Raw genomic sequence first — 288358 nt, forward strand, 5'->3', positions numbered from 1 at the left:
TATTTCATTCCTCTTTATGACCAAATAACATTCCAGTGTATGAGTGTACTACATTTTGTTTATCCATTCATCACTTGATGGACATTTGGGTTGCTCCTGCTTGGTAGGTATTATGTTACTATGCACATTCATGTTCAAGTGTGTTTTCAGTTCTCTTGGGTATATCCCTAGGAACTGGTAGTCGTATGGAATTGCTGTGTCATATAGTAACTCCATGTTTAACATTTGTAGGAACTTCCAAGTTGTTTTCTAAAGTGGCTGCATTATTTTACGTCCCATGTATAAGGATTCAGATTTCTTCGTATCATTGTCTATAGTTTTTTGATATAGCCATCTCAGTAGGTGTGTTGTGATATCTCATTGTACACTTGTTGAAGTTTGGGGAAATGTATCACATTTTTAATAAAAACATCTTTTTAAAAAAGAGAACTTTAGATATAGTATAGGCCTTTCAGTTTGAATGCCATTTCTCTTCATTTTAAATAGTTCCCGAAATTGCCTGATTTGGAATTTACAAAACTCAGTGATGTTAGAAAATCCGGAGTGGCATTTAAACTTATTAATATTGTAACCATACCAACATTCTAGTGCCGACCTCTAAGATATTTGCTCTCAGCTGAGTGATTTTTTGATGCTATCACTTATGCCTGGCTTCATGCTAACTAGTTTAGAAGGCTAATTGGAGTGAGAATAAGGCAAAACAATTTCTCAAAAAGGCATAAAGATCTGAACTGTCAGTGAAATAGAACAGTGTGGTACTGTGCTTTGCCAAGAAAGTGATGCAGTACCTATCAGAATTTGGCTGTATTTATATCCTTTCTAAGTAGATCATTTGTCACTTTTTAGTACAACTTTTCCTTTGAGGGTGAAATAATTGACCCATCCTCTAGGAGGACAAGCGCTTTTTCTGGGTAGGGTTGTGGATGTTTATAGATGCACCAGATGGCCAGCCCTCTGACTTTCTAGCCTCAGTCATGAGAGAGAGAAAAGTGAGAAAAGGACTCTGAAGGGCTTCTCTTACACAGGGGAATTCAGGTATTGCTACGCCAACAAGATCCAGCTCCTTTCTTAAACCTCTTCTATTTATGATAACAAGTTCATTGCTGTTTACACTCTATGCAGTATGTATAGATGTTTTGGTCACAGAATCTGTGGTGGGACATATAGGTATTTAGGAAATAAATATAGGCAGTAATTTTTTTTAAACAGTAGAGAAGTATAACTAGAAAGATTTGTTTCTTCCTACTCTATTTTTAATTCTGCATTCCCCCTTTGCTAATTGTGAGATTATGTTGCAGTTGTAACATGCAGGTTTAAATAAATCTTCAGACACAAACATTTATAACATATAAATGTTTTGATCAAAACATTTGATCAAATGTTTGATCAAATGATCAAAAAAACATTTATAATATAATATATATATATAAAGCACACTCCAAAATCATATTCCCCATCAATTACTATTTGTGGAACCCTGTGTCACTGATTATAAGTAAAATTGGCCTTAGAAATTCTCATTTGATTTCTTTTAGAAGATTTAAAATGTTCTTGGCTATTCATAGTCTTAGCTAATCAATATTCATGGAATTATAAGCTATAGCCAAAGAAATTTTTTAATTCAAAGGATTTTTATCTTTTCATTTCATTTGGCTTAACTACCAGGCCTATAAATAAATACAGACAGAATTCCTACTACTCTAGTTCTTAGCCACTGCACTGAGGACTTCTTATATATGTTGACAATGCAGAGAGCTTTATAGTATCAAAGTTCATCTGACAAGTGTAATGACTTACTCACTGGCAACATTTTATGTACTTTTTTAGAATAAATTATGTTGAAACTTTGGCTAGCATCTCTTAAATTTTTAAATCAAAGCAATAATGATTATACCTAGTCCATTGGCTTTAACTCTATGCCAGCAATTATAATTATAATTAAAAAAATCTATATTTATAAAATTTTACCTGGGGATGTAAAATCCTTATACCCTATTAAAAAGATGATAGTTTTACATGCTATTAAAATGAGTCCTGCTGAAATCATTGCTTATAAGGGGTTCATCTAAATGGTAATGGGTACAAAAAGTAAGTTTCACCCTGGTAGTAGAGGTCCCCCCCCAAATCTGGCAAACCTAAGAAAAGATTTTATATTGAAAAGATATAAAATCATGAACAAACTAATAGCCCAATTAAAAGATCAAATAAACCCTGCCCCTGTGGTTCATTTTATTTCACATCTTTAAAGTACTTTTGGTAGCAATTATTAACCTGTATATTCCAAATAGGTACAATCTCAGTTGTTTTAGCTTTCTGGGGGTTATGTGTCTGATGAAAGTGATGAGGCCTAGGAAAATGCATATGTGTATGCCTAATTATTCATAAAAATTCCTGGGGTTCATAAAGCCTTAGAACTCCTGTTCATTTAGGCTCAGAGAATATTAATTGTAATTAAGCTTATTTTACTAAGGCTTCGAAAGTTCTTTGAAAGGTGTTATTTATAAATTATTTTTTTATAAACATTGTTGTCGCTTGATAATTTTGATTCATTTCTAGGACATAGCATTTATTCATAGTCTTCTTGGGATAAGCTTTCAGAAAATTTATATGTAAGTCTGGCCCAGCTGGCTTTAGTAATCAATCAATTAATCAATCATGATTAACAATGACTACTGTGGTCATCTTTAAGCAAGTCTAACAATGAAATATTGCCTTTTACTTCAGATTTATTTCCTTACATTCACTGAAGAGCTAGTTATAAACTAGATGGCCGCACCAATTTGCTAACAACGTGGGAGATTTTGCCTATTCTGACATAGAAATTACATGTCCACAACTTTGCAACCACAACTGGCAAACTACTTTGAATTCTGAAAAGAGTTGGTCTAATTCTGCAGTGGATCTCTAGGTCAACATTCTGTAAGGAAAAGTTTTTAGAGTCTGGCTCATAATGTCCACCTCAGGTAGGTTGTTAGGAGCAACTAGCAAGCCAGCAAGGGGGAGATTTTCCCAGGAGCACACCAAGTGGGGGGACATTTGGATGTTACCTTGAAGGAAGAGCTTCTGAATAGTGGATGCATCAGTCAGCATTCCAACAAACACATTCAAGTTAGGGTAATTTGAGAGGGGTCCACCAATAAAGAGATAATTACAAAAATGGGGTGTGGTAGGGAAATTATTGCAGCAGTGCAGGAATCTGGTGGGCCACAGTAAGAGAGGTTACCAGAAGCTGAAGGTTACCAGTGGTAGAGAGTGGGTCACCTAATGTCCAGGGATACTGTCAGCCCAGGATGGCCTCCCTGGAAGGGAGCCAAGGGTGGGGGAATGCCTCTGTCACTTCCCTCCCACCTCTGATCTCTTGTTGGGCTCCCTTTCGGCAAGAACCCAACAAGAATATACACTGGTCAGCCTCCTTTGGCAGAAAGGGATAACAGGTAACAGGTAGAGAGGGTCCTTCCAGACAACTCTTTACCCAGAAGTTAGAGATTTGAAATACCTCCTTTTTCAATCATGGTGACATTTTAAAAAGTTGCAGGAAAACACTGTAAAGGTAGAAAAATTATCCTTTCTTCCCTTCTAGATTTTTTTTTTGGCTGGTCTAATAATTTAGTTGATATAAGATAGATAAACAGGGAAAAAAGATTTAATTTTGTACATAGAGGAACCCCATACAAAATATGAAGTTGAAAGAAGTAACCAAAACAGGAAGCTTTTTAACCTTTCAGAAAAGACTAACTTGTGAAGAATTGATGAGACAAAGGGATTTGGCCTGCGGGTAGTAAGTGGTGAAGAAGTAACAAGGTTTGTTTATACAGTCTTCTCAATCCTAAATTCCCTGCCTTTGGTGATAAGGATACTTTCTATCCTCCTGGTACTGGGAAGTCACCTTCTGTTTTCAGGGAGACAAAGAAGGCTCAGAGTATCCTCATTGTCCCAGTTCTTTCTCAAGTACCCTTAATTCAAAATAATCAATATGCCAAAGTGGTATATTTTGGGGTGACATATTCTGAACCCCTACAATATACATCTACAATTTATCATTTTAATCATCTTTAAGTGTAGGGCTCAGTAGTGTTAAGTATATTTGTATTGTTACACAACCAATCTCCAGAACTCTTTTCATCTAGCAAAACTAAAACTCTGTACCCATTAAACAACTCCCCATTCTCCCCTTCCCCTAGCTTTGGCAACCACCCCTCCACTTTCTGTCTCAATGAATTTGATTACTCTAGATATCTTGCATATTGGAATCATACAGTATTTATTTTTTGTATGGATGGTATTTTTAAGGATAGTGTTCATAGGTATTTTGTAAACAGGCTTAGTTGTACTCATTAATAGAGCATTTTCATTTTGAAAGAATGTCCCACTTCTTAGAGATTCCAAATGTCACAGAGCTGTGACATAACAAATAATAACAGAAATGGGGCATTAGAAATACAGTTGACAAAAATCAATGTACTTTTAAGTGTAGAGAAGAAAATTTTAATATGTCAAATTTGGAACAAGGATATGACAATCAAATGTTAAAATGTTTAGATCGGGGCACATGTTTGTGGCTGAGATGGTTAGGCATCTGCCTTCAGCTCAGGTTATGATCCCAGGGTCCTGAGATGGAGCCCCGCATTGGGCTTCCTGCTCTGCAGGGAGCCTGCTTCTCCCTCCTTTTCTGCTCCCCCCTGTATGTGCTCTCTCACTCTGTCAAATAAATAAATAAAATCTGAAAAAAGAAAAAGGTGTGGATCAGTGTAGAATAAAAAAGTAGATCAATGGAGAATATATAGTTTGCACACCAAAGGAAGAGGCAGGGCTGTGACTATTTTGACAACTGCCTGCTCTGGGTTTCCCCAGTGTCCTCATGGGGACGAGAGGACTTTCAGGTAAGAGTCTCACTTTAGCGATGCTTTAGATAGCTGTATTTTATTGTACAAAGTAACAGATGACTACACTGCATGTAATTGACACTATAATGTGAGACTAGTGCTTCTTTTTGTGCTTCTATAGTTTCTAGTTTCAAAACCTTTGTGCATTTGTATAGAATCTACTAAGTATTGCTCCTGGGCATTCCCACCCCCTTTCCCCAGGTGTAAGAGAATCTCACTCTCCTGAAGACCTTTCTACACTGTGCATACCTTTCTGGTATAGACATGTACGGTGGGGTGGGCGGTGGGGGGAGTGTGGGGGGCACCCATTTTCATGTCTTACTACTTCCTCTACCAGCCCAAGGCAAGGACTCTGGGTTTTCTTTCCTACCTTCTCTATATCTCTTAGCACTTAGTGTAATGCACAGAGCATAGTAAATGATAAGTACATTTTGTTGAAAGAAAGGAAATAGTGATATATTTAAAGTAACCATTGAAAGAAATCAGAATATGTCACCACAAAATATTCCTCTTTGACTTAAAAATTATTTTGAACTGAAGGCAATTAAGAAGCAGTAAGTGCAGGGTGCCTGGGTGGCTCAGTGGGTTAAGCTGCTGCCTTCAGCTCAGGTCATGATCTCAGGGTCCTGGGATCGAGCCCCACATCGGGCTCTCTGCTCAGCAGGGAGCCTGCTTCCTCCTCTCTCTCTGCCTGCCTCTCTGCCTGCTTGTGATCTCTCTCTGTCAAATAAATGAATAAAATCTTAAAAAAAAAAGAAGCAGTAAATGCAGAAAAAGCTCCCCTTTTCCTGCCTACAGGCAAAATATAAATTCTTTTACGGGCTCTTATTAGCCCCAAGAAGGCACTAGAAGAACCTGAAAACAAATCTTACTCTAGAAGTTCTCTCTCATATATTTACCGTTCCACAATTTGCTGTCCTTGGAAGCCTAAAACTCCATTGTTAAAATCAGCAGTGGAGAATCACCATTGCATCAAATCTTCCTCATGCTTTGAATCTCTTTCCAGGGAGAGCCCAGTCCCTTTAATGGCTCATCTGATTAGGTCAGGCCCACCAAGGATGATCTCCCTATCTGAAAGTCGACTGATTTGGGACCTGCAAAATATATTCACAGCAAATACCTAGGTTAGGGTTCTCTTGAATAACTGGGAAAAGATCTGTGCACACTGGTGGTGGTGGGGGGAATCTGGGAATTCTATCTACCATGGTATAACAGTGAAAAGACAGGATCTAGGTTCTAAGAAGGGAAACAGGAAGCAGAGACCATTCTCTGCTCTTCAGAAAAAAAAAAAAATAACACATGCAGGCTACGAGAAGGTGTATTCTGAGTATCTGAGGAGACCATTGAACAACCACACAGAAAAGACTTAGCCCAGCAATTAGGAGACTTGCCCTGCCATTAAGTAGCCATGAGATCTTACTCAGATCCTTTGACTTCTCTGGGTCTAGAACTGAGGGGATTGAATAGATCAGGAATTCCCAACCATGGAGGAGAGGAGTAAGACAACTACTCTGAAGTTACTGGGCTGCTTTTTAAAATTAAGCATTTCCCCCTTTTCCCCCAGATGTAGCAGTGCTGGCAGGTGAATGAGTAAGGTTGACAAGGAAGAGGGAAGAACATACACAGTACGGAATTGTTTCTTAGGTCATTGGCTCAATTCCACAATCATTCAAGACCCACTACTTTGTGCTAAACCCATGCAAGCCCCGGGGAAAGTTAGAATAAAACACACAGGCACTCTGCTTACTCCCCATCTAGCCAGGGAGACAGAGACAACTGAGTAGAAGATGGTGAATGTTACTGGGTGGGAACCCTAGGGGGCTGAACACAGGGGTCCTCCTGGGGAATGCTTAAAGAATAAGGATCCTCTAAGAGAAGAGGTTGGAAATGTAATGAAGTGAGGAAGGTGGAGAGTTTCAGGCAAGGAAAAAGCATTTTTGAAGCCATGGATGGGGGGGGGGGGAGTTTAACTGACTAAGGCACATGTAAAGCATTGTTATTAGCCCACTCTGACCTCAGTTGGTACAGGTCACAAGGAGCCTTATAAATCCTGTTAGGAGCCTTATAAATCCTGTTAAAGAGTTTGGATTTTATCCGAAGCACAGTGAGAAATCATCAAGAGATCATTTCAAGAAATCATTTCAAGAGAAATCGCAAGAGTGACTTCAAGAGATTGGTGTTTTACAAAGATCACCCTGGCGACAGTTTGAAAAAGATAGAGGGTGGCTGTAGCAGTTAGGAATACCAGCCCACAGGCGGGACCAGGGTGTGGTCAGTGGGCTTAGAGAGAAGGCGGCAGATAGGAAGGAGATGCAGTGAGTGGTTGGCTGATTCGAGGAGAGAGCTGTGTATTGCCAGATATAGGAGCTCTAGGATTAAATATATGTTAATTCACAGTTGCCCCTTTGTGCTACTCAAGTTGTCATCTCCATTGGCAAGATGTTTAGTTATAATCAGACAGCACGTCTTCTGTAGACTTTTGGACTACTTGTCCATTGCTTTGGAATATTTGGAATATTTTAGTGGGAATAAGTATTTAAGGAAAATACAGAAGATCTGGATTCCAGTGCCTTGTTTCCTTAACTGCTCAGTGAGGGGGGATTGAATTAAAAACCTCAAAGACTAATTCTAGGGCTAACCCTCCCAAACCCATAAAATCCACTCAAGGACGCTGGGCAGACTCTGGTTTCTCCCCAGGCTGGGCTGAGTTGCTTGCTGCAGGAATAGAGGATTCAGTAGAACCCCCTAGAGAGCAGCACACGTTTGGATCGAGGGTTTCCCCAAAGAAAGAACTTTTGTGGCGCTTTTGCCCCAGAAATACTGCGAAGTTCAGAGCCAGAGGCAGCCACGCACGTAAATTTAGCTCCACAGCCTACTATCTCTGGAGTTTTCCCAGTGTGAGCATGGTAGGTTATCTACCTTAAGCACATGGAATATTCAACCAGATTCTATCTCCCCTTAAATTCGCCTCTCTCGGCGAAGGAAGACGCACGGAGTCCAGCGAAGGACATAAATTCAACATAAAATGTACGGAGCTCTAAAACTTCATTTTGCTCTGTAATCAGAAATCCCAATCAGCGATGGAGCTCTGTGCCTGGGCAGACTCCTGACTGCAGTTCTCAGGGGATGGCGATGAGAAAGCTTCTCCTGTGGCTTACCTACCAGTGCCCACCCGGGCTCCCACCGGGGTTCCCACCCGGCAAAATCATCCATGAAACAGATATGGTGGGGCTTTCCACCCTGTTAGGGCCCAGACCCATTTCATTGGGTACATACTGCTTTTTTTCTGAATATATTTCGAAATTTCTCTTTATGTGCATTGTAATCTAAATTTCTTTCTGGTTGCGTAAATTATAGAACGTGCATTTTATCTTTAGTCCACTAGAGGGAACCAGAGGGATTTAGACATTGAAGCCGAGAAGACTTTCTCTCAGGTTCTTAATGTCAGTCAGAATTAGAGAAATTTCCAGAGGTTCTTAAATTGAGCTTACTGTCAGAATCACAAGGGAGTCTTCTTCTTCTTTTTTTTTTTCTTCTCTTTAACTTATATGCCTTAAAAATACACTTTATTTTTTAAGGACAATTTTAGGTTCACAGAAAAACTGAGGTGAAAGGGAGTTTTAAAATTACATAGGTTTCTAGGTCCTGCTCTAGATCTACGAATTCAGAAGCTTTGGGGGTGAGGTCTGGGAATCTCTACTGAAAGGGTTTGTGGAGCCCTTGATTTAAAAAAAATTATGTATATGTATAAATATGTATACCTATATACATATGTTTTATGTGTATAGTTTATTATATATTTATATTTATAATAGAATATTATTATACATAGTTGCATATATATGTATACACACACACACACACACACACACACAGCTATATATATACGTATATAGTTACTTACATAAATTTAAAACCAAGAATGGGGCAAGAATGCACTGAACATTATGTAGCATACAAAGCAAGACAAAAAAATAGTGGCTCACAAGGATTAAAAAAATATGAAGGTTAAACACTTGGAGAGAGTCAATATTTAGAGTATGAGTCATATTTTTCCAAATAATTTCAATTGTTAAATAGAATTCATGTGATTTACTTAGAGCCCGAGGAAAATCTGAAAACCACCATTACAGCAAGGTTTCCAGTGCCAGAAATAAGATTTTAGGAAACCCCCAAATCAGGAAATATTTCTGAAATAAGCATTTTATGGAAGATTGCCAGATTCCTGTGGATTTTATCCAGGGAATAGAAATAAATGCCCAAGATCCAATTGCCATCAGACACAGATGTTCCCATAGTTTCAAACACATTCTGTCCAACTGGCGCAAAGAGACAAGCTCCTTAAAAAATTACAGGAAGAAAAGAGGGCACATGGATCATCATAGGAGAAGACGTAATTTTTTCCCCCGTGAAAAACAATTAAAAATAAAATGAAAGTAGTCTTATTGATTTATAGGAAAATGTGTTACAAAACCCAAATAATATGAAGAAAATTAGCAATCTAGTTTAAGAAACACTGGCCTGTCTGCTCCTACGGATGTTAATAGTCCTGCAGAAATTTACAAATTCATTTAAATCAATGTCAAATAGCCAGATTCCTTGTGGTATGAGCTTGTCTTTATAAAAGGTCTCTGAAACCCAGCTTGAATATCAGATAAAAACTCACAGCAGTGCTCTTATGCACTGCCCTCTGCCGAGGTCCGCCCTAACTGGTCTTTGCTACAATCTCATGATGAGAGTTGTATCTACTGATGCTGGTGTATTTTCTAAACCAAAGGGAAAAGGGAATGCCTCATGATTTATTGTTCCATCGAGAGACCAAGATTTTCAACACACACTTGAAATATTTCTCCTAAAATTTTTTTCTGGGTCAATTTAATAAAACAAAATTTTAAAGAGTTACCTAGCCCTAAGGCCCAGCAGACCCTGATAAGTACGGAAACAAGATTCCTCAGTTTTAAGTGTTTGCTTGAGGAATCCGGGCAGACTGGCAGCTTTAGAGCTCTTTATTGTTCTTTCTTCAAAGGTTCATTTACTCTGTATGAGGGGTCCTTATATAATTCTATAACCTGATCTACTCAGTCATAAAATACAGTCCTGTACAATGTTTTATGTTCTAGATATATTTCAATACAGAAAAAGAGAGTATTGGGAGTTGAGAGGGTGTGTGTTGGTGGAAGAGTTGTAGGGGCAAAGCTATTCTTCACTAATTTATTCTCAAACTAGCATTTGGAATGGAAATTATGGGAAGGAGAACAATATGGTAATTTACACTTACCTCTTCCAAGTAAAGCATCATGAATAAAATGAATAAAATTCCGTTTCTAACTAACTTGATTATATCCTCCCTACATAATCATGTCCCATTGTGAGGATGAAATTTTAAAGTTTTTTCCCCATTAAAATACTCCCTTTTTTTCTGTTTTGAAATCATTGCTAAGTTTTTTATAGATTTTAACGATACTAAATATCAGAATATATAACATTTTTCTCATAATAAAGAATTTATACCGTTAGCCAGTCTCTAATAACTACAGAATCAATTTCAGTTCTTTGCTTGCCCCTATCTGCTAGATAATTTTCCTCCTGTCAGTCCATGGTTGCAAATGCAATATAATTTGCAGTAAGTTGGCAGCAAACCCTGGTAACTCCGACTAGGCTGGCTTGGCTAGAGGACAGGAGTTCTTGTTTGAGGTTCTGATGCAGCGCCAACCTCAGGAGACCATTAAAATTGTCAGCTGGTACTACAACAGCTGCCCGGATTCCACTTTGAATAACTGGTGTACACTTTAAGCCTACATTTTTAAAGAGAAAGGTAATTCCAACTTAAATGTCACTTCTTGTTCACTTGCAAATTTCTTATTTACTCAATCTCTTATTTTTTCCACACATTAACCCCTCCCCATTTTTCTACCCTGCCTATCTCACTGGTCAGAGATCTCTCTGATGGATTACAATTTGCTTTTCCTTAGAATGGGATGGAGCCCTCTAATTCTTTTCAGCACAGTGATCCAAACAGTTCCTACCAATTGTTGGAAGCTGACACTTGAGGTGAAATCGATTGACTACTGTGGCTTTAAGTTATACCTTTCAGAAACATTAGATTGCAATTAATTTTTCCCTTGGTAGTAAGGAGCTTAGAGGATGGGTCGAACTGGGACCCAGATGTTCACATTATGCTCCCTTCATTTTAATCAACCCTTAGAGTTGAAGATATTAGGGAATAAAGAGCCAAACCAGGCAATTAAGACGGGCTTTGTTCATAAATATTACTGGTCTGAGACTTCTCAGTGAGTTGAAAAACTGAGTCGTAGTAAATCTTGCTTGATTACGCTTGTTTATCCTCAGTTTTTTTGTGGATATTTCTGTGTGACCTTGAGTGATAATCTCATCAGAGGTTTGAGAATTAGTAAACTCTCAGGAGGAAGTATATAGTCAGAGGAGAAAGCTTGGCAAAGTGTTTGGCACGTAAGAAAACTCTACTAATGGTTGTTGCCAACTGCATTCAACAGCTCAGTTTCTGCAAGGCTTTTTCATTTGGGTTTTAATTTATTCTAGATTGTTTTACTAATTTATTCCAAAATATCTTGATTACAAAATGCTGGAGAGATAATTTGTATTTTCACTTCTAGTAGTGCAATAGACTAGCTATCCAGAATGAGATTCTGATTTGAAGTATTAAAATCTCAGATAAATAACTTCTTTAAAGCCTTCCTTCATTTCTTCTTTCATGCACTGGAAAGCAGACATGAAAGTGAGGACACTAAAGCCCTCCCAAACAAAACTGAAAGCAGGAATTATGGAAGGTAAGATATTAACTATAGTTTTAAGTATATATATTAAAATACCTTGAGTCACCATTGAAAAGCTAGAAATAATATAACTTCCAAATATATAGAGGAGGAAAAATGGAATGGAAATAACAAGTCATGGTCAGTCTAAAAGGCACCAAGAACAGTCATCCATATTGGTGAGGAAGAAGTTAAACTGTCAGTGTTTGCAGATGACATAATACTACATATAGAAAACCCTGAAGGCTATACCAAAAATTATTAGAAGTAATAAATGAATTCACTACAGTTTCAGGATACAAAATTAATACACAGAAATTGGTTGATTTTCTATACCCTAATAATAAAGTAGCAGAAACAGAAATTAAGAAAACAATTCCATTTATAATTATACCCAAAAGAATAAAATACCTAGGAATAAACTTAACCAAGAAGGTGAAAAACTTTGAAAACTATAAAACACTGGTGAAAGAAATTAAAGATGACACAAACAAATGGAAGGAAATTCCGTGTTTATGAATTGGAAGAACAAGTATTGTTAAAATGTCCATACTACCCACAGTAGTCTACAGATTCAATGCCACTCTGGTCAAAATATCAACAGCATTTTCCACAGAACTAGAATTTCTATGGAATCACAAAAGACCCCAAATAACCAAAGTAATCTTGAGAAAGAAAAACATAGCTGGAAGCATCACAATTCTAGATTTCAAAATTTGCTACAAATCTGTAGTAATCAAAACCATATGGTACTAGTACAAAAATGGATACATAGATCAATAGAACAGAATAGAAAACTCGGAAATAAACCCATGCTTATATGGTCAATTAGTCTACAGCAATGGAGGCAAGGATATATAATGGGAGAAAGACAGTCTCTTTAAGAAATGGTGCTGGGAAAACTGGACAGGTGCATATGTACAAAAGAATGAAGCTGGGCCACTTTCTTACACCATACATGAAAATAAACTCAAAATGAATTTAAAAATTAAGTGTGAGACCTGAAACCATAAAACTCCCAGAAGAAAACAGTAGGCAGTGCTTTCTTTAACATCAAGCTTAGGAACAGTTTTTCAGGTAAGTTTCCTCAGGCAAGGAAAAGAAAAGCAAAAACAAACTATTGTGACTACATCAAAATAAAAAGCCTTTGCATAGCAAAGGAAACCATCAACAAAACAAAAAGGCAACCTATTTGAATGGGAGAAGATATTTGCAGATGATATATCTAATAAGGGGTTAATATCTAAAATATATAAAGAACTTATACAACTCATGTCCAAAAAAACCAAATAATCCAATTAAAAATGGACAAAAGACCTAAATAGATATTTTTCCTAAGAAGATGTACAGCCAACAGATGCATAAAAAGATATTCAACATCACTAATCATCAGGGAAATGCAAATCAAAACCACAATGAGATATCATTTTATACCTGTCAGAATAGCTAGAATCAGACAGACAAGAAATAGCAAATGTCTGTGAAGATGTGGAGAAAAAGAAACCCTCACACACTGTTGGGAATACAAATTGATACAGCCACTGTAGAAAACAGTATGGAGGTTCCTCAAAAAAATCAATAATAGAATTACCACATGATCTAATAATTACATTACTGTCTATTTACCCAAAGAAAATTAAAACACTAATTTGAAAAGATAAATGCATCCCTATGTTTATCGCAGCATTATTTACAATAGCCTAAAATATGGGAGCAACCCAATGTCCACCCACTGATGAATGGATAAAGAAGAAGTGGTAATGTGTATACACAGACAGAGAGACAGACAGACTCCTATGTACACACACACACAGACAACACATACACATAGGAATATTACACAACCATGAAAAAGAATGAGATCTTGCTATTTGGGACAGCATGGATAGATCTAGAAGTTATTATGCTAACTAAGTGAAATAAACCAGATACAGAAAGACAAATGCCATATGATTTCACTTGTATGGAATCTAAAAAACAAAACAAATGAACAAACAAAAGCAGAATCAGTCCCATAAATATAGGGAACAAATAGATGATTGCCAGAGGTGAAGGGGGTAGGGGATGAATAAAGGTGATTGAAATGAATAAAGGGGATTGCGAGGTACAGACTTCCAATTATGGAATAAACATGTCACAGGAATGAAATTACAGCATAGGGAATATAGTCAATGGTATCAGAATAATGTTTAATGGTGTCAGATGGTAGCTACACTTGTGGTGAGCATAGCTTAACATATTAACTTGTCAAATCACTATTTTGTACACCTGAAACTAACATAACAGTGTGTCAACTATACTTCAATGGAAAAATAAATGAAGGCAAGAAAGCTAAAAGAAAAAAGAGAAAGTAAGACAAATAGAAATCACATAGTACAGATCTAGAGGTAAACCCAAATATATAATCAAAACAACTCTCTAGCTAAAGGCAAATTTTGTCAAACTAAATAAAATTCTTCACTATGCCCTTTGTGAGAGAGATACATAAACATAGAAACACAAACAATATTGAAAGTCATACAAGAAACATCTAAATAAAAACTGGTATACCTAAATTAGTATTAGACAAAACATAATTTAAGGATCAAATATGAAGTCCCTTCATGAGGGACAAAACTAAATTCATTAGGAGGATATAAGAAATCAAAACTTTTATGTATTTAATTAACTCTCAAAATATAGAAAGCAAGAATGGACAGAGCTATAAAGATAAATCTATAAGCATAGTGGGAGATATTAAATATGTCTCATAAATATCTCCTGTGACAAATAAGGCAGACAAAATACTTATCTGGATATAAAAGATTTAAGGAGCAAAATCAAGAAATTTAATCCCTCAATTTGGAGTATACACATTTTTTTTTTGGAAGCACACATAAAACATTTGAAAATTGACATTGTGCTAGGTCATAATCAGAGCTTCTACACCCACTGTATATAAAGCCTCAAGTCAAAGAATGAGATCACATAGAACACTTCTCTTGAACACTTCTCTAACATAGTGCAACTAACTTAGAAATCATCAAATGTATTAGAAAATCCTATATATTTAGATATGAAAAAAACCCATGTATGTGTAAGGTTCAAAAAAATTGGAAAATATTGAGATCTGAACAAATAAAAACACTACCCATTAAATCTTCAGAGATTCAAATGAAGTGGATTCAAATACAGAAAATTTATTTTAAAAAAGAAGAGAGGCTCAAAATTAATGCACTAAGCATCCAAGTTAAGAAGAAAAATAAACACAAAGAAAATAGAAGGAAGAAAAAAATGCAATTTGAGTAAAAATAATGAAATAGAAAGCACACACACAATAAAGAGGATCAACAGTTCAAATTTGATTCTTTGAAAAAACTAAAAATGTAGAAAATCTTTGGGAAACCGAGGAGAAAAGGGAGACTATTCTCAAAGAATATCATGAATGAAAAGAATGACAAAACTAAAGGTGTTGAAGAGTCATTATGAAAAAAAGTCAACAAATTGTAAACCTAGATGGGATGAATACATTCTCATAAAAGAACAACTTGCTAGGGGCACCTGGGTGGCTCAGCTGGTCACGTGTCTGACTTTGGCTTCCGTCAAGATCTCAGGGTCCTGGGATTGATCCCTGCATCAGGCTCCCCATTCAGTTGGGGAATTGGCTTGTCCCTCTCCCTCTGCCCCTCCCCCTGCTCATGTTCTCTCTCTTTCAAATAAATAATTAAAATCTTTTAAAAGAAAAAAAAAATACAACTTGCTAAATCTCTCCCAAGAAGAAATAGAATCTGAGCAGTCCTATAACCATTAAAGAAATCAAATCAGATACAAATCTTTGCACAATGGATTGTTGATTTAGATAGTTCTAATCCTACACAAACACTTTCAGAGAATAGAGACTTTCAGAGAATACTCCTTAACTTATTTTATGCAGTCAATATTACCTTGATGCCAAATCTGGACAAGGACATTACAACCAAAATAAACAATCACTCTCAATCATGACCACAGATATACCTCCTTAACAAAATTCATACTAGCAAACTGAATCTGAAAGTGCTTAAAAAAGATGGTATATTATGATCAATTACATTTTCCTATGAGTGTAATACTGGTTCACTTTTAATTTCTTTACTACCTCATAAACCAATTAAAAGAGAAAAATCATGTGGTTATTTCAACATATGCAGTGTAAAAAAAATAAACACTGAAAAGAAAAACTCAACATTTATTCACATTGAAAAAACTTTTGGCAAACTGCTAACAGTTATTGTCACAGCTTAGGTTCCTCAGTAAGAAGAGTCTGAAATGGGGATTAACATGCAGGAGGTTTATTAAAAATTGTTCTTGGTATCAGTATCTCTGGAAGGAAAAGGAAGGAGGTAGAAATACACAGAGGGAGGAGAAGTTGGGTTGCAGTGTAGGCTCTGTGAAGACCTCAGCCAACCCTAAAGAGAGCTCTGAAAAAAGGCTGGTCCTTTGGAATTGTCCTGACCTGCAATGAGTAGGTGGGGCCTTATCCCAGGTCAGCCTGTGGTGGGCTGCCCAGGAAGTAGGTGTGACATAGGCAAAGGGGCGCTTTTCAGCTGAAGAAGGCAGACATTTGAGGGCTGTCTGTCAGCAGGACTCTTAGCTACTGGGAGACTTAGTTCAGCTCAGAAAGGGAGTCTCAGAAGCATACTACAGTGTCCTTTACAGGCATGGACAGAAAGCTTACAGCAGATGTCACATTTAACGTTAAAATGTTGAAAGCATTCCCTTTAAAATTAGAAACTAGACAAGGACGCCCGTTATCACCATTTTTATTCAGCATTGTGTGGGAAGGAATGAAAAAGCAAAGGTTTAAGGTTTAAAAAGGAAACAAAGGGAATGTGATTTGCAGGTGGTATTTATTTTCTTCATAGACAATCTGCAAATAATTGTAAAGAAGAGTTTGTCAGAGTTTCTGGATGCAAAGTCAATATACATAGGTATGTGTATATATGTGTGTCAATTGCATTTCTATAGTCAAGCAATAATTTAGAAAACCTTATTTAAAAATACTATGAAAAATGACATAAAAATACAACTGGAGATAAATCTAACAAAAATATGTAATATCCTTATGGAGAAAAGGATAAAACTTATCAAGAGATGTTAGAAAATGTCTAGATAAAGGGAAAGATACAATATTTATGAATAGAAGATTCTGAAATAAATATATTAGTTCTCTCTGAATTGATTTATAAATTTGATAAAATTCCAATAAAACAGAAATACCATTGTGTTTTTTGTGAAATTTGACAAGCTGATATGAAAATTTATATGGAAGGATATACCAGGGAGGAAGAAGAAATGTGGGAAAGTTTACATTACTGGATATGATTTATTATCAGGCTATATAACTAAGAATATGACGTTGCTACAGGATGAGATAGACAAATAGAACAAGAAATAGAGTCCAAAAAGAAATATGTACATATATAGAAACTATAGAAGCTTGATTTGTATAGATCACTAGGAAAGAGCAGATTATTTCATAAATGGCTTAAGGACAATTTGGTTTCCAAATACTTCTTAAAAACTTGAAAATAGATCTTTATCTTATATCATAAACAAAAATCAATCTAGATGGTTAAAAACTTAATGTGAAAGGCACAACCACACAATTTCAAAAGAGCATATAGGGAATATCTTCAAATTCTTGAATAAGGAAGGGATTCTTAAAGTATACAAAAGTCCAAATTACACAGGAAAAGATGAATATACTCATCTGCTTTAAAATTAAGCATCCAGGTGATAAAATACACAATAATGAGAGTAAAAAAGCAACCCCTAAATTGGGAGAGATTGTTTGCAGCTCATATTATCAACAAAAGATTATTATCTAGCATATAAAAACTGAAAAGAATCAATATAGAAAAGGCAAAGAAACCAATATAAAAATGGAGAAAACATATGAGCCAGATATTTACAAGGAAGAAGCACAATCTATAACCAGAGAAAAAGAGGTCAACCTTACAGGGAATCAGGGAAATGCAAACTAAAAACTCAAAATGAGCAGTTTAAGTTATCAGTTATCTTTTGCTCCAAAACGTAACAGTTTAAAACAACAATAAGCATTTATCACCTCACATAGTTTTTGTAGGTCTGGCATTTGAGAATGGCCCATTTGGGTAATTCTTGCCCAGAGTATCACATGGGATTGCAGTTAAAAAGTTAGCTGGGGAGCTGCCTGGGTGGCTCAGTGGGTTAAGCCTCTGCCTTCAGCTCAGGTCATGATCTCAGGGTCCTGGGATTGAGTCCCGCATCAGGCTCTCTGCTAGGCAGGGAGCCTGCTTCCTCCTCCCTCTCCCTCTCTCTCTCTCTCTCTCTCTGCTTGCCTCTCTGCCTACTTGTGATCTCTGTCAAATAAATAAAACCTTAAAAAAAAAAAAGAAGTTAGCTGGGGTGTAGTCTTCTAAAAGCTCTACTGGGACTGGAAGATCTGCTTCCAAGATGGCAGTAACCAACATCAGCTTTCTAGCCATGCAAGTGAGTTTTGTGGAGAAACTGCTTGAGTGTCCTTATTACATGGCAGCTGGCTTCTCTTTGAACAAATGATCCAAAAGAATGTCTGGCAAAGCTGTGATGTCCTTTATGATCTCACTTCAGAAATCCTACTCTACCATTTCTGCAGTATCTCATTGTTTAGGTAAATCAGCTGTATTTATTGTGGGAGCACAGTGTGGAAGGAGATGAAGGTCAAGAGGCAAGATTCCTTGAGAACCATCTTGGATGCTAGCTACCACAGGTATAATTGCACATCTAACAAAATGCAAATATTTAGAAGCCTGCCACTCTGTCATGAAAGAGGACAAAATTACACTCACTAGGACCACATAGGGAAAATTCAAGGCAGAAGAGTTAATGTGTCAAATGCCCCCTCCCCCATCTTCTTACCATTTTTTCTGGCAAGAGAGAGGCACCAGGACCATTAAGCCTATTTCTCCTTAACCCAAGTTCCTCCTTAACCCAAGACGATAGAGCAATGGAAACTCTGTCATCTGCATGTGCGAATATAGATTGGCACAACCATGTTAAGAAATATTTGTACTTCCTAGGAGATTTAAACTTGTACATAACCTGCGATCCAGCAACTTCACTCCAGATGTGTACATTAAAGATAGTTTTACATGTGTGATCTAGAAAATATGTTCACAGAAACCTTACTCTAAATAGCAGAAATTCATAAATAATTCATAAAAAACTAATTATGGCACATTTCATCAAGTGGAATACTATAGTGTAATGCAAAATGAATGAACTAAAGTGTATGCATCGATCTTAGGTGATCTGAAAAACAATTGAACAGAACACGCAAGTCACAAAGGAAAATGCACAATTATTCTTTAGAGATCTATACACAGGAGATAAACTATAAAGAAAAGAGAATAATCAAGACAAAATAGAAGATAGTTGCACCTTCTGTGTGAGAGGGATGAGGAAGTAAAAGAGGGACCCTGGTAATATTCTATTTCTCAATCCCACGTAAGTGTATTATGATTCTTTAAACTCAACAGATAGGTTTTATATAGTCTCTTTGTAAAAAGGATGCACTTCACAACAAAAAATCGCAAATTAAATGTTCTTAAAAAGAGACATAATCTAGAATGTCAGGGCTATTTCAGTGAGTGAACAAATTGTTCTTATATATTCATCACTACACATCAAGTATCGTTTCATCTTCCATTCTTTATCAAAACAGAAAAGCGTAAATATATTAAGCCTGAAAAAGGGAGTGTGTTTCCTCAATTCACAAGTGTTACCAAAAAAGTCGGGGTAATTTGCCCCTGGAGCTACTTCTGATTCATTGTCTGGCTCCAGATCTTTGTTGTGTATTTGCAGGAGAATGGTTAAAATAGACTGAGAATAGTAAGCCTAAATCTATACTTCATGCAAAAGAAAGATTAGAATTTTGTTGAAATTGATTCACCAGGTGAATTCTACTCTTTTTCAGGTCCTTGGCATCCGTACCATTTTAATATTAAAATATGTATTACTCTCTTTATTCTCCTTAAGGTTCTGCAAAAGTTTTAGAATAGAAATCTCATCAACTCCAGATGAGTTATGCAAACGGTCCTAAATATTGGGGTTCTCCTGTTGATAAAAGAATCAATGGAAAGAGTACTTACAGAAATACAGTACAATTTTTCTAATTGTATACTAATCATTAAAAAAATCTTTTTAGGGGCGCCTGGGTGGCTCAGTGGGTTAAGCCTCTGCCTTCAGCTCGGGTCATGATCTCAGGATCCTGGAATCAAGCCCCCTATCGGGCTCTCTGCTCAGTGGGAAGCCTGCTTCCTCCTCTCTCTCTGCTTCCCTCTCTGCCTACTTGTGATCTCTGCCTGTCAAATAAATAAATAAAATCTAAAAAAAAAAAAAAAAGAAATCTTTTTAAATGAAAAGCCAAGTTGCAGATTGCTTCCAATAACGTATACACATCTTAGCTGCCTAATTATATCAAAACAATTCACTGGCATTAAAAAAAATTGGCACAGATTTGATGGCATAATTCCTTGGATTCTTTTTTCCTTTTTTTTTTAATTTTAAAAATTTCTTTTCAGCGTAACAGTATTCATTGTTTTTGCACCACACCCAGTGCTCCATGCAATCCGTGCCCTCTCCAATACCCACCACCTGGTTTCCCCAACCTCCCACCACCCCCCCGCCCCTTCAAAACCATCAGATTGTTTTTCAGAGTCTTTTTTTTCTTTTCTTCATCTGACAGTTTGTATTTCCCTTGATTTGTCCATTGGCAATGATATCCAGAGCAGAGGTACAGATCACCAGCCAGGAGTAGCTTCACACAGGCTTCTGTTACCTGACCTGTTCATGGTGGCAGTGCCCCTGGATAGGTATATGGGAACCCACGTTAAGCCCCTGGCTCGTCCATTTAACTGCCTCAAGAGTTGGGGTGAGAAAACCGGGACTGCAGGAGCCCCAGGTGTTGAAAGGTACCTTTTCAACCTGTGATTCTGGCAGAAAGTGCCACATACAGTAGTATACAAGCCCTAACGTGTCTCAGGTTGGCTGCAGGCACTTGTCGATGTGGATGTTCTGCAAAAGCAAGGGCCCTGCGTCATGGTGCTAAACACACACACCTGGCCCAGCAGTCTGAGAAGCTGAAGGATCCGAGGACAGTGGGACAGTGGCAGGCCTGGCTGTCGCTGTGCACCCAGCAGGTGAGCCAGTAGATAAGTGACAATGGGTGTGAGCTACCCAAACCAAATCTGACTGATTAAAACTATAAGAGGTTTTACTAGGAGGATTTGGGGTATCTCAATGAAGTGACAACAGATCAACCAGACTTTTACAAAGGGCAGGAATTAGGGTAGATCCAGGAATGTAGGTAGTGAGACTTAGAGTATTTTTCCCCCCAGGTACTAGCATCAAAATAAATTTATCTCAGTATTTTTCAGCTCTTGTATCATTGTGCTTAACTTTCAAATTCCTGCTATAGTTTGGCCTGGTTTGGGTCATGTGACTCCTTCTTGGCAAGGGGAAGTTATGGTGTAATGGACAATAGGACCCAGACTACTACAGTGAGAGGTTTAGTGTAGGATGGGAAGAGATCCCATGTTTTCCAAAGGAAAATCAGGGATTGTTATTAAAGAATTTGGCATTGATGTTGGGCCAGAAGATTGGTAGATAGCCATTATAACCCTTTTGTCAAAAATTAACTTTGCTGTATTCTTACCTAGAACCATTGTATAGTTAAATGAATGCTACAAATGCTTGGGCCGCCATAATAAGATCCCCAACTCGGGTGGCTTATGCAACAAAAATTTATTTTCTCACAGTTTTGGAGTTAGACGTCTAAAATCAGGGTGCCAGCACGGTTGGATTCTGGTGAGAGCTCTCTCCCTGCTTATAGTTGGCCACCTTCTCCTTATGTTCTCACATGGCATTTCCTATCTCTCTCTTCCTCTTAGAAGACCACCAATCCTATAGGATCAAGACCCCACCCCCATGACTTCATTTAACCTTAATTAGGTCTTAAAAATCCTATCTCCAGATACAGGCATATTGAGGATTAGAGCTTCAACCTATGAATTTTGTGGGGACATAATTCAGTCCTTGGCAGGTATCTACTAAGGGGCTCACAATTTGCTAAATAACTCGCTTTTGGTGGTCTTCTTGTCCTCATGCACAAATTTGATTGCAATGTCTGATGAGTGAGTGCCATTTCCTGAGCAATCTATCAGGGTTTGTCAGGTTCCATGGAGAGTCTCACCTTTCCTCTTCCTGGACCAAGAGACGTGGTGCCCAAAGTGGAGACCCTACCTCTGATGTCTCGTCTGGTCTGTCTCTAGCATTTTTCTGCAATTGAGCTTTATAGCGGTCATTGTTCCAGTCTTGGTAGCGTCTCCTCTTCTGTTTTTTTCTGACACTCCAAAAGGAATTACTAAGAGAGGCCAGGTGGAATTGCGGAAAGTTGTGAAGTCAGAACACCTGTGTTCTACTCCTAGCTCTAGCACTCACAGGCTGTGTGACTTTAGGGAAATCACTTCATTTTTCAGTAAGCTTATCTATGCCACAAAAGTCCGTCGCTTTCTTACTTACAAATTTGGGGTAGGCATTGAGAAGTCGGTGGTACATGCTATGAAAGAAAACTGTAGGATGCTCTAGAACATGTGGGGAGGGTGGGAAGCTACCAGCTAATCTGGCAGAAGGCTTTCTGGAGGAAATGACCTCGGATAATAGAAGAGAAGAATGAGCAGGAGTTGCCTGGGAGGAATGGAGGGGACAGTGTGGGGGAGGCGAGACAGGGGAGACACGCAGGGTGGAGGGAAGAGTGTGTGGCCAGGCCTTGAGGCAGGAGGGACCTGGCATACTAAGATTTTGCCTGGATTAAAGAGAGACATGGCAAGAATCATTCATGTAAAGGGAAGGCGGGCAGGAAGCCATTGGTAAAAGCATGCAGCCCTTAGCCGTGCCAAAGATTTTGTTCTGTGTCTCAGAACCTCAGGAGAGAGAAGGGGAAAGGCATCTCAAATACATGTTTTCAAAAGACAGCTCGGACTAGAATGTGGAGGACTGGAGATGGGGAGGGGTGGCTATGACTAGGTCAGCAGTTTGGGAGAGGTTGGGGAGAGAAGAGGTAAATGAATGTGTTAGTCGTTTCTAACCAAGATTACTATGCCTGGATGTTGTATTCTATCTACCTGACTGGCTCAGAGTGAGCTTTATTGAGTCACACAGTCAACAACATTGATTGAACTGGGCACTTTTTCTAGGTGCTGAGGATACAGCAGTGAACAAAACACAGAGAGTGCAAACACAGAGTCTGCCCTCACAAAGCTTCTTTCTAGTAAAATGGTTTACGTTCTAATGGAGTTGTTGTAGGGTCAAATGAGATATGTAAGTTACCCAGGTGTGAATGGTTACTTGGGATCTCTAGTTCACTGATTTCTAGAGAATACTGGTTTTCAACTTCCTTCCTGTATTGGTTTCCTACGCTGCCGTAACGCAAACTTAAGACACCACAAATGTATTACCTTCAGTTCTGGAGGTCAGAAGTCCAGAATGGGTCTCAATGGGCTAAAATCAAGGTGTTGGCAGGGCTGTGTTCCTTTTGGAAGATCTTCGGGAAAATCTGTTTCCTTGCCTTTTCCAGCTTCTAGGGGCCACCTGCATTCTTGGCCCATGGCCCTTCCATCTCCAAAGCCAGGAATGTCCTGTCAAACCCCCCCTCACATCCTGTCACTCTGACATTCACTCTCCTCCATCTCTCTTTCACTTATGAGGATTCCTATGATTACATTTGCCCCATCTGGGGAACTCAGGAAACTCTCCCCATCTGAAGAGCCTTTACTTCATCACGTCTGCAAAGCCCCTTTCGTCATAAAAGGCAACACACACACACAGGTTCTGTGGGTTAGGACATGGACATCTGGTGGGGGGAGGGGCGGAAGGGGGCATTATTTTGCCTACCACTCCCTAGTGCAGCTTTAATGCTCCAAATCCTTAATGGAATCAAGTTTCCTCTTCTGTCTTTTCAGTTTTGTTCTCAATGTGTTACTGAGCAGTAAAGGGAAACGCAGGGACATCAAAAGTTGGGCCTTTTTTTTTTTTTTTTTTTTTCCCTTTTTTACAAGTTTTAAAGAAAACCCCAGAGAGATTTTTTTTTATGAGAGGGTCAGGTGTCAAAACTACATGCCTGTCCCAGTGCTGCTAGGGAGAAGAGCTCAGCAAGTCATTTCTGGTTATCACAGCTAACTCACTGTTCTCAGAATATTCCAGCCAATATATGCAAATCTTTAACTATGAGTATCTGTTGAGCAAGATTTCCTCCCTACAGGGTTACTCGTGGCCGGGGTGGAGGAAGGGTGAGAACACTTTCAAGAATATCCCTGACACATTTTATAGCACAGAGGTAGGAAAAGATTCAGATGAATAAGAGAAGATATGGAACTTTGTGTCCTTATGGGGGAAAAGAGACAAAGCCATTCCTTAAAGTATTATACTTTGCCAAAATGCCACTATTGAGGTATGAGAAAAAACACCACTGGGGATTTTGAGTAACCCATTTAAAAGGAAATTAATTGGCAGGATATAGTTGTAGAAATCTCTCCAGTGGCCGCTCTGGAGGAGAAGCTCTGATAAGGAAATAAAGGGTTGTGTTCAAGTTCTCCTTTTCCCTTGAAGCAAATGACTAGGGTTTCCTGATTGCAGGTAAAAAACCGACAACTTAGGAACAGAAAGTGAGAACATACCCCCTTCAGATGCACGACTGTGTGAGATGTGAGCCTGCATTGGAAGCAGCGGATGGGACTGCCAGCTGCGCTTGGGGCCTCCAGCTCCTGAGTGACAGAGGTCAAGGGCTGGTGGTGGGGTGCTTCAAACTGTGTGTTGAAAATGGGTTTGAGGAGGATGGGTTCTAGAATGTTCCAGAAGACAAGGCTATATCTGAAAGGAAAATGATACAGTCTGCCCTCATGAGCTGCCTCCTGTGTAACAGGGACAGGGGTCGACCATAGAAAGGTATGCTGACAAAAGTGACAGGAGAATGAAATTTCTGGCCAAGTGTCTTTATTGTTTGCCCTACGCCACATTATGGGTCATCTGATCAGAATTGCTTTTCCAGTGAAAATGATTCTCCATTTTCTCTGGCCTGGTGAGAAGGCCCCTGGGAGTAGCTGTCAATGAATTTGAGGTGGGACGGGCCTCATCTTTCAAGGACAAATGCACCAGGGGCGCCGAAGAGGCAATATCCACTTTCCTAGACGCACAGGGCAATTCTTTCTTCCTTCCTCAGCCTTTTCAGAATTCTGCTCTGTGCTTCCCGTTAGTGCTTATAATCAGCCCCATCTCTCTGCACCTTTCTGCTGCTTGCAACACAATGCCTGCAGCCTGCTTCACTCATTTTAGTTCTCTGCGCCGGGGTCTCAAGTCTCAAGGGCACCAGCAGAAGAACAGAGGCTGCTTCTGCTAGAAGTTGAATCTCCTTTCCCACATTCCAAGCAGGAACATGGGAGAATGGGGCAATGTGTGTGTGTGTGTGTGTGTGTGTGTGTGTGTGTGTGTGTGTGTCTTTCTCTCCCTTTCAGAATCCTGGCATCAAAACCCTGTTAGGATTTATGCGCATCGTGCTTTGTGGTCTACAGCCCATGTCTTTCTATTAAAGCTAGAATTGATTCACTAGGTAATAAATTGAAGAATCCTCCCCAGGCTTTCCAGCAAAATTACTTATGCTATTAGTAGCATTAAGCAGCTTTTTACAAGTGGAGATAAGCTACCCTGAAGTTCTGTCTGTCTGGATGCATGAAATGCAGGGCTACCTTACATGCCTGTGAGGGGTGGCAGGACCAGGGAATGTGGACATTTGCGTCTTCAGCCCTTTACTTAGATTTGTTCCTATGATGAAGCCATCTTTAATGCTTCTACTAGAAAGCCAGAGCTCATGAAGACTAACTAGATGCAGAGGGCAAAACATAACAACACATTTAAACTCTGACTTTGCCTTCGGGTTTGGTGACCTGCCTACCCAGATCGCCCTGGTGTTGATCTTAAAGCAAAGCTGCCTCTGTAAATAAATCACCAGGTGTCCCTGTCCAAGCCTCTGAGAGGTCCGTGTCACCCCGTCTGTCACTTCTCCCTCGGGCTGCCTGCCATTTCGACAGTTGGGTGCAAGGCTGGTGCAAACCGAGGCAGCCTGTTTGCAAAGCCACAGAGCCTCTGACTGCTGGAGATCAGCTGAGCTCCTTTAAAAGTCCAGCTCCCGGCCCCAGAGCGGCGAGTCCTGGAGAGTGGCTGTGTGATAGAGAATTAGTAGCACCTTGTCCAGTAGGCGAGCTCAGAAAAATTTTAAGTAAAATCTTATATTATTGTTACTATGGTCATTTCCTTTAAAGAATCGCAACAAACCCTTTTTAAATACAATCATCCCTTAATTTTATCTCTTTTAGAAGTGCTGATTTTCGTATGTTGGAAAATGGTTTTTCCTCGAGAGAATAGGGCACATGGACACGGGAGCCATTTAGCAGTAATATAGTTAAAGTGTTGAGCGTTAATCATTTGTCTTCTTACTCCCGGTAAATCTGTTTTGTGTGTCCCAGCTTGGAACGTCATGGCGGACACGGAGGAACATCTGAAGGCAATATATCAGCAAGGCAGCCTGGGCCTCCCTGGGGTGCGGTATTTGTGGATGTGGGACTATGGAATAGGCCAGCGAAGGACGCGGTGACCTTGCAGGGCCTGATGGTTTCACATCGTTTCTTCCTGTCCTCCGGGAGAAGGGGGTAATGAAAGGCAGCAGAGGACGTGTTCTTCAGAGACCAAAAGCAGCAAAAAATAGAAAGGGTAAGGAGCCGACTTTATGTACTGAAGCCCACGCTTAATGTTCTTCCTTTGCTGAGGGACAAAAACGACACTGAACATTTAACAGCACACGGCGAATGCGGTCCCTGCGGTGGTGGGGACCAGAGGGGCTCTTGGTAGCCGAGGATGGACTGAATGCTCTAAACCAAGCAGCACGGATGGAAGGAGTGTGTTGGGCTTCTAAGACACACAAGCGAAGGGTCAGCCCGGCCGTAATCGTTACTCCCATCTGGCGTGATGCTTTAGCATTTAGGAAATATATCTGCTCCCAGAGATCCTGCAGGGTGGGTGCTCTAGGTTGAATTCTGTCTCCCTGAAAGCAATGTTGAAATCTTAACCCCAGTGGCTGTGAATGTGACCTTATCTGGAAGTAGGGTATTTGCAGATGGAAGCAAGTTGAGATGAGGTCAGACTGAATAGGATAGGCTCTAATCCAGTGACTGGTGTCCTTATAAAATGAGGGCAATTTAGATGCACATAGAGAGAAGAATGCCATGTGAAGATACAGATACAGAAGGGAGACAGCCATGGAACAATGGAGGCAGAAGAGCGAATTACAGCTGCAAGCCAAAGATGCGAGGGTTGCCAGAGACCGCCAGCAGCTAGGAGAGAAGCACTGAACAGATCGCCCTTCTGAGCAGCCAGGAAGGAGCTGACCTTGCTGACATTCTGATTTGGGACTTTTAGCCTCTGGGATTGGTACAGAATATATTTCTTTTGTTTCAGACCACCCAGTTTGCAGGATTTTGTTATAGCATCCCTGGGAAACTAATACTGTGGATGTGACATTTTTATTTTATGGAAGAAAAACACAGGTTTCAGAGATGGGAAGAAAGTTGCCCAATTTTATACAGCCAAATGAAGGTTAATACGGAGACCTTGAACCCAGAGCTGTGACTTCAAATCCCAGGCCCTCTCTGCAACATGCTCTCTGAAAACAGCTGGCACGGAAGTGCATCAAAAAGGGATGGGCAGCAGTTTCCATCTGGGTATAGAACCCAGAAAATTGAAATCAGAGATGTGTGCACCCCTGTATTTATAAAAGCATTAGTCACAATGGCCGAAAGGTGGATGCCACCCAAATGTGCACGGGTGCATGAACGGAGTATGGACTGTTATGCAGTCTGCCCGAGGACGGACATTATGATGCATGCTACAATGTGGAATGAATCCAGGGGACAGTTTGGTAACTGCAAGGAGCCAGTTACAAAAAGACAACTACTGTACGACTCCACTCACATGAGGTATCCAGAGTAGTCAAATCCGCAGAGACAGAAAGTCGAGGGTGGCTGCTAGGAATGGGAGAGAGAGGGCAATGGGGAGTTCTTCAGTTGGGATAGAGTTCAGCTTTATAAGATGGAACCAATCTCCAGAACTCTCTTCAACAATAAGAATGTATTTAATACTACTAAACTGTACCATTAAAATGTTAAATGGCAAATTTTATGTGTATTTTTGCCGCAATTTTAGGAGAGAGATGTGGCTGGGGCTTGTCCTGCTGACAAGATGGTTTGTTTGCTTGGGCTAGCTATGAGAAGGCAGCCAGGTGGCACAGCTGGTTTCCTCACACAAGGAAATAGTGTGCTCTCTGCCTGTGACTTGCCCCCGTGGAAGCCTTCAGAGAAGAGAGGTCACCCTTCTCTGTAGGGGGCCTGGAAGTCCACATTCGGCCCTTCACGCCAGCACACACTCTTGCCGCTGTGACTCCAAATGCTGTCAGAGGCAGCTTGACTCAGGCGAGTAGCATCTGCCCTTGAGAATCAGAGAGTTATATTCTCTCAGAAGATGTGAGGAAAATGCCCTTTATTTGTTGGTAGAAGAGTGGTTTTAATTGTATCACTTCCTGACTTTGCTGCCTTGTGGTGAAGAGGAGCCATGAGGGGCTCTTTCACAGACTGTTCCCTTCACCTCTGGTCCCAGGCTCCTTGGTAGCAGAGCTCTGGCCTGCTGACTAAGAGATGGCTTTGGCTCTCTGGTTCCCGGATGGGAGCTGAGTGCTGAGCTGCCGTGAGCTCCTGGGCTCCTCAGTAGTCCAGGCAAGTGGTAAGGGACTCCATTTTGTTTGCACCTTCACTTGTCTTTGTCTTGCTGACACAAAGTTATAGTCTGATTCACCTGACATTTACATCTCATTCTCCTGAGAGTTTCAGGGGTGCAAAAGGGCTCCACAGATACATAAATATCATACTGTGGGTTACTCTCCATCTGGCCCTTTAAACTGACTCTCTGCCCTTCCCTGCTGACCTCAAAAAGTGACATGTTTAGTGCTCCCCATGCTCTCTGGCTTCTAGCTGGGGACAGAAGGCGTCCACGGTAGGACGGTCTCCGCTCCCTCCCTGTGGCCGCATTCCTCTGGTGAGGACACAGCGTCTATGGGTGTAGAGTGGGGTGGCCTGTCGTGGCTTTGGCTTTCCCAGAGTTCCTGTAGTACTTCCTCCTGTCAAATGACAAAATGACAAAATTTAGTAATAAGTCTGATGTCCTTTATTCAAGGGAGAACAAACCATGGATTGGGGGAGCACAGTTGAGCAGTCTTCCAAAGGATTCTGGGCCAGGGTGGGTTTTGTAGAGTGTTAGAAGGGGCAGTGTGGAAATAGGGCAGGATTGACTGGGGCTGCATAGCTGACCTTACTTAGAAAGGTCAAGGAACAAGGAAATCAATGTTGAGCCTAGTGCTGGCTTAGAGTTGACTGGATACACTGGGTTTCTGGTCAAGGGGAACATTTACTACAACACAAAAGTTCTGTTTGCTGACATAGCACCCTGGACAGGAGTGGCTCCATCTTGGACCTCGAAGTTTACATCAACACTCCTTTTTCCCATTAGGCTTTGGGGTGTAACGGCTTACTGCAGGTGCTGGGCCCTGGGTGTTTGCTGGCTCTTTAATTCTTGCCCACACCTCCTATTACTAAACTCTTCAATTACTCCTTCGAGTACCATCTGAGTCCTGCTGAGACACTGACTGATATATGGTGAGTGCCAGGAGAAAAAAATATTATCACGGAACCAAGGGGCTGGGAAAGCATAGGTAATATAAAAAAATACAGATCAAAAGTTGATTGATATACTGAGGTTCTCTGACTCGCTGACTGGAATTTTTAACATGAAAGGCCCAACAGCTCTACCCACCTAATTCTGCCGCTTTTTCTTTCTGGTCGTCTTAAAGTCTTCTTTAAAGTCTTAAAGTCTTCTAAGCCTTCCGGCCTCCTTACATTCTGACCGAGATTCCTGTCCACATATAAGGGTGAATGTTTTGAGCATCACCTGTTACGAGGAGCTACACACTGGTGACCTAGTCCAAGAGGATGTTATTAGTAACAATAATAATGATAGTAAGAGAGACAGCTAAGATTTATTGTTTATCATATTCCGGGAATTGTGCTCAGTTTCTTAAGTAGCATCTCATGGAATCTGCCCAACAGCTCCAGGGAGCAAACACCCACATTTACAGATGAGGAAAGCAAACTCAGAGAAGCTAAGCACTTACTTTGGATTTTACAGTTAGATTTCCAACCCAGGCAACCTGAAACAAGAACCAGGGTTTTTACCGACTGCATGATTTTCCCCAAATGCGGCTCTGGTCCCACAGGTGCGGTAGGAAACAATTTGGGACCAGTGGGGTGAAGAATTTGATTTGATTAGTTACGCACTTACATTTAGGATGATCTTCTATTTATGACAAGAGATATTGGTTTCCCATTTTCAATATTGATTGAGTTTCCCTTTCCAAATAGTGTGAAGAGAAAGACTGCATGCTTTTAAAGAAAAATATTAAGGTTACATAGGTTGAGTATGAATGCAGCCAAAATTATGACTGAAGCTTGGGGGAAGGCTGTGTCACCCCACACTGGCCCTCAGTGAGGTCCACATGTCAACATAGAACAAGACTCTGCTAGAAACTAAAAACTTAAATATCTGTCTATCTGCTCCCAAGTACTTTTCTAATTTATATACCCATAGTTTGCCCATTTCTAAAGACTGTTTGAATACAGCTTTGCTACAGCTGAGGTTTCTCTGCCACCAACTGGCTCATGGAGGGTTGACAATGAAGGGAATAATGTCAATAGGACACTGGAGTTGTGTTGGTTCATTTGTCAATTCCTAGCTGAGGGATGCTGGACAAGTGAAAGTACAGTTATAACACTGACAGGAGAGGAAAAGTCCTCAGGTCCCCTGTTGCATAGATCGGAGTTCTTGTTCTACTTGAATTACATGGGAGTGCCCGTGACTGGGCTCCCAGCCTTGTATATGCAGCATCCCTGCCCTATCCACATCATGGCTGCTGCATTTCTAGGAAACCGAATATAGTTTCTCACCAGGATAAGGCAAGTCCCACAAACCCTAATTAGAGGCACTAAGACACCCCAAAGACAAAGGCAGCCTCTGATTCATGTTTCTTACCTCCCCGGGGGTACTCCCAAAATGTGCCACCTTACTGCTACCACCGCCACCACCGCCGCTGCCAACATGACCACCACCATTACCCCCACTGCCTCTACCACCACTGCTACCGCCATTACCAACCCATCCTCCTGAACCTTAAGTCTCTTCCAAGTTCCTCATCCAATCCTGACTCAGGCAGCAAATAATCAGGCCACACTTTCGTGGCTACGTAATAGTTAGTGGCATGAAGGGAAGTGTTCAGCATGATACCATCTGTGCTGTTGGTCTGAGCCATTGTATACCTCAGTACTGACCAAGGGGCTTCCAACTAGTTCTGTAGGGTGGGGTGAGGTTTTTTGTTTTGCTTTTTTTTTCTCCTTCCAATTCCAAGTCCTCATTATCTGACTCCGGAGGAGGCTTCCAGGACAGATTTTTTACCTCTAGGCTGATCCGTGGGCCATAGCCCTTTTGAGCTGAGAGACTGAATTATAGCAACAGGCCAGACCACATAAAATTCTGCAGCAATCTGCCCAGGAAACCAATCCCCTTATCTACAATAAACAATGCAGAAAGCCAGTCTGTTCTAAGTCAGACTTCTAGGAAGCCAGATTGCTATCTCTAGTGACAATCCAAGAAGGTGAACAATGCCTTCCGTAACAACTGGCCCCAGACAACCAGGACTTGATGAATAATGGTGTGGAGTCTCTGCTGAGAGGCAAGTGTTGGTGGCTGACTCCCTTGCTGTAGCCAGCTCAGAACGCACAGTCTTTGCTCTTCTCATTGGGTTGGTCTTTCTTTCCACAGAGCCCAACACACGCTTTTGCTCTTGTGCCCTGCCTGATGATGACACTCCAGACCTGAGACCCTCCTCTGTGGACAAGATATCTATCCCCTTCTGGGGAGAAGAGTGAGGCCAGAAGAGTATGTCGGCATTTGCACTTTTCTGGGGAAGGGCCCAGGCAGGGCTTGGCTTGACTCCAGAGTACCATATGGGGGTCGCCTGGCTTCTTTTAAGAGCCAGTGACCAGGCAAGACTGCAAAGACTGGCAAGACTGCGATACTGGGGTTTAGCTCTGGTTCTTTAGTTCCTAGTCCTACCTACCCTCTGAGGGTTGGGGCTTGGCTTTACTCTCGCTAATTCCTCCTCAAGGATTAAAGCCTGTCTTATGAACCCAAGCTGGCTAGAGTGGCCCTAATCCCCAGTGGATACATTTCCTCTCTGCCAGCTGTCTGTCTTCGGGGCCAAGTCCAGCTGCTTGGATTGCCCTGGTCCCACCCCTGCTCTGACTCCAGGGATCCTCAAAGCCCTTTCTTTCACCCTCTGCCAGCACACACGTTATTGTTGCCTGTATCGCATGCAGGGCTAGCCAGCTCCATTCTCACAAGTTGCCCAACACAATCCTATCTGAATCATTCAGTGTCCCTGCCAGGCTTTGCTTTGGCCAAATTTTGGAACAGATTGAGAAGTGACCACATGATGGCGCTATCAAGCCGCCGATGCTCCCGGAGAGCCCGTGAACCACGACGTCTCCAGGGAGTCCGGATCCTTATTTTTCTGTTTTTGTGAATGTCAGGAACCTGAAAAATGATCATGGTCAACAACCGCCAGAAAATCTTCATATTATTTTGCCAGGAACTCTTCCTAATCAATGGCCAATCAATGGTGTTTGACACTTCACCAAACATCAATCAGCTAGCCTTCCTCTGCACACAGCCCCCTGCCCAAGGCCCTCTTTGCTTTCCTCCAACACACAGCACATTCTGTCTTAAATAGTCTGCCAGTTGCTGTGAACCCAAAAGCACACACAAAAGAGATTTAAGAAAGATTAAAATGTCTCACCTAAGCCTGAGTGAAATGATTTCTCCTTTTGTCTCAGTCTATCATTATGCTAAGTAAATAGAAGCCTTTTCCCTTTCCATATACATAGCTGGGCAAATCACATGCCCCAGTGAAAACTGCCCACATCTAGAAAAATCCCTCAGCTCGCTCTGGCCGATTAGTCATTACATATTTACATAGCACGGCAAGGTTGCCCTGGTAATCACACAAGCATTTGATATTTTCCTACACCTTTCCTGGCTGATTCAGAGTCTTAGGAATTGAGATTTGTTTTGTGCACGCTTTTAAAAACAGCATTGGTGAGATTTTCTTGGACTTCTTTTTTAATGTGACTAGTGATAGCCTGATATTTTCTGAGCTCTGTGTGAAAGACAGCAAAGCACAGCGGGAAGAAATACATCTTTGGGATCAAGGTGGGGAGGACGGGTGACCTGAATCATGGCTCAACCCTTCCGTTATTTGTGACCTTGGCCAAATGTTCTCAATTTCTTTGGTCTTTAGTATGCTTATCTGTGAACTGAAGTGAGGACTTCTAAAGTTGTTTGGGCGGATTAAATAAGATAATGTGAGTCTGCGAAGTGCGCGCTCAATCATTCATAGCTAGTATTCCTCTGTGTAGATTGGATGATCGCAGAGCATAACCTATGGTCAAACAACTGAAAGATCAGGAAAGTTCCTGGTCCTCCTTTGGAAACCCCACATAGTCATTAAGAGCATGGCCTCTGAGTCAGACTGTCTGGATTCAAACCCTTGTTTTGCTGCTTTTGGGGCAGATGAATTCAAGAGATGGTGAGATAAGCTTTCCAAGCCTCCATCTCCCGGTTTGTGATGGTGATAACCATATTTCCTGCCTTAACATGAAAAAATGTGGGTGGTAAGGGTGGAATTTTGTCCCCCCTTAAAAAGATGTTGAAGCCCTGATCACCAGCACCCAGCCACGGTGACCTTATTTAGCAATGGGCTCTTTGCAGATGGTCAAGTTAGCATGAGGTCATAAGGGTGGGCGCTAATCCAATGCAACTCATGTCTTTATAAAGGAGGAAATTTGGACACAGAGAGACGCTCACGTGGGAAGCACACCATGTGAAGGTGAAGGCAGAGATCAGGCTGATGCACGGACAAGCCCAGGGATGCCAAAGATTGCCAACAAATCACCAGGAGCTATGAAACAGATTCTGCCTCACAGACCTCAGAAGCAACCAATCTTGCCAACATCTTGATCTCAGACATGTAGCCTGCCTAACTGCGAGACAGTACATTTCTGTTAAGCCCCCAGTTCGTTGTACTTGGTTCCAGCCTCCCCGGGAAACCAGTACATGGACACACTAACCCCGTTCTGGGCCCCTGGGAGGCACTCAATACACGTTAGATGTTCTTGTTGCTGCTGCTGGCCGGCGAGACCTCTCCCCCTTCCTAACACAAGCTCCTTTACACAGGAAGATTCCAGCTGCTTTCTTCTGCCTGGTGACTAGAACCAGCATTTTATTGTGATGCTTCAGTAAAGGCAGAAAGGCATTTACCAAAGCAGATTTCAATCTAGCTGTTGTGTAGATTTTTTTTTTTTAATAAAAAAAGTAGATACTTGGAGCCGAGCATCACTAAATAGAAAGCCCAGTGTATAAAGAATGATTTTATGCAAGGTAAGCGTGGAAACAAACAACTTCTGTAATTAAATGGCGATGTGTTGTGACAGGAGACAGGTAGCAGTAGGGAGGGAGGGAAATGCCATCCTGATTTGCTATTCGCATATCTACAGGGAGTGGAGGTTCACCTAGTGAAAGCACAAGCTTCCTAGCAGGGCTCTGTGGTGGCGGCTTTATTTTACACTTGTCCTGTGACAGCACAAAGAAGGCAGTTTTATTCTCTCATTTCTTGATGTGACCTGTCCCACTGGTGACAACTAGGTGGAAATCTTGACTGATCTGCTCGGTGACTTAATTTGGGATCTTGGCATCCAGACCATCCAGACCAGCTCTAGAAGGACCTACACATCAGAGGAAGTTCACAAAGCTTCTGACTCCCAGGAGGTGTTCAATAATAAGCATGTGTTGTAAGACTAAATGAATGGCAAAAATAAATATGTATTTTCTTAATACTTGATTCTGGGCCTTCAAGATCATTAGGGCAGCCCCTCAGGAAAACATGCTTCTAAAGTTTGAGGTAGAAAGCACTGGTGGTCTTACTTTCTGGAGAAATTAAAATTACAAGCATTCCCTTCATCTCATACATGCTGTGTACAAACAATCCCTAGAAATGAACTGTCTGGTGTATTTTATTTCTTAATTAATCCAGTTTGCTATTTGGTATAAACAGGATGATGTTCAGGCTGAATGAAAGAACAGGAAAGTTTAGGGGATACAATCCAAGAAGGAGTTTCAACTCCCTCCACATCTGCTGCTCTATTTTGCTTTAAATTAGATTTTAAAATTAATTTAATTTTTCATTTGGAGTGGCACAGCTTTCTCTCACCCCTTTCTCTTCTCTTCCAGCAGCTGGCTCTCCTGTCTGTGTTGCGGGTACCTCCCTGGACACCAAACACCACTTTCTACATCACCTGATAATTCTTTTACATATATATATATATATATATATGTCAAAAATATATATATATAGGTATATATATATAGGTATTTTATATATATATATAGGTATTTTACTTATATATATACACATTATATAAATGTGTATATATATGTATTATGTATATATGTATATATAATGTGTATATATATATATGTATTGAAAAAATATATATATTTTCATCACCTAGCTAGACAGGTAATGTTTTAGTAGGAAGAGCCTGACATCGGTTGACAAGACTAGGCTTATTAGTATACAAAAAAGATAAGCTCTCCTCCACTGATGTTTGTTTCTGGCATATTTATGATGTTAGAAATTCCACCCTGTGGTTCACTTCTTCCTGAAAGTACCACCCTCTTTCAACATGCAAATACCCGAGGTACACAATACACAGCTCAATATATCCACTTTAGTTCTTCATCTGGAAAACCAAGACACAGCATGGGGCTAACTATTGCACAAGGACATTGCTGAGAATCAAATTTTCATATATTTTTTAATAGCTTCCCACCAAACAAGATTTTTATCTGCTGACCACAGATACCATATAAGAAAATAATGGTAAAAAAAAATTAAGGAATCAGAAATAGGAAAATTATATGCAATAACAGAAAGTAATAAGTTTGAAAAAATGTGTAGGTGTTGGGGGGTGGGGTGGGCTACATAGTTTCTATAAATAAGCTTTGAATATGACTCTGCGATTCCTAAAAGTTCAAGGGTCAAAGGTCAGTTATATGGTTGGGTTTTTTTTTTTTTTTCCCATGATCAGAGAGAAGAGTAAAGCCCTTAAGAGGTTACATGTGAAACTTGAATGTCCTTAGCTCCATCAGCAAGTGGATACAATGAACTAACATTTTCATTAATCATATGTTTTCCTCTAACTTCTGGTCCCCATTTGTCAATCTTAGCACCTTATCTTTCACTTTCTCCTCTCCTCCATTTCCCTATCTCTCCATAGCACCTCCAGTTGTCCTCGCAAACAGCAGCACCAGCAACCACCAGACAAGACATCCATCGGGGCAAACAGACCTGGGTGGGGTAGTCACCCATCTCCTGTCAGTTAGATGAAATGAGATTTGGGAATCCCATACAGCTCTGCTATGGAAGTATAGGATTGCATCTGTGGGCCACTAGGAAACTTTGAAGCCATTCAAAAGTTGGAAAGGAAAGACACTAAAGAAAAATGTGGCCCCTTCCCCAGCTTTGCTTTGGCTCTAAGCTTTTTTGTCATTGTAAAACCAAGGTTTCCTTACTGTTCTTAATAACAGAATACCACAGATTGGGTGACTTGTAAATGACAAACATTTATTTCTTACAGTTCTGGAGGCTGGAGGGTCCAAGGTCCAGGTACTGGCAGATCTGGTGTCTGGTGAGAACTCACCTCCTGGTTCATAGACTGAATCTGGCTGTGTCCTCTCATGGTGGAAGGAAAGAGGGAGCTCCCTGGGATCTTTTACAAAAACATTAATCCTATTCATGAAGTCTCTACCCTCATGACCTAAGCATATTCTAAAGGCCCCACCTCCAAACACCATCACACAGACTTCAACACATGAATTTTGGGGGACACATTCGGTCTACAGCTGTGGCAGACTCCTCTGCTAGGCAGAGGGGTGAGTGTAGACACGGAGAAATCAGATCTTCTTGTTTTCAATTAAAAATGGATTCTTTTTTAAGCTGCCTATTTTGAACACAGCTGAAATTCCTTGAGTCGGAAGAATAATGTAAAGTTAGAGAGCTAATCCAAGACGAAAGAAAGAAACTGCGAGTTTACCTGCATTTGAATTGAAGACTGGGCTCCTGACTAATATGGTTTCTTCCCTCCTTCCTTTGCAGACCTCCTCAGATGCATCCCATGGATCCTCACCAGAGTATTAACCTTCATGCTAGGCATCATCATCTTTTATTAACTCGTCCGTCTCTCTTTCAGGGTTCTGTAGTTGTTTAAGGGAAGGGATTTTTGTCTTTTATCTCAGTATCATCAGTTCCTAGCAGATACCTAGTTCTAAAAGAGCAGAAAATCCATTTTGTTACTTTTGGTACCTCCTGCTCAGTCTCTAATTAATATTGGTTACAGGAAAAACTAAATTAACCCGCAAATTGTAGGCACTGAATAAGTATTTGTTCAAGTAACGAACTATATGTGGAAATTAAATCTTACTTTTATGCAATTGGGGAGTTAACTACCTTGAGAAACATTAAATACATACTGTGTAAAGTGAAGATTTATCACTTAAAATCTCTAGTTCCGTCTTTAGGTTTTTCTGATTATACAAGTGATACATGTTCTTTGAAGATATTCTAGAAAACACAGCAGAAAATAAAAATGAAATCATGAACTGTTAATATAGTCCCACTCATACTGCACATGAAATTTTTATCTGCTTTTTACTTAATCATGAATATTTTCCCACTTCATTAAATCTTTTTGGTTAACATCCTTTTTAATGACACTGCAATATTCTGACTTATTGATGTGCCTTAATTTTATTAGCTATTTCTCTTATTATTTCTAATGTAGGTTGGTTTTGAATCTTTGCCATTATAATGTTGCAGTGCAAACAGAATATAGATTTCTATCTGTGTTTCTGATTGTGTGCTTAGAGTAGATTTCTAAAAACCTTTTTTTTTTTTTTTCCTCCCAGTTGTTTAGGGAAGTATACTGGTACATTCTGCCTTTCATTAGTGACCCTGGGTAAAGGTATTCATGTTTACCAGGCATTAGTTTGCCAATTGTCCTTTTCTGAAGATAGTGACCCAATCATTTCTACCACTCTAGCCTTGTGACCTCCTGTTTCCTCAGCCACACTTACAATGCTGCCCCGCTCCCACCAGGATAGTCGGGGCATTCTGGCCATTTCTTGGATATCCGAAGGAGGATTTTGAGAAGGAAGATCGATGGAGTCCATTCAGGAGTGTGCTCTTTAGGTGGAAAGAATAAAAGGTAAGTGCATTTTTATGATAGCTTTCAGTCATCCTGAACACCTATCGACCTAACCAACCCCCTGAGTTTATGCCCCTTGTAACCCTCTGAAGAGTACTCTGGACTCACACAAACTCAAGGACATGCTGAGTCTATAAAAACAGCGTGTGGCAGGAGAGCATCCTGTCTTCTTTCTGCCTAAAAGATCTCATTAGAAGAGGAGATGGCTATAAGTTAGCCCAGCACCTTACCTAATGAATGCTGGTTTCCATAGCAGGAGGGAAAGCTTATCTGGACTGTCCAGAGGCAGTTCTTTCCTGGCTAGGACTGAAGTGGCCACTGTAGCTTTTAAGCTGGGCTGAATGGAAATTATGAGGCCAAAGACGCAGAACTTGTCCTGGTCCTGAGTCTACTGAGGGAGGCCCCTGTGCAGATCTTTGCGGCTGCTGCCCTGTGATCTCCAGCTGTAAGGGGATAGAGGCTGAGTGATTTGCATGACAAGCCACAGCTAATGCTCAGGATGGCACTCAACATGGTCATGTGGCTCCGAAGAGGGTCAAGAGGGTCAGAATGCCAAGGGCTCACTTCTGCTTTTAGAAATTTTATGGGTTACAGTTCTCTGAGAGGTTGGCTGGTCCAGGAGAAAGAAAATCTTTAGGGAGTCAGGGGGAATTGGAGTCACGTGTTCAGAAGCTGCTTATCTCAGGAACGAGATGAGCACAGAGCCAAGGACAGGATAAGAATCGTGGCAGAGGGAGGGTCAAGGTCGCTGGTAACATGCCCAAGTTCATAGCAACTCATAGTTCATTCTGTAACTCCGAGATTTTTTTGTTTTAAAACACACAACAACACCCCTCCCCCCTTTTTGGAAGTAAATGACAGGCAGGGTTAAAGCAGACATTTATTAATTAATAGCATGAACTTTAAATAAATGATACACGCACTTAACTCTAGCCCAAACACTGCGGTTGAAAAAATTATCACATGGCCAGCAACCCTTGCCAATATATTTTTACAAGGCTGTTAAGTACTGCCAACACTCTGCAATGTTGAGCCAAATTACCCTGGAATATTGTGGAACAGGCGCAACACCATGTTTTTGTGAAAGACTGGAGATGCCAGGGGAACAATCTACGCAGTTCATGAACGTGGCAGTGGGAGGCAGGGCTCAGCGTGGGAGCCAGCCTCAGAGCGCTGAGGCTCTCTCCTCTGTGCCTCCGATGGCATGTGAGCAAACGGTTCGGCTGAGTGGGACATCTCCTTGGGAGGTGGGCAAATGGCGATCTGGGGTTTGTCTTTTAAAACCCCAAGAATACATCTCATAACTGGAGCTGGGAACTTCTTCCAGCCTAACCTTTGCCTCAGTGTATGTTGTCCTGGAAAGTGCCAGTGATCTTTTCCAAGAGCTGATCTCAACCCGGGCTGGAGCTCAGCTTTTGGGAACCTGGTGCAGGTCTCCTTGAGACCATCCTCTTTAAAAGAGGCCCAGCAGCCACCAAATCCTTACTGCCCCTGTGCCAGTTCAGGCTGCTGCCTACCCTCAAAGACGGCCCCCCTGTTCCCTTCCGGAGCCGCACTGCTTTCCAGCACTCCCAGTGGGGCTTCCGTCCTGCCTCCCCAGGGCTCTTCTTGATTCACTGACATTTCACCAAATTGAACCATCAGTCAGCTGTGCTTCAGTCTGTACTTCAGTACCGGGGGAGAGGCAGAGGCCTTGGAGTCTGGCTAAGATTCGACTGGTAACCAAACCAGACCAGAGCTGAGAGGCTGCCATCGGAGCAGAGGGGTTACTCACCATTAGCTTTTTCCAGAGCTTCTCCACACAGCTGGCTACGGGGTGTGCCTGACCCCGCGCAGGGCCAGCGGAGGTGTGCAGGGGCTGCCCGGTGAAGGCAGGGGCGGTTGCTGGGGAGCTGCAGCTACGTGGACCGTCAACATGAGCGTAGGACCCTCGCCATGGAACATGAGTCAGTGCGCCCTGTTGACTGAATGGAGAGATCCAGGATTTCCACCATGGGGAACACAAAGAGAGAGGGAAAAGAGGGACTCTGTTTTTATACTAGAAAATGTAGCTAACTCTGTCCTTTTCCTGGCAGCAACCATTCTCAGGGGGTGGAGCCCAACCTCCACCCCCTGAGGGAGAGATGGCAGGGAATATGTAATGGGGACACATTTGTCTTTTTCCTTCCTCTCCTGCTGTTTTGCTGCCATTAGACGAAGTTATGACGCCTGAGTAGGGAAGGAAGAGAACTTGACCTAAGGGAAGTCCTTGCTAGGTGGAAAAGGGAGAGAATGCTCCTTCCTCCATAGGTGGGTATCAAAATGAGAGGGGACATGGCCCGGAAGGCCAGGGGTCAACTGTGAATGTCCTGGTGCCCATCTGCTGTGGCGCGGTGAGGTGCTGACAAGAGCCAGAGGGGTAGTAGTAATGGACCCTGAAGCCCCTTCTCACCGTGGGTCTTCTCTCACCCAACCCAGCTCTCTGTCATGAAACGCTTCCCAGGCCACTGTTGTTGGAACCTGGAAATGCAAAATAAAAGAACAAAAAAAGGATGGTGCCAAAACAGTGCAGTCTGTGCTTGCCATCTGTGAGTCTTCAGTGATTTTGCTTCCAACCTCCCCTCCAGAGGCGACTGACATTATTTTCATATGCAGAGCTTTGCATATCCTGGCAGCCTTCTTTGGCTGCCAGAAATAGAGTATCAGGGTCAACAAGCTTCCCCAGAGATCCGATCCATTCAAGGAGAGCCTTCTCTGTGGCTGCCCGCTCACTGGGACCTGGGCAGTGTTTGCTCCCAGTGATGAATCGGGTTAGTGACTCGCTGTCTGGAGGAGGCTCCTGCATGATGAGAAGCTGGGAGGGCTGTGCAGCTGCGCTTCCATCATCCACAGCAGCCTAACATGGGAAATCTGCAATGACCCTGTGTTTCTTCCTGGAGAGTTCTAAACTTTTCCCCTGCCTTTCAACACCCAGCTCAGCCTGGCTCCACCCTGCTTACGCAACTTGTTTTTAACTTGTCCTCAACATCCCATCATGAGTCTGGTTGCCCTGTTGGCCTCATTCTTAAAATTCTCATCTTCCATAGAATCTTCCAGGTCTCCTGGCTCTCTTCCTTTCTCATCTCCTGTGGCGCTTATGATGCATTTATTCTCACTCTCCCAAAGCTCACCCTGGACTCTTATACCAGTTTTGGTTCCCCCAAGTCATTTAAAAATGCACTGAGGTCAGAGTCACTGCATACATCTTCTCTTGAAGTCCTCTCTTGATAAATTCAGGTGGCAATTTCCCTGGGGTTCAGGAATTTGGTCTCCTCCCTGGGACCCAACAGTTTTAGTTGCAACCCGCTGTGAAATGGGGAGGGACCAGGCAGCTAGTTCCTGGAAGGGGAAGTGGTATGGGGAGCTGCTGGGTGATAACTTGGAGGAATAATTCCTGAAACTCATTTACATGCAAGTGGAACAGATCCAGATCGTGGGATGGCCACTAGGATTCCTGTCCCTTCTTGTCATTGCTCATCTTCTCTTCTCCCTCTAGGCTGAAGGGTAAGGCTGGAAAGGAAATGACCCTTTATGGTCTGAGGGGAAGGAATCCACACCACCTCACTGTTCTGGGCTCCTCCCTGGGTGGGGGTTCCATGTGAAGGAATGAGATCCTGGCTTTTGGAAATTTGGCTGCAGTAGATTCCCATCTAAGCATCTGCGCCTCTCAAATAGGGGAGACTTCTTCCTCTTGATGCCAGCATTTTACTTCTTTTCACTGGCCATGAGAGAGGTAGGAGAAGCCCCAGCCAGAACAGTTGCAACTTGCTTCTCCTACCCCAAGGAATTCTGGAGAGGGGCAGCACTCCAGATTCTTTGGTGCTAAGCAGCCTTCTCCTGGGAAGGCCCCCACCTGCTCTCTCTCCCTACTCCAGTGTGCTCCCCTCCTTCCCAAGAACCTGCCAGTCCGCATGCACCTCATGCCCCTTTCTGTTTCTCACTCATGCTTTCACACACTTCATTCCTGCCCTGTCTCCTTGTCATTCCTTGAACTTCCATGTCCCATCCCCTTGCTCCATTGTATCTTTTTAAAAGAAGATTTATATATTGATTTGAGAGAGAGAGAGTGAGTGAAGGTGCAAAGGTAGGGGAAGGGCAGAGGGCAAGCATCTTCAGGCGGACTCCCTGCTGAGCACAGGGCCTGATGAGGGCTCAATCTCATGACTCTGAGATCACAACCTGAGCTGAAATCAAAAGTCAGATGCTTAACTGACGAGCCACCCAGGCATCGGCCTCAATCTATCTTAAGTCTTTTGCTCCCGCCAGTCCCTCTGCCTGGAAGAATCTTTTCCTGGATAATGCAAATAGCTCCTTGCCTAATTCTTCATATCCCTCATGCCTTTGTTCCAATCTCTTGTTTTCAGTGAGGTCCACCCTGAACAGCTGACCTTAATACTACAACATATACAGTGTGTATTACCCCTACACTCCTGATTGTCTTACCCTGCGTTACTTCTAAATTTTCCCATACTTCTCATGTTCAATAGTTACCCTATTTATGAAGTGTATTGTCCTCTGCGGAATGCCAGCTGCCCAGGAACAGGACGCTTCATCTGTTTGTCCACTGATGTCTCTCAAACACCTGGAATAATGACTGGCATAGGGTACATTCACTCAATCAACAGCTGAAGAATCAGTTAAAGAAAGGCCACCTGTAAAGGCCTACTTAGCCAGGGTGACTCCATTTCGGTCAAACAGCCATTTTGTCGTTTGTGCAGTAAAACTTAAACTGACCCAGCGCCCCCCACCCCCCCCGCCCCGCAAGGAACTTACTTAGAAGCGAGTCTGGGAAACCACTAAAATATGGTCGACAGCCCTTGATAACAAAGCCCAAATACAAGGATGGGTCAGGTCAGGTGGTGATAACAGAGCCCAAATACAAGGATGGGTCAGGTCAGGGGAAAATAACAGAGCCCAGAATGCAAGGATGAGTCATGCCTGGTGGAGACAATCTCATTGGCCAGGCTCAATCACATGGCCTTTGCTGTATAAAAGCTAGTCTGTGAAACTGGGGGTGGTCGCTCCCTCTGTAAGAGACGGCCCTGACTGGTCGGTTTGATTCTCGATACTGGAGCGAAATAAAGTTTGCTTGACCTTCGCTTTGTATCAGTCTCGCTTCTTTGATCACGGACCCTTATCACCACCCTAGCCTCAACCCAGCAAGAAGCAGACCTGGATTCGAACTCCAAAACTGGTCATCTTGCCTTCCTGTCTCAGAACCCATAGCCTGTCCTGGTGGAGAAGACATTACTGGCTACTCAAGAGATGTCCGTTATTGGGTTTCCTCAGCAGACTACTCTAGTAGGGAGACCAGACTTATGTCTATGAACACAAGGCTTCACTTTGTTCTTCCTGGGCGACAGGTCTGCTAGCAGCCTGCATGTTCTGATGAAGTAGCATGCTCCCGGTCACAGGGCAGCAGGCTCTGCGGTCCTTGGCAGTGTCCTGAATGGGCTTTTTGGAAACAACACAAGTTCTTGGGCCCACACAGAGTGCTCAAGAAACATGCTTGAGATCTCTCCAAGTCAGACACCTGTCAAATCCAGAATTGGCTCCTGGCCTTATCTGAAGGATTTGCTCTCTAGGAAATGATGGAGGAAAACAGCTGGGGCTTGGAAGACATGATTGGAGGTGCTGGGGCAGAACAGAGCCTGAGAAGGTGTGAGGAAGAGCCAGGGGAGCAGGGGCACCAGACATTATATGGGTGACTGTTCTCTGAGCAGAAAAGCAGCTGAGCCCTGAGGGTTGGGTTGCTTTGGTTGTTTTGTCTTTTTTTGCTTTTAATTATGATCTCAGGATGGAGGTGGTTTACTGCGAAGAAACTCTGCAATGTCAAGGCAAAACTGGGCCAGTCCTTCATCAGTTTCCTCAGAGCAGATCCTCCCCTGAACTCCGTTCACCTGATCCTTCTACTTGTTCTACTTGTGGTTCTGGTTTCCGTTTTATTTTCTTGTTTTTCTTCCTGTTGTTATTATGTTGGCATTAAGGACAATTTTCTTCATAATCTCAATAGCTTGGCAATAAAAAGTTACACACTGTATGGATTCTGGGTGAAAGGAAACATTTATATTTATTCTCATACTTAGCAGCTCAGCGTTAGTGTTTCTAGGATAGCCTGGGAATTAATGTTTTAATGAACACCCCTACTGCTCAGGAATCCCATTCTGGAACATATTAATCCAGTCAGAGAGCAGCCAGTTAGGCTGGTATTTGGTCAACAACAAGCATTTCTGTCCCACAAAAGAGAGTAATGGGATTAATTTAGCATTTCCTAGCTTGTGGCATCTAGTTCGACATAAATCTCTATATAGAGATCGATTGCACATATAACCATAAAACAGTATTTGGGGAAATATTATGATGAGGAAAATTGGAACACAAGCACAAATCAGGCCTTGGCTTATGATGTACAGGAAACCAATGCATGTTCTCGGGAACAGCACTTAGAAAATGGGCTTAATGAAAATAAATCACTTGTATATAATGTCCCATTGCAAGACATTGACATGTGTCACTATGTCAGTATTTGGAATGACCATGGCATTGTTTTAATTAATTCTGGGTGATGCTGGCTGATTCAGTTTTGCTCCCGATGGATATACGTCTTCTCCCCATGAGTTGCTTTGTTACAGAATTTTTCAAAGCCTGTCTAAGGACTCAGAATTGCTTTTTGGTCTCCTAACAAATGGATAAAACACATCTTTTAAGAGCACCCCAGTGACTTGAAAGACTATACTTGGCTTTCCAAAGTTTATCAGGTTGCACTTTGCTCCTGGCCAAGCATACCTGGTCTAGCAGAAAATAAGTTTCACACACAGTAGTGTCACACACAGTAGCAACTTCCTTTTCCACATGTGCATCATAGGTAGTCTACGAGAAGCTCCCAAGTGGGTAAAAAGAGGCTTAACTTCTTCACCATATGTTAACCATGATCATGAAAGAAAAGTGAGCAACTTTAGCAAAATTCTCCAGATACAAATAGGGCAAATAACCTATATTTGGGGAGCTCCTGGGTAAACTGGACCAACTACATTTACTTGGTGATGGCAGTGTCTATCTAGAATAGTGGTTTCCAACGTTTCTCATCTTCTTCCCCCTTTGAGGGTCTGATTAACATTTCAGATGCTCATCTCTGAAAAATGTGCATACCCTCACAGGCCCCATCTGTGCGTGAACCCCTTGGTCAACAATTGCTCATCTGACACCATACTAGCAGTTTCTTGTCTTTATGTTCTTTGGTGTGCACTCTGGAAGTCTGCCAAAATGTGTGGTTTACATTGAAACTTTGTATATGTACTACATATATATATATGAGTGTCATTTTCTCCATTAGAATGATTAAAGGAAATAATGTATGTGAATATATGCCACAAACAGCCAAATATGAGAATGTTGATGATGATGATGATGATGATGATGATGATTTGCACTGGGTATTTAAAAATTCAGCACTAAAGCTGCTGGTTGATCTTGCAGCAAATAGTTTATTTTATGGAAACTGCTCTAAAATATGACATTTCCGTTCTCCTAATCCAAATGCTTCATTCTTCTTCTTCCTTTTTAAAGATTTTATTTATTTATTTGACAGAGAGCACAGAACAGCAGGGGGAGTGGCAAGCGGAGGGAGAAGAAGGCTCCCTGCGGAGCAAGGAGCCTGAGGCAGGGTTCCACCCCAGGAACCCCTGGGATCATGACCTGGACTGAAGGCAGATGTTTAACCCACTGAACAACCCAGCTCCTGAATGCCTCATTATTCTTGTTTCATTTTAGTGATTCATTTAAAAAACCGCAGCAGGCCTACTCTCCACCATTTGTGGGATGGGTACTTTTGGGTGCATACCATATGTAAGGCCATTTGTGTTCTCTAAAAAGACCACTTCTCTGCAGTACTCTGATGGGCTTGCAACTCACCGTTAAGTCCAACAAAAGTCTTGCCAAAAGCAATTAAATCCTGACCTGAATTAGTAATTTTATTAATTACATTTTAAGCAAGCTAATTACTTCTTTGTTTAACTGATTTCTTGTTATAAACTGATTATAGACCATTAATGCTCATTAATATACCACATTAGATTTCCCATTTCCTGTACCGTAAACTGGAAATAAAACCAGTCAACACTTTGCTAGGTTCGGTTATAAAGGTGTCTGTTGTCATCACCCTCTCATTCAGCCTTCGGAAGCAGATAACCACTCAAGAACAATTTATGAGCTTGCTAATTCTTTTTCTCCCTCTGTGCCTTTAGCAGTAATATGCAGCTCTGATATGGAGAGCCCTCAGGAGTGTTGTCTAAATGAAATTCTTAGAGTTGGGTGGAAAATAACTTATGAAAGGAATAACTTTGTCCCAGCATATGGTTTATGGATAGTGAGACTTTTGCTTAACATTTGGGGAGGAGGAGTAAGGAATGGAGAATCTGGGAATGAGAGAAACAGACTGTCTGAGGGAAGAGTAGGGAGAGAAACAATATTTATTCCCCATTTCGAAAAATAGCATCTTAACTTAGTAGAATCACATTTGAAGGAGCACATTCATGCAAAATCTTCAAAAAAGAAAGCCCTTTGAATATACACACATTTTTGGAATGCCTTAAAGAATGAGTGCCATCTATTGATACGGATTGAACTCAGAGAAAAAAGAACAAAAATTATATCCATGCTGTTTTGGTCCATTCGGGCTGCTATAACAAAGTACCACAGACTGGGTGGCTTATAAACATTTATTTCTCATAGTTCTGGAGGCTGGGAAGTCTGAGATCAGGGTGCTACAGATTTGTGTGAGGTGTCATGTGAGGGTCTGATTCCTGGTTCCTCATGTGGTGGAAGGGGTGAAGGAGCTCTCTGGACTTTCTTCCCTAAGGGAACTTGTCCCATTCATGAGGGCTCCACTCTCATGACCTATCACCTCCAAAAAGCTACACCTCCAAATACCATCACACCGAGAATTAGTTTTTAACATGTGATTCTTGGAGGAACACATTAAGTCTATAGCACACACTCATTTATTAGGTACTTATTATGTACTATGAGCTAGCAACAAGGATGAATAGGCATCATTATAATATTTTTTCTGTAAAAAGGAGAACATTACTTACATATTGTCTTCCAGCCAATCAATTTTGGACTTTGAAGTTGTTCCAATTTGCCTCCTAATACTGCAAATTTGTTTCAACCAATCTCCTAAATTGGATATTTTGGTTGTTTCAACTTTTACAAATAATACAGAGCAGTAACAACTAGCTGAAAATACATTAGCAAAAAATAAGAAAATCTCCAGTCCTGATGTAAAAAAAAAGGCCAAAAAAAGAAAAATGCTTAAATTTGGGACTCACAAAGCATTGCAAAACAACCCCATTCTGCAACAAAATGATCAACCCTGGCAACAGGGACTGGGAGGTATTAATTTTTGACCAAATTATAGTGCAAACTGAACTTGTATTTGTCCAATTTGTAAAGTTAAATTGCTTTTGACAGGTTGTAATGATCTAAATCACTAGTAGAGATAGTTAGACTGGCAACAAATACTTCCAATATAATAAGTACAACCATTTAGGCTTGTACAAGGTGCTATCAGAACAAAAAGGAGCAAGACAGAGAAAGGTCCAGTGGTGACATTTGAACTGGGCTTCGAAGAGAAGGCATTGCCATCTAAACCAAGTGAGGAATGCAGAATAGAATGCTCCAAAGTGTCTTTTCTTTAAGTAATTTTTTTTCTTTAAATTACAGGATTCTGCGCTGGTGAGTACTATTAAATTAATAGAGTCAGTGTCTTAAAAAAAAATCCAAGTTCTCTCTCTTGCATGATCATTTAGCTTTCATCATTTTTATGCCCCACTAAGTAGGTTATAAAATTAGCCTGATGTCTTTGGGTTGGCAGATAAAGGTTTAAAAAAGTGCCACTGTCAGTCATATGAAAATTTGGAGTTAAGATCAATTGTGATCCAAAGCAGGGTGGCCAAAGTTTAATCACTGACTTCTTAGATATTCATTTTGATGGCCATGCTTTCCACAGGTTTTATTTTAAGTCAATCTGCTCTTCTATTTTCCGAGAACAAACACTTCATGGATTCACAGATTTCCTTCCCTGAGTCTGGTCTTTGACTGAAAGCACTTGTTAAACTTTTTTGAACTTTCATGGGTGGGCAGATGTGGCTATTAACTAGCAAATTGACTACTGAGATATGAAGACTAAAAAATATATACAGTATTTTGCTGTGTAACTCAGGGAGGGTGCATGGGTGCACAGATCATTGTAATCAAAGCTTTCAATCTATCAGTTTCTAGCAGCTGGTAGACTTGTGGGTTTTTGTTTTTGTGGTTGTTTTGTTTGTTTGTTTTTTAGAGGGAGGGGCAGGGAGAGAGGCAGAGGGAGAGGGAGAGAGGGAGTCTTAAGCAGGCTCAATGTCCAGCATGGAGCCTGGCATAGGGCTCAATTTCACAACCCTGAGATCATGACCTGACCCAAAATTGAGTCAGAGGCTTAACCAACTTAGCTACCCAGGTGCCTCATCTTGCAGCTGGTAGTCTTAAGCATTGTTTTTTCATGAAGACCCTTCAAGTTAAGCAGAGATCCCAAATGGTGAGTCTGGCTATAGTCGCTTTTATCAGACATTTACCTATTTTCTCTCATATCTATTTCTCAAACATCCTCAGTTTGGTTCTGTATTTCAGTGAGCTATCTTTCCCAGATTCCCTTGCCTTATTTTCCTAGTAGTCTTGACCAATGGAAGGCATTGGTAGAGAAGGAAGGCAGGAGATGGGGAGAAGCCGGGGTATTTCTTCCATTCATTTTGTTTCTAGTGGTGTCTGTAGCAGTTGCTAAATCACCTTCATGATTCTAATTCCTGTTGGGGCTGTTGTTTCCCTCTACAGTTTCAGTTCCCACTGGAAAGTCCTCCGTTGTGGATCTAACTCATGCTTGGCCATTTCTGATCTTTGATGACATCACCTCTACCTTGTGTCTTTCCATTTCCTGCCCAAGATAGTGGCATCTTGCCATTGCTAATTCCTGACTTGAAATCAGAATTCATCATCCCATTTGGCTTATCAGCTCTCCTATTACCTATGCAACAAATTCCCTGTGTTAAATTTTTTGTTTTCTGAGTCAGAGTGGTTTCTGTTTTCCTAGCTGATACACCACTTGTAATAATTATAAAGATAACGACCATAAGAGAACACTGGAGGAATTCTCACTTTAAATGATCTCTTGACAATGTGAAGCCGGCTCCTGAGGTTTCTATTTAGGAATTTTGGTATCTGTGTTGGGTACATCAGTAGTTTAACCAAAGGTCTTAGGGCAGTTTCTAATGTTTAGTAGGGAGCTGCTCACCAAGTGACTTCTGCCCAGTACAGTAGTAATTAGCATTTGATCTTAGATTTTTTTCATTGTCAAATGAATTTTTTTTCCTTCTGCTTCTAGCTTTTTATAGAAATATCATGGGCAAAAATGTAAAGTAATGTATATTGGCAGGGCGGGGGAGGGGCACATATGTCTCATTTCTCCCATTACACCTTTTACTCCAAAATAGAATAACACTTATTTTAGAGAGTATTCAAGATTCATTTTAAACAGAATATCCTCTACAGTTAATCAATAGATAAAGACTCAGAAGAAGTCTTTGCTCCTGCCTGGACGTGCTGAAAGTCTTATTTAAAGATTGAGCTGTGTATAGGAGCCAAGAATGCTTTTTGGTTTGGCAGCCTTAGCTGATCTTTGAGAGAGGTTAAAAGCCCATATATACAATGTGGAAATTTTGAAACTTCTCCTTAATGTAATCACCATTGTACGAAGGAGACCAAAGGAAAAAACAGTCTATCCTATACTTTCTTAAAGTGGCAAAATAAATCCAAGATCTTGTTAAAGTCATTATATTTATTTACCTTCTAATCATGGTTTTGACATATGGTTTTTTATCCAGCGTTTAAAGAGATCCTGCATATTGATTTATAATAGTGACAAAAGTCCGATTTTCAGGGATCGATTCATCTAAGATCCATTGTTTTTCTCCCTGTTATTTGCTCGTTTATATTAATACCTCCCCTAGAAGTGAGAGACAAGGAGATAAAGTGGATGAGGATGAAAATTCGAATCAGTTAGTCACTGTTAGAACAGTTGACGAAAAGACCAGCTTGGGAAAAAGAAGCTGAACTTGCTAGAAAAAATATGATCATATAATTATTAACAGCTATACTTCAGACCTAGAGTCCTTTGTCCTACTATTAGAGAGGACTACAAAAAGGCTGTAGACAGTAGAGAGGGAGTTCCTTATCATTGACATCACTGCTGGTGCCCCTCGAGTGTTTGACTGACATGAGGAAGCCAGCCCCAGATGTGGGGGCCTGCCATTGGGCATCCTTTATCTATGGTGACTGAAATGATAAGCAAACCCTCCCTTACCTCCAGAAGAGAACTAAGCAAGCCAAACCCTAATGGAGTTGAGACTATGTGATGTGTCTGTTCATCTTAATGACAGTGAGTATTCCAGAAGCAATTAAAATGGAGGAACACAGCTTGGACTCCTATAGATTTTCCCGGAGACAATTGATATAATGTGAACATGTTAAGAGATAAGAAACTGTCCTATTTTTGGTGAGTTTACTTTTGCAAGTACAATGATGCAAATTTTCTAATGACAGCTTATAATTAGGTATCTCACAGTTAAGGTAAACACTAGACTATCCACTAAAAATAGAATCTGCATTCAACTTTGAGTTAGTAGGGCCCAGCAGGAGCTGTGTTCTGTTGGAGGCAAAACTTGGGATGAAAAATTATATTTTTTTTAACAGAAGTTTAAGACTTTTTATCCATTTCTTAACAACTTTTTCATTCTTCACCAAATGCTCTTAGTGTCTCCTTTGTGCAGGAGGGATGGGGGCAGGTGGGCTGGGAACAAATATATACCAGATGCCATATTAAATCCTGCATTTATTTTAATGAGTAAGCTGTGGCAACTTCCTTTTTAAGTTTTATTAATTTTTTTGTGCATATTTGCCTTTTTTTTCCTGGTCTTTAGCTCCATGAAAACAAGAAGCTAAGTCTTCAAGTCTGCTGAATCCCTAAGACCTAGGATAGTGTCTGGAACATTCTAGAGAGTATTTGTGGAATGAATGAATGAGTGAAAACAAATAATGACACTATAGTATGATGCATGTAAATTGAAGTGTGACAAGAGTGTGGCATGCCAGGAGAGGCAAAGGGAACTTTGAGTACTTTCTTAAGCAGAATCTGGAAGCCCCTCTTTGAAAGCTAATAGTCTTGGGAGTATGTGGGTGGGACAGTCAGTTAGGTGTCTACCTCTAGATTTTGGCTCAGGTCATTTTCTCAGGGTTGTGAGATTGAGCCCTGTGTCAGGCTCTGCACTGGATATGAAGCCTGCTTAAGATTCTTTCTCTCTCTCTCAAAAAAAAAAAAAAAAAAAATCTGGGGTTCCTGGGTTGCTCAGTTAAGTGTGCCGCTCTTGGTTTTGGCTCAGGTAATGATCTCATGGGTCTGCTTGAAGATTCTCTCCCTCTGCCCCTTCCCCAGTGTGTGCTCATACTCTCTCTCTCTCAAATAAATAAATAAATCTTAAAAAAAAAAAAAGCTAACAGTCTTATGTTCTTGTGGTGGGGAATACCAGAAAAAGAGGGAAGGGTACTTTCACAGAATTCATTTTCTCAGTGCTGTAGAAACTAAGGCTCTTCCCTCCCCCCTCCCTTCCTCCTTCCTTTCCTTTCTTCCCTTCTTTCCTTCCTTCTTATTTATTTATTTATTTATTTATTTATTTATTTATTTATTTATTTGGTGGGGTGAGAAGACAAACCGAATCCCAATCAAAATCACCATTCACTTTGGATGTGATTAGTTTTGAGTCGCTATAAGTGATTTTCAAACATACAATCTGACACTTTGGATGTGATTAGTTTTGAGTCACTATAAGTGATTTTTAAACATACAAGCTGATTTGGGGAGCAATGCTAGTTCTTTCAGAAGAGTTATTTCAGCAATCCTTGAGTTTTGTTGAGTTTTCAAAATTGAGTTTGTTGGTTTTCAAAACTTCTCTGGGACAAAAACAAAACTACAGTTCGGTTTAAAAGGAGTTTAAGTTGAAGCTACTGTTTTATTTAAGGGATTATTGAATACATCAATGACACAATTGATATGATGTTCTTACCAGCGCAACCATCACACAGGGTGATCTCTATTTCTTTTGTAAATGCTAAAAGAACACCTCTTGTAGGCCACCTCTATGGCTCAGGTGGTTAAGTATCTGCCTTCAGCTCAGGTCACGATCCCAAGATCCTGGGATCAAGCCCCATTCCAGTTCCCTGCTCCATGGGAGCCTCCCCTCTACCTGCCACTCCCCATGCTTGTGCCCTCTCTCAATCTCTCCCTCTCTGTCAAATAAATAAATAAAATCTTTGGGGAAAAAAAGGACACCTCTTTTTTTTCAATAAAAAAATAAGTGGAAAGGTTTTCAGTTAGTGCATGATACAGGTGAAGAAAGTGCTGGGTATCTGTCTTCTCATGTCAGAAAATAAGTGCTAAACTCTAACCTTGGAAGATGAGCAATAACATGTGTTTGACACAGTCTGATTGAAGAATGGCATCCAAAAAAGCCTAGAGTAGTTGGAAACAGCAGGCAAAATAACAGCAAATGTGTTGTCATAACAAAACAAGCTGGAGGCTTTTCAAGGGAGAGGAGAGATGAGAGATGATTCTTTCATAGGATGAAATAGCTGAAAATAGGGGCTGGAACTTATGGATCAAAGGTATAACCCTGCCAGGTATAGAGCCAAACATTGTACATCTATTAGCTATTTTAATCCTCAGGAAGTAGGTACTATCACTCCCATTTTATAGATGAGAAAACTAAGTTTTGCATGCTTGTATGTGGTTGTAGTGGTCTCTAGTCCATACATGAAATGTTCCTATTGTTTCCTGTTCCGGCATTCAGAACAGACATCATTCAGGGCATAACCCACTTGCTACACATGGGCTAATCGCTCTTCACACTTTACAGATGAGGAAACTGAGATTTGAAGACCTTGAGGCTTGTCCCAAATCACACAGGAAATTAATAACAGAGCTAAGTATGGAATTCAATTGTCTCAATTCCTAGTGAAGTCAACTTCCTATCGACCCAACTGCATCTACTTTCAGCTCTTTCTATACTGCATCATATAAAGAAAAAAGACTAGAGGGACTTCATTTGTTAAATGGCAGATCCTAAAATGTATATAATTTTGCATCTCTGGTTAGGACTATGTGAGACACAAAGTTATCAGTTTGGCAATAGCAAGACAAAAGATGAGTGTGAATAGCAGTAAAATGGACTTAAGGTAATCACTCAGGGGCGTTAAAGTGTGTGTTGAATAAAATGGCAATGAGATTTTGCACAAAGAGGGAAGGGCATTTGTTTTTCTGTCACTAAATAGAGGCTCGGGCTTACAACGAACCGAAGTGGTCGTGTCTATGAAATGCAATCACAAGCACCGTGTGTGCCCTTAGAAGATGCTCTGCTGGTCTTCCACCTTGCTTTGAAGAGGTGAATCTAAGCCACGGGCTTCTACTATCCACAAAGAACTACAAAAGAGTTGCAAAGTCAGGAACAATGTTCCAATGATTCTGTGAAGGAGGAACATCCACGTGGTCCTCCTGGGAGAGTTAAAAAGCAAAGCGAAACAAAACAAAACAGAACTCTCTGGTGCCCGTGGTTTTGGAAAATGCTGTTTGAGAACAGTACATTTTATGGCCCCATTTGTGGAATTATGAATAAATATGTGTTCATAGCCTAAGGCCAAAATACCCTGGTATGTGGAATTTTTTTTTTTAAACTATACATCTATTACTTTTTTCTAGGTTTTCATGGTAATTTGCATTCACTGGGGAATTAAATGGATCTGTGACACAAATTTAATTTATTCAGTAAGTAATGGCATGTTTTAGGGGGTTCAAAGTGATCATAATAACGGCAAGCCAACAAGTCTGATGATTAGCACTGTAATGAATGCAAAAGCACAAGGCACGGGGTGGATAGAAATGAAGGTGCTCTTCAGAGGTCATTTCCAAGAACATCTTATATATTTACATGACACATGGCCAAACTAGGAATTCTGTGTTGTTTGTGCAAATGACAGTCATGTTCAAACCCAGCCAGATAAGAAGAAACAATCTGAAAACTGACTTTAGAAGCAACTACTGGGAAAGGAAGCAAAGAAAACAGTCACTGAATAAAATAGCAGGGACTGAAGTTAATACTTTTGAGATTCTCTCAATAAGAAGACTTAGGTTTGAAAATCCAATGTGAATCTGTTTCTAAAACGTTTAGGTGTATGGCTTCTTGTTCAGAAATGCTTTTGTAAAAGGACAAATCTATGTTTCCAAAGTGATCCAAAATACGTCTCAAGTTGTTGTGCTTAAATCTAGCAGCAGAAACAAAATATGCTTGTCATGACTTGCTAATTTATTCATTCTTTCTTCTGCTAGTTTTGGGACTTCCACCTCCCTATAACTTCCAGTTGTGGTTTCCAACCTTAGCATGCATGGGGAGAGCAAAAAGTTCGACATGGATAGTTCAGGGCCCCACCACAATTTTGATTTGTTAAATTTGGGGTAAGGCCGTAAAATCTGCATTTCAATAGGAATTGTGAGGGACTCAGTACAGGTGGATAGTCATACCTTGAGAAAGAGCCTTAAACCAATTTTCAAGGGTGAGCTCTGAATTTACACCTTTATTTTGGAGTGGCTGGGAGGATAGAATATTTGCTCTCATATAGTGTTCTTTTTGTTATTAGCATAAATCTTACCAAATCCCTGTGTCTGGAAGCATAGAGCAGGACAGAAAGCAGTTCCTGTCCTTGGGAAAATCCCCCTGTTTTCTCATATTTAAAATAAGAGAGCTAGACTGAATGTTTTCTAGAGTCCTAGGTAGTTCTGATACTTTATATGCATATCTGATGCCTGGCAAATATCTCCTGAAGATTATGACTCATGTATTGGCTAGTGTGGATGGAATGAACCAGGAAAAAAACAGAAATCAGTCTTTGGGCCATTAAATCAGTTAAAAAGATTAAATAAGCTACCCCTGCCCAGCCTCACATTTCAGCCACAACTGAGGGAGCTGGCATGGCAATTAAATATATGAACTCAATGCTCAAATGAGAAAAGATCTAGTTTTGATAAAATTTTTAGCAACTGTCTACATATAATTATCAGAAATTAGATGTGTTGACTGCCAACATGCCATCTCTGTGTGGATGGTTGATGATTAGTATAAATAAGAATCATGTTTTGAATCTCTTTTAAAAATTTTGTCAGCAACAAGTAGACATTATCGGTGCTACAAATAATTAAATTCAGAAGGTTCCCACATAGCTTTATTTTAAGCGAAGAACCAATTCCTTTACTTGATACTGCAGAAATAGTTTTCTTATGAGACAGGGACTATGAGATTAAATCATAGAAACAATAGTAGACTCTTCAAATAATACCACTGAAAAACTCTATATTAGAAAAATTATGACTTACATTTTTCTGGTATGGATTTACACTGGGCCATACAAGTGGTTTCAAAAAATCTGTTGGTTGAGAGTTGACACTAGCCACAAACACATGTTTACTCCATATTTCCTTAAAACAACTATAGGCAGCAAGAAAAAAAAATGCTCATCCTTATGATTATTTAAAATAACAGTGTGGAGGGAGGAGCAAGATGGTGGAGGAGTAGGAGATCTAAATATCATTAGGTCCCAGGAGTTCAGCTAGATAGTCATCACCTTTCTGAACACCTACAAACTCAATAGGAGATCAAAGAGAAGAAGAGCAGCAATTCTAGGAATAGAAAATCGACCACTTTCTGGAAGGTAGGACGTGTGGAGAAGTGAATATGAGGCAACACACAGGAAGAGAGACCGTGGGGATAGGGGCTGGGTCCCAGCAAGTGAGAGAGCAGTGGAGCATAAAATCAGAACTTTTACAAGTCTGCTCCACTGAGGGATGTCACTCCAGAGGCTAAGCAGAGGGTGGAGCCCTTGCAGGGACTATGTGGTCTCAGGACCTGCAGGGTCACAAAAAGACCAGAGGTGTCTGAGTGTGGTAGAGCTCCCAGGTATTGGAATGGGGAAGCTGGCTACAGAGACAGAGCCAAGGAGTGAGCTCTCAGTTCAGTTATCTTAAACTGTGATCCAAGGCACAGTCAGGCCACTGCTCTTCAGGCAGGGACCCAACAAGCAGCAGATCAGGGTAGACTCACCTTCCTTCTCTGGGAGGATCAGCACAGGAGTGCTGCAGGAATCAGCTGGGTTTGGAGACTCCAAACAGGGCTATGTGCCAGAGATAGAAATGATCAGTCATAGGCTGGGTGAGCTCAGCTCTCTAACATGGGAGCAGCCAACTATATAAACTGATTAATAACAAAATCAAAGAAACACATCCGCAATAATACAATAGTAATAGGGGACTTTACACACCCCTCACTGAAATGGACAGATCATCCAAGAAAAGATCAACAAGGAAATAAAGGTCTTAAATGACACACTGGACCAGATGGATATCACAGATATATTTAGAACATTCCATCCCAAAGCAACAGAAGACATATTCTTAGTGCACATTCTTAGTGCACGTGGAACATTTTCCAGAATAGATCACATCCTGGGTCACAAATCATGTTTCCACTGGTACCAAAAGATTGGGATCATTCCCTGCATATTTTTGGACCACAATGACTTGAAACTTGACCTCAATCATAAAAGGAAAGTTGGAAAGAACTCAAATACATAGAGGCTAAAGAGCATCCTACTAATGAATGAATGGATCAACCAGGAAATTAAGGAAGAATTTAAAAAGTTCATGGAAACAAATGAAAATGGAAACACAACTGTTCAAAATCTTTGGGACACAGCAAAGCTGGTCCTGAGAGGAAAGTATATAGCAATAGGAGCCTTTCTCAAGAAAAAAGAAAGGTCTCAAGTATACAACTTAACCCTACACCTAAAGGAGCTAGAGAAAGAACAGCAAAGAAAGCCTAAACCCAGCGGGAGAAGAGAAATAATAAAGATCAGAGCAGAAATCAATGAAAGAGAAACCAAAAGAACAGTAGAACAAATAAACAAAACTAGGAGCTGGTTCTTTGAAATAATTAATAAGATTGATAAACCCTTGGGCAGACTTACCAAAAAGGAAAGAGAAAGGACCCAAATTAATAAAATCATGAATGAAAGAAGAGAGATTACAACCAACACCAAAGAAATACAAACAATTTAAGAACATACTATGAGCAACTATACACCAGCAAATTTGACAATCTGGAAGAAATGGATGCATTCCTAGAGACATATAAACTACCAAAACTGAACCAGGAAGAAATAGAAAACCTGAACAGACCCAAAACCAGTAAGGAGATTGAAGCAGTCATCAAAAATCTCCCAACAAACAAGACCCCAGGGCCAGATGGCTTCCCAGGGGAATTCTACCAAACATTTAAAGAACAATTATTACCTATTCTCCTAAAACTGTTCGAAAAAAATAGAAATGGAAGGAAAACTTCCAAACTCATTTTATGAGGCCAGCATCACCTTGATCCCCAAAACAGACAAAGACCCCACCAAAAAGGAGAATTACAGACCAATATCCTTGATGAACATGGGTACAAAAATTCTCACCAAAATGCTAGCCAATAGGATCCAACAGTACATTAAAAAGATTATTCACCACAACCAAGTGGGATTTATTCCTGGGCTGCAAGTTTGGTTCAACATCTGCAAATCAATGTGATATGATACATTAATAAAAGAAAGAACAAGAAACATATGATACTCTCAATAGATGCTGAAAAAGCATTTGACAAAGTACAGCATCCTTTCTTGATGAAAACTCTTCACAGTGTAGGGATAGAGGGTTCATACCTCAATATCATCAAAGCCACCTATGAAAAACCCACAGTGAATATCATTCTCAATGGGGAAAAAGTGAGAGCTTTCCCCCTGAGGTCAGGAACACAGCAGGGATGTCCATTATTACCACCACTATTCAACATAGTACTAGCAGCCCCAGCCTCGCAATCAGACAACAAAAAGAAATAAAAGGCATCTGAATCAGCAAAGAAGAAATCAAACTCTCACTCTTTGCAGATGATATAATACTTTATGTGGTAAACCCAAAGACTCCACTCCCAAACTGCTAGAGCTCTTCCAGGAATTCAGTAAAGTATCAGGATATAAAACCAATGTACAGAAATAAGTTGCATTTCTATACACCTACAGCAAGACAGAAGAAAGAGATATTAAGGACTCAATCCCATTTACAATTGCACCCAAAACCATAAGATACCTAGGAATAAACCCAACCGAAGAGGCAAAGAATCTGTACTCAGAAAACTATGAAGTACTCATAAAAGAAATTGAGGCAGACACAAATAAATGGAAAAACATTCCATGCTCATGGATTAGAAGACAAATATTTTTAAAAGGTCTATGCTACCTAAAGCAATCTACACATTTAATGCAATCTCTATCAGAATCCCATCAATTTTTTTTTCAAGGAAATGGGACAAATAATTCTAAAAGTTATATGGAATCAGAAAGGTCCTGAATAGCCAGAGGAATGTTGAAAAAGGAAACCAAAGTTGGGGGCATCCCAATTCCAGACTTCAAGCTCCATTTACAAAGCTGTAATCATCAAGACAGCGTGGTACTGGCACAGAATCAGACACATAGATCAATGGAACAGAATAGAGAGCCCAGAAATAGACCCCAACTGTACAGTCAACTAATCTTTGACAAAGCAGGATAGAATGTCCAGTGGAAAAAAGATAGTCTCTTCAACAAATGGTGTTGGGAAAATTGGACAACCATATGCAGAAGAGTGAAACTGGACCATTTCCTTATACCACTCACAAAAAATAGACTCAAAATGGATGAAGGACCTCAATGTGAGAAAGGAATCCATCAAAATCCTTGAGGAGAACACAGGCAGCAACCTCTTCAACCTCAGCCACAGCAACTTCTTCCTAGAAATATCGCCAAAGGCAAGGGAAGCAAGGGCAAAAATGAACTATTGGGACTTCATCAAGATCAAAAGCTTTTGCACAGCAAAGGTGACAGTCAACAAAACCAAAAGACAACTGACAGAATGGGAGAAGATATTTGCAAAGGACATATCAGATAAAGGGCTACTATCCAAAATCTATAAAGAACTTACCAAACTCAACACCCAAAGAACAAATAATCCAATCAAGAAATGGGCAGAAGACATGAACAGACATTTCTGTAAAGAAGACATCCAAATGGCCAACAGACACATGAAAAAGTACTCAACATCCCTCAGCATCAGGGAAATATGAAACAAAACCACAATAAGATACCACTTCACACCAGTCAGAATGGCTAAAATTAACAAGGCAGGAAACGACAGATGTTGGAGAGGATGCGAAGAAAGGGGAACCCTCCTATAATGTTGGTGAGAAGGCTAGCTGGTACAGTCACTTTGGAAAACGGTATGGAGGTTCCTCAAAAACTTGAAAATAGATCTACCCTATGACCCAAGAATTGCAGTACTGGGTATTTACCCTAAAGATCAAATGCAGTGATCCTACGGGGCACATGCACCCAAAAGTTCGTAGCAGCAATGTTCACAATAGCCAAAGTATGTGAAGAGCCTAGATGTCCATCAACAGATGAAAGGATAAAGATGATGTGATACACACACACATACACACACACACACACACACAAAGGAATACTATGCAGCCATCAAAAACCCCTGAAATCTTGCCATTTGCAACAATGTGGATGGAACTAGAGAGCATTATGCTAAGCGAAATAAGTCAATCAGAGAAACATAATTATCATATGATCTCTCTGATATGAGGAATTTGAGGGGCAGGGAGGGGGGTTATGGGGAAAGGGAGGGAAAAATGAAACAAGATGGGATCGGGAGGGAGACGAACCATAAGAGCCTCTTAATCTCAGGAAACAAGCTGAGGGTTGCTTGGGGTTTGGAGGGGATGGATAGGGTGGTTGGGTTATGGACATTGGGGAGGGTATGTGCTATGGTGAGTGCTATGAATTGTGTAAGACTGATGATTCAGAGACCAATACCCCTGAAGCAAATAATACATTATATATTAATTAAAAAAAATTAAAACAATAAATGTGTTATGTAATATTGGTATACCTAATATTTTTAAAAATTTACTGCTTATTAAAAAACATTTGCAAATAGCCTTCACCAAACTTATGAATATATGGTCCATTCATTCATTGTCACCTGTTCACCAGGCATTTCACTGTGTCACCAAGTGCTAAATGCTAATTGAGACACTGGAGATGGGCTGTGTGGTGAGGAAAGCCAAACAAAGTAACTTTCTGTTCTAACGGGGGTTAACCCCTTACATTAAGGGGCTAGTCAGATGATAAGCAAATCAGGAATAAATATGTAACCCACACCTTGAGAAAGAGCCCGAGACCAGTTTTCAAGGGTGAGCTCTTAAATGCTGAGAAGAAAATAAAATAGAGGAAGGGACGAAATGTGATGGGGAATTTTGTATTAATTTGTCAAGGAAGTCCCTCTGATAAGGTGATAACTGGGCAGAGACCTGAATGAAGTGAGGAATGTGGCACAAAAAACACTGAGGAAAGAGATGGACCTAGGGGTATTTTGCTAAACGAAGTAAGACAGATAAAGACAAATACCATATCATTTCACTTATATGTGGAATCCAAAAAATAAAACAAATGAAAAAAGAACCAGAGCAGGAACAGACCAAAAAACACAGAATAAACAGGCGGTTGCCAGGTGGAGGAGGGTAGAGGGATGGGGGAAAAGGAGGGGAATGAAAGGTACAGCCTTGGGAATATGGTCAGTCAGTGGTACTATAATAATGTTATATGATGATGGATGCGGGCCACAGTTGTGGTGAGCATAGTATGATGTACAGACTTGTCCAACCACTATGTTATACACCTGAAACTAATGTCATATTTTGTTAACTATACTTCAATTTAAAAAAATTAAAAACAAAAAAACATTGGGGAAAGATTTCTAGGCAGAGAAAACAGCAACCAGAAGGTCTGAAACATTCTAAAAAGTCCCAACTTGAATTTGAAAAACCTAGGCTTTTTCAAAAATATTGGAGGCTGTCACATAGCTGAAGCTTTCTTTCCTTTCTAAGCTCCTTTGAATATCAGAATCCTACTCACCGCCTGCTCCCCTGGACTTCTATAGCAGAATTCAACTGGTAACTAAACACTTTGTTTTGGTGGTTGACTGAGTCTGATCTCCTTGACTGGATTGTAAACTTAAGAACAAGGATCATAGTTTATGCTATTTCTGCCATCAACTCCCCACCTCTACCCTACATGCCCTGGTGCTGAACATGTATTGGGATTTTTTTTTTTTTTTTTTTTTTTTACAAATTTATTTATTTATTTGAGAGAGAGTGTGGTGGAGAGGCAGAAGGAGAGGGAGAGAGAGAGTCTCCAGCAGACTGCCCATTCAGCATGGAGCCAGACCCAGGTCTTGATCCCAGGATTCTGAGATCATGACCTGAGCCAAAACCAAGAGTAGGGCGCTTAACCAACAGAGCCACCCAAGTACCCCTGTGTGGTAGTCTTCATAAGATACTGGATTAATCAGGGCACCTGGGTGGCTCAGTGGTTTAAGCCTCTGCCTTCGGCTCAGGTCATGATCTCAGGATTCTGGGATCGAGTCCCACATCAGGCTCTCTGCTCAGCAGGGAGCCTGCTTCCCTCTCTCTGCCTGCCTCTCTGCCTACTTATGATCTCTCTCTGTCAAATAAATAAATTCTTTAAAAAAAAAAGATACTGGATTAATCAAAAATGCATCTGCAAATTTTTTTTGCAATTTAAAGTTTTTAATAAGAAAAGTTTCTTTGTCAAGATTCTCTGGATGATTCACTATTAGGATTAATAATAATCACTATTATTTCAATTTGCAATTGTATGTATTCCCCCCACATATACATACGCTTACTTGAAAGGAGAAAAACAGAACAAATGAGGAGCTATATTAAAAGGCTTTATTCACAATAGAGAAATTTTACAAATATAGTTTTTAAAAATTATGTGTCAATCTATTATGTTTTCTATAACATTAGAGATTTATATAAAGTCAGAAATGACAGAATATGCTTATGTACAAATTAAAAACAATCAATGAAAAGAATGGGTACTACATATGAAGGAGTCATGACAAACATCATTGTTCTATAAATTTCATACAACTTATATATGTAATATTAAGTGTGCACAGTATACCAAAAACATACGCAGAAACACAAACTTAAGTGCTATTTTAATTATCCTCCTTTCAGGATGTGAATACATATGTAAACTTAACTGCACAGTTTTGCTGAAAATGAAAGACATTGCCTACCTAAGGACTTCAGTTGTTTAAAATAATTAACAGAAAATATAACTAATTAAATTACATCACCATAATAATCTCGTTTACATTTTTGGTGTTTTGGGGCCTAGGTTAAAAAATCCATGTTTTAGAATTGAAAATCTTTGTTCTTGCCACTGGCAGAGCAAAATGTAGTACAATCATCTTGCCTATTTATATCAGGATACAAAAGTTACATTATAGTGCAGTGCGTACATATGACCTGATTTTAATATCCTATCTGCTACAGAAACACGTATCAGCTTTGTGCTCTTTCAAATCAAATTGAACATCAAAGAAAAAGGATTTTAAATTGCTAGTCCAAGGACATTCATGTGAAAATTATCATTTAAATACATATAATCAATTTTTGCAACATGTTTTTGCAACATGTTGCACACGTTGCTTTTAAGTCCTGGGGAAAAAAGGACTCTCAACTATCCATTCATATCATAAGGTGAGCTGAAGATATGAGTGGAAGGAGTTATTCTGGGTCATAAGAACTCATTAATGTGGACAATAATGATGCACTAAATGATCTTTTTCATTTACAATTTTATTCATTTATTCTTTGACGTAAACCAATGTACAGTGGTGAAAAAAGAGCAGGTCACACAGGTGGTCCTTTCAGACAAAAAAAATCTTTTGAAACACTTTCAAAAGCTGAAACAGCTAAAGACAATTGAGTCTAATGGGATCTAAGAAAATAATTAAAAAACATTATGTTGAAGCATATGAAATTGCTGATATGGGACTATATCTCAACTACAAGTACAGCGATTTCACATGCTTCAGCCTAATTCACGGGTCTGCACTGAGCTATCTGGCCAATCTAGGTTGAAAATGCAGGTGCTCAAAGTCTCTGTTCCTTAGTATATGAATCATCACATTAGCCCTTTCTAGGAATATTCCATATGTATATATATTATTCCATATATATCTATTCCATATGTATATATATGGAATATGAACTAATACAATGAGAAAGGACAAGGTGCCACCAAATGTATTCTTGGGAAAGCCACTCATATCTCAAAGTAATGCTTATTCTTAATGAAGAATCATGTAATTATTTGGTTGGCTATATGACTGGGGGATTAGGAATGTCTATTCTTATATATTGCTTTTAAGCTGGGATCTCTGAATTGAATTTGACCAGATAAAATGTACTATATTCTTATTTAGCCTAAAAGTTTATTAGCTTTTCTTCAATTGACCATGAATAGGCACATTAACAAAGCTTCTTTCAGAGTTAAGTTCTGCTTTCACAAACTGAAATGAAATAATTTATCACATTTGAGAAAGGGCCCTTTTCAAATCTGGAAAAAAATCTGAACCAAAGGTAATGCTTTTTTTGAGAACATGAAAGAAACCTAAAGACAAAATACAAACTAAAAACCATGTTAAATACTCACCCTTTCTTTAGAGAGACTGAATTTCTTTATATGCTCAGTTAAAAGCAAAAGCAAACACATTAAAAGTTATATTGTTTTCTTTCAAAAATATAATTCAGTAATAGCAGAGCTCTGCAAAACTTGAAAGCTCCATTCGTGTGGTAGGGGATGGAAGAAATTAACCAGGACATGATCCAGAAATGACACAGGGCATGTAAAGTAAAATTTGAGAGCTAATTCACAAATTAGGAAACACTAATATAATTAACCAACAAAAATATACTGTGGTTCCAATGAAATGAGGTCAACATGAGATGATCCTTTGAGATGACATTCTAATTTGAATTACAATGTGAGTGAAGTATTTTAGAAGACATTCTATCAAATAATGATAGACCCGCATAAAGAGGCTGTCTGTCACAGTTATAAGATCTGTCTCTGGTGGATAGACAAACCAGATTAACATAAAATTGAAAAGGAAAAAGCTTTTTTAATATTTAATTTATTATTATGGCTTTTTGCAACATGGCAAAACATTACAGCTTAAAGCAGACGTCATCTCCTCATAGAGGAGGAAAAAGTTTTGCAGTCAAATCGAAATTGTAATTAAGAGGTCACTGGTATACCATTCTATTCAGTGTAATAAAAATGATGTACCTTCATGAACTCCAGAGATTACTTAAGAAAAAGTAAAAACCTGTGATCCACTGACTGAATAATAAAGGCTATGATAAGGAATTTAGGACCATCTATGCCTATGATAATAAACATAAAAGACTGCAAAACAATTTTAGAACTTAGAATAATCACAGACTTATTGATAAAAATTAATCATGTGCCTGAATACCAGAAAAGGAATTATTAAGGTATGCAGTGAAGGGAATGGAGCAGAGTAAAATATAAAATGTCTTTTTATTTTTCATTGACTTCGACTTCCTTTTTATTCGTACAGAGTATAGGGAGAAGATGTGCCTCGGTATTGAAGATCCAGTGTTCCAGCGGAAGGAGATCGTCATCCGAAAATATTAAGTACAGGTATCTGGAGAGAGAAACATGCGTATATGAGGCCCAAGAGACTGTCAGGCAGTGACAGCATAAAGACACAGCCATGTCTCCACTCATCTTATGGAGAATCACGGACAGCCGTCAAGTATTGCAAAACCCTGAGGCGATACAGTCACTACTGTGGAATGAAGAAGCTGCCCTGTGCTTGGGTGTTAGTATAGGAAAACCAACTGAGCAGTCCCCAGGCATCAGACATACACTGACTGGGAACACAGGCACAGTCATTGCCACGCATGGAGAGAGACCTTTGGAAGCAGTCAGACTTGCTATTATTTGAATGTGCTCCTGATAAAGGCAACTGCAAAGATCTGACCAGGTACCCCAGCCACATACTTTTGGAAGCTGTTTCACTTACTTTAGTGTCTCTGCCAGGAAGAAACTCTGCTGCACGTCATCGTAACTCTCGTGTCTCTGGTAAACATCCCTGAGGCCTGAATAGCCTCCGTTCACTCGGCAGTGATTTTCCAGGGCCTACGTTACAAGGAAGGGGGGGGGGGGGACACATTTCAGTACATTGCTTGTCACCAATTTTTATCATGAAACTGCCAAATTGAAATAAAAAGAAGGATTCAAGTTGAATGATACATGTAGAAGAGTTTTAGGCAAAAATTAAAAAAAACCCCACAAAATGCAAATGAATATAAAGTATGAAAAGTGAGGCTGCCTGGGGGGCTCAGTTGGTTGTGTCTCCTTTGCCTCAGGTCATGATCCCAGGGTCCTGGGATCGAGTCCCACATTGGGCTCCCTGCTCAGCCGGGAGGCTGTTTCTCCTTCTGTGCTCTCCCACCTCTCTCTCAAATAAATAAATAAAATCTTAAAAAAAAATAAAGGACGGAAAGTTAAAGACTATACAGATAATATATCTCATCTAATTAGAAACACTTCTACATTTAATTATGAAATAATTTTTCAGTGATTTTTTTTTTTTAATCATTTCCTTCTGTGGTCTAGAGCAGGGTTTATCAAACTAGGGATGACAGGCTAAAACCAATCTGCTGTTCATTTTGTAAATAAAATGTTAACTGAACCATGGCCATGCTCATTTGTTTACATACTGTCTGTGGCTCCTATTTCATTACAACGGCAGAGTTGACTACAGGTAAACCTTGGGGACATTGTGGTTTTGGTTCCAGTCCACTACAATAAGTGAATATCGTGATAAAGTGAGGCAGGTGAATATTTTGGTTTCTCAGTGCCACAGCAGTTGACAGTTTCTTTAACAAATGATTTCTCTGCAGCACACAATGCTGCACTTTACCCATGGTAGCACCTCTTTGAAAATTGGAGTCAATCCTCTCAAACTTGCGGCTGCTCTCTCAACTAAGTTTATGCAATACTCAAATTCTCGGTGGTCATTTCAACAATCTTCATAGCATTTTCACAAGGAGTAGAGTCCATCTCAAGAAACCATTCTTTGCTCATCCAGAAAAAGCAATTCACCATCTGTTTTAAGTTTTATCATGAGATTTGGCAATTCAGTCACATCTTTTAATTTTAGTTCTCTTGTTATTTCCATCACATCTGCAGTTACTTCCTCCTCTGAAGTCTTGAACTCCTCAAAGTCATCTGTGAGGGTAGGTATCAGCTTCTTTCAAAGCCCTGTTAATGTTGATATTTTGACCTCTTCTATAAATGATGAATGCTCTTGATGGCCTCTAAAATGGTGGTTCTACCACCACTGAATACCACAAGGTTTTCAATGGACTTTGCCCAGATTCATCAGAGGAATCACTATGTATGGCAACTATAGCCTTACAAAATGTATTTCCTAAATGCTTAAAGTCAAAATGCTCCTTGACTGGTGGGCTGCAGCATGGATGCTCTGTTAGCAGGCATGAAAACATTCATCTCATTGTCCATCTCCATCACAGCTCTCAGGTGACGGGGTACACTGTCAATGAGCAGTCATATTTTGAAAGGAAATTTTTTTTTTTCTGAGCAGTAGGTCTCAAATGCAGGCTTAAAATATTCAGGAAACCATACCATCAACACGTGAGCTGTTACCCAGGCTTTGTTGTTCCATTTATAGAGCACAGGCAGAGTAGATTTAGCATAATTCTTAGAGCCCCTAGGATTTTTGAAATGATAAATGAGCACTGCCTTCAACTTCAAGTCACCAGCTCCATTAACCCCTAACAAATGAGTCAGCCTGTCTTTTGAAGCTTTGAAGCCAGGCATAGACTTCTCTCCAGTTATGAAAGTCCTAGATGGCATCTTCTTCCAGTAGAAGGTCATTTCATCTATACTGAAAATCTGTTGTGTAGTACAGCTATTTCATTGATGATCTTCTCTAGATCTTCTGGAGAACTTGCTACAGCTTCTACGTCAGCACTTGCTCCTTCACCTTGACCTTGGATGTTATGGAGATGGCTTCTTTCCTTAAACATCTCTTCACAAACCAACATCTTTCCTTCTGCGGATTCCCTGCCTCCCTCAGCCTTCACAAAATTGACCAGAGTCAGGGACTTGCTCTGGGTTACGCTGTGGTTTAAGGGAATGTTCTGGCTGGTTTGATTTTCTATTCAGACCACTAATCGTTCCCCCTATCAGCATACTGCTTTCTTATCATTCCTGTGTTCACTGAGGCAGCACTTTTAATTTCCTTCAAGAACTTCTCCTTTGCACTTACAATGTGGCTGTTTGGCACAAGAGGCCTAGCTTTTTGGCCTTTCTTGGCTTTTGACATGCTTTCCTCACTAAACTTCATCATTTCTAGCTTCTGATTTAAATTGAAAGATGTGTGACTCTTCCTTTCACCTGAACACTTAGAGGCCACTGTGGGGCTAGTAACCAGCCTAATGCCAGTATTGCTGTATTTCAGGAAATAGAAAGGTAGTACCAGGAGAGGGAGAGAAATGAGGGAATGGCCAGTCAGTGGAGACATCAGAACACAACATTTATCGATCAAGTTCTCTGTCTTACCAGGGTGCAGTGTTTTGGCCCACCATAACAATTACCATAACATCAAATATCACTGATCACACATCACCATAACAAATATAGTTGTATTGAAAAAGTTTTAAATATTGTGAGAATTACCAAAATGTGACACAGAGAGATGAAGCAAGCAAAACGCTGTTGGAAAAATGGCACTGACTAGACTTGTTTGACACGGGGTTGTCACAAACTTTCAATTTGTAAAAAAAGAACAGGAACAACAAAACAGTATGTGCACAGCACAATAAAGCAAAACACAGTAAAATGAGGTATGCCTATAGTTGCATATGATTCCTAGGCCCACTTCCCTCTGGCTCTTACAGAGTTTACTGAACCCCTATCTAGAGAGACTGTTAATATCAACTGGGATTAAAACCCAAGAAAGGGGCACCTGGGTGGCTCAGTGGTTAAAGCCTCTTCCTTCGGCTCAGGTCATGATCCCAGTATGGCTCCGCATCAGGCTCTCTGCTCAGCCTGCTTCCTCCTCTCTCTCTCTCTCTCTGCCTGCCTCTCTGTCAAATAAAACAAAAACAAAAACAAAAACAAAAACAAAAAACCCCCCAATAACTGAGAAAGTGTACTGGACCAAAAACAGCTGGTACTAGATAAGATACCCAGAGTATCTTATTTTGTAAACAGTGATGGTGGAGTACTAATTAGTGATATTGGTGACAGATATCAAAGAAGAAAATGGAAAGTGGTGAAAAAAAAAATGCGGCTGATATCTATTTCTAAAAAATGTTTTTCTTTTCTTTGGTATGGAATGGAAGAAAATGGGATGACTCCACTTCTTAACTGTCTAGAGAGAAATAATCCTACATTCCTGAACTTCTCTGACTATAATGAGTATTTGGAAAAGAGATGGGTTGGGCAGTGTGGGAATGAAAATTTACGTAACAACCTAACAACTTGTAGGCTACATGAATAAAGAAAATATCTCATGATTAGGTACTTTTAAAAAGTCACTGGGAAAATAAGATCAACTTAAAAACTGCTCTGATTATATTCTCTGTTGCAGACAACAAACCAAGCAGGGGGAAGCCTGCAGAAATGAACTTCCAGGCCCTATTATTTTTTCCTTCCTTCCTTTTTTGGATAGAAGTTCTTTTTGATTAAAAAGTCAAATACCGGATTCATTGGAGTAGGCCAAAGATTATTTGTAAAAAAATAAAAAAAAAAACCAAACCAGGATTTAGAAGAAATGGATGTTTGTTGTTATGGAACATAATTAAATCCTACTTTCAGACATTTTCCAAAAAAGATTTTAACAACAAAACTTTTTCTTGCTTTCTTCCCTTGAAGTTCTTTGGTGATACGCTAATGAGAAGACCATGCATGGTAAATGGCTACTCCTCTCTCCCACAGAAATTTCTATAAGCTCCTTTTTTGTTTGTGTGTTTCTTTCTTTTCTTAAGATTTTATTTATTTATTTTACAGAAAGAGAGAGGAGAGATCACAAGGAGGCAGAGGCAGACAGAGAGAGGAGGGGAAGCAGACTCCCCGCTGAGCAGAGCCCGATGCAGGGCTGGATCCCAGGACCCTGAGATCATGACCTCAGCCGAAGGCAGCAGCTTAACCAACTGAGCCACCCAGGCGCCCCTGCTTCTTTCAATTATAGGGAAAGAATTGTTTTGTGGGGTGGACAATGCCCAGCCGTTTTCTGCTCACTTCAGTTCACCCTCATTCTTTTTCTTGCTTAGTCCTAACATGGTGAGCCATAGTTGCCCAGAACACATTCTAAAATCTCAGAAGAGGGGGCTGAATCCTGGCCCTAGACTCCTTAACTGGGGCCTCACATGTTCCCCGACCCAGGCAGCTTCCCGTTGTTTAACAAGGGGTTGTTGTGAGAATAAAACAAGATGAAGACACACTTCGCAGTGTGACAGGGACCTTTCAGAGGTTTAGAGAGGCCCAGCTACTTCCACTTTTTGAGGCTTTTGGGAAAAAAAAAAAAAAAAAAAGGGTGAGGGATGCCAAAGATGCTTTTTTAATTTATTTTTTACTTTTGAAAAATGAAAATGAAAGTGAAAAACCATCATGTCAAATCTAAATTTTAAATCTTTAGGAATATGAAGCTGGGGATAAGCAGCCCACCTGGGCACCCATCACAGGCCCTGGTTTTACAGTATCTCGACAGTGGGAGCAGTCCTGTATTTATGCTGTAGTCTGATTAGGACATCGTTTTACTGCAATTTTTTCTTGGGACTCTCAGACTCTAGGCATAGGGACCACCTCGATTTTACGTAGATGTTTACATTATTAGCGACCATATGTGGCTGGGATGTGCTAATAGCAGAGACAAGAAAAACAGGAAAATGTTTAGAGTTAGCTGGAACTCTAAACAAACCCAGACCACAAGTGACTGCACCTCTTTAGGGGGAGGCAGGGAAGAGCAGAGCAAGCAGCATGAATTAAACAGTAAGTCAGAAGGGAGAGAAAAACATTGTCGTATCTTGAGGTTAAACAGGTTAGACAAATGGCTGATCCAGGGAGATTTCCAAGAGTGGATTCTAGGGAACAATGCTCAAAGGAGGGCTGAATGGTTGAGTTTGGCCTGAGCTCATTCATAGAACCTAGCAAAACAGACATAGCAAAGAGCCTGGAAATAGGGATCAAGCCTCAGAGGGGAGAAGCAGGAACTGGGAAGACAAGTCTCTTTCTGAGAGCCAGAATGTCCATATGGCAAAGGTCAGATTTAGGAGACTAGGAAAAAATGTGTGTGTGAAAAAAGAAGGAAAAAAAAATCCCTCTATAAGGCTTATCTGCTACTATGGACCAGGGGAGACATCACATAATCCATACATACACATTTATCGACATTGTATAATCTATATTTACCAACACATATATGAATACATAGGCATAATTTATAGTAGAGCTTTAACAGAGTATTATACATAATAGGGAGTAATTTAATGAAGTTTCCATGACATGACTGAGAAAATGCAAAAGAACTATGAGGTAAATGTTATTTTTACCAAGTAGATTCACGAATGTGTGAACATCTGTGATTAACGGATTGTTGGTAACCTGTGGAGAAGTTCCTAGTACTATATGCCGGCTTACATAATTTCATATCTTGTTCGACTTTATGATTGTGTTCAGTGTTGCTATTCAGAAATTTAGCTAAGATGTGGAAAGCAGGCTCATCTAGTGTATCAGTGAAAGAATGCTGGAAAGGGATGCCTCGTTAGAAGACAGGAAGATGACTGACAAATATTTTACAAATAGCAAGTATGCGTGAACACAAGGATGAAACAAAGTTGATGTGTTGACAGGAACTAATATAGTTGCTAATATCATTTGACTGCAATTTTGATGTACGTCAGGGGGTTTTACAATCTACCAAAAAAACAAGTTGGACCACCAGCTGTGGGAAGTAACATTCAGAAGAGAGGTTACTGAGTGACACTGTTCAGCCCTGAGAGACCACAGGTGTCACGAGGAGGGGGAGGGAAATGATGGATGAGGATGGAGCAGTGGACAGAAAGTGCTGTCTTCAGGTAACTGAGAAGATGAAGTGTAGAAGAGAGAAGGGATTTTCTTCCCCTGGGACCTCCAGAATACAAAACACTGTAAATTCTGGTTTCAAAAGAAGTAAGTTTTTAACACTTCCAGCCATTAAAAAATGGAATTACTCTATTAGTAGTATATTCTTTTTTTTTTTTTTTTTTTTTTAAGATTTTATTTATTTATTTGACAGAGAGACAGCAAGAGAGGGAGCCCAAGCAAGGGGAGTGGGAGAGGGAGAAGCGGGCTTCCCGGCTGGGCAGGGAGCCTGATGCAGGCAGGGCTCAATCCCAGGACCCTGGGATCATGACCCGAGCCGAAGGCAGATGCCTAACAACTGAGCCACCCAGGTGCCCCAGTAGTATATTCTTTTTTTAAAACTACAAAGTCCTTGAACTAATGAGGAAAAGCCATCTGGCAAAGATGCTACGAGGAGGTCTTGACTTTGAGTGGAAGGCTAGTCTATGTGATTTTGAAGATATACTCCTGTGTTTTAGTTTGGGTTCCCCTAAAAATGGAGCATGAGACAAAGGTCAGATGCTGAAGGTTTTTAAGGGAGGAGGTATCAGGAGGGGAATGAGCAGAGCAAGTGAACGGGGGATGGGAGAAGAGCCTGTGAAATGCACCGAGCTCATGGCCCACAACTGTGGGCCATGAGGGCTCCCTCCGACTGAAAACCCTCTGAGGAACCACACAGAACACATCTCAGAGTTATTCTGCAAAGGGGAAAGACTGGGCTAGCTGTTCATCAACTCTAAAACCTCACTGGTTCAGGACTGCCCTCCGGGGACTTAACCTCTTCCACTCCCCTGACCACAGCCAGCTGCCTAGGAAGAAGCTCAGAGCTGAGGTAGCTTTTTAGCTACCTCAGCTCTGAGGAGGGGTGGAGGGGGGAATGCAGGGAAGCGGTCCTGCAGCTGTAGTTGAAAAAAAGGAGGGCTGAGGGGATGTCACACAAGGGAAAAGAGTGCCACCACCCTACCTCGGTGGAGCATTTTGTGGTTTAAAAAATACAAGCGTCGCAGTACTCCCCCTTCCCCACTATACCTGAAGTTCTAGCAGAAGCACTAGTGGCAAAAAGTGAGGGAGGGGTTCGGGGGTGTCTGTGTTGGGCACAGGGAGACAATCTTACATCATATGCTACACTAGAAGTTAACAGAAGACAAAAATCAGTACACAAAAAGACAAAAATCCTAACCCCTAAACCAACTTATTACCCCACAAACAAGCACGCTCCCCTGAAGAACCAAGCAAACCAAAGTTTCCCATCCACAGGCCACAGAGATTTACTCATTTCCATTCTTGCATCAGTTCTCCGTCATACATTTTTCACATTTTAACATCTCTAAAATTGGCATGTCATAATTTAATTGGTAGTGTAGTACTTTCTTAGTGGTATACAAAATAATGGTGTTTCTTATCAATTAGGGTGTTTTACATTTGATGAAATACCTTATTCCTGATATTTTCAATATAAACTGATATTTGCAAGGTGACTATTAGCCTTAATTCTTTTGCTGTCCTATTGAAAACGAAAATAATTTCCTATCACCAAAGCTTAGATGAACCTCAAATTTTATACATGTTTTCAGAGGAGAAAACATAAATTTAAAGAAACTGGAATTACCAATGACTAAACATAATTAGAAAACTTTGCAAGAAATAAAAGACAAAAAGAGGCCTAAAGAATCGTTATTACTTAAAATGACTAATGACTAGTGATAAGGCACATGCTACACGAAGAGGGTAATAAGCAAGATTCATCTACGGCTTCCTAAGATATTAGTTATAACTCACACAAAGGCAATCTGTTCATTTTAGATTTCCTGAGAAGTTATTTCTAATGGTCACATTTTAAAGACAGCTAATTTTGTAACAGTGAGTATAATTAAAGTGTTGGCTTGTTCTTATCTCCTCAGTGCTCCAACACAACTCCTTCCAGAATGATAGCTCTTAAAATTAACATTATTTGATGCACATTCTGGAACGTGCAGCTACTGGGTACCAGCACACGGTGTTCACCAGATTAGTTTGGGAAGACGATACGCCTTGTTCTCTAGGAAGAGACCTAAGGGGTGATGGAGACAATTCAAACAGCGCATTGGATAGTCAGAAAGCTTATAGATATTCAGAGAAACCTGAGATCAGTGAACGAATATTATTGCATAAAGTAGTTCTTTTATGGGTTCTTTCTAAAAGTTAGACCTAAGTAACTAATTTACTCTGTGAAAGAATTTCAGTCTAAAATGAAACAGGAACTGGAAGACAGAAAACAGAAAATCTTTCGCATGTGCTCTCAGGAAAACAAAACCTAAAGACCAAGAGACTGATTTCTCGTACATGCCAGATTTATAGAAAACTGATAATATTGGGATGATAGGGAGTTGGCCAGGGGTTGCCTTATATCAACCAACTTGGGAAGTTTTACTTATAGTTTTCAGAGGAATGAACAAGAAATGACCCAGGTCGGGCTGGTCTCACAAAATAGCTCAGTTGAACTTTATTTGTATGACTGGATTGCTTTGCCTGCTCAGGGAATTCTCAGAGCTGGTGCCCATTTGTTTCTTACTTTAACAGACTACGTTAACTGAATTCTCTCTTCTTTACATTCCCTGTCCATAAACACAGCCTACCTCGAATGTTCAACAAACTCACCTGTAGTTTGCTGAACTGCTATTCCTCTGCTGTTTTTGAATAGACTCTTCTTTTCGGACAATTTTGAGTTTGCCTCAGTTTACTTTTTTATTTACTTGAATGTCTAAGTGGAAGCATCTGTTTTCATTTCAATACCCAAAGACTCATTAAAAAAACCAATGTAGCGGTTTCTTGAAATAGACAATAGGCAGGGGTAATTACCCCACGTTGTCAGTAACTGTGGAATTAAGTGATCATTATTTCTATGGCTGTGGGAACTTAATTTTATAATATGCCTTTCTAGATATCTCCTTCAGTATCAAAATAGGTATGTTAATATCCCTGTTACATAAAGCAAAGCTGATGCCAGGAATATAGAAGAACAACTGAAAAGATTCATTCTTGAATTGGGAAAAAAGTCTGATTAAAGCTTCAAAAATCAGGATTGCCTGGGTTGCTCAGTCAGCTGAGTGGCTGCCTCCTGATTTCAGTTCAGTTCGTGATCAGGGTCATGAGATCGACCCCACTGGGCTCTGTGACGGGCATGGAACCTGCTTAAGATTTTCTCTCTCCCCCTCTTCCTGTGTACCCACCCCCCTCCAAATTTAAAAATCACAGAAAAATTGATATATTAAAGTTATAGAAATCACTGAGCATTTTTTCCTGAGACATTTATGTCTAAGAAATGTAAACAAATTAAAACATCACCTCTACGGCTTCCCAGGCCCATTTCCTGTACTTTGGATCATGAGTCAGTCGCCACATGTACATGTAAGTCTCAACCACCTCTGGTCGTAGGATGTAGTACTTTTCGTTTTGCCTCGTAGCAATGGCTTCAACGCCGCCATCGAACCTGAAAGCTTCTGGTCCCAGTTTCATATCTAAAAGGCATGCAAGGGTGAAAAGGGTTATTGTCTTAGATGCTGCTCAGTTCTACAGCTTAAGTGAAACTAGAAAGTACTCTACAACATTCAAGAGAGATGCCAAAACAATCATTGTAAGGAATGGTTATAAACATCCTATAATAAACAATATTCAATATACTTTTAAAATACAGTCATCTGAGAGTCCTTTTTAGAACATTGCCATGATCTGTTATTTCTTTCATTTAACCACCATTTACCAAGTGTCCCCCAGGAAGGTACAAGGCACAACAACACCCCTCATTAGTTAGCTGGAAAACAAGTGGTTGAGAATTCTATGTCATTATGTCATGAAAGTTTATTTAATCTTTGTTCTTCAAACTCCTGCTTTATAAGAAGGGAGTCAGACTCTATTTCATGGAGATACTGAAAATATTAATAACGGTTTATAAAATACTAAGTTTCTTTTGCACCTGAGACAGAGATTCTTACCCCATGTTTTTACCTAAAGCAGGGTCAATAAATTAGACTTGCTTAACCCTGTATGGCTTCAATTCCTATTCCTTGGGAAAACTAAGGGTAGATACTTTTATGTAGAAAAGCAGTGCTTCTTGAAGTAAAAAAATATATATATGTAAAATCATTTAAAATGTTCATCATGAGCTTCTACTTTCATGAGGCACAGTGGATATTCTTTTAATGGCAGCAGTGACAATGTTCCTTACAGAACAAAATAAAAGCCTGTGGGAATAGGTTGAAAAGGAAGAGAATCACAGGTACTCACAGGTGCGATTGTAAGACTCATAGCAGGTTCGGGCAATTTCAGCCCCGAGCTGCAGGTAGTGCTGGGTCAGGCCTGCGGGAGCGTCGTCAGCCCCAAGAGCAAACATGCCCCCAGCAAAGCAGGTCAAGTGGCCCATTTTGTGTTCCAGGAGGCCTCCTTTCCACTCCGCGATGTAAGTCAGCCCCGTACTAGACTTGCGGATCAAGTGAGTCTCAATTGCCTGCAAATCAGACTTATTTTCAACATTTTAAAGTCCCTTCCAAATTTATACTAAAAACACTGTCAACACTAAGGGAGAAAAAGGATAAAGCATCACTCACAGTTTGAGTTTGGGACCATCGATGTGATTTGACCTGAAATTTTGTTATTGCTGTCTATATTCCTTCCCTAGTCTCTGCCTTAATAGTCTAGTTAGTTAGGATTATCAGTGCTGGGCCAGCCCACTTGGTTTTGCCTGCTTCTGTGACCAAACATTTGTAGTCCTCAGACCTCAAACACTGTCGCCTTCTCAAAGACAGGCCACTGTTGTAGAGGAAACAGTTAATGCATTTCCATTTTCTCAATGGAGAAACAACACAAGCACAAGCCCCACTGTGGATGAAGAATAGAGCTTATCTGCGTATAAAGTCTGGGGGTGAGGGAGTGCTGCCTCACCTTTGGCTCTCTTGTGCTCAGAGCTCAGAGGGTGGCCAACTGAGGGGGAAATGTGTACCATTCTTGAGTCCAATTGCTTGGCCCCAAATTCCAACTCTGACACTATCTGTGAACTTGCTGGATAATTTGTTTGCTGTATCCCTAAATCTCAGTATTCTTAACCATAAAAAGGGGATAGTAGTATATCTTCTGAGAAAACTCTGCAACATCTAGTTTATGAAGCCATCAATACTTTGACCAGCACCTGATAAGGTTCATTTATCATCATCACTCACATCTCCATTGTAGTAATACTTAAATTAAATTCCTCCCTAATAATTTCATTAAAAAGCACATTAGTATATAAGGGGGAAAAAGACACATAAAAAGATACTCATCATCACTTATCATCAAGGAAATGCACAAACAAAACTATAATGAGATATCACCTCACACTTGTCAGGATGGCTAAAATCAGTAACACAAGAAGCAACATGTGTTGTTAAGAATGTGGAGAAAAAAAGGAACCCTCTTGCACTGTTGGTAGGAATGCAAACCGGTGCAGCCATCTGGAAAACAGCGTGGAGGTTCCTCAAAACGTTAAAAATTGAGCTACCTTATGATCCAACAATCACACTACTGGGTATTTACCTGAAGAATACAAGATCGATAATTCAAAGGGATATGTGCACCTGTACACTTAGAGCAGCACTATTTGCAATAGCCAAGACACTGACTGATGAATGGATAAAGAAGATTGCAATAATGGAGTATTATTCAGGCATAAAAAAGAACGAAATCTTGCCATCTGCAACAATATGGATGGAGCTAGAGAGTATAATGCGAAGTGAAATAAGAGAAATAAAAGAAATAAGAGAAAGACAAATACCACATGATTTCAGTCACAAGTGGAATTTAAGGAACAAAGTAAGTACAGGGAACAAAAAATGAGAGAGAGACAAATCAAGAAACAAACTCTTCCTTATAGAGAATAAACTGATGGCTACCAGAGGAGAGGGAAGATGGCTGAAATGAAGATGGGAATTAAGGAGTGCACTTGTCATGAGCACAGGGTGATGTATGGAAGTGTTGCATCATTCTACTGTACACCTGAACCAAATATAACACTGTATGTTAACTAACTGGAGTTAAAATAAAAACTTAAAAAAATAATAAAGGTCTGTAAATTGGGGAGAAATGATGTTTACAAAAATTATTTGTAAAATATCTTATATTTTTGGCTCTAGGACTGTTGATACACTTTACAATAGATAGAAAATAATATAAGCCTTATATTGTAAAAAACAAAAATGAAATATAACTGTTTGGAATTACTAACTTCTAAATTACTGTAATAGGAAATGTTTCTTTCCCCTCCCAATTACTTCATAGAAGAAAAAGAGCTATGACCATGTCTATACCTGTTATAGCATTATAAAAAAAAAAAAAAGAGAGGGTTTTTAAGGAAGTACATTTGGGCAGAGTAGACACAGACAAAACTTGTGACAGAAAAGAATGAATGAAAATGAATGAATATATAGACAAATAACACCTTTCCTACTTTTATTGGAAATAAACAATTGAAACCAAGATGGTAAGAAATAAATGAACACACTACTGCGCTCCCTAACTGTGGTTAGCTAGTTTTACTGATGGTCTAGTTATTAATATTTCTTTCTAATTTAACTGAACACTTATTTACACTTCTCATAGCACAAACTGTAATAAAGTTCTTCAAGCAGATACTTGTTCATCACCCAAGAAATTATTCTTTCTATATGGCAAAAGTTACAGCTTTTGAGCATGGACTAGAAAACCATTATTATCCTGTTATGGATCCTGAATAAAGTATTCTATTATTTTTGGCATGATTCTGCCCAAGCTCTTACCTCTCAAAATAAACTACAATGATGTTCCAAGATCCTCAAAGCAATGTTTGTGTGACAGTAGGAAAATGTAAATAAATATAAAGGAGAAAAAAATAGTCTTCAGTGGTTCTAAAAAATGTGTTAAATCTGCAGAGAATTGATTAGGAAAAAAGAATATCATGTATTCTGTGATTTTAGCCTTCCATATTTGGAAAAAAAATTAGTTTGATGAAAGCTTTAGAAACCTAAATGTATAATATGTCATGTGCTCTGGTACCATTCACTGCAGGGGACCCTTAGTAGAATAAACATCCACCACAGTGGATTCTTAGTGTGGTCTCTGGAGAAGAACGTAACAGCCAGTTGAAAGCTCAAGGTATTTTGTTATTAGAACAATCAAAGAAAAGAGACCATACTGGGATTAAATGCTTTCCAAAGTCTCCTTGAAGCTAAAAATGAAAAGCTGTATCTCCAGTAACACAACTGTCTAGAAGGATAAAGTGTGGGATCTTCTTAGTAAGAATGTTTTGTTTGTTTGTTTTCATTTTTGTTTTTTTTAAGTACAGCTTAGCAGAAAGAAACTTTGCTATGTGAGACATGGTTACTTCTCAAACCAGAAATTTAATTGTTCTAGCTTTGCTTTCCAAGTTGAAAGCACAATGGATTGAGAATGTTTTTATTATTAAGAGAAACAGGAAACACTTTGCTTCATTTGTTCTTCATGGGTTTTCCTATCAATGGTTTATCTAAATACGATATGTTAGAAGCTGTGTGAGTATAGTTCTAGAAACTGGGGGGAATATTTCAGAGAACATTTTAAAGTTGCTTTTCTTAGAACATCAAGATCTTAGGGGGCCACTTTAATGGTAGAATAATTAAAATATCTGCTAGGATAGCAATGAAAAAAACGATAACAGAAACTATATTGTTTGGACAATTCCCTAGCTTAAAACTTGAAACCTCATAGGAATGAAGGAATGAAGAAAAACAAAACTGGCAGAGGCCATGTGGACTATAGTTTGCTTTTTATGTTCATCGTGTGCCTTAATTAAGGCTGTGCTAAATGAAAGCCAATGTACTAACTAAGGCCTTCTAGTTCCTATTTGTGAAGTGGTAAAGAGTTCTATCTCCTGTACTTCGTGATGCTTCTTACTGACCTTGGGAGGGAACCACAGTACTATTCAATCTGGCCAACCAGAACAAAGCAAGTTGCATTTATATTTAAAGATTTTATTTATTTATTGGACAGAAAGAGATCACAAGTAGGCAGAGAGTCAGGCAGAGTGAGGGGGGAAGCAGGCTCTCCGCTGAGCAGAGAGCCCGACTTGGGGCTCGATCCCAGGACCCTGGGATCATGACCTGAGCTGAAGGCAGAAGCTTTAACCCACGGAGCCACCCAGGCACCCCGCATTTATATTTAAATGAATAAACTGGACCATGTTTAAATTACCCAGACCTCCTCTCAGGGAGACAAATTTTAGAACAGTGGCTACATTACTGGGGAGTTACAAATTTCCACTCCCCCCATGAATTAATACTCTCAATTACAAAAAAAAAAATCTAAATAGTCAATAAAAGAGTCATTTTTCTGATTTAGCCATAATTTTATATTATTTGAGATGCCTTGATAATATAAAAAAATGAGTCATCATATAAATACTTATCAATCACAAAGGTACTTGGTTCTGCTAAAAAATTTGTTTCTGAAAAGTTGGGTGTGAGTTCAAATATTATTCTTTTGCTTTATTTACTTTCAAATTTTATTTTTATTTTTGATTGAAGCTTACATTTGCTTAAGGCTTAGTTTACTCTTACATTGGCCATCTCCTATATATTTTGCTAAGTAATTTCTTATTTTTACTAACTTAATGCATGTAAAGAACACTTGAATGTAGTATGGAAATTCTTATTCACAAATAAATCCACAGTTGTGTGGTAAAAAGAGACAAGTGTTGACACAAATTTTAGTTTGAATTGTGGTTCCAACTCAAAATTTCTGAGGTTCCGTTCTCTTATTTATAAAGCCAAGTAAAAAAATATCTAAGCTATCGTGAGGAGACAAATACTTTACGTAAAGTACCTATTTAACACACTACTTAGCTCACAGTGGACAGTTCAACACATACATGTTCTCTCTCATTCCTCCTCTGTTATAAAGGATCATAGGTAACTATTAATGAGTTCAGAGTTTTATTTGAGAGCGCTGTCTGTCTATCTCTGGAGATAAATTTACTTCAAATGGAGGTAGTCATTAGGAATGTCTGTAATCTTGGGCAATTTTAACTTTGTCAATTTCCAGAATATAAATTTAAGATTTGTTCCTTCCCATGACTTTAATTGTGATTCTAAGCATGGAACTCATATTCCTTGAAGAAAAATACCTCTTTCTCAGATATGTGAATCTTTACTGAGGTGTGAAGCGCATAAAACACTTTCAGCTGCCCTCTTAGAACTCAACATCAAGGGGGATTACTGTTGTTATAATTACATTAGCAGACACTGAACTCAGCCTAACTGGAGATATTTTGTAACCCACTTGTGTAGTATTCCATTTCCCATTAAAGACTGATTAATATGCAAAAGGTAAGTTAGTTTAGTGGCAAAGATGATTAAATATTGGTTTACCTGAACAGCATCAAAATACATCTTCTTAGCTTCTAGATCTGTCTTGTCAGACATTAACCACGCCTTGAGCAAATATTCATAAAAGCTGTCTCCGAGTCCTCCAACTGATACATGATCTGCAAAGAGAAGAAAATGAATTTTAGAGTGATTGAGGCTTTAATTCAGGTAATGCAGCAAAATCACATTAGTAACTAGGATGCAAAACCCTACGTCAACTGCAACTCAATGTTACATTTAAATTCCGACAAATCTGTTTTCAGGAAGATGTTCTGAAACAAGCAGATGTGCCGTTAACTAATGCGATATACTCTAAATAATTACCAGGCTAGCTTTGTAAACACAGAGATAAAAAATATATAATCAACCCTAATTCCAAAAATCGGTTTCTCTAGTTAAAAACCACCAAATTAAAGTGTTTCACAGCATATATTCAGATAGATTTTGATTGCTTTAGCACTCAAAAACAAACTATGTCAAATGCTATGAGTATTAGCAAACCTTGAAGAGAACTGGCTTGCAATAAAACAAGAAACTCCTTAGCTTCTTGTGATTATTATTTGATGGGTTTTCCAGTGTTACCAATCTATACAGTCAACATCCTTGGGGGAGGCTGGTAAGAAAGATGACAGGCAGGAGATACGTCCTTCCTAATACACTATTCCTACAATCCTCCCCCAATGCCATTTACTACACCAGATCCACTACATATAGTGCCAACAATCACATAATTTATAGGGTAGGTATCCTTATAAAAAGTGAAAAAAATTAAGACTGAGTGAGGCTAAAGATGACACCAATGGTAAAGGCCACCTGATCCCACAGCCCACACAGAATCTTGGAACTGCTTGCTCTCTACCACATAACACTAAATGTATTCTTCTGCCTACTTCTTGAATTAATTCTTTAATTTCTCAAGCATATCTATCTACAAAAACAGAGACGTAACCTGTCTGAAATATCATTCTCAGAACTCCATAGAGAGTTTGAGCACTACTAAGACAGCCTGATTTTGGAAATTTGCATTTTAAGTTCATAACTCAAAACGAATTTTATGTATCTATTTTTTTTTAAAATAAGTCCTTTGTTGACTCTGTCACATAAAAGTAAATCCATTTTTATACAACTATCGAGACAATTTTCTCCTGATACCTCCCCAACAACTCCCTTTGGAGGTTTACATGGGGACCTATAATGGAACAGGTTAAAACTCAATTCATTCTTTTTTTCTTCACAACCTTACCTTCTGCCTTTGGTCCCTGTCTCACCAAGTGGCACCATCATCCTCCCAACTGTGCGAGTTAGTCATCAGAGAGTCATTCTTTACTTCTCTCTCTTGCCCCCATAGCCAATGAGCTAGTGAGCTCTACTCACTTCACCTCCTTTACATCTCTTGAATCTGTCCCCTACTCCATCCTCATCAATATGATCCTGGATGAAGCTACCAATATTTCCTTCTTCTGAGTCTGCAGTGGCCAATTATCTGGCCTTCTGTACTCTGATAGCCTGTAGCTATTTACATTAAAATTAATTAAAATAAAATAAAAACAATTCAGGTCCTCAGTCATACTAGTGCTCAAAAGCTACCTGTGGCCTTTCGTGACTGTACTGGAAGTGGAAGATACAGAACATTGCCATCATCACACGGAGTTCTAATGGCAATGCCACTGCAATCTATTTCCCCATGAAAACCAATGTAACCCCTTAACATGTGAACCAGATCATCCTAATTGGAAGTCTTCAATGACAAAGACTCAAATCCTAGGTGTTTGGAGACTGGGAGGCCCTGCATGGTCTCCATCTTCCCTGTGTCACCATCAGTCCTGCTCTATTGCTTTCTACTTTTTTGCCAAATGGCTCTTCTTCGGGCCCCTCAAAACAAGCAGGGTAATTTCCACCACAGGCACCCTAAAGGCATTGTTCTCTTTGCCCAAAGTGCATGCCCTACCTCCTTTCCCCTTCACTTAGTAATTCTTCCTCATACTTCCTATCTAGGATTAAATGCTGCCTCCTCAAAGTTGCTTTCCCTGACCTCCTAATAACACATTTTTTGATAGCACATGTCTACCACACTTTGCAACTTCCTAAAATGGTGGAATTTTTTCTCTGTCTCCTCTATAAGATCATGATCCAGGAGGACAGGGACTAGACCTATTATGTTTCCTGGTCCACATCAGCCCCTGAAAGTAGCTGGCATATAGCAAGTAACTGACAAACAAAGATAAATTCTTGTAAGTCAGTCTTAATAAGGACTATTCCCAATTAATCTAGAAGGGCTATATTTTTAAGTAGTGAAAAATGAATTTTTATTATTGCAGGAAGTCCAGTTTTAATTTTAATGTAAAACTAATGTTTTACACCTGTAAGGCTGATTCTTAAAACAGCAATGTTTGAAGTGACCTTTGCAATTTCCTAAATAAATTACCACAGAAACCTCTGACATTTACAAACTAAATACACTAAGTACTATCTCATCAATAACAAGCCCTGCTGTTATAAACATGATTGCAGGAGACAAATGCAAGTGATGCATGGTAAAGCAAATCACTGTCCGGTTACTGTCAAAACAACAAGGACTAAATGAAGTAATAGGAAATGATGGCCGTGATCCAGACATGCCCTTCAGAGTTAAAGCAATGAGAACTGAAAGCTAACAGCCAGAAGCAGCTTCATTTTCTTCCCCCTTGGGTTATGATTCTATAATGGTTGGAAGAAGCAAGTTTGGGCATTTGGTGATTTTTAAAAAAGGAAAAAGGGTTACATAATAATACATTTGCTTGAATTAATTTTAGTAAATGCCAGTTAATTTTTTAAAAAGATTTTATTTATTTATTTGACAGGGAGAGAGAGAGAGAGAGAGCACAAATAGGGGGAGCACCAGGGAGAGGGAGAAGCAGGCTCCCCACTAAGCAGGGAGCCCTACGTGGGGCTTCATCCCAGGACCCTAGCTAACATAATGACCTGAGCCAAAGGCACACATTTCACCGACTGAGCCACCCAGGTGCCCAATTTCCTATACTTTTATTTCCTACCTATAAATTTTTCAGATTTGGAAAGAATGAAAATAAAAGAACACAGAGAAGAAACAAGAACAAGCCTTTTTGATAACCTAGCGTATCACTCACTATGCTTCTCCAGGTCTGGAGGACTATTTCCGTTGGCAACAGAATCCTGTGTAAATATTTAGTGGGTGTGGGAGAGAACATGCCTGATTTTATCAGCAGGAAGGGACCTCCTCCTTCTACAAAGAACATATATGGTGTTTTTATTCCCAAATATTCTAAAGGTAATGTGTACTACAATCACTCAAATATTATGCCCTTCTCTATAGAAGGCAACTCAGTTTTCTTCCCAAGAGGAATAGGTCCCATAAAAGGATTCCTAATACTTAAGAGATAAAACAAGTAGCAAAAGAACATCAAGACAAAATGGATTAAACTCTCAGTATCTTTATTTTTTATTATTTTGTATATTTCATCTGAACCTGAACTTCTCCAAGCATTCCCTCAATGACACTAGTGACACTATATGTATATTAATATTGTTATATTATTCAAAGAAGAATGGGCGCCTGGGTGGCTCAGCGGTTAAGTGTCTGCCTTCTGCTCAGGTCATGATCCCAGAGTCCCGGGATCGAGTCCCACATGGGGCTCCCTGCTCAGCGAGGAGTCTGCTTTTCCCTCTAACCCGGCTCATGCTCCCTCTCCCTCTCAACTAGATAAAATCTTAAAAAAAAAAAAAAAAAGAATGATAATTGTTCTGCCTATAGACATGGAGGCCCACATCTGGCCTCAGCAGTTGCAAGATCTCTTTATATTATCAGTGACCAGGACCTGCTGCTGCCTCTCAGCCACAACTGAGGAGCAGAGAATAAACAGAACTATTATTAAAAGCAGAGTCAGAAAGGTAGATTGGGTACAGAGTGCATGAATACTCACAAAATCCACCCACTCTTAAGTAAGTAACACTTAGTAGTGCAAGATACAGTGTGCTGGGTTAACAAATATCATTGAGACAAAGTCACTGGCCTCAAAAGTTTTGGATCCCTAAGAAGATGGGGATGTATATGAATCATTTTGAAAAAGATAATGATAGACAAATCCAAAGTGCAGGGGAGGAAGAGGGCGAGTGGAGGATGAGTGGGTGCTAACAAATTCCAACCAGGGTCTTGAAGAAGCAGGTCTCCCAGAAGAAAGGGCAACTCAGCAGAGGTAGTCAGAGCAGAGGTAAAAGAGCTGCGGAAACAGCACAAACCAAGACCTGGATACGACCAAGTGGGCCCTGATTAAAGAACGAAAAAATAAGTGTGTCTCTTTTGTGGCTGGAACACAGGATTGGGGTGGGGGGGGCAGACATGAGAGTCATCAACCCTATTTGTTTGCCATCAGGAAATTGGCCCACGAGCGATCCAAATATAACGGGCCCTTTGTACCAGGGAAAATGGCCAAATACACAATATACTGGTAACCCAGAAGGTGAAACTGGGCTGTTGCAGTATAACTGATACTTTCTGTCCCTCTTTACAGTGACGTCTAGATCCTAAATCACAAGAAGAAAACAGTTGGTCATAGAGAATTTGTTTTCAATTTTTAAAATCATTCATGAGAAGGAAAATGCTAAAAATGTCTGTCCTTTTAGAGAATCTTATCTGGTCTTTGTACTCAGAAAGCTACTCAAGTTGTATTTTATCTCAAATACTCTTAATGGTTCTCAAACTTTTAAGTCTCAGTACTCTTTACACTCTTAAAAATGAATAAATGGGGGGGGGGCGCCTGGGTGGCTCAGTGGGTTGGGCCTCTGCCTTCGGCTCAGATCATGATCTCAGCGTCCTGGGAGAGAGCCCCTCATCGAGCTCTCTGCTCAGCAGGGAGCCTGTTTCCCCCTCTCTCTCTGCCTGCCTCTCTGCCTACTTGTGATCTCTGTCTGTCAAATAAATAAATTAAATCTTAAAAACAAAAACAAACAAAAAAATGAATAAATGCCCCAAATACCTTGTTTATGTAATATCTATAAGTATTTACCATATTAGAAATGAAATTTAAAGTATTTAAATTAAATTAAAATATTTTATTAAGTTATAAGAATAATACAACCACTATGATAACATATTTTTCATAAGAACATGTTATATTTTACAACATAAAAATTAGTTAAAAGACTGATACTGATTTACATTTTTGCAAGTATTTTAAATTTCTGCTATACTGGAAGACAGCTGGATTTTTCTATCTGCTGTATATTCGATCTGTTGCCACTTGTCATTTTCGTGGAAATACATGAAGAAAATTCAGCCTCACGCAGTTATACAATTGGAAAAGAAAGCATTTTAGGAGTCTTTTCAGATAATTATGGATATTTTTGATACTAAAACAAAACTTGACAAGCAGCTAACATTTTTTAAAGGTTGGCTGTAATGTGGAATTAGAAATCACATCAAAGAATTTTTGTTCTGTTACATTAAAATCCATTGGTCTATCTTGCACTTTGAATGGATCTTTTTTCTCACCTGATTTTGTCATAGCATGTATCAGTCATTTGGAAAATACTAGTTCCCTCAATTATGCAGATCTTCCAAATGTTGACATAGTTCATTATATGATATAAAAAACCACATTGGTGAATATCACCACTAATCTCATCAGAAAAGTTTTTTTTTTTTCTTTTTTTTTCTTTAAGAGTGTGGGCAGTGGCACAAGGAGTGGGAGAGAGAGAGAATCTTAAGCAGGATTCCTGACAGGGGGTTCAATCTCAAGCCCCGGAGATCATGACCTGAGCTGAAATCAAGTCAGACGCTTAACCAACTGAGCCACTCAGGTGCCCCAGGAAAGTCTTTAAGTATTGGTTAAAGGTGTTAAGGTCACAGTGGTATATAACATTTCTTAAAATTCTAATTTTCATTTAGAAATTCAAATTCTATCATTGGTATGTCAGTTTTCTTTGAAGTGACAGGCCTGTTTTTGAGAACAAGTCTACCAAATACCCAAGTCCGAATAACCAAAGTTTCTCTTCAGTTGTCCTTTCAAGCAAAAATGGCAATCCACACAGCAGTCATGGCTGGTTCAGCTTGCGATTCAATCACACAAGTGCTTTTCTACAAGGCAGGCACTATCTTTTCTTACTCAGCAAAGCAGTGGACTCAGTGGTTGCGATTTACTAGCATCAATTCATTTTCTTCATTAAAAATATTCATAAGTGAAACTGGCATCATTTTATTTCTTCTTGTCAGTGAGGAATACAATTATTAGTTCTATCTGGCTCCTCTGCCATGGTTCCCACAGTGGCCTCAATAGTTTTACCCACCACTGCTTTTGCAATACAAGTGCAAATGTTGACACAGTAAAAAGGCAGAAAGCCTTAGTATTATTATAAAAATAGCTTTGACCTCCTGGACACACTGAATGGTCTCAGGGATGTGCCGTGATCTGCAGACCACACTTGGCTAAGTGGCAACCTTATGGTCTTATGGTCTCAAGAGCAAGGCCTTCCATAACCATTACAAACATAGGTTTTAGCACAGTTTTTATTTTACTAAATTAGTCTTTAAGAAAAGTACTTCTATAGTAACAGTGAGGCATATTCATCTAAGAATATAATTTTAAATATAAAGAAAACACTCATATTAGAATAAAATTGTAAGGCATGGCTAACATCCCCGGCACAGTGAGGCACCTCACTTAGTATTCTGTATTGGGTTTCAGTTGCTGTGTTAATCTACCACTGTTTTTCCAAATCAACTTGAGAACATTTCTTTCAACTACTCTGAATCTTCATACCACGATCAAAGGCGCTAAGGGATCTGAAATGAGGACTACTTGCATAATGCTTTCTCCTAATCTGAAGATAATTCTACTGGGAAGAAATCTTTATCTGCTGGCTTAAAATTAAGTAGAGAAAACGACCTGTTTGCTCTTTCAATTTCCTAACCTTTAAAAATTCAGGTTCCTCTCTCATCTTGGAGCCAAGAACAAAAAGAGAAAACGCTATAAAGTAGAATGATCTAGCTACTCTGTGCAAAACCCTGATGGCCAATAGTACAGAGGAACAATTTTCCCTTCTACCCGCATGACCAGATTATTACAGGCTAACATCCCCACACAACCTGACCAGATCGTCCCTTCCTGATTAATAATTTAAATGTGCTTACATGTCATCATACTCGCAGCTATGCATGAAAAACAGTCTAGTTCCCTGGTCACATTTACAGTCTCTCTTATGAGAAGCCTATTTAGTAAGGGAACCATGCTCACTTTCCCCCTTTTGGAGCATTCCCCAAGAAGACTTGTGCTTTCTTGTACTCCTTCTCTCGGTTACTAGAACAGTGCTGGGTATCATAAAGAGCTAAAACGATGCTAATCTTTTGACTTACATTGACCCCACTGTCCACTACTGGGATTCAGATAGTTAGGATAAAGGCCTTGTGGTTTTTCCAGGTTGTTCAGTACTGTTCGAATATTCATTACCTACAACAGAAAATGAGATGTTACTATGAAAATCTAAAAAACAATTTTGGTGCCATTCTTCTCTCTTTCTCTATTACATTTTTCCATGTTAGGAAAGAAGATTTATTTAAAAGAAATAGAACAAAGAGAGTCACCCCAGCTTACAAAAATAATCACAGTCAGTGAGTACAGTCCCACTGATCTGCCAGATGCCATAGAAGGAACTAGGGATCTACCAGTGGATAAATAAAATCCTTACCCTCTTGGAATTTGCAGTCTCGTGGGAGGAGACAGATAATAAGCACATAAATATGTCAGGTGGGGACAGATGCTATGAATAATGGGACAGGGTGATGTGAGGTCATGAGGCTGCACACTTAGGGAGGTCTGGAGAGCCTGATGGGAGAGGGTTTGAGTAGAAACTTAAAGAAGCAAAGGAATAATATGCAGAAAGTTGAAGGAAGAGCAATCGGGGCAGAGGTAGGTGTGAGCACAAGTGTCCTAAGCAGAGAGTAGGAGTAGGTTTGGCAAGACCACTGAGGCTGGAGGTGAGGAAGCAAAGGGAGCAATGTCAAAGAGAGAGGAGAGAGGGAGCCAGGGCCCACATCATGCAAGCCTCATGGGCCAAAATGAGGGCTTATTTTATTCCAAGCGTGATGCGAAGCCACTGAAGTTTTGTGTGATTGAGGGGGCAAGAGAGGAAGCAGTTATTCAGGTGGGTACTGCAGAATTCAGCTCAGAGATGTTGGGTCCCAGGAAAGGATGGCAGCAGAGAAAGAGGGTAGAGCCAAAGCATCTCCTGATGGGTTCGACCTAAGTTTTCCCAAAAAGAGAGGAACCAGATGACCTCAAGATCCGTGACCACTGGGTAAATTGAGGTGGCATTTATCAAGACAGTAAAGACTGCAGTAGAAACAGGTCTGGGGGCTGAGTCTGAGGCATTTCGAGTAGCAGTTGTCTCAGTGGAAATGTCAGATACAGAGTGTGGGACAGGTTGGGACTGGAGTGACAAATCTGAAGTCAGCAGCACATAAAAAGTATGTGGAGCCACGAGACTGGAAGAATGAATGCAGAGAGTGAACATAAAAAGAAGAGACCCAGGTTTGAGTGCTGAGGCTTTCTGGTATTTAGAGGTTGGCGCATTGGGGAAGATCCAACGAAGAAGGCCGAGAAGCAGCAGTCTACTGAGGAAGGAGGCAAACCCGGGTAGTATGGTAGGCCTGCAGCCCGGTGCAGTGTCTTGGAGAAGGAAGTGACTGTGTCAGCGGCTGAGGGTGAGGAAGACAAGAGCAGAGAATGATCATTGGACCTGGCAATGAGGAGCTCACTGGTCACCCAGACAGGTGCGGCGAGGAGAAAAGCCTGACTCGAAAGTCTCAAGAGCGGGGGATGCAAGAAGGGGGGGCCGGTAACAGAGACGATTCTCTCGGGGAATTTTGCTATAAAGGGGAGCTGCAAATAGGATGAATGCTAAGGGCAGAGTGGTGGGGTGAATGTAAATTTACTCAAATATCTATGGGTTTGTTTCTTGAAAATTAGAAACTGATTCAATTTGTATTATACTTTGAGTTTAAAAAGTCCTTCCCATCCAGGCTTCATATAGTCCATATAATGCTATTTTTAGATAAGGAAAAACATTCAGAGAGGTACAGGGACTTGCTTGAGTTGTAGAGAATCCAACATGTACACCCTGCTATCTGACACAGCGTCAGATGGTGCCATGGAAAGACTGTGGGTTTACGGTTTGGTCAAATGAAATGCTGCACGTAACAAAACTTCATAAAGAACTCGATTAAATTTAGCTGTTCTTTTCCACATCTAATATTACTGAATCTTCCAGAAGAGGATATTGTTTCTCACAAGTACAGCTTTGCAATGCAAGGTGTATTGGAGAATCTCACCTTTTCAGCAAAGATGGGGTTTCCTGATAAGTGGCTTAGGTGTAGAAACTCCAAATGCAGAGTTCCAAATTCTGCCAAAATACTGCTGCCTCCTGAGGCCCAGGGCCAGTTCCTTCCGATCCCACTAAAGAAGAGAAGAGATTGAACAGTTACGGGACAGGCTAATTCCAGTTTTTGCAGCTCTAAATAGTAGAGGTGAAAGAGACAGCTTTTGAATAATAGCATCTCAGCCAATGGTCTACTCTGGATATTAAAAAATATCCAGCGGGGCACCTGGGTGGCTCAGTTGGTTTAGTATCTGCCTTCAGCTCAGGTCATGATTCCAGGGTCCTGGGAGCAAGCCCCACATCAGGCTCCCTACTCAATAGGGAGCCTGCTTCTCCCTCTCCCACACCCCCTGGCTTGTGCACCCTCTCTCTCTTTGTCAAATAAATCTTAAAAAAAAAAAAAAAATCCAGCATTGTTGTCTTTGGCTACTCGTTTCAGGCTTTGACGCTTACCTACAAACTGAAAATCAGTGTTGACTTAAGTCAGAAAAAAGTTGCTATGTGCTTGGTGTTGATGAACAGACAACTATTTTGGAAGGTATAGGCTCTATATACACCCATTCCAAATAGAATATAAAACACCCTCTCACAAAGTGCCCCAAATCCCACATAAAGCCCTGCAACATTTTAATTAATTTCAGCCCGAGAGTCCATGGACTATTATAGATATTCACATTATACTTAAAAGTTTTCATTGATATAAGATAAATTTCAAAGATTCATTGATTACATACTCATTCCACCTCTCCCCAAACCTTCTCTCCACTACTAAACGTTCTTTTGTTTTCCTTCACACTATTTTCCCTATTTTCTAAGTATATTTTCCAGGGCCCTCACTTACTCCCTGACCCATTTAATCTATGTTCAAGAATTTCAACACAATTATGGAATTCAAATCTGAAAGGGGTCAAAAGGCATGAGCTTCAGAAATTATTGCCTCATGCCTCATCTTGGAGAAATGGTGTTGAAAAACAGTTCGTCCTACACATCCACACACATAAATAAACATGAAGTGACTTTTGAGACATGGTCATATTCTTGGGTATGGTTTATTTTTGGAGAGCTACTTAAAACACCAAGACTTAATGTGATAATTGGAGTAAAGAATAAAGTCAAGGATTTGACTGGTAAATTCTCTTGCAGAAAGCTGAAAACCCACATTTTGGTTTTAGTTCAGATGCACATTTATTGCACACCTACCATTTGCCAGGGACTCTGCATAGCATTGGGTTACAAAGATGATTATAATGAATAAATTACTTTTTTCTTAAAGACATTATAAGAGAATGACCTAAGCACAGATAATTCCAATTAAATATGGTAAGTGCCAAGATAAGTGTGTGAGAAATTCTCGGAGCGCCTAGGGCCAGGGCATGCAATCCTATATGGTGCGGGGGCGGGGGGGGGGCACAGAAGGCTTCTTCAAGGATGGGACTCCTGAATTGACTGCTGAAGAATGAATATGAATTAGTGAGAGAAGAATGGTGAGAGGGAGCATCTGGACACCTAGAGCACACAGAAGGGCGCGTCAGAGCTAGAAGCACCAGATACTGCTGAGTGGAGGGAAGGGAAGGTGGCTGGAGAGAAGGTTATAAGGTTCAATTGGGGCCAGGTCTTGGAGGTTTGTGGATTTCTCACTTTCTTCCCTTTCTAAGTTGGCTCCATTTGAATACTGCTCTTGGTGTCCCCTAGATTTCCTTCCCTGTTTTTTTTTTTTTTTGCTTTAGATCATTCACAACTCTGGGTAAACCCTTTCAGCTGTCTTAACTTCTGCTCAGGAATGTTTAAGAAAAGGAAAACAGTAAGGACAACTGGTATCTAAAATTCTAGGCTGGCCTCACTGTTATTCCATGTCTTTTTATTATTATTATTATTATTCCTTGTCTTTTTAGAGCAATCCTAAATTTTATCTTCCAACATAGATTTATAGTAAACAATAATAAAAAAGTAAACAGAAATAAAAGAGATCTAAAAATCATGTATTCATTTATTAAAAAAATGCCTTATATTTATTCAGTTCTGAGAATGTAAATCAGTTTTTATTTTCATGATTGGCTTAGATGAAAGGAATAGCCAGTCATCCAAATAGGATAAACAACTACTTTCAAATTTTATTAACATATGGCAAGTACACATAGTAATTGATCATTAATTTGTTGTCATATTTTTTTATTCCAACCATTCCATCACTTGACTAAAGTCAAAAAACCAAATTAAGCAAAACCAAAAATTTTGATGTTCTAGAGAAACTATTAAAATCAAAGCCACAATATCAGAATAAGAGGGAATGAGGACTTTCTCATGGAAAAGGAAGATGAGAGTGTGTTAGGAACGCAGCCCAGTTTCCAGACCTTCAAAGACTGTTTTTTTTCAGCTTAGGGTATGAGGGTGGGGTGGCACACTCAGACGAGACACTCAAGTAGTATATATGTACTAAAATAAAATTCAAATTACTTATGTATTCATGCATTTGTTCCCTACTATTAATATGGTTAATTAAGAGAAAACCAGTGATATGCTGGGAAAAGTTGAATAGGTTAAAACAATTAAGATTGGAAAAGGGATATATACATATATTAATATGTATGTGTGTGTATGTGTGTTTCCTCTTTCTCCTTGGCACACATTCATATCAGAAGGAAAACAGCACACTTTTCAATCATTGTTTAATAATATAGGAAGCAAGCACAGTAAAAGCACATGCTAACAGAAAGAAAGCTGGGTTTAGACTGCATGTATGTTTACATGAAAGAATGGTTTTGGTTACCATTTCAATCCGCGGAATTAATGTATTTTGGTAAAACTAAGATTGATAGTTGTGCTAGCTCTTAAATATAAATGAGAGCAGGGTTCCAAGAAGTCAGAGAGGGCATCGTTATATCTAGATATTTAATAAGGTCATTTGTCTTTTCTGATGCAAAACTGAATGGCTAGAGATCGGTCTTGGGGAGAGTGTGGGGCACGCCCCACAGGTCATCACAGCTAAAATACTTGTGTGGTCGGAGAAATGGCTGTCTGCTTGCATAGCAAATGTGCACTGAATCAGAACCAGTTGTGGATGTTCACAAGACTTCTAAGGTCTTTTTGTCTTCAACTTCTAAAATTCTATTGAGGAACCTATATGCTTGTATGGCTCTAATTTCTAAATATATACAGACATTGGGCATTTGACAACAAAATGATGGGTTTATGACAAAGGGAAGTGAGTGCAGAGTGAGTTCTGCTCCTTTGGTCTGGGGGTCAGGATACCCTGGGTATCCCATGTTACCAAATACTAAAGCTTTCTAGACCTCTCGGTCGAGATCAGTCTCAGGTGAGAGAGAGGGGATATTTAAAATGTCTTCAACTTCAGTTCCCTTATCACAGTATTTTAAAGGCAGTTATGGTGTTCTTTATTTTATCTTTATCTATTTTACAAACAGTAATAATATTTTAGAAAAATATTTTTAAAATAAAATAACAGTTTGTGTTCAGAAAATAAATTAGTTCCACCAGGCAAGCATAAAAGGGAAGAATATTTAAATATTCCTAATCATGTTACAATGATTGCATTTTAACCCAATGCGATGAGTCAGCATATGGAAATGTATACACAAAAAGGCAATTAACATGATTTGGGAAACTGCCAAGTGAATGGTTCAAAGAATCCTGGAGCAGAACTTCAAACTTCTGTTATTAGTCTAATTTCACTTATTTCTTTTTCCTCCAATCCCCAGTTCTTCCATTTTATATTGGAGTACTATTTAATACATATTTTTCAGTTTTTAATTTAAATTTTTGGTAGTCTACAAAGGTTATAATTCTTTGAAGATAAAACATCACAACAAAAAACTAATTTTGGCAAGTGCAACTTGAAAAGTGTCTTTAAAAAATGGAGTCATATGATTCTTTGGAAAGTGTGAAATATTATTTTGTTACTTTAGGTAGTATAACTTGAATGTAGTTTATTAGCAGTGGTAATACACATCCACATCCTACTGCACTCAAAACCAAGAAGGTATAATTATTCACTGACCTCATAGCTCTGATAAACAATGGGCATTATGCTTTTATTCTTTTCCTAGGAATGGTTAATAAAACCAGAGAAAGGAACTAACTTACTAATATTGCTATTCTATTCACGTTTGAATCCCATGGGAGAGCTGCTAACTCCTCCTAGAGCTTGTAATGAATCAAGTAGCTTGAGGTTTGTTCTGGATTGATGGTATACCTCTTCAAAACAATCTTAACTTGAGGTACCCAAAGTGATAACTTATAGTCACTGCCCAGATACAATTTGGATCATTAAAAAACACATTTGCCTACTTAGTATAATCAAATGCAACAAATAAGTAATTTACAGAACTGAAACAATTCTAAAAAATAGCCAGATGAATTTTGGAACACTGAAAAAAAATAAAATAAAAAAAAATCCTTACATTTCCTTATATTACCTTATATACCTTATACATTATACAATCCTTATATTACCAAAAAAGTTTTTTGTTTTTGTTTTTTTAGGCTTGACTCATCATTTACAAAACCAATTCTAAAGGTTTCCAAACAGTTTTAGATCCATATATACCGGGTTGATTAAGCAATAGTCTGTCTAAATTTCATTTCTATAAATGGCTTTAAATGTTTTCCTAATTGAAAGGTAGCACAAATATGACAACAATTGATGCCAAGAAAAACTCAAATAATTTTGGAATTATACTATTAAAATTTCTTCATGAAAAAAAAATTGCCAGATGAATATATAAAAAAAGCATTAAAGAGTTATATATAGTCTTTTTTTTTTTTTTTTTTTGTAAAGATTTTATTTGACAGACAGAGATCACAAGTAGGCAGAGAGACAGGCAGAGAGAGAGAGGGAAGCAGGCTCCCCGATGAGCAGAGAGCCTGACTCGGGGCTTGATCCCAGGACCCTGGGATCATGACCTGAACTGAAGGCAGAGGCTTTAACCCACTGAACCACCCAGACGCCCCAAGAGTTATATATAGTCTTGATTAGCTGTGACTTTCAATTTATTCTTCCTTGCTGCTTGCTCTTTTATGCCAAATGGGAAATGGGTCAATAAACAATTTTCTTAGGGATTCATGTCTGAATAATTTCTGATTAGCTGATCAGTAAACAAACGCCCTTTAAGTTCAAAGTCCAGAACACAGGTTACTCCTGGTGGCTATGGAGTTAACAAGTTTTGGAAGAAAAAAATTCCCCACATTCTTTATATTATGGTAAAGCTTTACTTACATATGTAAATAGAGGGGCACACAGGGACATTTAATTCAAAAGAGCAGATAATCCAATATTATTCCTTTTGGATTTTAGCACAAATTAGGAAAGAATAATTAGAAGGTTCATGAACAATTATTTCATTTAACTGTATTCCCAAAGCTAATTGATTCTGAGATTAAGCAATTTCAGCTTCACTTATTACAAATGCTTTCTTCCTGAACAGATTCACATAGTGCCGATCTCTCAAGTTTGTAGTCTAAGACTTCACTGAGAATTGGATTAATAATTCCAGGGAATGGCATTCTAGGACTAGTCAAGATTCTATTATGGCTCAACCATAGAAAGTTCCACTGGGGAGGACTACTTCTCCAAGAGCCATCCACAGGGAAATGGTGGCTAATAAAGGGCAGCCATATGATTGAATTAATTCACAATCCATGGTTTACTGTTCCTGAACAGCAGCATGTGGGTTAAATCTCTAAAGAGTTTCCATACTTAATTTTTTTTAATTTAGTTTTTTTCCAGTGTTCCAAAATTCATTGTTTATGCACCTTAACTTTTTTTCCATACTTAACTTTTTTAACCAAAGGCCAAAATAATGTTTTGAAATTAGCTACCTTGCTTTATCTTATGGGTAGTTATTTTAGACAGAATTGAAACTAAATACTTATTATTTTAGTTTATTCTGACAATACTGCTGCCCTTGTACTTGATAGTCTAGGATTGGAGAAGAAGTTGGAATTTACAAAAATATAAATGGTGAGAAGCCCTAAATCTTTAAGTAATCTGTTCCACAGGTACAAAGAAGCTAAAATTCTGTTTCCCAGCTGTCCTTTGGGTAAGATCTCCTTGTTACCCACAATCAACAGACTCCAAATAAGTTGAATGAAGTTTTTAATGCTCAATTATTGGGCAAACTGGGATACCCTATCATCAGGTTTGGGGAACACTCCAAAAATGCTAGTAGTACTGATTAGAAAGCATTGTAATGCATTTAAAATGCATGAGCATGCACATTTACTTTACTGTACTTAAAAAGAGAGAATTACATCCTACATGTTCTTTTAACATTCTTCATGGACACTTCCCATACTGAGCAATACACATCATTGTTGTTGAGTGAATAGTACCTGATTTAATGGATATATAAGTGACCCTCAAACAATACAGGGGTCAGGGGTGTGGACTTCCTATGCAGTTGGTATGCATGTATAACTTTTGACTCCTGCAAAACTTACTACTAATAGCCTACTATTGACTGGAAGCCTTATCGATAATATAAACAGTTTATAACATATTTTTTGTGTGTCATATGTATTATATACCATATTCTTATGATAAAGCAAGCTAGAGAAAAGAGAATGTTAAGAAAATCATCAGGAGGAGAAAATACATTTACAGTACTATACTGTATTTACTGGAAAAAGATCTACATATACATAGACCCATGCAGTTCAAACCCATGTTGTTCAGGGTCAACTGTATTTTAATTTATTTAAATGTATTATTGATAGACATCGAAACCAATTTATTTATTTATTTTGGTCACTGTAGACAATTTGGTGGTAGGCCTATTATTTTTTTAAAGCCAACTAATTTTCATACAAAAACATCTACATAGGTGTTAGCTGGAGGATGTTAATTTGTCGAAATTAACATTTGGTAATAATGAGGATAGATTTGGGAATGTGTATTGGAGGCATAAATGTCCACTGTTTACAGAGTTATTTCTTAACAGTGTGGATTTATTATATCTTGCCACATTTGGTACCCTCTAGAACTCTTGGGATATCTCAAATTCATCTGCTATAAATCATTCCATCAAGCCCTTAAACCTGGGGAAGGAGGAGCTATAAACAAGCATTTATATCCAGACACCTTTCTAATAAGCCTCAGGATGGAATAGGAGCGTACTATATTCCAACTGCAGAAACAGTAACTCACTAATATTAATTTGTCAGACATTTTAGACACAATTGTTTCATTACTTCCATACATATCTAAGATGTTACTTAAGATCCAAGATTACAGTGAAATTTGGCTGTTTGTTTATCTCTTTGCTTCTCATTCTATGGGTCCATGGGTCATCTATGGATCAAGATAAATGAAACCAGTATCGTTCCAGACTTTTGATTCTTCAAATTCTGTTTCTCAGTCTCTTTCTATAACCAGAATGGCCAGGATTGCTTCCTTCTAGATAATAAGATCCTTAGGGACAAAGACTCTGCTTTATACACACACAGTCTAGTCCCAAAGTCCAAGTCAGTGTGTAAATAAGGTGTTTAATACATGCTTCATTTAATAACATTAAAAAATAATGAAATGTCTATGTCATTGGCTCCTACCCCTAAATTATATCTAAATAATATTATCCTATATTTAGCATTACCACACACAAGCCGCTTTACAGCCAATTCAAGAAAAACTTCCTTTCTAGACTGATAATTAGTTTTCTATCACAAACTTGAAATACTCTGAAGTTGTGATTTCTAAGATTTGAGATATGGTAAAATGAGGAAAAGGAGAGGGTGGTAAATAATTATGAGAGCTAGATTTTATTCAGTTTAAATGACTGTATTTTATTCCAATGTATGTCCGTCCTAGTTTTGTGATGTTAAGCTTTTCCTTGTTAAATAAAATGATGATGAAAACAGGTAGGGTTTTGTTTTGGTATGCTTTTTTGATGAAATGAAAACACTGGCAATTGAAAGCTAGCCTCTCAATAATTAGGGCAATTTTATGTGGTCCATGAAACCTAAAATTCTGGGACCATTGATCTTAAGACACAGCTGAAGCTACCGAACAATTACAGTTCACTATCAATTATGACAAAACTAATGTTAGTTTTTGGTAGAAATTCTGAGGTATGAGAGGATAATATTAAGTGATTTTGCTCAACAGGTTAAACCATAAGTGCTCTGGGGGCAATGTGAGCATCAAACACTATAGTAAATACTCCAAGGTTTTTTTGTTTTTTTCTTTGTTTGTTTTTTAGATGTCAAATATTTTACTGAACTCAATAAAGGAACCAGTAAGACAAAACAATCAAAAAGCATTTGAGAAATTGTTTTTGTTTTTGTTTTTAAGTAATACTAGGAATACCCCTCTAGCCTAGTGACAACACAGAGTCATGTCCAACAGAGTGACAGATTGTTACTCTTGGATTATCTTTTCCACCAGACAAATTATTTGCATCTCCACAAAATCTACATTTCATCAAAATTCTACAATTTAACATGTTACCTAATTAACTCTAGGACCTTCAATCAACAGTATATACTGATTTGAATTAAATACAATTCCCTAGATAATCTTTTATCTTAACATGATGTCATAGCATACTCACCTTTTTGCCTTATTTTCAAATTTCAGATAACTTTTCTCTGAAGGCACAGTATATATATAAGCAAAAGTTTTGAGAGTGATAATGATTTCATCTGGAATACAGGCTTAGAAAAGGAACATTAAAATAAAAACCCTCAGTTTATTAAAGAACCACCCGACTTTGGAATTGAAATAATTAACGGGATTTCTCAGTGAGCATGTGTGGAGGGTCTTGCTTTACCTAGAAATTGCTTAAATCTACTTATCCTTGCCACAGCTTACTGGTCAAGGTGACTTGCTCTGAATTTCTGGAGGATTGGGATACCAACTGCAACTCAGTTAAATGTTTGTTCACACACCTGAGTAGAAGGAAAACAATTTTTGGAGAACCAAGTCTGTTTTTCCTTTTGGCATTCTTCAGAGGTCTTCAGCAAAGAAATCAAGTGGATCTAATTAAATTTTTATGAAAGGAAGTAAGCTTCATCTGACTAGTATATGAAGTACATTGATATTTCTTTACCAGGTTTAATAGATCCTCACTGTAAGTCTTTTCCAGATATTAAACTACTTGGGAGTAACTGGGAAAGATTCATTCCTGGATGCTTACATAATAAATTAGTTATCACTATACTTCAGAGTGGGCAATAGATTGTTTTTAGGTCAAGATAAGTAGAATAAATGCTAAATTAAGGAACCTGAAGTGGGAAAATGTAGCTCAATGCTACAAATGCTATTCAGATTCCCAATGATGAATTAACAGTGAGAAAGTTCAAGAAAAGAGGTGAAGTCCAGGTGATCGGGCCAATAATCAGTATCTTCTTTTAAGCTGTATTATATAAATTCAGATACTTCTTTTAACATGTAACGTAACTCTAACCAACCGAAAGAAACTCTGTGGTTAATTAAACCACCTTACAATTTAAAAAGGTAGCTCTCCTTGGTTTTGAATTTTTATGTAAGAAGTATTGCACAAACAAAACTGTGTGCATAGCTCGTGGTAAGAACAAACAGATTCAGGGATTACTCTGAACAGATGCTGGAGAATAAAGCTATCAAACTGCTTCATTCTCATTTTCCTGCCTTCTGCCTACAGCTTATGGTTTAGGAGCTCTGGAATATGTGTTACGAAACAGTTTGGCAACTAAAGTCTTAAGAACATAAAGATAAGAAAAAATGTCATGACGAGAGAATAAAGAGGCCAGTGAGAATTAAGAGGAAGAGTACCTGGCTGAGGAAGACCAAGGAGTCAAGACAGGTATCCTTCTCAAGAGAACGTGAGCCACTGCAGCCGAAATCAGCGTCTGTTCTGTTTGGCCCTCAGTGGCATCCTTATATAAATGCAGTCAGTGCTAAGGGATCATCTGTGTATAATTAGCTATCTGCTGCCTTGTGACATCTTCTCTTTTATTTAACTTTTTACATGTTTTAGCTTATCTCCCTAACTGGAGGAGAAGACCTAAAGGCAGAGACACAATTCTCTTTAAGGCCTCTCCTACCCCCTGGAAGATACCCAGGTACTGTCATTTGATGTTTGTGGCATTTATATATCTCAGCAACAAATCCATTTCTAACATGACTGTAATCCATATGTTTTTTATAAAATTCAGTTATTACTCTAAGCATGGTTTATTACTCATAGTTAAAATATTTTATATTTATTCACACTTTTAATTTATACTTAACTTTAACTTATATGTTTATATGTCTTCAGCAACTAAGATTCTTTATATTACAGGGAAAAGATACGGAAAAATGTAACTAACTTTTACAAAGTGAGAATAATCAAAATGGATCGTTCACATAATCTGAACTTTGTGGTAGCCTCCTAATGCTGATATTAAAATGTAAAAATGTTTCAAAATACTAAGTAAATGGTTGGAGGAGTTTCAACCATAAAACTACCTATTATCCAGAAGAAATATTCAAAATCTTATATAAAATATGTGTAGGTTAGATGTAATTGTAGCTTTTAAAAATCATTATTTAATGTATGTTAGCTAGATAAAATGCAAAAATTAAAATACCTAAATAGTACTTTGAAATTGGAAGTGATAATCAAATCATCCATTTTACCTATAAGAAAAAGAAACAAAACAAAACAACCTTTCTTTTACCTTCTGGCTAATGGACTCTGGGCTTTACATTTTGGTAGGTAACGGTGTTGGCCCAGAAAATTAGAAAATTTTGTGTAGTAATTATGCCCCAAACACTAGTTCTTAACTCAGTGAGGATGGGGTTTGGTGATGTCATTAAAAGAATCTGTGAGAGACACAGGAATCTGGAATGGAAGGGGTGAGGCTTCGCTTAGGATGAATTAGTCTAAGACTAAGTAAGACCAGACTTTCCAGATAGATCTGGTCTGAAATGAACTGTTGTAAAATAAAGGAATGAACTAGAAGGAGGATTCCAGGGCTTTATGGATTGAGGCCACTCTTGGTAGAAAATAAATCTTACAGCTTTGATAAGTGCCTTCTTGTTCCTTGAGTGCCAATTTAAGAACAATAACAATGTTTATGGGCTATGCCCACCTCCCTATTCAAAATGAAAATGTTCTCTTGTATCCCATGGGGAAAATGTACATTCTTAGAATTTAAGATTACCTACTTCAGTTAATAGTAGAATGCCAGTGTGAAAAATGGCACGATTATCCTGTAATGTGAAGCGCTAAGAAGAAAATAAAACAGTATGATGTGACAGAGTCTGACACAGAGCTTCCTTAGATGGGCTCATTGGAAACACCAAGGGGAGATTTTCAAGCTCAGACCAGCAAGATAAAAGTGAACCTATCAGTAAAGACCTGGGAGCGGTTTCTGAAAGTGCCCAAAGGTAGGCAGGACTCTGTCAACTATGCAAACAAGAGGATGGCTGTGTGGCAGAGGGACAATCAGTGAGGGGACCCTAGTGACAGGGACACTGGCAAGATGATAAAGGCATCTGTAAGGCCAGGGCAAGCATTTGGATTTATTCTAAGTGCAATGGAAAGTCCCTCCAGAGTTTTGCATAGGAGGTGATGGTTTCTGATTCACATTTTAGAGCTCACTCTGGACACTGTGGGAACAATAATCTGAGAGCAAGAGCGGAAGTAAGCAAGCAAACAGGTGTTCAGTCAAGAAACAGATGGTGGTGGACCAGGTGCTAATAGATGGACAGATGAGGAGTGATTTGGGCCCTATGTGGAGGTAAGAGGGTCAAAGAATTGAATTTGGGGATGAGGGAAGACAGGAATCAAGGATGATTTCGAGTTTTTTGGGCTTTAGCAGATGGGTGGGTACTGGTGCCATTTAAGAAAATGAGAAAGACTGAGGCAGGAGAGGGCATGATAAAGAAAAGCAGTTCTGTTTTTCTGATTTGGCTGTAACAATGATGGTTTACAATTACAATGAAAAAGACCTGATCATTTTAATTTTCCTTTTTTTCACTTTTTATAAAGATTAATTTATTCAGTGTGAGAAACTTTTCTTTTGCAATGGCTTTTCTGAAATTCTTCAAAAATTATGAAAATAATGTGTGTATAGGAAAAATGTGAACAAATACAAAATACTATGTAATGAAAATGAATCTGCCTCTTCTTCCAGATCCTACTTTTGTTTCCGAATAAACATCATCAATAATTTACTGGAATCTCTCCCAAAAGTTCCCAGCGCATGGTCACTAGACAAAATTTTTAAAAATATAAATAGAAGTATACTGTACATGTTACTATATCCTGTGTTTCATGAAAAAGTAAAGTATCTAGTTGTTCTGCCTCATTGTAGTGGCACGGTATCCCGGTGTGGGTGTACAGCACCTCAATCACTTTTTTGGTCTCAAGTTTTGCTATTATATACAATGGTGCACATTCATGAGCAGGTCTCCAGAATAAGATCCTACAAGCGGAATTTCCAGGTGTTAAAGTATGTATTTAAATTTGATACACGTCTCTCAATTACTTTCTAAAGGGTTTGCCCCAATACATAAATGAGAATATTCTAGCTGCTAACTCTGGGCATTCATCAAATTTTAAAACTTGGGGTAGGGGAATGCGTGAAAGAGATAAAGGGGATCAAGAGATAGAAACTGCCACTTACAAAATAAGTCATGGAGATGAAAAGTACAGCATAGGGAATACAGTCAATAAGACTGTAAAACCACTGGTGACAGATGGTGGCTACGCTGATCAGGATGGGCACTGAGGAATGCATAGAAGTATGAATCAGTATACTGTACACCTATAACTAATATAACATTGTATGTGAATTATACCTCATTAAAAATAATATGTAACATATATAAAGAAAGAATTGTTGAAAACTTGGTCAAATCTGCTAGGTAAAAAAATAACATCTCAATACTATTTTAATTTGCATTTTTCTTTTTGAGATTCTGATGTTCAATGGCCAATGCATTATCTTTTTCTGAGAAGTATATGTTTATGTACTTGTCTCACTTATGTATTGGTGTTATTGTCTCTTCCACTCTATTATAGATTAGAAAATACACATTTAAAAAATCATACAAATTTAAAAATGAATTTTAAACAACACATACTATTATGAGTGAAACAATAGAAAGATGAAGTGAGAAAAAGCTGGTATTTTATGCCTACTCCCCTATAATGTCTCCCACCTGCCAATCCTAGTTAGCCAATGTCCTCATCTACATGCATACAAACATATGGAGGTATGTGCATATACCGAGGATTTGTTTTTTCAACAAAATGGGATTATGTTATGTACTTTACTTTCCAAGGAATTTGCCTCAATTAGTAGCTCATCAAAGACACTTTTCTAGGATAATAATTTTTAACAGCTGCATAATAATATTCCATGAAATGGATAATCACATTTAATTAAACAAGTCCTCTATTGACAAACAGGTAGACCTCTCTAATTTTCAAATACTATAATCATGCCACATTAACCAACCTTTGTAATATCAACACTCTTAGAGTTTTTTTTATTATTATTTTCAATTAGCCATCATAAAGTACATCATTAGTTTCTGATGTAGTATAAAGAAAGAGGTTTTTGTACATATAGAAAACTTGCCTTTTATCCATCATGTGTTTTGTGGTTTTTTCCCCAAGTTGCTGCCTTTTTAGTCATTTTTTTCTGAATTAATTTTTATTTGGTAAAAATTTCCATTTTTTTTCCCTATATATATCCTGGGTTCTGTGCTCTATTTCCAAATAGATCAAAGTCTTCTCCCCTTATCCAAGATTATGTTTTTTTTAATGTTTTTATTTTTACTTTTATTTTTATATTTTTTAAAGATTTTATTTATTTATTTGACAGACAGAGATCACAAGTAGGCAGAGAGGCAGGCAGAGAGAGAGAGGGAGAAGCAGGCTCCCTGCTGAGCAGAGAGCCCGATGCGGGGCTCGATCTCATGATCTGAGATCATGACCTGAGCCGAAGGTCAGGTGCCCCTTATTTTTACTTTTTAATTCAACTTTATTTTTTCAATGTTCCAAGATACATTGTTTATGTACCATACCCAGTGCTCCAAGATCATGTTTTTAAAAATTGTGAAAATCTGAGCAATATCTTCTTTAATTGATTTAACTATGAAAATCATAGTATTGTATTTAAATATTTTATATTTTTAAGCCATAATATTTTCATTTCTCCCATCATTTATCACTTTTTTAAAAAATTGTATAGGTTCTCCTACTCAGTAGCTTAGCTCAATACAGCTAATGAATATCTAAATATTTTCAAGTTAAGTTCTCTTAGCATTTCTCTTTTTTTAAAAAAGATTTTATTTTCAAGTGACCTCTACATCCAACGTGGGATTTGAACTCACAACCGTGAGATCCAGAGCTACATGTTCTATTGACTGAGCCAGCCATGCACTCCATTGGCATTTCTCTCTCTCTCTCTCTCAATCTCTCTCTTTTTGCTCTTACTGCAAAACTTTACTGATTTATTTCTTCCCTATAGAGACTTTGTAGTTTCATTAATATTTCCCAATTAAAAAAAGAAAAAAAGGTTGCATTTAGTCAACAATGGAGAACATTTTGAAGAATTTAGACAATAGAGAGGCTACAGGTTAAGTGAGAAAATGGGCAAGATCATCTTTAAACATTATTTATGTATTTAGAGACTTTTAAGGTATGACCTTGAGCAAGTCCCTTAAAGTCTCTAAGGCAGCAGCAATCTCCTGACCTGTACAACCTACCTCACAGGATTTTCACAGGATCAAATGGGATAACACACATGAAAGTGCTTTGAAACTCTAAACAGTTTAGCCCAAGAAAGTATTTTTGTCTTTTGCATTAAGCAACTGACATTTAGCTAACCAAAAGAAATCTGGTTTTGGTTTTTTCTTTTCAATTTTAGAGATGTCTACTCAATAAAAATAAATTCACCAAATGTTCACTTGGAGATAGGAATTATAACACAAGTAATAATGAAACAACGCAAGGCATTCCCAAGAGTTAAAAATGTAACAAATTGCTACTGTTAACAGCCAACTTTCTTACAGCAATTTAATTGCTATTCAACTATCAAATATGTAGCTCTTCAAGAAACCTCTTACATGTCTTACAAGTATTCTAGAAAAAGGTAATTTAAAAAGCATTTCTAGCAGTAAGAGACAGCTGCACAGACCAATGACATTTTATATGCATTAATTAGGAAGAGTACAAAAATCCTGTCCAGTGATTTTTTTTCCTGTCCAAAGGTATAAAATCTTAATTTGTTTTGGACAGGTGCAGTATATCCTTTTCGAAAGGTAGCTAAATAATTATGAGTCTTTAATGAATCATCATTTAAAAAATCCATCTACTTATGAATATTCATATGCTTGGGAAATTAGCAGAGATTATTCTCTCAAATTATCTCCTGCCAAAAGAGGACTTTTGCCTCAACATTCATTTTAGATGATTTTTTAAAAGCCTACCACAGAAATCTTTCTTGTGCCGGACTTGCTCATTATGCCAATATTTTATTATAGATAATATGTAATGACTATAAAGGACATCGTGATTTCCATAGCTGCTGATCCAATCAACTGTGCATCAATGGGTTAAACCTAAAGAATGGTTAAAGTTTTATTCTAAAGGGTTAAGATTTGATAACTTAGGAACTTATTTTATTTGGCAAGTTTGAAGAGACATGTTAAATAATTTTCTAAAAAATTCATCTAAACTTTGGGTGGCTCAGCTGGATAAGTGACTGACTCTTGGTTTTGGCTCAGGCCAAGATCTCTTGGTCATGAGATCCAGGCCATGATGGGCTGCCCCTAAGCATGGAGCCTGCTTAAGATTCTCTTTCTCCTCTCCCTCTGTCCCACCCAGTATGCTTGTGCAAAGGTGCATGCATGAACACTCTCTCTCTCAAAAACAAAAACAAAAACAAAACCCTCTAAACTTTAAACTTAATTAAAATTACTTTCATATAATGTCTTGTTGGCAGGTAAAATGGTTTAAATTTCATTCTTTTTAGAATTACCTATAAATAAATGAAGCAATGAAACCAATGTCAAAAATAATAGTTCTTCATAGACTGACTAGTAATTCATATTTTAAAAATACCCATGGGGGTGCCTGGGTGGTTCAGTGGGTTAAAGCCTCTGCCTTCAGCTCAGGTCATGATCTCAGGGTCCTGGGATCGAGGCCCGCATCGGGCTCTCTGCTCAGTGGGGAGCTTGCTTCCCCCACCCCTTCTCTCTCTCTCTGCCTGCCTCTCTGCCTACTTGTGATCTCTGTCAAATAAATAAGTAAAATCTCAAAAAAATAAAAATAAAAATAAAAATACCCATGGAGGGGTGCCTGGGTAGCTCAGTCAGTTGGATGACTGACTCTTGGTTTGGGCTCATGTTATGGTCTCATTGGTTGTGAGATGGAGCCCCATGTCAGGCTTCTGCTTACTGAGGAGTTTGCTTGAGAGTTTCTCCCCCTGTCCTCCCCCGACACGTGGTCGCTCATGAATAAATAAATCTTAAAAAAAATACCCATTGGGTAACTTCTTTAAACGAGGGCATGACAGGTAGGACATTGTTTATATGATTCAATTAATCTTTACAATAACAATATGAGTAGTATTATCTTACTGTTTACCAGAAGAAACTGAGACTCAGCAAAGTTTAGTGACTTGCCAAAGGTTTTCAGTTTAAGTGACAAAAAGAGGATGGAATTCCATATTAGGTCTGATTATTTTTACAGTGTATGGGGCCACTCTTTTCATATACTACATCATGTTATTTTTCATGCTTCTATATATGTTAGGGGTTAATTAGCTAATTTCTGGAACCTAGGGGACTAGGAGAGCAAAAGGAATTTTTTTTAGCAGTGAAACTGAGGTATTACCAATCAGCATTTATTTGAAACAATATATTTTAAGAAAGAATAATATACAGAATAGACTCATAATATGCTCTTTTTCATTAAGATAAAACTCCCCAGTGCAAACATGCTATAAAGAGTTAATAAGAAAATAATTCTGATATGTTGTGACTAAATAAAACAAGTTCTGTGTTTTAATGCCCCAACAATGAACTCTAAATGTCCAGGTCAACAATAGTTACTAGATCTACAAGCCCAATGTTTTATCAAAATCTGAGTCTTTTGAATATGAAAAAATTATTTTTCTATTTTTTAAGGATCCAATTCTTAAAGATCATATTCCTTCTCTCTCAATATATATTTTTATTAGATATAAAACATTTCAAAATGTTAAAAAACATAAAAAATAAAAGTTTTACTCCAATTCCTGTTCTATCCACTCTTTTCCTATTCTCTATTTTCCTATTTTCACAAATAATTACTATCACTTGTTTTTTGATTCTCATTCCAAAGATAATTTTTTGTGTGTATTACAAATATGAGTAAATATCATAGAAAGTCTTTTTATATACATAGTAGCAGACTAAACACCTGTTAAAACCATATTCTTTTGTTTCATGTCTAGAATGTTCACAGACTCATTTTTTAAAACTTTACTTTTAATAGAAAAATTCAAACATGTAAGGTAAAACAAAAGTTCTCTAGGCATCTAGATTTAGTCATATCCCCACCACCTATATTTAAACACTAATAATGTTTATATTGCCATATTTACTTCACCCATCTATTTGTAAGCATATTAGTATTCTTTTGGGGAATTATTTTAAAGAAATCATAGACATCAAGCTATCAAATATTTCAGCACTCATCTCCAAAAATAGAGACATTTTCCTATATGAACATATTATCTTATGGTACCAAAGAACATTAATAATTTCTTCAAATCATCTAATGTCTATTCTTTACTCAAGTATCCCCAGCTAACCTCAAAAGGTGTAGAACCATTACTTTTTGCAGAGCTCTTTTGACTACATTATTGCTAACATGAGAGAAATATTATAGCTTTTATCTAACATGGAAAGTTTATAGTGTTTATTTTTAAATTGTGTTTGTTGTTGTCATTTTATTTTTATTAGTGCCTTTTATCTCTATCCAAAAGCAAAAACAAGGAAGAAATAGCAACTGTCGAAACTTCATTCCGACATTCACCTAAGAAACTTTTTTCACCAATACTAACCTTCCACAGTTTTACATACACAAAATTGCCAGGATTCTACCCTTATCTTATTATCCAAAAGTAAGGGAAATCAGTTGTGATGCTTGCACAACTCTGTGAATATACTAAGAACACTGAATTGTACACCTCAAGTGGATGAATTATATGGGATGTGAATTATCTCAGTAAGGGAGTTTTTAAAAAAGAGAAGGGAGGGAATAACTCCTTCTAAAATATCATATGAGCAAAATTACTTCCCTAAAGTAGAATTTAACAGTTTTCTTTGTATTCTTATTAATAAAAGCCTAATAATTAAACTAAATAAACTAAAGCTCCTACTCACTCTACTCTTTTGATTTTGCCACCATATTACAATTTGACTTTTGCTAAAGTAAGCACAGTATGTGGACACAGTTTAAACAAAAAATGATAAATCAGAAATAAATTTTTTCTGCTTTATAAAAACCAAGTAACTCTCTTAGAAAAAAAAAAAAAAAAAAAAAAAAAACAAAAAACAACCTCATAGTAAACTTAAAGTTATGTGACTTGAAGGTAAATAAGTCCTATTTAAGTGTAAGACTGAAAAGAACTTGGCTATCTAACAAGAGAAAGGTTGAAAACTTTCAGTCCATTTAGAAGATCCAACAGTATGTAGCCATTAAAGATCATGTAAGAAAGTGCTTAGTAACATGAAGAATTCTTTATAACATTTTTGTAAAAATGGAGAAACTTCTGGCTTCCAGTAATGATGGAGGATATTGGCTGGTAAATACTCTAGGAAGTTACAATTTTAAAATCTGGCTGCCCTCTCTTCTGTGTGTGTGTGTGTGTGTGTGTGTGTAAAATGCAAGTGTTGTAAAGGCACTAGAGAGTGACCAAAAGCAAGCATAAACTAAAGAAGTATTAACCACTGAAAGACAGTGACTACAGTGGGTTAGAATTTGAGTTAGTGTCTTTTTTCCATAATCTCACAAAATTGCAGTCTTACTTTACAGTTAAAGGTTGGCAGAGCAGCTGACAATTTAGTGAAGGGAGGGAGGTGGAGTGGGGGTCGTCCTAGAAACTTATGAACCATAGAGGGGTGGTATCAAAAACCTGAGTATAATCTCTGCCCAAATCCCTGGAAGACCACTAAATAAGATACCAGTGGATCACCAGGAAAAGAGGTGGCAGAAACCAGAAAATCCTTGTGAGTATACTGCTTTTTCTGACTCAGGTACTCTGATATCTGTGCCTCAGGAAGCAGAAGGCAAAAGCCTTAATGAATTCATGTATCAGAGGACAGAGCTTGGTGATGGTTTACCACAAACATTGCCCAAATCCTTGACCAAATGTTAAATCGCACAGGTAAAGGGAAGATCCTGAGGAGCCCAGATTTAAAAAAAATAGCAACAGCTGGAACTGAGGAACTGAACAGAAATCTCAGCTGTTGCACACTGCAGGGGAGAGAGTTTATGTTTTGAATCTAAGAGAGTTAGCAGCTTGCTAAGCAACAACAGAACAATTTTCAGAATAACATATCAAGGTTGTGAAACATATCAACAATATCTAGTTTTTAGCCAAAAATTACTAGATATGCAAAGAAACAGGAAAATGTGATCCATAGTTAGGAAGGACAATTAAAAAAAAAACTGACTCTGAGTGGGTCTAGATGCTGGATTTAGCAATGTCTTCAAAAAACAACTATTTAAAATACATTCAAATAATTAAAGGGAAACTTGCCAAAGAAATGGGCAGAAGGAATAGCATACTTGAAGATATCAATAAAATGATTATATCTGAAGAACAGAGCAAAAATTGACTAAATATAAATGAGCAGAGCTCTGGAGACCTGTAGAATAACATTTAGAAGTCAAACAGAATGTAACTGTAGTTCTAGAGAGAAGGAGAAAAGAGACAAAAAACAATCTGAAGAAGTAACAGGTAAAGACTTCCCAAATTTTGTGAGAAGCAGGAAGGTACAATCTAAAAAAAACTCAATTAACTCAAGTAGGATAAATACAAAGAGAAGTAATCTTCAATAGGTACATCAGAGTCAAACTTCTGCTAACCAAAGAACATAAATTCTGAAAGCAGGCAGAAAATAAACAGCAGATTATATATAGGGAAACAATGATAAAATAATGGCTGACTTCTTACAGAAACAATGTAGGCCATAACTTATAGGAATTACATATTCAAAGTATTGATACAAAAAATCTGAAAATTAAAAACTCCATACCTGATGAAACTTTCCTCCAAAGATGGAAGGGAAATAGGTATTTTGGGGTAAGCAAAAAACTGAGTTTTTACCGCAGACTTGAGTAAAAGAAATACTAGAAGAATATATATAGGATGAAGGGAATGACTGTGGATGGAAACTCAGATCTAGAGGAAGGAATTAAGGGCACTGGTCAAATTATGGAGATCTATCTATCTATCTATCTATGTCTAACTATTTCTGTCTATCTGAATTTTTTTTTTCCAAAGGATAGGGAGGTTAAAAGAACAATACTGTTGAAATGTTCCTGTATTTTACCTGAAATGCAATATAAATTCTAAGTAGATTATAATCCCTAGAGCAAATCTATCTATATACATAGCTAAATATATTAAATATACATATATATATATATATATATGCAACAGTGTATTATATACCTGAAACTAATATAACACTGCATGTTAACAGACTGAAATTAAAAAGAAAATTTAAAAATATACAAATACAGAAAAGGAAAAAAAAAGGAAAAGCAGGTAGCACGCATGAGCTCCCTATGTGCATCAGTTCCCCTTGCCCCCATATTACAAAGTAGGAAGGCATGATGGCCTGTGTAGATGCTGCACACATAGTTGGTTTGTGTTACAGCTGAGTAAACCTTAATCTTTTAAAGGAACTGCTGACATACTTGCCCAACTGCTGCTCCAGAAGGGGATATTATCTTTTATTACCTTGGACAGCAACAAAACAAAACAAAGTAACACAAAACAAAGACACAGTACTTTATCTTCTGAGGCTGTATAAAACATCTTTGAAAAGATAGGAAAAAAGTTGCTAAGATTCAACAATTCTACCTCTAAGTATTTACCTAAGAGAAATGAATACATAAGATGTTCACATAACTTGAAAGTGAGCTTTCATTAGCAGCTTTATTCATGATCACCAAAAATTGGAAATAACACAAATGTCCATAAATAGGAGAATGGAAAAACTATGGCATATCTATACAATGAAATGCTACTCAGCAATAGAAAGGAATGAACTATTATATACAGAATAACACTAATGAACCTCAAACACTGTACTGTATAAAAGAAATCGGGCAGAAAAAGCACAAACTACACAACTCCCTTTGTATAAAATCTCCAAAGGGCCAAATTCACTTATAGTGATAACAGCATGTCAGTGACTGTCTGGGGGGTCAGATGAAGGGGAGGGAATGACTACAAGAGTCACAAGGAAAGTTGTGTGAATGAGGAAACGTTGTATATCTTGATTCTAGTGTGGTTACCACAGGTGTATGTCTGTCAAAATTCACTGAAATTTACCTTTAAAATTGATGCATTTTTGCATGTGAATTACAACTCAATAAACTTGACAAAAAAAAGGGCACAAAAGTGTATTTCATTGTTATCTCTAAAAATGAGAACTGAGTGGGAAGCCTGGGTGGCTCTGTTGGTTAAAAATGAGAACTGAGTTGTAATACTGGATTAAAATTCTATAATTGGAAAAATAAAAATTTATTTAGAATAATATTTTCTAAAGGTTAATTTATTCATTAAAATTGTAAGAAAATTTGTCATTACAGAGAAACACACCTGTAGTATTCATTGCTCTACACTTTTAAATCCTTAGAAAACCAAAATTTTTCTAGATATGTGAAAATACCTATGGGAGTGAAAAAGGAGACTAGAAAAAATGCTTGATTTTCTAGGTCTTAGTTTAACACATTCAATGCAAAGCTAAGCAATGTTGGAATAATAAACTTATCAGACTTGTGAATGGTTTAGAGAGACCCCTGAAATACAACTTTCTGGTAATGATGTATTGATTCTTTACTAGCATAATTTATTCCTTAATAACTTCATCAGATAAAGTTTTAGCTTTAGTTCCAGATCAAATAATCTGATTAGCTTCATTCTAACCCTACAGGTGTTTCATGTGTTTACAAGGAATCCAAAGCTTTGGTAAAAAAAAAAAAAAAAAAAAATCACACTCTAAAAATATCATGATATTGTGATGTTGATGTAGGGTTTTCTTTAATACACAGCTAACCCTTGAACAATGTGGCGGTTAGGAGTGCTCACCTCCTGACACAGTCAAAAATCGTCATACAACTTTTGATTCCTCAACAACTTAACCTACTGCTTACCAGAAGCCTTACTGATAGCATAAAGAGTGGATTAACACATATTTTGTATGTTTATGTATTATATACTGTATTCTTACAGTAAAGCAAGCTAGAGAAGATGTTAAGAAAGTCATAGGAGAAAATGTACTCACAGTACTGTACTGTATTTTTTGAAAAAATCCACATATAGGTGGACTTGCACAGTTCAAACCTGTGTTGAGGATCAGCTATATATTAATAATTCTTAAACTTCTTTTAATGATTCCTAGAACAAGTTTTTTTGCTGAGAAAAACCATCTAGACTTGCCATTCACATACTCGCCTTTGCCTTACCCTGCTCTTTTCCGACACAGATATTTCTCCTACTTGGGCCCCACTTCCTGGATGGGCCACTCTGTCCTCTCCACCTCGATCTCATCTATACATTTGCTTGATCTCAGCCTGAAATCACATCTCCAGGAGTGCTGTCTCTGACCTTCCTGCAATTTGATATATTTTTGTGATTAATTAATGTCTGCTCCCATAGACTATAAATTGCATAAGAGTAAAGTATTTGTTGATAGGTTTGTTTTTACCAGTTTACCACCTGCTCCTGGTATAGGGAGGGTGTTTAGGAGGATGGTGGTTATATGATGTTTGCTGAATAAATGAACAGGTTTCCTTAGCTTGTCCCAAGCAGAGCACTGGTCTAGCTCACCAACTGACTACTCTCCCCAAGCAGCTTCTCTGTGCCAGCGCTCACCCAGTTTAATATAACTGTAGAAACTACAGTTATATATAATATATAAAACTGGACCTCAGGTAATAATCGTAAGAATGTATCTTGGGCCACATGATCTTTCTGCTGATTATAATATTCTGTGCTTGCTCTATATATGGGCATGCTGCTTTCTTGTCATGCCAAAGCATTACTGAAACTTATTTTACCCTGTCATTAACCCTTGGAACCGCTTATCAAAATGCTAAGGAAAACTAGACTATGATTGGGTAAAGCTCCCTGAGTGTTAGAACTATATTCCTGATTCTTAAAAAAATTTCACACAAAGGTATTTCCCTCGAGTTTAAAAGGCAAAGACAGGGCACCTGGGTGGCTCAGTGGGTTAAATCCTCTGCCTTTGGCTCAGGTCATGATCCCAGGGACCTGGGATTGAGCCTCCCAACAGGCTCTCTGCTCAGTAGGGAGCCTGCTTCCTCCTCTCTCTCTGCCTGCTTCTCTGCCTACTTGTGATCTCTATCTATCAAATAAATAAATAAAATCTAAAAAAAAAAAAAAAAGGTAAAGACAATGGGGCACCTGGGTGGCTCAGTCAGTTGAGCATCTGTATTCAGCTCAGGTCAGGATCCCAGAGTCCTGAAATCGAGTCCTGCATCAGCCTCCCTGCTCAGCGGTAGCCTGCTTTTCCTTCTCCTCCCTGCTCCTGCTCTCTCGTACTATCTCTGTCGCTCTAATAAATAAAACCTTAAAAAAAAAAAAAAAGGAAGGACGAGAAACACATTGCTGGGCTACTGTCTGGGCAGTAGGTCAGTGATTAATGGGGAATATTTGCAATGCTGTGCTATAATACTCCACTTTTATCATTCCAGACTCACTGGATTAAGATCATGTGTGTACATTCTTTTTTTTTTTTAAAGATTTTATTTATTTATTTGACAGACAGAGATCACAAATAGGCAGAGAGGCAGGCAGAAAGAGATAGGGAGAAGCAGGCTCCCCGCTGAGCAGAGAGCCCGATGTGGGGCTTGACCAGGACCCTGAGATCATGACCTGAGCCGAAAGCAGAGGCTTAACTCACTGAGACACCCAAGTGCCCCATGTATGTACATTCTTAATAGGACTTACTTTTTACCTCATCATCTAATTACAATGCTTTCATACTAGAAAATTATGAAGAATGTTTTCCCAAAGTGGTATCTCTACTTTGAAAATCAGCCTACCTGAACAAAACATTCTCTTCCATCCCTTAGAGTATCCAGACATAATTTAAATCTTTCTTATGATTCATATTTTTGGGAGTCTTGTTTTCTTATTATGCCAGAATAAGAGAATCTAAACAGTATTTAGCTAAACCATGGGACTTGGTACATCAGATTTGAAGGTTTAGATAATGGGGAAGTCTTAATCTTTTATCTGGCTATATATGTAAAACAGAAAAATAGTAAATACTGAAATATCAATTTATAAAAAGATGCCTACATTATTTTCACTAATTAATGTCTTATTTACAGAACAGAGATTTGCCAAAAAGATATTTTTTCCACTTATACCTCAATGCACTGTTTTTTTGTTGTAGGGGAAAAATAATTGATCATATTACTTTTTAATTCACCTTCATGCATTCAACACACAGTTATGTAGAACTTTTTGAAATTCTACAACTTAATAAAATGGCTTTTATCTGTAGGAGGAAACAAAGCGTTAGGAGAACAAGGAAAGGAAGGTGATTAAACTTGTCCAGGGTGGGGAAGGAACAAGGTAGAGAGAAAGAAATGGAAGGAATCTTTGAGAATGGGTGACATAACTGGACCTTTGAAACTAGCAGAAGTTTTTGTGGTTCAAGGGTCTGTTTTGGCCGAGGGGCTCCATAGGCATGGATGTGTGGTTTGAGAGCACAGTGTCTATGTGAGGAAAAGCACTACAGCTTTGGAGAAGCTGTTAAAGATTCTAGACTAAAGGGAGAATGTGTGGAGAGCAGAAGGAGAATATGATTTGAGGAGATGACTAGATATACCTCACAACTATGTATCTGTGTCTCTATCTATACAAATACAGTGGAACTGGGGGGAAGAGAAATTGGCAGCTGGGAGACTATTTCCAAAGCTGCCGTTCTAGCTCAGAATGGAACCCAGATGGGCCCAGAACTGGGCGATGAATGAGAATGGGTAAGAAGCTTGGCTGTGAGAGGTGTCAAAAATACTATGGAAATGAAGTAGATAGGATCTGATGATAGACTACCTGTCAGGGAGAAGTATTTACAGACCTCAGGATGTTTGAACTGAGGTTACTGGTATAACAAAAAGTCAATCTGGCAGGGAAACTCACTTGGGGATTAAAATATGGCAGATGACTTTTGACAGATGAAGTGCTAGCTGGCACTCAGCAGGATATAGGGATTAAATTCTGGAGTGAGGGCTGGGCTGGAGGTCTGGATTAAGGGGTGGCTGTTGCCTTTTAAAATCTAGGGTGATCTGGATATACTTTCATGTAAAGCATTTGAAAGACAGCCAGTTGTTGATTCACTCATATACCTACACCTACCCTCATGCAGACAGTGAAGACTAGAAGGCAGAGATGAAACAGCTACTCCCCATGTGAAATGTCTGTGTCATGGTGTCAGGATCATCCCAAAATGTGTGTCTAGCACCCTTGCCTTGCTCACAGCCACAGTCTTTACTGTTGGCCTCAAGGCAACTATGTTTCCCAACATCTTTTGGGCCTCCTCATCTGTGCCCTGAAGAAGGACCCAGACACTTGCCACTCATCTGTCACTGCAAGAGCATTGCCAGCCTGGGGGGACAGAGACCAGTCAAGCCACTCCATCAGGGCAGTGTGGGATGCTGGACACAGATGCAGATGCAGGGAGAAATAAGGAAAGCTTCCCGGAAGTGGTGCTGCCTATGTCACGTCTGAAGTGGTTGGGGAAAGGCGGGCTTTTCCAGACAGAGATAATGTAAATAGACAGAGAAAAGAGAAACCATAACACAACTGAGAAATTATACTACAACAGAAATAGAGACTATAGAGCCCCTTCTTGCCTAATTTTGATTTTATTTAAGGTAATGAGTAACCATGAAGACGTGAGATGATAAAGAGGTGAGATAATAAACATAAAGAAGTGAGATGATAAACATTTAAAAACATTTTCATTTTAAAAAACATTTCAACAGTGTGGAACTTTGGAAAATGTCTTGGAAAACTAGCGTAGGAAGATCTGTTAAAAGTAACTGCAATGGCTGAAGTAAGTGATGTTGAGGGCCTGAGTGGAACAGCAGGAAGACAAGATCACAAATAAACAGGCAAAAGAACAGAAGTGAAACATTATGGACGATGCATCAACAAGAAAGAAAAAGGATGGGGGGGCCAGTGAGGGGAAGGGGCCCAGAAAACAAGCTCCGGAAGAAGGAAAAGGGGGTACATTCAGGAGTACAAGTGATGGTAATAGATATTCTTTTTTGAGGAAAGAGTAAAGAATGGGATTCAAGTGATTCAGGCACAAATGTAGGACCTAGTAACAGAACACCCAGATGTTTTTATCTAGAGAACACTGAGAAGAGTATCTGAACATGTCCAGAAAGTAGGGAGAATGAGATGTTGATGAGTAGGTGCGTGAAAGAAAAAGAGAGAGGGACTGATGCCTCCAAGAGTCAAGACAAGGTTGGCGAGGGGACAAAAGACCCTCCTCGCTCACCGAGAGTCTGGTCAGTGTACAATAAGAAGTATGAGTGACTGGACTGTAGAGAAACACTTTTATTCTTCCTGTATCACCAAGACTCTTAGATCCAGTCTCAAATTCTGACCCTGTTATCACAAAGATGGGGAGAAAGCACAGAAGTAGAAGAATCACTAAGATGGCAAGAAGGAAGAAAAATTGGTTCTAGCAAAAAGAAGTTTGAAAGAATTCAGGTTCTTTACTCTAGAAGAGAAGATGAAGGGGAGATTTCCATAATCTTAGCTTTTTTATATCCAGATAAAAAAGATGTTATGCATACAATTTCCCATTTTTAACTCTTTAGAGAGGAGTGTCTATTTGTTTATATTTCTTTTTATCTTTAAATAGTGGAAGTGAGCTTAACAAAGAGTTCTTGTATATATATCAAACCCTACAGTTATTGGTGAAATTCAGCTCTGGATTCCAATTCTGGAATTCAACCAGACACACTGAAAACTTTTTTAATAACCTGGAAGTGCTTAGTCATCAATATAGTACAAACAGACAAGCACTGTGCTAGCTTGTAGTGGCAGGAAAATAGCAAGACATCTCCTCCCATCTTTCTACCAGGTATCAGGAAATTTAAAAGCATAAAACTATTATTATTATTACTATTAAGTTCAGATAGTTCCAAATGATTTCAAAAGGAAATTCAAATTACAGAATTGGATTTTTATGCCTGTGCCAGACTAGATTCAGTCAAATTCAAGAAACTTTAAAAACATACATATATTTGGAACTCCTTTGGAGACTCCAGAGAATGGCAGAAGTATAAGGCATTACTATTAGCTTGTCTGGCTGCCTGTAGCTTATACACTCATAATTCCTCTTGCTTCCCATCTCTTCCTCTTTACACTCTTTTCCTTAAGGATAAACATAATAATAAATAAATTTTGCAGCACCATTTGTTTGAAAAGAGACCTAGGTTTTACTGTCTTCAGAAAAACTAAAAAAGTAAATGTATTATCTTTATAGATTATCCTATATAGAGCCTACACTAACTCTACAAATCGCAGTTTTTGAAACTTCTTTCTCAAATATAAATATGGAATCATTACTCTCCTGGTGATAGGCCTCAGAAACTCGGATTAGCAAATTCTGTAATCTGAAACCCTTTGAATTTAGGAAAAATTTTGGATACTCACACCAAATATGTTGTTCATTTTAAAATATCACTCTCCCAGGATAGACTGACACAGGCATTTTAGTGCTACCCAATCAATGTTAAATATTAATGTCTTTAAGCACTTTCTGACCTATTTCGTATTAAAATCAGTAACTCACCTTAGAAAAGTTCTTGATCTAATTAACGATCTTCTCAGGCACACTTCCACAGCTGACCCACTTTAAAGTGGAGGAAATTAATACAAATAACGGAGAGTGTGCCACAAGATTATTCAGTCTTACGATATTTAGGGCTGGTTAAAAGGAATTTAGAACTTCCCTTGAAACCAATTTAAAAAATATTCTCAAGAGTAATCTAAACAGGATCAAAGTCCACTTAATACAACAAGACAATATGCCCATTATAAACCGCCGAATGATAAGACATTGGTCTGGGCTTCACAAAGGTAAATGACATTTGGATATTTATTGTTTATGGCAGCAGCCTTTGAAGCAGAATGCAAGACTCTTAATTAGAGCGTAGGAAGGAACTATCAAAGCTGCTATTTCTAAATTTTTTATCTGGAAGGAAAAAAAAAGCTTTATCAAATTAAATATTCAGATAATCCCCGCTCCCCTCCCTTGGTGCTTATGCAAAAGGCTTCATACAAGATACCCCCATGATGTTCCTGCAGAAACTATACCATGAGAAGAGGTCAGCAGGGTTCTGCTGTTGTCAATGACTCTTGAGGTATTGTGGAATGAGCTATAGAATGTCATCAATGCAGTTAATATTAAAATCCAAGACCTTTCACAGTAGAGTAATGATGATATTACAATATTTGTAACGAGATGGACAGTGACCATGAAAATATTTTGCAACAGAGATTTTCTCATTGTCTTGAGGCAAAGTGTTTAATCAAGATTTGACATTTCAGAAAAAAAAAATGTCCTTATTTGCTGGATGTTTTCTGGGACAAGTGGTTGTTGGCAGAATGTTACCTACCAGATCATTGAGAAGAAGGAGCAGGAGGAGGAGGGGAATAGGAAGAGAATAACATGCTTAATGTACAACTTGAAAAAAAAAGGAACAATTTGACATGGATAAAGAATCTGGATTTGGAAAGAACTCTAAGGAAAGACCATTTAGAAACTGGACACTTATGAAAATATTTATGAAAGTAGTTTACCTTATAACTCATGCTTGTATCAAACTTGAGAATGAAAGTTTCTAATTCTGCTTTAAAAATCTTCTGAAGGAAGAGTTCCAAAGGTTTTTCTATCTTTCTATTAGTTTGTAAGAACATAGGATGGTATCAGGAAAGACTGACATTTTCTGGCAGAATTATAAGAATATTTTTTATATAACCAAAGGATGAGATTTAAAACAAACACCATGTTTAGGAAGATCAAGCAGTATTACACTTCTTTCACCAACACAACTTTGTTATCTTTTCCTCCTGGACAGAGTTAGAACCAAGTTTTGAAATAAGTAATACAGAATAAGACCTTTGACTACTCATTGTATCACAAGCCTTAAGCTGAAATGAAAACAAGACAAATCACACTTCTCTGACTAAAATGATCAATTAATTTTTTTTAAAAGATTATATTTATTTATTTGACAGAGAGAGAGAAAGAGAGAACACAAGCAGGGGGAGTAGCAGGCAGAGGGAGAGGGAGAAGCAGGCTCCCCGCAGAGCAGAGAGCCTGATGTGGGGCTGGATCCCTGGACCCGGGGATCATGACCTGAGCCGAAGGCAGAGGCTTTAACCCACTGAGCCACCCAGGCACCCCTCTTCATCTATTTCTTATCCTTTTTACAATTTTACTTTTTGAGTGTTTTTAAATGTATAGGACATAATAATACAGTTGCATAATTTATACATATATATTATAATGTATACATAATTTACAAATAAAAGTACATGTTCTAGGGTGAGTGCTCAAAAATGTTTTACTGATAAGAGGGCAGAAAAGCATAAAAACCGTGGGCTTATGTCCTGTTACAAGAGTGCGATGCGAATTCCATCATGTGGCTAGCTACAATAACTGCATGTAAGTAAGTGGCTTAAAGTGCTGCTTTTCTATAGTGTTAACATGAATTTTTTAAGAACCACAATTTTAATGCCTTGCAATTAATGAAATCACCATAATTTTAGTCCTTATTGCAGTCCTTATTTTATTCTAATAATTTAAAAATAACCCTTCTTCAGCTGGGCAGTTAAATTGTGTACTTTACTTCCCTTTTTTGTTCCAGATGACAACGACTATGAGGACTCTACACTGCTTCCCTTGTTCAAGCAAGACTGAGTTATAAACTGGACGCCTGGAAGCTTGTTATAATTACAGGTGTGTGTATGCCTATTATGCACACATGCTTCTCTACATGAAAATCCATCCTTTCGTCCTATGGTCTGACTTAAACACAGGTGGTAGGGACAGACAGTACGGAGGGCTACCATGATGATTTCAGAATCCTGAAATTCCACAGTGATCCATACTTTTGGATCTAAAAGACCAACGGCTTTTTGAATTCCAGGGTTTGGTCATAAACATTATCCCAGTAAAACTGATACACTTTGTGAATCCCACTTCAACAAATGAGAAAACCAAATCTTAGAGAAAGAAGATAGGTGATCATGTTATTTCTTTAATAGAGTTATATTCAGTGAAATACAGCATTTTAAACACACAGTTTGACATGATAGAAGAAATATTTATATTTGTCACACTATTCTTAATGTAGTGGATGCAGGACTTTTACTCCTGTTCCTTCTGCTGCCATCTTCTTAAACACAATCAGCAAAGTTATAGAAACTGGCATTGTCAGATATTAAAAAAATTATGGCAAATCTCTAATTCATAATTCATTTATTTCCCAAAGTCCATTTGCAGAGTGCTAACGAGGTAATAAAAAAAGGCATTATGCCGACAGCTCTTTGGGACCAAGAGTGGGACAGGACATTCGATACTTTCTGAGGAGACAGGACGCCAACCCCAAGGGCACAGGCATAGAAAAACAGAGATGAGAGAACCCAGGAATATGTTTGAATCATTTTGTCTAAGGCATATAGATTTCTTATAAAACATGCTTTAAGGATTCAGCAAGGAGATTAATTGACCTTTGAAATAGGTCATATTTAAATAGTCATATTTAAGAAGAAAGAAACACAACAAATCCAAAGTGTTTGTAGGATGTACTCACACACAACTATTAGAAATGATATCCACCTTAAAAGGGTTTATGTAACTTTTATTGTACTTCCAGGGGGTAGAAGAGACTTATGCTTAAGTTTTGGAAAACTGCTCACTGATAGAACCATTATAGTAATTACACTGAATCTGTTTATTAATTTGTCACAATTAAGTCAATAAGAGCTTTACTAATGTCCTATTACTTGATTAGTTTTGAAAGTGATTATCTTAAGAACTTGACTTAATTGGAAGGCTCTCAATTTACAAGGTACATTAAACTCTCAGTAGCATCTTAAGATTATTCAACATATGCAGGTCAATTACCAGTAATCACTGTTTTGTACAAATGTTCCATAAAAACTATAGCATGACATGACAAAGAGAGAAAGTAAGATCTAATTAATAATGCTAAACCCCAACTGACACTTCCAGGATAAAAGGGCAACATGAGCATTCATACAAAGTCTTCCTAAAACTAGGTCTGTTACCAAAAGTCAAATAAAGAAAAGCTAGCAACTCTCTACCTTACAGATGAAGATAATTTGTCATGATTGCTAAATCACCAAATTGCATTCCCTGTACTCATGCCCAGCTGCACATTCATTTCCAAATTAATAAATTACAATTAATTCTTACTGCTCCATCACTTTTCTTTTTCTAGTTAATAAAAGAGACTGCAATCAATTATTGTTCAACCCATTTTTTAGAACAGATCAACTACAACTATTACTGCATAAGCAGGAAATATGGAGTAGTTAATGTACCTGCTGAGATTGTAAAGCCTTTAAAAACTATTGGCTGTAGTATAAATACTTTATATTGACCTTCCAATTCCCAAAGATTCAATGTAGTTACTTGAATATTTATAATGATTAACAATAATAAGGGCTGAGAAAGTCCTTTGATACCTAGGCTGATTTCCAAACACCTAATCAAACAATTTCATAAACTTTTGTATGAAACTTTATTAATCAGATATTTGAAAGGTTTGCCCCACACTAAAAACATGAGCCTGGTCTTGAGATTAATCACAGGAAAAATTCATTGCTGCCTTCATTAAAAACCCAGGATAGCAAGCTCCTTGAAAAGATTATTCCACTGCTGACCTGTAAAGGCATTGTATGAATTATGTGTTCTGACTTGTTCCTAATTTAAGTCCTGTACACAGAATACATTTCAAATTGCCAAGTCTGATTTGCCCCCGATTGTGTGAATACAGTGAACAAAGCTGAATCTGTAAAATACTAGTTCCACGCCTTTGAAAAACTTAAGATGAAAGCCACTTTGAGTTTGTTGCATTCAAATAACTATAATTGTCGTTAAAATTGTCTTGGTGAGTTAACTGTTTAACCAGTGGGGATGCCGGGATGTTGGGGGTGGGGGTGGAAAGCAGTGGTCATATTTAATAATCCAGTCCGTGGGTTTTGTACCAAGGATTTATCTGCTGAAAACTCAAGAGTGAGGAAGGCCTCTTAACAGACTTCCCACATACTGCAAATCATTTTTTTAACGGATTTAAGCCGTCCTCTTGGGATAGATTGTCTCTCAACTGCCTACACATCGCCTTTGATAAATTTCTGCACTTTAATTACTCATATGCTGTAATTCAGCCTTAAATGTAGGTACTTAAGGAAATACAGAAAGAACATTCTTCAGCATCGAATCCACGGTTGAATAGAACACAGCCACTTTACTGTACTCACATGTCAATTTTCTGCCATCTCCCTACTGGAAGCACAGCCAAGTGGTCTGTGGCCGATGGGAATTCATGAAGCAAGAGGGTGGGGTGGTGTGGAGACGTCATGAGGACTGTGCAAGCCTGTGTCCAAAGACAGATGTGGTCTGCTCCTTCCTCCAGGGAATAAAAGACACTGAAAACCTCATTTACCTGGGTATTAACTTTGATTATGGCCAGAGCAATGGGAAGAAACAGAACAATTGAGGCACCGTTAGGTTTTTCTAATTTTTACTGCCTCATAATGCATGACTAAGAAGCAGCAAAGCATCCTTTGCTCAGAAGTGCTTGTCCCTTAAGTCTTAATAAAAGAGGATATACACAAAGGACATTTAAATTAAGTGCTACTATCTTTATTGTCCACTTGGAATACAAAAAGGCCTTCAGTTTGGTCAAGCTGCTGAATGCTTGGCACAGATGTAATGATCTGAAGCTTGGTGAGAGAATTAAATGATCCAGAAGAAGCCTAGGTTCCCTCCTCTTCTGATGGGAGGATGGTCAGAGCCTCTTTTCTCTGGCTCTTGGATGCTCTCAGGTACAGAGCCAGGTCACCAGCGGCTTAAACTAAAGTTGCTTTGCCTGAGCCACAGGAATAGCTCTCCTAAGTTACCCTGAAATCCTTAATTAAAATGCCTTTTTTTTTTTTTTCCTCCCCCTATGCTAAAATGGACCAACATTTGCTTTCTAGTCTTACTGGATTAAAAAAAAAATAATAGTGCAAGGGAATACAAGAATGGGTAAACTCTTTGGGGGTAATTAATGTCTGGAATTAGCTGCATTTCAGAAGAAGCAACGAATTACTTAGAGTTAAATGAAAATGCTGGGTAACTATTAACACAAGTAAATTAGTCATAGAAACAGAAACCCCCTCACTCCTTACCACCTACTCCTTCCCCCCAAGGATGTTTGGACTTGGGGACCTCACTGAGCAGCTCTGAGATTTAACAATCTAAATGGTTCTGATGGCTCATTTCTTATATTACAATGGTTCTCAAAGTGTGGTCCTTGGACCAGAAGCATCAGCTTCTGCATCAGCTGGGATCCGTGAGAGAGGCAAATTATTGAGCCTTACCAAGAACCTGTCCAGTCAGAAACTCTGGATGGAGCCCAACAATATGTGTTTTTAACAAACCCTCCAGGCAATTTTTACATACTCTAAAGTTTGAGGACTACTGTTCTATTAAAGCTGGATATTTTCACACCACTTTTCTAATATTTCTATATCTCAATGTTAAATTGACCATCAACGGACAGGGAAATGTTTTCAAAGGAAATTGAGAAGATAAACGAAGCCAGAATCCTCAGGATATACATACTAGACTTAAAGCAGAGATTCTCAACCCCAGCTGAATAGTGGAATGGCTGAGGAGCTTTGAAATATGCCAGGACCTTATTCCAAGCCAAATGAAACAGACTGGGGGAGAGGGAGGCAGCAATAACATATACTTCTAAATGCCCTAGTTATTCTCAAGCCCTGGAAAGATTGAGAATCACTGACAGAAAGTAACCACAGCAGTTGGACTCTCAATAGAAGTTGGGCAGTCTAAGAATTAGGAAAGAGGGCAATGTGGATGTTCACAGTAAAAATATACACATACTTTCACAGATAAGGTTTGTGCCATATTTTTTTTAAAGATTTTATTTATTTATTTGACAGACAGAGATCACAAGTAGGCAGAGAAGCAGGCAGAGAGAGAGGGGGAAGCAGGCTCCCTGGACCCTGGGATCATGACCTGAGCTGAAGGCAGAGGCTTTAACCCACTGAGCCACCCAGGAGCCCAGCGTTTGTGCCACATTAACTGAACACTAGCTAATGTGTGGGACTTGAGAAAAGAACATTGCATTTTATTGCCTCGCACTCCTCTTAAATCTTACGGGTGGAGAAGCTATTATTTCTAGAGGAGATAATTCACCAATAAATATAATTTTAGATAGAAAACTGAGTTTTGACCCTATAGGCTAATTCCTATATCTAAATTAAGATTTAGATATAGAATCTATACCTATATCTAAATTTAGATTATTCCTAATAATCTAAAAAATAAGAACTGTTTGAGTATGGATCTACCAGAATCCTACATGTACTACATCGAGACATTCTCTCCACACTTCAGGCTAATTCTACCAATACCATTTCTTTTCCTGACCTGGAAAATGGGACTTGAAAATGGGTTAGAAGCATTGAATGGCTTAAAAACTTCCATAAAGAGGCATCACAAACCAAATTAGTTTTAACTACGTATTTTTATCCTATGTGTGCATATGCCTATATATACATACATATATACATACCCCCCACATAATTTTATAATGAAAATTGAGAACAAGACTATACATTAACAGTAATTCCAATTTATGTTTATTTCATATCACTTTAAAATGATAAATCTCCTCTTACAATTAATTCATTAGATTTCCACAAAACCTTTTGAGGTCGTCAGGATAAGTAGGATTACAGCTATTATTTTAAGTTTAGTTTATGAGAAGACAAAATCAGTTTAATGAATTATCTAACCAAGAGCTATACTGACAATGTTAATAAATAGCAGCTTTAACTATGGTACCAATATTCTAATGTCCGATAATAACTTTGTACATGTTAGTATTAAAACTTTAAAATATGGTTATTACTATTTCCAGAAAAGTAAAATTATCCAAAAGAATTAAAGTAGATAAAAGAGGGAAACCCAATTTAATAAAGCATTCAATCAGAAAAAATAAAAACACAGACTAGTTTAGCTTAAGATGCTAGGAGAGACCGGAAATTCTTTCTTTCCTACAATTGATTGGACTTCTCTTTGAATTCTTCTTCTTCTTCTTCTTTTTTAAGATTTTATTTATTTATTTGACAGAGAGAGAGAGAGAGAGATCACAGCAGGTAGAGCAGAAGGCAGAGAGAGAGGGGGAAGCAGACTCTCTGCTGAGGAGGGAGCCCAATGTGGGGCTCGATTCCAGGACCCTGAGATCATGAACCGAGCCGAAGGCAAGGCTTACCCCACTGAGCCACCCAAGTGCCCCTTCTCTTTGAATTCTTAACAGGTCCATAAAACATATAAATAAAAGACAGAGTATAAGATACAGCCCTGATTTTACATTCAGGCTGTATCACTTCAGCACAACCTTTTTAAGCATAACTAAGTGCTATTTGCTTCAGAATATTAGCAAATCATTAAATGAGTTTGATGAGCTCATGCTAAAAAATGTGTTTCTAGATTTTTAAAATATAATTTTTATGATGTTAAAGCATGGAATTATATTCTGCTTTATCTTAAGATTTAATAAATTTAACAATGTGGACATCTATATTTCAGCTATCAAATAAAATGGAGATATATGGAAAATATTTTAAAAGATATCTAGCCTAATTAGACTGTCTTTCATAATTTGTGTCTATGAAAACCAACCATAATTAATATTTAAGCATTTTACACCACCAACATAACATGCAATAAAGGGGCTACTGCTTTTTGTTACAATATACATAGTACATGCTTCACACATGATAATCTTTCACTATTAGAAAACATTAAGCTATGGGCGCCTGGGTGGCTCAGTGGGTTAAGCCTCTGCCTTTGGCTCAGGTCATGATCCCAGGGGCCTGGGATCGAGCCCCACATCGGGCTCTCTGCTCAGTGGGGAGCCTGCTTCTCCTCATCTCTCTCTCTCTGCCTCTCTGCCTACTTGTGATCTCTGTCAAATAAATAAATAAAATATTAAAAAAAAAAAAAAGAAAACATTAAGCTATGTACTATTCTTAATTAAGGTCCCATTTCAGTCAAAGTAAAGCAATTTGCAACTTAATTATAATAATAATACAAATTGCAATGTAACTAATGATATAGTATGCATTTGTGTTGGTAATTAGAGTAGTCAGTAAATAAGACTTTACAAAGCAGGAAATAAAAACAGGTGAGGGAGCTGTGCTTATTCATCACCTTGCTGACTAATGAGAGCTGGAGTGGAGATCAGTCACTTCCAGCACATTCCTTGATGTGTGCCACAAAAGCGTACACTGTAGACAGTTCCACTAACCTAATATAACCACCAGGCAAGTGCTGTGAGTGTCAGTTTAGAAAAATCCACAGAGAGAAACAAGTGATAAAATAGTATATAGCTAAAACTAACTCATTTATCAAGAAAGACAGAATAATTATTAGGAATGCCCAGACTGTATGCCCTGTGATAGAAATGAATAATGGGAACATTAACTATATTATTTTAAATTAAGAATACACTGGAGAAAACCCCAAATCTAGTAAGTTTACTCTACCTAGGCTTGAATTACACCCAGGAATATGGAAATAGTGAAATGCTTGATTTTACAAACCACACAGGTGATTTTTCTACTGTACAGTGAAACAAAAGAATGCAGAGGGCCTCCTGTTCACAGTAATAATAAGATCGGACATCAAATTTTGACATTTCCACATTAGAGAAATTGAGTTCTACCAAAAATCTAATCTATTAAAAAGGCAATGTTTTCCTTTTAGCAGAGGTGTGCTATAACTTATGCATCTTCATTCTACTATCCTATTGGTGAAGCCAGTATGTTAGTTGAATCCAGTCCTGTGTATAACACTAGGTATTTGTTCAAATTATCACTTGCTATTAAGTCACAATTCTGATTAATTTATAACAATACAGCAGCTCTCAAATTAAGATTACAGATATAATGAAAGAGATAATTTTATATATATATACACATATATGTGTGTGTGTATATATATATACTTTATATATATATAAATGATATATATATAAAATTTATAAATATATTTATATATATATAAAAAATTTATAAATATATATATATATATATATATATATATATATATATACTTTTATATATATACTTTTTTTTTTTCCTGAACAGATTTTGGGACAGAATTCCTAATGTAGCATATAAGTAAATTATTTAGATTTTCTGCTATTCTCAGTTTGTACAAATGCTGAAATCCAAGTTGGCTTATTGGTGTTTTGGTTCCAAATGCATCAACCTCTTCAATTTAAACTACTGCTTGCTTTAAATTCAACTCGGTGAGTACTTATTATCTCTCCTTGGCACAGACCATCTTACATTTGTCAATTACATGAGTGAGTGTATAATATAGTAACATATAAAATATACATTCTGCTTTACCAACCAGGATGTGAATACCCTGAGGGAAAGACTATGTCTGTTATCTTTTTAAATAAAGTGAAGAGAAACAGAACATCTTCCCAGAACCTAGCATGGAAACTTCATCACAGCAGGGACTAAAATAAATGTTTATATCTTACAAAGAAAAGGTAAAGAAACCAATTATCTTCAGGCAATAGTATGAATACTAGGCAGATGTAAATAGATTACCATAAAGTTCACATTTTTTTTTAACATATAGATATTGGCAAAGAGCAGCATCCATATTTTCAAAATTGAGAGGGAAGAGAACTGTGCTATTATTACAGACAGCATATTCTGTATTTCTGCCATTATAATTATTGTCAAAATTTTCAAAGCCAGTCAACAGTGAGTACGTTGCTCTTCTAAAAAGCATCCTCAAGCACTTTTTTCTTATGGGCATCATTCCACAGACACTCCCTCATTCTGAGAAGATAATTAAGAAAATATGTTTTTGCCAGACATATTTTTTCTTCTTTCTTCTGAAAATTCTACTGGTGACAGTCTTCAAAAAACTAGAAAAGAAATTCTAGGCCGGCTGTCCCTTATCCTCTGGCCCATACTATAAAAATACAGATATTCAGAGGAAACAGCATGTATGTACATGTCGACAGGAACAGCACATTCTGAAATGCAGTTTACTGCAGATAAATATGAAACTCTGTCTTCCTCTCCTGGGAGTGATTCTTTAATCTCACTGCTGGAGGGAGAATGGATGCAATGAGAACCCTCAATTGGGCAAAGGGATATAAGGAATTTTAATGGGTTGATAGTACTATTAATTTTGCCATGGCTTATTCTCTGAATTTGGGTAAGTCATTGCTATTTAGCAAATGGGACTGAGAATGGATAAAATATATAATAAAAAAATTCATAGAGAATGCCAGGAAGAAATTAAAAGTGTTTCCATCAGCTGTCAAAGGGTCACCTAATGTCCTCTAGTTTGACATGAAAACATTAGAGAGTACATGTAATGTACAATGTTACATTAGTTTTTAGTTTTTATCATATACAACTGTCCTATAATCCTTAAAATTAGAAAATTCTAATGTAAAATACTGTAAATTCAAAGTAAGGTTTTTATTAAAAAAACTATAATGTCCTAGTTAATGAATTTTCAAGAGGTATAGATACAAAAGCTAACAGACAATTTAGTATTTAATAGTTTTGAGAAGTAGTCCTTTATGTACTGAAACACAGCTGCACTGTAGAGTAAGGATAGATTTAAGGGAAAATCGTCTTGGCTGTTACAAATAAACACTAAGTAAAATTAAATAGGCTTTAGAATAATCTAATTTCTTATGCTTATTTTAAGGGAGGCTAGAACTAACAGAATGATAGCAGCACCTTACAATAATTGGCTGAGCTTCTGCAAAGATGTCGGTGCACACCTCTCTCTGCTAGTTTTAGTAGGGCCTTACTTAGTTTCATTACCTCCCAGGAATTAATATGAACTAACCAGCTCTCTTAGAGTAGAAGGTTGGAGAGATCACCCAGTCCAGTAGTCTAACCTCAGGGTTCTCAAGTTCCAGGTGGTCTCTGACGGTAGTCAGCTCTTGGAAATTGGGTAAAAATATGCGTACTCAGGAATGTGCATTTTATGAGGAGAGGGCCATGTTTCAATAGAATTTCAAAGTGGCTTATAAACCTATAAAGGTTCACAAACAACTACTGAAGTAGCATAATTGCACTTTACAAATATTCCTGCGGGTGGAAATGATTGCTCTCAAAACACCCAAGAACTGCAAAATACCGAGCCCCAGGTCTCCTGATAACCACCTAACTCAGTGTATTATTGTGCCCATATCATGCTTCTCAGAGGACAAGTAGGGAAAAAAAAGTGTTAAATGTGCACAGTGTTTTCGTAAGCAGGTCTCATTTCAGGTAGCAGAGTAATTTCTAGGTCAGAACACGGTCTATAAATACAAAGTCCAGGTTGCCTGGGTGGCTCAGTGGGTTAAAGCCTCTGCCTTCGTCTCAGGTCATGATCCCAGGGTCCTGGGATCAAGGCCTGCATTGGGCTCTCTGCTCAGCAGGGAGCCTGCTTCCCTTCCTCTCTCTCTGCCTGCCTCTCTGCCTACCTGTGATCTCTCTTTGTCAAATAAATAAATAAAAAATCTTAAAAAAAAATACAAAGTCCAAAGATATGGATGGTATTATAGGTGATCTACCTGAACCATCCTGGGTTTCCAAACAAACACCACACTGCCTCCAGGCCTAGCAGAGATCCGCGCCTGCTTTAAGTCCCTGCAGCGTATGCTCTGACCTTCAGAGTGACAGAGAAAACCACAGGACCCCTAAAGGGAAAAATCGATCCCGAGATAGTGCATCATATAATAGAGAACTACCTCAGGTTCACATTGGCCTAATTGTGTGCTCTCTCCCTGCCTCACTGCTCAATGACACCACTGCCCCAAACTCAAACACACACACACACACACACACACACACACACACACAACGTAACAGGGTGATTTCAAGGTATAGATATATAAATCCACAAATGGAAACAAAGCATGACATTTAACTGATTTATTAACCAAGTAAGTAATTTCATGATTGTTTAAGATGAATTTTAGGAAAGAAAGTCACTAAAATAAATAATTAAAAATAAATGGACATTAATCCTGGCAAACTACCCTGTACATCCTCTTGGCATTTCTAAACCAAGAAAGATGTTTAATTTGTGCCTATGTATCAATGTGTGTGTAAATGTCTAAGTACATATTCTATCTCTACCACTTATATACAGTATGATGTTAGGCAAATTAGTTAATTTCCCTTCAAAACAAGTTCCTTATTAGTTTCCATTAGTAAAACAGAGATAGTGGCCTTCTTGGGTTTTTTGAGATTGAATGTGGTAATACATGCACAGAGCCTAGAACAAAGCTTCATATTTTATGATGATAAAACCATCATATCATCATCAGCAGCAGCAGCACCACCACCACCACCACAAGGAGGTACATAAGCAATTAATTACTTACGGGAAAGATGGAGTTAAAAAGGAAGCTTAAGATAAAACGGTTTATTGATGAAATGTTCAAGGTATCATGAAAATTCAAACTGCTCCCTGGGAAAATACCAGAAAGTCTGTTTAGCCTAGGTTTACTTGGAGCAAAATTCCCATGGACTTGGCATAACAGGATTCTCCACCCTGATGGCCTGAGAAGGTCTGGTTGATCTGGGTCAGCAGGGCAGTTCCCTTCCATCCTTTACAACTGCGGGCAGGGCAGCCCAGGTGCTCCCTGTGTCTGTCACACCATCTCCTTACATGGGAGCTCTGATTAGTCCAAGGTTCTAGCTCTGCAATATCCTGTCAGCAGCTTAACTGAAGTAAGTGCTCTTAGGAACTGGATTCTTTGGAAGTGAAATGCTTTGATGACAATTTTAAAGATAATGGGGTCTACAGAGAAACAAAATGTAGCATCACCATGAGATAGAAAACTTCAAATCATGTTTGGCTTGGATGACCCTGCTGAGGCCATGCTATCCTATGACAGGGACCATCTAAGACCAAGGAACACTGGAAAAGGACAGATGCCAAGACTGCCAATGCTATCAGTCACTGACATCATGCAAGAAATCATCCATCCAGTTAAAGCACAGTACTGCATATTCCAACTTCAAAAATATGTTGTTAAAATGAAGAGTTTTACCTTTTTATATTCAGCAATGCCCAAGGTATTCCAGAAGGAGTATGAAATGCAGGTAGCAATTTTACCCCAAGTTCCACTGCTTTCTTTCGAAATATCTGAAAAGTTAAAGAGTTACGTAAGTTCCTGCTGTAAGCAAAACAGAAAGTGTTATACTACCGTCTCACATTTAGCACTTTCCGACTTTAAAATTTTTTTCATATGAAAAGATAAAAGTGTCTCAAATTAACAGAATTACCTAGCAAAGCAAGAATGGTCTAGGGGCTCTCATGCTGTGGGGAATTCATTACCAATCTTGGTTGCACAATTAGAATCATGTTGGGAGATCTGAATAATGCTGATGTCTGGGTTGCACTCCTGAGATTCTAAATTCTATGGGTTGGAGCTTCCTGATTAGAAATTTTTAAAGCACCACAGGTGATATCAGGTGATTCCAAAATGCAAGCCAGGGGGAGAACCAATGCTGTTAGGGGTAAGTCCTGGACTGAAAATTGGAAGAACTGGTCCTTTTCCAGCTTTACTTTTACTAGGACCCAGAGAAGGAAGTTTTAAAAAGATGATTTATTACAAGTAACCTATATATCACCTCAGCTCTTTGCAGTTTAACTTCCTCTGATGTTAAATGTAGGTGAAATGGAAGATATAAAGTTAATTAGGTACAAATTATGCCCAGAATGTATAAGGAAGATAATATATGCACATAAATATCTAGAATGTAGAAAAAAGGAGGACTGGCAATAAAATCATCTGGGAGTTCTGTGAGCTTGGTAAGGCTGCACGGTGGAGAGAACATTTGGATGAGGACTCTGTGCAGCATGTCAGGGGCCAGTGATACTAGAGATTAGAATGGGAAGGGGAGGAGGCATCCCTGGAGGCATTAGTGTAAACACAGACGCAGGCAAGAGGGGGCACGTAGGCAAAATGGAATAGGTCAGCTCGCCTGGCCAAAATAGAGAGGAATACTTGTAACCAAGTTGGAAATATACAACATGGGCCCAAATCATGGAAGGTCATACATATAAAGCTAAGAATTTTACTCTGTTAAAATGGGAAAAGATTGAAAGTTTTTAAGCAGCCAGTTCACTTGAGCAGATTGTGCTTCAGGAAGAGTAATTGGATGACATCCATTCACAGTCCCATTGAAGGAAGACCTGGTATAGCTTTCCCTGTGACAGCTGAGACAGCAAGCAGGTGCCTTACCCCTTCTCCTGTAGGACTGAGCATGGTGTGCTAGGAACTCAACTATTTCCACTTGCCTCCTCCTTAAACAATGGAGTTGTGAGAAAGGCTGGGGAAACCCTGAAAAGCATGGAAAATGGAAACAAAGTTCTCTCCCAGTCAGTGGGAAAGCATTCTTTAAACCCACTGTCAAAGAAGTCTTGTGTTGTTTCTCTAGAGGAAAGGGTTCCAGTCCATAACTCCTCCTCTAAGTCCTGAGCCTCCCCACAGACAAATCCAGGCACTTGGGCTTCCAGACTGAACACACTCCAGTAATGCCAATGTTGATGCTATTTCAGAAACCTTACTCTTTTGCATTCTCTCATCTATTAATGAAAATTAAGAAAGTAATGAATTTTCATGTAAATTTTGGTTGATAATTTAGACAAACTAACATTCCTGGCATACAAACAAGGACACAGACATTTATAGCATAGAGAAAGCACTAGAAAACAGAGGTACCACTTTTTTCCCCATTCTCTTTAAACTGGACAATTTTCCCATTTCAACAACTAACAGTATATGTAAGGAGAGGAGAAGAAAAAATAGACCAAAAGATATATTCTTCCCTTTGTCTCCCCTACCCTAGAGAACTCCAAGTTCTCTTCTACTGAAAGTGACTATCCAATCACAGCCCAGCCATCTGCTGACTTCCTAGTTTCTACTTTTTAAACTGTTAATTAATTAACTCCTTTTCAAGAAACTTACATAAGATAGAAGTCAAACGAAGCAATTAAAATACCATCGTGGATATTATAACCATATGGCGTGGGAGGTTAAGGATGCAGGCTTGGAAAAACACAATGCCTGTGTTTGAATCTCAGTTCCAACTTTTTCAAATTGGGTAATTTTGGACAAATTGCTTACTCTCTGTGCTAAGCTTCCTCATCTATAAAGTGGGGATAACAATAGCATTTGCTATGTTAAAGGTTGTGGAGGGGAATGTGTTTTTGTATCGAAAGACCTTAGGACATGTAGTCACCACATTAAAAGGTTAGTTGTATCATTATGGGGAAAATGATAGCACTATTTCCCTAAGAACTTTCCCTATTTACTGCCTGAAATTCTTGTCTTGGCTTTCATCCCACTGCTGTTTTGGTACCTTCTACTCAGGGGTGTGTGTGTGTGTGTGTGTGTGTGCGTGTGTGTACACTGTGACCCTATTACACATACTCTTATCATAAGTATTCATTCTCAAGAGCTAAGTCCTCAGTTCTCATCACCTATATGCATTTCTTAATTCAATTTTCTATGTTAGCTCTAGTTCTGTACTTCTACATGTGTGCTCACATCACAATTTGGGTATCTTCTTGTCGTCTGAAATGTAACATGTCCAAGATGAAATAATCACTTACTATTCCAGGCAAACTTGCCCAGTTCCATCACTGACAGTGTTTGGCCAGTCTCTGGGGCTTGAGAGAGCAAGCATTTTGACTACTGATTTATCACTCTTTAGTCATCAAGTGTCAATGTTCATTTTCCCCAAAAGTCTCATATACAGCCCATTCCCTTTCCAGGATATGAACATAGTCTTCATTTTCATCACCGAGCACAGAGATAGCATTAAAAAAAAAAAAAAAAGAAAAAGATCCTCTTCCTACCTAGTCTCCCATTCTCCAGGATTTTCCTTCCTGTCTCTATTTATCTGTATCTATATTACTAAATTTCTTCTTCTACCACACAAGTTTCTTGTTCAAGAAACATAATGATTCCCTCTTGTCTAAAACATCAGGTTAAAACTGATATACTGACTCTTCAATGACTTCTATGAATCAGACCAATCTAGTATCTTCCATTCTCAAACGACTGACTCTGGCTCCAGCTCCAGCCATCATGGTCTCAAGCACTCATTCAAGTTCAGTCCACTTTAGTTATCTTTTAAAAAAAAAAAATTATTTTCCTCCCAGCTTTCTTGAGATATAATTGACATGTAACATTATATACAACACAATGATTTGATTCATGTATACACTGTGAACTGATTACCACAATAAGCTTAGTTCACATCTCTTTTTGCATAATTACATTTTTTTTTTTTGGCGGTGCCACCTTAGTATACTTACATAGTTCTCTCACCCTGAAACACCCTTTACTGCCACTGCTGGTCAAGCCAAATTCACCCATTCCTTAAGGCTCAGGCCAAGTCCCAACTCCAAAGATGCAAAGAGATCTTTGCCTTCTGTGAACTCCTACACTGACAACAGGCATCACACAAGGCAACATTTGATTACAGGAAGCAAGATATGGGTCTCTGCATGCTTCCTTGTGTGACTCTCTTGTATACTCAAGTAATTTTCTTTTCTTTCTAAAATAGAGAAAAAGACTTCCATTTCTCCTTCATTGCTTACACATATCCTAATATCCAGATTAGGCTTTTTGTTTGTTTGTTTTTCCAGATTAGGCCATTTTGTATTTAAATTTATTGCTATCACCACAGTCTTCCTATGAGTAGTGTATGGGAGGATATTTATATTCTCAGTTGACCCTTCTATCTTGAGGTTCCCTAGTCTGCCTTTGCCGATTCCCTAGTTCTTTGTATGCCTCGTTCATTCTTAGCTTCCAGAATCTGCTTCCATGTCCCCTTTTATGAGAGGTCTTTCTTAACAACCCCATGTAAAGTTAGCCATCTCATTTATGTTCATCATGTCATCTTGTTCATTTCTGCTCTACTATTTATCATATCCCAAATTAATTAATTGTTTATTTTTGACAATCCCACTAGTTGTAAGCTTCACATGGGCACGGACTATCTTCTTTGTTGCTGTCTATGTCTATCTAGTATCCAGGAAAGTAGCCGGTACTCATTAAATGTTCATTTAATAAGTGAATGAATCAATCCAATATTAATAAATACACTTGAGGCACTTTAATGAGAAGCCATTGAATATTCAAGTGCTTGCAAAGTACTCCATCCTATTCTATTAGTTTATACGGTTGGCAAATAATTAACTATGTCAAACATTATAAAGTCTCAACCTTGGGCACAATTACAAAATAGTTTTGGGTGAAACCATTAATTGACATGTTGATGCTTTAAATGAAATCATATGTGAGCCTGATCAATCTTGATTCTTAATGTTTGATTTGTTATCTCCTCCTGAGATATGAAAAGAGGTTACTGGGAGGAGGAATCCAGATTCTCAAAGAGAACATCTTTCTACCTAAAATGGTGAGTATGTAATAAAATTCCAAACTAGCTTGCTTAATTAATACTATTAAAAGAATGAAGGAGAAATGTCACCAATCATTCTAAAGAACAGTTAAGTTCTAAGTAGCACATCCTGGACAATGTGCTGAAAGGCAAATGATCACAAAAAGCATACTTAAATGGCTCTTTGGTGCAAACTGGCGAGCTGGAGGTAGCACTGGACCTGGGTAGCACTTGGATACTAGCATGGGCTCTGCTATGGTTTCAGTGTGGGGCCTGGGTGCATCACCTAACTTTTCTGATTCTTGGATTCCCCAACAAAATGGGAGATGGGGGCTAGTAATTTCTATTTTTGATTTATAAAAAAACTAGTATTCAGAAGTCACAGAGCTAGTACTAAAATGAGACTGGCAAAACCCCAAAACTATTATCATTTTTATAAAGATAGGAAGTGTTAATTTGCGACCAAATTCTTAGTCAGTCTTGGTTTCCAGGGTTTACTGATACTTATATTTGGTGGGGAGGATTTTACAAAGAGAGCAAGAAGAAAAACGACAGTTAATAAACTGCAATCCATGCTGAAATAGAAGATATATTTTTTTTAAATGATCATTAAAATTAGTTTTTTGTGCAACTTGCACCCATCAATTTGAGATGGGCAGACATCTTAGGACCCAAAAGGAATCTTCAAAAAGATCCTGCATCATAGAGATTCTATCTATAGCAAAAAAATCAAAACTAATATAATCTGCTGAAAAAAGGGTGGAAAAATATGATGACATAGCTTCTAAAATAATCCTTCAAGCATGAAGCTAACTAACAGGTCTACATTAAAAAAAAAAAAAAAAACAACTTTTATGGTCTCAAGTTAAGAATTTCAAAATAACTGCACTAAAACTACATCTTTTCATTACATTTAAGGAACATCATCAGTCTTATTGATGTTTTTGATCAATGTTTTAAAAACTTTGGATTTTAGAACCTATCAGATAAAAACATTTCTCTTTTTACTTTACCCTCACAGAGAGGATTAGACAAGGCTGTAAACAAGATGTATGACTTTTTTTATTATTTTTTTTTTCTTGCCTTTCTAGTTTGCAGATCCCTGAAGAACTGTACAGGAATATTTACATGCCAGAGCAAAGAGTAAGGAAAGAGGAAAGGAATAAGAACAGATGGCTCTGACTCTGGAAAGAACCCGTTTCAGTTCAGACATGCTTAAATTTGAAGCGCACAATCAATATCAAAGTCTTTCTTCAAATGCTTATGCTGAAAACTTTACTGTGAAAAGATCAAACACTAATTCCCCATTAGTATAAGCAGCGTTTTCCTATTACTCATTCTCACTACATAAAGCTTTCAGCACAAGATTCCAAAGATATGATAACTATCTTTGGCTGAAAATAACTGAAATAACCCATATATTGTTAGCTGAGTTGATTAACACACATTTTATGGGCCAGATTTAATCATTCAACCAATAAGTACTTATTGAGCTACTCTGGCTTTTTAATTTAGAGCTGAACTGCTAAAGGTTTAAATGTTCGAATAAGGATATATAAAAATAGTTAATCCAGGAGAAATTTAGAGGTGGAAGGGAAATCAGGGGTCATCTAGTTCCATAATCTTGGTATATAAATGAAACTGAGGTTCACAGAGGCCCAATTCCCTTGAGTAAATGCTCTGATGTGGGATAGTTCCATACTAGCTGTAGCCAAAGGAATGGCAGCTTCATGCCATCCCGCACACAGGTAATTCTTTTGATCCAGCGAGACTCTCCCCTGTGAGTCTCTTGTATGTACATGTGCACACAACTTTCACTGCCTTTTTCTAATCTTTGCATTCTCTCTGTGATTAATTAAAACCCAAACTGCAGTTTTTCTAAATAATATGGATTATCTGTTGTATTTGTCAAATTGCATTATGAACTTCATTTTTTGAATTTATAAATTAGATGAATACTTTTGTCAGTTGTTTTGTTTTTCCTTCTTTATGATTCAGTGTAGTTCAGTTTTTAGTCTTCAGGCAATTATATGAAACGAATGTTCTTCATTTTCCTGAAAAATTAAGGCATTAAGATCTCCCCACTGGATTATTCAAAATACAAAGGATATGCATACCCACCTGTCAGTAACCATGAGTCACAATGAAAAAGAATCAATGCTACCTACCGCAGACTGGATTTTCTAATGTATGAGAGCACACAGTTAATAAGTGAAATGAAAAAAACAAAACAGAACAAAAACCTGGTAAGTATAATTTTAAAATCTGGATATAGAATGCTCTACTGAATAGGCATTTTTGACCTAGCTAGCTTTTTAAAAATATTTATTCTCATGAGAAAATTAACAGTGAGTTTTTTTTTTTTAAGTTTGCTTTTATAGTGTCCCCTAGTCAAAATAATAAATGTTGATAAGTGAATTAATAAAATTGCATCTTGGTACTGATTTTTTTCCTGAGGGCTCCAATTTCATTCCCAAGCTCCCAAAATAGGGAATACATTATAAAGTTAAGAGAGCAAGATGAAAAATGGGGAGAAATCCTAAGGAGAATTTTAGGCTATTGTTTGAAGGTCGGAAACATTGCTGCTTACTCCTGGACCTGGTCCTACGTTTTCCCAGAGCATAAGCCAGAATCAAAGTGGGCTGGTAATAAGCATGTTGCACAGGAAGTAAGGAGACCTAGGTTTTAGTTCAGGGTGTGCTACTTTTTGATTCTGTCACAGTGAAGATGGGTCATTTCACTTCTCCAATTTTCTGTTATGTACAATGCAGGCAGTAGGCAAGATACTTTCTGAGGTACTTTTCTGCTCCTCAGGATCTGGATCTAAGACTTAAGAAGCACTTACTACATATTTCCCAATGTGATAAAGGCTATAAGAGAGACACACAAGAAAAAAAAAAAAGGATCCTTCATCTCAAGAAGCTTATAAGCAAGAAGGCAAGCCAGACATATAAAACTATATAAACATAAAATATACACCATAAAACAGTAATACGAACTAACATACAAGTAGGGGCTAAATTGAGCGATTTAGGCTGTAATTATGGGAATAAGACAAAGCGAGAGATTGAGTTAGGTTCCGGGAGAGGTAGCATTTATGTGGGTGCAAGTGGGTGTTTATTTGGGGGTAGGTATGTACCTGTTTGTGCACACCCTGCATTAATGTGGTGGAGGATAGGAGATACAGCAGAAGGGGAGAGGAAGGAGCCTGACAGACAGCAGGGTAAAGAGGTAGATTAATAGGGCCTAGAAAATGGTAAGAAAGAACAGATGAAATAAGACAAGTTCATTAATCTTAAATATCAGGAACAGAAGGTGAAGGGTTGGTTAAAAGAGCACATCATTGGGTCAATGAAGTCCCAACACTTAACCACCTTAGTGCCTTCCATTTACAACAAGTGTAAGAATTTCTGAATCAGGGTCTTGATGAATGGGGCAGGGAGAAAGGCAGTAGTTCTCACTGGTTATGGAACTCTCTGAATTGAAAGGGGTAAAGATACATAAATGACAATACCAAGAAATATTATACTGGCTGTGTGATAGAGGAAAGATCCTGAGAAATAATTAGGGACCTTTAAAAAACTGTTTCTCAAGAAGAAAGTATATTTATTGTACAGATAAATGGTGCATTATGGGGATTGGACAAAGTAAATAGTATGATGATAGGAAGTTATAGGTCCCTCTTCTAACATACATTCAACATGGAAGTTCTAACAGCTCTTGCCCTTAGAATTATCCTTAGGTGTACCATATATTGTGTTACTTTAGCTATCTAAACTCTAAAACATCAATGAACAATAAATAACAGCATAACAGTCCAAGCCATTAGACAGTGCTCAGAGATGGGCTGTTGAGCTGCTCCTTCTTTCTCAGTTTAGGTTTAAAAAATGGGCAATTTGCCTACATGAAGTTTTGAAAAATACGCAGTACATTGCTAATAATATTTAATATTAAGTATGCCATGTAGTGCATGAACACACCAAAAAAAAAAAAACCACCTTTTTAAAGAAAACATAATACTTGCTAAAGAGACAAGAAATTATAAAAAACATCTACCCTATCTGGCTATGAATTCCAATAGAATTTGTGGAACCCATAAAGGTTGCTGGTATGTGCTATCATAGTGTTAAAACAGGGACTGCTCTGTTTACTGTTATATTTGCAAGTAAATATCACAACTCATTTAAAATACACAAAATCCCAGCTTGGTAACCTTTGCTCAATAGAAAGATAAGAAGAAAATGACAGCCTCATCTATCCAAGCATATTGTGATTCCTTGGCATTTTTGAGTTATAAGACATTCCATGACAGGGATTTTTCTAGATACCAAATCTCACCTCTAAAGCACATCAAAATATTTATAGTTTAACCTTTTTATTTGTATTGGCTTTAAGAACATGTTGATCTGTTCTTTTGATTTAGTGAAATGTACAGGGATCCTGTCTTGCTGATTCAGCCTCTGCATCACAGGCGGCCACTGGGTTGGGATGCAGAGATCGAGTTCCCTGCCATCTGCTGACAGAGCTGTAAGAGCTTGAGCACTTGCTTAGCCCACTCTGTGACTCAGTTTCTAAATATGTGAATGGGGAATTGTTTTCCCAAATCACAAGATGATTAAATGTGATTAAGGGCACACGTGCTTTTTAAAGAGCAGTAATAGTTAACATCATGATTGTTCTTTGCTATGAGATAGTGGCTCCCCCAGGAATAATTGAAGGATATTAGCCGTTTTTGTCCATACACTAAATGGTCCCCAAACTGCTGAGATTTTATGTCTGCTTTCTGTAGTCATACAGCTTCCTTCTGTTATTAGCTATCAGTTCATTACAGTGAAGACTTCTCAATGTTGTAGTGTATTTGCTCTCCTTCTAAACTGCTGACTAATTTTGTAAACAGTTGTCTGTACCAGAGCCTGAGGATAAGTCAAATGTCTCTTCCGTGTTTATCTTATGGTGAAGGGCATGAGCTTTAGCAAATGTGCCCTTTTTGTCTCAGGTGACTGAATTTGAACTATTAACTCTACAGGTTTGAAAACGCAGTGAAGTAGTACATTACTTAGCAGTCATAGTTTGCAAATTTGCTAAGTGAACTAAATACCAAACTCCACATAGGTTTTGTTTGCTTTTTTAAAAAAATGCAAAATGTAAGCTACTCTGTTTTCCTTCTAAGTGAATGTAAACCCATCTGGTTCTACATCTAATCCCATTAATCTGGTGGTTCTGATTTCTGCATAACCCTCCTTTATCATATAAAGCACACCTTTCAATTGCCTTTGGGCACAGAGTTCATAACTATGCCAACTGAAGGATAAACATTTTAAGTTATCAAATGGTGATGTTGCTGAACAACAATTTGGAAGCAGTGCTATTTTTGTTTTACATCTGTGCCTCCTTAAACAAGTTGATTTAACTTCTTAGCCTCAGCTGCCGTATCTGCATAATGGAGAACTATACCTTTGCACCTGAGAACTCAGAAGTTCCTTCTCATTCCCCGTTCTTTTTACCCTAACACCAAAATTAAATTTTTAATTTTTCTTATTTATCATACAATGAATATATTCTCATTACTGAAAAACCATAGACAAACAGGCAAAGAAGAGTCCCATTAATCCTATCCACCTAGATTCAACGATAGTTAACATCTTAAGTATCTATCCTTTTAAATGGTATTATTTTTGAAAAAATGGCAGCATTCCATATACAATATTTTATAATGTGTTAAATCCATCTGCAGCAATTTGATCTACATCAAACCCAACATTCCATATCAGAGGTCAGCAAACATTTTCTGTCAAGGGTCAGATTATAAGTACCAGCTACATACTCTCTCATGGGTTTTGATTTTTTTCTTTTCTAATCCCTTAAAATGTAAAAACTGTTCTCAGTTCTGGTAGTAAAAAAAAAAAGGTCCTCAGGATGAATTTGGCCAGAGTGCCATCTTTTGCTGATCTCTGTTTGATATAAACATACACATTTCTGTAACATCTTCTTAAAAAAAGCTACATAGTATCCCAGTGTGTAGCTAGACCAGAACTTAGCCAGACTCCTAGTCTTTGAAATTTAGGTTTCCATTGTCTTGATATTATAAACAGCAGTGGAATGAACCTCCCTGGACATACTTATTTGTATACGTGACTTACTTCCTCAGGGTAAATGTTTAAAAGCAGAATTTCTGCTCAGAGGTCATTCACTCATTCATTCACTCATGAACGAGAGACATAGAATCAGAGCAGCCATAGAAAAAATGTAAGTGAATGGGTGTGTCTGTAGTTTCCCACTCCTGTATTATGCTAACTTTACTGAAAGCACCTTTTCATTTTTCATTTACAGTAAGAGGTCTTAAAATATTTTCACATATCCTATTACATGATACTATGTTTTAATAGACCCGTTTTATATTCTTACACTATCATAAATAATTCCATGCCTGTATTAATAACAATCATCATCAGAATATCAAAATGTTACACAATTAAATACTTTTCTGTTAGAAGAGCTTAAAAAAATATCAAACTGAAATAATCTGGGAGGCATTTCCTCTTTAAAATACAACATATAATAACTAACAGGAAACATAATTTATCTTGTCCATTGTGGCCACTCGTACACTATTGGATGCTATTTAAAGATATTACATGCACACACACACACAAACACATACACACACTTCAACACAGTTGAAACTTTCTAAATTATAAACTTTCAGAAAGCAACCTCTTCTATAATTCTGACCTTTAAAAATGTCAATTCATTTATTCAACAAATATTTATTGAGTGCCTATGTAGTACATGCCAAGTTGCACAAGGCACTTGGAATACATGAATAAATGAGACAGCTGTGGTCAGTGATTCATAATAACACTTGTTTTTGAAGTGTAACTCTGGAAAAGTGTCCACAGAGTTGAGTAGTATTTGATGATACACAGGAAAGGATCAAGTAATAACTTCCACTTCTTCTCCAAAAAGAAAAGGAAGGAGAAAATAATGCTGTGAGTACTGCACAAAATAGCAGACAAATCCTTTCCATCAATCTGAGCATTAAAATCAGTGAAAGTATCAGATATGCAGAAAGACAACTGTATAAAACTATAAAGGAAATTATCATTTAGGTTTTTTAAAGACCTTAAATTCAGCTTTAGCCAAAACAGACTGTCCCCAATATGATCTATCTATGTATGGCATATATACCATACTTTTCTTCTGTGACTGGTCAACATCTTGAAGGTTATCATTCATATGGGATTCACCCTTTGTAGCAAAGGACTGAGTAGACCTATTCAGAAGAACTAGGTCTAACAGAAAGACTGAGACAGTAGTACCTAGTGCTTAAAAAATAAAACTCACAAGGGAAGACAAGTACTATGTGTATCATTATATGTGGAATCTATAAAGGCTGAACCCAGAGAAATAGCATAGTGGTGGCTTGCCTGGGGGGCAAGGTGGAAAAAAGGGTGGAAAATGGGGAGATGTTTGTCACAGGGTACATACATACTTCCAGTTATCAGATGATTAAGTTTTGACTATCTAATGCACAGCATGGTGACTGTAGTTAATAACCGTATATTATGTACTTGAAAGCTGCTATAAAAGAGTAGATCTCAAATGTTCTCCCCACAAAAAAGAAATGGTAACTATGTGAGGTGACAGAAGTGCCAACTACACTACTGTGTTAACTCCTTTCACAATATATAAGTGCAGCAAATCATCATGTCTTAAATCTTACACAATGTTGTAGGTCAATTACATCTCAGTAAAGTTGGGTGGGGGGAGGCAGAAAGCATGACTCAAAGTTCTGAGGTAAAGCGCAGTGGAGAAAACATGGCATTTAAGATAAAATAGAAGTGGGAGAAGACACCTTGGAGTCCTAAATGCAGTGTAAGGGCCGGGCAGTAGACCCACAGAATCAAGGTGAAAAAGAAAAAGAGTCAAGCCCTTCTAATAGAAAACAAGGAGCCATGGACTAGATAAAAACTTGAGATAATCACTGAAAATTTCATCTGTTAACAAAATAGAGTGGAGTGAGAGAGGGTGTACTGTAACTTTGACCCTAATTTTAGTCACTATAAGGCAGTACTGTTGAAGATAAATGACTGAGACCCATGGAAAATGGCAACTATCTTTTTTTTTTTTTTAGGGGTTATAATAGAAAAATAAAAACAAAAATTTAAAAAATCTTCATTAAATATCAGAATAAGGACAGCAATTTGTGTCACATATTCTTCTGGGATTATGAGAGGGCTCTTCTATTTGCTTCACTTACCTAGAGTTTTCCCTCATATAAATGAAACCCCATTTGATATGGGGTTTTGATATGCTCCATTTGATACAATGTTTGTTAGATTTTAGGAAAGGAGCTCCATCAGAATTCCCAAAAGAGGAAATGTTTCCCTCAATATACTTGATGTAGTAAATTAGGCCAGGGTTTCCTAAACAATGGTGGCAGCCAAATCTGGATGTCTATTTTCTTAGCTTTTTTTTTTTTTTTATTAAAATTAAAAAAAATTTTTTTTTTTAAAGGAATCCTGTTGAGCAAGAGGTTTCATGGTTTGAGGTCAGTGGTTCTCAAAGTGTGGACGGATAACAGGTTAGCAGCATCTGCGGAAGTGCAGGAAGTGCAAATGATCAGGCTCCCGTCCAAACTACAGAATCAGAAACCCTGGGAGGGGGCACCATAAATCTGTATTTAATAAGCCTTCCTGTGGCGCTGGATATACATTAGTTTGAGAAGCACTGAATGTAGGAGGACTCAGGTAATTCAGTAAGAATGAGAAATAAATTGATTGGAAACAATACTTTCATCCAAATATTTATATAACACCACAGGTATTACATGGTTTCTGCAGTGAACCAAGTGAAAATCTTTAATAATCTTTAAGTTTAGCAAATTGCACAAGAGGTATGAAGCCATGTGACCCTGAATTCACAGTTTAACAGCCAGCCCTCCATTTGCTGTTCGCCTGATATTTAAGAGCAAATGGGACAGCCAATTCCTAAATGAATGGCAGTCATCACTGCATAATTTCCGTCTTACTTGCTTGCTGCCCTGGTTTAGGGGCTTATTTTACTGTTAGTCATGTCTCTAAGTCACTTAATAGCATTAGAATGGAAAGATACGGTCAAATTTATGAGGCTGAGAACAAACCTCCTGTGAGTACTTTATACCACATTGAGAATCTAATTACTGGTTCACAACACAGCATTTATTAGTTTTCTCTCCCTTCATACAGACTCTGCAGCAAATCAGCACACAATAGTATTCAGTTCTGAAGGGACATTTATATGTAAAGTAGCTCTTGTATCTATTTGTGGTAGTTTACAGGTAAACTAACCCTGTTTTAGCACAGGACTAATCGTACAAGGTTAAAAACATAAAAGAACCACAATTATCTTCAACAGTAAGAGCTATGCCACTGTTATAGTTCAGGAATAATGTAATTGAGAAACATTTGTAAAATGAGGCTTGTCTTATATTAATGGTGGGAAGAAGATTTATGCACAACTTTCTTAAGATACATTTTGGGCTTCTTTTCATTAAATTTCTTAACAAGGAAATCAGCAGGAAAGAAGAGGAAACCAATGGATATTTGTAAATATTTCTTGATTTCTGGATCCCTCAGGAAACTTGGAAAATTTAAATATGTAAACCTTTAAAAAATTTCCCGAGGCATTTCCAAATTCTTTCTACAGGATATACTCCGTTTATCAATGACTGTTTAGAATCCCATACTGGGGGTGGGGTGTGGTGGTAAGATCAACATATATTGGTGTTGTGCTGGTTGAATAAATTTTTACACTTAAAAAAAGTCATAATGAAGACTTTTCACTAGGGGTGCGCCTGGGTGGATCAGTGGGTTAAGCCTTTGCCTTTGGCTCAGATCATGATCTCAGGGTCCTGGGATTGAGCCCCGCATCGGGCTCTCTGCTAGGCAGGGAGCCTGCTTCCCCTTCTCCCTCTGCCTGCTGCTCTGCCTACTTGTGATCTCTCTCTCTCTGTCAAATAAATAAAATCTTAAAAAAAAAAAAAAGACTTTTCACTAGGGAATGCAAATATATTTACATAAAGTAATCACACAACTAATTACAATCACAGACCACATGCATTTCAGTAAAGTGGATCACAAATCAAATATCTTGAGGCAGCTCCTTTTCTCCCTGAGTTTCCTTCTTCCTTTCCCTTCCCTCCTTTTCTTTCATTCTTTGCTTTCTTGCCTTCCTCCCTCTGTCCTAAACATCTTCCTCTTTTATAGGTCTTGCAACAAAACACATTTATACTGTGAACTGATAAAATTTCAAGATATAAAGAAAGAATATAGAGAGATTTCACTCCAAGTTATCTCTAACATGCTAACTATATTAAAAGTAAATATTCATACATAAACCATAAAATCTGAACAACATCCTCTGTTTATATTACTGTCCATACTGGGATGATGACCTCCATGAAAACATAATCATTTAGTGAGAACATCCAAGTTCAGGGATGCCAGGAATGAGGATGTTTAAGTGGCTTTCAGCCGTATAACTTCCCAAAGACTGAACTGCATAAATGATTTTGGCCAAGTAGTAATAGCTGATGCTTTTATAGCATTCAGTGTATTCCAGTGACTTTTCTGCATGTCTACATCTAAGTCACTTAATCTTTTAACCAAGCTTCTGAGGTGGGAAAGGTTATCATCCCTCGTTATGTTCACACAAAGCAAAAAAAAGGTAAAGCTGCGATTTGAATGACCAAGCCTGGCACTAGAGTTCATGGTCTCGACCATCGTTACTCCATGCTTCTGAAACCAAGTTTCAGAACAACTCTCAACAAAAGTATATACATGTGTTGTAAGAAAGAATTAATGAAAGGATGGCTTAGTGTTCTCTGTACAATATATGTTAATCACAGCACATGCTATTAAGTATACAGTTGCTTATGATTTGAAAATTTACTATCACATCTAAAAAATTGTTTCAGGTTATTTGGGTGATCTTTTTTATCAAGCAAAAAGATGAATGCCATTTATCAAAATATCTTTTCAGCACTTTAAGACATGTAGAATATTTACATATACTTTATATTTCAATTCTGCTTGTTTTATGTCTGAAATATAATCTACAATTTATATGTGTCAAACTAACTCAAATATATTAAACATTCTTTTAGAGAGAGAAAGAGACGCAAAATAGATTCCAAGATTCAAGATTGATTCCACCAAGCTTGACTATCCTTCTGGGCAATCTTTTTTGTTATTAATTTATTTAAAAACTTAAATTCTAAAAACACACAGAGATAGAGACTTCCCCCCAACACACACATACAAAATGTACATAGCCTAGTGTAACATCATAAGACACACATCCTAGTAATTACCATCCGAGTCAAGACGAATCAAGAGACAGGATTTTGCCAGCCCCACAAGAGGCTCTCTGTATGTTCCATCTCAGCCACAGCTCCTTCCTTCTCCCCAAAAGTAACCACATCCTGGTTCTTTTCTACTTCTTTATCAACCAAGTGTTCATCCTTAGACTTAAAAAACAAAACAAAACAAAACAAAAAACAAACAAAAAAAACCTACACCTTTTAAGCCTCTTCTATTTTTATTTATTTTGAAAGATTTATTTATTTTTTGGAGAGAGAGCACATGCACGTATGCGTGAGTGAGAATGAGGGGTGGTACCAAGGGAGAGGGAGAGAGAGAATCCTCAAGCAGACTCCTCGATGAGCATGGAGCCTGACATGGGGCTCAGTCCCAGGACCCCAGGATCATGACCTGAGTCAAAATCCAGAGCCAGCAGCCCAATCAACTGAGCCACTCAGGTGTCCCTTACACCTCTTTTAAACCACAGACTCTCCCTTTTCATCTTTCTTTTCCTTCTAATTTATCTGGACAAATTTCAGTTATTTGAACAACAGGAATCACATTATGTTCATGCCTGTGTAGTGTAATTCAACACATTGTTTTTTCTCTGTATTCTTGACAAATTGGAGGCTGGATCCAGAGACTTGATCCCTTTGGCAAGACTCAAGGTGATATATTCTTTTATCAGGAGGTACATACGTGGTTAGCTCTCCTTTTGAGAAATTAGCAGCTGTTGATGATAATGGCCTAGATCCATTAATTCCTCGGAGGTTGTAAAAATTGGTGATTTTCTACTTTGATTGTTTTACTTTCATTTATTAACAGAAATAATTTTATTAAGAGATGCTTTGCTTATCTACTACTTGGTTACCAGTTATACAGTTCATACAGAAAGGGCAAGATAAATGCTTTCTTTTCCTTTATCAATTTTCAAGGTCGTAAGTTCCCCGTTACTGTTTTGAAGGTGAAGAACCGTTTTTGCTTTCTAATATTATTATGAACTTATCTATTTAAACTTACTTAGTGGATTTTAATCTGTTACATTTCTAATTTTTACTAAAACAAAATTCTCATATTTGCCCGTGGAAGCCTCTTTTAAGTTGGCTCTTGAGTCCTTTTGACACTATTGTAGTAGTTTTTGTTATCTTGTTTAATGAGCTGTTTCAAACTAGTCTTGCACATTTTCTATTTTAGCCATTTCTGCAAGAAGCCCTAGTTAGCAAGAAGGAGGAACTTAAGACCCAGTCTGGGTGCTCATGACCATTGAAGTCATCATTATTTCTGGGTTTCTTCAGGCCTAAAAAAATGTGTTTAAATAGGTACACACATACACCTATGTAAATGCATATTTATATATTTTAAGTCAAAATATCTCCTAAGTTCATACTAATATTTCCAATTAAAATTCATAACTACAATGTTTCTCCTTTTAACACTTTTATCATACAATCTGGCTATTTAAAGTGTATGTTTCAGTGGTTTTAGTATTGTCACACTAAATTGATTCACCACAATAAATTTTGGAAGATTTTTTATCACCCCTAATAAAGAAACACCATATCCATTAGCAGTGACTCCCCATTTCCCTCCAACCTCTTCAATCCTAGGCAACTTCTAATCCACTTTCTGTCTCTATAGATTTGTCTATTTAGGACATTTCATAAAAATGGAAGCATACTATCTGTTATTTTGGTTGACTCAAGCTTATTCTACAATAGATTCACCAGGAAGGGCTCCTGAAGGCAATATTGTCTTATTTCTTGCATGCTGATAAGTTTGCCTGTACCTTCTGCACCTGAAAGTCAATTTTACAAAATATAAAATCCTTCTTTCTCATTTTTGCTACAGCGGCCAGAATTCACCTTGACTTTGGCATTCAAATAGGATATCTGTTTATAATGGAAAGCAAACAGCATTTGGATATTGGGTAAAGAAGGAGTTAAGATGTAACTATTCCGTAGGAATCAGTGCATGTTCCTAATTTGCCTCTGTGTCTACAGCAGTTCATTGTTTCCTTTGCAGCTTCTCTGCTTTTTAGCATTTCTCTTGCACAGAACACAAGGTTTTGCTAGGGCATGAAGATGTCCAACTTTCCTACCTTTTTTCATTCCCAGCGATTTACATATCCGGCAGCCTAAGCATTGGGTAACAGAAAGCATAAATACATTACACCAGAAGCAGTCATTGTGTTTACACTCAAAAATGAGTTAAGAAGATCTGAGACATGGGGAGAAAACTCCCACCATGCCCCTCTTCAAATTTACAACATTCTGTAAACTTGAAAATCAATGTATTATTGTTCTGGAACATTGGATTTAGAGGATGCTTAAAAGACAGTAGCCATTTATTTTAAATCAATGAAAAAAATCTGAAAGTGATAAAAGGGCTTGCTTGAGGTAAAGTCAACATCCAAGGATTTCAGATTCCAAAAATAATGTTCTTTCCACTTCTTAAGAGCTATTAAGTTTATTAGATGGACAACTTTAGTACAATGAATATTTCAAGTAGCCAATTTACAAATTGTTTATCTAAAGGCTCAAAATCTGGCAATTTCCCTGACAAATATAATTTTAAGTAGAGAGAGGCTCAGGATCACTACAGAAATCTTACTTCCATTACAGGATCTCAGACATGTAGACAGCCCATGGCTGGAAGAAAAGGCAGAGTTTTCAGGTGAGGAGAGAACCAAGTGAGAAAAGACACTGTTGGCTTTTTAGCACATCTATAGATACCTCAAACATTTTTTAAAGAAATTTATTTCAAAAATATAGAAATTTCTAATACTTGTATGCCCATGATGAAGCTCTATTGATTCATGTCATATAGTCATATAATCACAATTGTTTTGGATTTTGAAAAATAAAGCAAAATAGTTCAAGTTTTAAAAATACGCTTGCTAATTACCTTGGGTTTCCATCATAAAGTGAATCTAGATTTAGATTTGAGAAACCTCAAGTGTGTCTGGTAAACTGTATGCTCCCCTCTTTATAGTCACCTCCTTTATCTCTCAGACAAGGTTTTCTTTTTTCCCTGGCCATTACTGAACAGCCTTTCTCTTTCTTCTTCCTCAAACAAGCATGCATGGCTTTTGAAGGGATATTTTTTTTAAGGGATATTTTTTTAAGGGATATTTACCGCTATAACGACAGGAGAAAGGCTCTCTGCTATGTCTTCCCTAATACCTTTCAATTAGACCCTGGAGAAAATAACAAAGTCACAGATTGTGCCAAGTGCCTCAGTGTTCCTAGATTTCCATGTTAGTAATGAACATAAACTCTACTAATGAATTCATACACTAAACAAAAATAATTCTGTTGTTTTGCCTTGTATATGGTGATGATGGAAAATGCAGAGATCTCCTATATTCACACACACACATATTAGAATATGGAATAGTCTACACACTATTTTGTATCACACATTAGGTTGATGTGTGTGTGTGTGCACACATACGTGAGTGCATGTATAACAAAAAAGTCTTCGTACTATAATTAGCCCTTGTCTTTTTATACTGCTTTGGTAATTCAAAGACTAGGGAGTTGGATCTGAGACTGCGTAAGACTTTATGACCAATCTGTCTACTTAAGCTTTGTGTCACCGCTATCTCTGTGTGAACTGAGGATAATATTAACATTGAATAGATGTTGTTGTAAATAAACCACCACCTGAAATGAAAATCTATAAATTGACTATAAAGAGGGAAATTCAATTATCACTGAGTAAAGCCATTTTCTTCATGAAACAGATGTCAGAAGGGAAAAAAGGTGACTTTCAAGATTCTACAGGCTGGATTCTTGTGAGAAAAGTTAAAAAAATTTAAATCTAAAGAGACTAGAACAACTGAATCCTGAGTAAGTTTAGTGGCAAAAATTTGGTAAGGATTTTATTTCCCCAAGTCTACTACAATTTTTAATATTTTTCTGATCATAAGATTATCACTAACTAGTTCATCATAGAAAATCTGGTAAGTATCGAAAAACAAAAGGGCCGAGGAAAGATCTTATACCAGTCAGAAGCAAATATTATTTATATTTAAGAAGTTTCTTATGTAATTAATCTCTGTTCTCCATAGCTGAAATTATATCATACAAGAAATTTCATATTTTGCTTTATTTATGGTATCAATAATTGTCCATGCCATTAAATAAATGAGCAAGAATAAATTTTAATGGCCACACAGTATGTAATCACGTGGGCATTTCATGATCTGTTCCATCATTCTCTTCCTATTGGGTATTTGAGATGTCTCCTATTTAATGAGTACTTAAAATACATCCATTAACTGCTTTAGACATAATAAGATTATATTTTGGATTATTTCCTTTGCATAGATTCCCCAATGTGGAATAATTGAAGCTAAATAAATATCTTTATTAAGGATCTTCTTATATGCATACGCTTGATAGCTTTTCAGAGCAATTATATTGAATTACATTCCCTTCAGCAATGCTGAGTGAATTTTTGCCCTACTCTCACCAAACTGGGTATTAACATAGTTTTTAGTTTCTGCTAATTTGATAGAAAAAGGGGAGGGGGCAGGGGAGTTGAAGTGTTGGTATTTTACTTTGAGTATTTGTAGAGTAAATTATTATTCTGCATCTGTGTGAACATGGAAGAAAGGAATGAAGTCAAACCAACGGAAAGTGCAATGCCAAGCATTGGTGAAATGAGACTGGCAACACTTGAAAGTGTGAGAACTGCTCATTTATCTGCATACCAACTAAACTCTTAAGGTGGCACCCTGAAATTCCACAGTGGATAGACCCCCAGGAAAAACCCCTAGTGGTATGCCACGTCACTGGATATAATCTCAGTTAAACCTTAGGGGCCCCAGTTTTGAGTCTTGTCTTTTGACAACAGTTAACAAAATTAAAGGAAAACATTCTACTAAATGCTGGTTCACTGTAAATCTTTAATGATTATAAGAAGTAGATATTTTAATCATTTTTTGCAGGTTCCTTTATGATATATGACAATAAATCTGAGTTTTCCTTTCTTTCTTTGTTTAGTGGATACAATAGAAAAAGCAAATAGGCAACAGGATTCCAAATTTTTATTCATAGTCAGGAGAAATTTATTAAAGTGCTATCAACATACGGTATATTCATGAGCTATTTTTAAATCTTTTTTGGTATTCTCTAATTACATAAAAGCATTCCAATTGTATTGGTAAACCTTCACAATTTATGTCTGTTAATAAAGCCAAAATATTTTAGTTTCATTTGAAATAAGGTACTTTCTCCTTCCTACTTATCAGAAAATATGATTCAAAAATTGAAAATGATTCCTTTTTCTAAGTTATGTATATTATTCAGTGTTCTCAAATACTGCCATCCTCAATATATGTCTTACCTATAAAGGAAAAGTTGAATGCATACCTTAACCATTACAGTGTCACAATGAAATATAGATATAAACTTTATCAACATTTTGAACTGTATCTGATACTAATTCAGAGTAAAAAGAGAGATTGTTGCTAAAAAATTACATAGATGTTTTTTATATATAGCAAGGTTTTTGCTTCATATAGTCACTAGACAATGAGAAGCATTTTATTCTACTGATAAAGAAGGTAAGGGAATGAAAACACAAGAGAAGGAAAATAAGAATGCAACTAAAGAACTATTTGGAAAAAAATCAACTTTGTCTCTGGTTTTGGAAAATGACATGAATGCAATGAATAAATCTTTTCAAACACAACTTGAATAAAAATCTGCTATAATCTCACAAGGGTTATGAATGTATCACACACTGTGGCTTTCATACCTTAATTATTTTTTGTTTTTCAGGAAGTGAAGGATTTCACAAGTTATAGAAGATTGCTGCTGGCTCATTTTATGAAGTTTAGATGTCGAAAAGATGAGGAAGTGAGTAAGAGAAGAAGATTGTGGTACGAACTCTGGTAACTCTGGTTTTGGGAATACTATGTGGGCAGGGTCATGATGCAGACAGAGCAGGATCTAATCCCAGTTCTATCACCACCTGTGTGACTCAGGAATCAGGTGCTCAGAGCCTCACTGCTACAACATGGAGATTTTGCATTTCTCCAGTACTGATAACGGCCCATGATAAACCCTTAAAAAACAGTCTTATTACCACCATTATCACCACTACCACCATCCTCCTCCTCTTCTTCTGCATCCCCAAGTTAAGAGAAAAGCTATCATAAATTCAACTCTCAAGGTCCTCTGGAATGTTCTTTTCTCTAAATCTTCAGTAGTGTCACTTAGGTCCTGGCTCCAATTCAACCTAAAGTAGAGCTCATCTTCCTACCCCTATATCAATGTTTATCCCACAATTGTCTTGGATTTACTAAACAGCATTTATTGCTATCTAAAATTACCCTGTAAACTAATTTATCATATTATCTTACTAGCATGTACATTTCATGAGAGCTGGGATTTTGTTGAATTTGTTCATTGCTGAATCCTTCAGAGACAAGAACATGGCCTGGCACATAATAGATGCTCAAGATAACCAAAGATGGCACATAATATTTGCTGAATAAAGATGTGAGTCATAAGTCACTAAATGTGTTAGTAGTTGTGTGCCTGATGAAATGACAGAGCTTTAAGATCCACTATAACCCAGTTTAACTCTGGGTTAGTATTCTTCTAAGACTAGTCATAAAGCATTACATAGTCATAAAGATTAGATAGCAGAAACTCAACATAAATGCTACAGTTGTTATCTGAATTAGCAGCTAAGTCTAAATTGAGTAATAAGTGTACTTTTTAGTCGACCAGAAGTCTGTGAGAGAAGGCTAAAGTCAGAAGCCCCTATTTAATAGCTACATACCTTGTTAGCCATAAAAACTGAGACAAAGAAGTTAACAGTGATTTATAAATTAGAACTATGGCTATTATGATATAAAGAACTTAAAAAATTATTAAAATAAGGTTAAATTATTAAAATAAGGTTAAAAATTAATAAAAAATTATTAAAATAAGTAAATGTCTCAACCACATGGAATTTAAGAGAAAATCGTGACCAGCTATTCTGCTTATCTGGTCTAACCCTGATCACGTACCTAATGGCAAGAATGAAAAACAGAACAAAAGTGCTTAGAATAATGAGCTGTGAAAAAATTCTTGTATTCTATGCCTATACCATTAAAACTCTTGGATTTCCTCATTTTGCAGGACCCTGGAATTAATCGATATTTGTACTGCTTTAGAGGAATTGGATACCTCAAATTAAAGTAACGCTCAGTTATTAAGTTAAAAACAAACATTATCCTCAAGTATTTTACTAATACTTCAACTAAGTATACTTTAAGTATACTTTAACTAAGCTTCAGACAATTTAACCAGCTCATTTTCTACCCATCATTCACCTGCTGTTCTTCATACTTGTTTTATACTCGTAGTCTGTAATTTCAGTAAGATTTTTGCCAATACCTCCAAACCCATGCATTTCTTTGTCTCTGTCACATCTGGGAGCAAAACCCAACTAAAGCCGATCACCTATCTTCTCCATATTTGCATATGAACTGCTGAGCAATAGACACCTGATACCCCCACGAGTTCATGGTCACAACCTAGACATCATCCAGAAACTCTACCAGGTTTCTCTAGTCAACCCTCTCTAGAATGACAATTCTATATTACACACACTCATCTCCACGTCTGTCCTCTCTCTGAGTCTAGGCGGATGTCCTCTCCTATTTCTTCATATAGCTAACAGGGGCCGTCGGATGATAATTATCTCACATCTCCACCACTTAATCTACCAAGTCACTGATATGCCGATTTTCTCCTCTACTCTCATTCTGCAGTGGAGGAAGGACCCCTTCCTGAACCATCTGTCCTCTGAATCCCATCTTCCTCCACTTCTTAAAGACCTTCTCCTTTTCAATCAAAACCAATTTTGATTCTGTGCAATTACTCTATCAAAAGTATTCTTGCTAAAGTCACTTATGACCTCTATATTGTAATGTCCCAAAGATATTTTTCTGTCCTTATAACAACTTCCCCTAGCAGAAGCCTTTGACACGGCTGAATGCTTCTTCCTTTTTCAAAATACTATTTTCTTTTGGTTAATCACATTCTATTGGTTTTCCTCCTACTTCCGGGATCACCACATCTCAGTCTCTTTTTCTAGTCCCCTCTTCTCACTAACACTTACATGTTAAGGCCCTCTTTTCTCAAGTCTGGTATATGCTCTGGGCAAGCCCATTCCCTTCTATTCTTTAGTTGTCATTTAGCTGTAGATGACTCATGAGTTCAGGCTAGAGCCTGACATCCCTAATGTCTAGATGTTACTTGGTATCTTGTAGCTAGAATGCCTGAGTCTGAAGCCCAGCTCTGCTACTTTGCATGCCTTTGGGCAAGTTGCTTAATAATTTGCTCTGTTTCTTCCTCCATAAAATAAGGATAAAAATACCTTTTCTTATTTTATAGGATTGTTGTGAAACCTAAATGAATTAATATTTATCAGCAGAGACTGTCTTTCTTTTGTTTGGTTCTGCACCACCAAGTGCAATGCCTCAAAGCAGGTATTCCATAAACATCTGCTGATTCACTAAATAAGTGAACTTACCAGATGGCAAATTATCACAATTCTGAGGAATTTTCTACTAGCCCTATTACATTTTAAATTCCTTGCTATAGCTACCTCTTGGTACCCTTCTAAAGGACACCACAAGTAAAAGAAAAAGAACACACAGGAATATTCCTGGAAAAACATAACTTGTTTAAAACACACACACACACACACACACACACACACACACACACACACACACACACATTTAGTCTTAGAAATCCATATGAATAGGATTCAGACAGCAAAAAAAATGATTTGGAGTATTGGTTTTAACAGACACTGTGAATTATGAAATGATTCAAAATAAATATAAATATATTACCTCATCTCTTTCATTAGACTTTTGTAAAATGAGAAATGACTGGTCTGAGGAACACTTAAATCAAAAAGAAAGTGGTTGAAGGAGAAGCACCAAGTCCTCAATGTCTGATCAACACAGTGCTCCTAAAAAGAAATGATTAACTCCCATAACAGACAACAGCAATGGTGACGACAAGCATTCCTTTTGTATAGGGTAGCTTATGTCTGTCAACTTTACTGTTTAAAATTTGGAAAGTTAGGGGAGAAGTCTAGATTAGAAGTTATTTCTTGGAGAAGCAGATGATCTTAGTAGACAAGTGCTGAAGGGGTAGCCTTTCACTTGAAAAGCTACTGAAGACTAATATTTCTATCCCGAGACACAACACTCCACTCACTTACGACCTTGGTGCCATAGGTACCAAGGTACCTTGTGGTACAGGCAGATTCCTGTTTGGAGTTTCTTGGAAAATTTCCTCTCTCCTCACAAATTCCTATCTTTAGCTACTCCTGGTGGTTGGGAAGGGTATATATATTTTTAACCTGTGTGGCAGTCTTTAACACTGTCTACCAAATTTTCTCCCAGGGATATGGTGGTACAATGCATCTCCTCCCCCAACCTCTTAAGTTACAGTGGCCACATGACTTGCTCTGGTCCATGAGATGTGGGCTGAAGTAACCGGTGTCCTTCTGACATAGGCACTACAAGCCAGTGTGCATTTACTAGATTCTCTTTTTCCATCCCTGCCCTCCAACTCTATGACTCCCATCTTGGCAAATGGAAATGATTTGGACGGCAGCTGCTCCACCAGCTGGGCTCTGGATGGATGATGCTGAGAGTCATGGGCAGAGCACGTGACATGGGCGGAACACAGAATGTATGGAGCATATTATCTTAAATCACTGAAATTTTGAGGTCGTCCCTACATCCTAAGCTAGGTCTACACTTAGCAATGTGAATTTATAGTTTGCTTACTATGCACAAAGCACTGTGCTAAACTAAAAGGGATACAAATATTTCATTAAGAAACAAGCTGGGACGCCTGTCTGGCTCAGCTGGTAGAGCATGCAACTCTTGATCTTGGGGTTGTGGGCTCGAGCCCCACACTGGAGGCAGAGTTTACTAAAAAAATAAAAAATAAAAAAAAGAAAGAAACAAGTTACTTTCCTGACTTTCCCTTTCCTTGGGGAGCCAAGCACTCTTACTTGGTTTATAATCAGACAGAAATCAGACCAGCTTCTGCCATTTATACATTAGCATGAAAAAGTTTTAGAGCAAGAATTATTAGCAAACTGTAGAATTCCTTTTCTGAATTGTAGAGATAAAGTTCTTAGAGCAGATAAAACTTCTATGCTTTTGAAAACAATCACAAATACAGTATAGATTTTCATAAATAGAGAAACATATACAGCAAACCTGAGTTAAGGAGTAGATATGATTTTAGTCATTCATTCCAGGACAAAAAAGTAGTCATTTCATTTGACTAAAATATATATTATTTATAATCAATCCCATATATTCCTAGATTTCTTTTAAAGTACAAATTAAACTTCTAATCATACATTCAATGAGAGACAGCTGGAACTCATTAACCACGGAAATTTAATAAGCAAAATTACTATAATCTAGTATGACTTTGAACCTTTTTAAGTAAAAATACTTATTCAGTATATCATATTCCTTTCTTTTGTAAAAATTTCAATAGTAAATGCTAAATAGTAAATTTAATACCTGAAGTACATGTAAGGATCAATTCAAACTTCTAAGAAATCATAGGGTCAAACACATTAGTACAAAATAACATAAGGAGACAATCAATATCATTTAGTAAATATGATTAAAATTGTTCTTTTTTAGGAAAGTAGCATATGTGTACCATTAAATGGCTAAAAAAGTTTTAGCTGAATAGTTTCCTCAAACTAAGCAAGTATATATTATATCATCCCTTTCCCATTTATCTTTTATAATTTCTTCTTAGATTCAAAATTTCACAAAATACTCCAATGTCAATTCTATTTAAAAGGTCCGCTACAGGGGCGCCTGGTTGGTTCAGTCTGTTGAGCAGCAGACTCTTGATTTTGGCTCAGGTCATGATGATCTCAGGTCATAAAATCAGAGCCTGATGCTGCGTGTAGAGCCTGGTGAAGATTTTCTCTCTCTCTCCCTTTGCCCCTCCCTCCCCCCCCCCCCCCCCCCAAAAAAAAAAAAAAAAAAAAAGAAAAAAGAAAAAAGAAAGAAAAGGTCCACTATAAATGACCAATAATATTTGGTAATTAATTAAATTTTGATATTGCCTCTAGCTCTCTGGTTTTCAAAAATTTCTCCTTCACAGAACCAGCATTTATAGAATAGATTAAAAAAAGTAAGATGTTCTGCAGGGGTCAGTGGGGGGGTGGTTTGAGGTGGGGAGTGGGGTAGAGTTGTAAGGGGCTTACCCGGGGATTAGAGATTGTGCCCATTTTTAGTCCCCTTGTTATATATAAATTTTTTTTTGTCTTCACACACTACCTCAGTCTTCCAGGCCATTTGCTTATTTGTGTTGTCAATGTACAGATTTTGCTTTAAAAGGCAGGAGACTTTTCTGCTGGGGTTTTAAAACACAGAGGTCACAGAAAGCCTCATAAAGGTTTAGTCACAAATATTTACTAAATATTTTCCAGCTCAAGGTATACAGTGCTAAGCAAAGGGCTATAAAGACAGCAGAAATCTAATCCTTATTTTTGAGTTATACAAATTCTTCTGGGGAAAGGGGTGATGAAGAAGTAACAGGGTCATAAACAAAGCATGGTAATAGCCTATGCAGAGAATGCAGGGAAGTCCCCGACCTCCCCGCGCAGGAGTGGAGCCAGCCTGAGCAGACAGTCAGGGAGGGCCTCACTGCAGGTACTGTCTAGGTTGGGGTGGGGGGGGCAGGCGAAAGCCGTTCTAGGGAGAGCAAATGTGGATATAAAAACCACGCAGATGCTCTTGGAGAATTTTAGGGGAAAAAATCCACATTGTCGTTAGAGAGGAAGGTGTGTGAGGCATAAGGAACAAAACCAAAAAAGGTAAGCTGAGTCTGGGTTATTTGGCTTTCTTTGTAGGCCACATCAAAAAGACTCAATTTATAAAGGCACAGGGACAGTGCGGTTGGCGAGAAGGGAAGTGTGGCATGATTACAAGACTGTTTGGGGTGAAGGTGCAGAACTGGCTGAGGGCTAGGATGCTGGAGACATGGGTGGGTCATGTGGATATCCATAAGCCAGTTTTCTGCCTTCCCGTCCTATCACAGCAAAACAAAACTAACAAACCAAAACACAGACCTTTTTTCTTACAGGTCTACCCAAGTTTCCCACTTTGGGTTTATGAGTTACATCTGCTCACCAGAAACTAAAATCCACAGCGCAGGGATTTGAGGTGTTTTTCGTCTCAGGTATGTCTCAGGGCAAAGAACACTGGGCAGCACCTGGCCAGAATGCATCACTGCGGAGCGACTTCTCTCAGGTTGTGACTCCGTTCTACCTGCACGGCTGTCCAATCTCACCGACACACACGCACACACACACACGCAACTGTCCAATCTCACCGACACACACACACACACACACACACACACACACACACACACTTTCCTGCCGATGGAGCCCCTCTAACCACCTCATCCAAAGTGGTTCTTCCCCAGACAATTATTCTCGGTAAGAATACTGATGCCTGGGTGGTTCAGTCAGTAAAGCTTCTGACTCATGATTTTGGCTCAGGTCATGATCTCAGGGCTTTGAGACTGAGTCCCCGACTGGGCTCTGCGCTTAGCAGGGAGTCTGCTTGAGATTCTTTCTCTTCTTCTCTCTCTGCCCCCCGCCCCCCAAAAGAGAATATTGATGAAAAGGAGGGTGAAAAAGTTTTATAAATCCAGCCCTTTCTCATTTTATAATGCATTTAATGTTCTTAATTTTTATTATTTCTCTTTCTTCTTGGTTCTTTTCTTTTAATTATACAGACTCAGCTAACCATATGGTAATTTTTTCATAACATAGACATTTAAAATGATTTATTTCTTTAAGAAATGCTTTCCACAGAATTTAAAGGGATGCTTATACTTCAGTTGTTTGTTGAGTAGTCTATCTTAATATTATAGATTCACTCCTTGGTCCAGTTTATTTAAGAGATTAGTTAAAAAATTTTAAGGAATTTCACTATTTTAAATATGTGTATCATTTATGCCCAGTGTTATATTTTGATTATGGCATTATAAATAAATTTTATTAAAAATTTTCATTGTCTATAACATATAATAAACATTGATCAAGGATTTGGTTACCTAATTTTTCTATTTCATTATGCCATTATTTCAAGCCTCCTTTTTAACTACATTGCTCAAATATGTCATGTATTCATTTTATAGGCTTAATTTTATTTAAAGATTTTATTTATTTATTTTAGAGAGACAGAGAAAGCATGAGCAGGGCGAGAGGCAGAAGGAGAGGGAGAGTATCTCAACAGCTGACTCTGCACTGGGGGGTTCAATCCCACAACCCTGCAATCCTGACCTGAGCCTGTCAAAAGTCCCATGCTTAATTGACTGAGCCACCCAGGCACCTCTAGGCTTACTATATTTTGCTTTTAGGGTACTATGATCATGTTTTTTAAATCTTTGTGTGTGTGTATTTGTAATTATGCTCTCTATTGATATGTTTTGTTTCTGGATTCAAATCAACTTTATTAGAGTCCATAATTAAAATACTAGCCAGAGAGGATGATAAATCTGAGCCTGATTTTTACAGGCAGGATTTGGGGAGAGGAGTATTAATGCATTTCTGGTGGATCTGTTTGTTTTTTTTCCCTGTCCATACCAGATAGTTCTACATTTTATGGAAAATTCAGTATGTATAAGGTGATATTATTTATGGGTAATTTTATGTTATCCAATTTTTAGTGTTCATTATAAAAAGGAAACCAAATTACTATTAATTCTCGCCCCTTTTTTGCTCTGGCTGCTAGGAAACCCAAAGACAAATTTCTGCCCAAAGCCTACTTGGCTATACCAGATGTTTGTTAATCTTACCTGTAACTCTAATGTTCTCTGACTTTATCAGTCAGGGAAAGACAAATACTGTATGAGCTCATTCATATGTGGAATTTGAGAAACAAAACAAAACAAAAAAAAAAAAAAGGAAAAAAATAAGAGAGAGAGAGAAAACAAGAAACAGACTCTTAATTATAGGGAACAAAGTGATGGTTACCAGAGGGGAGACGGGTGGGGGGAATGTGTGAAAAAAATGATGGGGATGAAGGACTCCATCTGTCTTCTTGAACCCAGACTGATATATGGAACTATTCAATTACTGTACTGTATACCTGAAACGAATATAACACTGTATGTTAACTAACTAGAATTAAAATAAAAAATTAAAAAAATATAGTCTGGGGGCCCTGGGTGGCTCAGTAGGTTAAAGCCTCTGCCTTCGGCTCAGGTCATGATCCCAGGGTCCTGGGATTGAGCCCCGCATCGGGCTCTCTGCTCAGCGGAGACCTGCGTCCCTTCCTCTCTCTGCCTGCCTCTCTGCCTACTTGTGATCTCTGTCTGTCAAATAAATAAATAAAAAATCTTTACAAAAAAATTAGTCTGACTTTATTCTATTCTCTGTTTTCAACAGCTTTGTGTGTATTATGCACATTTCTGGTAAGTCACTTTAATTTCTTTGCAGAATAAGGCAGGAGACAGATCGGTGGATGGTCTGGAAGATTACTTTATTGTCATGGATGGTGGCAGACACAGTTTGAAAGGGAACCCCATCAAAGCATCCTGATTTTCTAAGGACTTTCTAAACACTTTCACAATTATTCATCACTAAATACACTCTATACAATTGATGGCTAGCCCCCTAAATAGCCCAAATATTTGAAACCTATTATGAGAAAACAGTAAATCTTTCCACCAATAAACTGACATTCTCCATCTTATTTCTCTCTTCTCCACTCCATAATCCTACCCCCTTCCTATATGTTTTTTCCCTTGATATTCCTAAACTTCGGGGCATTAGCTACTTCTCTTTGTTGGAAGCTATTCAGCAATCTTTGGTACTTGTGTATGGAGCAATGGATTTCTCTTGGTCAATTTGGGGAAAAATAATCTTGCTCCCTTGAAATGAAAGATATCCTGGCAGAGTTACCTGATTTAATATAAGAATCCATTATGTGTATTTCCCCAGTGCTAGATCAATGTCTTGGTTACCTTTTTTGCATTGAAAGCTAGTTCTTCAATTGTTTTAGCATCCAGTAGTTGGTGTCTTATTTTTCCAGTTTACCTATATAAAACATACTAGGCAAATGTCTCCCCTGAGGAGTAAATACCTTAGTATTTCCAAACATTCTCTCTTAATTTATACAATAAAGTAGTTTTATAAATCAGGAAAAGTGTTTTCAAGTATATTATTAAATTATCAGTTTCCATATGCTTGTTTCCTCTGACATCCTTACTCACCGTAGTGATACTGTGTCTCTTTTTGGCTTCCAAACATTTATTCTTCTAACTCTTTTAATAAGGCCTCAGTCTCCTGTTCAGGAATTATGTACACTCCGTGTTCAAAGGATATTGAATTCAAACCCTATAGAAGACTTCTATCATGTCCTCTCTTTCTTTCCCCAAGATCCTTAAGGGGCCACATGTAAACCAAACGGCCAATTGATTTCTTTCTCCTGGGCCTCTGTGTCTTGACAAGGGTAGAAAAAACAGGGCATATTTATTAATTCTAGGATGCCCCAGAGTGATTATTGAGCTTACTTCCAACTTGTTTTTCAGCCCTCACTAGGAGGATGTGGCATTACTATATCCTATTAACTTAACTTTCTGCTGAATAAAGTCATTGGTTTCTACCGTAAAACAAATAATATGTGGTATATTCATACATGCTACTTTACACATATATCATCTTCTCTTGTAATGTCTTGTTTTGCGTTTGCCAATTTTCAATTACCATTTTTCCTTAGGTCACTCTTATTCTACAGCGGGGTTTCTCAAAATTTGTTCTGGGAAACAGTATTTGTAACTCAGAATTAGCAAATGTTACATTAAGGAAAAAGGAGGAAGGTTACAGTTAAGGAAGTATGTTAAACAGAGGGATAAATAAAATTCAGTTAGTTTCTTTTTCTGTACATTGTGAATTTCTAGGACAGAATATAAGATGTAGCTTTTTATGAATTTATTTTTAGTACATATATGGATACAGAGTTATCCTGAAGTATCTAAAGAGACTAGTGCTCTGTAGAACATATTTTGGGTAATGATATTCTTCTTCTATTTACTGTCTCCAATGAGGACTTCAGTTTCCCTTGAGTTTGTAGTAGAGCAATACTACCTCTTTTACTTCTATTTAATACTGATCATTCCTATTTAGTATTCATCTTATAATTATCCTGTTTGTAATTCTTGTGATTGTTTGCATTTCTTATATAGACTGAAAACCTTGTGACCGACTGTTTTTAATGGCACTACCAAATATTTTAAATGAGCTAGAGTGTTTTAAAATTTATTGAATATGTCCCTATAGTCAAACTACTTATCAACAGGTATGTCATGTTACCATTGTAATTTTGGTAGGGTTTACAGTTCCATTGGCATTCTTGATTACTCCTGAGTGTTTCTAATTGTAGTTTCCCTGAAGCATGTAACACAAACCAATGGTATTCCTCTTCTGTTTTTGCAATAATTAAATTTAAGAATTTTGATCTTATATCAATGTAGGGCTATCTAGTTCTGATGGTGATTTATATGATGTTCTCAAAATACTGAGCCTAAGCAATGAAAAGAGAATGTCAAATTACAGTGACTTAGTAGCCCCTCTATAAGATAATGTAGGAAGATAAATTTGCCTAGACTATCTTAGTAAATACCTTGATTACATAAAAATGTGTAGTATAAAATTTTATCAACAATCTGAGACCAAGTAATTAATAATTTGGCTATGTTGATGTTCTTTCTATTAATGAATGTTCAATTTTTTTTTTTTCATTTGGATATTGAGATAAACAGCTCAAGTACAGACTTGGGGTAAAATAGTTTTTCTTGACCACATTCCTGATAGTCAACTTCCCTGAGTGCACTGGTCAGAAATTGTCAGTGATGAGGTAACTGAGAGGAAAAAGGATGAAATGATAAGAAAACAGATTAGTACTAACCACTTCTTACCCAGCAATCCCACTTAAGAGAATAAATATTTATCTACTGATTATAGCTACCTCATCCAAAATACAGGAACTGGAAAAAACCCAACTACCCAACATTTAGGGACGGGTTATGCAAAAACTATGCTGAATAGATGAATCTTTATGAACTAAAAGTATATTCTATAGAAACAGAAAATTAAGTGAGAATGGAAATACCTTAAGTATTTTATAATTATAATACAGAAAGTCTCGATGTAATAAAAACTATGCTTTGTATGGGGATAAGGAACCAAAAATTACACTAAAAGAATAATCATTTTTAATGGAGGTGTTCTTTGTAGTACTTTGTTTGCTAAAGTTAGCTATATATGGATTAAAAAAGTACCTTTACAAAATCTGAGCCAAATGATTTTATCTATAGGCAAAATACCTGTGGGTATATTTATATAATTTATACAAACCCACAGATATCATGCTTAATTAGGATGTTTTTTTCACTTGTAACGGATATATAAAACTTAAGACACCATTACAAGTGAAAAAATATCTTAACTAAACATGATGCATATTTAAAAGAAATGTTACTTGTTTTTCTTTGTATGCTCAATTATCCTATTGAGCCCAGATATAGAGGGATGCAGTTCTTATTTTCTCCAAATCGTCTCACCTCCATATAAATGTTGAAGAAAATTAAAACCAAGTTCATCCTAAGTATGTCAAAAAGAGTGAGAATACCAGGCACTGGATACTCAAAGACAAATATTCTAAGAGCAGAAAGTTGCTAACTAAAATAACAATTTTCAGTATGACTTTGTAAAAATATGGATTCCCTGGCTCAAGGCTTGGAACATCCTAAACCAAACTGAATAAATGAAATGATGTGGGCCTGGAAAAAGGGAAGAAGAGGAAAAATAGGCCAGAAAGTCTCATTACTCTGGCTGAGAAGGTGACAGAGTCCATAACGAAGAAAAGAACTTAACACTTAAATAGGACCGATATGGGTGAATATAGAGTCATTTATATACTTTGAAAATATCTATGGTAGAATAAAATCTAAGGACAGAGAGAACATTCAGGTTGTGCAGGCTGTTTTGTTATGGCTAGGAAAGTACCCGGGAGACAGGAACAAAGTAAAGCAGCTTTTCTCATTAAACATTTATTGCTCTGCTTAAATCGGTTTTGAAGGAGCATTGAAATACGTGAAATACTACACTAGGTAAGATCCACTCTTCCCCCAGCCAGAATGCTGAGGCTCACACAAATCTGACTGACATGCAATTGAAATATGTGACTATTTTTCCTTGACCTCAGCTTTTAATACTCTCAACATTAAAGGTGAAGTCCTTTCCAACAACTCTTAGTGGACACTTAGGATATTCACAGAGTTGTCCAAAACCTTTCAAGAAAATAGCATCTGTGCTCTTTATAAGCATGATACAAAAATCCTTTCTTAATCTATCAATAAAAGGAAGCTAAATTAAAAATTCCTGCTTTCTTCTGAACAGACAATTAATTAAGCCTCACTCGAGGAAGAGCTCCGAAGCACATTACACAGGGACACTGGCCTACAGGACTTCTCACTAGAAGGCTGAGTACCTCACTTACCCCCTCACTGTAATTTTCAGATCTCGCTTGTCAACCTACTCCACCTTCAAAAAGGTTTTTATTAAGCTAAACTTAAAATAATTTTTAAAGAAAAAGAACTCATCCACCAGCCTCCCACTGCACTAACCCTCTTTGTGTACAGGCATTTCTAATTTATAGTTATAATCACATCACACCTAGCAGAACGGACCCAGGTGTTTTAACCCACTGAGCCACCCAGGCGCCCCCGGACCCAGGTTTTTTAAAAGGTATTGCTTACCATATCCTCAGAATATGTTGTGCCCAACTTGCCCAGTGTGCTCGTTTAATATGTATATATTACACTAAATTCAGTGTATGCTAGAGACCCATTGAAATATGAGAACAGATACCACAAAAAGCAAATTTTCCCACTAAAATATAATTTTACAGTTTCATCTTACCTCTTCTCCAGACAGATAGTAGGCTGAGAGTAGCCCACCAACAAAGCGTATATTTACTTCAAAAACAGAGACTTCAGCATTCTGTGGAAACAAAATAAAGGAGGTTCATATATAAATGATGGTACACAATTGAGAAAAATACCGTCATGATAAAGTAGACCAAATATTTAAATTTTGCTCACTCTTATATGCTTGCCCAGAGCAATTTATATACAAGAGAAAAAGTTCTGTCTTCTAACAGTGTCAAAATATATGTAAATAGATGAAATAATTTTGACTCTTAAAATAACAATTATAAAATATTTATAAAATTATTTCCTCCCTCTGTTCAACAACAAGATATACTACTTAGTATTCTCTATTTGTGCAGATGCCACAGGCCAGGATATTTTATTTTCCTATTCTGTGTTCTCCTTTTATTTTATTCATTTGCCTGCTTTTTCTTCCTGAAACGCCATTCAGACTCTGTACTTTGGCCGGTTGTTGAACATGATTCTAGCATTCTTCTCACATCATGATAAAGCAGCACAGCTAGAATACAAATAGAATTTGAAGTTGGAGGGACCTGGGTTCCAGGTGCTGGTGCCCAAATTCCTGCCTGTGGCTGAGGATGGTCACATGTTTCTTTCTTTCTCTCTCTCTTTTTTTTTTTTTTTAAAAGATTATTTATTTATTTATTTGACAGAGACCACAAATAGGCAGAGAAGCAGGCAGAGAGAGAGGAAGGGAAGCAGGCTCCCCGCCGAGGAGGGAGCTGACATGGGGCTCGATCCCAGGACCCTGAGATCATGACCCGAGCCGAAGGCAGAGGCTTTAACCCACTGAGCCACCCAGGAGCCCCTGGTCACATGTTTCTGAGCAGAAATTTCATCTGCATAAAGGAGTTTGCTTTTATTATTCACAGTGTACCAGATCATGCACTAATCTCTTTACATGGACTATGTCCTTTAATCCTCACACCAACGCTGTGAAATAATTACTAGTCTTATGTTCATTATACAAATGGGGAAACTGAGACAGTGATTACTGTAACATCAGACAACTAACAAGTGGTTGAGTCAGAATTTGACAGGAGTACTCTGATTTCTGACCCATGGCTCCCCTATCCTGACTTCTTAATCACCTCACATTGTAATGCACCATGTCTCTACTAATGGTCATATAACTGTGGCATATAATCAGCAACTACTACAAATACTTGTATTATTTTATAATACTTGACATGCTGTTACTAAAAAATTTAACACAGCTAATCTATCATAGGTGTAAGATACACATCAATCCACAGTTAGCTTCCTTTCCTGTTGACTGGCCTACTGAGTAGTTGTTCACTTTTGTGTAAGGTCAAACCATTCACTGATAAGCACAGGGGTTTACAGTAAACTATACTATATATATATACTATATATATAAACTATACTATATATATAAACTATACTATATACTATATGGAGTCAATATCTGACAGATGAGCTTAGTTTTTTTTTAATAAAGATTTTATTTATTTATTTGACAGACAGAGATCATAAGCAGGCAGAGAAGCAGGTGGGGTGGGGGATAGCAGGCTCCCCGCTGAGCAGAGAGCCTGATGCAGGGCTCCATCCCAGGACCCTGAGATCATGACCTGAGCCTAAAGCAGAGGCTTAACCCACTGAGCCACCCACGCGCCCCACAGATGACCTTAGTTAAAATCATCTAAGATATTATTCCCTTTAACAAATACTTATGAAGCAACTACCATGTTCCAGGCACTGTCATAGGCTCAAGGGTCATGGTAATGAAGACTGACAGGGTCCTCAAACTCATGGGAGTTTACTTTAGTGGGAAGAAACAATAGTGGAAAAGAAAAATGGACAAATATTTGCATTTAATTCCCGCATGCTCCTCTAAAAAGTTATAAGGAACTAAAAATTAAAGCTAGGCAACTGCTTACATTAAGTTTTTCCAAAAAATTTCCTGCAAAAGGAAGACTATGAAAGCAACTCAGGCTGCAGAATTACAGGCACCTGGGTGGCTCAGTCTGTTAAGTGGCTAACTCTTTGTTTTGGCTCAGGCCATGATCTCAGGGTCCTGGGATCAAGCCACCTCAAGCTGTGAGGATTCTCTCCCTCTCCCTTTGCCTCTCACCCCTCTCTCTCTCTCAAATAAATAAATAAATCTTAAAAAAAAGAAAAGGAAAGAGAATTACTGGGTCAGAATTAAAAGAATCATAATGTAAGACTCTTTGGTGAATTTGTTTAGCAGTACTTCATAATTTGCAACATGTACCTGATATAATTTGACGACAAACACTCTATACACGTGTAATTTATCAATGAGTGTATCATTCTGAATGAACATTGTATAAATATTAGTAAAAGCTTTTGTATCCCACAAGATTACTGAAAAGGAAAAAGGAAGGGAATTCATTAAGCTATTTTAGTTCACACAGCTGTGTTTCTTATTTCTAAAGGTAACAATGTCTTATAATAAAATCTAATGAATTTAAACCCTCAAATCATATCACTTTCTATTTTTACTTGTGTTTTTCAGTTTGTTTTCTTTGTTTTAAAGATTTATTTATTTATTTGAGAGAGAGAGAGAGAGAATGAGAGCACAAGCAGGGAGAGTAGCAGATGGAGAGGGAGAAGCAGGCTTCCTGCCGAGCAGGGAGCCGATGCAGGGCTCAATTCCAGGACGCTGGGATCATGACCTGAGCTGAAGAGAGCTGCTCAACTGACTGAGCCACCCAGGCACCTCTGTTTTTCAGTTTTCAAGCCTGAGAACAGTCCTCCACATTTCTTCCTACTAAAGCCCATTAAAGTAATTTTATATTCTGATTCTGGCTATGGGTTCATCAGAGATGCATTCTCTTCTTCCTAGGAAAATTCTGGATAATCAGGACTTTTATATAGACATCTGATAAAAATTACTGCAAGATAGGGGAGGAGTCAAGATGGCGGAGAAATAGCAGGCTGAGACTACTTCAGGTAGCGGGAGATCAGCTAGATAGCTTATCTAAAGATTGCAAACACCTACAAATCCAACGGGAGATCGAAGAGAAGAAGAACAGCAATTCTAGAAACAGAAAATCAACCACTTTCTGAAAGGCAGGACTGGGGGAGAAGTGAATCCAAAGCGACGGGAAGAAGACCGCGGGGGGAGGGGCTGGCTCCAGGCAAGCGGCGGAGCAACGAAGCACAAAATCAGGACTTTTAAAAGTCTGTTCCGCTGAGAGACATCACTCCAGAGGCTTACCGGGGTGAAGCCCATGCGGGGTCAGCGTGGCCTCAGGTCCCGCAGGGTCACAGAAGGATCCGGGGTGTCTGAGTGTCGCAGAGCTTACAGGTATTAGAAGGGGGAAGCCGGCTACAGAGACAGAGCCAAGGAGTGAGCTCTCAGCTCGGGGTTACCTTGAACCGGTCGCAGGCTCAGTCAGCTTGGAGCGCGGCCGGAGGCCAGGGTGACAGGAGTAATTGGGCGCTGTTCTCTGAGGGCGCACTGAGGAGTGGGGCCCCAAGCTCTCGGCTCCCCCGGGCTGGAGATGGAGGGCCACCATCTTCATTACCGTCCTCCGGAACTCTACGGAAAGCGCTCAGGGAACAAAAGCTCCCAAGCGCAAACCCGAGCGGATTACTCAGCCCGGCCCCTGGTAAGGGCGGTGCAACTCCGCCTGGGGCAAAGACACTTGAGAATCACTACAACAGGCCCCTCCCCCAGAAGATCAACAAGAAACCCAGCCAGAACCAAGTTCACCTACCAAGGAGTGCAGTTTCAATACCAAGGAGAGCAGCAGAATTCCAGAGGAGGAGAAAGCAAAGCATGGAACTCATGGCTTTCTCCCCATGATTCTTTAGCCTTGCAGTTAATTCAATTTTTTTTTCTTTTTCAATTTTTTTTTCTCTTCTTCTGCTAAATTTTTTTAACTTTTACCCTTTTCTTTTTTTAACGTTTTTTAACTAGTTTATCTAATATACATATATATATATATATATTTTCCTTTTTATATTTTTTCATTATTGGTTTTCTTTTTTTAATTGTTTCTTTTTTTTTTTTTTTCTCTTTCTGAACCTCTTTTTATCCCCTTTCTCCCCCCTCACGATTTGGGATCTCTTCTGATTTGGCTAAAGCATATTTTCCTGGGGTTGTTGCCACCCTTTTAGTATTTTACTTGCTCCTTCATATACTCTTATCTGGACAAAATGACAAGGCGGAAAAATTCACCACAAAAAAAAGAACAAGAGGCAGTACCAAAGGCTAGGGACCTAATCAATACAGACATTGGTAATATGTCAGATCTAGAGTTCAGAATGACGATTCTCAAGGTTCTAGCCGGGCTCGAAAAAGGCATGGAAGATATTAGAGAAACCCTCTCGGGAGATATAAAAGCCCTTTCTGGAGAAATAAAAGAACTAAAATCTAACCAAGTTGAAATCAAAAAAGCTATTAATGAGGTGCAATCAAAAATGGAGGCTCTCACTGCTAGGATAAATGAGGCAGAAGAAAGAATTAGCGATATAGAAGACCAAATGACAGAGAATAAAGAAGCTGAGCAAAAGAGGGACAAACACCTACTGGACCACAAGGGGAGAATTCGAGAGATAAGTGACACCATAAGACGAAACAACATTAGAATAATTGGGATTCCAGAAGAAGAAGAAAGAGGGGAGCAGAAGGTATATTGGAGAGAATTATTGGAGAGAATTTCCCTAATATGGCAAAGGGAATAAGCATCAAAATCCAGGAGGTTCAGAGAACCCCCCTCAAAATCAATAAGAATAGGTCCACACCCCATCACCTAATAGTAAAATTTACAAGTCTTAGTGACAAAGAGAAAATCCTGAAAGCAGCCCGGGAAAAGAAGTCTGTAACATACAATGGTAAAAATATTAGATTGGCAGCAGACTTATCCACAGAGACCTGGCAGGCCAGAAAGAGCTGGCATGATATATTCAGAGCATTAAACAAGAAAAACATGCAGCCAAGAATACTATATCCAGCTAGGCTATCATTGAAAATAGAAGGAGAGATTAAAAGCTTCCAGGACAAACAAAAACTGAAAGAATTTGCAAACACCAAACCAGCTCTACAGAAAATATTGAAAGGGGTCCTCTAAGCAAAGAGAGAGCCTAAAAGTAGTAGATCAGAAAGGAACAGAAACAATATACAATAACAGTCACCTTACAGGCAATACAATGGCACTAAATTCATGTCTCTCAATAGTTACCCTGAATGGTAATGGGCTAAATGCCCCAATCAAAAGACACAGGGTATCAGAATGGATAAAAAAACAAAACCCATCTATATGTTGCCTACAAGAAACTCATTTGAAACCCGAAGACACCTTCAGATTTAAAGTGAGGGGGTGGAAAAGAATTTACCATGCTAATGGACATCAGAAGAAAGCAGGAGTGGCAATCCTTATATCAGATCAATTAGATGTTAAGCCAAAGACTATAATTAGAGATGAGGAAAGACACTATATCATACTCAAAGGATCTGTCCAACAAGAAGATCTAATAATTTTAAATATCTATGCCCCTAACATGGGAGCAGCCAACTATATAAACCAATTAATAACAAAATCAAAGAAACACATCAACAATAATACAGTAATAGTAGGGGACTTTAACACTCCCCTCACTGAAATGGACAGATCATCCAAGCAAAAGATCAACAAGGAAATAAAGGCCTTAAATGACACACTGGACCAGATGGATATCACAGATATATTCAGAACATTTCATCCCAAAGCAACAGAATACACATTCTTCTCTAGTGCCCATGGAACATTCTCCAGAATAGATCACATCCTCGGTCCTAAATCAGGTCTCAACCGGTATCAAAAGATTGGGATCATTCCCTGCATATTTTCAGACCACAATGCTCTGAAGCTAGAACTCAATCACAAGAGGAAATTTGGAAAGAACCCAAATACATGGAGACTAAACAGCATCCTTCTAAAGAATGAATGGGTCAACCAGGAAATTAAAGAAGAATTGAAAAAATTCATGGAAACAAATGATAATGAAAACACAACGGTTCAAAATCTGTGGGACACAACAAAGGCAGTCCTGAGAGGAAAATATATAGCGGTACAAGGCTTTCTCAAGAAACAAGAAAGGTCTCCGGTACACAGCCTAACCCTACACCTAAAGGAGCTGGAGAAAGAACAAGAAAGAAACCCTAAACCCAGCAGGAGAAGAGAAATCATAAAGATCAGAGCAGAAATCAATGAAATAGAAACCAAAAAAACAATAGAACAAATCAACGAAACTAGGAGCTGGTTCTTTGAAAGAATTAATAAGATTGATAAACCCCTGGCCAGACTTATCAAAAAGAAAAGAGAAAGGACCCAAATAAATAAAATCATGAATGAAAGAAGAGAGATCACAACTAACACCAAAGAAATACAGACAATTATAAGAACATACTATGAGCAACTCTACGCCAACAAATTTGACAATCTGGAGGAAATGGATGCATTCCTAGAGACATATAAACTACCACAACTGAACCAGTTAGAAATAGAAAGCCTGAACAGACCCATAACCAGTAAGGAGATTGAAACAGTCATCAAAAATCTCCAAACAAACAAAAGCCCAGGGCCAGACGGCCTCCCGGGGGAATTCTACCAAACATTTAAAGAAGAACTAATTCCTATTCTCCTCAAACTGTTCCAAAAAATAGAAATGGAAGGAAAACTTCCAAACTCATTTTATGAGGCCAGCATCACCTTGATCCCCAAACCAGACAAGGATCCCATCAAAAAAGAGAACTACAGACCAATATCCTTGATGAACACAGATGCAAAAATTCTCACCAAAATACTAGCCAATAGGATTCAACAGTACATTAAAAGGATTATTCACCACGACCAAGTGGGATTTATTCCAGGGCTGCAAGGTTGGTTCAACATCCACAAATCAATCAATGTGATACAACACATTAATAAAAGAAAGAACAAGAACCATATGATACTCTCCATAGATGCTGCGAAAGCATTTGACAAAGTACAGCATCCCTTCCTGATTAAAACTCTTCAAAGTGTAGGGATAGAGGGCACATACCTCAATATTATCAAAGCCATCTATGAAAAACCCACCGTAAATATTCTCAATGGAGAAAAACTGAAAGCTTTTCCGCTAAGGTCAGGAACACGGCAGGGATGTCCGTTATCACCACTGCTATTCAACAAAGTACTAGAAGTCCTAGCCTCAGCAATCAGACAATAAAAAGAAATTAAAGGCATCCAAATCGGCAAAGAAGAAGTCAAACTATCACTCTTCGCAGATGATATGACACTATATGTGGAAAACCCAAAAGACTCCACTCCAAAACTGCTAGAACCTGTACAGGAATTCATTAAAGTGTCAGGATATAAAATCAATGCACAGAAATCAGTTGCATTTCTCTACACCAACAACAAGACAGAAGAAAGAGAAATTAAGGAGTCAATCCCATTTACAATTGCACCCAAAACTATAAGATACCTAGGAATAAACCTAACCAAAGAGGCTAATAATCTATACTCAGAAAACTATAAAGTACTCATGAAAGAAATTGAGGAGGACACGAAGAAATGGAAAAATGTTCCATGCTCCTGGATTGGAAGAATAAACATTGTGAAAATGTCTATGCTACCTAAAGCTATCTACACATTTAATGCAATTCCTATCAAAGTACCATCCATTTTTTTTCAAAGAAATGTGACAAATAATCCTAAAATTTATATGGAACCAGAAAAGACCTCAAATAGCCAAAGGAATATTGAAGAAGAAAGCCAAAGTTGGTGGCATCACAATTCCGGACTTCAAGCTCTATTACAAAGCTGTCATCATCAAGACAGCATGGTACTGGCACAAAAACAGACACATAGATCAATGGAACAGAATAGAGAGCCCAGAAATAGACCCTCAACTCTATGGTCAACTAATCTTCGACAAAGCAGGAAAGAATGTCCCATGGAAAAAAGACAGCCTCTTCAATAAATGGTGTTGGGAAAATTGGACAGCCACATGCAGAAAAATGAAATTGGATCATTTCCTTACACCACACACGAAAATAGACTCAAAATGGATGAAGGACCTCAATGTGAGAAAGGAATCCATCAAAATCCTTGAGGAGAACACAGGCAGCAACCTCTTCGACCTCAGCCGCAGCAACATCTTCCTAGGAATATCGCCAAAGGCAAGGGAAGCAAGGGCAAAAATGAACTATTGGGATTTTATCAAGATCAAAAGCTTTTGCACAGCAAAGGAAACAGTTTACAAAACCAAAAGACAACTGACAGAATGGGAGAAGATATTTGCAAACGACATATCAGATAAAGGGCTAGTGTCCAGAATCTATAAAGAGCTTAGTAAACTCAACACCCAAAGAACAAATAATCCAATCAAGAAATGGGCAGAAGACATGAACAGACATTTCTGCAAAGAAGACATCCAGATGGCCAACAGACACATGAAAAAGTGCTCCATATCACTCGGCATCAGGGAAATACAAATCAAAACCACAATGAGATACCACCTCACACCGGTCAGAATGGCTAAAATTAACAAGTCCGGAAATGACAGATGCTGGCGAGGATGCGGAGAAAGGGGAACCCTCCTACACTGTTGGTGGGAATGCAAGCTGGTGCAACCACTCTGGAAAACAGCATGGAGGTTCCTCAAAATGTTGAAAATAGAACTACCCTATGACCCAGCAATTGCACTGCTGGGTATTTACCCTAAAGATACAAACGTAGTGATCCGAAGGGGCACGTGCACCCGAATGTTTATAGCAGCAATGTCTACAATAGCCAAACTATGGAAAGAACCTAGATGTCCATCAACAGACGAATGGATAAAGAAGAGGTGGTATATATACACAATGGAATACTATGCAGCCATCAAAAGAAATGAAATCTTGCCATTTGCGATGATGTGGATGGAACTAGAGGGTATCATGCTCAGCGAAATAAGTCAATCAGAGAAAGACAACTATCATATGATCTCCCTGATATGAAGGAGAGGAGATGCAACATGGGGGGTAAAGGGGGTAGGAGAAGAGTAAATGAAGCAATGTGGGATTGGGAGGGAGACAAACCATAAGTGACTCTTAATCTCACAAAACAAACTGAGGGTTGATGGGGGGAGGGGGGTTGGGAGGGTGGGGTGGGGTTATGGACATTGGGGAGGGTATGTGCTATGGTGAGTGCTGTGAAGTGTGTAAACCTGGCGATTCACAGACCTGTACCCCTGGGGATAAAAATATATTATATGGTTATAAAAATTAAAATTTAAAAAAAAATTACTGCAAGATAGAAGACTGAGACATGTCAATAACTATTGGAAATATATCTTTAGCTAGACATCAGTCACATATTGGATACAGTTATTAAACCAGTGACTGATCCAGCAATGTATTCTAGAGCCTAAATTCTGTTTATCTTGCTCTGTAAAATATCGAGAAATGACCTTGCAAAGTACCATGCTCAAGGTCAGTTGCTTTGCCTTTTGAATTTCATGTATCTAACATTCTGGTGAGACTGTCCAAGAAGCAAATCTGGCTTGTTAGTGAATCCATGCAGCTTTCCAGTGATTTCTGTGTCCTTGCCTTTAAAAGCCTTTTCAGGAATGTCATATCACCATTAATAGTACTTAAGAATCATCATATTTTTCTCCTTTTGAAAACTGGAATGATGTTAGAATTCCCATTATTTTACTTCTTTTCATCAAAGTTAAAAATTTTTAATATTTTTTTATTGTTATGTTAGTCACCATACAGTACATCATTAGTTTTTGATGTAGTGTTCCATGGTTTATTGTTTGTAATAACACCCAGTTCTCCATGCAGTCTGTGCCCTCCATCACCAGGCTCACCCATTTCCTACCCCCTCTCTTCTAAAACCCTCAGTTTAGGGGCGCCTGGGTGGCTCAGTGGGTTAAAGCCTCTGCCTTCGGCTCAGATCATGGTCCCAGGGTCCTGGGATCGAGCCCTGCATTCGGGCTCTCTCTCAGAGGGGAGCCTACTTCTCCCTCTCTCTGCCTGACTCTCTGCCTACTTGTGATCTCTGTCTGTCAAATAAATAAATAAAAATCTTAAAAAAAAAATCTTTAAAAAAAAACCAACCCTCAGTTTGGGGGCGCCTGAGTGGCTCAGTGGGTTAAGCCTCTGCCTTTGGCTCAGGTTCTGATCCCAGGGCTCTGGGATCGAGGCCCACATCGGGCTTCTGCTCAGCAGGGAGCCTGCTTCCCCCCACCCCCCTGCCTGTTTCTCTGCCTACTTGTGATCTCTCTCTGTCAAACAAATAAAATCTTTTAAAAAAAATAAAATAAAATAAACCCCTCAGTTTGTTTCCCAGAGTCCATAGTCTCTTATGGTTCATCTTCCACTCCACGATTTCCCCCTCTTCATTTTTCCCTTCCTTCTAATGTCCTTCAATGCTATTCCTTATGTTCTACAAATAAGTGAAACCATATAATAACTGACTTTCTCTGCTTGACTTATTTCACTTAGCATTGTCAAAGGTAAATCTAAATTATTTTGAAAGCTTAATTTGAGAGATCTTTCTATATTCTGGGCTGTATTATGTTATAGGTCAGAAGGCAGATTTAGACACTTTTGGTCACTCTTTATAGATCCTTAGATGAAAAGGACTAAGAAAATAAAAATTATCCCACCATAGCAAATTAATTTTCTATATTGGAAACAGCAAACCATAAAAACAGTCCCTACAGTCAGAAAGACCTGGGACTGAGGGCTGCTTTTGGAGCTAACGGAGTGTGAGATCCCAGGCAAGTCACTTATTCTCTTTGAGCCTCTCTTTTCTCATTTGTAAAAAGGGACGAGGCATTCTTTACAAGGCACTATGAGTCCATGAATAAAAAACATTGCACATGGCATGTGGCAGAAAGTGCTCAGTGGAGAGCTGCTGCCATTACCCACTACACAGTAACTCAGCCTCAATAAACTAAGGTTTAGCTTAGCTTATTTCCACAGGGGTTACTGGAAAATCAGAAACTCCAGAATCCTAATATTCTAAAGTATAGAATGCAAACTGACACATCTGCTCTCACCCTCATGGGAATCCTATTTCTCGATGGCTAAAAATCCTCTTTTGAAATATAGTACCCTGACCAAACTTCCTTTTGGGTTTGATCTACTTTATAGGCTATCTGGATTTTCAAAAGGGAATTTCTACAATCAGGGTTTTAGGTTATTTTTATACATTTCTGATTATGATTTCCATTAAAATAATCTTGTTACATCTAAAGTGAATATATTCATCCCATCAGTATTCATGCAGTGTCTTCTAAGATGTTCTGGAACTTCTGCAGTGACTTAGCCTAAAGACAGAGAGGGGTTAGGGCAGGGAGAGGACAGTATGTCAAGAAGGAGAGCCCCAAACAGCCTATAACACGAAAATCTTCTGTGATTTTTTTTCTAACAGTTAATGTGAATTTTGCAGACTCCTTAATCTTGTGTTTATTTTAAAATAAAATTTCCTTCCTTAAATCTGTAAGTCAGGTTCCATTGCAAGAATATTCTCCATGTATTCTATGGCTAGTCCACTGTCATAGGCGAGTGTCAGTTTGAGAAGAAGATTCAGGCTTCTGGCTATACTGCATACACCTATTTGTTAATATCACAATCAATAAACAAGTGGAAGTTGGAAATTTTGGTTGATTTGGTAAAATATATGGTACAAAGATATATGGTATAAATAAAGTCACATCTAGAATCCAGAAGTGAGTATGACAAATCATGGAAAACTTAGGCTTCAGTACTAATCTCATACTGTCTTGGGTGTCTTAGACTTATAATTTCTTTAAGTTTATCCCTCCTCTTTCTGGTCTCTGGTTTACTACATATATGTGAATTATGAGATAAACTGATAAAGACGGCTAAAATGGATAAAAGAGTTTAATTCAATAAACCATTTTATATGTCTCCTTCTCCCAATCCTTAACATTATGCTCCATATCTCTTTTGGGAAAGGTTTCCTTCAGTCAACAGATTTGATATGATTCATGAGCACAAAGAACCTAACTCTCCCTGAGCAAGAAGGAAAGTGAACGCTTCAAAATTCAAATGCCTAAAAGATTAACTTTCTCCCACTAGACAAGACAGTATTGTAAACAACTCGGAAAATTTTGTTAAATACTTATCGGGTATTTTTTGTAGGCAATTTATTCACTAAAATTTTCTATAAAATGAAAGATTTTAATAGTTCTTAGTTAAGTGAAATAATGGGGCTGACCATCAGAATAACAAGTTTAGTTTATAGCATGGATCTAGCCATAACTTTCTTCTGATGGAGCAGCTACAGAGGCAGAAATTTCCCCTGAAGAAATTTTGTGTTATTTCTTTGCGCAAGACTTACAATTATTTAGAATCAAACTTATACCAAATTTAAGGAATTCTTAAGTCTTATGATTCCAAGGGGCATACAGATCTGATTGACTGCACTGAATTGAAAAAGATCTCTTGGAAAAGGACTTTTATCTTCAGAAATATTTTAATAATATTCTGAGTACTTGATCCTAATTCTTAGATTTTTTTTTTAAAGGAGAATTCTCTGAGCCCTCAAATCAGACACTGCTTTGCTAGCTATTCCTCCAAACTCCCTGACAGCTTTCTACTCAATGACTGTAAGCAAGAAACAAGCAAGTATTAATAACTGTCCTACAACGATGCACTAATTATGTTTAATAATAACGGCTCTGCTACTAACATATATGATTTTATTTATTTATTTGAGAGAGAGAGTGAGTAGGATGAAAGGAGAGAGAGAATCTGAAACACATTCCACTGAGCCCAGGGCCCAATGCAGGTCTTGACCCCACAGCTATGAGATCATGATCTAAGCTAAAACGAAGAGTCCTCAGATGCTTTACTGAATGAGCCACTCAGGCATTCCCAGATGAGACTTTTCAAAGCCATTGTTTAGTAGTGGTTAATGGCCTATACACCTTACCTGTGTTGAAGCTCAGTAGACACCTTTATTTATAAATAGTATTTCAAAGTGCATGTTATATTAGTATTTCGAGGATTAAAAGCATAAAATCCTTTTAACAGATTAAATCGCAACATTAAACAATGTAATTTAGTGTAACATATGTCCTACCAGCTTTTAGTTTCATACTTAAGTAGATATACCTCTTAAGATGAACAAAGTACAAGTTCCTTAGGCCACAAAGACAGGCAAATAACCATCTTGTCTATGTGAATAGGCTGGTTTTACTATGTAGCCCCAGAAGAACCCTCAAGTAGCAATCCAATCTATCACTAATTACTGTCAGAGAGACCAGCTCAGTATCTTTTTAAAGTCAAAATGCAAATCATCACCCTTGGCAGGCACTGATTAACATTCAGATAGAAAATACTGAATGACTCTGTTCAACAAGATAATGAACTTATCTGCACCCGTAAGGATATAATGTTGCTCTAAAACAGACCAAGGCAAATACTAAGATAAAAGTCACTTCTTTCATGGTCTGTGGCATAGAACTCTGGACCTCAGTCAAGTACTCATCCAGGCATTTGAGAAGATCATAAATTGCTTTTTGAGGTCAATTTATTTACATCCTTCCAACAGGTAATCTTACAACTTATTTTCCTGAAAAACAGTGGCATTCTGTATGGATAAAAGAACAGTCTGGATCCTTAAACTTTTGGTGGGAATATAAATTGGTGCAGCCACTGTGGAAAATAGTATGGAGAGGTTCCTCAAAAAAATTAAAAACAAAATACCATACGATCCAGTATTTCCACTTTTGGGTATTTACTGAAAGAAAATGAAAACAACTAATCCAAAATGATACATGGTATGCGTATGCATGTGCGCACGCACACACGCACACACACACACACGAATATTACTCGGCCATGTGCAAGAGGATAAAACCTTGCCATTTGTGACATGAATGGACCTAGAAGGTATGATGCTAAGTAAAATAAGTCAGGTAAATACCATAAATCTTTACAAATACCATATGATTTCATTTATATGTGGAATCTAAAAGACAGAACAAATGAACAAACAAAAACAGAAACAGATTCATAAATACTGAGAATAATCTGGTTGTTGCCAGAGGTGAGGGGGTGGGGGAAATAGGTGAAGGGGATTAAAAAGCATAAGCTTCCAGTTATAAAATAAATAAGTCACAGGAATGAAAAGTACAGCATAGAGAATATAGTCACTAATATTGTAATAACGCTGTATGGTGACAGAAGGTGCCTATTTTTATGTTGCAACCATTGCATAATGAATGGAATTGTGAAATCACCGTATTGTATACTTGAAACTAATGTAACATTGTATGTCAACTATACTTCAAATACAAAGGGGGAAAGAGATAAAGTTACTTTTGCTACCAGTGTCTCTGTTATCTTAAACATAGTGTATTCATTACAATCAAAGGTACAATCCAGGTGGCTTATCAAAGACCACCATCTCAATGTGTTGCTAGGTAAGCACTGGGAATAGGCTAATCATCTATGCTTTGTCATTCTCAAAGCTTGGCCCCTCATATAGAGGTTTCACTTCACCTCAATGAAGAAAAATGCTTTTTAATAGTAATTTTAATATAACTTTGGATTTCACTGAGGTTTTATACAAGAAGTTGTTATCTCAAGAAAATTTCTACATATTCGATAAAATTCATACTGACAACAGTTTTCAATAGTTCCCATCCAAGGATGTAGGTAATCAATACTTCTTTGAGGTGACAGTAAAGAATAGGAAGCACAGAGCTGAATTTAGAAATGCCCAAATATGAAACACTTGATCATTTGTCCTTATGTGAATGATTTTCCTGTACCAGGAGCCACCACAAATCCCTTCTGGAAGCAGGCTAGATAAAAACAAGTGCCTCAACTGCACCTGAACTCCAGATCATTTCCAACTATTTCAAAATATGATACAGTCCAGTTACTTGTGCACCTTTTCAGCTTGTCTTCTAGCTGAATCTAGCACAGTTTCTTTGGAGATAGGACAAGACAGCTTTACTTCTCATTCATTTTAATTAGAATTTATTGAATACCTATGGAAAAATGCACTCTAATGAGGGCTATGATATTAAGATTAAAAGGACTCATTCTCTGGCTGCCCATGTATTTCTCAACTCTTTGTATTTCCTCTCCAATAAAAACAGGGTCACTGAGTTAGACAGACATCGTTCACCCATAGCTCTTACTTGCTGCATGATTTGGGGCAGATTAATTAACCACCTTTTCATCTATAAAGACAAAGAAAATACCACTTACCCTGTATGGTTGTCACAAACACTAAACAAGATAGCCTATGGGGAAAAAAATCATCTAGCATAATAATACTTGGCATGTCGCCATACTCTTTAAATGGTGGTTTCCTCTTTCCTTTCTTCCTTCCTAAGAGAACCTGGCCCCAGCTATCCATTCTGTTTTTCCTTCTAGACTATAAGTGACATGAGGGTAAGTAATTGACACTTAAAGGGTATTTGGTAAATAATACATGAATGGAATAATGAATAATGAGTAACCAAGAATTTTAGATTCTTTGTTTTAAGGATTACTTTGAATTAAAACCATAAAACTCACCCATGGGAGTCTACCAATTGAGGTCTGTCCAGACCAATGTGCCCCTACAGATACTTGAACGGAATACAAAGCTCCACCTGGGAAACTCTTGCTCCTATATATTATCCCAGTGATTTATTTTAAGCCAGTTATTAAAGCCATTTGAACTTTGTGCTACCAAGTATGCAAATTAAATCAACTTGCTATGCCTTAATTAAAGAAAATGAGTTTTAGTTAATGACCATATAAACCAATAAAAAACATTTACTTTACACCTTTAAGTGATGCAAATTGAATATTTCACATACAAATAAATTTATTTTTGACTGAAAGATTGGTTTATACTCAGGAGCACCACAGGATAAACCAACTCTTAATTGCAGTGTTCTTGTTTCAGTTTCCTTCTTATTTTCCCCTTGTAATACATTTGGATGCTTTAACTCTTTTTGTAATACTCTCACATCGTCAATTATAATACTTTATCAGGAAAAAATATTAACTTAAAAACAAGCAATGGGGCGCCTCGGTGGCTCAATGGGTTAAGCCTCTGCCTTCAGCTCAGATCATGATCTCAGGGTCCTGGGATGGAGCCCCGCATCTGGTTCTCTGCTCGGCAGGGAGCCTGTTTCTCCCTCTCTCTCTGCCTGCTTCTCTGCCTACTTGTGATCTCTCTTTCCGTCAAATAAATAAATAAAATCTTAAAAACAAAACAAAAAACAAGCAATATTTTATCCATGCTGAAATAATATTGCATGTCATCCCTAAAAATAAAACAAATTTTCTCTCTTTGCTTAAGCTTTTCAAACTCTCTGCCCATCAGATAAATGGAAAAAGTTTGTGTTTTCAGAAAGAAAACTGCATAATTGTTGATATAATCAACTGAATCTCTGTGTAAATTGAGTGAATATAAAACAAATTCTCATATAAGACATATTAGAATCAACTACAAAACTCCTAGCTGAGGAACTTTATAAAATAATAATTAGGAGAGTAAAACAATATAGCTTTCCTGAATTTTATTTACTAATTTTATTTTTTTTAAATATTTATTTATTTAATTTTTTTGTGCAAAAAGGTGATTTTATTAAAGCAGAGGGACAAGACCCATGGGCAGAAAGAGCTGCTGCCTTTATTCACTAATTTTAATATAAAAAGTACTATCACTTAAATGTTATTGATGAACTTTTGTTTAAAGGAAAATATGACAATACCCAAAGACAGAACTATAACAAATATATTTGAAGACCTCTCACATTAGCAATGGTATTAGAATAAACAGAAATTTGAGACCTGTGGCTATATTTTTCAAAGTACATTTTGAAAGCTACAGACCAAGGTTACCAATAGGAGTTCTAAAATGGTATTTTATACAAGTCTATCAATTAATTGGATAAAAATCTTATTAAAAAATAAAAATACAATTTTAAATAAATAACATTAAAAGTCAGTAGCTTAGCAGTAACTTAACAATAGTCCAATTGCTTTATCTTACAAGTAAGGAAGCAAAAAAACTGGCTCTTTTCCACAGTCTGATATCCCCTATTAGATTCCCTCTGCTTCCTCACGGGTCTCCACGGTCCACAGAACACATTCATGTCTCCTGGTAGTGGGCTAAGGTCAGCCAACTGTCTTCTGGTACCTTGTCTGTTAGCTTGAGAGCCCTTTGTCCTTAGTTCTTTTAAGTAAATGATTCCAAAATTTCTCAGACTACTGCTGGTCATGAAAGCAAAGAACTGCTACAATATTTAGTGAGGTTTGGGGAAGCAATTCTTTTTTTTTCTTTTTTTATGTTATGTTAGTCACCATACAGTACCTCATTAAGCAATTCTTTAATTATCAAACTAGGGACCTGGATACTATTCAGGTCTAGTAGCATTAACGTCTACTTTCCTGTCCTCAATCATTCAATTTTAGATAAATGAGTTCAGTAAGGATGCAGGATACAAATTAATATATAGAAATCTGTTGCATTTCTATACATTAACAAGGAAGCAGCAGAAAGAGAAATTAAGAAAACAATCCCATTTACAACAGCACCAAAAGTAATAAAATACCTAGGAATAAACTTAACCAAGGAGGAGTATTCTGTAAAACTAAAACAATGGTGAAAGAAACTGGAGATGACACAAACAAATGGAAAGATATTCTAGGCTCGTGGACTAGGAGAGCCAATATGACTAAAATGTCTATACCACCCAAAACAATCATAGATTAAATGCAATCCCTATCAAAATATCAACATTTTTCACAGAACTAACACAAATAACCCTAAAATCTTTATGGAATCACAAAGGCCCACAAATAGCCAAAGCAATCCAGAAAAAGAACAAAATTGGCGGCATCAGAATCCCAAATTTCAAGGTAGACAACAAAGCTGTGGCAATCAAAACAGCATGGTACTGGCATAAAAATAGACACAAAGATCAAAGAACAATAGAGAGCCTAGAAATAGACACATGCTTATTTGGTCAATTAATCTATAATGAGCAAGAATATGCAATGGAGAAAAGACAGTCACTTCAACATATGATTCTGGGAAAACTGGACAGCTACATGCAAAAGAATGAAACTATACCACTTTCTTAGACCACATGCAAAAATAAACTCAAAGTGGATTACATATCTATATGTGAGACCTGAAACCATAAAATTCCTAGAAGAAAAACATAGGCAGTAATTTCTTTGACACTGGCTGTAGAAACATTCCCTCAGACAAGAGACAAAAGCAAAGTGAAAAGATTAGAACTATACCAAAGTAAAAAACTTCTGCCTAGCAAAGGAAACCATCAACAAAATGAAAAGGCAACCTACTGAATGGAAGAAGATATTTGCAAATTACATATCTGATAAGGGGTTAACATCCAAAATATATAAAGAACTTTTACAATTTAAGACCAAAAAAGCAATCTGATTAAAAAATGGGCAGAGACCCTGAATAGACATTTTTTCAAAAAAGACATACAGCTGGCTAACAGACACATGAAAGATGTTCAACATTACTCGTCACCAGGGAAATGGAAATTAAAATCACATGAGATATCACCTTAATGCACAAGAAATAACAAGTGTTGGTGAGGATGTGGAGAAAAAGGAACACTTGCACACCGTCAGTGGAAATGCAAATTGGTGCAGACACTATAGGAAATAGTATGAAGGTTCCTCTAAAACTTAAAAATAGAATTACCATATGATCCCATATTCCACTAGTGGGTATTCACCCAAAGAAAATGATAAGACTGATTTGAAGAGATATATGCGAGGAAGGGAAAACTAAAAGGGAAGAAATCAGAGAGGGAGACAAACCATGAGAGACTATGAACTCCGGGAAACAAACTGAGGGTTGCAGAAGGGAGGGGCATGGGGGGATGGGGTACCTGGGTGATGGGTATTAAGGAGGGCACATGTTGTGATGAGCACTGTTATATGCAACTAATGAATCGTTGAACACTACATTAAAAACTAATGTTACTGTATGTTGGCTAACTGAACATAATAAAAAATAAATTAAAAAAAAAAAGAAAATATATATGTATCCCTATCTTTACTGCTGCAACAGTTACAATAGCCAAGATATGGAAACAACCCAAGTGACCATCGATAGATGAATAGAGGAATAAGATGTGATATATACACTTGGAATATTACCCAGTCATAAAAAAATAATATTTTGCCATCTGCAACAACATGGATAGACTTACAGGGTAAAATGCTAAGTGCAGTAAGTCAGTCCGAGGAAGCCAAATACCATATGATCTCACTCATATGTGGAAATTTAAGAAACAAAAGAAAGAAAAAAGAAGCCAAGAAAAAAGAAAAAAGCCCCCAAACCAGACTCTTCAATACAGAGAACTGTGTTAATATAAGGTAAGGGGTTGGAGGGATGAAATAGTAAAGGGGATTAAAAGTATTACTTATCGGGGCGCCTGGGTGGCTCAGTGGGTTAAAGCCTCTGTCTTCGGCTCAGGTCATGATCTCAGGGTCCTGGGATCGAGCCCCACATCGGGCTCTCTATTCAGCAGGGAGCCTGCTTCCTCCTCTCTCTCTGCCTGCCTCTCTGTCTACTTGTGATCTGTCTGTCAAATAAATAAATAAAATCTTAAAAAAAAAGAAAAAGAATATTACTTATCTTGATTAGCACTGAGAAATATATAGAATTGTTGAATCACTATATTGAAGATCCAAAACTAATATAACATTATGTTAATTGTACTTGAATTAGAGAAACAAAGAAACAAACAGAATACTGTAACAGTAGAAAAAAAAATTATTTTAGTTTGGAGGAATCCAGTGCCTGTTCCCTCAACCTTTCTTGAAAAGGCTGTGGGGAGGGAACACACTACCTATTTTCTCTCCCACAGATAGCTGAAGACAAACCCTATTTAAAGGTAGGTGGCTGAATTTACTTATAAAAAACAATGTGGGACAGACATAATAGTAAGAGACAACAAACCCTCAAAAAGAAACAGAATTTCTTTTTTCACTGTTTTAATTTTTCATATTCCATTCTATTGACAACATTAGAGCTACCACAAGTCATTCCAATCAAATAGCTATGGAACCTTGAGCAAATCACCAGCTCCCTGGGTCTGTTTTCTCATCTTTAAAATGCAAGAGCTGAACACATTGATCTCCAAGGTCCCTTTATATTGGAATATGTCTTTTTTATATTCTCAATTCAATTATAAGGCAGATTAAACACAGACTTATCTAATTGTCCTTTAAAGCAGTGATCTCCAAAATGGGGCACATAAGGCAATTAATAAGACGGTTGGGACCAAATATATGAAATTTTAGTTTACACAGGTTTTTAATGCAAAGGGTTTGGAAAAAGATTTAGTTTTACTGATGTTTAATATTCTGACACTGGTGTCCTCACTGGGTCTGTGGGAGATAAGAGCTCCACAAAGTGGGGTGTTGACAGGAAACTCTTTCTTTGTCCATTCTCAACATACAGCATGCTGTTTGTACCTGGTTATGGGGATTTACAGATATTATCGGATACATACCAGATGGACAAGAGACTTACAGTGCTTTCTGTGAAACAATCTCAGATTAAAAATAATACCAATAGGGCGCCTGGGTGGCTCAGTGGGTTAAGCTGCTGCCTTAGGCTGAGGTCATGATCTCAGGGTCCTGGGATCGAGTCCCGCATCGGGCTCTCTGCTCAGCAAGGAGCCTGCTTCCCTCGCTCTCTCTCTCTCTCTCTCTCTGCCTGCCTCTCCATCTACTTGTGATCTCTCTGTCAAATAAATAAATAAATAAAATCTTTAAAAAAAAAATAATACCAATAATGCAAAATTAACAAATGACTAAAAAAACAGCTGGGTCAACACTCTTCCTTTTCTTAAAACAATTTTTTTGGTCAGCCTCATTATGTGAGGTAAAAGAGAGACTATGGAATTAGAGTCACTCTGACATGATGTTGTCCTCCCAGATCAGAATTATTAAGAAGTATGGCAAGTGTTCATTCTCCTTAATTCTGAACCTTTTCCTTGGTATATAATGGGTTTTGAAGTATTTGCTAAGAATGATAGTACACATACAAAGATTTTTAAAAGATTTCAAGTACATAGTGACAGGATTCTATACAGATGGGGGTATACAGTGAACAAAGGTTGAAGCTGTTTATGTGTGTGCAGTTGGATGCTGTTTACTGGGGAATCACCACGGTATTGCTGCTTCAGCCTTCAAGTGGCCTGTGGGGGACCTCTGACAGCGCTCACCTCTCCCTCACGCTAGCACAGCCCTGGAGAACAGCCCGCAGAAGCACAAGCAAATTCTAGTCCCTGATATGACTCCCCCAGTTGCCCTTGTGACCAAGAGTCCCTCACCCCCCAGGGCCTTTCCCTTGTGCACTCCTTAGAAAAGACCCCTGTGGCACTCACCAAAACCTAGCTCTTTTTGGTTTGATTTGACCATTTTGGCCTTAGCCTAGGACCCCACAGGCCTATAGCCACCCTAAGAAGGGCATGTGCCCCAGGACCTGTCTGTCCTCTGCCTCAACGTCTTTGTGTGGCCCCTGGAGGCTGCTGTGTATTTCCTCAGGACCTGTGAGTAATAAGCTTCTCTATCTTAATTTCTCTGTGGTCTTCTGTTGAAATGTAGCTCATCATCTGGCACCCAGTGTTCCACTGAACAAAATCAAAACAACATCATGGCACAGCGCAAAACAGGACCTGTGGAGCCACATGATCTCACGGCTCTGACATGCTACTAGCTGTGCTCTGGGTAAGGCTCTGGAGCTCCTGTTTCTAAACTGTGCAGGAGGAAAACAAGGCCCATTTCATAGGATGGTTGTGGGACTTGAACATGAACATTTGGCACATGAAGGTCTCAGTAAATTTTAATTTATTTTTCCTTACTCTGAATTTGCCAAAAAATAAAGACGTACTTATGTAGTAATGGAGGGCAAGAATACGGTGTGGTGCTATTTAAAATTGCATTATTTGTTTCTGCTAGGTCATATAACACAATAATTGGCCCCACAACAAGTTTGTCCACGTTAAGCTGAGATTTAAGAACTGAATTGGCAACTTTTAACTCACCACATTAAAATCTAGATTTTCTTCAACCCATGATTTTGCCTCTTCAAATTCATCTTTCATTTCCATTATAAAAAGTGTATCCAGGGCATCTACTATTGTTGCTCCTTTAATACTACCTGAAAATATCAGAAAAATATTTATTGATTAAAATATTTGACAGACATACAAGCAAATTGACCATACTTGGAAAGGGACAGGCAGAGGATAAACTGAATTTATTAATAAACAGTAATATTAAACAAAGTCTAAAATTCTTTCACTGAAAGAAAATTTAAAAGCTGCATTAAAACCCAACTAATAATTATCACAGGCTGTGGATTGATACACTAATCTTTAAAGTTTCTTCTGAGTAGTAGAAAATATCTCTTAGAAATTTCAGTTGTGGCTGCATTCTCTAGCAAGAAAAAAAATAGATGTGAAACAATGGAGCAATGCACGTATTAATTTTAATGTAATCACATCCAAGTGCACCTGTGAAAAACTTTTAAATATAATTAGATCTAAAATTATGAGAGCTCTAAAAAGCCATTATTCAAAAATGGAATTCACCCCCCTTTGAAAGCTTGACTGATCCTAATCTTCCCTCCCACCCATCCAGCCCATCTCAACTCTACGATTCATTTCCTCCAAACTGCCTTGACGTGAAGACTTTACATTGGTCTTACACTCATCGCTTTCTGTCTTCCATTATAAATACTTATGTGCATCTCTTTTAGTCTGTAAACTTTCTCAGACTGGAGAAGTCATGTCTTCTTCATCTGCACATTCCATATGTCTCAATGCTTAATAATAATTTAAAAATTCACCAACATATGAACAGAGAACCAAATAATCTCTTTGATAAAGATTATGAAAAATCTACACAAAACTGATTTTTTTATTTCTTTTCAGCATAATAGTATTCATTGTTTTTACACCACACCCAGTGCTCCATGCCCTCCCTAATACCCACCACCTCGTTCCCCCAACCTCCCACACCCCGCCCCTTCAAGACCGATTTATTAATGATACAGGCAACTTTCATAGGGATAAAAGCAAAAATAGATAGATTTTAAAAAGTTATGGTGAATAATGAAAGAAATAGAGGCCTCTGACTCTGCATGAAGTTTCTCAATTTGTCTTCAATTCCCACATCTCATCACCTATGTTACTGAAAATACTACTTTATAAAAACATCTGAAATCACTTCTGCTGCCACTACTCCAGGTTCGGGCTCTCTTCATCTCTAAACTGTGTCCCTGTAATAGGCCCACCAGTCTTTTTGCCACTTTGCCAGCTCTTCCTAAGTGTTCTTACAATTCCCTTCTCCCTACTTGGGTTCCCACTTCATATGAATATCTGCGATTGAGATGAATATCTACTGAACCATCTAATGCTTTTTTTTACACACAGGTCTTCTGCACAAGGCAGGAAATCTGCAAAGACTTGTATTGTGTTGATTAACACCAGTGCTAGAAGGAGAGCCAAACACACAAAGATCCTGAATAAATAGAAAAGCATAGTGTGGTGATTAGGACCACAGGCTCTCACCTTAGCCACACCTGGGTTCTGGCCTCAGCTCAGTCAGTTAGTACGTGGCTAATATGAGGCAAGCTATTCTGAGCTGCATTTTTCTCATCTATAAAATGTGTATAATAATGAGGTTAAATGAGACATCACATAAATGGCACTTGGCACGTAAGTGTCAGTTGATACCGTTGTTTGTTATATGACTTGATACTATTTAACACCTTCAGTCACAGTATAATAAGTATAATAAGTCACATTTTCTATGGGGAATTAAGAAGTCTCAGAGTAAGACTCTATTCCCTTCATCCTGTTACTTATAGGCAAAACTATGCCTGTTAAAAAAGAATCCAGTGGGATAAGAAGGGCCCTGGGTACCTCTGTGACCCACGGAACACAACATTTCGGTTAACTAGCTCCCTCACCTCCTCAGTGGGAATGTTATTAACACCCCCAGTACCAATCACTGAGGGATGCTGTGAGGACCAAATACAATAATAAAGCATGCCAAATTCGATAAATGGAAGTTGAAATAACTGACCTAATTCACTCCCACTTTCTGTTCCATGGCACAAACAGGAGAAACCCAGAGCTAAAGCTAAGAGTCACCAAGATACAGTGAAGCTCACCAGGGCAGGCTGCCTTGACCAGCTTATCAATAAAAACACTACTTTTACTTGACAGGAACCAGTGAATGCCACTGACCAAAGGTTGCTCTGCTGGGTCTCACCCCTGGAGCTAAAACTCATGATGCTGTACCTACATCCATTAAACGAGAATCTTTGGAAGTGTCTCCAGGCATTTTTTTCAAGGGATGAAAGTGATTCTAACGTAGAGTGCTCTGTTGGAAGGACACATTATGCACAGTCCTTGCAGGTAACTTCTATCAGGTATGCACGTTTCCTCACAACAAGGTGGAAGGGGCACTATCAACGTCACCACCTACAAGTTCTGTCAACTGGAGAAAAGTTACTGTCATTAAGAAACCAAAGCACATACTACTCACCAAACAAACTGCTCGAATGGCCTTCTTTTGATATAGGTTTCAGTTCATTTAATCCCCAGGCATACCGTTTATAATTATTCCAAGCATGTTTCATCATCTGAGAAAAGAAAATGAAAACAGGATTATAATTTGAATTTGAGAGGTTTTTGCTAAAAAATAGATCATATATTAAAGACCTAAAGGTTAAAGTCTTAAAACTCACTGCTTAATTAAAAGGATGATGATGACTTAAAAGGGTGACAGTGGTATGAATAACCTAGCACACACATATACACATTGCCTTTTTATATTTCCAAAAGATTTCTTTAAGAGTACATATCATTTTTTATTTAAATTCAATTAGTCAACATATAATACATCATTAGTTTTAGATGTAGAGTTCAATAATTCATCAGTTGCATATAACACCCAGTTCTCATCATATCACATGCCCTCCTTATTGCCCATCACCCAATTATCCCCTCCCCCCATCCCCTCCTCTCCAGTAACCTTCAGTTTGTTTCCTATAGTTAAGAGTCTCATGGTTTTTCTCCCTCTCTGATTTCTTCCCAGTTTTCCCTCCCTTCCCTTATGATCCTCTGTGCTGTTTCTTATATTCCACATATAAGTGAAACTGTATGATAATTGTCTTTCTCTGATTATTTTGCTTATCATAATACCCTCTAGTTCTATCCACATCAATGTAAATGGTAACTATTCATCCTTTCTAATAGCTGAGTAATATTCCATTGTGTATGTGTGTACACACACACACAGACACACACACACACATATACCACATCTTCTTTATCCATTCATCTGTCAATGGACATCTCTGGCCTTTCACAGCCTAGCTATTGTGGACATTGCTGCTATGAACATTGGGGTGCATGTGCCCCTTCAGATCACTATGTTTGTATCTTTGGGGTAAATACCTACTAGTGCAATTCCTGGGTCATACTGTAGCCCTATTTTTAACTTCTCGAGGAAACTCCACACTATTTTCCAGAGTGGCTGTACCAGCTTGCACTTCCTCCAACAGTGTTAAGAGGGTTTCCCTTTCTCTGCATTCTTGCTAACACCTGTTGTTTACTGACTTATTAATTTTAGCCATTCTGACTAGTGTATGGTAATATCTCATTGTGGTTTTGATTTGTATTTCCCTGATACAAAATGATGTGGAGCATTTTTTCATGTGTCTGTTGGCCATGAGGATGTCTTCTTTGGTAAAATGTTTGTTCAAGTCTTCTGCCCATTTCTTGACTGGATTATCTGTTTTTTGGATATTGAATTTGATAAGTTCCTTACAGATCTTGGATACTAGTCCTTTATCTGAGAGTCATTTTCAAATATCTTCTTCCATTCCATAGGTTGCCTTTTAAGTTTTGTTGACTGTTTCCTTTGCTGTGCAAAAGCTTTTTATCTTGATGAAGTCCCAAGTTCATTTTTGTTTTCGTTTCCCTTGCCTTTGGAGACCTGTCTAGCAAGAAGTTGCTACAGCCAAGGTCAAAGAGGTTGCTGCCTGTGTTCTCAAAGATTTTGATGGATTCCTATCTCACATTTAGGTCCTTCATCCATTTTGAGTTTATCTTTGTGTGTGGTGTAAGAAAATGGTTCAGTTTCATTCTTCTGCATGTGGCTGTCCAATTTTCCTAGCACCACTTATTAAAGGCACTGTTCTTTTTTCCATTGGATATTCTTTCCTGCTTTGTCAATGATTAGTTGACCATAGAGTTGAGGGTTCATTTATAGGTTCTCTATTCTGTTCCATTGATCTACGTGTCTGTTTTTGTGCCAATACCATACAGTCTTGATGATTACAGCTTTGTAATATAGCTTGAAGTTTGCCATTGTGATGCCACCAGCTTTGGTTTTCTTTTTCAACATTCCTCTAGCTATATGGGGTCTTTTGTAGTTCCATACAAATATGAGGATTATTTGTTCCAATTCTGTGAAAAAAGTTGATGGTATTTTAATAGGGATTGCACTGAATGTGTAGATTGTTCTAGATAGCATAGACATTTTAACAATATTTGTTCTTCCAATCCATGAGCATGGAACATTTTCCATTTCTTTGTGTCTACGAAGAAATGGACACTTTCTTTCATAAGTATTCTGTAGTTTTTAGATACAGATCCTTTACCTCTTTGGTTAGGTTTATTCCTAGGTATCTTATGATTTTTGGTGCAATTACAAATGGAATCGATTCCTTAATTTCTCTTTCTTCTGTCCCACTGTTAAGGTACAGAAATGTAACTGACTTCTGTGAACTGATTTTATATCCTGCTATGTGGCTGAATTCTTGTATGAGTTCTAGCAATTTGGGGGTGGAGTCTTTTGGGTTTTCCACATAAAGTATCATGTCATCCGAGAAGAGTGAGAGTTTGATTCTTCTTTGCCAATTTAAATGCCTTTTATTTCTTCATGTTGTCTAAGTGCTGAATCTAGGACTTCCAGTGCTATGTTGAACAACAGTGGTGAGAGTGGACATCCCTGCCATGTTCCTGACGTTAGGGGAAAAGCTTTCAGCTTTTCCCCATTAGAATGCTATTCACTGTGGGCTTTTTGTAAATGGTGTTTATGATATTGAGGTACGTTCCCTCTATCCCTACATTGTGGAGAGTTTTAATCAAGAAACAATGTTGTACTTTGTCAAATGTTTTTTCTGCATCAATTGAGAGGATCATATGTTTCTTGTCTTGTCTTTTATTAATGTGATCTATCACGTTGGTTGATTTGTGAATGTTGAACCACCCTGGCATCCCTGGAATAAATCTCACTTGGTTGTGGTGAATAATCCTTTTAATGTACTGTTGGATCCTACTGGCTAGTTTCTTGGTGAGAATTTTGGCATCTATGTTCAACAGGGATACGGGTCTGTAATTCTTTTTGGTGGGGTCTTTGTCTAGTTTTGGGATCAAGGTAGTGCTGGCCTCATAGAACAAGTTTGGAAGTTTTTTTCCCCTCTCTATTGTTTGAAACAGCTTCAGAAGAACAGATATTAGTTCTTCTTTAAATGTTTGATAGAATCTCCCTGGGAAGCTATCCAACCCTGGACTCTTCTTTGTCGGGAGACTTTTGCTTCCTGCTTCAATTTCCTTGCTGGTTATGGGTCTGTTCAGGTTTTCTATGTCTCCTTTTTCCATTTGGTAATTTAAAAAGAGCATATGTCATTTTTAATTCAGTTCTCAGTAACAGAAATTTAGCTTATCGTAAAAGGATGAACCATTCTTACATTTATTTATATCACTCTCAAGAAAGATTAACTCTGCAAAGAGCCTATATTTAAGATTCTGGGTTTTGCACAAATTCTGTCAACCTCATAGTATATAGACAAATATAAAAGGCTATCACTTTAAATACTTTGATGTATTTTGACCAAGTCAATGTTGAGAAATCTAGAAGAAATAAATGAAACTCTATGATTGTATCTAAATTTGGGGAAACTTCAGCCTGTTTTACTATAATCAATCTTGAATTATATACACGTGTACGTATCTGTGAAACTGAAGACTGATCCTGTATACTCCCAATCTAGGCTCCTTGTACCAGGAAGGTTTTTAAAGGCAAACCCTCTCTGCCACAAATGGTATAAATTATTTTTAAATTAATTTTAACACAATTAATATCTCTACATATAATGAAAACCAAATTAATTTCTCCTGGCTTATAGATAAAGTTCTGACTCATTGTGCTAAACATTAACTCTAGTAGAAAGTGAACGATTTTCAAGGGGAGAAACTGTTCTAAGAGCCTGTCAAAATAGTTGTATAACAACTATATAACAGTTGTAGAATTTTTTTTATAACTCAAAGAATACAATTATTTTTGTATTCATTTTTTAAAGAGGGCAGGGGATTCCCCATGTGTCTAGAATTTATTCATGCTATTATTCCCAATCCATTAGCAAAGGTAACCAAAATATGGACATAATTTGAAAATATTCTAATCTGGCTCCATATTTTAAAATATCTTAAAAAGCATCACCTGAAGTTACAAATACCACATGGGGGCTGTTTGTCACTAAAAATCTTCAGTGAGATCAATATAATTTTATTAATAAGTCCTCATATGTCTCTGAACACAATAATAAACATCTTTCTTTAGCCAATTTGTATATTATCTTCCTATCTCACTATTACTATGAATAATAAGTACTAAATATCTATTAGTACTTGAATTATTTACTATTCTATGAATAATAAGTACTAAATATCTGTACAATTTGCTGGATATTCTGCTAAATGCTCTAAATTCAGTATGGTACTCAATTATAATTACAACTCTGAAATGTTGTATTACTATTGTTTAGTAGGTAAAGAAACTGAGGCCTGGAAGTTAAAATCCAAAGAACTTTGTTCAAGGTCGTGTTATTTCTTCACAGCTGAAGAGCCAGGGTTCATCCTTGTTTTGGCCTGACTCCAAAGCCCTGGCGTTAACCAACACATTGCATCATCTTCCTTGAATGAGTCAGCATCAGAATCTTCTTCTGATGAATCAGACTGTTGATCTTCCACCAGTCAACAGAATGTGGACAAGGTAGCATTTTCAAGACTTTCTCCTTATAATTTTATTGGAAAGTATAATAGATTTAAAGATGAAATAACCTGACTTATAATCCCTATTATGCCACTGATTAGTCCCATAAACATGGATGAGTCATAGCTTTTACAAGACTTTCTTTATCTGAAAAAATGGGATCATAATTCCTCCTGGGGCGTATGTAAGGCTTACACGAACATAGCTTGTGATTGCACCTATTGTACTGCTTCCAACATGGGGGGTAATCACATGTTTATTGAATTTAAACCTATACAGAAACCAATTAAATTTACATCACAGAAAAAGAAACCAATGAGCTTCTGAAAAGATTAGGGATATGACATCCACAAAAACACCTTGAGATTACATCTGAGTTTGTTTTGGCTTTCCTATTAAATGTACTACATTTGGTAAACTTCATTACTATAAATTTCCAAAGACACTTAATAAATTCAAAAGCTTTTGAAATATACCTGACATGAGAACAATCACAACAAAAAAATTTTATGATGATTTGTTTCAGCTCTAAGTCTGAGTGGAAAGCAGAGTCATATACTATTAATGACTCAAAGACGGCATAAATCTTTCCCATAAAAGACTGCTGCTTTATCAAAAATTACCATTTATATATGTATCACTAGTACAGAACCTCCTTGAGTTACCTCTAGTATATATTAACCTTTCTCATCTTTTTTCCCCAAGGGAAAATGTGACACTAATTGCTTCGCTTACTACATTTCGAAAGTTGCTGTGACACATTTCTCAAAATGGGTTCCTCATCCCATGGGATTTCTAGGGTTAGAGAGTGAAAAGAAAAATAAAACCATGTGGTCAAAACACCTTGAATGGTGTTCTCCAGGACCTCATGAAATGAAAAGGAAAGGCCATCTTGTTAACTGATTCCTGTGGCTGATGGCCTCTGGAAATGATTTACCAAGTTAAAGCCAAACAGAAACATGGTTTGTGTGTGTGTGTGTATGTGTGTGTTTAGAATAACACAAAGAAAGAACTCACAAATCGTATATAAAGTCAGCTTTGTAACTACGATTTATGACTTACACAAAAATCCAAAAACATTGAAATGCTACCGGCCTCTCATTTTACAATATTAAGCCCTAGCCAGCTGAGGGAGCTTGGCGATGAAGGCATTTAATCTCTCTAGACTTAGGGTGCTTATGAGCCAATGGGATAAGAAGGTCACTTCCAAAATTCAACTACTAATAAAGAAATCCATGGATAGGATTAATTTTCATCTTCACATGCTCCTTAATTTTGTTTTGTAGTCTTTCATCAGTTTAATTAGAGTTGTACAGCCTGACATCCCAAGTAGAAGAGTTAAAAGAGGCCCAAACTAGAGGACGATTAGGACTTCAAACACAGTAGTGAAACCTCATGAAAGAAACAAAAACCAAAAACCTGAAAGCATAAGAAAGATTTTCTATTTTCCTGAATGCTTAGTTGCATTTGTGAGGGGTATAGCTAACACATGGTGTGAATGGAAAGAAACAGAAGAAAAGGATACAAAATTCCAAAACAGCAATCCTGACCAAGAAAAACTTGAATTCAGACATAAAATATCCAAAAAAATAGCATTATTTCTCCTTGACTCTCTGCTTATCAAAGATTCTTCCACTAGCACTTTCTTTGCAATTGGCATCAGGTCTTAGTAATTAGGCAATGTCATTTATTGAGTGTCTGCTACACTATGAATAACAAGATGCTAAAGGATTAAAAGGAAAGTGTACACGAGTGTATCATGCTCATAATCTAATAGATAATGTATGGAAGCTTAACACTGTCTATTCTTACATACTCACAAATGTTTATAAATATAGCAGAATAAGAAAACTTATGTATCCAACTCTACTGTTATACCTAATGATTTGTTTTCAATTTTATGTCCTGACCTAATCAAGGACATGAAAAGCCACAAACAAGAATATGCCTGAATTTCCCCAGGTATGTATAGATTTCATAACTTACATTTTTGTTGCTAGGAACTACCCTTACAAATATTTTTATTTGCTGATGCTTTAATCATATGATCTTAAGTTATTCCCCACAGATACATTAAAAATCTTTTTGAAAAATCACTGTTTTTGACAGACAGATCTTATGAAGACTTGAGCTTTTTCATTGCCCCTTTAAAAAAGTCTGCAAGCTCAAGTCCCACTCGTAGCCCCCTCCTGTGTGGCCTGAAACAACATTTCCATCCTTTGTACAGCATGATCAGAGTAAGTCCCTGGCCCCAGGTGACTGATATAGGGTGCAGTGCCTGACCCAGAGGCAGACAACTAAGGGCTGATCACGAGCCCTGGAGAGGAGGTGCCTGGATGTGAGGCTCTCTCTGACCGATGGACCAATCCAATCCTCTACCTATTGAAGTAGAACAGATATTCACGGAGAATCCAGAGGCCAGAGTGAAGGAGAAGCAGAGAAGCACAAATACACAAAGGGAAAAGGGCATTAAAAGGGAGTTATGAGGCAGATGAAACCATGAGGGAGACAGAAAGTTGAGGAGAGAAAAGCAAGAGGAGGCTGGGAAGCAGACATGGTGCCCCAGGGGAGTCAGGTTAGGTCTGTAGAGCCGCTCTAGCACTACAAACAATGCTGCTGAATCCTGAATGTTGATGAATTACCTTCTACTCCGTGAGGTGTGGTTCTGCCTGCTGAGACTGTTTGCTTACTTCCCCATGTGTCCTTACAGAAAATGTCACTTACTGAAGAGGAATGTGAAAAAGCAGGTCACAGGGGCAGGCACTGGACAAACTGGGTTCATACTGCTGTTCTGCCACCACTAATGTGGCTCTGAGTAAGGCAAGGAATCTCTCTGAATGCACTTTCCACACCCATGAAATGTAAATAAATAAAAGGACTAGCCTCACTGGTTACCATGATGATTAAGTAAAATAATGCATGTAAAGAACCTAATACACTGTCTGACACACAGCAAGTACATGATAGATTACAAACACTATACTTATTTTTATTAAAAACCTAAGCATGTCTCTGATCATTGAGCATCATACTTTTTCCCAATAACATATATAAATAGGAGGGGCAAACATATGTAAAACCAGGCAAACCTATTTAGCACACAAACTCTAAATCTATACATTTAAAAATATACACAACTATTTGGTATCCAAAAGGGGGAAGAAGAAAGAATGATATAGGGCAATATGGGTCAGCTTTGATTCTGAAGATTCATATACTGGCTTTCTTGAAATTTTAGTTGTGTCAGTGCTTGTATAGGGGGTTTGCCTGAGGGATTTGGGGGCTGATTTAGGGTACAGATATGCCCACCAGAGGCAGTAATGCACAACAAGCTTTACTGGGTGGTGCCTGGCCAGGGCTGCAAGTCCTTCACAGCAAGACTGTCCAGAGGTGCCTGGGTGACTCAGTCAGCAGAGTAGCCAACTCTTGTTTTGGCTGAGTTCATGATCTCAGAGTGGTAGGATCAAGCCCCGTGCAGGGCTCCATGCTCAGTGTGGCATCTGCCTCTTCCTCTCTCTTTGTCCTTCCCCCTACTCACATATGCACACTCCCTCTCTAAAATAAATAAATATATAAAATCTTAAAAAAAAAAAAGGCAAAAAAAGAGACTGTTCAGGCTTAAGGAAAAGAAGTCAGCCTCCAGAAAGAAAGGAGAACAAGGAAACTCCCAGGAGAGAGGGAGCTCACATACTAAGTGACTTCACTCAGAAGCATGAGAGGGAGTCTCTGTGTCAGAGAGCTCCAGAAGGGAGTAGGAGCCTAGGGTATTAAAACCACAAGGTCCTATTATCAATGTTCAGCAGATGCTGGGTAAGGTTTCACAGAGTATGTAAAGCAGGCAGGCTGTAAATGGCTAAAACTCTGCTTGTATTTTTTTTCTTAAGCAATTAGTTGTGTAAAAATTTGAATTTTGTATCAGTGGGCTATTGAGCTAACAATGTTTTGGCCTACATACATGAGCAACTCAAGGGCCAAAGTACGGAGGCTACCTTTGGCTCATTTATGTAACAGCTTGCCATTTGGCACTAAAGGGAAGAAACTGTAGCCTACTGACATTAATATCCCCCTTGTTCTAGAGGGCATGAAAGCCTGTGCCTGATTCAGGCGAAGTCTAGGGTGTGAGGTCAACCTACCTCACTGATTGTTAAAGCAGAAATGGAGAGCCTTCACTCTTAAAATTATACTTCTGATGTTTTGTAAAACACGGATTTTAAAAGCCTGACAGTAGATTATATCAAACTCTGCCTGAAATGATTTGATTGTTCCATGAAAGTGCCTTCTAGAACTTTCAGATAAAATCTCAACACAAAACATTTTTAGGATCACTGTATCAACGTCCCTTCTTTTAATCTTTGGTGGACTGATAAGTGGCAGAAAGGAAAAAGTAGTTTCAGGGAATCAAGTCATAGCTTCTCCAAAACCTCAATTATCCACTGGAAAAGAATTTCTAGATGCTTGAACACAGGACAACAACCTAGCCACGCCCTCTTCTTATCTGAAGAGACAGCCCTGCTTACATTTCCCTGTGGGAATGAAGCCTGAGAGAACCGGAAGGAATATCAGGCCAGGGAGAGACCTGGAGCTGAGGCCGGCTGTCAGAGGGAGCAAAGCAAGCAGGCTTCTCCTGGGAAAGACGGAGCCCTGCTGCCTAAGAGTCTGATCTCACAAACCCTCAGTTTTCTCACCCTTAAAAAATAATAAGTTGGAACAAACGTACCACTGTGGAGCCTGATGTTAATAGTGGGGTGTGGGGGCGCCTGGGTGGCTCAGTGGGTTAAAGCCTCTGCCTTCGGCTCAGGTCATGATCTCAGGTCCTGGGATCGAGCCCCATATTGGGCTCTCTGCTCAGCAGGGAGCCTGCTTCCTCCTCTCTCTGTCTCTGCCTGCCTCTCTTGCCTACTTGTGATCTGTCTGTCAAATGAATAAATAAAATCTTAAAAAAAAAAAAAGTGGGGTGTGTTGGGGCAAGGATAAATGGGAACACTCTATACTTTCCATTCTATTTTGCTATGAATCTAAAACCGCTCTAGAAAAATAAAGTATATATTTTAGAAAAGAGTAACATCACCTTCCTCAGAGCATGGTCAACAGATCAAATCGGATAATGCTCCTGGCTGACAGAAGAGGTCCAATGAACACAGCTGGCCTCTGTCCACACTACCTCCACCGCCTTCCTAGGCCACAAGAATTAAGCAGAGATAAGGGAGAACCATTTGAAAAAAGGGACACTTAACTACACTCAGAGTAGGCAAGGCAATTCAGGGAGACGTGAATTAACGGGGTAGAAAAGGAAAGAGGCCAATGTCACCAAGAGATGACAAAATGCAGAGCTTGGTATGACAACATTTAGAGGTTGCAGGCCTGGAGTGTACCATAATTACAGCATTTAGCATCCTTTAATAGGCATCAAGATGCACTGAGGACAGTCCTGGGAATGATGATCTCCTGATGCAGTTCTCCACAGAGCAAAGCCCGAGTCCAGTACCCTTCTATCTGTCACCGCGAAGCATGAAGAAAAACCCTCCCAGCCATGGCAGTTTCCAGTTTTACCCCTTATCAAATTAAAACATTCATTCATGAGACTTGTTCAATTTATCTCTTTCAAATGCTGAAATAGGTTAGTACTCTGTCCCTTTCTCCAAGACTGCTAAGTTGTTCTGTTTCCAAGATTCCTTCTCCAAATGTTATGATGCCAATTGCTACTTATTGAGTACCTACTGGTGGTACAATGTGAATTATGAATGAGGACAGAGTAGGATGCCAGATGTAGGAAATAAGAAGATTCCATGTGACATACTTACATAAAATATATATGTTTAGCTGACATGCAAATTTTAACAGAGTCTTGTATTTCATCCAGTAACCCTAAGACAGAAGGACAGAACACATCCAATACCTCCTTCCGTGTCCAGGACCAGCTCCCTGGCTTGCACCCTGTTCTACCTTGGGCCTGAAAGAGGGACTGAAAACTCCAGGGCCAGACAGAAACAGAATGGCCAGGTCCAGAGCAACTGGAAATGATAGGGCAGGTGGTAAAACAGGAGTGAAGGCCCTGACTAAAGCCACTTATAAAAAATACTAAGCTTGCTTTTAAGATTTTGAGCCAAGTTTTTGATAGGTCTAAGGAAAAAAATAGTTTGCTAGCTAAGGAAAAGAAAATAAATCTGTGAGCCACAGATCAGCCCACAGACCAGCAGTTTGCAGTGCCATCTCTGGTTTATAGGCACATGTCTAGATCTGACCACTCTGTGTTTCAGTCTGTGGGCACATCGCTCACATGCGCTCAGCAGGCCACGGCTGGCCCACCTCTGGCATAGGCAGTCCTCGCTGCCTGCTCTTAGACTGTGCTGGCCCCACCATCATGCTGTCTCTTCGCCAAGAATGACTGGAGTTAGCAAGGTCCTTGAGACCCAAAATGTATAAAGCACTATGCATACGCTTCTCAGCAATGCTCTTCTGTTGGATTTCACATTCTAGAAAGCACTTAGAATTTTAAATGCTCTGTTTTATAAATCAAAGTGCAGGAGTGAACTTTGTCAATCATCTATCACAAGGCACCATAAGGGGAACTTGATAACAATTTACCACACTCTCTTCACAAGGTCCCTGGGAGGTATTATTATCCCATTTTACAGATGAGAAAGCTGAGGCTGATCACAGGTGTAGAGGAAGAGCAAGGCTGTGGACTCACCGGTTCTGATTCTTGTCACTATACCATTTAAGAGTCCCCTCCCTTTTTTTTCTGCTTGTCAACTTATTTTTTTTAAAGATTTTATTTATTTAGAGAGAGCACACATGTGTATGGGGAGGGGCATGAAGGGAGGGAGGGGGAGAATCTCAAGCAGACTCCTTGGAGCCAGACATGGGGCTCCATCTCACAACCCTGAGATCGTGCCCTGAGGGGAAATCAAGAGTCAGATGCTTCACGAACTGAGCCACCCAGATGCCCCTGCTTCTTGTCAAACTTAAGATAGTCAAACCCAGCCTCCAAGCTTTCCCACTGCTCTGCATACAAAGGGCAGCCCTCTCTAGAGTCCAAGGAGATGACCAGGCCTGGCACCAAATGGCATTCACCAAACCAAGCTTGTGAGCCAGCTCAAGGAAAGAAGCTGGCAGCACTGCCTCTCCTTGTCTGCCTTGCATCCTGCAGGACCTTCCCTCCCCTCCACTTCAGCACACTTTCCAGCTCTGTGTAACAGTGCTTCTCCTCCTGGCCCCGGAGACTACCTGTGCAGAGAAGATGGCCACCCCACTCCTCGCTGGGTTTACGGAGAACTGTGGGTCCCTCCCCTTCACACCAGGCTGAGACTGCACCTGCTTTCTTTGGCTGTGCCACTTCCTGAGCTTTATCACCACCACTTGGGCTGCCCTTGCCCAGTTTTTCTTTCCTTTTCACCATTACTTTTCTTTCTTGTCTCCTGTGAGCAATTTGTCACCAGGCACTTGAAGCTGCCTCATAACCACTGATGGATATGTATGTGTGTATTTTCTTCAGAGTCAGATGTCCTGAATTCTCTCACAGCCAATTTTAGCACGACTTTTTTTTTTCTAAGACAGCAGGAGATACATAAAGGAGTAATTACTTAATACCATTGTATGAACCCCAATGGGCCACTGAGCATTAATTCCCCAGTGAATTGAAAGAGCAGTTAGCAGTAGCAATCTCTTTAGAAAAAGAGTCAGAATGCTTGATAAAGCCAGTTTTAAAAAATGAGAATTCTAGTTAATCGCTACTTCTGAGGACAGATTGTCCTGTTTCTATGAAGTATCTTATTCCCTAAGAAAGAGCCAGCTTTTCTAGCTCTAGCTCTGAAAACTGAATCATATATATGCTATTTAATGGTTCTTTTTCTTTGTGACCAAATTCTGACATTACTTTATAAAACTTCTGTACTGTTACCAAGTGGAGGAGGGTACAAGGCAAAAAAACAACAAAACAAACCAAAACAAACAAATAAAGCCCTCCAAACCAGAAGAACAACTCCCAAACTTGACTAAAATGGTTAATACAGGGGGCGCCTGGGTGGCTCAGTGGGTTAAAGCCTCTGCCTTCGGCTCAGGTCATGATCTCAGCGTCCTGGGAATAAGCCCCGCATCGGGCTCTCTGCTCAGTGGGGAGCCTGCTTCCCTCTCTCTCTGCCTGCCTCTCTGCCTACTTGTGATCTCTCTGTCAAATAAATAAATAAAATCTTAAAAAAAAATGGTTAATACAGATCTCTAAAATATTCTAAGGGATAGTAAGTTAGCATCTCAAAAGAAAGAGGTCAGAAGATGTTTGTGGATATGTATCTAGCACATACCTTTTTTGGGAAGAAGCACTACTACTGAGAACATTTTGGACATCGACAAGCTCTGCGTCAGCCAAGGGTCTTTCATTGGCATTTATTTCCTCATCAAAAATGCAGGTCTGGTGGTTAATGACTATGGTCTCTTTATACAGAAGTCAGCACTGAAGTTCAAAGGCTCAGCCTCAGGGTTTTGAGTCTGTTTGATAGTTTTTAATTGACCGAAAACTGCCTTCATCAGATTACCCCTGCTAAGGCCTCTGTGGTCAGTGGGGGCCAGCAAGTGTTACCTTGCAGGCCTAATGCCAGCTGGTTGTCCCTGCCTGGTCCCCAGGCAAAGGGCTGGTCAAGCTTTTCCAAACTGGAAAGCATCAGCTGTGACAGACCTTTGCAAACGCTGTACAACCACCTCCACGACCAATACCATGTGGCAACATGATACACTTGTTCTATCAGCAAAGCTACAGGTCACATCTTTTCTTTTCTTTTTTTTTTTTTTATTTATTTATTTGACAGACAGAGATCACAAGTAGGCAGAGAAGCAGGCAGAGAGAGAGAGGAGGAAGCAGGCTCCCCACCGAGCAGAGAACCCGATGTGGGGCTCGATCCCAGGACTCTGGGATCATGACCTGGGCTGAAGGCAGAGGCTTTAACCCACTGAGCCACCGAGGCGCCCCTACAGGACACATCTTAATCATCCAAGTCTACAATTTACATTAGGGTCCACTGTTGTACATTCCATGGATTTTAAAAGACGTGTACTGACTTGTATCCACCACTACAGTATTATGCAGAAAAGTCTCGTTACCGCATAAATCCCCTGTGCTCCAGCTCTTCATCCCTACCTCCCAGCCCCTCCTGAAACCAATGGTCTTTTTACCATCTCCTCAGTTTTGCCCTGTCCAGAATTTCATAGAGTTGGATTTATATAGTACGTAGCCTTTTCACACTGGCTTTTTTTACTTAGTAACTATGCATTTGAGGTTCCTCCCTGTCTGAATTTGCATGGCTTCATAACTCATTTCATTTTAGACTGAATAATATTCCACTGTCTGTACCACAGTTTATGTATCCATCCACCTTCCGAAGGACATCTTGATTGCTTCCAAGTTTTTGCCATTATGGATAAAGTTGTTAATAAAAAAGAAGTGGCAGGACACAATTGTTTTCTTTTCCAATTAAAACCAGTTAAAGGATTATAAATTATAATTTTGTAAGTTACTATTATTTGAAGGTAGAATGTATTAGTGATAAATGTATTAGTTATAAATGTCACACGGTATAGGAGAACAATTTTTAAGCCTTCTGAAATGATTAATCAAAATTATTCATTTTGTTATTAATTATTTTTATCAAGATATAATGTATTATTTGTCCCAGGGGTACAGGTCTGTGAATTATCAGGCTTACACACTTCACAGCACTCAAAATTGTTCATTATTAATGAAAAGTTGGGATGCCCATTATCATTCTAGAATCCATGATTTTATATATTCTGAAAGTAATCATTCTGTAATCTGGAGGTAACAGCTTTAGACATTATCTGGGCATAGCAATAATAAAAATGCTGTATTAAAAGGTGGTATTTTAAAAATTAACTTGTGAAAAGGAGTCTTTGTGTATACTAAATACCGGAAGTGCTGGTTCCGGAGTACAACCTTGGAGCAGCAACTAGTAATTCTACAAGATTTATAATCCATTTGGTGCATCACATAAGGTACTTTCTTCTCATCCTTTATAATAGAGCAGCATTTATTGAACATTTATGTGTCAGGAAATATGTAACGCATTTACATACTCTCTCACTCCCTCACAACAATCCTGGAAGGAAGGTAGAGATTCCCATTGCACAGATGAAGAAGTCAAGAGGTTATGCAGTTTTCTCAGGGCCAGACCTCTAGCAAGTGGTGGAGGCTGGCTCTAAATTCAGGCTGACTCCAAAGCCTAGGACACATTGTCTTGTACACTGTCCTGAAGTGAACATATGACCCCTACAATTTGCAGAATTTGCCTTGCAAATAGCTTCCAAAAAATTATTAATTCATGGGTTACTGATATATATCTTTGTATGTTTTCTATTTCCTATTATATTCTTCTAGGGAAATTAAACATTTTAATTGTGAGACTTTCAGAAACATGACATGCAAAACCACTTTCTAGTTTTTCTTTTTTCAAAAACCTTCTGGATATAGAGGAGAAATATTATATTGGTAGATTAAGGAACTGAAATGAAAATGAGATATCTCTTGCTTCTAGTGCCCTGTAGGATTAAGATGTCTTACATACAATGAGAAAGAATTTTGCTTTACATTAATTTTAACCTAAAGTTCCCTCCTTTGAAAAATGTTAATTCGTCTCTACTTGGACATCCTATAGTGTTAGCACGTAATTTTTTCTTGGTTTCACAGTAGATGACATTTTATCAACAATGGAACACCCTAATAATTCTGTTCTGTGGCTACTGAAAAAAGACATATTACTCAATATGAGTTGAAATGTCAATAGCACACTATAAAGTGCCCTAAATTGGCAGCATCAGATTCCTCATTAAACACCTGCATTAAAAAATGTACAAAGTTATTGATCATTTTTACTCTTTCTTTGTTCATTTTTACTCTTTACTCTTGCTCTTTCTACTACAGATTCATTTAGACTTTTACTATGTCACTAAGATTATTACTAAAGATGGAAAACAATTATCTTGGACTATATGTGATATGATTTTTTAGGTAAGCATTAATATCTAATATGCTTGTGTCATTAATCAGCCTATAAACTGAGATTCTCTATGGACTAAAGATCTTCTGAGATATTTTGGAAGTGATGGCAAGTATTTTCTGGGCTTGAAAATGCATTACTCTAACCATTCCATTAGAGCTTTAAAATCTGATAAAGACTGATTTTTTTTTCAAATGGCAGGAAAAGATAATCATCATTTATTCTGTTGCTGGATGGCAAGTGCCCAGCATTAAATATATGCCAAAATTCAGTGACCTGTTAAAATAGACGGCATTACTTAGTATTAGCTTTGGGCACAAATGACTTCCAATTGTCTTCAGCTATTTTTCAGCTTAAAAATCAGGCAAATACTTTCATAAATTTAAAAAGAAAAAAAAGATGCCAAGTTTATTATTTTAGAAGTCAAATTATTTTACTATTCAAAAAGATGACATAAAACAATAATAAAAATGGGAAAAATGAATCTATATTCTACCTATTGGAGATAATATTATTGATTTAACCCACAACCAAATCTCCTTCTCTCATTTGTCTTCAGAACATGAGACACAAAATACAAATGTATGCTTTCCTAGCCTCTCCACACCTAGCTCCACAGCTAGAGGTCACAGCTAGTGGCTCTGTGACAAAGTTCTGGCCAATGAGAAATTTGCTAGTAGCTCGGCTCTCCCCCTTCTCTGTGCTTTGAATGAGGCATCATGTGGACAGAAGGGCTGTCAGAGTGGCTATTCTGCTCCTACAAATGAGTATAAGCCCGGGAGCACTGCAGAGGTGTCATCCTGATGGAGTGAATCACCATGGCCTGCTCCCCACCCCCCAGTAATGTTTTAGGTTCAAACTATGGTTACTTTGCTAAGATTATAAGGGAGGATTGTTATCTTCCAGGAAAGGAGAGGTGACACTAAGTCTGTCACTTGCCTTGCCCAAGCAACCTCGGGCAGTGTCAGTGTGAGGGAGGGGAATGAGCCTATTACCTTGGAGAAGATGGCCAAAAAAAATTTTTTTTTTTTGTCCAGAATATCCTAAAAATGGAGCCAATGATGAACTGAAGAGAGGAACAGAGTTTGGGAACAGCAGCTCATATTAACTGGATAACAATTAATTTTTACTTTGGGACCTAAGTGTCTGCATGTGTATTTAATGTTTGGTGAAAAAAATGTGCCACCATAAACAGACTCTTAACTACAGAGAACAAATTGAGGGTTGCTGAAGGGGAGGTGGAGGGAAGGGATAAGCTAAATTGGTGATGGGAATTAAAGAGGGCACTTGTTGGGGCGCCTGGGTGGCTCAGTGCTTAAAGTGTCTGCCTTCAGCTCAGGTCATGATCCCAGGGTTCTGGGATGGAGCCCCACATCAGGCTCCATGCTCAGAGGGAAGCCTGCTTCTCCCTCTCCCATTCCCCCTGGTTGTGTTCCCTCTCTTGCTGTCTCTCTGTCAAATAAATAAAATCTCAAAAAAAAAAAAAAAAAAAAAAGAGGGGACTTGCTGGAATGAGCACTGGGTATTGTATGTAAGTGATGAATCACTAAATTCTACCCTTGAAACTGATTTAACACTATATGTTAACCAAATGAAATTTAAGTAAAAACTTGACATTAAAGGAAAAAAAAAAACCCACAAAGGCTATTCTTACTTAACTCATAGACTACCAATGAATTTAACATTTGAGTCCCTATATTTTGTTTGCTTTTTGAGTGATCAAATCAAAACTGGACTTATATATTATTTATTTTCAAAATATTGTCTGGTAGCTGAAATTGCTCTAAACTGCTCTAAATGGTTGCATAATAATATATCGTATGATTTATCACAGAAATTATGGTAGCTGAGTCCTCTGTTCAAGCTTTAGATGACTGATGTGTTGCAGGGGTTATGGGGATGGGCACAAATGGTTAGCAAAATAGGTATGTAATCAGGGTTCCTGGATTCACCTAGAAAACAGTAACTTTATGGAAGAATTTGTCTTTCCTCCACCTTGCTTGAAAAAAGTAAAATATTTCTTCAGAATGGGATAAATTATTTAAGTAAACATTGTTATCAAAGATGATGACTACATTATATTTTTGGAAGAAAATCTCAAATATTAGTTAAGGTACCTTCTATAATATAATTATCCACAGCGCTGGTAAAAACTGAATTACTCCAATACTTGCATCTGTTCTTGTTAACTATATTACATAGCTTAAGCTATGTGAAAAGGCCTCTGGTTAAAAAAGTACGTAGAAAGGTATTTTTACTTAATACTGTGCTTCGAGTTAGTAAAACTAATACCACCAGCTGAGAGGTTTAATTGTTACCTACTTTTAGAGAGTTACATAGCTGAGTTACAATTTTTTTCTTGAAAGTAAAATTTCTCGTCAAATATGTATATATATACTTATATATGAAAGAATACTACTTTCCTCCCTATGTTATTATAACTATACCAGATCCTGTTTAAAAAGGTCAGTATACTTGTGATCTTCAACTATCAATTTCCATATAAAACTGGCCCTCTTATAGTATGTATTTTCTCCTCATTGTTTGAACAATATTAGAATTCTATATCCTTCGTTTCTGGAAACGAAACTGTTGTTCCAAATAGAGAAGTATGACCTTCTACAGTTGACAGAAAATACCTTCCAAGTACTGAATATAAAATACTGTCCTTGGCTTAGGACTCTTCAACTTGATTTAAAGTATCCTTGTTTAAAATGCTCCTCAGAACTAGGGGACTGTTCTGCCTTCCCCAGGATGCTCTGTCAGGATTTATGAGGAATCTGTCCATCCTCCCCGTTTCCTTACCCCTGTCTTAGAAGAAGGATGCCCTTCCAGCAACTAATTACTCACCTTTGAATTTACTGACAAAGATCTGAGGTCCTGGAATCTAATGGGTCAAAGGCATGGCCTGCAAATATTTATCCACTTTTGCCCAGTAAACAGGCTGGGCAGAGGTGAGGGTGTTAGAGCGGCCTCAACCCTCCACCACACTGGCTGGCTGTAGAATGTGCTCTACAGCAGGAAGCCGACCAAAATTCTGTCAGTCACGCAGAGAGAAAATTCCAGAAAAATTTAGTTAGCAATGGGGTGCAACTGCCTGCCTCTTCTAGTACTGGACTCTGTGGACGCCATTTCCAACTCCATTCCCACAGGTTCCTTTGTGCCTGGCTGAACCTTTCATTTCTCCACAAACAACTGAGCATCTACAGCTACATGACCCACAGACCTTCAGTCCCTGTCCACTAGGGGCTAACTCTGCACAGCTGTATGTCTGTAAGTCTCATCAGTGCTACTAAGTACTTCGGTTCTGGTTCTACGTCTGCTTTTTCTCCTCTCTGGCTTTTTCTTTCAGCACTGGGCTCTGTTCAGCTTCGACCCATGACTACCATGATACAGCACGCTGGTATCCTTTGAAACCGACTCACACCTCAACTCTATTCTCAGGATTACTGGTAACAATCTCTTGTAAAGAAACTGCCTTTCTATCATGGTGTCTAGCCTTTGGGCCCTGTTAGCCACTGGCCTAGTCCATCAAACAAAATGCCACCATACATGTTTACATGTATGTATACTTCCACAAGGCAAGAAGCATGGGGCTGGGATGCTTGCTACTGAGCTAATCCCATTTACAAGGTTTTGTTTTGTTTTTGTTTTTTTTCTTACCGAGTGACCTATATAGATGCTGATTCATTATAACTCAAGGTACCCTTCTTCTAAATCAAGTAATTCTTGACAGAGAAACTTAGGCATACCTCCATGTTTTCCTAAGAGTTCTTCCAAAATGTCTTCAGCACAAGGTTCTAAATAATGAAGTGGCGATATAAGATTTGGCAATAGCCATTTCAAAATTGAAGGATGGCTTTAACTACTTTTCAACTATTATATAGCTTGATCTTTGGCCTGGTGCTCAAGGGTATAACCACGTCCACAGTGAGGTGGTTGCTGACAGATAAGGTTCTCTATTCTAACAGCCTGAGATCATAGGAAACAAACTGGACTTTGTCCAAACCCTTGAAAGATACCAATTACACTTCAGCCCTCTTAATCATGAAGTCTGTGAAGAAGTAGTTATCACTGTTCTACCACTTCTGAAGAGTGTCACAAAAACAAACCTGTGAAGTTTAACAAAAGACCGCATTAAAAAATGTAATTCTGTTGTAAACCGCTTTTCCCAGTCTCTAGCCCTGATGACAAAGTATGGCAGATATGTGGTTTGTATGGAAAATGTTTCATTTGCTCCTTTTAAGTGAAGTGCCTGTGTGTTTTGCTTCTTATATGTAGATTCAAAGTTGTAACATAACAACCCCAAAAAGGATGGGGTGGATGTCATTCTCACTTCAGTGAACACTTTCCTTTTGCTGACATTCATATAAACCAAGAATTTGTTAGCTACAACAAGAAAAATTCATTTCCACTCTAATATGATCACAGTCATGTATTTTACCAATACTTGGCAATTGCATCATGTAACATGAAATCAATTATCAAGTAGTTTGGAGCACCTAATTGGTGCCCAGCATGTCAGTTTCCTTCTGCTTAATCCATAACAATTCACATCTGCAGGCTGTTGCTGTCTTGTGGCTTTATTTCTCCAGGTAGACAACAGAGGGGAAAGTATGGGAATGCACCCAGATTCTTTCCTTTCCTTCCCAGGAAGTCAGGCTAACCAGTTCTCTGTACACAGTGGTAATGCAGATATTGATGACTAACAGACCCAGTCATCAGAAGGACAAATTCTGGGACAAATAGAGAGTGAGAAAGACAACTATAAATAGTTAAACTTGAGGTGGAGGTGACAGGGGGTGGGGTGGGGGAGAGAAAAGTTTAGTTGGAGAATATTCTAAATCACTAGTTATGTATGAGAAGGGGATGGGAGGGAGTGAAGACAGCAAACACATGAACTTTATATAATAGAAATAAAAAATGACACTGGCAAAAATATTTCAGGGCTTCCAAACCATACGCTACAATGTAGGAAAATTCAAAACAGGTAACTACAATGGGTACTTATCTTGACTATTACTGTGTTCCTGTACTATTACTGTACACAGCAACAGCAAGTCCCCAGATTCAAGGAATTTCTTTCCTATATCTCCAGAAGAACACTCACTGGAAAACTAGAAAATTAAGAAAATTTAAAATTTCACTCAGTTTTTCACAGGAACAGAGTACTTCTCATCCCTAATCATGTATTCAAGGGGTTAAGCACGCTCTTGTGAAATCTGCGTTACATAAAAAAATAGACAAATAGATATGCAAAGGTTTGTTTGTTTAACACCAGAAGATGTTTTTTTCTTTTTATTTTATTGTAAAACTCAGGGTCCCATGGCTGTAAGGCATGAATATCTTCAGTGTTAAAAGTCACTAAGGAAGCATGATGATCTTATTTGCAGATGAAGTGGTTACTAAAACCATAAAATCATAAAACATGATTTTAAGCCTTAGCACTACTGACATTTGGGGTGCATAATTCTTTGTTTGGGGGGCCATCCTGTATTCTGCTGGATGTTTACCAGTATCCCTAGTTTCTACCCATTAGATGCCCTATCGCACATACCCCGATGTGATAGCCAATGTTTCCAGACATTGTTAAATGTCCCCTGGTAGGGGTGGAGGAGGTCAAAATAACCCCAGGTGAGAACCAATGGTTAAAACAAGGAGTTCTATTAGAATAATCTGAATGCTTTTATAGAACTATGTACTAGGCGCAATGCAATTTAATCCTCAATAATAACTCTTATGAAATAGGGTCTATTTTAGCCCCCATTTTATAGATGAGGAAACTGAGGTAGAGGTTAAGTGACTTGCCCAAGGTCACTGGACACATAAGGAGCAGAGAGGGAAGTCAGACCCAAGGAATCTGGCTCCAGAACATGTGCCCCTAAAATCTACATGATACCTTTCTTTCCCAGGATGTCACGCTAACCAGCTGATAGGCAGAATATGTACAAATCAGAATTACTTTTCATTCAAGATTTTTAGTAGTCTAACAACATGGGGCATTCCTATATACCCCCCTAGTGAGTCATCTGTAAAACAGGAACAATAATGAGACTAAAATAAGATACTTTATCCAAGGTACTTAAGCCTCAAAAAGTTCTAAGAATAATGAATAGCATATTCTTTTATCTCTACTCTTTCCATGTGTATATACCTTTGGTTTCTCTTCCCTGTTTACCCACATAGAGCAATTAGAGTCAGTTATACAAAGAAAACCTGGCTTCTTCTGCTTTGGGTTACCCCTACGGTAACTGGAAGCCCAAGACGCCACCTGGGTTACAGCCTGGCTGAACCCAAGCCACAGCAATAGGCCATCCAATATGCCAACGGCTGTTGAGCAGCTCTTGCACCAGCGCTTCGCCGGGCTTCACAGACCGCATCACTCACAGTGTCCGCAGGCAGTAGGCAGAAATGCCCCCAAAGATGGACCCCTCCTAATCGCTGGGCCTGTGAGATGTAACTGAATAAACAAAAAGAGAGCTCGCAGATGTAATGAAAGTTACGTCTAATTATCTACAGATAATTAAGGTAACCTTAAAACACAGGGATAAGCCTGGATTATCTAGGTGGAGCCCACCGAGTCACCTGAGGCCTTGAAAACAGAGAATGTTTTTTATCTGGAAGCAGAACTGATGCACAGAAGGGAAAGTCACGCGAGGTGACACTGTCTGTTTGAAAACGAGGGGCGATCGGAACAGGAATGCAGGCAGCCTTGAGGAAGGGAGAGGCTCCTTGCTGACAGCCGGCAAGGAAATTGGGACCTCAGCCCTGCCACCAACCCGAGCGAGCCTCTGCAGGCAGGTCAGGGCCCAGGCCGCCTTCATTCCGGCCTTATGAGACCCGGAGCAGAAAGGCCAAACAAGCCCACTCACTCTGAGCCACAGAACTTACACTGTTTTGTTTATTGTTTCAGGCTGCTTCTACGTTTGTGATAATTTGGTAGAGCAACTGCAGAGAACGAACACAGCTCACGACATGCCTGAACAAGGAAGGGCAGTCACTCACCCACCCACTGCCACACCATGAATCACCCAGTGGCCAACAAGGTTTTAGAAACCCGGTCTTGCAACCCCCAAATTATTTCTTTCAATAACAGAGATCTGCATCGTCCTGGAAGCAAATGGTTTTACATCCCTTCACTCATGGGCTCCCCACAATGGCCAGGAGAGCTGTTTACAGTCGAGAAAGGCTCAAAGGCATTGTGTACTTACACAGGGTTGGCCTGTTAGTTAAGTGACAAAGCCATGCGCTCCTTCATCTCTTTGCCTTTGCGTGTGCTGCCTTTCACGGTAAAAATGTAATAAGTACAGTGGATTAAACAAAGCGAGGCACAAAAGCACAGAAAGACAAATGATTTTCTGCTGAAGGGAAACAGGTAAGAACTTGTGGGACTAATAAGATTTAAGTTGGGTCTGGATGGACAGGTAGGATTTCCAAAGATGAATGCTCAGATATGATTTTTTTTTTGAAATACGGAGTCAAATTCTGGTGTGTGTGTTTGTGTGTTTTAGTTGTCACCATTAAAGCTGAAGGGTTTGGGCTTTATCCCAGTATGAAGCAGCACTATGAGAGGCTGTTAAATAGAGAGCATCTCTGGTTAGGCACATTGGATTAATGAACTAGTATTTCACAGGTAAGTTTGTATCACACTTAAAGGAACACGAAAATGCTGGTAAACTGTCATTTCAAGGGCACAGAATTTTCTGTAGTGGATATATAGCAGAATCCCTGCCTCTAACAAGTAGTCCTATGACAAAGACACTTCCAATGAGATAAATGCAGCTGGATGCAGCAGAAATGGAGGGAGACCTCTGTGTAGCCAGGCAACCCTGTCTTCTCCAACACTCAGGAGGCTCCGTGCCATGGTTATTTCAGTACTAAAAATCAATACTCCACCCCTTGGCCACCCCTGATTAGACACCTAACTACAACTGGGTCAGATTCTCCATTCTGGGAATTTGGGATTCAGTCTCTGAGACGCTTTTTGGAATATTTGTACTTGAACTCATTGGGCACGTAAACTAAAGGACTGAGTCGTAGAGAGCTTGTTTGCAGAGTAAAGAATAAGGCCGCTATATCTAGAGACAAAAGATCAAGTAGTCCAGGATAAGAAACTAGAGGAATAGCAGTCTTGGTTCCAGCAGCTTCCATATTCCTCATTCCAGGCCCTGGGCCGTCTTGCTGCATTTCTTGACTTGGATCCATGAGATACCCTCTCTTATCTTTATAATAAACATCCCTCTGCACTTATTTTAACACAAACCGAGTGGATTTATATTCTTACAAACAAATGATCCTTGCATCAAATTCTCAAAAGAAGCACTTGTGACCATGTGTCTTTTCTCTGCTCCAAACACTTGGGAAAACCCCAAGACTAGGTCAATCTACTTGTCTGCCTTCTTCAAATATGTCGGAGTGGCTGAATCCTGCTAAGGAAGATCAAACAAGTGAACAGATGGGTCCATCACAAATCCATGGCCTCGAGCCCCGACTGTGTGCCAGAAGCCGCCTGCTTCTCTAGTCAACTCTCCTGTTGCCCCTGGTCATCCTGCAGCCACCACCGCATCCTCTAGTCCCAACCGCTTGGCCTTCTTGAAAGAACCATCCCTGTGCTTCCCTATCTTGCCCACCATAAGGATTCCCCTCCAAACATGCCACTGAACATGCTCCAGTAGGGGGTCGATTCCTGCCAGCCTATTACCAAATCCGGAAGCCAATTCTTAGTCCTTCTCTTGTTTCTCAGCATCACTTGACACTGCTGAGACTCACGGCTTAAAATGTTAAATATTAAAAAATGCCTCGGTGCCGCACTCTACTGGTTTTTCTTTCTGTGCTTCTGATGTCCTTGCCTGTTGTCTATTCCTCTAGGAATCCCTTAAATGTTGATGTTCCTTAGGCTTCAGGTCCTGGGCTCCTGTTAATAGGGACACTGGATCTCTGAGGGAGCTTAACTAGGTCTTAAGCCTAACGGTTTTAAGATTAGTATTTCTAGTTCAGTCCTGTCTTTTCAGTGCTTACTGTGAACTTCCACACTTGGACATCTTTCTCATTTAATGCAAAACACCCCAAACACCCCAAACCAAATCCATCTCATCTCTTCCCTCTTCTCCTTTTCTTGGGTCCACCTCATTATCCCATGTACAAAAACCAGGAACCCAAGCACTGTTTCAACTTACTTCCTCCTTCCACCTTCCTATAAATGTTCACCAAGTTCTGTAAATGTTATCTTTTATATATCTCAAGAATTTGCGCACTTTGGCTCTCTCCCACTGTCCCTATGTGAAAGAAGCCATCGTCACCTCTCACCTGGATTACTGCAAAGCCTAACATGTGCATGACTCCAGCCTTATCCAAAAATGCAAATCTGGTACTATTTGTCCAGTGTATCATCACTTAGGACCACGTAAACATGCTTTGTTGTTACTTCTACACAAAATCTAGGTGCCGAGTCAGTAACAAGGCTTACTCTGACTCACAAACCTTTTTTGGTAGTATATCTCATATGAATTTAAAATTAACATTTCACTTGTATTAATATGGCCATACTTTATGAACTGTCCCCTTACAATTAAATAATTGTAAAATTATTCTAAAATTTAGAAGTCATAGTTGCCCCAAGACTAAGGAATGAAAAGGAAGCACATTTAGACTTTCTTTCAGAGACTGTCCTCTTTCTCCCCATCTTGACTTAAACAACTTTCCAGAACTTCCCATTGTTTTCATTAATGCTTTAAATATTATTTTAGATAATTAAACATACACAATCATGTATCTATATCATGTACAAACATACTACTAAGGTATATACACATACACTAATACACACTAATAAACACGTGCTTCATGTTGAACACAATATTATTAAGAGAAGCTTTTCCAAACAAACTGATCATGGGATTAACTTTCAGAGTAAGTGTAAAAACAAACCAAGACAACAACTAAAGAACTAAAACCAAAATGAAAACAAACAAAAGCAAATGCCAGAACCTTGTTTGCCACAGGCTGAGATGGGATATCACCAGCCCTCATGCTCCCGCCTCCCCTCTCCTTCTCAGGCAAAGGAGTGAATTTGTGACCCCCAGTTCTTTAGTCAAAATGGACAAGATCCTCGAGGATGCCATGGGAGCCATGGGAAGAGGATGGTGTCTGACAGACTCAATGTCAAATCCCAGGTGGAGCACTAGAATCTTTGGAACCTGAGGCAATTTGCGTCACCTTTCTTGGCCTCGATTTCTTCGGTGTAAAATGGGGAAAATAATACCGAATTCACAGGGTTGTTCTGAGAATGAAGTGAGTTTATGTATGTAAAGTGGTTAGCACAGCACCTAACAAGAAACAATTACTCAACAATGGTATGCTATAATTACTTTCATATTTTTCACCACCCTAGAATTAAAATTACAGATAAGAGACAAGAATCTATGCAAAAATGAGATTGTAAAAATCTAGTTATTGGTTGTTTTAATTATATATAGATCAAGCTACACAGAAAATCACTTAAAGAGACTATTCTCAGAACAAGAAGAATAACATGCATTCTACTGGGAGAAAGAAGGAAGCATATTATAGAGTATAACTAAGAAGTGGTATTTTTTATTAAATGTGTGGTCTTAACTGCTCCCTCTATTTTAAGCCTAGAGAAGAGGAGGACATTATCAGGTATTTTTATTCTTGTTGTTCTTCGGCAAATTAATAACTGAAGTTTTAAAAGTCAAAGAATAAATAAGTTATTTTAAATATTCAGGCAAAATTCTGTTTAAGAAAGAAATATCCAACTGGGGTCTTCTTACATGATGAAGGAAAACTCTAGGATTCATTATATACAGACGTTCTCTCTTGTGATCACTAATGTGCTCTGTGCTCCTGGCGTTTGTGAAGGCAGGGTACTCTGGAGTGAAGTAAGGGCCGGGTGATCTCACCTCAGGATGGAGGAAGAGTTGTCCCTCCCTGCCAGTTTAGTTTACCACCTTCAGATCAGCTCTAGAAAGTGCTGTCTGCAAACATCCCCCAGGGCTTTGCAAAGCCCTAACAACTCTATGGTGATGCCTGAGATTTCAAATCAGTCAAAGGCATTTCTTCCAGAGATAGTCTTCCAGCAATTCCACTGAGAGCCCAAGGCCCACAGATATGCTAACCAATCATGTAACTAGACAGTTTTCTCCCTTAGGAATTTGAAACCTAGCAGTAAGTGCCCCTCAGGTCAGGGAAAAGGTGATCTGTCTGTGCACAGGTGCTAATGTCTGGAGTTCACAACTCACGCTTCTAGGAAAGCAAGAGTGCGCTTAGTTCTCTGCTGATAAATACGGTCAGTTCCTGATGATTAAGGGACTAGTCTAACATTTACACCTCTTCCACTCTTCTGCTCTCCACCTTTGTGTCATTAGCTCCACCTCTCTGTGAGAGAAGACACAAAAGGACGGAGGATGATTAACAGCACGGGTAAAAACTATGACAGGAAAAGACGCTAAATTGAGACACCTAAAACTAATACTTGATTACCCGTGGCATATTTGGCTGTAAACTCCTAAACCTCTATTACCCCATTAAAGCCAAAGTAGAGGAGTTAGTTCGAAGCTGTTACTTAACCAAGAACACATACATCCAGATTCGTTTTCCTAATGAGAAATCTATAGTCGGTTAATCCAAATCTAGCATTACAGTTTCATAAACTTCCAGTCCCCAAAGAAGTCTCTTCTAAATGCTTAAATTCTAATGTCTTTACCTTATGAAAAGCTGGGGTGTAATTCTCCAGATCACAGGTGGGTGGAGAACTACAACCACACAAGCAACTACACTGAATCCCAGATTTACAGGCAGATTCTAATGGAACTACATTAAAGAAGCATTAAGAAATAGATGAACAGCCTTTCCCCCAAGGGCAGCTGTTTTTAAACCTCTGTATTTTAGTTCATCACACTGTGCTCTATCTTGGAATAGGACTCTTTCCTATTTATAAAATTCTTGTCTGTTTGATGTCAATCAATTTTAGAAACATTGACGAGGCTTGGGAAATGCAAGTATCTTTTGATTTTACTTTTCCTATCTTCCTCACCAGGAATAGCGAGCAGATTTAAAATTCTAAGACTGAAGAAACAGATGGGGGGAGGAGAGGCATAAAAAAAAGAGCTAGAGAAATAGGAGACTAAACACATACTTGTGCTCAGCAAAGAATACTTTTACCTCTCTACATTAATCAGGTTTTATTAAATAAACCCTACTCTGAAATCTAACATGAAATAACTTAAAAATTAAAAATAAAATCAGAGGTCAAAATGTTTCTATTATTTTAGGTTGAATCATAAGAACTTAAGCCTAAATTCAGCCAAAATGTTCTTCAGAAAGTCTTTAAGAATATAATGTTCCAATAAAAGGAAGTAAACTTTTAGAACATTAGTTGATGTTCTGTTTCCAAATCTAATCCTCCAGGCATAAACTACAAAGTTAATAAAGAGCAGATTAAAACCAACCAAGAACAAATTATTAATTCCGTTTTTCCATTTCACTCTTCTTGTTTTAAATGCAGTAGGAATCTCTGCTGCAGACAGTTAAAGCTGCAGCAGCTCTAATAATCAACGGATCTTATCACAAAGGGTGTAGATACTTTCTAAATGAAAGCACCATATGCCTAATTACTGAGCTAAATTTATACATGTAGCTATCTCTGAATGAAACATTTTCAGCCTTTCGGCTTACAGAATATTTCTTTTCATGCTGTTAAGGTATTTCTCCAGATTTCATTCTTCTCCTTCTTTCCCCTCTCCCCAAGTCTGAGTGTCACATGACACACCAGGCCAGGAAGCCAGAGGTAACTGGACACTGATGAATGGTCATGGTCTCCGTGGTCTTCTCAAAGATGAGCATCCCTTCTATGAGATAACAATTGAAACGAGGCAAAAGAATGCTTACTTTCCTGCTACAGGAAGCAGGAATTTTGGCAACAACAACCAAAGAGGGAGGTAACAGCAGAAAATACAAGCTAGTATTGGTTAATGCAATAATATTGCAGCCAAAGCTTCCTTTTCTTTCTTGGAAATGACTTCTCAAATCCACTTACTTACCGACAACCCCTTTCTCAACAAAAGTCGGAGCTTATTAATCTGAACAATCCCTAGTCACTGATAAATAAATACTATTTATTGAATTACGAATGCTATGTGCCAGGTATTATGCTGAGAAATTCACATGTATTTCCTACTTCAATTCTCAGAATGAGAATTGCACAAAGAGAAATGTTAGCTCCATTTCACAGGTGTCAGAAGGGAGGCTCAGAGTGTTTGTACTCTGTCACAGTGCCTCACAGTCTGACTAGAATTTTGGTGATATACTTAAATCGTTTCCCAATTTGGTTACATTTAAGACAAATTGCCTTCCATTGTTATATTCTGGGCTGTGAACCTATGGTATAGAAAAAGGTGTCTCCACACTTAAGGGGTTAAACATCTAGTTGAAAGATAACATATATGTCCATGAAATTAGCAACCCACAGGGCAGAGCCAGAAATAATAAATGCCGTGGCAATTTGGAAAAGGGAGAGAGATCAGTAAATGTTGGGATTGTGAGAAAGGGCTTGGAGGACCTGGATGCTGAGCACGTAAGAGGACATTCCAATTGAAAGGAATAAACTAAACAAGGCAAAGCCCTTAATTAGTTGTGTTTTGGAGGTGGTAACTATGCAAGTTTAGCTCAAACAGTTTAGTTTAGTTTAACTAAAGCTAAAGCCCCTTCTTATTTAAGAGCTATGAACCAAGAAGCAAACTGAGGCCAATTTAGAGAAGACCATGATTGCCAGCCTAAGGAAGGAGACTTCTTCATTCTAGTACAATGTTTTTCACACTCTAGTCACTGGACCAGCCATATTAGTCATGTGGGAACATGTTAAAAATACAAATTCTGAAGCCCATTCAGATCTACTAAATCAGAAACTCTGGGGGCAGTGCCCAGCAATCTATGTGCGTTAACCTGTCCCCCACAGGATTCTGAAGCTGGCTGAAGTCTGAATCCCTACTCCATAGGAAAAACCCTATGGGGATAGGGGACTTGAGAGAAGTGGTATTTTAGGAAAACTAATCTAATAGTGATCTACAGAATGAATTGGAAAAGGGACAATTTACAAATTCATAAAATTCACAGAGCTTCTACCATGCAATTATTTACATGAGACAGCCCTTTTCAGGAGCTACAAAATATTTAATTGGGAAACAGAAGACCAAGGATCTTTTCCAAAATACCACACCTTCTTACAGAGAAAATTTTTATTAGAGTCTAATTTCTCTAGTGGAAAATAACCCCTAACCTATTACTTTTCATTTCGGTGTGGTACTGTAAACATTACTTATAAAAACATCATTGTCTCAAAAATATTTGCTGGGGAGGGGAGCAGAGGGTGACCCAAACCAACTTTAATTAGGTGTCTCATGTATAAAAATATTCAATTAAGTGTTGACTTTCAAAGGAATATCACAAGTATCTACATTTATTTCACTGATGTTACATCTGCCCAAAAGATTTTTTTATGGACAACCTGCACAGCCAGTTAACGAATCATATAAGAAAATGAACACAGTTTTTCATTTTATAAATCATTGTGAAAACAACTTTAAAATGGGAAAAGGTGTTTCCTATGTTGATTGATCTCTATTCACCAGATCTGGTTCTGAATGAATTTGACTATTATAAAATAGGAAGCTTTCCCTCAAAAGACAATGGCTTGTAGCCTATGAGGATACACAGAAGGAGCTCCAAAGATGAGTGGACCCCATTTTTGGATTCTGTAATTATATCAAATGGGGGTATGTGTGTCACACTCAACCTGAATAACTCCTCTTGGTATGTTTGCTTAAATAAGCACATTCATTCAACAAATATTTATTGAGTCCTATTATGGGCAAAGCCCAGGGTTAATTGACCCACTGGATGCATGATGGGGAAGCTCTTTATCTTGCTCTCAACATGGTAGTCCTGGAAGAGATTCAGGACTCTGAAGAGCTGACATCACAGAGATTCTGTACTTTTGGAGGGAGAGAAAACAAATACTTCTAACCTGTGCTATGACTTTATCTTATTACTGATAGAACACTTAGTAGATCATAATTTTTATTCACCCTAACTGCTAAAGCAGCTTAACATGGTAGTTAATAAATCATCTTCACTTTTTTATGCTCCTCAAATTGCCCAACCCGTCCAGATTCCTTTTTGTTGGTGGTGGGGTTGTTTTTAAGCTACTGAGTTCTTCATCATGCATTCTAAGCCAAGTAGCCCCTAGGAGACATAAATAATGAAGACTAACCAAAATGCTTAATATAAGTAAATGTACACAGTGTATTAAATACACACCAATTACTACATAAAGTTCCTTTTACACTTAATAAGAATGCCTTATAAAATTGCTGACTTGGCTAATAACTCCTGAAAAACACAGTATGTCTGTTGAAGCATTTCTAATTACGAGAGGAAAACCTGTAGTTGACTAGATACATTATAACATTCCACACTGCTGGTTGACTACAAAAATAACATGTCTCAGAGAACAGCATCCTAAATATTCTAAAATTACTATCATCTCAAGCCACAATTTATAAAAATAATATAGTACATTTATGTCAATCGTTATTCCCCGTGTTAACACCGTCTCAAAGCCAAATTTAAAGAGTTCTGGCATTTGGCAGACTTTTATGAATTAACCAAGGTCAGAATAAAAATACATTTTGAAATGTGCAGCTCCTCACTATCTTAAAAATGCCTGAATAAAAAGACATTATTTGAAGGAGTAGCAAAAAAAAAAAAAATAAAAGCTCAAACCTCATAAACAAATCATGCTTTTTTTAATTCTCAAGATACCTTAAAAAATGCATATTTATCATAATTAAAACACTAAAGGCCTCTAACACATGACATAGAATGTAATTTTTCCTCTGTAAGAATTCATCTTTGTAAGACTTGCTATTTTCTGGCATCACTAAAATCACTTCTGAAATTCTATTTGGAGTATTTTTGATCTTCAACTCTAAACTTAAAATATTAGGAAACCAACCTGATGAATTCTATAAAAAAGAAGGATCCCTCCCACCTTCCCCAGATCTTCAGAGAGGTCAATACTTTCCTCAAATATATGATGCAAAAGCCCAACTATAACCTAACAATGACTATGAGCTGAAGGGGGCTGGATGGGTCTTAGCTTAGGTGTTTGGTAAGTACTCCTATCAATAAAGAGTACTTTTTATCCTAAGTGACCAACTCAGGGAAGAAGCAAATTTTGTGTTAAGGTTTTTTTTTTTTTTTTTTTTTTCCCTTTTAAATAAAATGCTGTCTATTACTTTACGGGCCCTTGCCTCCTTTGCAAGCCCCTATGTCCCATCAGCTGGCTTATTAGATCCATCTTCTCCAAAAGACACCCCATTCCTTAGGTGTCCATGCTTTGCCTTTTCCCCAAATTCTGCCCCTTTAGTAACTTCCTTGTTCTATTCAACTCACAATGAGGAAATGCAACTAGTCAACCAACACAGAAGAAAATGTTGCTCTAAGAAAAGCAAACTAAATATACAGGAAACTGTTTCATCACCTATGAAATTTATAAAGACTTAATAGACTACATTCACTATATTACAAGAGAAAGTATAAACTGTTTCTGAAAAGTAATCCCTCAAAATGTACTGTGATCCTTTGACCCATTCATTTCCTCTTTCAGGAACTTAAGGGGAAATCCTCCTTAATGCGGGGGGGTGGGGGGTGGGTCAGGGCAATGAAAAATAAGATGGAAACCTAATGGACAAAGGTGTTTATCTAATCATATTTTTTCAAAAACAAAAAACTGGAAATGACCTAAATGTGCAGGTCCAAGGGAATGGTTAAATAAACTATGATGCTTGTACTTCACACATTAGGCTATCATAAAATGACACTTCCAAAGAAAATGAAAAAACACGTATGTACTGTGTGGTTATATCTGTGGGGGGAAAACCCCCTACATGTTGGGGTGGCGTAGTGTTGGGTTACCTGTGACTAAGTGATAGGGATATGAAGGATATATTTTTCTTTTTTCAATTTCTGTGTACGTTCAAAATGGTTCTTCCTAAGCCAGCACTGGTTTGCAATGAAATAAGACAATGAAAGACACTTCCTTCTTCTACAAACCTATTCTCACCCTTGCTAAGACAAATCTCAAAGTATAATAATTTCTGCTGGGCAACTTGAGTGATACGCTTTTAACAGCAGCTTTAAGAAGTAATACATCAACAAAAGGGAGGCACGGATGGTGAAATTTCAGGCAGCTGGGAATGAGATTTTGCCACTAGGAACACATGCCTGGGCTTCCTTAATCATTCTATGGGACTGTCCTTTTGCCTTATGCCCTGATAGAGATACAGTGAGGAAACACACCCTTTGAGCAGCTCCAGCACATATTCTTGTGAAAGGGGAACTAGGGTCAGACAATCATGCCCAAACATCAGTTCAGGGAAGCTGGACTGAGGCTGGATTTGACCACCCCTAGCATGGGCTAAGCCCTCAACCCCTCTATCCAGGAGCCCTTTGGTCCATTAGAAGAATTAAGTGTTCCTCACAGGACTTTGGAAAGACAATTCAGTGAGAAAGGACAGGGCAGATAAGAGTTTCCAGTAGTCCCTGCATGGCCTGAATTCGCTCATCCCCACAGTTGTTCACAGGTCTGTGTCCACACCCCACAGGCATACTTTTCCTCATAATCCCTATAATGTCAGCAAATAGGCATGCCCGCCAGTGCTGCGGCAGAGATGCTGATAGTGCCTGCGGTGCCCTGTTATCAGACCGTCCGAGGAAGCTGGTGAGCTTCCGCAGCTTCTCACCCCCTCTTCTACGCTTCCTCTCCCACCCAGAGCCCTCCCGGGAAGGACTGGGGGGTAGGACAGTCCTGTGGGAGATCCACATACAACAGTGTGAAGATGTGCAAATTAAAGTCACTGTAATAAGGCTTGCATGTCACTTAATGGAAAGGCCGTAGAGCAAGCGTGAGGAGAACACAGTGGGGCAGGTCTGGGATGGGCCTTTGATAAACTTAATAACCAGGGAGACAAACAGACTGACAGAAAAAAGGAAGTGAGGGAGGCATTCTAGTTACAAAAGACAAGTGAATACAAAGGATGGTGGGCTTTTTAATTTTATTATCTCTGTTCTGGATTATCTGCAGGACTGCTGGGCTCTAATGTACCTAAAGCAACTGCCCGGAGGATTCAAGAGGCAAAGGAGGGCTGTGCCTTTTAAATGCTCTTAAGCCATAATCTCATTTGGTTTTCTTTCAAGTACCTAAAGATCACACAAGTCTTTATCAGGACCCAGTGTGGGTAGGGCAGTGCTGCCCCTTCTTCAGAGCCAAGGAATTAGCCAGTCTTGCTTTCTCAGGCAATACCTCACTAAGCAAGGATGTTCCTCTCCCTTTAGAATGGTCTCAAGGGGCTTCTCACTGCTGGCCTGCCATTCAGAGTTGAGGAGGAGGGAGGGCTAGGACAGCCAGCCTCCAAAATGTATGTTCTCATTAGAGTCAAGAAATCACAGGCCAAGTGTGGCCTTCAGGCTATGAGGCAGTTCCCAGCTCTGAAGTTAGTGCATTGGGGAATCTCAGGAAGTCACAGCTCGCTGGGCCCTGTGTCTCACATGGAAAATGAAGACCAGGCTTCAGGATCTCAGAGGTCTTTCTGGGCCCAAAACCCTAATAAATCTCAATTTGTGGCTCTCAAAGAAGGGCAAAATCTTGGAGTTACAAAGTACAACTGACCGATGTGAAATTTGATTATTAGATGATAGACTGCACTCTGACTATAGAATTGATCATAATTAAGTATACTTCTGTCAAGTTTGGAGTAATTTTTTTCTCATTTCTTAAAAATTTCCTCCAAAGATAAAACTGGTGAAAAAGCACTTTCCTCAATTTCCCTTTCTATTTTGGGGAACGGAGTCAATGCCAAAGGAGTCAATGGCCTTGAGTCAATGCCTCAAGCACTGTGTTTCCTCTGAGAAGGAGCCACTTCAGGAACGGGCACATCTGATTACGAGAAAGAGACCAAGTCTCAAATACTTCAAGTACAGAAGCTGAAGAAGTATACCATTTTAGAGAGACCTAAAGTTTTTTTTTTTTTTTGGAATTTGGAAGGTAGCAGAGAAAATCAGAGTTGACAGTAACACAATAAAATCATAGCTGTCTGGAAAGATCAACTTGATGAGCTGGAAATGTATTTTTTTGAGCACCAAACGTGATTTGAACTGTTTCTGGTAACTTTTTGAGACTTCGTTATCCACTTCCTGATTTATCCAACATTATGAAGCGAAGGAATCTTACATTGATGGCTTTCGGCAGTGGTATTAACAGTAATAATAGCAAGTAGGATTTATCAATCATTCGCAGCATGACTGATACCATTCTAAGTGTTGCTGGGGATGACCACACTTAAGCCTTCTGATCTAACAAAATGGGTGCCCACTGTTGTCTTCATTTTACAAATGAGAAAACTGAAGCTCTGAAAGATTCAATAACAACGTGCCTCAGGTCGCTAAAAGGCAGGAATTCAGGTTCTGGTCAACTGCCTCCAGACCAGCTCTTTGCACCCAAACAGCGCTGCAAGGGGACAGAGCAGGAACAGGCCAGGGTATCCAGACTCTCTCTAGGACCTACTTGGGTGAAGAGAACTGTGCTCCTACGATACAGAGTCTGTAGCTTGTTGTAATTTTTAATGTATGTTTACTTTTTAAATAATGTAGTCCTTTAGGCTAGCCATCAATTCTTCTGTTACATATCATGCAATGTCAACAGTATGTAGGCTTGTAGTTTCAAAGAGCTCCCCATGCTGTCACACTCCTCTTCTCTAAGCTGCCCCTCTTCTCCTATCCCTCCTTTTTGCCTCCCACCTCTCTTTGTAAAGAATGTCCAACTGAATGATTACAAATGTCCCCGCTTCCTGCTAAGATCTTTATCAACAGAAAAAAAAAATGTCATATCAAACTTTTCCTGGGTGGCTTTAAAAAGAAGAGGTTTCTAAATCATGCCACTAATCAGGTTTTAAAAAATGACTATAGTTAATGTAACTTAACTAATATAAGGTCAAATTTATAATACTGTAGAATTGTGTTCTGTAATCATTCTCCATGAGAGTCTGCAAATAATGAATATGGCCTGTCCATTTATATACTTCTGTGGCATTTTACTTAGGAGGCAAGCCATGTTAAGGCAGTGAGCAGCAGTCCCCAAGGATCTGGCTTCCATCCTCCACTCAACTCTAATGTGATTTCCAGAAAAATCTCTGTCTCAGTTGTGTCTACTGTAAGATGAGCAAGCTGAGCTATCTCTAAGGACTATAGAACAAAACTTTATGACTTAGAGCATATGTTTACTTTTAACAATCAGAGAGTTAAAATTTTTATGGCATATTGTTGGTAAAAGAAAAAATCTGCCTAGTTTGTATAAAGGATCTTTAAACAGGTTTGGGAGTGAGGGTTAAGCAGGGGCTGGTTAGAGGCAGTTCAAACTACTTAACACTAAGACTTAACACCAGACTGAGAACTGAAGGAAAAGTCATGACTTAATTTTCCCAAAGAAAGAATCTCTTCCTTAAAGTACCAAATACCGGTTTCTCCTTTACCTTTTTCTCTGCTTAGGGGAAAGGCATTTCATAGAATCTCTGGAATCCACAGGGTAGATATTCCTATTTTGATCAATCAAAACTCACCTCACACACACACACACACACACACACACACACACACACACATTTTTATGGTCTTGTAGGTTGTAAAGAACTTGAAAGGTCACACAGGTTCTCTGTTGGGCTATGGGCTATAAGCAGGTTCCAGTGCAGTTCTGATCTACCCATGTATATTTCTCTCTCATCACTCACACTGATCTGTAGGCATTCCTCCCCTCTGACCTTGGGACACATGCTTGAAACTCTTTATTGAAGAATTTGTACTACCATAGCTTATGGAATAATTCAATAGAAATATGTAAGAAATAATACAAAGGCACTTACTGTGCATGTGAAATACTAAGAAAATTTTCTCAGGATGGTTTATTTTATGAGCTCACTTTAAAAAATAGAGAAGCATTGACTCAAAAATGCTTTTTTTATCCACTTTTCACACCTTAACTAGGTTCTAAGTCCTATGAATTTTAAGGTACCTGGTAAAAGGAAGACAGAATATTCCTCTCAAACAAATTATCAATAGCTTATTGAAAATTAGGCTGGGCATAATTGATCACCCATTAACAACCTTTTCTTGCTTTCATGTATTAATGTTCAACAGTCAGCATCTACTCTACCACTTAAACTGCTGAAATCTTAATTTATTCATTTACTTATTAAAGAGAAAAAATTTTTACAAATACTATGACCTAAGAGTGGGGAATCTTGCATTTACCTATTGCCAATGTCAGGTATGTTTCAGAGTAGGGTGAGCAGAACTGGCATAAAAAACTAAAAAACTGGAATAAAAAACTAAGGAATGCTTTGAGAAACGTAAAGACAACTGTGAGCCCCACGGCTGACCAATCCCAAAGCCTTAACTGAGAGACCCAAAGCTGACTGTCAGCCCCTTCATTCCTACCCCGTTTAGGTTAGTGGAGATTCCAGTTTGAGAAGGTAAGAATACCCTCTGACAAGTTGTCTTTTTCCCCCATTACTCAAGGACTCCCCTTAATTCCAGGAGATGAAAACCAAAATTATTCATCCTCTAAATTAGGATTATGGCTCTACTCCTAAAAAAATCAGTACAAGTTCTTTGTAAAGGCTCAAACCAAAAAAACAAAAAAATAAAAGAAAGAAAGAAAGAAGCTTTTTGATTTTAAAAAAGGGTTAAGGTAGAAGAGGAACCTTTAAAAATTCTACGGTGCTATTTTAACTTCTGCCCTTCATTATTTTAACACTGCTTTTTAAAACTAAGGATAACTTTAGTGCAAATTTTAAAAGATCAAACTCATGATAATGTGTACTATGTATTATAAAATTCAGGGAAATTCCAGAGCTGGTTTATTTACAAAATTTTCATGGGAGGGAGCATCTTGATTTCAATTTTAAGTATTACATCAAAGATTTACCATCCATCAAGTTAGTACTGGAAAGCATATAATGGCTTTTTGTGAAGGGAGCTAGGCAATATCTGATTTGAAATTACAGTGGTCTCCTCTAGGCACAGATTTGTTAAGAATTTACCAAAGTACCAGTAACACAATTGTGTTGGCAATATAAAAATACTATTAGCTGTCTTTAAACCAAATTTACAAACTTAATGTTCGGCTCAAAAATTAGAGTTTAAGCTCTCAACGTATTAGATTTGCCTATACTTTCTAAATTTTAGCTATAAAATTGTTAGTATATTCAGGTGTGATAGAGAGCCTACGTATATAAAGAGAACCAGGAACAAGAGAGAGAAAACCAAGGCAAAGATCCACTGGGCCAGGACAAAGAAGTCCATGGTGGTTTCAGAAACTGAATATAAAAGTGTGAAGTTGAAGTGCAACGCTCTAGTGCTCTATTCACAATAGGTAGCCACTCTTTCCTTTCTAAAACTGAACATTTTCAGCACAGTTTTAGAATAGCACGAGTTACTTTTTTTTTGGTTTACAAAGGAATGCATCTGCCTGAACTACTCTGATGAAAAACCATAATCCATTTCTCCCCATTAGCTTTTGACTAAATACTGAAGCTAATTATGCTAGCTTTTTTGGGTTCTCACGGCAATATGGAATTTAAAAGAACACATTTAGTTCCACCACTTTATGCAAGACCGGGCAGTTTCAAAACATCTAAATGCTAAGATGTTAGCACCACACAGATACAGAAGGCTACATACATTTTCTTTACATGGCTAATTAAGACCTTTTGATTTAGAGAGACAGATAACATGGATCCAATAGAGGCAGATAGGCATACCGTTAATATGCGGTCCTCAATTCCCACTGCTTCTGCTCTTAATGCACTTTTAGTCACTACTGCTTGGTTGGGATAGCTTTTCAACATCCATGAATCTCTAGTATTTAAAATAATTTCTTTGGACAACTGTGATCTGCACTAACTGACAGCTCATAGGAATTCAGGGCATGACATTTGTGAATTGCACTGCTTTAAACTTAAGGGATACATAAGCATATAGTTTTAGGGTTAATTTACCTATGGTTTTGTCTGGATATTTTTAAGGAGGATGGGAGATGAAGAGGTGAGGGAAACTGGTGAGAAATAAAGCTTTTTATCCACTTTTCTAGTTTGGTGTCCCTGACAGGATTTCATGGAGAAGGCAATATGCTAGAGAGAAGTCGGGGGCATAAAATCCATTCCTCCAAGTCTTCTTCTATGCCTGAACAAGGGTCCCAAAGCAGAAAGGCTGATGGGCTCGAAGGAAGCTATTTGTACAGAACGATGAAGGCACCGACTTTATGCCTAGGGTAAATTGAAAGGGGCCCAAATCTACTTTAACCTGCTCAATTACCACTAAACCATGTTCATCTGGTCTTAAAGTCACAAATCCCATAGCAATCAAGCTGCCTCCATTCTGTAGGTACTCAAGCTAAACACCTCTTCACGAACTCAAAATTCTGTTTACTCTCTGAAAATGGGAGAATGAGGACTCTTCCTTTCTTGATTACCTACCCAATGTCAAACATAAAATTTACTTTCACAGAGGCTCTGACATTTTTAAATGCCAAAAATATTACTTCCACTTACAATGCATTTTAGAAATCCAAATTAAGATTTGGGATGAAATGCTTTTAATTTGGTTCCTACAGCTCTGGGATTGTGTTAAAATCCAGGCTGGCATAGTTTCACACAGGAGAGTAGGTGTGGAAGGAAGCATGTCCACAAAACGACCTGCTGACTAGTGACAGGGGACTGGGAGGAAGTTCTGGTTTCAAGTCCTTTATCACTAACTGATTCTGTGGCTTTGGGCCCCTCAAATTTCATCTTTAAATTGACAGTCTAAAATGACTTTAGAGGTCCCCCTCAGCTTTAAGCCAGTTAAGTGGCCATATGCTACAGGTGCTAACTGAAAATTATGATAAATAAACTATGAAAGACTTATCAAAGTCCATGTTTGTCTTAGATTAAGTTTGTCATCTTTGTGCTGCTGTGGAGGCAAACCTGTTGCGTCACATAAAATACTCTTTTTCTGACTACACTAGAAATGCAAGAGACAATCGGCTGGCTTTTTAAATTTTTCATTTCTTAAAATGTAAGCAACAGTGTGCCCCCAAGATAGGAAGTTCTCGGGTTTTACCTCTCTAATCTGTAAGTACACACAGGATGCCACCTGGTACCTTCAGCCACATGACTGAAGGCCAGGGTGTGCTGGCAGTTAGAACCTTTTGATCCTCTGTGATCAGTACTTTGCATTTACACCCAACCTTCATTTCCAGCCCAGTCCAAGCTTCAGTAGGGGGCTGTTTAGGACCCTCATTGTCAATGTTCTCAGGGACGATTAACCCATACAGGCCAGTGAAAGAGGAGGTTTGCACACCACCCCACCTGCCCATGTACTTAATACCTATCTCACGTTTTTTATGCTTACCAGAGCACGCAAATTAAAAGCAACGGGATCCAACCTCAGATCTTAATTGACCACATCTACTGTGATAGTAAAAAAAAAAAAGAAAACGAAAGAGCCTTTCACATTGCACCTGGTGGAGGAGGAAAAGCTCTATGCCCCTTTACACTGTAATGTTAGTCTTTAGAGTTTCAAAGGTTTGTCTTTTTCTCCCAGAAGAAGGCTGCCGGGCGGGAGGGGTTTCCAGTACGGAGCACTCACCTCTTTGATCTTTGCCCTCTTCTCACGGATGGCGGCGTCGGCCGGCTCCCTGCCAACCGCCCCAATTGGGGGCACGAAGTCCACCGGGGGCAGCCTCCTGAAGACCGCCTTGTCACGCAGCTGGTCCTGGGCCACCTTCTCCTTCTCCAGCAGGATATCTCTTTGGATCTCCTCGGGCAGCTTCTGCAGGGTCTCCTTGGCTTCCCTGAGAGCCCGCTCGTGGTTTTCGCGGATCCTGGCCAAGTTGTCCTCCAGCGCGGCCGCCGGGTCCCCCGGCGCACCCTCCTCGCCGCGCCTGGCTCGCCCATCTGCCGCGTCCTCGGCGCGCGCCCCGGGCCCGGGTTTATGGTCGGCGGCTGACTGCAGGGCGGGGCTGGAGTGGAATAGGACCCCGCTGAGCAGCTTGGAGGAGTCGGGCAGGAAGAAGATCGCCCCGAAGCAGAGCGTGATGAAGGCGCTGAACACCAACAGCAGCACGAACTTCTCTGTCAGGCGGAAGGCGGCGGGGCCGGATCCCTTCCTGCCGCCGCTGCCACCGCCGCCGAGCCCCCCGCCCAGGCCGCCGCCCAGGCCGCCGCCCGCTGGGCTGCTGAAGAGCGGCAACAGGCCCCCCACCGGCATCCCTCCAGCCGCGGCGGCCGCTGGGGTGCCCGCTGTCCAGTGGCCCTGCGCCGCGCCGCTCAGCAGCCAAACTTCGCCGCCGCCTGGCGTCAGCGGCTGCGGGCCTGGGTCCTGCGCATCCAGGCCGCCCGAGCCCCTAGGCTGGGCTGCAGGTATGCCCTGGGGAAACAACTCTTCTGTGGGTCTTCTCCCACGGGCAGTTCCTTTGGCAAACAAGCACGCGCGACAGACCGCTGGCCGCAGCCCCTGCGGGGAGAGAAACAGTAAAATGTAGTAATTACGATGATGGTGATAAAGTTTCCAGCGGGTCTCCGCCCTCCGACGGCCGTGCAACCCGCCGGGACAGCCCCCACAAGCGCGGAGTCGGGACTCTGGCTCCCGGCACCGCCCTCGGAGCTCACTCTTTGGACTTGGGGTGAAGTTTTCTGGTCCCAGGGGACGGGGTGTCCTGAGCACACCTGGAGCAGGGCCGCGTGCGGGCACCTCCTGGAGAGAGCAACGCACCTCTGGGGCAGGAGGGACGCAGCGCGGGTCGGGGGGCTAGTCAACTTCGCCAGCTCCCCATCTCGGAGCTGGGACTAGCTGCCACTGCTTCCCAGGGGGCGGCTGAGCGCGCAGCCCCGCAGCCCTGGTCGCCGCTCGGCTGGGCTAGCGCGCCGACCCGCGGGCGAGTAGGAGCGAGCAGGGCAGCACGCCGCCCTCCTCCGCGGCCCCGAGAGCACTAATACCACTGCCGGTCTCCGGGCGTTCGGAAACGAGGGCGGTGACGCGTCCGGAGAGTGATGGCGTGGCCGGGCCAATCACGCCCCGCTCAGGGACCCGCGGGGGCGGAGCCGAGGCGGAGAGGGGGCCGCGCGGGGCGGGGAGTTTACGGGAAGCGCAACCTCGCGGGGGCCCGGCCGGGGGCGGGGAGGTCGCGGTCTGGGAGGCTGGAGTCCGGCGGGAGCGGCGGTAGAGAGGCGGTCCAGACCCGCGCTAGAGGCCCGCCAGGGCGCGAGGAGGCGGCTTGGGTTCGGGGTCCGGGAGTGTACCCTGCGCGGTCCGCGGGCCCGGGTCGCAGGGGCTCGTTGGCCTTGAGTGGCTGGGGAGGCGCCCGGACTGACGCAGGACCTCCCTGCCGCCCCCTGGGACTCGTCCCCCAGGCCGTGAGAGGCCCGCTTCGGGGAGTCCCGCGAAGGGCAGGTCTCGCTGAGAATCGTCCGACGCTGGGTCGTTCTGAACGGGTCTTTTCTCCAGTTCCCTCTTTTTACCCAAGACGGGGATTCCCCCGGTGCCTGATAGCAGTCCACCCAAAAGTCCCCCGTAGAGATGCTGCGATCGGAAAGCATTTGAGCTCTTGAGTCTAACATCCTTTTACGTCCTAAGACACTCATCGTTTTGTGGTTGCTTAGGATGCTTCTTCCTCTGCATCCTTTCCCCACCCACTTGAAGAAAAAAAGTTGTGTACCTCCCCCACCCACTCCCACTTTCAAAATTCATTTATCTCATAGAAGTTGGTCAAATTTTCCATTTAAAGAAGACAGTTTGGGGCGCCCTGGGTGGCTCAGTGGGTTAAGCCGCTGCCTGCGGCTCGGGTCATGATCTCAGGGTCCTGGGATCGAGCCCCGCATCGAGCTGTCTGCTCAGCAGGGAGCCTGCTTCCTCCTCTCTCTCTGCCTGCCTTTCTGCCTGCTTGTGATCTCTCTCTGTCAAATAAATGAATAAAATCTTAAAAAAAAAATAAAAATAAAGAAGACAGTTTTATGCCATAGCTTCAAGTAATAAATTTGAACACTGTTGAAATTAAGTCTTGGATGCAATCACTTTCAGGGAAATAAGGACTTTGGTCCAACAGAGATTGTTTTCAAGACAGCATTATTTTCCAAAATGTGTTTGTAATTTCCCTGTTGCTCTGGGGAAAAAAAAAAAAAAGAAAGAGAGAGAGAAAGGAAGGAAGGAAGGAAGGAAGGAAGAAAAAAAGAAAAAGAAAAAAGAAAAAAAGGGGGGTTATCACAGAGTAAAAAGTTGACTACTGAATTCTTATTTCTGAAAGCTAGTTTGTAGCAGCCTTATCCTATGCCTCCCCTGTCTCTGGAAATTTTTTGATTTCCAGTGATTTTAACTCTGCTTCTGCTTGCCATTTTTAAAACAAAGGAAACAGCTGGCAGTTTACAGGAAGGTGCTTACAATACGGTTGTTTCAGGTGTAGACTCTATGAGAAAATACAAAAATAAATAAAAAATCCTTATTACAGTTTTCATTTAGCTGTTCATTTAAACCATCATTTGTTGTATATTTGTTTTGTATAAAATGAGTCATACCCCCAACCTTTCTGTTAATAGGAAATTGTTGTTTGATAAAACTGACCTTATGGCTTGGTTATTCTGATAATTGCTATGAAATTCTATGCCCAGAAGAGTGCAGCATATCCAAGCAGGGTAACAAAGTTTAGAAGGATGGAAAAAAGAAAACGAATTTTTTAAAGTTAAATGATGGAAATTTTTATTTCAAACTATATTTGCAAGTTGTGGATAGGCTGAAAAGTTTGAATCGGTGTGAAATAATATTGTTTATTTTCAACAGCTTTAAAATTCAGTTACCTCATGAATAGAGAGGTAATAATTAGGGTTAATACCCTAAAAGATAATCCCTTTATGATCTTTTCCTGAGGATTTATTATTTTAATTATTATGTTTTAGGAATGGAATTCTCTCTTATAGCCACACAAATATTTAGAAACTTTAGTTTAAAAATAGTATATTAAGTATTCCAGAAAGGCAATAAAAACTACTTTTAAGTGTATGTTAAAATGGTGATAAAAAAAGGGTTGTAGACCTAATTCTACTTCTGGTGCTCTTTAATTTTGATACCAAACCAGTCTGGACATTTAACCTATTGCTTGTAGTGGAAATATTCCAAATTTAGCATATGGTCTTAAAGATGATTTTTTCCCCTAAAAACTTTAAATTTGATTTATCTATATTGTGTTTACATCTTTTAAAGTGACTGCCCTGTTTATTTCTGTTCCCCTTTATGAAGGTTACTTTAAGATCACTTTATTAATACCTGTATTTCTTATAAAACGGATTTATTATGAGTGAAGCCTGGCTTTAATGATTTGTTAAACAAGAAAATAGCATGGGTGGTTGATTATAGGATATGTTTTAAATGGGGCCAGTCTGTCTTAGGTAGGATGAGAAATATGTGGGAGTGTTCATATCTGGGATATAGCAAGTTAAAAAAAAATCATAGAGAAGGTATTTGAAGGGACATACCAACTAAATTAACCATGCAAAAACTTTTAAAATAACCACACAAAGCCCTGTATATTCATGGTAAAGAAAGAATATTGGATGGTTAGTAAATTAGAAATTGCATTTTGTTGAAGCAAAATCTGACACTTTGCCTTGATTTCAATACTATAAGCACTTCTCATTTCACAGTTGGAAAAACAATGTTTTATATCTTGAGATAAAGAAAAATATGGGTGATGGTTCTGATCTCCAAATAATAAAACCTTGACCCTGTCCCATAAATCCATACTCACCCACCACACCTACTTGAATATATGTCATGATTTTTGTGAATACAGTGGTTGTGACAAAGTTGCTGTTTTTTCTTTATGAATAGTCTAATGCAAACTTAGCAACCTTAGTAATTCTGTGTGGCTTTTCTGTTTAAATACTTGCTGTGTTTTCTGATTTGGCCAGCTAGTTCTGAAGTATGACTTCCTAGTACCTTTTGCAAATTTACCTACAAACCTAATTCTTATTTTTTCCTTTTCCAATGCTTAGATCTGTATCTTCTTTTCATAATTTGTAAATTTTTGTGTTTCAAGATAAAACCTTTAGAATCAAGTAATTTTTTAAAAACTGATTTTGGTTACTGATATCCCCCCCAAGGTGCAAAGAAATCCCCAGGTTATTTGGCTGCTTGGATTTCTGTGCTTTTTTTTTTTTTTTTAAAGATTTTATTTATTTATTTGATAGAGATCACAAGTAGGCAGAGAAGCAGGCAGAGAGAAAGGAGGAAGCAGGCTCCCTGCTGAGCAGAGAGCCCGATGTGGGGCTCGATGCGGGGCTCGATGCGGGGCTCGATCCCAGGACCCTGGGATCATGACCTGAGCTGAAGGCAGAGGCTTTAACCCACTGTGCCACTCAGGCACCCCAGATTTCTGTGCTTTTAAAATAATATCTAACAAAAGGTATGTTTACGTTTTATATTAACATGCCAAAAACTAAATATAGTAATAAGTATAAACAGGGTTAGTGGGGAGTGACAATGTTTTTATAAAAACTATGGTGAATGACTATTTTATAAAGTTGTAAGTTCCAAAAAATTAAAGTGCAAAAATATTTTTTAATATTTTTGTTTATCTAGAATTTATCTATTATTTCTTAATATCTTATTTATCTAAAAGGTATTAGGTAGAAGTTTATGGAAGAATCCTTTTGAGAATTTGTCTTTGATTTAAAAATAAAAAGTAATATAACAAAAGAAATACACTTAACATACGTGTGTAAGAGTTAACTACTGAAATTGTCCAACACATTAGATTTCTGATAAAATTTTCCTGTTGCTGATTTTCTACTTGTCTTCAAATTTCAGGTCAGAATAGGTTTTGACCTTTATTTTTAAAAAATATAATATATAAAAAAATAGTTCATTGGAATATTAATCATGAATTTTCAATCCTTCGTTGGGCAACTCTGAATTTTACATGACGTTTATTAAGATAAGAATTAACCAAAGTTACAAAACAAACGTTAGTAATATTTGTGGTCATTTGAGGAGCCACAGCTACAGCTCTGGTTCTTTTTCTCCCACTCCTCAATTTACTTTGGAACTGGCTGTATAATAGATTATTTTTATAAGGACTCCAATCACCTTTGTGTATGTGTGGAAGGGGGTGGTAAGAGGCTGAATCAATGAGACCCCTCTGTCCCTGCATGCTCCTGTTGAAACATCTATTTTTGTTTTGAACACTCATTTCATAAATATTAGCAGTCCCCAACTTAAAAACATTGTGTTCCACCACGTATTTGTACATTAGCTCTTTGGAACTTTCAGAGTGCCTCTTTCCATAGAAACAAAGTTGTAAATGGTGCTGTGGGTTGTAGTCTACTCTACAAAGATCCAAGATGCTAGGGAAGAATGAAATGTTGGAAAAAACACTGATGCAATGTTAGTAATCAAAGTAGCATTAAATTAGAAAGTGTTTTATTTATCTTGAATGTTGGAGCTTGAGGACAAACATTTATTTGAAAGAAAAGGAGATAGAATGATTTTTTTCAGAAAGATTCTAAACCTACTTTCAAGGTCGGAAAGTAAGTATATGGAAGTTCTTAGGTAGAGTTTTCTTTCATTACATGAAGCTTTCTTCTGGTTTTAAGACTTACAAGAATTACTTTTATGATGTTTTTGTTTTTTTGTTTTGTTTTGACGTGATTAACAAAAGGACTGAAAAAGATAAGTTGGAGATTTTTCTGAGTTAAATAGGCAAAAGTTTGAATGAGAGAGTGATTTATTATAGAGGACATGCCTGTCCTTGGCTCTGTGACCATGCGTGATAAGTTGCCTATCTTCTACATGTCTCATTCTTCATCGGTAACATTGCTATGGCTCTTAGATTAAATGATATAACTAATCTATATCATTTTGTGATATATGTATCTTAGTAATTTGTAGAAATTGGCACAATAGGCATTTGAGAAATTTAATTCAATTTTTCTCTTTCCTTATAAAAGAAATTAATTTCTGGGGTAGTCACAAACAGAGGATTCTTAAAAGGAAGAGCCGGAAAAGTGTGGTAAGCAAGAATTTTAGGATTATGTGGTTCTTCACATGGTTGTCACTTTTCAACTTCTGTCCTCTATTTAAGTAATATCGATCAGAGGCATTGGGGGAATGGTCTCAGGTTTGGTAGGCAGTGGGTCCTACAAGTGTCTCCACTCTTTATATAAATAGGACAAAAAACTTTGCCAACTAACCAACTTTATAGTTATTTATGCCTTTAGACAATGTGAATGATGGCAAAGTCTCCAAGTGAGGAGAATGATATTACTGTTCAGTGTTTGAAGAATCAGGAAACTAAAGATTCAGGGCAAAAAAACTGGGCTTGGAATGTCAACAATGACCTTTAGGAGCCCTTATATCTGAAACATTTGAATTTTATGACTTTAGGTGAGTATATTATTTCAACTGAGTGAAATGAAAAGAAAAAGTTTCTTTCTCTGGCCAGAGTTAAATATAAAATGTTTTCTTAGTTTAAATTCATTACATACATTTTTAAAAGAAATCACTTTTTCTTTAAAAAGTTTTCCTCTTCATTCTCTGTCCCATAAAAGATCATACACTTTTCCAGAAAAACCAAATAAACTTAGAAAAATTATAAGACTTTATTCTGCCTAACTGAAAATTTTTTCATGAAGTAAAATGAAATGAAACCACGTGTGCCTGTTCCTGTTTTGAAGGAATGATCTACAACTATGACATGACAGTGCTTGGCTTCCCAATTTCATTGCAAAATAATTGCACTATTTGCACTACATATTCAGACCTTCATATTGTCCTTCAAGGCAGAACTTTGTCTTAGCCCTGGGTTTCTGTAAATGGATAGGAATTCACCTATGGTTCTTTGTCCACTGAACTTATTTTTCAAGTTCACTTGGAACACTCGTCTGCAATATATAGATTCATTATGGGCTAAGGTAAAAGCAGATCTATGTTGCAGGTTGAGCAAATTGCATCTACTGAATGTGTAATTGGTAGTCTATTTGTTTAGTACAATTAACACTGGTCGTGACTATGGGAATGAGAGGGACATGTTGAAATTAACATAAGAAAAGTGAAGGGAAGAATTCCAAACCAGTGACCCATATATCTATTAGACTTAATGGTCTGGAACTGGCAGATAGGGTTTCTACAAATTACTAAGCTTAAAATGTGTTGAGTTTGAGATGCTTCATCTCGCTCTTAGATTATAAATAGTTTTTGAACATCCATTGAGATTGTTAAGTTTTCCAGTTTCTCCCAAATATTAAATGGATATAGGCCTTCCACTGTTATGATACTATCATAACTTGAACAGTAATGAAGAAAAGAAATATCAAATGCTTAAACTTGCCATCCATTTTATAGTCTTTATTTTTGCCAGTTTCAGCAAATACCAATTTATAGGTAATCCGTTTCACTTAGAACCTCATCCAGTGTCTTCCCCAATCCCACGTCAAATTATTTCAAAGCAAACTATAGTGGGCCATTTCATTCAGATTTCTTAAAAATTAAGCATTATCATCAAAACCCAAGATTACTTCCTTAAAATAAAAAGTCCAGTTGGTTCATTTTAAATCAAAGTCTTGCGCTATATTCCATGTGGTTCCTCTTTTTGTTAATTTCCTTAAGTCTTTAAACATACCTTACCGTGAAGACAGAACATGCACTCTTTTGATGGGTTGAATGTGTAGTGTATAAGAAAAATCAAGTTTGAATGTTGTATTTTGCCTGAGAAATTGGAAGGTTGGAGTTTCCTTCAAGTGAGATACGGAAAACTGTAGGAAGTAGGGGTGAGGAAGGGGAACCCTGCTAAGTTACTCTAGCAGGGTAACATATTTAAAACGTGACACATGGAATTAGGAAATTATGGAAAGTTTATCAGTTTCTAAAAATATCAAGGACTAGCATATGGACTGAGCTAGGGTAGGGTAGGGTGGAAAGTAAGATTAAGAGGATCTTGGACACAGCAACCATGTTTATCCTAAACACAAATTAAACTTACTGAGGCTTATCACTTTGTTCCACTCCTCAGCTGCTTTTTCACAAAAAGTTACTGGTATCCAGAGAAGTGACTCAAGAACACTGACCTCACAAATATTCAAATCCATGCCTCTGCAAAGTTAGACACCTTCAGGACTGCCCCCAAAAGTTCTACATCCAATGGTGGACAGCCGCATAGTGTGGCCTGTTGCTCATACCATATTCCTCTTGCTGAAATACCCTTAATATTCCTTCAAAAAACAAAACAAAGCAAAACAAAACAAAACAAAACAATAAACAAAAACCAAATACACACACACACACACACACACACACAAAACAAACAAACAAAAAAATAAGAAAAAAACCCCACTTCTCCCATGAAGCTTTACTAGAAAAAACTCCTGTTCTATTCTTTCTGTTACCGTTCTTGGCGCACTACAATTTACTTCTGAATGGTTTACTTGCCAAATAGTTGGAAAGAATATTGGTTTAAGAAAAAGCCCCAAATCAATACAGCTGTTATTGCATCTTTAAAATATCACAAATAAGTCTGAAAAATCACCCGGCATCTTGCTGTTTCCATACCTGGACAACTTAGATCTTATTCCTCAGCCTGTTGAACTGTTCATTTTTCAGAAACATAGACACTATCCAAAAATTTTCTGATATCCTTGTTTTTCACTGTTGTGGCTTGCTGAATCAAAGCAGCTGAGTTTGATACAAGTTCAATGTCATTTTCCTTCAAGCATTAACTCATCTTTCTGGTCCTGAGATACTGAACAAGCAACACCTGGCCTCATCCAAATCCTGTGGATATATTTTTCACCCAAGAAATTTTGGATTGCAACAAGAGAACCATTCTCCTGAATAACAACATTGATGCAGAAATGAGTACACACAAACTTCATCTTGTAATGGAAGCCCAGTGTAACACCCTTGACCATCTTCTGTATATGACTACAGATAGTTCAAACAGTAGCCAGGTCTTTTCTATTTCCCACGTTTGTCAACTTGGAGCCTCTTCTTTACCTTTCCCAGGAGACTGAATTCTACATTGATGTGACTGCAGTCCCTTTGCAGAGTTTCTCCGGGGGCCCTTCACAATAACAGTGCATCCCTTCAGAGTGATGTCAACATTTTCTGGAATGTCAATAGTCTAACTGCTGAGAATGGTCTTTATTCTCACAGTAGATGAGACAAAGAAAGCCCATTTTATATTCTTAATATTGAAATCCACATATATATCTATCAAGAATTTAATTTCAATATTCTTAAAAGTAGGTAGACATTATAAGGAATTTAGTTTACTTAAGTAATGCTAGAGCTAATTTCTTTTATTCCATATGTGTTCATAAGGTAGAATAAATTTCTATAAGAAGAAAGTTAGGAAATGTAAATTTCTGAAACTTTTCAATTAACTAATAGGCTATATATAATGTTCCATTAAGTATATTTTATCAATTATATGTAGCATCACATTTCCCTCTCCTTGAAAAAGTGTTTTAAATTCACATACATGGCTGATGAGGGGGGGAATGTAAAATGGTGCAGTTGCTTTGGAAAATAGTCTGGAAGTCTTTTAAAAGGGTAAATACAGAGTTACCAACAATTCCAGCGCTAAGTATATACCCAAGAGAAGTGAAAATATCTGTGTACATGAAAATCTGTCCATGACTGTTCATAATAGCACTACTCATAATACATAGCAGCATTATTTATAATAGTAAAGGATGGAAGCAACATGAATGTCCATCAACTGATAAATATGGTATATCCATATAATGAAATATGATTTAGCAGTAAAAAGGAATGAAGTACTGACACAAACTGAAACATGGAAGAACCTTGAAAATTTTATGCTAAGTTAAAGACTGCAGTCACAAAAGACCACATATGCTATGGTTCCATTTATAGAAATGTCTAAAATAGGTAATCTATAGGGAAAGAAAGTAAATTAGTGATTGTCTTGAGCTGAGGTCCTGGGGAGTGGAAGGTCACCACTAAAGGGTACAAGATTTCTTTTGGGGGATGATAAAAATGCTCTAAAATTAATTGTCATGACAGTCGCATGGCTCTGTGGATATGTTAAAAGATATTGAATTGTATGCTCTAATTGGGTGGATTTTATGGTATGTGAATTATATTTGAATAAAGTTGTTATAGAAAGAATGTTTTCCTTTCAGAACAAGCTTGCAAAAGATCTTTTTCAAGAACCATGGAATGCCTTAAGCAAAATAAATAATTAAAATTAATTAATTAAATAAATAATAAAACAAATGAAGTTGACATCATACTAAATAATATTGTTAAATATTGAAGTTTGAAAAGTAGTAAGTAGAGAATATAAAGTCAAGAAGCATTTTTAAGACCACAGAGGAAAATGCTAGAATTCCTCAGCTTGAGAAACACATACTTTTATTGAGTAGTCAAACCAAGGGAATGTTTTTAAGTTATGAATCACTTCTATACTCCACACTCTTTCCTATTAAGTAAAACGTAGACAAGGAATAACATTCATATTTTTTGATATGTGGAAAATTACTATTAAGTTAACTGTACTTCACGGCACTGTAGTGAACAAAATGTTTCCAAGAGAAGTTAACTGGCTCAGAGTAGGCAGCTTAAATGAAGCAAAATGATGCAGGAGCAACAGAGTTAGATTAAGAATCAAAGACCTATTTTTAAAACTAGCTCTCATTTCTGTGGATTATTTAAACATTTAGCCTCAATTTCTTCTGTAAAATTGTGAGGACTCCTAATTGAAAGGGTTGTTGTGAAGATCAAATTATATATTGCATGCATATCAGAAAAAATATATTGTATGCATATAGAAAACTATAAGGTATTATAACAACTGTTAATAATAATATTAATTATGTCATATTAGTTAAATATCTGTTATGATCCATTCAATATTAAATTATATGATTTGAATTCAATAAAATATCTGTAGTAAAATAATTTTAATTGTTAATATAATAGTATTATTTATTAATGTTAGTTAATTATTATTAAATACTTAGAGAACCTAGTATCAGAATTCTAGTACAATAATCACTGGGACGACCAGATAGATAGAATTTGTATCTATTCTATCTACCCACCTGTCATCACTAATATCTTTAAATGAAAAATATTTTGAAGAATTGACTATTCTATTTTGTAAAGAAATTATGGATATTTAATAGGATGTATTATCAAATTAATAGCAAAATCTATATATGACTCCTCCATGTTCTGTTAATCCTACCAAAATAAAAACCATTATCCTGGATGCCTTCAAGAAATAATAAAAACCAGGACATCCTGATAATTTTTTTATTTTTTTCTCACTTCTTCTGGTATTCATACTCCCATTAAACTTACATTTTTTCTCTTAAATTGCTTTTTCCTTTTGTATTTGTAAAATTTTGTATTCTTATCACAAATATAATACATATTTACTGTACAAAATTCAGGAGATATAGACCAACAAAAAGAAGAAAACTGAAAATTCTTATAGTAACAGTGTGTTTATACATAGCTCATAAGATAGCAGAATTGTGTTCTCTCTTTCAGTATGTTCAAATAAGCTTTTTTTTTTTTTTTCCTGTTTTGCCTCCCTTCTCCTCTGTCCTGCCTTTAAAAACTGTATTTATGGTGAGTAATATCTGTCTTTGCCACTTGACCTTGAGGGCAGATGTGTAATGCTTTTGTTAAAGCTCTAAATTTTCTCACTTAAAAACATGGAAATAAATGGGAAATGAAAAACGTTTTATCACTGATTCTCTCTTTCTAGTCACTACAGTTTTCTGTTTATGCTCACTACTTATTTCTTTACTTTCTCTTGATGCCAAATCATTAAAAATGCGGTAACTTTTATTTTAGTACAGAGACGTGTTTTTGTAAAAATTTGGGGATAAATGAAGGAAAAAAAGAAGCCAACTCTTCTCTCCTCATAGACAATCGTATTTAATATATTTTATATCTTCCTTGTCATCAAAACACACACATAAGGGCAAAAACTTTTAGAATAGAACTGTAAAACAGCTAGACATTCAGGTGCAATTTCTTTTTTAAGCTTCAGAAATTTGGAAATTCTGTGGAAAGAATTATCTGAACGAGTCAGAGAGGACTTTCCTCAGCATTGGCTGTGCTATGCTGCCTCTTCCGCTCTTCTTTGGAGACTGAAATTCTCCAAACCCCGTCTGGTTGATTGGATGTAGTTACTTTCTAGTTAGGGTTATGATTTTCTTTCCTCTTTGTTTGGAAGTTTTTAGTTCAATTTAAAACAGGGTTGCTAGATGAATGGATAAAGAAGATGTGGTATATATATGCAATGGAATACTACACAGCCATCAAAAGAAGTGAACTCTTGCCATTTGCAACAACGTGGGTGGACCTAGAGGGTATTATGCTGAGTGAAATGAGTCAATCAGAGAAAATAATTATCATATGATCTCCCTGATATGAAGAATTTGAGAGGCAGGACGGGGGGTTATGAAGGGTAGAGAAGGAAAAAAATGAAACAAGATGGGATCTGGAGGGAGACAAACCATAAGAGACTCTTAATCTCACTAAACAAACTGAGGTTTGCTGGGCAGTGGTGGGGTAGGGTTAGGGTGGCTGGGTTATAGACACTGGGGAGGGTATGGGCTATGGTGAGTGCTGTGAAATGTGTAAGCCTGATGATTCACAGACCTGTACTCCTGGGGCAAATAATACATTGTATGTTAATAAGAATAATTTTAAAAAAATAAAAAGTTAAACAGGGTTGCTGGATTTTTTTTTTTTTTTTTTTGGCTGCTGTTGTTTTGTTTTGTCTTACCCCTCTCATGCTATCTACAGTTAAAAGAAACTGGCTTATTGGTTCTTTCCACCTCTCAACGTACATTTTGTTGTTAATTTTCATCTTCCTTGTTACTGATAATATCTAAAGAATAAATATGTAATTCTGGGCACTGCTCTACAACAGCATTTCAAGACATTTTGGTGAGCAATCTTAAGTAAAGACAGAGTCCTTTGTCATTTCCTTAGTGCCTCCCTGTTTTATGTATTACCTGTAGCAAAATAAGGGACTTGGAAATTTGAAATGCAAATGGACAATTGCAGCAGCTTTCAGATCTAGTTCAAGAGAAACAATGTGCTGAAATTGGTATACAAAGTAAATGGAACTTATTATTTTTATTTATTCTCATTTCCTTCATTTAGTACAGGAAGACATGATGATGTAACACTGTTTTTGAAATAAATGTGTGGGGTGTGTGTGTGTGCGTGTGCATCTGTGTGTCTCAAAGATGTTTAGGCCAAAACTTCATTTCTAGCTCCTAAACTTATTACATTCTTTTTTTTAAAAAAAGATTTTATTTATTTGAGAGAGAGAGAGAGAGAATGAATGGGGGGCAGTGGGGAGGGAGAAACAGGGTCCCCAATGAGTAGGGAGCCACCCTCCTGGGGCTCGATCCCGGGACCCTGCAGTTATGACCTGAGCTAAAGGCAGACGCTTAACTGACTGAGCAACCTAGGTGCCCCTACAACATTCTTCTATAAAAGTTAACTTTTTCACTTGCCCTTTGCCCCCCAACCTGCTTAGATTCTGTGATTCATAATTTCAATAAATATGTTGCCAATATCCTAAACCTTTTTTCCCCTCTGTATTTTCATCACATTTCTCTGGCAAAAACCTTAATCCCTGGGGAATGCAAACATCTATTTTTTCAGTGTCTGTGCCCCAGATGCCAGGTCTTGGTAGAAAAAGCACAGTGTGGTGGATTGATTGCACCAGAATCCATATCCAACTTCAGGTGGGCCTGAAGGAGTGGCTTTCAAGCCTCCCACATCTATTTGGGCAATTTACTCTCCACCCTACACAACACTTTCAGACCTTCTCCTTTTTCTTCTATGCTCTCTAGCCCAGTAATTCCCAATCCCAGCCCCTAGGGGACCTTGGGCAATGTCTGAAGACAGTTTTGATTGTCACAGCTGGAAGGGCAGGGGTGAGGTGGTTCTGTACAACATCCCCTAATACACAGGAAAAATCTATATACTATAGAATGGTCTGGTCCAAAATGTCAATAATGTGGAGGCGAAACACTCAACTCTAGCACCTCCATGCTCTGCAGATGCTTTTCTTCCTTTACAGAGAAAATAGCAGCCAGCTTTTGAGAACCCCCTCATCATTCCCATTTCAAACACAAAATACACAGTTCTGCACAGGGTCTCTCATCTCATTACGTTAGAGGGACTATCCCCTCCTGCCTGAGACTAACCCACCCCCTGAGCTTTGTACTTCAAAGCCTTTCACTTTCTTCGTAACATTACACTATTTATTATTGGTTTTTCTCTTGTGTGTATTTCATCTTGCCTTCTACATTCTTCCTTTTTGATTTCAAATACAATAAATCCGAGAGACAAACTGAGGGTTTTGGGAGGGAGGTGTTGGGTGAGCCTGGTGGTGGGTATTGTGGAGGGCACATATTGCATGGAGCACTGGGTATGGTGCATAAACAATGAATTTTGGAACAGGGAAATAAAAATAAAATAAAATATAAAAAATAAAAAAATGTAAAAAACAGGTACAATTAATTTTCTTCAACTAAACAGACCCAAAAGACTCCACAAAAAAAAGAAACCATCCCTTCCCTTCAGGTACTACCCTGTCCTCTCTCTCTGCAGCCACATTTCTTCAAGTAGTTGTTAATGACACCAGCTGTCTACAATTCCTCACCTCCCACTCATTGCTCAACCTACTCCAGTCTGGCTTCTAGCCTCGTCACTCCATGAAAACAAGCTCTAATGAAGGTCACCGATGTCCTCCACATCATAAGTTCCTGAAATAATTTTGAATTTTCATTTGACTTCACTTCTCAGTGGTATTCACTGATCTTAATCATTCCCTGCTTTTGAAACATTCTTCCCTTGATTTCTGTGACATAACCATCTCTTGGTTTTCAACACCTCTGATCAATTCTTTGTTTCTTGCTTATTCATCCTCTTTTTAACCTTTAAATGTAGGCATGTCCTTAAGGGACTGCTAGAACCTCACGTCCTCTTAATCTTCACTGTCTTCCTAACACATGTCATTCAGAATCATTGCTTCATTCTTACATACATATGCAAGATATATTTTTTAAAGATTTTTATTTATTTGAGAGAGAGAGAGTACATACGTGTGCACATGAGTTGGCAGGGTGGGGCGGGGAGCATGACAGGGGTGGAGGGAAGGGCAGAGGGAAAGGGAGAAGTAGACCTCCTGCTAAGTAGGGAGCCTGACTCAGGGCTTGACCCTGGGACCCTGAGATCATGACCTGAGCCAAAGGCAGACACTTATCTGACTGAATCACTCAGGCACCCCAATATACAAGATATTTTCAAATTAACACTTCTGTCCAGGCCTCTCACAGTTTTAGATCTGTAGATCTAGTTCCCTACTTCTTTTTCATTATATCTCAATTATATTTTAATCTCAACATATCTCTAATTGCCATGTGCCTCTCAGATTCTCCTCCTTCCAACATTGCCTTTCCAGTTTTGGTGAGACTCCTCAGTCCTGAGAAGGGGAAATTCTCAACTTTTCACTACTGAATCTAGAACAACCTGGTCTTTATCCTCTCCAATGTCAAGGCAGCCAGTTCATAGCACCTGGTCAAGGCTTTTCGTATTGCTTCTCTGCCTCTCAAGTAACAGATTGAAAGGCAAAGATGTCGGTTTATTCCAAGCTTTGATGGCAATAATGGTATTCTGCTGTAGTGGTTCTGGTGTTCTGGCCAGAATATTCCTCCTACAAGATGTTTATGATCCTCTGTGGCTCTGGGGCCTACAAAATGACCTCAGTTCTTATTGATTTCCCAAGCCTAACCAGTCAGGAAAGTAAGAATTGCTTTTGAAGACAAAGGTACTTATTTGGGAGGGGGCTTTCCCTATGCCCTCATCCGAATTCTTTTGCTACCACTTGTTCACAATCTTATTTTCATGTGAGAACTAGATAGAAGGACATTAATCTGTGACAAGCCCAAAAGAATTCATGCTGGGATTGATGAAAGTCTGATTTTGCCAGAAATGAAAGGTTCTTTTTTCTTTTTTTTTAAGATTTCATTTATTTACTTGACAGAGAAAGAGAGATCACAAGTAGGCAGAGAGGTTGGCAGAGAGAGAGAGGAGGAAGCAGGCTTCCCGCTGAGCAGAGCCTGATGTGGGGCTTGATCCCAGGACTCTGGGATCATGACCAGAGACGAAGGCAGAGGCTTAATCCACTGAGCCACCCAGGCGCCCCAAGATGTAAGGTTCTTTTAGTCAGAACTGGAACAGTCACTTCCAGAATAGTCACTAGACATTCCCAGGTTTTAGTTCATACCATGACCAAACATTTAGGTATTTGAATTTAATTATCTCTTTTTTAAGATTTCTAATGCTATTAGAAACCCTAACTTCTACCCATGGTCACTGACGTGGTCAAATCCTTCATGGGTGACAGCAATGTCCCCCTAGGTTTTATCCCTATTGGGTACCAGAGTGCAAGTGACCAAAGATGACAATTTAACTACTTTTTGGTCATTGTATAGCATGAACTTCCAGATTACCTTCCCATAAGATCAAGGAGGCTTTCATGCTTTTCTGTAACACTCTTCTTCCTTGCTCTAAATTCTTTGATTTTATAAGATGTTTTTGAGTGCAAATAATAGAAAGCATTACTGGTCTTCTTCAGTCAACAATAAAGTGGGGGAGGGATTTTTTTAGAAGGATACACAGAGTTTATGGAATCAACATGAAACCATTATTCCCTTAAATGAGGCAGTCATGCTGCTAGAGGGAATTAGAATTATTTGCAGACTTGTATTCAGAGTTAGAACACAGAAAGCCCCAGGACATCCATTATAGAAGTGAATCCAGAAAGAGAAGGCTTAGACATCAAAATATTGGAGGATTTTACCAATTCACATCAGCAGTAATTTGGAGAACATATATAATAATAGAATTTTACCATATATGACCAAAGATGGAGAAACAATTTTAGATTAGGCTGAATATAATTATTGATATGAGTTCACTTTCAGGAGATTCCTAATTCCTGATATTGTGTGATGGAAAGAAGCTGGGCTGGGTAACACTATACTAGACTTACAAATGAACTTGAGATGCCAGAAATGTCTTAGAATAATGTAGAGAAAATAATTCAAATAATTGGGAGATTGGAATACTGGATTTGATTTATCATAGGTGTCCTGTTCACCTGTTCATTAAATCCATTCCTCAAGCAGTCCTAGAAGACATTCCATTTACAGGGTTTTGAGACATCTGCTGTGATTGAAGCTCTGGCATATTACAAAAGGGGTGTACTGGTTGTTCTTTAGAGGCTGTGGGAGAAGCTAAAATAGAAATGGGTTTCCTGATTTCAGTAGGTCCCTAAAATGGTAGAAGCCAAACAGGTTACTTACCACTGGAGGAATGGTGGGCCTATTACTATAATGACAGCAAAGTATAAAATGGGGGGTGGGTATAGCATCTTTGCTAGGTGACTAATTGATCACAGAATCCTTGGGGTTTGAATAAAAGGACTATCTCTTAAGATCTCATTTATTTCTCCAACCAAAAACTACTGGTCTGGTGAAGTTTTTTTTTCTCTATACTCTGTAATAGAGTATAAAATATTTATGGCTTATCAGTGATGGTTAATCCTGAAATTTAGCTTTCAGGGTAAAGAATATGTATCACAGTGAAACCAGAGGAGGAAGAGACATTACCTGGAGTTCATAGACTTGTAACTGGATAGAGTAATGAGAGACTTCAGATTATCTTCATTTGGAAAAGAAGTGTATTTTGTGGTATAAGTAACATATAGATTATGTTATGAGGAACAGCCTTTTGGGAAGTGTAATTTTGGGAAGAAGTATATGAGTGAATGTTGGTCCGCCAAAGGTATGGACCATAATGTACATTTTTTTTTTTTCCACTCTCTAGAATTTTACCACATTCCTATTGGGGCAGACGTTGGTGAATATAGTCTTGGGAAGGATAAGTGCCCCACCTCCCACTGACAAGCTTGAAGATGTCAGTTCCTCTCTTCCCCTGCACATGGAAGACAAAACTTAGGCATATGACAGAGTGAATTAGACACTGCTACCTTGGAGTGTAAATTTGAAACGGAGCATATAAATGAAGATAGGATGAGAATTCGTGTGTGGTTATGGTGGCATGTTTCTTGCAATGTCAGGGGTATTCTGGCCATATGATTCTTGTCAAAAGACACCCATTACTACTGATTCCTGGACTTCTGGACCTATTTTGAATCCTGTCTGGTTTCTGGGTCTTATGCTCCGGCAGCCTTTGATTTGGTGAGTTCATGACAGCATTTCTCCTCCATTTCTTTGCACTTACATAGTCAGAGTTCACTTATATATCTTTCATATGTTAATTGTATCTTAATAGACACAACTTATATGCTCAGTGAATGACAACATCATTTATTCAGTTGAACAAGTAAAAAAATTCAGGGTACATCCTTGACAATCCCTCTCTCTCTACCCCACGTCTAATCCACCACTAAATCTTATTGGTTTTCCTTCCCAGTATCCCTTGAGTCTATTCACCTCTCTCCAGCTTTATCACCACCAACATCAACACCCTAGTCTAAGCCACCATTATATCTCACTGGGACTAAAACAACCTATTGGTTTACCTGCACTTTTCCCCTTCTCTATCCCATTCTTTTCTAATTATAAAATATGATCATGTGGAAAGCCTGATCATGAGGCTTAGTTGGTTGAGGGTCTGACTCGATTTCAGCTCAAGTCACGATCTTGAGGCTGTGGGATCAAGCCCTGTGTTGGCACCATGCTCAGAGCAGAGTCTGCTTCAGATTCTCTTCCTCCCTCTCTCTCTGCCCCTCCACTCCCTCACACACACCCATTCTCTTTAAATAAACAAATAAAATCTTAAAAGAAAATTTGATCATGTTGCACACTGTCCCACTACTCAGCTAAATCCTCTTTCTTTTAGTCTCTGGGAATGTGCCTTGCTTCTTCCTACCTCTAGGTTTCTGCATCTGCTGTTCCCTCCCTCTGGAACTCTCTTCTTTCCCTATTCCCTTCACATAGTTAACTCCTACACATCCTTCACATCTCATCATATCTCCTTTCTTTGTGATTACTGTCTTAGTCTGCTCAGGCTGCTATGACAAAATTCCACAGAATGGATGGCTTACACACAGACATTTACCTCTCATAATTCTGGAGACTGGGAAGTCCAGGATCAAGGTGTTGGCTGATAAAGTTCCTGGTAAGGGCTCTCTTCCTAGTTTTCAGACAGCTGAATTTTCATCATGTTCTTACATGGTTTTTTCTTGGTGCACATACAAGTGGAGGGGGGGATCTCTTCCCTGACCACAAATCCTATTAGATTAGGGTCTCATTCTTAAGACTTCATTTAATCCTAAGTACCTCTGAAAGACCCTATCTCCAAATACAGTCACAGTGCTGACTTCAACAAATGAGTTTGGGGGACACAATTCAGTGCATAGCATTCTTCCCCTGGTACCCCAAAAGTCACATCGTTATTACACGAAAAACATATTTATTCCACCCCAACAGCCCTCAGAGTCTTAACTCATTCCAGCTTTGACTCCAAATTCTACAGTCTGAAGTCTCACCTAAATATCATCTAAATCAGATATGGTGAGATGTGACGTATGATTCATCTTGAGGCAAAATTCCTCTTTCTCACTGTGAACCTGTGAAACCAGACAAGTTATGTCCTTCCAAAGTATGGTGATGGGACAGGCATAGGATAGACATTCTCCTTCCAAAAAGGAGAAAAATAAGGAAGGGATGATGGATCCCAAGCAAGTCGAAAACCTCATAGGGCAAATTCTATTAGATCTTAAATCTCAAAAATAATCCTCCCCAGTTTGATGCCCTGACTTCTGGATCCTAATCAGGGGTCACATCTGCATGTTAGGCAGAGGTCATCTTACTTGCTGAAATTGAGTTAGTGACCCTGATGATCTCTGAATCACCTTTAGGGCCATTTTTCTCTTTTCTTGAAGGATAAAGCATTTACAGCCAAATAGCTCTATGGTTTCATCCTATAGAATCTAAGAGATCTGACAGCCTTCCTTCATTCCCTTCTACTTTCTCTGCCCCCTTTGGTCCAAACTGGTAATATCTCTGCTGGTATAATCTCATCTCTATTCCTGGCTTCTGCTGAGGTGACCAGTTAAATCCATGAGTCACATATATTATCTCTTCATCAAGTGGTTGCTCAGCCACACCCTTAGCATTTTCTTCAAAACAAGCTTTTCTATTCTTTTGCAATATGAGTAGGCTTAGAATGTTTCAAATCTCCAATTTTGGTTCCTATATATTTAACACTCCCTTCCTCCTTCTTCAATTTATCTCTCTCCTCTTTGAATTTTACTAAAGCAGTAAAGAGGACCCAAGTTGCACTTTCAGTACTTTGCTTAGAGATCTCCTCCACTAAGGTCCAACTGCTCAAAAGTTCTACCCCTCACAAAACACTAGAACATAATTCAGCAAAATTCTTTGCCACTTTATAAGAAAGATCGCCTTTCTTCCAGTTTCCAGTAGTTTGTTCCTCATTTCCCTCTGCGATCTCCGCAGTCTGGTAGAAGAGGGTTTGCGAATTTTCATTTCTCACTTTGAGAATCACTACTATAAGCTATGAAAGTGCTTCTCACACTTTAAGGTGCATGCAAATCCCAGGTCATCTTGCTAAATGTAGATTCTGTTTCTATAGGTCTGGGTGAAGCTGGGGTTTTGCAGTTCTAGCAAACTAGAGGCCAGTAAAAAACTGCCTCCAGGTGGGTTACATTTGCATCTGGAAGCTTGTTAAGAAAATCTCCATTTGATTCCCAGCCTTCCAAATCTGAATCTGCATTTCATAATACATGTTAACATAATATTTGAGAAATGCCGCTCTAGCTGGTTGTATCATCAGGGAATTTAGGGAAACTGCCATGGAGGATATGATAGGATTGAGTCACAGAAAACCTGTGAATAGATACTTTACTTGGTCCATGACAGATGGCGTTAGCTAGGTAGACCATTTACTTTTAATACTGTTGCAGTTTATAAGCCACTTTAAAAATATTACTACTTGTGATCTTGACAGCAGCACTGTCTTATGTGTAGTGCAAGAATTCCTACTCCTATTTTATGGTTGAGAAACTAAAAATTAGTGTAGATAAATCACTTGTTTAAGGTTACACAGCTAATACATGACAGGTCTTTACTTTGAACCAAGAACTTTGCTCCAACTCTGGTGTTATTTTCCATTAAATCATATTTCCAGATCTTTCTATCTATTAAAAAATATGGATTTGGAAATTGTATTACTTAAGCGGGAATTGGTCTTTCCAATAAAATCATTTCACATGATTTGTCAGCCTGGTGTTTCAAATTCTCTAAAAAACAGCTTTCACCCTATCATCACCGTGCTCTTCTAAGATGTTCTTTTCTGCATATTTTACTTTTTTTGACATTTGGAACATGGCTGGAAGTCAGGAAATAAAGAGAGCTCTGCATAGCCAAGGTGGGAACAACTAGATCAAAATGCCAAAGTTTACACTATTTATTCATAGATAAATAGTCTCTTACATAGAAAAACTCCTGGAGCCCTCCCTGAGAGTTGGAACACTCTGGAACAGGTCCTAGAAGTATGGAAATTTCTTTCTTTCCTCCACCTCTTTCCAAATCTAAAGCATATAAAAAACAGCATTTGAAAGGGGGAAGAGTTCCTTTCACAGGCAAATAAAATGACAGAGGTGAAAAAAAATCTTGGACCTTTTGCAACAGAAAGAAGACAGTAGCCACAAAAGAAGAAGAAAGAAGAGAGGAAGGAGGGGGGAGAAGGGGAGGGAAGGTGAGAGGGAGGAGAAGGAAAAGAAGGAAAAAGAACATAGGAAGTTCAGCAATACACAGTCCTATGCACCACAGCAGGCCAGATAGGCATCATTACGTTACACTAGAGTGGAATTTCATTTTCAAATAATGATGATTGTACATCATTTAAGAAAAAGTTAAGTTATATTTAGAGTACTTTGTTGAAGAAAGCAATAAGATATGCAATACGATTCAGAAAGATTTCTATAAAGAGGTTTAAGTGAACAAAATCTTCAACATTTCAGAGTGACACATCCTCTAAGGGTTCCTGATAGATGAGATTTCATTACATTTTCTTTCTTTTGTCTCCCTTTCTATCATAGTGTTTTAGAATATGGAAAAGACAATCCACTTGCATTTCACTTTTCTGAATTCAAGAATATGTATGCAGTCCAAAAAAGAAAAAAAGGGAAAGGGAAGAAAAGAAAAGGAAGAAAAAATTCTGGGAGTTGGGGAGGTTTCCACCAGTCATCCCACTCAGTGAGCATGTATTTTGGCATGAACTGGGGGGTGGAAGGGAAGAGAAGACTGGCCTGTGCTGTTACTTCAGTCTCAGGTACTCTCAGAGCTCTTATTATGCCAGGATCTTTTCTTGATTATAGTGTCGGAAAGCATGTACTTTTTGTGCCCCATTACCAACAAAATATTTTATCTGTTGAACAACTGAGAAAACATTAATCTCTTCAAATGCTGGTATAAAACCTGGCTGTATTGTACTTACTGAAGATTCTGTATGGTGTCCAGTGTTTAGTGTCAAATGAAAAACAAATCTGGATTAGTAAATACATTATTTGAAGGGATTATTGTGAGATGGGGAAGGCAAGCTTCTCACAAGTGGGACAAAAAAAGTTGGTTTTATTTTATAGAGAGGAATAGGCTGGACATAATTAGGTGGGGAGAAGTAGATGAGTGGCATGATCTGATGGTAGTTCAAAGAATGTTTTACCCTGAGACCAGCCTGTTTGAGGAGGGTTGTGTGCTGACTCAAGAAGCCAGTAAACCCAAGTTCAGGAACTTGGGAAAGAAGAGGGGTTTAACCCAAGTTTGGTTAGCTTTTGTTCACATTGATCAGTGGGATGGGCAGGTCTGCTGATCATTTAGGAAGCAAAGAATGGGAATTTGGAAGCACATTGTCTGGTCTCACTCTAGGTAACCATGGGCCATCTGTAATTCTTATTTAAGTCATGTGGGGAAGGGTCCTTCTTTCCCCTCCCATTTCCTGGAACACAAAGGAACAGGGGATTTCTTAACCTTCATTGTTTTCTAGGAGCACAGGGCTGAGTTAAAATTCAATATTGTCAATAGCATAGAAATATTACAATATGCACTGAATTTTAGGGGGGTAATTTAAGGAGTTTTCCCAAGAGAGTTTTTTTTTTTTTTTTAAAGATTTTATTTATTTATTTGACAGACAGAGATCACAAGTAGGCAGAGAGGCAGGCAGAGAAAGAGGAGGAAGCAGGCTCCCCGCGGAGCGGAGAGCCCTGAGCAAGCGAGTGAGCAGGGCTTGATCCTAGGACCCTGGGATCATGACCTGAGCCAAAGGCAGAGGCTTTAACTCACTGAGCCACCCAGGCGCCCCTCCCAAGGTAGTTTTAATTATAAACCATAATCAGATAGCAACTGCCGTATCTAACTACTGCATAAGATGACTTTAGTACAATTATAAATGTAAGTTTGAAATTTCAGTTCCTAGTATTTAAAAATCTCAAAAGGCATGCAATTTTATGTATCTAGGTAAAATAGCAAGTCATGTCATTTCCTCAAAGAATCCTTTCTTGATCCAGATCGACTTTAGTTTAAGAGCCAGTTACTTGCTTACATTTCTCCTTGTTAGTATTCATCACATTTGTAAGTCATGCACTTAATATTTTTCATTCATGATAGAGTGCAACCTCCATGGGAACAGGGAAACTGCTTGTGTTGTTTGCTACTATGCTCCAGCACCTGCTCTATATTAGATGCTCAGGATCATTCAGTATTTGTTGGATGAATGAAAGACATTTCTATTAATCTCTCACTGTAGAATAAACTGAGGAAATAATAAAATTATTGTTGTATCTAAAAAAGGTACTTTATCCTATTGTCCTTCATAGTAATCATATACTGTTTTGACTAGCAATTCCTTGTAATTTAGGTTTGTGAAACTGGAAGGAGTGTCTCAAAAATTACTTTGTAATATTCTGCATAAGTTAAGTTTATGTAATGGAAAACCATCATTTATTAATCAATAATACTTAATATTTATTAATGGTTATTATATGTTAAATTCTTCACATGCACTGTTTTTTAATCTTCAAAGTAATCTCATGAGTGAACTGTGGATTGTACAGAACTAGTTTTAGACAATTTCTGTATAAACAAAGACTAGAGGAGTCAAAATATCTAATTCTTACTGTAATCATGAATATTCCTAGAGCTTAGGGAAAAAATGGATTCCAATGGTATCTTTATTTCTTGCAGTTACTTTGCATAATACTTCTGAAACATATAAATTATGAAAGCATGATGCAGTAAAAGGAATTTGGGAAGTAATTCTTGCTTATGGAACCCTACCCCAAATTTACTACCATAGTAGTTTGTAATGGTCTTTCCTCTGATTATAAGTATGGATATTTTTGTGGGTGAAAAAAAACATAAAATAGGGAGTTATTTGCATTAGACAGAATTTACACAGCATAAACTTATCTCTATGAGTCATAGAAAATGATGACTGAGAGTGGTGTAAGCCAAAAATATTAAATATGAATTAGAGACTAATAATATAACACTAAATAATATCCCTTTGTCTTAGCAGGGGATCCAGAGCACAGAAATGATGGGTATAGGTACCATGTACAGAAGATATTGGTGCTGGGTCATTCAGCTGGGTCATAATTCATAGCCAGTTGAATGTATAAAGTAATTGAACAAGCCTCTCAAACATGGAGCAGCTTCACAAATTTTATCCACTTCCAAAATCCTTGAACTCAAATTTGTTTGAAGCTGTCAGGTTATGATGGTGGGAGTAGGGGTAGGTTGGCAGCTCCTTCGTTCTTCCAAGGAAGTTTGGCACTTCATCCTCTCCTCCTTTCCCTCCTTCCTAATGCCTTTATATGCTCAATAAATGTTGAGGGCTTGGGGAGGATGAGGAGCAATTAAGAAGAAAAAAGGCTCTCTTGCCCTTTGTTCTTTACCCTCTATTGCCCTGAGGTGGAACCTTAATTGTAGCTTTGAAATTAAAAGCTAGCTTATTTGGATTAATAGAAAAGGAACTGCAATTTCAAGATTGCCAAACTTGTGTATTATTCTTGAATTCTTTCCAGAATCCAGCCTACTCTAAATCCCCTTTTTCAGAATTTGTTTGATATAAGATAATAATGGTTATCAGAATAAACTCAGGCAGTTGTTGAAGGGCAACTTTTTTCTAAGCCAGTTCTATGTGTCAGCCACCACTGTTCAAACCACTGGAGATATGCAAGTGAACAAAACAAAATTCTTATTTTCATGGAGCCTAAGTCTAATGATGGAGCTAAGAGATAATCAACAAAAAAACCATAATATGATTTCAAGTGGTATTATGTGTTCTGAAGGGAAATAAAGTGATATAAAGCTTAAGAAATGAAATTTGTGTGTGTCCTTTCTGATGATGTGATATTAGAGGAGAGATTTCCATGGAATGAGAGAGCAGGACAGGAGATAAATTGGGAAAGAGCTGCCCAGATAAAGGGTAGAGCAACTGTAAAAGTTTTGAGAGAAGCCTGTACTTGGCAGGGGGCTTGACTGAAGAAGACTTAAGGAATGAGTGAGAGGAAAATTCAACTCTGAAGGGTAGCCTGGGACTAGACCATGGAGAATCCAGTAAGTCATCAGTTAGAATTTTGGGTTTGATATTAAGTGTGATTGGAATCCATTGAAGAGTTTCTCTGGAAGAGTGATGTAATCAGATTTACACTTGTAAAAGAAGTCCTTCTGGTAGAAGAAAAATTATAGCAGATAGAAAGTTGGATCTATGCAAAGAAACAAAGAGCACTAGAAATGATATCTATATGGCTACATATAAAATACTTCATTTCTTAATATTTAAAAATTGACTTAAGCAAAAATAGCAATAATGTTTTTTGGAGTTTATAACATATATAGAAGAAAAATATGCATCAACAATAGCACTGAAACAGGAATACAAAAAATGAAAGTATGTTGTTATAAAATTATCATACTATATGTGAAGTGGTACAATAGTAGTCAAAGGTAAACTGATAAATTAAAAATGTATACTATAAGCCATAAGCAGCCGCTAAAACACACACACACACACACACACACACACACACACACACACACACATATAACTAATAAGCAACAAAGGAGATAAAATGTAACCACAGAAAACCTAGTTAATTCAAAAGAGAAAGAGGAGAAAGGGAACAAACAGCATATGTGAAAAATAGAAAACAAATAGCAATATGGTAGATTTAAAACCAACCACATCAATAATCATTAAATGTAAATGGTCTAAATATTCCAATTAAAAGTCAGAGATTGTCAGATAAAAAGCTAAACCCAATTACCTGTGGTTTATAAAAAACCCACTTTAAATACAAAAACACAAATGGGTTGAACAGAAAAGGATGGAAAAAGATAAATCATGCAAAGACTAATCAAAAGAAAGCTAGACTGACTATATTATTTCCGATAGGTTTCAGAGAAAGGAATATCATGAAGAATAAAGAAGTATTAATTCATCAAGGGGACATAACAGTCGTCAATGTTTATGTATCTAGCTACAAAACTTCAAAATATGTAAAACAAAAATGGATATTACTGCAATGAGAAATAGACAGTCCATAATTATATTTAGAAATATTTTAACTCCTCTTTCATTAACTGATAGAAATAGATAATTAGAAAATATATAGAAGACTAGAACAGCACTGTTAATCAACTTGACTTAATTGACATGTATGTAACATTCTAGTAGATAACAGCACATTCATTCTTTTCAAATGTATAGAGAAATTTACTAAGATTCAACATATTCTGCACCATGAAACAACAAAATTCAATAAATTTAAAAAATTCAAATTATACAAATTGTATTTTCTGACCACAGAATTAAGTTAGAAGTAAACACAGAAAGACACTGGAGATCATCAAATATTTGGAAAAAATAATACTCTTCTACATAACCTATAGATCAAAGAAGAAATCAAAAAAGAAAATAGAAAACATTTTGAACTGAATGAAAATGAAAATACCAAACAAAACATGAGCAAGGAGAGGAGTAGAGGGAGAGGGACAGGGAGGAGGCGAAAGAATCTCAAGCAGACTGCACTGTTGTGGGGCTCAATCCCACACCCTTGATATCATGACCTGAGCCGAAACCAAGGAAACCAAGAGTTGGAAGCTCAACTGACTGAGTCACCCAGGCACCCCAAATGTGCTCTTCTCTACTGCTACATCAATATGTAGAGTCTATTTCTCTGTCCCCTTGAGCCAGATTTAGACTTGTAACTGCTTGACCAATGGGTTAAAGTGGAAGGAAGATGATGCACCTGTTCTGGGGAGAACCCTTAATTAATCTGGCAACTTTCATTTTTTGTCTTTTAGAATGTTTGCTCTTGGGACACTTTCTTGGAAATTAGGTGCTATTCTGTGAGAAGCTGAAGCCATAAAGAAGACCACATGAAGGCATTCCAACTGACTGCTGCATGTGAGTTCACAGTTGACATCCACCCATCATGGCTATCTAATCAGGTTGAATCTTTATCTGCCTCTAGACTCAGCTACCAACTGAGTGCAATTCCATAAGAGACTCCAAGTGAGAATTACTCACTTGATCCCAGGTAACCCTTAGAACTATGAGAGATAATGATAAATTATTGTTTTAAACCATTTAACATGAACTGTTGTAAAATTTTCTTATCAAATATTATACTTTAATAAATATACTTTTGCATTTCTAATAAAGTACATTATTTTAAAATTCTTAAATTTATGACTGAAGCCTGTGAAGTATTTGTTTAAAAATTAATTTCATAGGATCTTTAAAGGCTGTTTCATGGACCAGTTTTGAAACTATTTAACTTGGCCTAGGCTCGTGTTATTTTAAATTAGCATACTATCTTTAGTAGAACAGAGTTATCATTTTCCTTTTATACATGTTCATTTCTCAGTTCACAAATACATATATTTCTCTTTTTCTTTTTCTTTCTTTCTTTCTTTCTTTCTTTCTTTCTTTCTTTCTTTCTTTCTTTCTTTTTTTAAGAGATCAAGAGAAAGAGAGAGACGGGAGAGTATGGGCAGAAGGAGAGGGAGATAGAGACTCTTAGGCAGGTTCCATACCCAGCATGGAGGCCTACTTGGAGCTCAATAGCACAACCCTGGTATCATCACCTGATACGAAATCAGGAGTCAGATGCTTAACCAACTGAGCCACCCTGGTGCCTCTATCTTTTATCTTATTTTTTAAAAGATCTTATATATTTATTTGAGAGAAAACAGAGAGACCTTGAAGAGGGGAGGGGCATGGGAAAAGGGACAAGCTGACTCCTTGCTGAGTGTGGGGCCAGACATGGGACTCAAATCCCAGGACTCTAAGATCATGACCTGAGCCGAAGTCAGATGTTTAACCAACTGAATCACCCAGGTATGTTTATAATTTTTAATATAATTTGTGGATCCACTAAGAATTATATTACCTTCGAATACATTCTGAAAGTCACCAACTATTAGACGGGTTTTAATAAAAGTAATTTGAGACTGAGCGAGTTTAAGTCATTCTTCAATTTCTCTTTAATGTAGTTGGTTTGTGAATTTATAATTCTTACTCCATCCCAGACCAGGGGACAGATTTCATTTTATAAACCTCTGCATGTCATAGACCTTGTAGCTCAAAGAAGGCTTAAGAAGGTAGCGGGGTGTGTGGAGCAGGGTCCTAGACTAGTCCTCAGAAAAACTGGCTTCTATTCTAATTGTGTGACTAGATTTAGTCATTTCATCTAATTTTCTTCCTTTGTATTCAGATATTAATTCTTCTTTAACGTTCTTTCCTCTCAAACTGGGGGCAAAGTAAGGGATTTTGATTCCCAGGCTTTCCTCTTTGCCTGCAATGGTCTCTTGGCCCTAGCTTTTGAGAGGAGGCCAAGTTCTGTTTTCTGGAGTGAACTGATCTTTAGCTTGATTCCCAAAGTGAGCCAGGCACTGTCAGATGTTAATCCTATGTGACTGCAACTTTGAGAGGCTGGTTGTAACTTTAGAAATGCACAGATTTAGGAGGACAGGTACTGATTAATTCTAATTGTTTTACTTATATACATGCACAACAATTCATAAAATATAATCCAGGATTCTTCCAATATTATAATTTTCTTGATTATTATAGATATGAACAGAAGAATTGACACAAGATAATAATAGGATGTCTAAAAATATGGATATTTGCATATTCATTTTTTTTTTTTAATTGTTGTATGCATAGCCTTCAGTTTTAGCCAGCTATGAAAAACAAGGTGATAATCCATTCACAGAGCTGTGACAAATACTTTAGGACAATGCTGCCACCCACACTGCATTGTGCTTAGGAGTAAGGAGGTAGGATGGATATAGAAATTGAACTTTAATAGGCTGCTTCACACGAATCATTTTAATTCAGCTTACTCTTATTCAATCTTTTTAGAGGAAATAATAATGCTGAAAAGGAGTTCTTACTGATAACTTAAAAAAAGAGACATTAATAGCTAAATCCATAAAGAAAAAAAAATGGAAAAATGTTCACTTTTTTGAATAAACAATGAAAAGCCAATGCATCAACAATATGTATCAAAAGTCTTTAAAATGTTCGTATCTTTTTATCTTGTTTGTTGCTTCTGCTTCATGAGAGAGTTTCCTTTCTGCATTATTTGTGGTGGTAAAATACAGAAACCAATGACAAATAGTAGAATGATATGTAAACTATAGTACATTCGTTCTGTGTAACATAAATTCCTCAAAAATGGTATTTACAAAGACTGTTAAATAACATGGGAAAATGTTCTTCAATTCATATTATGTGAGTAAATGAAAACTTAGCATTCAATAAATTGACTGACATTTCAAAAAATACTGGGGTATCTATATATTTTTAAATCTTTAAAGAATATCTGTGAGCTAGAAAGTCAGGAAAATAAGATCTGGAATCTGGGAAAGTAAGCAAAGATTTGAAGTTGGGGTGTTTGTATAACCAGGTGAACTTGGATTTTAATCTGCATTTTGGGGTAGTAATCTTGGACTGCGACTCTAGGACCAAGATAAAAATGTCGAGGACCTATCCATGATGTGGAGTTAAATAGAAAAACATCTCCTGTTAACCAGGAGCAATGCAGGGTTGCTTCTACATGGGGATCCAGTAAGGACATCTTAGACAATACAAACTGAACAAGTCTGCATCCATCAGGGCTTAACAAAAGGAAGTCTGAAATGTTTTACTTCAGGCAGAAAACAAATAGAAGAAGATTTGAGATGCAATAAATAAATAAATAAATAAAGGCAGAGAGAGTGGTGAATATGAGAGTAAATCTAAGCTTCTACAACCATATTTGATTGTACTAAAAACTTACCCTGTGGAGTAAAAATTAAACAAAAATATTAAAATAACTGCTTGATAATAATAATATATAAATTTAGGAGGGGATTAAATGGAACTGAAGTACTCAAAGAGCCTTGTATTGTTCAGATAGAAAGAAAAGATTGATTAACTTTAAATATTGCTAAGTTAACTATGCACATTAAAATTTGTAATCAGAAGAAGACACATAGAATGTGTATGTAATTTTCAAATTAATAGTATGATAAAATATTCTGTAATCTAAAGTAAGACAAAAAAAGAGAAAAGAAAACAGAAAAGGCAAGATAAATGTTAAAATTTAGGGATAGGAAGAAATTCAAGTATCAGTAGATAAATGTTTCCCTGAAAAAATCAAATATTATTAGGCTGGATTATACACAAAACAAAGTAAAATTGAGATATAGGCTGCTTACAAGATAAACACTAATAGCATAATAATAAAAAAAAAATCTCAAAAGTAAAAGAAGAAAAACATATTTTAGGCAAAATTGAATCAAAAGAAACCTGGTATAGCTTTATTATTTCTATCAGACAAAATAATTTTAAGTCAAAAAGCATAAAAATAAATAAAAAACGGTCAATCATTTTCAGAGATTTTAATATACCTATTTCAGTAACTGACAAATATAGAAAAAAAGTAAGATATAGAAGAGTTGAATAATGGATATACAATAAAGTGATCAAGGTGTTTCACAACTAAATCATCAATTTTTTTTAAACACACATGAAACATTTAAAAAATTGACTACATACTTTGCCCTAAGGTAAATGTCAAAAACTTGCTGACAATTGGCATTTTGCAGGCCATATTATTTTACCACAATAAAATTAATCTAGAGTGGCACCTGGGTGGCTCAGTGGGTTAAGCCTCCGCCTTTGGCTGGGGTCATGATCTCAGGGTCCTGGGATCTAGCCCCACATTAGGCTCTGCTTGGCAGGAACCTGTTTCCACCTCGCCCTACCTCTCTGCCTACTTGTGATCTCTCTCTCTTTCTGTCAAATAAATAAAATCTTAAAAAAAAAATTAATGTAGAAAATTCTAATAAAAGATTATCTGACAAATAAAAGTATCCTGCAGATAGGAAACTAAGAAACTTACTTTTAAATAAGTCATATACCAAAGAAGAAATCAGATAAAATTAGAAAATATGTAAAACTGAATGATAATAAATGCAATGTCTATAAAAACTTATGGGAAATAGCAAAAGCATTATTAGAGGAAAATACATAGCTTTAAGGACTTTTATTAGAAAGGCTGAAAGCTGCTGTTATGCATTTCCATCGAGATGAAGTTAGAAAAGAAAGAAGTAAGCCTGAAGAAAGAAGGAAATGTATGATGAAAATAATAGTAGAAATTAGTGAGGTACCAAACGAACATTACTTAGAAAGGACTAACAGAGACAAAAATTGGATCTTTGTTAGATGAATAAAATTGATAAACTTATGGCAAGTATGATCAGAAAAAAATGGGGAAAAAAGACAAATAATATTAGAAATGAAAAGGGGGCATAACTTCAGTGTTGCAGGAATTAAAATGATAAGAGGACATTATGAACAGTTTTATTCTAATATGTCAAAAATTTAAAAAGATGGGGACGCCTGGTTGGCTCAGTTGGTTGAGCAGCTGCCTTCGGCACAGGTCATGATCCCAGCGTCCTGGGATAGAGTCCCACATCAGACTCCTTGCTCAGCAGGGAGCCTGCTTCTCCCTCTGCCTCTGCCTGCCATTCTGTCTGCCTGTGCTCGCTCTCTCTCCCTCTCTCGCTCTGACAAATAAATAAATAAAATCTTTAAAAAAAAAAAGATGAACACATTTCTAGAAAAATGTCACCTATAAAATTGACTCAAAAAGATATGAAAAACCTGGACATCCATGTCCAGTACAGCTGGGGCTGGTAAACTATGATACATGGGCTAAGTCTAGCCTGAGGTCAGTTGTGTACGGTCTGCAAGCTGAGAATTGTTTTTACATCTGGAAAAAAAAAGAAAAAGGTATGGAAAAAGAAAAAAAATAAAGAAGATTATGTGACAGAAGACAACATGTACAAGGATAGTCATAGCAGTATTGTCCATAGTAGCAGAAAACAGAAGCCCACCTCAATTCCATGAATGGTAGAATGGGCAATATGGACAGTGGATTAATTGTATGATAAAATACTGTACAGCATTGAGAATGAATTAGAGTAACATCGACTAACATGGGTAAATATCAAAAAGAAAGGTTGAGGGAAAATAAGCCACAAATGAATACATAAAATAGGAGTCCATTATATAGAGTTCAAAATCGAGGCAAAATTGAGCTGTATTATATTTACTGATATATTACCACATGGCCAAACTATAAAGAATAATAAGGAATGAGAACACCATAGTTGAGGAGAATGCTGAAGGGCTGTAACTGGAGACAATTATCTAGGGACTTGTAAAAAAATGGTTAAGAGGGAAAGATTGTTTGCATGATGTATTGCCATTGGATTTTAAAAATACATGCAGAGGGGCGCCTGGGTGGCTCAGTGGGTTAAAGCCTCTGCCTTCAGCTCAGGTCATGACCTCAGGGTCCTGGGATCGAGCCCCGCATCAGGCTCTCTGCTCAACGGGGAGCCTGCTTCCCTCTCTCTCTGCCTGTCTCCCTGCCTACTTATGATTTCTGTCAAATAAATAAAATCTTTAAAATAAAAATAAAAATACATGCAGAGAAGACTGGAAAGAATTATACCAAAATGTTACCATTTGTGTTTGAAGGGTGACTTTCCATCTGATTTCTGTCAATTTTGAATGTGAAATGAAGGAAGCAAGAGCAGAACCAGTGACTTCATTTCTTGTTTTAGTCCATTAACATAATTTTGATCACAAATATTTCCTCATGCTTTATTATTTTTGTTAGCAATATGGATGTTTTTTTCTGCCCTTTTTTTGGGGGGTATATTTTAACTTAAAAAAGAAAGAGCATTGTTGGGGGCATCTGGGTGGCTCAGTGGGTCAAGTTCTGCCTTCAGCTCAGGTCATGATCCCCAGGTCCTGAGATTGAGCCCCTAATTGGGCTCCCTGATCAGTGGGAAGTCTGCTTATCCCTTTCTCTCTCTCTCTCCCTCCGCCTCTCCCCCTGCTTGTGCTGTCTCTCTCAAATAAATAAATAAAATCTTTTAAAAAAAGCGTTTGTTGTATTTAAAATGATAAACTTTAAAAATAAACTGTATTTTTTCCCTTTCCTAAAGGCAAAACAAGCTATCAAAAAGACTTTCAGGACATCCTGATCTGTTTTTATAAGCAAGAAAAAATCACTTTCTCTGTTGCAAGCACGACGGCAACATCATCCCTCAAATGGCACTGACTAGCAAGGAGAGCTGACCTGCTGCATGTCAGGGTCAGAGGCACGGACATGGCTGCCTAGCCCTAGCTCAGCTGTCGGCACCTGCACCAGTGGGAAAGTCTTGGCTTCGATGTATATTTTAATACCTCTGTTGCTGTTTCCCTACCAATCTTGGCTTCTGCCAGCCATGCTTCTGGGGTAGGCATCTACAATCTGGGAGTCCAGGAGGACTAGAAGCACTGCTGTGTCTTCAGTATTCAGAAACAGTATTTGGGACAGGATGAGCATGGGATGGTGACTGCTGTCCTGTGTTGTGGGAATCTGCAAATCTTGTGAGTTCTGAAAACAAAATATAATATGATGACCTGGAAGAGGAGAGGGCTCTGCACATATGCCCATAGTGAGCTTCCTTCTTTTCCCGTCTAAAGAGAATAATGGACGTGGAAAGCTACGTAAATTTTTCACTGTCTACCTTCACAATGTCAATTTTACTCTACATTCTTATTCTCATATAATAATGGATTTGTTTTTCATCAGTAGTAAACTTAGTGCACAGGATAAAGGATCAGTTTTGGCATTTCCTATTTTATAGGGAAAAAAGTGAAGATGATGGATGGATGAATATAAGTTTAGTGATTTTAAGTTGAAAGTTTTAGGCATAGATTTAAGTTTCCAATAAAAAAATAACATGAAATGCTTTTTATTATCTTTTACGGCATATTTAGTAAACCTGACTATTTGCTTTGCTTTATCTAGTTTGTCTTCTCTGAAAATTGGGTAAAATTTTTGGTTGAGCCAGCTGGTTGTTTGGTAACCTTGCTAAGGACCTGACTAGCAGTTACATTTTCCTGACTTACTTGTTCATGTATAAGACGCCAAAGAGACAAGGCCTGCTACTTTGTCTCTATAGAGAGGACAAATGCACTAGAAAGAAGACAGTTTCTCAAATAAACTACTCGCACAATAAGATTCCTCAAACACATAAACAAAACACAAAACCTGAGCCATAATTCTTGCTGGGGTGCATAAATTTGAAGCTGGGATGGAAATAAAACCTCCTGTTTCCCAAACCAGGTTTTGAAGAAGATTCTTCTTTTGAGCTAACGTGCTAGTGGCCACCTTTGCTCCCTGAGCCTGGATAGAACAAAAGTCTTCCCTGCTCTAAGCCATCTACGGTTGTAAAGTCAGGGATTAGAAATAAAAAATTATGATGGCTATAATGGAGACTATAACTGAAAACAGAATAATCTCAAATTCCTCCCCTTCCTCTCTGTCACGTGGCCTTGGTTAGGTCATCCTGGGGCCGATGACCCAGGAGGCAGAATTGGGACAGCAGATAATTGTCCTAGGTCACAGGCAGAAGTGACCTAGATCTGCTTGATTCAAAACAGATAGAGCAGAAGATTTCTTCAAGATAAGAAAAGAGACTGGATCCAAGAAAGAAAGGAAAAAGAACAAATCCACAAGGACTAGTTTTGAGGGGAATTACTTTGGGGAATTTGGGAGTGAGGTGAAGAGATGCACTCTTAAGGCTATGTGAAGCATTGGAAGAAGGAGGGAGTGAGGGATCATTTGAAGTTTTGCAGGATATTATGAATGTAATGACTTATAATATTATAAGTGTGATGACTTATCCAGCAAATATTGATAAATGCACCTGTTTGCTTTGCTAATCCTTAAATTTAGGGAACTGAGGTGGGAGTAGGAGGGCAAGAAGAATGGAAAGTAGGAGAAGTAGCCTTTAGTTTTTGATCTCTCTCTGCACTGTTAGCCATGTCTTTATCATGTCCTTGATTTCTGAGCAAAGCAAGGCAAAGGGCAAGAAGCTATTATGTTTTCCTCTAATTAACACAAGACTGATGAGATGTTTCTAATGTCAGAGAAATAGATTCAGCTGAGAAGAGCAACAGCATTTTAAGTGACAGGAAGTGACTAGCACCTGGGAGTGAGAAGCCCACTCAGACTCTTGCCTTCTCTTTACCTTCATTTGACAGTGAGGTTAGTTGGGAAAGATGAGAATGGAGTGACTGTGATGTCTAGGAGGCTGGACTTCTGCCATGAGCTGTGTTCTGGGATGTTGGAGTCAAGTATTCTTTTTTTTTCTTTTCTTTAAAGATTTTATTTATTTATTTGAGAGAGAGAGAGAGAGAATGAGAGAGAGAGCACGAGATGGGGGAAGGTCAGAGGGAGAAGCAGATTCCCCGATGAGCAGGGAGCCCGAAGTGGGACTTGTCCTTGGGACTCAAGGATCACGACCTGTCACTCAACAAACCGAACCACCCAGCCGCCCTGGAGTTGAGTATTCTCATTTCACATCCCTTCCTTTAGGACTGTTCTCCTCCTCTCGGCTTTTCCTTGGGTCTATGCTATCATTTCTTTGCTCACATTTTCTTCCAGTGTTTTTATTCTTTGACTTCCTTATCTCTGCATGCACATACTCTCTCTTTTCTCCTTCTTCATCACTTTCTCTTGTTCACATTCTCCTGTTTTCTTGAAACCTACCCACGCAACTGTTTTTTGCCACCTGATATTCATCAAGACCTGGTTTGTGCTATTTGAAAATGGAGACAAGGGAGTGTCTGATTCCATCACTACTCCTTCACTTTCTTCTTTCGACACAGCTAAAAATCCACATTCGTTGCTCCTTACTGAGCTAAGAGTTGACCCATTCTAAGGACTGGATGCTCTGAGTTTCTGCCTGCTGATTGCTCCTTCTGAGGAATGTTATTACAGGCGATTTCTCATGATTTGCCCAACAGCTGATTGGACACAGGACTGATCTAAAGACACCATCCATGGGCAAGTCAGTGACCTTGAGTGAGCCTGGCAGGAGAACTCTGTCCAGCAAGAATGCTCTTTCTGGATGGTGTCTGACTAATTCATGCAGTATCTCTCTGGAGAGAGTTTGGATGGAAGTTACCAGGTAGGTGGAAGCCATTTAAAATGCATATGTACCCAGAAAACAGAAAGCAGGAGCCATGAGGCAGTAGAGGTTAATAGGAAAAGACAGAAAGTCATAGATCAGACAGAAAAATGCTGTTGAGACTGAGACAGAGAAGCTGGTAGAGATTGTAACTGAAGGTATTAGAGGAGGGAGCAGGGGCTCTCACTTTTGAGGGTCAGCTGCTTCTCTCTCCAGGTCTAGCACTACAGCTATTGAGAGTGAAGCAACCACAATATGCATTCCTCTCCCCTGCAACTTGAAAGAACTTCATGTGCATATTACTTAATTTAATCTTAACAATTCCAAAAGGTTATTCCCATTTTATTGGTGAGACAAAATTCAGAAAAATTACATGGCTTGATTATGATCCTGTGAAAACCCCCAAATACCTCCTTCTAATGAAATGCTTGCTTCTAATGAAATGCTTCCTTCTACTCAATAGTAGTAAGGTGGAGTTTTTGAAGCCTACGTTCAAGTAGAAAAACATGAGAATTTTTTCTATTGTAATTCTTTTTTCTTCCAAATTCTAATGTAACCCTAATGCTTTATTTTCTCCTGCTCCCATCTGCCACTCCCTCTCTTTTCATCTAATTAACTAGTATCACATACAGACTATTTCAACCATGCACTATTTGATGTCCATATTTAAAAGACTGGTTCTGATAAAACCAACCTGGAGTGTTTATTTTGACACAATCTATAGAACAAAATAATCTGAAAATCCTCAATCAGGACCACACCTGGTTTGAGTTAATTAACAATGTAGCCAGGATTATGTATAATTTGTGACCTGGGAAATGAAATTCCCCAATTAGAAACTAAAAGCGTGATATTGTTTGTGGGGTCCATTTTGGTTTAATACACTCATTTATACTGCTTGAGGTTTTCTTTTTTTTAAACTCAAGGCATTAAGAGCAAAGGAAATTATTTAAGAACTCAATACTATATGTATTACAAAGAAGGTCTTATTTAATTAGTATTCCCTCCTCAAGATAAGGCAGATTATTTTTCTATCTATTGATCTATTGATCTATTCATCCATCTACCTATCTGTCCATCTCTTTCCCTCCACTCCCCTCCACCTTCTTTATCCCAGGACTAAAAGTCAATTCTGACTACAAGACACACCCATTTTGTTTCCCTTTGGTCTTCACATGCTTTTCACCATTGACACAGAATTTCGGTTCTCCTATGGGCACTTTTCCTTCCTGATTGGTTTAGTATGACGACTTGCTACCATGCCTCAAATAAATTGTCTGCTGTCACCACTGCTACTTTCTGTTCTGAGCTCCTGCGCTCTGTTTTGCAAGCCCTGTGCTGGGCTTGGTTTCCTGCATGCTTGTTTTGTGCTGAGCAGTGTAACCTAAATATGCACATTCTCTTCAGCCTCTTGAGCTCAGAAAGCAACCCCGAGGCCTCTTTGATTTGGTTGCCAGCCATTTTGGCTCAGACTCTTCTGGTTGTTTTACGGTGACTCGTGTCCAATGATTCACATGGATTCTTCTCTTACCATAAAGCGAGGAGCCATTATCCAGTACCTGGGTTTTGGGTGGGGAGGAAATGCCTCCAGGCAGAATGCCTCTGGACAGACAGTTCTTCAGGAAACTTGGGCATCCAGGTCCATAGTAATTTTCTACCTTCTCCCCCTTTCCATATGTGGCTCAGAGGCTTTAAACTGTGCTGAGACTCATGTACAGTTGGAGAAAAACTTCAGACAAATCCTCTGTCTCTGTTTATACTGCATAATGATCTCATTGATGAGACAGAATTATAGAAGAGCTACTTTTTTTTTAAAGCTTTTATTTATTTATTTGTCAGAGAGAGAGAGAGAAAGCTAGTACACAAGCAGGGGGAGAAGCAAGTCCCCACTGAGCAAGGAGCCCGATGTTGGACTCCATCCCAGGACCCAGGAATCATGATATGAGCCAAAAGCAGAAACTTAAACAACTTAACCAACTGAGCCACCCAGGCTATTAAAGAAAATAGAAGAACTATTAAAGAAAATAATGAAAATAAACCAATTTGGTCCCAAACTGGGCTAGGACATTTGACTCTTTCTTGACTCTTCCTCAAAACTAGATTTTAAAAGACATCCTTCCATTCCTCAGCCATCAGTCATCACTCCTCAAGGATTTCTGAGCGGGGGTTGGGGTTAAGAAGAAGCTATTTCGGGCTGTCTTTTTTGACTAAGGCCTGTTTTTTGTGCAGTGGGGTAGTTTCTGTTTCAGTTTCTGAGGGCTCTGGAGATATTAGGTCTGTTTTAAACTTCACCTGAAGCAGTGTTTGTAAACTGCCCAGGGGGGCCAGTTTCATGGGCGTGCAGCCCATGTAGCCACATGGGCCCTTCTACATATTTAGAAGGGCATCGCTCTTGATTTAACACTCTGCTATTGCTATCTTGAGATTTCCAATTATTTTTGAATGAGGGGCTCAGATTTTCATTTTGCCCTGGGCTCCACAAATTACATAGCTAGATCCCCTCCCTAGACCATTTGCCTCAGAATTACCTGGTATATGCATATAAATCAGATTCCTACTATATGAGGACCACTAGGGTTAAGACCTCTGAATCAGCATTTTTAAAAACATCCAATTAATTCTTTCACAAAGTTTGGAAAGCCAGAGAAACACTGGGAGAGAATGGAGATACCTGGTTCTTGGGCAGCTTTGCTTGTTGAAAGATTTAAAACAGAATTCTTGGCTTTTATTTCGATGGGCGAAGAAAAAGAAGCATTCATAATTAAAAATGTTTTATGTAAAATATGTTAGGCCGTTTTGTCTCATTGCCAAGTTAATCATTTGGGAATATGCCTAAATTGTGTATTCTCACATTCTTTGTTCATTCTAGCATTATTTATTTATGTTTATTTTTATTCCTCTCCTGTTAAGTCAGGGCAATGCATCCCTTATTTGTTAACTAATTAGACCCGCTAAAGGGAGTAATATTACCCTAATAGTTTCAAACAATTTCCTCTCATCTCCTCAACATCCTGACACATCAGAAAAGATAGAGTCCTCATCCATGACTGGTAGGTTTTTGAGAAGTGCTAGTTGACATTCACACAGACATTTATATTTAGTTTTTATTACAAACTGATTTCAGGATGGGAAACCACGTCCGCTTCACAGACAACTTGACCAGCACATGATAACCTGGCTCTGGAAGGCCAGGCCCTGGATTGAGGATGACTGGACTGTTGTCTTCTTATGGATCTTTTTGGGACTGCAAACATGCAGATAATTAGTGTTTGTCGTGCTAATACTGCAGCATTAAACATTTAATCTAGACTAACTAACCACAGATCCATTAGAAAACAACAGCTTTTCATTACAGTGTCCAGAACACAATTTTAACTAACGATCTGGTGATGAAAAGTCTACCTGACACCAGAGAGCCCCTGACTCATCTCAGTGCAGTGCTCTTTGAGGTCTGGGCTTGAAATTTTACTCTTTCTGGCCAAAGCAAGCTCAAACTATGACTATGAAGTATTTTGCTAATTCTTACTCTTAGACACTTGCTAACTCAATAGACTGTTTTCACTGACTTCCTGTGTATTTTAAAAGTAATATTTATTACATTTTTTTCCTTCTTATGAAAGAGAATTTCATGGCGGAAAACTTATAGGAAAAAAAACCTGTGCAATTTTGGGACAAATTTTTGAAATGCCTTTTGAAATTCCATTTCACTGAATCCATTTTACTTAATATTTAGAACTATTTTTAGTATATATCTTTCGTCTTTGATTCAGACATATTAATAAGAATCTTTGGAAGTTAATTACCAAGACTATTAATTTAGACATTTTGCCATTATTGATGTCCTCTCATTGTCTGAGTTTAGACTTAAAATTAAAATCTTTTAGATGGGGGTGCCTGGGTGGCTCAGTGGGTTAAGCCTCTGCCTTAGGCTCAGGTCATAATCTCAGGGTCTTGGGATGGAGCCCAACATCGCATGGAGCTCTCTGCTCAGCAGGGAGCCTGCTTCCCCCCTCCCCTCTCTGCCTGCCTCTTTGCCTACTTTTGATCTCTGTCTGTCAAATAAATAAATAAATAAATAAAATCTTTAAAAACAAATCTTTTAGGGTGGAGTTCATTCTTTTTAAGAATAAAGTTTTTTAAACTGGAACTTTTAACTGTCTTTTGATAAGTAACTTCTTTAAAGAGAAATGAGAAAATAAGTCATAGCCCCACAAATTGGACCCTAAAGACAAAGGCTATAAATGACTTTCTGGGAGTCTCACATGCTTCTGTGTTTCCCTCCTGACTCATTTGCCTCCAAGCTCAGGGTGATGGGCAGGCTCTCAGTCCTGCTGCTCATAACTAGCCTCATCCTTAAAGCAAGCCTCATTCTAGCCTCTCCCAGAATGGCATTCAGGCCTCTGCTCTGCCAGGACATAGGCCAGAGAAACAAATTGAAATGTACTAATTGTCTTGATTGATAAAGTACATCAAACAACTGGATACGGGCCTAAGAGGTACAAACAAAACTTCACAAATATATGAGATGTACTTTTTGTTTTTGAAGTTATTGTACAGTTTAAATGGTGAAAATGGCTTATGTATGTGGTTATTTATAATTTTGTTTGGGCTCTTTTTTAATAAGAGATCTGTCTGATTAATAAAGAATAAATAAAAGGTTCTATTAAACAGATTTCATGCAGTTTATAATTATTTGATTAAAAAAGTTAAACACTAGCATGATCAGGAAGAGAGATTTGTGTACTCAGATATATTGTGGTATTATTTACAATAGCCAAGAGGTGGAAATAACCCAAATGTCCATCAAGGGATGGAAGATAAAGGAAATGTGATATATGCATTAAATCAAGTATTATTCAGTCTTCAAAAAGAAGGAAGTCATGTAGGGAGGCCTGGGTGGCTCAGTCGGTTAAGCATCTGCCTGTGGCTCAGGTCATGATCCCAGGGTCCTGGGATAGAGCCCTACATGGGGCTCTTTGCTCAGCAGGAAGCCTGCTTCTTCTTCTATCTCTGCCTGTCATTTCTGTGTTTGTGCACTCTCCCTCTCTGACAAATAAATAAATAAAACCTTAAAAAAAAAAAAGAAAAAAGGAAGGAAGTCATGTCACATGATACAAAATGGATGAGCATTAAGGACATTATGTTTAGTGAAATAAGCCAGTCACAAAAAGACAGATGATGTTTGATTCCTATTTATATGAGATATTTAGTCAAACTCATAGAAATGGACTAGAGTGGGGGTGCCTGTGTGGCTCAGTAGTTAGGTGTCTGCCTTCGGCTCTGGTCATGATAATGGGGTCCTGGAATCGAGCTCTGCATTGGGCTCCCTGCTCAGCGGAGAGCCTGCTTCTCCCTCTTCCACTTCCCCTGCTTGCTGTTACCTCTCTTGCTGTGTCTCTCTCTGTCAAATAAATAAATAAAATCTTAAAAAAAAAAAAAAAGAAAGAAAAGAAATGGACTAGAGTGATGGTTGCCAGGGGTTGGGTGGGGGAGGGGTGCATGAAAGAGGCATTCCATCGGTAGAGTTTTTGTCTGCAAGAAGAAAAAGGGCTAGAGATCTGTTGCACAACAGTGTGAATACACTTAACACTTCTGAACTGTACATTTAAAAATGATTCAAATGCTAAATTTTTAAAGTTATTTTTAACCACAATTAAATATTAAAAATTTAAAAAGTAAAAACTATATCATGGCTGATTAGCTCAGTTACTTAGAGCAGGCAATAGAGTTTAACCTGGCCTTAAATAATTTTAATCCAAAATAAACAAGTAATTGTCTTTCTCCGAGCCAGTTGGCTTTCCCTCCATCGTATGTCTTGATACTACCTGGCTTAGTCTGGTCACCTGTTTTCTTGATGTTTATCCAATGTTCCAAGGCATTGCTACTAGGCTGAATGTTTAAATGGTATACCTTAATGACAGCTTTATAAACCTGAAGGATAGCCCATTTGCAATATTTCACATTTAGTGTTGTATAACCTGCCAAAAGCACACTAAGTATAAAATTTGAGAAGAAAAAACACACAACAAAAACTCCCCAATCTCCTTTCATTTCTGCTTTCAAATTTTTCCAATAATTGTTTCCGCATTTAAAAAAGTATCTTACATTTATAAGTAACAAAAACTAGGGAACTGAAAGGGAATTTTAGTTGAAATTAACTCTTTTGCTTAAAGTGTGCATTAATATTTATTAGGTAAAGTTCATCAACAGATTGTCTATTTTACAACTACAAATGCATTTTCTATTACTAGGTACCACACTATAATTAGGGGATTGTTTGCGTAGGCTTTCTGTTCACCAACCTAGTACAATTCTTATAATCACTAGAAAGAGACATTGGTTTAAATGTTTAAAAATTTTTGCCAATGACTAATCCTTGACTGTTGTCAAATGAAAATAGTTCGAATTCAAGTTGATAAAGTCCAATTACGGAAGTGCTTTGGAGGGGTAACACCAAATCCAATCTATCTAACAGCAAGCTTATTTGACACAACTCTATTATTTTGTACTGGTATTACTCGGATTGACTGATCTTTTGTGGTTCTCAGTAGCCGTTTGTCTTTTATAGGAATGAAACAGATTTTTAAAAAATGTATTGAGCCAATTTATTACTTTGAGAAATGTCCAGCTCAATCTTTGTAGGTGATATTAACTTACAGTTCATTGCATTTACATTCGCAATGAATTACTGGGAGACTTCCACCAAAAGTTTTTGTTCAGATTTAGATCATTACTTTTGGCTTAGGAATGTGACTCCATAGAAATTCAGCTATTAACCCCATATGAAATACAGGTTTTTTTTTTTTTTCCCCTTAAAATCTCACTCATGTAGCATATTTCAATGACCTCAGTTATATATTATTGATCTGCCATCCAAGCTAAACTACTGCTGTGTCTAAATCATTGTGTCATTTATTTTATTTTATTCTTCCCTTTCAGATCACCAAAATGCAATTAAAGTAAAATTAAAACAAAATGACAGGATCAGAGGAAAAAATTACAAGTGGAAGTGTATTATAATATGGCTCTTTGCTAAGGATTTAGGTATATTGCAGTTACACTGTACTCCCTTCCTACAAAAACTGAATTTACAATTTTCCTGTTACCCTAGACTTAGGCCCGTCTCCCACCACTTGCTACTACTAGAAGGAATTCCACTGTTTTGAAAAAGAATGGAATTTACAGTAAATGTAAATGTAAGGTAAATATATCGGAATAATATTGTTTTATGTTTGCTCCAATAGTGTTGCAATTTACCTGATAGAAAACATATTGCTGATTGTGTAGAATATCCTCACAGTGCTGCTACCATTTACTGGTAGGGAATAAGGACCCAAATAAATTCAGAAACAAGAGTTAGGGAGTGAAAATATTCAGAAGAATAGTTTTGAATTCTTTCCTTTCGACAAATGTTTTTATTTGTTAAATTATTGTTTTTTTTCCCCCCCAGTAAGCTATTTACAATAAGCAGGCGTGAACAACCACAATATGTTCAAGTCTTTCAGACCTTTAACATTCTTCCCTGGGCCACATCCTATGGTTTCCCCCCATTGCTCTTTTTTTTTTTTTTTTTTTAAGATTTTATTTATTTATTTGACAGAGAGAGATCACAAGTAGGCAGAGAGACAGAGAGAGGAGGAAGCAGGCTCCCTGCTGAGCAGAGAGCCTGATTCGGGGACTCAATCCCAGGACCCTGGGATCATGACCTGAACTGAAGGCAGAGGCTTAACCCACTGAGCCACCCAGGTGCCCTCCCCTCACTTAGCAGGTGATTTTCTTAACTCCTGAGTCACAGAGAGAGAGAGTCTATCTGGAGGCAGTTTTCCCAACTTCTAATTTTTTCTTCACCCCCTTCTTCTAAGGTAGCTCTGTCTAGACCAGGGGATAACTTATTCCCTCCATTTTAGAGGAATTGCTTTAAAAGCTTTTTCCAGAGGGAGACAAACCATAAGTGACTCTTAATCTCACAAAACAAACTGAGGGTTGCTGGGGGGGAGGGGTGTTGGGAGAGGGGGGGTGGGGTTATGGACATTGGGGAGGGTATGTGCTATGATGAGTGCCGTGAAGTGTGTAAACCTGGCGATTCACAGACCTGTACCCCTGGGGATAAAAGCACATTATATGTTTATAAAAAATAAAAAAATATTAAAAAAAAAACTTTTTCCAGAATTTTAATCTCCACTTGTTCCCTCGGCCCCATTCAGGAATCTTTATGTCCTTAAGTATCTTGTACTACTGATTCTCCCTTCTCTCCTCCCCAGCCTGCAAAGACACTGAAGTCTGGGTATCAAAAGAAACAAAGGAAAAACATTCACCCTTTCCTCACCGCCAAATCCCCCATTGCCTCTATAGTGCCCTCTACCCAATAGTTTATGTTTCTAATTCATTGATAGCTGAAATTTTCCCAAGAGGATAACACATATCTCCACTTCTGTTTTTTTTTTTTTTTTTTAAAGATTTTATTTATTTGTCAAAGAGAGAGAGTACACACAAGCAGGCAGAGAGGCAGGCAGAGAGAGAGGAGGAAGCAGGCTCCCTGCCGAGCAAGGAGCCCGATGCAGGACTCAATCCCAGGACCCTAGGATCATGACCTGAGCTGAAGGCAGTGGCTTAACCAACGGAGCCACCCAGGCGTCCCTCCATTTCTCTGTTTTTGCACCTGAATTCACTGCAGTTCACTCCCATCATTTAACTAAAATTTGTTTCCAAGTCATCAGGGTCCTCACTGCTAAATTTGAGACATTTCCATCTTTTTCTTACTGCATTGCTCTTTAATGTTCAGCGTTATTGTCCATTTTGTCTATGAAATGTTCTCCTCTTGTTTTCCATAAAACTAAACTTTCATGGTTTTCAGGATACCTTTTTGGCATCTTTCTTTGTTTATCTTTCCCCTAAATACTGGTACTCCCTAGTAGTCTATGCACAGACCTCTTTGCTTCTTAATCTAAACACTTTCTGTGAAAAGACTTCTCTATGTTGCTAGTTTCAGATGGGACCTGCAAGCTGATGAATCCCAAACCCACATCGCATCCTAGAATTCTCTTCTGGACTTCTGTCCTTAACTTTGTCACAGGCACCTCAAACCTAGCTTGCTCAAAAGTGGAGTTTCCACTGAATCTGGTTCCCTTCTGTGTGCTTTCCTGCTTAATGGACCAGCAGAAATCTAGTTACCCAAGACAAATTGGATCACAGTCTAGGTTTTACCTTCTCCTTTCGTGTCATGGCTAAGTAGTGTCAGAGTCTTGCCAATTTTATGCTAGTATCTTCTGAATTCATCCCCTTTTCTGTTCACTGATTGAATTTTGACCATTATCCTCCCTAGGTAGAGATAGTCACTCTGCTACTCTTTCTAAATCTAGTCCTGATGACATAAAAGCCATTCTTTAACTGAAAAAATAGTCATTTTTCTAACATATGAATCAGATCATGCCATTCTCACTTTAACATCTTTAATAGTTCTTTAATGCCTTTAGAAAAAGAAAATCCTGACTTACTAACACAGTAAGGAAGTTCCCTTTTTGGCTCCTGACTCTCTAAAATCATCTCTTAACATACTCTGCCAATTATTTCTTGCAGCCTTCACTCAAATCATGTTAAATCCCCTGTTTGTGGACAGACCAAGGGTTCTTCTGCCTCTGTATCTTTGTGAATCCCTTTGCTGCTGTTTGGTACATCTTTCCTGTCCGTTTTACACCCATGTGTCTTTTAAAACCCAGATTGGACATTGGCTCTTCAGAGAAATTTTCCAGCAGTTTTGTTGCCTCTCTTGTGAGCTCATTTTAAATCCTGTGCTTAGCTCATAGCACTCTTTCATTTATATTGAAATTATTTTCCTCTTCAAACTCCTGGAGGTCAGGGACCTTTATCTCTGATATCTCAGTGGCTGGAAACACAGTAGGTGATAGAGTTGGGGCTCAATAAATGGAAAAAGAATGAATGAAGATGGAAAGAAAATTAGCTGTTTTGTTAGAGTCAAATAAAGAACTCAGATCCTGTTCTAGCTTATATTGAGATTTGAGAGAGCCACTCAATTTTATTATCTAGGAGATAGAATCTATTGTGATGATGATTTCCAGTTTTCCCTCTGAAAGGTTTTGACAATAGAATTTCCTAAGAATAGAATGTTAGAACCAAAATGTGCTTTAAAAATTTAGGCTTTGTCTACTAGCCACACATATTTCAGATTTTATAATGTCTAAGAAACATACAAGTATATAAACCTTATTAAAAGACAAGATGCAAAATCATCTGATAATTACTCTTAAAACCATTCTTGCTCACTGAAGCATTTTCAGGGGCTTAAGGCATATAAAAACGGGCAAAATAATCTTTGTAACTATATAGTTTCAAAATCCAAGAGACAAGGAAGTTCCCTCTTTTTATTTTCAGTTTTCTGTAATTCCTTAAGTTTATCAACCACAAGCAAGTTTCCATTGACATTTTAATATTGTTTCTACCTTGTCATACATAATGGTTAAAAAGGAAACCAATTCAATCACTCAAATGTTTTTTCTACTTAACCTAAGAAAATGGGCTTAACTTTTGCCTCTATTCCCTAGAATCTTGGATAAATCAGCCAGTAATTTTGATATCTTGCAATTTTTAAGGGCTAAAAACACATTGTTAGGTGTTCCAGTTGTATGCGTTCATATGTCTGTTCTTTAGACATGATTGGATCTCTGTGGAATGGTTAAAAAATTGTTACAATTCAAAGTAAATCTGAAAAATAGTTGAATAAACTGATATGCCTAATGATGATTTGATCTAAAAAGTCAAAATTAAACAACAAAAAATATAAGCAACCACCACAAAACCCACAAATCCTTCTAAAATCCACCACCCAAATGCTTCTCTTGCTTTTTGGAATTTCCACTGGTAACCTTATCTTACCTGCTTATGTAGGATGCTAGCTTCTTACAAATTCCTTTTTCCCAAGAATTTCTGGAAGTCCTGGCCTATGTACACATACACTCATCTGTAACTGAGTAGCCTCATCTTCACTCCTCCACCTCAGCTGTACTCCCAAGATTTGTCTTCTTTAAGCCAGTCTGGGGAGACATCCTTTCTTCATTTTGATGTAAGACTCTGTTAGAAAGTTGCCAAATTACCACTGCCTGTGTCCCAAGGTTCAATGAGGCTTTTAGGGCAATTAGCATTTAGACCATAGGAGATGGGCTTAGAAAAAATTCCATTTTGCCTGTTGTCCTTGTTATATGGGTTCTCACTCAAAATGCAATCCCCTCCATGGTCAATAAACCTTTGACCAGAGGACTCACATCTTATTGGGAGTTGGGTTATATGGGTAGTGTTTAAGGCAAAATAAGATTATTGAAAATCCTTCAAATTATCTACTCAGGAAAGTGTATGTGGTTTTGAGGATACAGTTCTACACAGCAGTTCTTTGAGAACCATTGAGGTAGAGTAAAGGAAGGAACAAAGGGGAAATATATAGACCAGTGTATCTGATTTGTCTCCTTTAAGGTAATCATTACATCTCTGGTGGTAAATGGGGGGAGGTTTCTGAAGTGTTCCAGTTTAGCTGCCAACCAATATGTTGTTTCAATATCAAGCCTTTATAATTTTAATATGCATACAGTTTGATTTGCGGTGGTAAGGCTTAAAGGAAATAATATACATGACCGTAGTTGGATTCAAGGCTAAATCTTGCTTGGTCAGATTAATCTATACACTGTGCTTTGGAAACAGGCCACCTGTTTCCTGTTTTTCCAAGTTGCTTTTCCTCTCTGAACAGCTGTCACTTTCATGGGTGTTGGTCTTATGACCCTTATGTGGAGTCACAGCTTCCTCAAGGGTTAAGCTCTGAAGTCAGCCTGAGAGGAGTATGTGTGTGTGTGTGTGTGTGTGTGTGTGTGTGCTGAGTCCCCATTGGACCCTTAGCCTCACTACCCTCCTCTGCATAGCTCAGCTCCACACTTCCCATTCTTGCTCCATGCTTTAAAACTCCCCTTTCTTGAATTGCAAACTCTTCAGTATTTATAGCTTTTTCTCTTTTTTCTCTTGTTCCTTTCCTTGCCTGGCTCCCAGCTGGGCGCTCTGAGTCAGGATTTTTATTATATTGTACTGTATTTCTTAAATTGGTTTTGCTAGTTATATTAGTTTCAGGTGTACAACATATTGATTGAACAATTTTGTACATTACTATACATTACTCACAGAGAATTTTCTAACTTTGATGTAGTATTTTGCTTGTTTCTTTGCTTTATGCTCCATGTTCTTCAAGACTAGAAGTTGGGTCATTGTTCTCTTTGTTTCTCAGTGTTGCTGGCAGACCGTTACTCCTTCTTATCAAAACCCTGATTTCTGGAAGCTAACGTTTTTCCTCTCATCTAGCCCTCTAGGTTAACATTTATTGAACACTTCCATTGAGCCACAGACTGTATTGATCATTTGCCTAGATTATTTTGGTGAAAACCCACAATAATCCCAATAAGGAGAACTATCATTATCATACCATCATGAGGTTTCTAGAGGCCATGAAACTTGTTCTCATCTGTGTAATGCACATATAAGAATGCCTAACTCATTGGGTTACTGTGAGATAGCAGTATTTGTAAGGTGCTCAGTAAGTGTTTGTTATTTTGTTGTCCAAGGGGACTCTGTGAGAAAGTGGGGGACCTGGGATTCAGACCCTGGCAATCTGACTCCAGAACATCCATCATCATTATGCATGGTCAGTGGACCTTCTACTGACCTCTCCTTTCAGTGATGATATCCTTGGGTCCCAGTCTTTGAAGCCAATTCTGCTTCAGTTCCCCTTGGTTTTTTCACAGTTCAAGGGCTAGCTCATTCTCCACCCTTGCTCCCTTTTCCTTTGTCTCCTCTGCTGCAGCTCCTAGCAGGGAATCGGATCCAGAGCTCATTTAGAGGCTGGTCTTTAACAAGAAGAGGGACATTTCCTCTATAGCAATAGGAAAGGAGGAAAAAAAAGGAACTGATGCAGGGGTGGTTTTGTGGGTCTGACAATGGGAAGTTGAAGGAGTTTCCATCCTGTTATCTGTATTTTCTTAATAAAGCAAGAAAGGACGTCATCAATGAGAGTGAGTGTGGAAATTTGCACTGGTGACACTTTGCTCTGTCAGACTGGCCAAACCCAACCTAGAAAAACACAGAGGTTGGGCTTATCACAGGGACACTCCTAGTTTTCACTATCAATGCGCTTCACTGGTGACCACAGTAGCTTAGTGGCTAGATGACAAAAGTCGAGTCTGCAAATAACTTTGAGCCAAATTCTGAGGATTTCTGAAGACCAGAGACAAAATCTCTAGCATCTAATTCTTCACATTACCTCAGCCACCAACTGCAACCACACATCCTGTGTCTTACTTCCTCTGAAATCACTACTAGTGTATTTCATGATCTCACCATAACCCAGGGCCCAGTTGGTGCACCCTCACTGAGTTACCTACTTCACAAATGCTACCAGAGTTTTAACACTCATCAGTGATTCTTCACTTCTTTTTTTTGCTCATTTTAGTCTTCATGGTTCAAATCATAACCATCTCCTTGTAGAGCCTCTCAAGTGCTTACTTACCTCTCTGCCCCTCAGACCCACCTGGCAGAACTTCAGCACTGGTTGAGCACTGCTATCTTCCTTCTTTGTTCCTACATCTGAGCAATTGTGTATGGCGGGAGAAAAATCAATAGCCAGGCTGCTTGATTTTTATAGCAAAGGAAATTATCTTCATATCTAATTGCCTTAGGCACGTGGCACTGCATGACTATATGTGTTTCCCTAGTAAACCGAACCACTGTCAAGGTAATTATTTTATACTCTCCCCCCTTACTTCACATCTTGCACACCTTTTCTTTACCCTCACTCTAACAGAGGACCTCCTTTCTTACTTCATTAAGAAAATAGAGACAACAAGATGGGACCCCTCCAACTTCCCATGGTCAGACCCATAAAACCACCCCAGCATTAGTTTCCTTTTATTAATACAGAGAAAATGTCCCTTTTATTGTTAAAAAACTGGCTGGATCTGATTGCCTCCTCCTCCTGCTCTCTTCTGCATGTCCAATTCCCTCTCAGCAATGTTCCATGATGGAACCCTCCCACAGCTGCACATACCCTTCCAATTTCTAGAAAGCTTTGTTCTGAAGTGGGCTGCTATCTGTAATCCTTATCTCTGCTTTCCCATCCCACATTCACTGTGTCCCCACCCATCAGGCCGCCACCGCTCACCATCTACACCACTTCTCTGCTGAAACTGCTTTTTCTAAGGTCCCCAACGAGTTCCATGCTGTCAACCCAATGAATGCTATTCATTCTTTAGTTGACTCACTCACATGATGGCTCTTTTTTCCCTTCAGATTGTATCTCTTTAGAGAGACCTGCTCTGATGACACTAGATGAGCTAAAATAGTTCTTCCCTCCCCCATAATGGTGCCATCACACCACTCTGCTTTATTGTCACTTATTATCTGAATTTATCATGTTCATTTATTTGTTCATTTGTTGACTGTGTGTCTTATGTCCTCACCTAGAACAGTGCCTGGCACATCACAGATGCTCAATGAGGATTTGTTGAGTGACAGACACAATGCTGTATTGAGAATCTTCTCTTCCATCCAACAACTAAGCTTTTGTTAACTGTGTGAAGTTTATATGCCTACTCTCTCTAATATTGGTCTAGCTGTCTAGTCCCTCAAAGGAGCATTCCTGGTGGACCCCTTATTCTGGGACAGGTCTGAATCCATGTAGGATGAGCTTTATTTTGAGCATGTGCTTCCCATCTTTTCCTCCCCCCTTTCTTCCCATGCATCCATACCATTCTGGCCATGCCCTTCGAGTCTCTCATTTTTCTTTTTTAATATGATCCTCAGTTTTAAAACCTCCTTCTTCCTAAATTCTAATTACAGGTTGCTTTGTTGGTAGTGATTGGTGGACATCTTTGAGTCAGTTTGGGAAGGTTGCAATCCTACACTTGCTCTCCCATATCCTTTCTGGTGTTTTCTAGCCCCCTTCTGCAGAATAAAGAGGGCCCTTGATATACGTCTTTCAGGAAACAGGAACTGAAGACAGACTTCTATGAACAAACTTCCCTTTCTCCAGCCCAAGCACTGTTTAATTCCATATATAGTTTGCTATAGCAAGTAAAATCGAGTCCTTTACAGAGAGCATCTTATTTGCAATGCACTTGCAATTTTGAGCAGAAGCAAAACATGTGTGTGAATATATATATATATATATCTATATATATATATATATCACATGAAAAGGTAAATTTCTTAGAGAAAGGTTATTATGTTTATTCCAAAAGCAAACCAATCACTACTTTGTTAATGCTTATATTCCAATAAAATTTTTAAAAGGCAGGGACACTGGAGTGTTCTCCCTCTTTTACAATGACTCCTGTGAGCTGATCCTGGTTATTCTCCTTTACTGGAGGCCCTGAGGCTGGCTCTAGTGAAGGGCATCAGCATTGGTCTCTGTATTGGCTTTAAGTTGTGAGCAATCAACCGTGAGAAAAAAGCTATGAATAATGAGAGTACAACACATGTTTGGAATTAAGGAAGCTTTTTCTTGGCAACTCACAGAATTTATCTCATTTCACATATGCCTTCTACATGTACGAAGTCCTGGACTCCATAGGTGGGCTTGTCTTTGAAAGTCATCAATTCCTACCTCTCTTTTTAGTGTCAGCCTTGCGCTGAGCTGAGAGTGAGCCTCTCTAAACAGCAAACTCGTTACCTCCCATTGGAGAGCTCTGACTGTTAAACGGTGTCTTCCTTTCATTGAATCAAAATCTGTCATCCCAAGTGACCAACTGTTCTTGTTTGCCCAGCAATGTCTTGGTTTGAACTAAAAATTCTGTGTCCTGGAGGACCCTTCAGTCCTGGGCAAACCAGGACAGTTGGTTGCTCCATCTTTAGTGGCCATCTGTTGGCCCTCAGCTCCATCTTGACCTATGCAAAGAAATGCTATGATTTCCATCAGATGATATCCATTTTGACACATTTCAGGTAGATTTCTCTAGCTCCAAAAATATCAGCTGACATAGTTTTAAATACTGTAATTTCTACATGATCTCCTCAGAATGTGTTGTCCTCTGTTGGGGGAGGAGCTTACCATTTCTATCTTAATGTTACCATAGAGGAGAGGAATTTTACTTTGCTCTCCATGCATCCAAGGGTGAGGGATGGGGTAGGACAATGGTGGATAAGAACACTTTTGTTGTTTTTCTATCCGCTTTTCTTTTTATTCCACTCAGAGGAAGACTTACAGCTAACCTGATTGTTGAGAACCATAACTTTTGGGCCAAGGTTCTCACAATGACCAGGATTCCTTTACCTCACAGGTAATAAAGAAAGTCTATCATTTTCACCGCCAGCCTCAGCCTCACAGATCATGTAAAAGAGCTGACTTTCCTCCTTCCCTGTTCTTGCTTTCAGGAAGTGAGCAAGCCATGTCTTCTAGAGGCAGCTAAAAATGCCTTGATTTTGCTTTAATTTCCAATTTCTCTGCTTTCCGGGTGAGTAGGTCAGATCAGTCATGCCCTGTAAAACATGGCTCTTTTTAATTTAGAGTGGATGAGAGGGAAGAGGCCCATCACTTCCTCCTACTTTTCTAGAGATCCCAACACATGTTATAACAATTAATTAGTCTAATTCTTTTGTTTCTCCTCTGGCTTAATTCCTCACATCTTGTCTTCATCCTTTGCAACAGTGATGAAAAAGAGGAGCGAATCCTCAAACCTAAAGCCTGTTTAAGCTAGAATTTAAGGCTTGGTGCCCAGAAATTAGTGTAATAATACACATGTGACAATTTTTTTTTTTTATTATAGATATAGCACTTCTTTAACCTATAATCACCACAGTTATTTTACTGACTTAATTTAGATTCCTAGTTTTCTTAGTGATGATTGAAATCCCTGATAAGGAGTGCATTTGTCCCCACACTTCTGCACTGGTTTTTTTGTACCAAAGTCCAAAGGTTTGACAACCTCTGTACCTGACATTCACTTTGAACTCACTGTTGTGAGCCTCCTGTCCCCCAGTATGCCAGAGCAAACACTGACATTAAGGTTACTGATGATTTTCTGGTGGACAATGATCTTTTTCCCTGGCCCTCTGCCTTATCTCTTGCCCTGGGTGACCTCCTTCAACCTGAAGGGCTTTATCTACCACCTAGATATTCATGACTCTCAAATCTATACCCACAGCCCAGACCTCCTCACTCCCGAACTCCATATTCAGGTAACCCAATTACCTATTAGATAGCTCTATCTGGATGTCCTATCTGCATTTCAAATTCAACATCGAGCAATCAAATTCATTATCTTGGTATAGGATTCTGATTTCACTCCAGCAGTCCCAGTTTCAGAGACTGGCAACACTATCCACCTAAACTCCCAAGCCAAAAACCAGAGTACTGTTCTTAATTCTACTTTCTCTCTCTCTCCCTCTCTCTCTCTCTTTAACTTTCAGTTTATACCGTTAATCCCACTTCCCAAATATTGTTTTTCATCTCTCTCTTGCTCTTTGGTCTCATTGTCACTAGCTTACTGTGCCCTTTCTCGTTGGTATTGCTTCAGTAGCTGCCAAACTGCCCTCCCTCCCTCTAGTCCTACCCGCCCTCATTCTCCACACTGTTGCCAGAGTAACCTTTCTAAAAGGGAAATCATATCATGTCACGTACCTGCTTTTAAAATCCTTGAATGAGCTCCCATATTCTTCAGAATAAAGATCAAACTTTTAGTTTAACACAGAATGTCCTTCACGGCTTGTCTCCTCACCATGCCTTTGCCTCATTTCCTGCTATGCTCCCCACCGCTGGCCCTCATTCCTGTTCAGCAACATGCAGGTTCCTGAGTACATTATGCTACTCCACGCTGCAGTGCTGTTTCCACACACCACTCCCTCTGCCTGGAATACCATTTCTCCCCTTCCCCCATCAAGCCTCAGCCTACTTGTCCTTCAGGATCATATCAGGGGTCACACTCTCTAGAAGTCTTTCCAGACTCCATTATCAGCCAGTTTCATTTTCAATGCTCCTGTTGCAATCTAACTAAAACTCGTGTCTGAATGAATGGTCATTTCGAAATTTCACTGAAATGGTGCAAAGGAAGACCTATGGGTGGAGTGTACAATTTTCTATAGAAAGCCCCTCTATCTGCACCATTTTATCTATACCATTAGCAAAAACATATGAATGATCAATGTCCCAAAGCTGTACACTATAGAATGCATGGTTATAAAATATCCTGGAATATTTTCAAAGGAGGACTTGCCAATTGCCTGTCACAATCATGGAGAGTTCTTAGTAGTTTGCTCAAGAAACATCTGGTTTGGCAAAACTGAGCAACAGAGCTTCCCAGTGAAACTGCCAAGGTCCTAAGTAACCACATGAATGATTTGTTAGATGGACTTACTGAATATAAACTAATTGAACCAGGGAATAGCGGCCAAAAATAATGATTTTTACCTTCAGAATTATTAGTCATAACCTATTCTTTCTAACAATCATTAGACAGCTGAACCAATTAATTGTCTATTGCTGCTATTAGTTCATGACAATGAAACTATGTCCTCAGCATAGAGGAGGGATAGTTTTCGTTCTGTGGTGAAAAATGTGCTTCAAATCATCCTAAAGAGGTTTTATTTTGAGTATAACTTTAAAAGAAATTTGGATTATGATTTGATGATATAGGAAGCTGTCTACAGACCCCAAGTCTCGTGGTGGTGCTAAAGAGAAGATTTTAAATAAGAATTACTAGCCTGGGGACCTCTAGCTTAACCCATAATTACTTCTGGTCTGCAGAATTAAAGGCCAAAGACAGTCAACAATCTTTCATTTATACAAAAATGATGGCTCACGTGGCCAATATTGCGATGTACTTTTGTCTTGACAAATGTCTTCACAAGATGATTAGAGATTAAGGTTCTGCAGTGAGAAAGAGGATGCTACAGATTCTCAGCTCTGCACTTGCTCTTTTAGCCTAAGAGTTAGAATTAAATCATCACTAGGATTATATGGAGTGTCTAATAACAAATGTGGTTGTGATTGTGGAGAAGTAAAGTATTGTTTATTTTTACAAGTGAGATAATATTTCACACCCAACCAGCTAGTGTCATGCCTAGACTTAATAAAGACCAACACATAAATTCTCAAGAATTGGAAACCATCAATGAGAACAAATTCATTTCTTAAAGATGGATTATAAAACAGAAAAATAATTCTCCTGTATATTCAATGGGATCTGGACTCCCAAAGGCTATATTAGATCCATACCACAGATAAATTCATCCCCAAATTATGTCTAAATGTTTAATGTTTAATTAAATTAATAAATTTCAAAAAAAAGTTGTATCAAAAATTCTTACCAAAGAATATTAATGAAAAAGTAAAATATTTAAGTGAAAAGTTTAACAAAAGTCTATGTAGTTTGATTTTTTTTTTTTTTTTTTTAGATTTTATTTATTTATTTGACAAGAGAGCAAGAGAGCACAAGCAGGGAGCAGTAGGCAGAGGGAGAGAGAAGCAGGTTCCCTGCTGATCAAGGAGCCCAATGTGGTAGGCTAGATCCCAGGACCCTGGAATCATGACCTGAGCCAAAGGCGAATGCCTAACCATCTGAGCCACCCAGGTGCCCCTATTTAGTTTGATCTTAATAAAAAAATGCATATGGGGCACCTGCGTGGCTCAGTAGGTTAAGCATCTGACTCTTGATTTTGGCTCAGGTCATTATCTCAGGGTTGTGAGACTGAAGCCTGCATTAGGCTCTGTGCTC

The 288358-nt window shown here is 38.3% G+C and overlaps 1 protein-coding gene and 1 pseudogene across 1 annotated transcript; both read right to left on the bottom strand.

Annotated features, from left to right (window-relative positions):
* Positions 1 to 64923: 64923 nt before the first annotated feature.
* On the bottom strand, positions 64924 to 232756 carry MAN1A1 (mannosidase alpha class 1A member 1). Its single transcript, XM_032862419.1, has 13 exons — positions 232638 to 232756; positions 231559 to 232425; positions 191282 to 191378; positions 188770 to 188885; positions 166700 to 166780; positions 131978 to 132072; positions 90292 to 90415; positions 88318 to 88411; positions 80955 to 81070; positions 75829 to 76048; positions 74890 to 75062; positions 65456 to 65571; positions 64924 to 65074 (listed from the first exon to the last, which is right to left on the bottom strand). Exons 2-13 carry the CDS (start codon positions 232177 to 232179, stop codon positions 64948 to 64950), a joined length of 1980 nt encoding a protein of 659 aa, XP_032718310.1. The 5' UTR covers positions 232180 to 232425; positions 232638 to 232756; the 3' UTR covers positions 64924 to 64947.
* Positions 232757 to 240517: 7761 nt separating this feature from the next.
* LOC116870359 lies at positions 240518 to 265755 on the bottom strand (annotated as a pseudogene).
* Positions 265756 to 288358: the final 22603 nt, after the last annotated feature.

Source organism: Lontra canadensis, unplaced genomic scaffold (genome assembly GCF_010015895.1).
Source record: "Lontra canadensis isolate GAN:19392208 unplaced genomic scaffold, GSC_riverotter_1.0 scaffold23, whole genome shotgun sequence".
Classification (NCBI taxonomy): domain Eukaryota; kingdom Metazoa; phylum Chordata; class Mammalia; order Carnivora; family Mustelidae; genus Lontra; species Lontra canadensis.

Excerpts from the sequence above, each read along its gene's own strand:
- MAN1A1 (XM_032862419.1), bottom strand. The coding sequence starts at position 232,179 with ATGCCGGTGGGGGGCCTGTTGCCGCTCTTCAGCAGCCCAGCGGGCGGC. Across the intron at positions 191,379-231,558 it reads AGAGGGCAAAGATCAAAGAG|ATGATGAAACATGCTTGGAA; the intron begins GTGAGTGCTCCG and ends TTCTTTTCTCAG. Across the intron at positions 188,886-191,281 it reads CCATTCGAGCAGTTTGTTTG|GTAGTATTAAAGGAGCAACA; the intron begins GTGAGTAGTATG and ends TGATATTTTCAG.